The following is a 288358-nucleotide window of genomic DNA, read 5'->3' as shown; positions in this document are numbered from 1 at the left end:
CTTAACTCTAACAGCATCGTTGGTGGGAATTTCTTGGAATCTAATGCTATAAATTAGCAATTATTTTTAATGAGGATTGTTTGGAGTCTATGTAGAAATATACAAATGAAGAGTTTGGAAACAGAGGAACAGAGTCTAACGTCAAATATGGGACTGAAGAGAATTGAATCCTCTAAATTTGGTGTTGACTAGATTAGGCTCTTGTTCTTAACCCATAAATGCAAGATGCTATGATTTTTCCCCAGAAGAGTCAAAGATCCGGGGAAAATGCGCTGTATAGAAAAACTTGTAGAGTCGGGAAGTTGTGAAATCAGGAACACAGTTATCTTCACCAGGATTCCATTCAGGTTCAACAATCCGAAACATAAGACAGAAATGTAGTCATATGTGCCAGGAGCAGTGGAGGATTAATAGAACCCTAGCTGTTCGGAGTACAAATCTCATTGGAGCAAAGATAAGGCTATATCTAAAGTGTGGTTATCCATAAACTACTCCGGACAAATCATAAAGCAACATGGGGTGTAATGCTGTGATATCCATTATATAAACTACGGTGTTATACACTACATACAAATAATACATGTAAGAAATAGATTTTTAAGTAAAACGAATATAAAAAATAGAACTAATAAATTAAAATAATAATAATTAACAATTCATATGAGTAAATACTCCCTATACTTTGGGCAAAGTATCATATTACACAATCATGAGCATCTATGTATGTAACATACATACATACGTGTAACACTGGCGGCGGCGGGTTCTGCTCCTGGCCGGGTTTCCTTGTTGCCGACTTACTTTCAGATGCCTGTCTGTCCATTCTCCAGTTCCTTCTACTTCATGAAGCAGCAAGGTGTGTCCCAGCCAATCTGGGTGCACCTCCACCCTTATTACCCAGCATGCCCTGCGCCTGAGCAAGGTTGTTCGTTTGTTCCTACTTGCTGTATGGTATCTGTTTCTGCTTGTCTTCCTGTGTGTGACCCCAGATCATCCTCCGACTCTGTTCCTGCATTGTATCCCCTGAATTTGACTCAGGGCCTAACTAGGAGAGCTTGGGCCCCATAGCAGATTTCTGCATGGGGCCCCCCTTCAACATTTAAAAAAAATCATACAAATTTGTAAAGACACATTTATAAAATCACACACATTTACACACTCATGTACATACATTTACACCCCATACACACATATACATACACACAACATATACACCCCATACACACATATCCATACACACACCATATACACACATATCCTAATACACACACCATATACACACGCATCCATATACACACACCATATACACATATATACACATATGCACACCATATACACATATATACACACACACCATATACACATATATACACACACCATATACACATATATACATACACTCCATATACACATATATACACACAGCATTTACACAGCATATACACATATATACACACACCATATATACATGTACATACACACACACCATATACACATATATACATATACATACACACCATATACACATATATACACACAGCATATACATACACCATATACACATATATACACACAGCATATACACATATATACACACAGCATATACATACACCATATACACATATATACATACACACACCATATACACATATATACATACACACACACACCATATACACTTATATACAGAAAACGTTACTTGCTTTTTTGGTCCTCGTGGGCTGGTCTTGCCTTCTTCAAGATCAGCAGGCTGTGTAGTCCGGCGGGTGGGGAGGACGCATCGGGCCACCGGTTGGCGGGGAAAGTGTAGACTGGTGAGAGGACGTGTTGGCCAGCAGGTGGGAGAAACATGACCACGGGTGCCGGCTGGCGGGAGGACACGTCGGCCGGCGGGTGGGAGGAGGTGCCAGCCGGCAAGAGTACCTGTCTGCCAGTGGGTGGGAGGAGTGGAAGATAGTGCCAGCTTGGGAGTGGGTGGAAGTACCTGTCGGCGGGAGGACATGTCGATCGGCAGGTGCGAGGTACTTGCAGGCGGGCGCTTGGGAGGGAAGACGTGGACGCAGGGAGGGAAGATGAAGAGGGAAGAGGACGTACTGGAGGGCGGGTCATTAGTTTGGGGCTGGTAGGAGAGTGCGGGCCAACACAAGTGGGCAGCTCTGCGTTCAGCATAGCAGACGGGGCCTGGGAGAACGGCACTAAGAAATCTTGGTATCACTGTCTAGCACGGGCCCATGTACAGCACGGGCCCCGTAGCAACCGCTACGGCTGCTACGGCTGTTGTTACGCCACTGATTTGACCCCGGTCTGCATTTAGTACTGTGCTGCCTGCCACAACCCTATGCCTGTTCCCAGCTCTGATTATACGCTGCCTGCTCAGACATTGGACCAATCTTGACCAGCCCCCTCTCCTGATCCCTTGGTACCCCATACTGGTGTCCCTGTGTGGGGCCAGCTGTTATCCTTACCTGTTATCCTTATCCGTACAGGATAACGGCCTAACGAGTAAGCGGCCTTGTGACCTCTCCACAGCGAAGTCCAGATGACGGTACAAAGGTTCAAGTATGAATACCAGAGAGTCCAGGGATAATGCCCACAGTGTGTGGCCCAAAGCCAAACCAGTGGAAGAAAACGGTGGGTTCACAACCTGCTGCACCCTACAATAAGGAGGCTCTGGTGCCACCGGAGGGACAGGGCTTATATTATACACCAGTACGTGATAAATGCAACTACATAATGAAGAAAGTTGGGCTTCTTTACAGCTGAAATCAGCTTATTGTTGTGGGTCCTCCTTTCTAGACCGTGCCTATACTGATATTGATGACCTGTCCTACAAACCAGAGGTGCACAACATTCTTCCAGGCAGAATCCATCAAGTGCTTCCATAACTGATGGAAGAGCGCATTGTTGCAGGAGAAAATATCACAACTACTCACCATTCCTGGGACCTCTCCTGCTGCTCTGCACCAGCTCCTGATGCTGGTAGCACGTGCTAACGTCAGGAACCAGAGTAGAGAGGTGCCCAGAGCTGCAGAGGACCCGGGAGCAGTGAATGCATGTTAGCTGTATTCACTACTCCTAGATCCTCTCCTGCTCCAAGCTCCTCTCTACTCTGGATCCTGATTCTGGTAGTATGCGTCCGCGCCAGGTCCAAGAGCAGAGCACAGATCATTAAAGAATATTGAGTGGGGAGTAGGGAGGAGAAGAGGCGCAATGAGAGAGGGTTTATATTTTTGTCTACTCTTAAGGTCTCTGTTGTTATTATCTGCTCTGGGAGGCTTCCATTTTTAATATGTTTTCTGGGGGTCTCCATTTTTATCATCTGCTCTGGAGTCTCTATTATCATTATTTGTCTGATCTGGAGTTTCAATCATTTATTGTCTGGTTTAAGCCCTGTATTTATTGTCTGGTCTGGTGTTTATATTATTATTTTTTGCCTGGTATTCGGTATTAACTATGTAGTTTTTGGGGTCATATTTATTGCTGTTCTGGTGCTTCAAGGGCTGCTTGTTACATGTGCCACCTCTTGAAGTCGAGTGGTATGTGTAAAGTTTATGCACCCCTACAATAGATAAATCATAAATAGAGATATTGTTAAAAAAAAAACATTTTAATTATGTATTTACTGGGCAGTGCGATGAGTATTTTTCTTCCAAGATAAACTTATCACTTATTGTAACATCTGTGCCTAAATGTCGCTCTATCCGCAGTTGGCAGAATTGATGCCGTTTGTGTGTGAATTGTGGCTTAGTGCTTAGTGTGGCTAACTGTATTCCAGTTACCTGTCCGCTCCACCATCCAGCAGCTGCTAGACGAAGTAGGTTTTCCTTGTCATCTTGCAGGGTCTCTCAGGGACTGTCAGTTAGTTTCCTGATAGTGCGTTCGCCCTTATCAGTGTGGTTTATCTGCTGTAGGCAGGGCCTTAGTCCGCAGGGATGTTGCAGGGTGAGTTTGCCACCACTTACCTAGTCTGACAGCTAGCGCCAAGCCTGGTTGTGGTTACGCCGTTTGCTGGACAGGCGCTGACACTTATCCTCCTACACCAAGGTCACACCAGAGTCATAGCCGACCTTTCTTTCCTTTAATTTGCTTCTCCAGCCCCGCACTTAATTCCCGGCATATCCTTCTAGTAATATGTATTTTATTTAACATGTAGTCTTAAAAAGGAAAATCAATATTCGCTGCAACTAATAAGATGTAAAGCAAATCTAGAGGAAGACTCCATATGTGCACAGGTGGTCCCATGAGCAGGTCCGTATATATGAACGCACAGCCTGGAATACATAATGCAGGGATTTATGGGAAGAGTCTCTTCTAAAAATGTTTGCATAGATCTAAATATTTACACAATCCATCGCTTGGAAAGCTTCAGGCGCTCGACTGCCAGTGACTGATTTTTCCTATGGGGTTGGAAGTGACTTAGATTTCACCCTTTGACTTTCGACAACTGAGCTTGAATAAGTTGAGCTGATGCTATGTCTTTATAGAAGATAACAAACATGTGCGGATACAATACATTCTACTCCTAGTCGGAATGTATTATCATATATATTGTCGGAAGTAACAATGTATTATTGTACTAGTAAACATTTCCATTACATTTGCTACAGGGGATCGAAGTCTAAGTCCAAGGGGATCGAAATTCTAAGTGATCGTTAATTGTGTGAAATTGGTTAAAGCAAATCTGGCAGCAGTTTTTGTAGAAAGTTAAGAGCACAGCAGTTTGAGGACACACTCAGTGCACTTGGAGAATCTCGGAATGTAGAAATCAATTTTTTTCACTCATCATTTTTTAACCCCTTAAAAACATATGCAACTTGTGACGTATTCGTAAATTACAGGTCCGTTAAGGGATTAGGGAGAGGGCAAACATTGTTACAGATCTATAGCAAATTATTGCAATACATGGAACAATCTTCCAATGGTTAAAGTACGCTAGGAGGGGGGTCTAAAAATATGTTTTTTTATATATAAAAAGTTAAAAAGAATTTTAAAAAATTTTTAAAAAGTTCAAATCACCCCTTTTCTCTTGAACTGATTTAAAAAAAAAAAAAAAGCAAAACTAAATCGCAAACATGTTTGGTACTGCGGTGTCACAGACGTCCTGATCTCTAAAAATCCAAATTTAGTCATTCCCAGCATTGAACCCTGCAATGTAAAATAGAGCTCAAATTAAAGGAAACCTACCATGAGGAATCTACCATGAGAAGTAGATCTTATGATAGTTTCCTCCTGCTGCCTCTGCCCTAATCTGTAATGTAATAATCCTGGAACCTAACTTGTTAAAAACTTTATTTTAGTAATATGTAAATTAACTGCAGAGGCTACTGGGACGTGAAGTAGCCTTAGCTCTCAGTACCCGGCCAGGCTAGTACACGCCCCAGTAGCCTCTGCAGCTAGTTTACATATTACTAAAATGAAGTTTTTAACAAGTTAAGTTCCAGGATTATCACTATTATTACTTCTAATTATTATTCCTCATTTTCTTTAAGAATAGTTTTTCATACAGAAGGTTTTCATTTTTAAAAATGTTTTTAAAGAGGACCTTTCACCACCTCACACATGTGGAGATTAGCTTATCATTCTGTAGGTGCTACACAGATTCAGGGGCACTTTGAATTTTTTTTTCTTGTTTGGTTGTAAAGATATCAGTCTGTTATGCTAATCTTCTCTCATACTGTCCAATCAGCAGCAGGAAATGTCAGAGATGCGACTATGAACAGTAGTGAGCTGTGATTTCTCTATGTGGATCTAGAGGCTGTGTTCCCACACATTCCACTAATATTCCGCAAATGTGATGTAAACATGATGGGAATGCAGACGCAAAACACAATGGGGGTCATTTACTAAGGGCCCGATTCGCGTTTTCCCGACGTGTTACCCGAATATTTCCGATTTGCGCCGATTTCCCCTGAATTGCCCCGGGATTTTGGCGCACGCGATCGGATTGTGGCGCATCGGGGGCGTGGCCGAACAAAAACCCGACGGATTTGGAAAAACCGCCTAATTTAAAACAAAAAATCTGTCGCGGAGCTTGCACTTACCTTCACTCAGCCCGAGCCAGTGAACTCCAGCGCGTTCCGATGCTTTTCAGCGCAGCATCGCCACCTGGTGGACGGCGGAGGAACTACCTTAATAAATCCCGACCGGACCCGAATCCAGCGCAGAGAACACGCCGCTGGATCGCAAATGGACCGGGTAAGTAAATCTGCCCCAATGTAACTGCAAAAGCATTGTAATCATAACTTGATGTAGAGGTATTTACATGACATATGCGCAATCATGATGTTTACATTTGCGCTGATACAGTTTATGTGGCACATGTGTCACGTTTACGTTGCATTTGCATTTACTCTATGTTTGCGTGGTTTACATAGCTTTTGCAATTAAATGTCAGTTGCATTGCATTTGCATTCAGGTGGTGTTTCATGTTTATATGGCGTTTGTGTCAAGTTTACGCTGCGGTTGCGTTTACTCAGAGCTTGCAGTGCATTTGCATTAACATGGCGCTTGAGTTTACATGGCGTTTGTGTTTACTTGGCATTTGCAGAAAGAAAATTCTAAGTGCCCCTGAATCTGTGTAGCAGCCCCCACATAATGCTCATCATCACATGTGTGAGGTGGTGAAGAGTTCTCTTTAAATGGAGACATGCCATTTGTAGAGCACAGTGAAACCTGTAAAAACCAAGCCCAAAAGAAAATTGTGCAAAGCACTTTTTTATCAATTTCAATGTATTTGGAATTTTTTCCTCGCTTCCCAGTACACGGGATGAAATAAAAAATACCTTCATTGAAGGTGGGGAGAGAAAAATGGAAACTTTAAAACAAAAAAGGGCCAGGTGGTTGAGGGATTAATACATTTTTTTCTTCAGAACCACAAATCGAAAAAATGTAAGAGTGATTAGACACTGATATGTTATCTTCATTTTCCTTTCCATAATAGAAGGGTCTGGGAGTCGGAATTTCATGTACTCTGTACAATAGACTTGTTTAAGGACAATTACAAACAAGTAAAAAGCAGTTGTCCAAAAAGAGCAAGTGTCCTAAAAGCAAATATCCAACAATGACCACCATAGGTGGGTCCTATAATCTTCCATGACACATCATTATGGATATTTACTGGCCTCACATGATGTTTTATGTTTGTTCTGTTCCCATATTAATTCAACAACAAAGTAATATAAACAGGAAACCTCAATGTGTCCATAAAGTAAAACATTCTGTAATTATCCAACTTTGTCTGTTCTTCTACTGATGCACTTCCACCATATTTGGGTGATATTAGGTTTCTGATTGGAATTTCCTGTGGGGGATTGGGCCATTAGATGACTTTCTGTTTGTTCCCACTGGATACAGCTCCTTGCGTGCGTTGCTTTCATGGACTTTGTATATAAATACTTTTTTCTTGGGTCTCAGTGTCCTTTAATGTTTTGGGATTTATGTGCACGGAGCCAGCGCCCGGAACACGTAGAACGCAGCCGGCAATGTCACTGCTTTATTCAACCATTGTTATTCTTTTATGTATTATTTTTTGACGATAAATACAGAACTCAGAAATTGGTTTCTAAACAAAAAAAAGAAAGAAATTATATTATAGAGAACAAATGTAGCCAAGAGAAAAGGATTTAACTAGTGAGTGGCAAAACATAAAAATAATTGTGCTTACAAAGGTTCTACTAAAAATAATCAGACATTACGTTCTGCTCCCTGACGCTCCATTATTGCCGCTCCACTTCCCGTGTTTCTTTAGTCTCCACAGGAAACGCTAGGAACAGTCCACTTACCAGTTGGAGCGATGACCTTTTCCGGTCAGTGATCAGCTGAGGAAGCCAAATCCTTGTGTACTCTGCTGCATTAGGTTTATGAAGCCGCGGAGCAGGGGGGGAATGGAAAAACAAGGATCCAAGAGTGAGCTCTGCTCCTGCCTGATGTAGAGCTGTGCTATATCCTGCGCCTGATCTTTGTGCAGGCTATCGGTAGTGTGCAGGTGCCCTGCCCTGGCCCACTCCAACACCCAGAACGGTCCCCTTCACACCCCTCCACGAAAAAAAGGATCCAAGAGTGAGCTCTGCTTTAGTCATCCAGGTCCTGCCTGATGTAGAGCTGTGCTATATCCTGGTCCTGATCAAGGTGCAGTCTATCGGTAGTGTGCAAGCCGCCTGCGTTGTCCCACTCCAACGCCCAGAACGGTCCCCTTCACACCCCTCCACGAAAAAAAGGATCCAAGAGTGAGCTCTACTGCAGTTATTCAGGTCCAGCCTGATGTAGAATTGTTCTATATCCTGCGCCTGATCCTGGTGCAGGCTATCAGTAGCCCATAACGTGGCCCAGCAAAGCGCCCTTTACGCTCCTCCATGCCCACTCTTCTGTGGAGTTGGCCTAAGGGTCTAAAAAATTGGAGTAGAAGCAATATTATTTAGGACCCCTTATATTCCATCTACTGTTCTGAACCATTGTTAACATTAACCCAATATTGAATCATTGTTAATATTAAGCCCTTGTATCCTACACTCCTGTACAACACCCACTTCTATAGTGACCCCTAGGTTAGTGCACCATTGTTTAGTACCTCTTTGTACAGTACCACTTGTATATTGCCCCCTAGATTAGTGCACTATTGTATAGTACCCTCATGGATACTGCCCCCTAGATTTGTGCACCTGTGTATAGTACCCTCTTCTATACTGCCCCCAAGATTAGTGATCCATTGTATTTTACCCTCATGTATACTGCCCCCTAGATAAGTGCACCAGTGTATAGTACCCTCTTCTAATATTCTTACAAGAAACATTGTTTATGGCCCGGAAATTTATAGCACTGAGATGGTACTCTCCCAATACTCCTACTCTCAGCATGTGGAAGCTGCAGGTGAAACAGATCCTACCATATGAAAAAATAATCTATAAGCAGAGACAAAAACCAGACAAGTTTGACCATATGTGGGGAGACTGGTGTGACTCAACGAGAACCAACTACTGACCCCCCAGACTCGGGGCAAATATGAGGGACTTATTAGCAGTATAAACAACTTAATTGTTCTTGAAACATTCACGACAAGTAAGAGATAGCATAAGACACTGAACTGAACAACGTAACGTTAACAGACAGGAGCTAAATAAAAGTTGGTGTGAGACCTAGACTAAACATCAACCCCGAGAACTAAGGAGAACCTGAGCTTACAGGACGTAGATCCTAGGATCAGCGAAGGCACATAGGCCGACCATTAGAGATAAAGAGCAACTGCACAAAAGCATAAACCTTCTCACAGAAACACAGAATGCAAAAGTAGATCGTATCCAAACAGACAGACGGTGTAAACTCAATGTTTCATGGTGGCAAATCTAACCCCCTTTACATCCTCTGTGACTAGACAGAAGGAGAGGTCTAAACTTTAACCTGACTTCTGTAGGTGAAGACAAATTCGACAGCTGTAACGTATCCTAAGCTTCCATCAGCACATGGCCCCGATTTTATAGAAATATAAGTGTAAACATATCCACGTCACGCGATCGTGTTCTAGAAACCTGAGCCGTTTTGTGATCACATTGACGTATTTCTGAAACTATTGGAACTGAAATTTGTACAGTTTCTCTAAATAAAAAGGTTTGGTAAAAATAAAACAGGACTAAATTTGAAATGAATTGAAATGAAAGTTACTGAAAATGTCACCAATAACTAATCCATCAGTAACTGGATAAGTTATTGGTCTTTCCAAAAAAAGTCACAATAGAGGAAAGTGATTGCTGTACTCTGGGGTTGTATAAAATCCCTGAAATATGTGTAATCTTTCTAAGTCATGTAAAAGAAGGGCATTGTGTAATGCTTTATTTCCCCTGGGGTAGCTATTTTTTTTTATCAATGCCTTCAACAAGCTTATTTATTTATTTTTCAGTCCATACGGCTTTGTGGGGTCTTGTTTTTTGCAGGACAAATTGTAGTTTCAACAGCATAATATTGGTTTTTGTATATATATATACAGGCAGTCCCCGGGTTACATACAAGATAGAGTCTGTAGGTTTGTTCTTAAGTTGAGTTTGTATGTAAGTCGGTACTGTATATTTTATCATTGTAATCCCAGCCAGAACTTTTTTGGTCTCTGTGACAATTGCATTTTAAAAATGTTGGGTTGTCATAAGAATCAATATTAACACTAAAGCTCCATTACAGACACCTGTGATAACTGTTATAGTTGTTTATTGTAGCCTAAGGATAAAGCACAGTAAATTACCAATATCCAGAGGTCCGTTTGTAACTAGGGGTCGTATGTAAGTCGAGTGTTCTTAAGTAGGGGACCGCCTGTATGCATATATATATATATATATATATATATATATGTATATATATATATATGTATATTATTGATGAACGTTTATTAACACTTTCTGTATCATTTATTTTTAACAAGTATTTAAATTTGCTGTTATAACACAAATGTGCTGCATTTATGATGTGACCTAAATAACACATAATAGCAATACTACATTTACAGTTTATCTAATCCTTTTTTTAGAGGGGAGATTGAGGAATAGTTTTGCACCTTTCAAGACCAATAACCTTTGATTTATTTTGCCAGTGTAGCTGTCTGCGGGCTTATTTTTTTTTAATAAACAACAGTTTTAATTCATATAAAATTGTGGTCCATAGAGCTTTTTGATCACTTTTAACATAAAACTATTATTAACATGCAAGATTTTGTGTGTTTTTGTATGTTTTTTAAATGTCAATTCCGACATTGCTTTTCCTTTATTTTTTTTTTGCTGTAAGGGATAAATACTATTATAGTTGTCATAGTTGTCTAGGCTGGGTTGGGACAGGTATTTAAATCACAGAAAGTGTGTACTTACTAGTTTTGTAAGAGGGTAGGTAGGTGAACTTTATGTTTTTTTTTTTTTTTTTTACATAAAGCTTTATTTTTTACAGTATGTATTTACACTGTCCCACAAGGAAACACTCGACATGTGATCCCTTGTGTTATTGCTTGTATAATAAATTGCACTCCTTATGTAGTGCAGTGTATTATACTTCCAGTTACAGGAATTATACGTTCAGTGTTCAGAAATTTTATTAGGCCATTTAGATGATGTGGTCCATTTTTGACGACAATGTCTAAGGGGTTAAAATCCATAATCTAAACTTTTCTGATCCCTGGTATTGATGCTGGTGCTTGACTATGATAACACATTTGAGCACCAGCACCGGGACACCATGTCCTGGAATCCTCTTGTGGTGCGTCGTAGTAGAATCCCAATACGGCAGTCATTGTACACCGTATGCATAGTAAGACCCCAATAATCTGATATTGATAACCTATTCATAAGTATGTAAAGCATTTGTTCTCTAAAACGCAATCATTATATACCCAGGATAGGAGATAGTGTGAATTTTGGATTGAATGCACCCCGACAGCCAACATGTCAATGAAGGTCATACTATAGGCATCGTACACGTCCCACTGAAGTTAATGGATCTGCCCACCATTCCAAATAAAGCAACATGGTGGATACTTAGTCTCCAGTTCTTCTTTTCCCCTTGCCCCTCCTTTCCTCATCAATCAGATACTTATCCCTTATTTAATGTATTTATTCATGCGGTCTTGTATTTTGTTCTTGGAAAGAAATGAAAACATTGTAATCAAACTGTAAAGTTGTCTGAAATATGTGCGACATGAATGGAGCTCCATACATCTCAAGGCTCTTTAGCACATTAACATATGAAGCACAACAACTCAAAGCCTGGAAGAGAATGCAGCCTGTACTCAATGTACAAATCTAATGGACTACTTACATTGCTGAGCGTATGGCTATACAAGAAAGCTTAAATCTTCAGAACTTGTTGTTTGGTTTCTTCTTATCTACATAACATTGAAGACGTATAATGCACTTCCTCTATCTCATCCTTTGTTCCTATATATTCTAATATTAGACTATCTACATTTCTTCTTTACATTACTAATTATGCAATCCTTTGATGGCTATGGGCCCATTTGTGCAAAGAAAAAAATCAATAACCACAAATGGCAGTAAGTTCCTGTAGTAAGAGAGGAAGTAAGACACTTTTCTTGTAAGTTTCTGTAGTAAGATGCTTTTCTTGCCCTCTTTACTGTGTTTTACTCATGTACTGTCAGAATTGGAGGAAAGACTGAGCAGTAAGTGAGGGTTAAACACAATGGAAGTGTGACTCAGGGGGAAAATGTGCTGTATTAGACTGAACTGCTGTGAGAAGGGAAGAGAGAAGTCCTGATAGATGGAGAGATTGTGCTGTATCAGACTGAGCTTTCTGCTGTGAGAAGGAAAGAGAGAGGGTTTGACTTATGGAGAGATTGTGCTGTATCAGACTGAGCTGTCTGCTGTGAGAAGGGAAGAGAGGGGGTCTGACTGATGGAGAGATTGTTCTGTATCAGACTGAGCCGCTTGCTGTGAGAAGGGAAGAGAGGGGGCCTGACTGATGGATAGATTCTGCTGCATCAGACTGAGCTGTCTGCTGTGCGAAGGGAAGAGGGGGAGGCTGACTGATGGAGAGATTTGCGCTGTATTAGACTGAGATGTCTGCTGTGAGAAGGGAAGAGAGAAGTCCTGACTAACGGAGAGATTGTGGTGTATCAGACTGAGCTGTCTGCTGTGAGAAGGGAAGAGAGGGGGTCTGACTGATGGAGAGATTGTGCTGTATCAGACTGAGCTGTCTGCTGTGAGAAGGGAAGAGAGGGGGCCTGACTGATGGATAGATTCTGCTGTATCAGACTGAGCTGTCTGCTGTGAGAAGAGAAGAGAGGGGGCCTGACTGATGGAGAGATTAAGCTGTATCAGACTGCACTGCTTGCTGTGAGAAGAGAAGAGAGAAGTCCTGAATGATGGAGAGATTGTGATGTATCAGACTGAGCTGCTTGCTGTGAGAAGAGAAGAGAAGCGGCCTGACTTATGGAGAGATTGTTCTGTATCAGACTGAGCTGCCTGCTGTGAGAAGGGAAGAGATGGGGCCTGACTGATGGAGAGATTGAGCTTTATCAGACTGAGCTGCTTGCTGTGAGAAGAGAAGAGAGGGGGCCTGACTGATGGAGAGATTGACCTTTATCAGACTGAGCTTGCTTGCTGTGAAAAGAAAACTAAGTGGGCCTGACTGGTGGCAAAAGCTGCATCAGACTGAACTGTCTGCTGTGAGATGGAACGTGAAGGGGCCTAACTGATGGAGACATTGGGCTGCATCATACTGAGCTGTCTGCAATGAGATGGGAAATGAAGGGGCATGGCTGAGGGAGAGATTGGCTTGTATCACACTGAACTGTCTACTGTGAGATTGGACGGGACTTGTCTGTCTAGTGGAGCTTGTAACAGAGGCTCTTGCATGGAGGAGAGAGGTAGTTAAGTGTCTTAATCTCAGAGGGATTTAGTAAAGATTTTGAGCAATGAATAGCCACGCAAACTGTCTGGGACAAAGGGAAGGCAATTTTAGTGCATTCCTTTGGAAAAAATTTTTGAACTAGGCAGTAAAGAAAAAAAGTTGTCAACCTTTAGTCTTACATGTTTTATAGTCTTAAGGGCAGTGGATACCTTGTCATATTTGTATATTTATAACTGATAAACCTCTAGATACATGATTCTCAGGTAATCCCATAATAGTAAAGTCACAATGTAACACATAGAAGAACATCTTTTGCCTGAGGCATAATCAACATTTTTGACATCTGCTTTTGTTAAGCTCAAAAGGTGCGAGGCTCCATGACAGCCATCAGATTAATGATAAAGATGTCATATCCAGGATATGCCTGATAACAAATAATAGCCAGGCATCTACAGCCGGCAAATCCGACAAGTACCTACAGACAGTAAGATCCGTGGCCTATATATTATCTGAACATCATAGTTAATACTAGAGCGGGTCCTCTAGAACATCAGAATCCACCTAAACCCACTTCAACAAGCAATCGATTTGGGAAGGATTGTACACCAGTGTTCAATAAAAACTTAGCTCTGTCTAAGGTCAATAAAGTATCTAAAACCTGAGACCAAACAGTCCGGGATGAAGATATGTCTGTCTTTTTAATGGGTCCGAAAGCCAAACAATAAAAAAAAATATATAGTACACAAGTCAAATGGGTGAATTGTTTAACAAGCGATGCAGAATTATGATTACAGCTCTGGTCAATAATACAGGATTTTACTGTAGCTCTTCATTTTAAACCTGTATGTATAGAGACTTATGATAAATCCCCCCCCCTTCCCTGTAGATTCTCATGTGTGCACCTGCTAATACATAGATATGAAGTTCTACACACCTCAGCTGATGCAGCACCTCCTTCTGTAAAAAAAGGTGCTTTATGTCAATTAATCAAGTGTGAAATGAAAAAAATACACTTTTTCTTCTTCTACAGCAGTTAAGGTTAATAGCATAGGAAATTAATATAAAAATATAAGATGTTAATACACAATTTATGATAATTCTTTGATATGGTTATAAAATAACTCTGTGGGGTTGATTTGCAGTTTTGTGCCATAAAACTATCAAACTGACCTTTTCAATGAAGAGCCTCTACCTGCGGCTGTCACTAGGGACATTCATATTTACACATCATTCATTAAATTCAAGGCTGTATACCTTGTTTTGTGTTTAGCTCCCCCTAATGGTGGCTACAGGGAGACAAAATTATTTACACACATATAACTGTTGACAGTGTAGAATTTTCCTATCGTTGCTGTGAAACACTATGGGGCTGATATACCAGAGTAACAATGTGCTTAATTGCCCATGGTAACCAATCCCAACTCAGCTTTAATTTTACCAGTGCTCATGAATATTTTAAAGGGGAGCTGTAATTTGTAGCATTGGGCAACTAAGCACATTCTTACTCTTAGGCAGCTTGATAAATCTGCCCTTATGATATGAATGCATGTCCCAATTAAAGGGGCTGTCATAGATTATACATTTTTTTTTTTACTAATGGCATGGGCCAATATGAAATAACCGAAGACGGCATCCATAAAGGAGTTTGTTTTTTGTAATGTGTGTGAGTCAGGGGGCAGGATATTAGTTAATTTACCAATATACATTTATTAAAAGTTGTGAAACACTTCTTTGATATGTGAAGTGAAGCCTCTTGTCTTTTACCTCATCAGCCAGAGATTCCTGTCCATAAAATGGCCACATATGGAGGGTCATGTAAACTCTATCTGTCCATGAGCAATCGCCCTGCCAGGACCTTATGATAGTATTCATGAATATAAGATCAAGGTCAGGGTGATTGCTCATGGGCAGATATAGATCACATGACCCTCCATCTGCGGCCATGTTATGGACAGGAATGTCCGACTGATGAGGTATAAGACAGGAGGCTTCACTTTACTGAAACCATGAATTGAGATGTAGAAGTTAGAAGCTAAGAATAAGCAGGTTATAGATGTAAATGGATTGAATGTGTCTACATGTTATACCATATTGCGCTGGTTCCCCCTTTGTGTATTTGGGATCATTTTTATGAACTATTTATGTATGCAACATTCTATTTCACTTATGAACAAACAAAAATCGAATGTTTTTATAATATTTGATGCTACGCTCCCTATGTGTATAAGGTATATATAACTTTTAATAGATGTATATTGGAAAATGACTTAATATCCTGCCCCCCTCACATCTACACACACATTACAAAAACATGAAGTAAAGTGGCCAACCCCTTTAAGTAACCCCACCCCCACCCAATCCAGCTCTCTGCCTTCCATCACCACCAGATCTTGTCTAAGAGGCTGAATGATGGTGATAGCTCCCAATCCAACCTATAGGCGGTCCCCTACTTAAGAACACCTGACTTACAGACAACCCCAAGTTACAAACGGACCTCTGGATTTTGGTAATTTTCTATACTTTAGCCTTAGGCTACAATAAACAGCTATAACATTTATCACAGGTGTCTGTAATTAAGCTTTATTGTTAATCCTGGTTCTTATGACAACCCAACATTTTTAAAATTCAATAATCATAGAGACCGAAAATTTTTTGACTGAGATTACAATTATAAAGTATATGGTTCCTACTTACATACAAATTCATCTTAAGAACTATCTTGTATGTAACCTGGGGACTGTCTATATTTCACAACAACTGGCAGATACATGGAGCTAAATGCTTCCAACTTATTGAGCGCGCCATTAATTGCGAATGCAAATCCATACCTTTTCCAAATTGCCTGAATGATCTAACATGAACTATAGTTACAGAGCGGATGGAAGTGACGGCCAAAACAACGTCCGCGCATTAGCCTATGGAATGAATAGAATTTCTCACTGACATCTGCCCTGAGCTTACATTTAGTGTCACGTAATCGCATAGTTTCAATTAGAAATCCACCTCTGTGCACTTAAACCACCTAAGACACAGTAGATGGACAATTTGTATGCAAAGAGGCACTTTAGCCCGATTTGCTGTCCCCCCAGGAGCAGTAAATTGGATTTCGTTTGATGCTTTATACACTGCAGGTTTCAGCGCAGCCTTTTATATACAAGGGCAACATGAAGACCAAATCTTATTCTAGAATCTATTGATCAGACGCTGTACAAATGATAAATGTATCACTTCTACATAATCTAACACAGGAAAACATATACTACTATATATAGATACTACTGCACTGAATAATATAGACTGATGTAGCAGAGCTGGATTTGTTTTTGAATATTTACATTGACAGTCTAATATTTGGCCATCAAAAAGCCAGAAAAAGCAGTGTGTCACTGACATAATGGGTTCAGAAAAACATAACAAATTTTATTTGTATCAAACACTGAACACAAACACATATCTAAAATCAATTAAAATTGTACCGAAGTACATACAATTATCTAGCATGTTGTGCACTGTAGTTGGTGCAGAAACAAGACACCTCCTGAATGGGCAAAATATACCCAAGCCACCCCTAAGTATTGAAAAAACAGGTATAAAGTGCAAATGCATATATCAAGCTGCCATAAAGGTAAATGCGAGGTAAATGGATGCCTACAATGCAATCATAGTATACATTCAATACAGGTAATGGAGGCAAACCCTAGTGCAAAATACAGATAACCTGGCAATAAACCAGTAAAATAGCAGCATACAAACGGGGTGGTAAAGTTGTCAGGAGGTGGAGGGCTCCCCACGCGTTACATCTCCAACTGGAGACTTCCTCAGGGGGCGCTTCCTCAGGGGCACTTCCTCAGGGGCGCTTTCTCAAAAGAAAAAAGAAAATACAGCATATTAGGATGATCAACAATTTAAAGTAAATCAACCACTCAAAAAAAAAAAAACTACAAATACTCACCCTTTCTCCTCTTTATCTTGAACCCCGCGGTGTCCGTCACTTGTCTTGACATGTTGGGATCACCTAGAAAAGAAAGTTATACTTAGCAGCACAAGCACATGGACAAGATGTCCGGCTCTCTGAGCTGCTAAATATCACACCAGAGGCTTTAATTAATTTCTCTTGCATGCATAATTAGTGGCGAGGGGGTGCATAATTAGGAGCCCAGAGCACTGGACATCTTGTCCACGTGCTCCATGCTGCTAATTATAACTTTCTTTTCTAGGTGATCCCAACGTGTCAAGACTAGTGACGGACAACGCCGGGATCAAGATGAAGAGAAGGTGAGTATTTCTAGGGGGGTTTTTTAATCGTTGGTTTACTTTAATATTATATAAAATTACTAAATCATGGCTCAGTTATGTCATCAGTGTTTTACATTATATTTCAAAATGTGGAGGCTACACACAGATAAAAATGGAAGGATTTGCACCTGTTCTGTGTGTTTGACCACTACTGATTTTGGCTAAAAAAAAGACCAATGCGAATATCGATCAACTTGGCTGCCCATATACAATATATGACTTTTATGATTTATGTTTGCATTTTCCTTCTGTTTCTGAGATCCCTGAGCTAGAGGATAGGGACTAGCTGTTATCATGTTACCAGAGAGAACAGCAGCAGGGCATGGATATTAGAGCATAATACAGACATAAAGATTTGGAAGCTGTGAACACTGTGGTAAACTACAAAACTCACTTAAAGGGGTTTACGCATGAAAGAAAGTTATCAAATTTTAATCCCCATACTTTACAATTTAACTCAGTGTTATTGCTATTTTAGCTCCTATCACTCAGTGATGGCCAGTGTAATATTCCAGAGTGTGGGCGGGACTCTCTAAGAAGACACATTGAGGCACATTTACTAAGGGGCCGAATCACGTTTTTCTGCCGGGTTTTCAGAATTTTACTGTTTTGCGGCTAATTTTTTTGGCGCACACGCGATCAGATTGTGTCGCATCGGCGCCGTCCGCCAAAAAACGGGGGTCATGGCCGTCGGAAAATCCGAAGGATTCAGAAAAATTGCGCTATTTAAAAAAAAAAGATTCCGCACACTTACATGCACTAGGAATAGGATGGTGAACTCCGGCGGACCTCGGTGCAGCAGCGACACCTGTTGGACATCGGGCGCACAACCTCTGCTATATCACCTATAAAAAACACAGTCATGCTATGCTGCTATGCTGCCTCATCCTCCCCTCCTGGATAAAGACCTTATTCTGTCCTTAGTTAGTTGAGTAAACTCTGCACGCTGCCTGACAGTAGGAAGTGCCTGTGTCTGGGCTAGTCTTGAATACAGCGGCTTTCTATAGCTTCTCCCACACAGACTGTCATGGGGAGGGGCAGGAGGCAGAGAGCACTGCATTGTGCAGACAAGAGAAGCTATTCATGAGTAGAATCTGACCTTAGTTAGAAGATTTACAGACTGACTGTATACACCAGGTCTAATAGAGACTGGTTGAAATTATATCTGTGAAATGCTGTATTTTTTGTTAATAACAGTGAATTAGAGAATGTGTTATTTTGTTATCCTGAGTATATTTAAGAATCCTGTCATCATGGGAATATCCCATTATGAACCACAGCACAGTCCATGTATGTGTCTATATCACTCTGCGGCTCCTCCTTTTTCCTCCCTCTCCTCTTTCCATAGACGTCCATAGGCGGCACAAAACCTGATCTAACATCTAACATTCAGTTCCCTCTCATAACACAGACTGAGCATTCATTTATTTATTGGCCCAGATCTATGATTCTGGCTGCGGCATTTTTCTGTCTTATTTTTTTAGCTTTTTAATTCCCCCAGTAATTACATGTGGTCACTATGTTTAAAAGAATAATAAAAATAAAATAATACCTATTGTTAATCACTAGCTCCATAGATATATAAAATAACTCGATAATGATGAAATATCAGAACCCAATGTACTGAAACACTTCAAATTCTAGTCTCATTTGTGTTTGTGTTTCAAAGTGTCTCTTATCAAATGTTTATTGGTGAATATCATAGGGACTCAATGAGCATTGATCATTTTTATTAGCTGATTAAAATTTTAAAGAGTCGGATGTGTGTCTTTCACTTCCTCCTAAACCCTGTAGCTGAGATATAGTCACATATCACAACTCTGAACTAATGGAGCAGAGCTATACAACAACAAAGTAGAAAGATTTGTGGATAATAAATAACAAACAAGCATCACCTAGAGGCGCTGAGGGAACCTGTCATCAGCTATTACACCACTTAATTACCAGCCCTCTCCAGTAGGGTAAGAAATATGATTTATAGAATTCTTTCATTTGTGTTAAATGTAGTCAATTTAAAAAGTCACTTGCAATGACATATGCAAATGAGCCTAGAAGAGTCATTTTTTTGCCTGAAATGAGTCACTTTTAGACTCTGAAGGGGAAGTATCAATTCAGACCTCTACCTTGTGCTCTACGGCAGTGATTTTCAACCAGTGTGCCGCGACACATGGTCAGGTGTGCCGCGGGGAAAGTTCCCCAAACAATGGTGCCCCCTGTGCTTTGTTTCCCGGCAATGCGCAGCGATGCGCAGTCATGGCTTCTTACAATGTAGGAGACGTGTACAATAACACATGCGCAAGCTTTGAACCTCGCACGACAAAATGACATCACCGAGGCCGGCGCATCATCCTGAGAGCGGAGAGCCTCTCGCATTTGCCCGCCAATAATGCTGACTATATGAGCCATTGCCTGAGTATATGAACTGTTGGCAGAATACTCAGCATATGAGCTGGCACTTTTAGTACTCCAGCAGTATACTGCATATAACAATGAGAAATGTAAAATGAGAAATACTATAGTCATGAGGCTGGAGTACTACAAGTACCAGCTCATATGCTGAATATATGAGCTGGCACTTGTACTCTGGCCTCATGGCCACAGTACTTCTCATTGTACCCCTTTATATTGCAGTATATGAGCCACATAATAATCAGCACCATATACTAAAAACAGGGAGAAACTGAGAACTGTTGAGGAAGAGCTTTGTGTGTGTCTTTCCACCATTCCTGCCAGGATATCCCTTTTGTGTTTATCGAAACAGGCCCAGGTTTCACACTGAGTGAGTAAAATAAATTTAGAATCAATATTATTAACTATATGCATAATATGACTGTTTTAGTGTCATTGTGTGCTATTTTGGTTGGTGGTGTGCCCCAGGATTTTCTAAGTATAAAAAGTGTGCTGCGGCTCAAAAAGGTTGAAAATCACTGCTCTACGGGAACTAGCACCATTGGTGCCATATTAGAGACAATAATATCATCTTTTAAATCAAAGGATTGTGGTTCTGTGAGCTGTAGAACTGGAGATGCGGACAAATATGCAAGCTAAAGATAAAAATCCTTTTTTTTAACTGCATGTATCTCTAGAATAAAAGTGTTGTAGAAATTTCTATGCCAATAATTCTTTACCTTTATCACGAATGTGATTGATGATTGGTGATAGGGATGATAATAAAATGGATGCACTGTGTTGTTAAGGCAGGTAAAAAAAAAACACTTTGATGTCTCCTTTTTTTAACAAAAATCGGAAATTGCCTAATTTCAAAACAAAAGGTAAAGCTTTGATTTGAATTCTCTGCCAAATAAATTATTTAATTTTTATATATATAAAAGTCTCTTTACAAACACAATTATCACTTCTGTAAACTTAAAATGTCTGGTAAACAGATTTTACTTTGATGGTGATGGTGTAAAAGGGACATCATCACATTCCCTTTGGCTACATGTAATATTTCATATCCATCAGGATACATTGTACAGTATAAAGTTTGATAATTGAAGCTTCTACCAGGAACAGATGTTTGCTTTACAATTAAACAACAAAGCAGATTTTATGGTAATTTGCAACATTTGGAAAACACTAATGTGCGAATCTGGCACTCTTTGTATCTACTCCTGCAATTTTAACAGGTTTCCAAGTATTAACATTTTATTTGTTCTAAAATCCTATGTTATATAATAATACATTTGTGAATATTCCTAGATTTAAGGCAATCTACCATCAAAATCCATCATGATAAACCAGGGACATTACTCATAGATCCAGGCACCGGGACTGTGGTAATCTCCTTATATTTATTATCCATGGTCTCCTTCCTTCTAATATCAACTTTTAAAATTATGTTTGACATAATGGGTAAATTTACTAAGGGACCGATTCGCGTTTTCCCGACGCGTTACCCGAATATTTCCCATTTGCGCCGATTGTACCTGAATTGCCCCGGGATTGTGGCGCACGCGATCGGATTGTGGCGCATCGGCGCCGGCATGCGCGCGACGGAAATCGGGGGGCGTGGCCGAACGAGAACGAAAAACCGCCGCATTTAAAACCCGAAAAAGTGTCGCTGGACTCGCGCTCACCTTCACCTGGTCCGAGGTGGTGCATTCCGGCGCGATGAGATGACTTTCAGCGCAGCAGCGCCACCTGGTGGACGGCGGAGGAACTACCTTCATAAATCCCGGCCGGACCCGAATCCAGAGCAGAGAACGCGCCACTGTATCGCGAATGGGCCGGGTAAGTAAATCTGCCCCAATGTGTCTGTCTTGACAATTCTTATCTTTTTCAATATCCTGCATTACCACCTTACCAATGGAAAGACCAGGCCACAAGAATGGTGTAGTTCCACTGTGGATCAGTGAGCACGGAAATCCTCTGCTCCAAGTACTTTATCAAGAAAGAAACAAAAATCCAGCTTCTAAACGGAATCCTTAAGAAGATAAAACTTCACAAAATGTATTTGGACATTTAAAATAGAGTTGAGAGCTGCTCCCCCATCCGCTCTCCATAAAAAATAGTGCCGCACGCCGTGCTTTGGACAAAATATAGAACACATTTTATGTTTATTGCGTCCACTGCACATTGATCACCAAACCTGGGTGCCATAGACAACTATGGGGCACGTATATGCGGACGTAAATTTGGGCCATATATACGTCCCCCATACGTTCGTGTGCATGGGCCCTAAGATGGAGACGTGTGTTTTGGAAAGCAATTTCCTGAATCATGACTATATATACTTTACTTGTGGGAGACAATCCACTGCTAGTCACATGCTTAATGACTTAGTGACGTAAGTTCCGGCATAATGATACATCTTAAAACGACACAATGGGGGTCATTTATTAAGGGCCCGATTCGCGTTTTCCCGACGTGTTACCCGAATATTTCCGTTTTGCGCCGCTTGTACTTAAATTGCCCCGGGATTTTGGCGCACGCGATCGGATTGTGGCGCATCGGCGCTGGCATGCGCGCGACGGAAATCGGGGGGCGTGGCCGAACGAAAACCCGACGTATTCGGAAAAACCGCCGCATTTAAAAACCGAAAATGTGTCGCATAAGGACCGCTTACCTTCACCTGGTCCAGCTCGGTGCATTCCGGCGCGATGAGTTTACTTTCAGCGCAGCAGCGCCACCTGGTGGACGGCGGAAGAACTACCTTATTAAATCCCGGCCGGACCCGAATCCAGAGCGGAGAAGCCGCTGCTGGAACGCGAATGGACCGGGTAAGTAAATTTGCCCCAATAAGTTCCAATATAATAATAATAATAATAATAATAATAATAATCTTTATTTATATAGCGCCATCAAATTCCGTAGCGCTTTACAAATCATAGGGGACATATACAACTATATTACATTACAAAGAACAAACAGTCATATGGAACAATAGGAGTGATGGCCCTGCTCACAAGAGCTTACAGACTATGAGGATGAGGGGGTGACACAAGAGGTTGTAAAATGGTCCAGCCATTCTTTATAAGGGAACAATATAAAATAATTTAATAAATAATTTACTAAACAACGATGTTGCTGCTTGAACCAGCCATCAGCCGCCATCTTATTTACAGGGTCCAAGGTGAAAGACTGCAGAGAAGCCTGGAGCTTGGTATATATCAGTTGTTTGCCAGATAACAGATGGGAGATAGGATGGATTAGTAAAGGGAGAGTTGACATTTCATGCAGTTAGCGAGAGTGATAGGCTTGCCTAAAGAGATGGGTTTTAAGAGCACGTTTGAAGCTTTGGAGGGTGGGTATTAGTCTCAGAGTCTGGGGAAGGGCATTCCAGAGAATTGGTGCAACTCGGGAGAAGTCCTGGATACGTGCATGGGAGGTTCGAATTAAGGTAGAGATTAATCTATTGTCACTGGCAGATCGAAGAGCACGGGAAGGGCGATAGACTGAGATGAGAGAAGAGAGGTAGGGAGGTGCAGCATTATTCAGAGCTTTGTGGATGAGGGTTATTATTTTAAAGTGAATACGGAAGGAGACAGGTAGCCAGTGCAGTGATTGGCACAAACTGGAGGCATCCGTGTAGCGTTTGGCCTGAAAGACGAGCCTGGCTGCTGCATTAAGAATAGATTGAAGAGGAGAGAGTTTAGAGAGTGGAAGACCGATTAGTAGGGAGTTACAGTAGTCTAGTCGAGAGTGAATAAGTGCAACAATTAGCATTTTAGAAGTTTCAAATGTCAGAAACGGCCGGATTCTGGAGATGTTTCTGAGATAAATACGGCAAGAGCGAGCAAGAGATTGAATATAAGGTGAAAAGGAAAGGTCAGAGTCCAGCACAACCCCAAGACAGCGGGCCTGCTGCCTCGGTGCTATAGTGATCCCACAGACCGAGATGGAGGAGAGGTCAGGGGTGGTTTGGTTAGTAGATGGTGGAAAGACAAGAAGTTCAGTCTTAGAAAGATTAAGTTTCAAGAAGAGAGAGGACATGATGTTAGAGACAGCAGAGAGACAATCACTAGTGTTCTGGATTAAGGCAGGGGTGATGTCACGTGCAGAAGTATATAGCTGGGTGTCATCAGCATAAAGATGATAGTGGAAACCAAATCTGCTGATGGTTTGTCCAATGGGGGCAGTATAGAGAGAGAAGAGGAGAGGGCCTAGGACTGATCCCTGAGGAACCCCGACACTGAGAGGAAGATGAGAAGAGAAAGATCCAGAAAAGGAGACACTGAAAGTGCGGTCAGAGAGATAGGAAGAAAACCAAGAGAGTGCAGTGTCCTTTAGGCCAATGGAGTGAAGCATCCTAAGGAGGAGCTGGTGGTCCACAGTATCGAACGCTGCCGATAGATCCAGGAGAATAAGGAGAGAATAGTCACCTTTGGATTTTGCAGTGAGGAGATCATTGGAGACTTTAGAAAGAGCAGTTTCAGTGGAATACATAGAGCGGAAACCAGATTGCAGGGGGTCAAGGAGGGAGTTAGCTGAGAGATAGCGGGTTAGTCGAGAATAGACCAAGCGTTCCAGGAGTTTGGAGATGAAAGGGAGGTTAGAAACTGGTCGGTAGTTAGTAGCATTGGATGGGTCCAGTGAAGGTTTCTTTAGTAAAGGGGTAACAATAGCATGCTTGAAAGAAGAGGGGACGACACCAGAAGAGAGAGAGAGATTGAAAATTTTAGTGAGGTGAGAAGTGACTGCTGGGGAGAGAGACTGTACCAGATGTGAGGGGATGGGGTCACTGATGCAGGTAGTGGGGCGAGCAGAGGAAAGGAGCCTAGACACTTCTTCCTCTGTGACTGGCTCAAAGGAAGAGAGTGAACAAGATAAGGTATGGGAGGGAAGGGGATTGGAGGGGTGAGTGGATTGAGCAATTATTTCCTGGCGGATACAATCAATTTTATTCTTAAAATAGGCGGCCAGATCTTCAGCCCCAAGGTCTGTGACAGGTGGCTGCACCTTTGGTGTTAGTAAGGAGTGAAGGGTATCAAAGAGCCTTTTGGGGTTGTTAGAGAGAGAGGATATGAGATTAGTAAAATAGACCTGTTTAGCAAGGTGAAGGGCAGAGTTATAAGTTTTTAGCATAAATTTGAAGTGTAGAAAGTCTGCAGATGTGCGCGATTTTCTCCACAGACGTTCAGCAATCCTGGAGCACTGCCGAAGGAAACGAGTTTGTTCAGTGTGCCAAGGTTGCCTGCGTGTGCGTTGAAAATTTCGGATAGTGAGTGGTGCCATCTCATCTAGGGCGCTTCTGACAGTGTGATTATAGTGGTTAGTAGCCAGGTTTGGACAGGTGAAAGAGGAGATGGGGGACAGTGCAGACTGTAAGTTTTCTGTGAGTTTATGAGTATCTATTGCACGTGGGTTCCGGTATGAGTGATGGGTGGAAGGCTTCTGAGAATGAGAAGGATTATTGAAAGTAAAAGATATATATTATTATATACTGCAGGAACTTACATCACTAAGCCATTAAGCATGTGACTAGCAGTGGATAGACTTACAGTATAAGTCTCCCGCAACCAAGGTATACATAGCCATGATTTATTGTTTTCCGTAACGCCTAGGCTATTGTATCTTCTTGTGGATTCCGTTTTGAAGCTGAATTTCTGTTTCTTTCTGGATTTATTAATTGTAATATCCACCATGTTAAGATTTGCAGACCCTTGTGTTGGATATATAAAACTTAAACCCATTACTATACAAGTATTATAATTTGACCTTGAATTTTGTAAATATCTAATGACTGATTCTCCCTAGTAGAACTCCTTGAGCCTCCCCCAGCTTAGCCCTTCTCTCCAAACAGATACATCCAGAAATTATCATGTTTACCAAAAAAAATCCAGCATTTTTATGACAGTACAATTTTATGACATTTTTCTGCCTTACAATATTTTTGGATAAACCTACAAACAATGCAGAAAACCTCAATTTAACAGCAATTTATAGAAAATGGTACCTTCTCCGCTTCTCAGCAGATCAGCCTTCATTACGATGACACTGGGAGCGGCACAGCGTGACAGCCAGGTAGATGAAGAAATGCCTGAAATGTTTTCTGCAAATAGATTATGATGCATATTTATAACAATTTCTCTTTCAGCTCACCCATGGCTTTTTATCACCAATGTTGTCAATCACAACCCAAGACTCTGATTTGAAGAGTTCATGTCTTTACGACGCGTTGATATTAGAGATGAGCGAGCATTAAAATGCTCGGGTACTCGTTACTCGAGCCGAACATTTCCTGATGCTCGAGTGCTCGTTTCGAGTAACGAGCCCCATTGAAATCAATGGGAGACCCGAGCATTTTTTAGTAAAATTAAAAACTGAACGAGCGCTGTTCAGTGCAGATGTTTTCACTAAAAGAACAGAGTGAAAGAACACTGCAGAACAGATTGCAGATGTTCGCGAAAATCTGCGATCTGTTCCGGAGACACGCGTGCAGAACGATGTTCTCTGCAATAGTATTTGAAGAACAATATGTGTGAAGAACAACTTGCAGATGTTTGGAAACATCTGCAAGTTGTTCTTCACACATATTGTTCTTCAAATACTATTGCGGAGAACACCGTTCTGCAAGCGTATCTCCGGGACATCTGCGATCTGCTCCGGAGACACGGTGTTCTCCGCAATAGTATTCAAAGAACAATATGTGTAGAGAATAGAGATGAGCGAACACTAAAATGCTCGGGTACTCGTTATTCGAGACGAACTTTTCCCGATGCTCGAGTGCTCGTCTCGAATAACGAACCCCATTGAAGTCAATGGGAGACTCGAGCATTTTTCAAGGGGACCAAGGCTCTGCACAGGGAAGCTTGGCCAAACACCTGGGAACCTCAGAAAAGGATGGAAACACCACGGAAATGGACAGGAAACAGCAGGGGCAGCATGCATGGATGCCTCTGAGGCTGCTTAAACGCACCATTATGCCAAAATTATGGGCAACAGCATGGCCATGAAAGAGTGACAGAATGAAGCTAGATAGCATCTAAAACATCCAATAATTGACCCTGACACTATAGGGGACGGCATGCAGAGGCAGCGGCAGCAGGCTAGAGAGTGTCATGGCGACATACCCTAAATGGACTCAGGCTTCAAACCAATGGGTGGCAGAGAGGAACCAAAGGAGGTGAGCAAGAAGCGCTCAAATAATATCGGTACATGATAAAAGTTTGCCAGTATATTTTGTGGATTACACAGCAGGATGGCGACAAAGTTAACATGGAAGCCATGAAAACAACCCAAAATTCTGCCTGACACAGCTCGTTTGATAAGGGGACCATGTATGGAGGCAGTGAACTAGTAGTAGATTAAAGGTGCTGCAGTTAAAACTATGTTAGTTGGATCTTGGCATGGAGCTGGCGCTCCGCTGCCAGGCGAGCTTTCGCCAATCCAAGCCCCTGTCTCTAGGCTACTCCCCAAACAGCACTTCTAAGAACCTTTTGTATAAGATCAAGTGTAGTAGCGTTCTTATAAGTTTAGGATATGCCGGGTGAGGGGAATGTAAACAGATGCGCAAGAAGCGCTGAAATAATATCGGTAAATGATAAAAGTTTGCAAGTATATTTTGTGGATTACACAGCAGGGTGGCGACAAAGTTAACAAGTTTGATGTGGAATGCCCTGTAATAGCTCTTGGGCGGTGGCCTTTTATCGCCTAGGCTCAGCAGTTTGAGCACCGCCTGCTGTCGCTTAGCGACGGCACTGCTGCTGTGCCTAGAGCTACCGACTGATGGCGCCATGCCCACGGATGGTAATTCGGAGGAGGAGGAGGTGGAGGAGATTTGGGAGGAGGTATAGTAGGCCTTTGAGACCTGGACCGAGGTAGGCCCCGCAATTCTCTGCGTCGGCAGTATATGACCAGCCCCAGGGTCAGACTCGGTCCCAGCCTGCACCAAGTTAAGTGTAGTAGCGTTCTTATAAGTTTGGGATATGGCGGGTGAGGGGAATGTAAACAGATGCGCAAGAAGCGCATGATGCGCATGGAGCTGGCGCTCCGCTGCCAGGCGAGCTTTCGCCAATCCAAGCCCCTGTCTCTAGGCTACTCCCCAAACAGCACTTTTGTATAAGATCAAGTGTAGTAGCGTTCTTATAAGTTTAGGATATGCCGGGTGAGGGGAATGTAAACAGATGCGCAAGAAGCGCTGAAATAATATTGGTAAATGATAAAAGTTTGCCAGTATATTTTGTGGATAACACAGCAGGGTGGCGACAAAGTTAACAAGTTTGATGTGGAATCCATGAAAACAACCCAAATTTCTGCCTGACACACCTCGTTTGATAAAGGGACGATGTATGGAGGCAGCTATATGGACGACTTTTGGAGGTAGCAATGGAGACAACGTGTGGAGGCTGCTATGGAGACAATTTAATTTGGATAGTGCCTGTATGTGGCAGTCCCAAAAATTTTTCAAACCAGAGGAGCAGGTAGGTGGCCCTCCAGTAAAATGGAATAGATTGAGTGCCTGTATGTGGCAGTCCAAAAAAATTTTCAAACCAGAGGAGCAGGTAGGTGGCCCTCCAGAAAAATTGAATAGATTGAGTGCCTGTATGTGGCACTCCCAAAAATTGTTTAAAACAGAGGACCGGGTAGGTGGCCCTCCAGAAAAATTGAATAGATTGAGTGCCTGTATGTGGCACTCCCAAAAATTGTTTAAAACTGAGGACCGGGTAGCTGGCCCTCCAGAAAAATTAAATGCATAAAGTACTATAGCTAGAGCCAGTGGGCCCTGTCAAAAAATAGCCAGTTTCCTCTGCTTTACTGTACAAAGAGGAGGAGAAGGAGGAAAATGAGGAGGAGGAGGAGTGGATCAATTATTCAGGTTGAGCTTCCTTCACCTGGTGGAGATTGGAAATTATGAGAAATCCAGGCTTTATTCATCTTAATAAGCGTCAGCCTGTCAGCGCTGTCAGTCGACAGGCGTGTACGCTTATCGGTGATGATGCCACCAGCTGCACTGAAAACCCGCTCGGACAAGACGCTAGCGGCAGGGCAGGCAAGAACCTCCAAGGCGTACAGCGCCAGTTCGTGCCACATGTCCAGCTTTGAAACCCAGTAGTTGTAGGGAGCTGTGTGATCATTTAGGACGATGGTATGGTCAGCTACGTACTCCCTCACCATCTTTCTGTAAAGATCAGCCCTACTCTGCCGAGACTGGGGACAGGTGACAGTGTCTTGCTGGGGTGACATAAAGCTGGCAAAAGCCTTGTAAAGCGTACCCTTGCCAGTGCTGGACAAGCTGCCTGCTCGCCTACTCTCCCTCGCTACTTGTCCCGCAGAACTACGCACTCTGCCGCTAGCGCTGTCAGAAGGGAAATACTGTTTCAGCTTGTGCACCAGGGCCTGCTGGTATTCATGCATTCTCACACTCCTTTCCTCTGCAGGGATGAGAGTGGAAAGATTTTGCTTGTACCGTGGGTCCAGGAGAGTGAACACCCAGTAATCGGTGCTGGAATAAATTCTTTGAACGCGAGGGTCACGGGATAGGCAGCCTAGCATGAAATCTGCCATATGCGCCAGAGTACCAACGCGTAAGAATTCACTCCCCTCACTGGCCTGACTGTCCATTTCCTCCTCCTCCAACTCCTCCAACTCCTCTTCTTCTGCCCATACACGCTGAACAGTGAAGGACTCAACAATGGTCCCCTCTTGTGTCTCGCCAACATTCTCCTCCTCTTCCTCCTCATCCTCCTCCACCTCCACCTCCTCCGATATGCGCTGAGAAACAGACCTGAGGGTGCTTTGGCTATCAACAAGGGAATCTTCTTCCCCCGTCTCTTGTGACGAGCGCAAAGCTTCCGACTTCATGCTGATCAGAGAGTTTTTCAACAGGCCAAGCAGCGGGATGGTGAGGCTGATGATGGCGGCATTGATGGCCACTGACCATCTGTGTTGCCTCCTCAAAGTTACTCAGCACCTGACAGATATCAGACATCCACGTCCACTCCTCATTGTAGACTTGAGGAAGCTGACTGACCTGACTACCAGTTCTGGTGGAAGTTGACATCTGGCAGTCTACAATCGCTCGGCGCTGCTGGTAAACTCTGGATAACATGGTCAGTGTTGAATTCCACCTCGTGGGCACGTCGCACAACAGTCGGTGAGCGGGCAGTTGGAGGCGGCGCTGCGCTGCCCTGAGAGTGGCAGCATCTGTGCTGGACTTCCTGAAATGCGCACAGATGCGGCGCACCTTCGTGAGCAAATCAGACAGATTGGGGTATGTCTTGAGGAAACGCTGAACTATCAGATTTAACACATGGGCCAGGCATGGCACATGTGTCAGTCTGCCGAGTTGCAGAGCCGCCACCAGGTTACGGCCGTTGTCACACACAACCATGCCTGGCTTCAGGTTCAGCGGTGCCAGCCACAGATCAGTCTGCGCCGTGATGCCCTGTAATAGTTCTTGGGCGGTGTGCCTTTTATCGCCTAGGCTCAGCAGTTTGAGCACCGCCTGCTGTCGCTTAGCGACGGCACTGCTGCTGTGCCTAGAGCTACCGACTGATGGCGCCGTGCCCACGGATGGTAGTTCGGAGGAGGAGGTGGAGGAGGGGTGGGAGGAGGAGGAGGCATAGTAGGCCTGAAACACCTGGACCGAGGTAGGCCCCGCAATCCTCGGCGTCGGCAGTATATGACCAGCCGCAGGGTCAGACTCGCTCCCAGCCTCCACCAAGTTAACCCAATGTGCCGTCAGCGATATATAGTGGCCCTGCCCGGCAGCACTCGTCCACGTGTCCGTGGTCAGGTGGACCTTGTCAGAAACGGCGTTGGTCAGGGCACGGATGATGTTGTCTGACACGTGCTGGTGCAGGGCTGGGACGGCACATCGGGAAAAGTAGTGGCGGCTGGGGACCGAATACCGAGGGGCGGCCGCCGCCATGAGGTTGCGAAAGGCCTCGGTCTCTACTAGCCTATAGGGCAGCATCTCCAGGCTAAGCAATCTGGAGATGTGCACATTAAGGGCTTGGGCGTGCGGGTGGGTTGCACTATATTTGCGTTTCCGCTCCAGCGTCTGGGGTATGGAGAGCTGAACGCTGGTGGATGCTGTGGAGGATCGTGGAGGCGACGATGGGGTTTTTGTGGCAGGGTCCTGGGCAGGGGGCTGACTATCAGCTGACACAGGGGAAGGAGCAGTGGTGTGCAGGGCCGGAGGTGAACGGGCTTGTTGCCACTGAGTGGGGTGTTTAGCATTCATATGCCTGCGCATACTGGTGGTAGTTAAGCTAGTAGTGGTGGAACCCCTGCTGAGCCTGGTTTGGCAAATGTTGCACACCACAGTCCGTCGGTCATCCGGTGTTTCCTTAAAGAACCTCCAGACTTCTGAAGATCTAGCCCTCGCCGCAAGAGCCCTCGCCACGGGAGCTTCACTAGTTGACACATTTGGCGCTGATGCACCAGCTCTGGCCCTGCCTCTCCGTCTGGCCCCACCACTGCCTCTTCCAACCTGTTCTGGTCGAGGACTCTCCTCCGTCTCAGAAGCACTGTGTTCACCCGGCCTCTCAACCCAGCTTGGGTCTGTCACCTCATCATCCTCCGATCCCTCAGTCTGCTCCCCCCTCGGACTTCCTGCCCTGACAACAACTTCCCCACTGTCTGACAACCGTGTCTCCTCATTGTCGGACACCTCTTTACACACTTCCACTATGTCAAGAAGGTCATCATCACCCACAGACTGTGACTGGTGGAAAACCTGGGCATCGGAAAATTGCTCAGCAGCAACCGGACAAGTGGTTTGTGACTGTGGGAAGGGTCCAGAAAACAGTTCCTCAGAGTATGCCGGTTCAAATGCCAAATATTCCTGGGAGGGGGCAGACTGGGGGGGAGGAGGCTGAGGTGCAGGAGCTGGAGGAGTGGCGATTTCGGTGACATGGGTGGACTGCGTGGAAGACTGACTGGTGGACAAATTGCTCGAAGCATTGTCAGAAATCCACGACATCACCTGTTCGCACTGTTCTGGCCTCAACAGTGCTCTACCACGAGTCCCAGTAACTTCAGACATGAACCTAGGGAGTGTAGCTCTGCGGCGTTCCCCTGCTCCCTCATAAGCAGGTGGTGTCTCACCCCGCCCAGGACCACGGCCTCTGACCCCTGCAGTAGTTGGACGCCCACGTCCCCGCCCTCGTCCTCTACCCCTAGCCCTCGGGTTAAACATTTTTAAAATGAGAGTTATAACTTTAATTTTTTTTTAACTTTTTTTTGTGTTTTTTGTTTTTTTTTGTGTTTTTGAGTTTTTAAAAACAAACAATGCTATCCTATAGCTATGGCTATTTTCTAGCCAAGTATGAAAGCACACTACTATGCCAGATGAGATGACACTGAGTTATTAAACAAAATAAACGTAAAATAAAAAAGGACAAATGGCAGACTGTGCCTAATTGAAATCCAACCCCTACAAAATTTTCCCACTTCGGTCTTTGCAATGGATATGTGCGTCACTAAGTGCAAAACACAGCGGTCGCAAGTCTCACTACAAATTGCTCACAATTGGCTAGTAGATGCACTGCAGCAAGTACAGCCACCAGCAGATCAACCAGAAATCAAATATATAACGCTACTGTAGGCGCAAGTAAGCCGTTTGGATTCTCCTATGGCTATTTTCTAGCCAAGTATGAAAGCACACTAATATGCCAGATGAGATGACACTGAGTTATTAAACAAAATAAACGTAAAATAAAAAAGGACAAATGGCAGACTGTGCCTAATTGAAATCCAACCCCTACAAAATTTTCCCACTTCGGTCTTTGCAATGGATATGTGCGTCACTAAGTGCAAAACACAGCGGTCGCAAGTCTCACTACAAATTGCTCACAATTGGCTAGTAGATGCACTGCAGCAAGTACAGCCACCAGCAGATCAACCAGAAATCAAATATATAACGCTACTGTAGGCGCAAGTAAGCCGTTTGGATTCTCCTATGGCTATTTTCTAGCCAAGTATGAAAGCACACTACTATGCCAGATGAGATGACACTGAGTTATTAAACAAAATAAACGTAAAATAAAAAAGGACAAATGGCAGACTGTGCCTAATTGAAATCCAACCCCTACTAAATTTTCCCACTTCGGTCTTTGCAATGGATATGTGCGTCACTAAGCGCAAAACACAGCGGTCGCAAGTCTCACTACAAATTGCTCACAATTGGCTAGTAGATGCACTGCAGCAAGTACAGCCACCAGCAGATCAACCAGAAATCAAATATATAACGCTACTGTAGGCGCAAGTAAGCCGTTTGGATTCTCCTATGGCTATTTTCTAGCCAAGTATGAAAGCACACTAATATGCCAGATGAGATGACACTGAGTTATTAAACAAAATAAACGTAAAATAAAAAAGGACAAATGGCAGACTGTGCCTAATTGAAATCCAACCCCTACAAAATTTTCCCACTTCGGTCTTTGCAATGGATATGTGCGTCACTAAGCGCAAAACACAGCGGTCGCAAGTCTCACTACAAATTGCTCACAATTGGCTAGTAGATGCACTGCAGCAAGTACAGCCACCAGCAGATCAACCAGAAATCAAATATATAACGCTACTGTAGGCGCAAGTAAGCCGTTTGGATTCTCCTATGGCTATTTTCTAGCCAAGTATGAAAGCACACTACTATGCCAGATGAGATGACACTGAGTTATTAAACAAAATAAACGTAAAATAAAAAAGGACAAATGGCAGACTGTGCCTAATTGAAATCCAACCCCTACTAAATTTTCCCACTTCGGTCTTTGCAATGGATATGTGCGTCACTAAGCGCAAAACACAGCGGTCGCAAGTCTCACTACAAATTGCTCACAATTGGCTAGTAGATGCACTGCAGCAAGTACAGCCACCAGCAGATCAACCAGAAAATAAATATATAACGCTACTGTAGGCGCAAGTAAGCCGTTTGGATTCTCCTATGGCTATTTTCTAGCCAAGTATGAAAGCACACTAATATGCCAGATGAGATGACACTGAGTTATTAAACAAAATAAACGTAAAATAAAAAAGGACAAATGGCAGACTGTGCCTAATTGAAATCCAACCCCTACTAAATTTTCCCACTTTGGTGTTTGAGGTGGATATGTGTGCCACTAAGAGCTAAACACAACGGTAGCAAGTCCCCCTGCTAATTCCTCACAAAATGGTACTAGATGCAAATAAAAACAAAAAAAAGTAGAACGTTATTGTAGCCCTAAGAAGGGCTGTTGGGTTCTTGGAGAATCACTCCTGCCTAACAGTAAGCTAATAGAACACCCTAACGCTTTCCCTGACCAGCAGCAGCTCTCTCCCTAGCGGCATCCAGACACAGAATGATCCGAGCAGCGCGGGCAGCGGCTAGTCTATCCCAGGGTCACCTGATCTGGCCAGCCAACCACTGCTATCGACGTGTAAGGGTACCACGTCATGCTGGGTGGAGTGCAGAGTCTCCTGGCTTGTGATTGGCTCTGTTTCTGGCCGCCAAAAAGCAAAACGGCGGGAGCTGCCATTTTCTCGAGCGGGCGAAGTATTCGTCCGAGCAACGAGCAGTTTCGAGTACGCTAATGCTCGACCGAGCATCAAGCTCGGAAGAGCATGTTCGCTCATCTCTAGTAGAGAACAACTTGCAGATGTTGTCAAACATCTGCAAGTTGTTCTTCACACATATTGTTCTTCAAATACTATTGCACTGTGCAAGCGTGTCTCCGGAACATCTGCGATCTGCTCCGGAGACACGCGTGCAGAACGGTGTTCTCCGCAATAGTATTTGAAGAACAATATGTGTGAAGAACAACTTGCAGATGTTTGACAACATCTGCAAGTTGTTCTCTACACATATTGTTCTTCGAATACTATTGCGGAGAACACCGTTCTGCACGCGTGTCTCCGGAGCAGATCGCAGATGTTCGCGAACATCTGCAATCTATTCTGCACAGTGTTCTTTCACTGTGTTCTTCAATTAAATAATTAAATTAAATGTTTTAATTGTATTTTTTTACTGTTCTTTACTTTTTTTTTTTTTAATTAAATGCTCGTTATCGAGCAGGGCAAATACTCGTCCGAGCAACGAGCCGGTCTGAGTATGCTAATACTCGACCGAGCATTAAGCTCGGACGAGTATACTCGCTCATCACTAGTTGATATTAATGCACAAGCTACTGAATGCTCTCCATTACCCCCAAATTTTATGCATCTTCATTTATTTATCTAATATCAGTTATTATTCTTCTATTCCGCTCTACGGAGATTGTCATCACTTATATTTTATGATCTGAATAGATGAGTAAATGCTGAGCAGAAGTGCTCTTCTGTTGTTGGCAGCAGATGATTTCCCCCCTTCTGTTACTGAACAGTCTGATCGTCGGCATAATAAAGAAATGAGCCACTCTGGAGGGTGACACGGGGAGGGTTTCTTCAGATGGTTTAGATATTTAGTTGTTCTATTCTTTAGAGAGCCAATTAAATGAAATCTCCGGCAGCAAGAGAGCAGGTCACAAACAATGAGGCACAGGTGGCGTTTAGCTCGTGAAAGTATCAATCAAAGTTCTAAAACTTGGGTAAAATAAAATGCCTTAAAAAATACAAAAACAAAAAAAAGAAGCATTTGGGTTTGTAACCTGAGACAAATTATCAAGGACATTTTATAGAACGTTGAAAAAAGTGTAGAAGTACAGTATTAGCCAAGACAAAATACATTTTTTTCTATAATGATAAATGACATCTACCATCAGATTTAATGATAATTATAATAAAAATTACTTTATTTATACAGCGCACACAGATTCTGCAGCGCTGCACAGAGCTTGCCAAATCGGTCCCTGTCCCTGTGGAGCTCACAATCTAATCAACCTACCAGTATGTTTTGGAGTGTGGGAGGAAACCGGAGAACCCGGGGGAAACCCACGCAAACATGGAGAGAACTTATAAACTTTGCAGATGTTGACCTGGAACTTGACCTCAGGTCCCCAGAGCTGCAAGGCTGTAATGCTAATCCATTAAGCCACCGTGCAGCCCTAGTGATGGTAGACTGCCCTCAATTACAGGCTCGTTACCTTCTCTAGAGCAGAGGTCCCCAACCGCCGGTCGGCGGACCAGGACCGGGCCGTTGCAGTTTATCAGCCGGTCCGCGCAGGGGGCCGCGGCTCCGCTCCCCCCGTTCAGTTGTCGGCTCAGGCTCCAGGCCGAGGCCTCGTCCACAGAGAGCAGCCCCGAGCTGACGCCATTGTTGTTCACGGGGGCCCCCGACACAGCGGCTAGGCCTCCACTGCCTCTGAAGGCCAAGGTCCTGTGGTTCATCTCCGCACCTCACACAACACACGGGGCCCCGGGAGCGCCCGCGGGGGAACTGCTGCCTCCCCCCGGTACAAGACGTGATGTGCCCGCTGTGCGGTGCCGCTACTGCCGCAAGCTCTCCGCTCCCTCCGCCCCCGGCTCTCGACTCCCTGCCCCTGCTGAAACTCCACGCTTCCCTACCGCTCTCTCCGCTCTCCGCTCCCTCTGCCCCCCACTCAAGGCTCTCGGCTCCCTGCCCTTGCTGAAGCTCCACGCTCCCTCCGCTCTCCGCTCCCTCTGCCCCCCGCTCCCGGCTCTCGGCTCCCTGACCCTGCTGAAGCTCCACGCTCCCTCCGCTCTCCGCTCCCTCTGCCCCCCGCTCTCGGCTCCCTGCCCCTGCTGAAGCTCCACGCTCCCTCCGCTCTCCGCTCCCTCTGCCCCCCGCTCCCGGCTCTCGGCTCCCTGACCCTGCTGAAGCTCCACGCTCCCTCCGCTCTCCGCTCCCTCTGCCCCCCGCTCCCGGCTCTCGGCTCCCTGCCCCTGCTGAAGCTCCACGCTCCCTCCGCTCTCCGCTCCCTCTGCCCCCAGCTCCCGGCTCTCGGCTCCCTGCCCCTGCTGAAGCTCCACGCTCCCTCCGCTCTCCGCTCTCTCTGCCTCCCGCTCCCGGCTCTCGGCTCCCTGCCCCTGCTGAAGCTCCACTCTCCCTCCGCTCTCCGCTCCCTCTGCCCCCCGCTCCCGGCTCCCTGCCCCTGCTGAAGCTCCACGCTCCCCTACCGCTCCCTCTGCCCCCCGCTCCCGGCTCCCTGCCCCTGCTGAAGCTCCACGCTCTCCAACCGCTCCCTCTGCCCCCCGCTCCCGGCTCCCTGCTCAAGCTCCACGCTCCCCTACCGCTCCCTCCGCTCCCTCTGCCCCCCGCTTCCGGCACCCTGCTCAAGCTCCACGCTCCCCTACCACTCCCTCTGCCCCCCGCTCTCGGCTCCCTGCCCCTGCTCAAGCTCCACGCTCCCCTACCGCTCCCTCCGCCCCCTGCTCCCGGCTCTCGGCTCCCTGCCCCTGCTCAAGCTCCACGCTCCCCTACCACTCCCTCCGCCCCCTGCTCCCGGCTCTCGGCTCCCTGCCCCTGCTCAAGCTCCACGCTCCCCTACCGTTCTTCACCTACCCGCTTCCGGCTCTTGGCTCCCCTTTCACTCCCGTCTCAACCTGGCTCCGCTAACGTCCCCCCCCCCCCTCCAGGCTCTCGGCTCCCTGCTCCCCCTTCCCCCGCTTAAGCTCCAGGCTCCCTAGCCTCCCGGCTCTCACGACCTACCCGCTCCTGGCTACCTCACCGCGCCACCAACGCTGCAGGACAAGGCACCGAAATTTCCAGGAACACAATAGAGAGGTAAGGTTACTTTATCTTTGCATATATATGTGTAATATGTGTATATATGTGTAATATGTGTAATATGTGTAATATGTGTGTGTATATATATGTGTTTGTATATATGTATATGTGTGTGTATATATGTATGTGTATGTGTGTGTGTGTATATGCTGTATCTACTGTTTGTTTATGTGTATATATGCTGTATGTATATGCAGCATTTGTGATATTTATCAGGGCAGTACTCTGTATGCATTTTATACTACTTGGCGGTACGTTGTATCTATTTTATAATACTTGGTGGCATGCTGTATGCATTTTATACTACTTGGTGGCACGCTGGATGCATTTTAAACTACATGGCGGTATTCTGTATGCATTTTATACTACATGGCGATACACTGTATGCATTTTATACTACATGGCGATACGCTGTATGCATTTTATACTACATGGCGATACGCTGTATGCATTTTATACTACATGGCGGTATTCTGTATGCATTTTATACTACATGGCGATACACTGCATGCATTTTATACTACATGGCGATACGCTGTATGCATTTTATACTACATGGCGATACACTGTATGCATTTTATACTACATGGCGATACGCTGTATGCATTTTATACTACATGGCGATACGCTGTATGCATTTTATACTACACGGCGGTATTCTGTATGCATTTTATACTACATGGCGATACGCTGTATGCATTTTATACTACATGGCGATACGCTGTATGCAGTTTGCATTGCTTTATTTTTACACCAAACCGATATGATGGATCTGGTCCGGACACTCCCTGATATCTTATATTATAAGCTCCACCCCTCCATAACCCCACCCCATATGACCAAAGCCCCGCCCCCACCCCCACCGGGCCATGGAAAACTGGTCTAGCTTAAAGCCGGTCCCTGGTGCAAAAAAGGTTGGGGACCTCTGCTCTAGAGGATGGTAACTTTATTTCTTTTTTCTGGTAGAATCAACTTTATAAAAATATGCAATCTAATCTATTCCCGCCCCAAACCATTCAGTATTCACCCCCCCCCCCCCCCCTTGTCCCTCGAGGGCAGACAGCCGGTGGATCACTGGTTTCCAGTGCAGCTGTGCAAGGAAAGTCTTCTCAGGCATGTGCGAGACTTGCAGACAGCAAGGTGACGGGGCTGTCTGCTCTCAGTAGGTGAGACTAGGGGGTGAAAATTAAGAGGCTGGGGGCTTAAGAGGCTATTCACGCCCCCAGCCTCTTAATTTTCACCCCCTAGTCTCACCTACTGAGAGCAGACAGCCCCGTCACCTTGCTGTCTGCAAGTCTCGCACATGCCTGAGAAGACTTTCCTTGCACAGCTGCACTGGAAACCAGTGATCCACCGTCTGTCTGCTCTCGAGGGACAAGGGGGGGGGGGGTGAATACTGAATGGTTTGGGGCGGGAATAGAAGACAGCGGAGCCCAGAGGTACTCTGGTCAAAGTCGGGCTCATTTGCATATTTTTATCAAGTTGATTTTACTGGTTTCTGAAATAAAGAAAAAAAGGTATCATCCCCTAGAGAAGGAGCATGTAAGTGTGGACAGTCTACTATCACTAAATATGATAATATATATTTCCTTTAAATACTTTCGTGTAAAAAATACAAAAGTGCTTAAAGTAGACATGTCACTAGAATTTTACCCCATAAACTGAAAATGCCTGCTGGTAAAAGGTTAGAAGTACTCCCCACATCACCAAAATTAGCTACCAGTGAGGTACTGTACCTTAATTACAGCTGGTTTTGATATGCAAATTAGCATACTTGACTCTTTTATTAAAGATATGACTCTAGTTTACTCCCAGGCTGCCAGTAAACCACACCCCTTTATTTTGAATGACAGCTATCAGTCTCTGACAAGAAATCCTTCTTGTTCCTGATTGAAAGGTCTCACTGCTAGGACAGGCTGCTGTATGGAACTAGTACTTAGCGACCGCCTGCCAATATTCAACTACAGAGATATAAAGTGCTGTTTACTTATAGGAATTATTGGGGCACATTTACTTACCTGTCCGTCGAAGTTCCCCAAAACTATATTGTCTGCCGAGAATGCACTTTGCCGCGATTCACTAAGATTGTGCGCCCGATATCCTGCATGTGTCGCTTCCCCGCTCAGGTCCACTGGAGTTCACCTTCTTCTTCCTGGTACAAATAAGTGCATTGTCTTGAGACAATTTGAAAGTGAAATCCTGTGCTCAGTCCGAATCAGTCGGATCGTCCGACAGCACACCACCCAATTTCTGTCGCATCAAAGTGAGCGCAGCTGTGCCAAAATCCAACCGCGTGCAACACAATGCCAGTGCAGACCCCTGCTTAATACCTGTCACAGCCGCGAAAACGTTGGATAGTCCGCCGAAAGTGCGTGCAGGGACCCTTAGTAAATAAGCCCCATTGTGTCAAATATTTTACACAGTGCCTTGAGTTACATTCATGTCATTTGACCAAAGTGATGTCTTCTATGCTCCTTTACATTTGCAAAATGTACCCCATGTATGTATCTGACCTGATAAAATCACAGCAGCCTCCATTAGGGGTGGGGAGGAGTAAAAGTCCATGTAAGAATGCTGAGATTTCATGTGATCAGATACATACATGGGATATATTTTGCAAATGTTAAGGGTAAAGGATCTTAGATAACATCACCCTTGATCTTAGGTCAAATGACACAGCAGGAAAATATAATATATCAAGTATGGTAACTACCAGGAGGATATCATACACTGATCCAGATCTCAGAAGATGATCAAGCTTACAAGTTAGTCTTGGTCATTAAGTTTTCTAGTTTTCTCTGCTCGACTCCTGGGGCTCACAGGTGAGTGTCCTCCTCAGCTAAGAGACATCAATCTGTGTTTCAGTGGACTTCCCTTCTTGTGTTGTCCCCTGGTAGCAGGAGACCGATGGATGACCCCACAAAAATTCTGGTTAGGTGCAGGGACAGAAAATGGAAGTACTGGAGTGATGTAGAAACCCAGTGTTAGAGCAGAGTAACTATCGGTTACTTTCTTTTCCTGGCCCCTTGGGTTTTTGCATATTTATGGAGAACCTTTTAGGCAACTGTAAATGAATAACTTCAGTATTGTAATGGATAACAATATCTATTTGTAACTGAATTTTAAGTTAATGTTCACCTGTTATAAAGCTACTTATCAGAAATACTCCTCAGTAGCAGTGAAGTGGATAGAGACTAAACTCTTTCTTTTTCTACCCTGAAATGGAATAAAATTTAAGTTGCCCACAGCTACTATGATGCTTTGTGTTCTATCATTAAGTAATTTAGCAGTTAATCCAGTGATATTTCTACAACTAAATCCACTGAAGACCGCAGAGTGTGTACATACAGGATCTATGTAGTTAGCCTGGCAGCTTTCATCACATGGAGGAGCATAAGGCATATAATAAGAAGTAGAAACCAGCAATGAATAGCTGTGTGAGCACTAAGGGTTAACAGCTTTCTGCTATGTAGAAAGTGTTCAAAGAGCAGAAGGTGGGGCTTTCCTGCCAGATACACAAAAAGATAATCACATGACCTCATCCTCTATCCAGAATGAGCAGGGACCAGAAGCCAATCCCCTCAACGAAACTGTCCTGTAAGCAATTCTACATACTCACAGGGATAATCATAACAGCCAGAAGACATAACTACTACTGGAATAGGTTAAACTGAGGAGGATAGCAAAGAATTCCTCCTACAACTGTATCTCTGTACGCTGCAAGGTATTTTTGTTGTTGGTGAAGTGGTGTGCCTTTTGATTTTTCGCCTCAGGCAGGATATAGGCTCGGTGCAGCCCGTCTTGTCTAAATATTGTAATCTACCATAAAAGAATGTAGAGAAAGCTGACATTCTCCCGCTGTGCGAGAAAACCACGATTATAGCTGCTTCTGTTTAAGAGCCATTTTACAGGGTCACGTCACATTCAAAGTCATGTGCTGCAGGGCTGCCGAATGATTTTTCCGTATTTTAGTAAACACAGCATCTGCCGAAACCCAACTTCTTAGCCGGTGTTATACAGTCACAGCTGTCGAGAGGCTTTTCGTCACCCAGGTATCCTCCAGCTACACCACTGTACACTACCCAATAGCAGTGTTATTGTTCAGTCTACACGGCATCAAATCTACTAGGTAGTCAGGAATTTTGTATAATTATAGTTTGGTGAATAATTTAAACAGTTATCATTAATGGTCATCATTATCTCTGTAGCCAAACTCTGCTAAAACGGTTGTGAAAGACAGTTTTATGTCACACGGCATACACCATGGCAAGACTAAGTACAGCAACACGACACAAAGTAGTAATACCTCTACCTCCTCAGAAAGGTCTTCCTCTACCTCCTCAGAAAGGTCTTCCCAAGACACGGATTTCATAATAGACTGAGATTTCTAAATGTGCTCTTTTCATAAAGATGATGCAGGAAATGTTAAGGACTATAGATGCCGAAGTTGGCCAAGACAACCTTGTGAGGCAATTTAAAGACACATCGAGGGAGATCTGTCTGGACTTGTGAAGGAGGGTACAGTCGGGAGCGGAGTGGGGGGTTCCTGCCACGTACCTGCTCACTGGCTTCAGCCTGTGAACTTTCATGAGTTCAGCCGTAGCCGCCTCGCCAAATACATCAGGAGGCCGGAGACTACTGATGCACCTAGTGGTGGAGAGGAACGTGGGGATTCTTGGGTTGGAGTATGATAAATGTCCCCGATCATGCTTGCTTCCATTTATAATAAGAAGATGATCAGCGATGCCATCAGCTCAGGGTTGGCAAATGTCATTGGGACATCATTGTACTTTTTGGAAATGTCGGGTACAATTGTGGTCCAAAAGCCTAATCAGGATTATTCAGTCAAAAACGTTCACATCTAGATGTAACAAAAGGCAATTTTCTTTTGCATAGGGCTATATCGTGGTACATACATGAGTGTCTCCTGGCGACAACAAACTATGGTCGTAGTGTCTTTCCAATGGACTGTCTACGTAAAGATAGAAAGCTGACAAATTTAAGGGTTTTCCATTGCTGATTTTGACAGTGACCTTTATCACATTGGACATTCCCTGTAGGAATGATTTGTGTGTCCCCGACCTTAGGTCAGAACTAATTTGTGAGATTTCTCTGTTGCCAAGCAAATACTAGGACTCAACTAGACACAACTTCAGCTCCAGGGAAACATCAAGACGAAGAAACCAACTGCACTGTTCATCTGCAGTAGAAGAAATTATGAAATGACCTCTAGTGTCATCTCCCCCGACCTTCTCACCTCTTGTGTCCTCTGGACCTTTCTTTCCTTACAGACATAAATTATGATTAAAAGGCAAAAAAAAATGCCAAAAATGTTTACATTTTGAAGATGTTTTCCTTCATATCGTATATAAAATCACCTTATACATTATAAACACATTATAAATATGGTCTCCTCAGGAAACATTCAGATCCGGTTTGTCAGAAATGAACATGAAGCTTTTCATTTGACAACCTGATAAATGTCAGTCGTTTGTAATTTTTCAGAACTGATTCCCGAGCGTTCGGCTTATCATGTAAATGCCAATGGAAAAAACATAACAATTTGTTCACTTCTAAAACTAATTAAGTCGCCCCATATTTTGTTGTGGGCTGAGAAAATCATTGGAAGCTCAATTAACTGTACAAGTGCATGGATTATCATCAGGAAAGGCTTAATTAGCGTACGATTTGTCTTTAAAATTAACCACATAATTGAACGCAATATTTGTTTTTTGGCTTCTTAGTGAATAACATGACTTTTTTTTGTTCTTTTTTCTGTTATTGGAGCTTTATAAGTATTTATGATGTTTACAGGATCAATAGTGTTTTCTTGATTTCTTAGTTTTGATACATAAAAGGATAATTTCATAATTCTTGTTCTTTGTTGATATTGCTCAAAGCTTTATTGTCTGGGTTGTTATGGTTACAAGGGGCACAAATATGCACTTTTCTTGTCCTCTTTAAAAGTTTTTGTCCCTAATTTTATTTTGTTTAACTCATTCCCGACAAATTTCTATTTTGCGCAAACAATGCTCATTTGAGCAAACAACGGGAGTCGGCTCCTCTCAGCGAGCCAATGGCTCGCTAAACCCCACCACTAAATGGCTCACCACGCCCCCTTTAACCCGATAAAATCGGCTGCATTAAGAAGGACAGGAAGTGGACAGGGAGAGAACTTTTTCATGTTCAGGTCGAGATTTGAAGAGACACAGAGCTGTCAGTCAAAAGAAGCAGGTGTGGGTTTACTGGCAACCTGAGAGAAAAGTTGACTCTTTTCTTCAGAAGTTGACTCATTTGCATATCAGAAAAATGGATGTAATTAAGTACTCTGCCACAGTGGCAGATGATTTCAGGTGATTTGGGGAGGACTTTTAACCCTTTACCAGCATGTATGACTGGTGTTAGGGGAAAAATTCTGGTGACAGGTCTTCTTTATGCAATCAGCATACCAGGATGCTTTTCAGAAGACTTCAGGTTGGAGGGGTAAAATAAAGGACACATTGATTTCTACACAAGGAAAAAGCCTTTTAATTCCAAGATGACTTTATTTGTCAGGAAGTGTTCATATTTTTATAAAATATTAAAAACATTTTAGAATGTAGAAATGATTCTGCAAGTTTCACCTTTCATGTTGATGGTGTCATCGTTCTACTCAATAATTATTTGAATGTATAGCTGCTCAGCAAGTGAAGTAGGGTGCTGTAGACTAGGGCTTCTACCCTGTATGGATTTAGTCGAAGAGTGCAAGCACACCAAAAATGCAATAAAAGTGATTTGTTTTCGGCCAGGTTTCATATAATAATGTGACGTTTCGGCTGTCACAGTAGCTTTTGTCAAGCTCAGCGTCAAACTACACAATAATTGAATGGGAGAAGGTGGCTTTTCAGTTTCTGTACTACTGATACACCACTATTCATAAATGGCTTTGGGAACTGATAAAGACTTTATTTATATAGCGCACACAGATTACACAGCGCTGCACAGTTTGCCAAATCGGTCCCTGTCCCCAATGGGGCTCACAATCTAATTGTGTTGCTTTCCGCCACTTTGTTCTCTCTGATATGACGATGCAGCATTTCATGGGCCTGTGAGCTTCAGCATGTGATAATATGGTCCCATGTGCTTTTCTTGTATACCGTATTTTTTGGACTATAAGGTGCACCTTCAATAAATGCCTGCTAAAACATCTAGTTTCATATATAAGGCGCACCAGATTATAACGATGTATGACCAGCAGTTGGCAGACCTGTGCACAGCTCAAGGCAGCTGTTGTCTGTAAGTGCGGTTCACATATAAGGCGCACTGGACTATAAGGCGCACATTTGATTTCTGAGAAAATCAAAGCATTTTTTGTGCGCCGTACAGTCCGGAAAATAAGGTACACTAATTTTTCTAGGATGAAACTATTTTATTGTATACACTTTCCTTGTATACACTATTTTTCCTTCTATTTGCTTTCTCTATATACAGTTTCCTTCTATATACTTATTTTTTTCCCCCACGGAATAGGGATACCCCTATTAGGGTCGGTTTCAGTAGGCCCCTGGGTGACTTGCTAGGCCCTTTTGCAGTGAACTCATGTGGTGGCATTAAAAATTCAGAAACTAAAACAGTCTTCTGTTACCTAAAAAATTTCCTAGTTTATCATACTAAACAGCCCCCTCATGGTTATTTGATATAAAGCCCTCATCACCTATGGATTAATTTGCAGCTCTGGGCCCCGGTTTTTGCTAAGGTATGCCCAGTGCCATTGCCGGCCCGAAACCTATGATCATAGGGGGACTACTGCCAAAATCCCCTGCAGTGTGCACAGATGGGAAACAACATGTTCCTTGACCTGATCCCAACCAGCAGCTCTTCCAGGTTTAGGCCCTCTGAAAGTCCCATAAGTCAATGTTGTGCCGGATATTCTGTTCCAATTCCTAGAAGTCCCCATTCTGCTAATCGCTGGGGGTCTCGGCCTATTCCCAAGATCCCAAGATCCATGTAAAGCTTTGTAACTGAGCAACTTACCTCCTCCTTCATTCTCCAGAAATAGAAAACACTTTCAGGTATCTTCGGGAAGTTTTTACATTTTGTCTCAGAATGATAAAACCCTTCAGTGAGTTACAGGGCAACTATTAGCACTGTGGGGGTCATTTACTAAGGGCCCGATTCGCGTTTTCCCGACGTGTTACCCGAATATTTCCGTTTTGCGCCGATTGTACCTGAATTGCCCCGGGTTTTTGGCGCACGCGATCGGAATTTGGCGCATCGGCGCCGGCATGCGCGCAACGGAAATCGGGGGGCGTGGCCGAACGAAAACCCGACGTATTCGGAAAAACCGCCGCATTTAAAAAAAAAATCGTGTCGCGAAAATTTCACTCACCTTCATCCTGGGTAGGCCGGTGTATTTCGAGGCATTCCAGCGGACTTCAGCGCAGCAGCGCCACCTGGTGGACGGCGGAGGAACTGCATTGATGAATCCCGGCCGGACCCGAATCCAGCGCAGAGAACGCGCCGCTGGATCGCGAACGGACCGGGTAAGTAAATGTGCCCCTGTGTGTTTCTGGGAGGAAACCGTCCGAAGCGAATACTCAATGCCGTCACTTATGAAAGGAAAACACGTACGAGAGAAAACCACATAACGCCTGAGATAAATGGAGGCGCCGCCGCTTGATAAGTGAGACGTTTTTATTAAATACGCTCTTAGTGTTAGCGCCTCGGCAGGAGTCTCCACCACTCTCTGTAATCACGTGTCAGTCTTGCTGGAAGTTTACAGCTTGGAGGTGCCATTTGCTCCTCTGCGTAGCATTTGTTACACAGTTTGTACATTTACTAGATAAATGATGTCTCATAACACCCACTGAGAGCACATTACTTCCAGAAATAAAACTCTGTGAAAATATATTAAAGGCCCCATTTTGATAGTGAAAACAGATTTTAAGTCCATCAAGTAAAGTACATGTTACGTGAAGTTCTGAATATATATTATTCTTATTTCCAATGACGTTCACGGCCTAACATGACTATAACATGTGACACTTTTGTACCATTAGGCAGAGCCAGCAGTACATGAAGGGCATAAAGAACCCTTACACAAACATTAAAGGGCACCTACCACCAGGATGAAAGACTGTATGAAAATGAGCTTGAGACGCTCCAGGGTGCTTTAACACCTTTGGAGCCTGGAGCCTCTCAGGCTCATTTACATACAGTCCTCCACCTTTGATTGTATATACAGTCCATTCCACAAATCTACCACTTATTTTCACTTGTAGTATGCTCGACCACTGCTTGGTGGAGGTGCACATTGACATTGAAGCCATACCGTCACATTGGAGATCAACAGGTTCCTTTGCTTTAAAACTTTATTAATCTTTATGTAGAGGAGGCTTTGGGGGAGTTACTAGAGCCCCTCCGGGCTCTGGCTACACACTCCCAACAGCACTTCTACCCTCCCTTCTGCCTCCTGCGACGCTGCCCCTACTAAATGACGTCACCCTGCTCTCTAGTCTTCTTGTGCCTCACTCTCTCCTTCACTGCTGTATGTTACCTGTAGGTTTCCACAGACACAGTGGGGCAGATTTACTTACCCGGTCCCTTTCGCGATCCAGCGGCGCGTTCTCTGCGGAGGATTTGGGTCCGGCCGGGATTCACTAAGACAGTTCCTCCGACGTCCACCAGGTGGCGCTGCTGCGCTGAAGTTCATCGGAATGCACTGGAGTACACCAAGCCATGCCGGGTTCAGGTAAGTACGTGTCAAGCGACACTTCTTTTTTTTTTAAATGCAGCGTTTTTTTCCGAATCCGTCGGGTTTTCGTACGGCCACGCCCCCCGATTTCCGTCGCGTGCATACCGGCGCCACAATCCGATCGCGTGCGCCAAAATCCCGGGGAAATTCAGGGAAAACCGGCGCAAATCGGAAATTTTCGGATAACCCGTCGGCAAAACACAAATCGGGCCCTTAGTAAATGACCCCCAGTGAGTAGCTGACAACAGTGACGGAGAGAGTGAGGCGTGAGAAGTCTGGAGAGTTGAGTGACATCATTTACTAGGGACAGAGCCAAAGGAGAACAGAAGTGAAATGGGAGATGGGAAGCGAAAGCTTGGGCGGGCTACGGTAATGCCCTCAATGCACTTGATTGATTTTTGTATTTTGTACATGTCTGTGCCTGCATTATTATGATAGGGTGGTAGTGTGAAGGGGCTTTGTTGGTTACATCATAACCATTCCCTGTCATTGCATGTATTAGGAACATGCAATTTTAAATGTTTTTTATTGGTGTTTCAATAAAATTGTATCTATTTGTATCTACTTTTGCAATGACTTTGAATTTTAGAGGATCATTTTTACACACCACACTAGTTTTGCAGTAGTATATATTTGTTTATGGTGTGGGTCCCCTTCATATGGACCGTATCACCATTTGTTCAACCCAATGCACTTGTGTCATTATTTACATTAATGTAAACTTTAAAAAAAAAGAAGCCTGCTGATGGCCGATGTGAAGGTGTGGCTGCAATGTTGATGTTCACTTCTACTTTCTAGAGGTGGAAGGAGAAAAATTTTACCAGGAGGATTGTAACTGTGCTGGATTAGACTGGAGATCTGAGTAATGTATTATAAAATCTTGTTCTTTATGTAGTGACCACGCGTTTCGGGGAAGAGACTCCCCCTTCGCCAGATGTTCACCTCTACAAAGCAGGGGTGGAGCAGCTTTGGTGAAATTAAATGGTAGATTTTCTTTAAAGGCTTGTTAATGTTTTGAGATCCTCTTGGCACAAAAGACGTAACTTTATGTCCAGAGAATGGAAAAAATTCAAGACAATCTTGAATTGTTTTGTTGACAATCTTCCAAGTAAAGTTACCTTAGAAGGAACCAGGTTTTACCCCATTAAACTACTACTCCCCCCAGGTAAAGTATGAAAGGTGCTTTCTAGAATTCTCTCTGAAATCTTACCCGTTACCTTTAAAAAAAATCTACCCTTAAGTCGGGCAAATATGACTCTTCTCACCACATTTTCACAATAGAGGAGTCAAGTTTAGAGGTTGCAGGGGGACTTCACTTCAGTGGCCCCTATTTTCAGTTCTACAGTACTTACCTTGATAAGTATCTCATCTGTAAACCAGGCTGTGTTGCCAATCGATTTAGGGGCGGCGCCTCAATGCTTTTTCATTTTGGTTACATTTTTGCTAAACACATTTCACAGTGAAATCTCTAGTTCTATCTTCTGAGGATGCATTTACCTAATTTTATGATTTTCTAAGGACCAGGTGTTTTTTTTATTATATCCTGATGCATTTTATAAGAATTCATGGCTCAGTTTTAAGTGAAACTGTGAAATGTTCATTACAGTCGGTCCCTTTGACAACAAAATGCTACTATGTAATATCACATATAACTAGTATACCAGGGCAACTGCTGGGCACAGAAACACAATTTCAGTTCTATCAAAATCTCATGGCTTTGTTGTGAACTTTTATTTTTTCATCAAAAAGCAATCACCTCAAATTTGATTACACTGGGAATAATGTCGCCACATTCCGGAATAAATGTAAAATGAAATTGGTTTGGTCCTAAGAGAAGTTTATATTATTTCAATGTATGCAAAGAAAGGATTGCCAGGATGACAAAAATAGATGAGATTACAAGGGGTATGATTGGAGGAAAACACTAGTTCACCTATAGTCAGATATCATGGAATAATATAAGATGATAAACGGTAATAAGAATCTAATATTGGCAAATTTTTAATATTTAGGACTATATGCAGTATACAGTATGTGTAAGTCACCAATGGCTTTGAAATGATTACCTGCTTTAAATAAGAATTTTTAATACCGTATATACTTGAGTATAAGCCGAGGCACCTAATTTTAACACAAAAAATGGGAAAACCTATTGACTCGAGTATAAGCCTTGGGTGGTAAATACACTGGTCACAGCCTCAAGCCAGCCAGCCCGCCACTGCAGTATATAGCCAGCCAGCCCCTGCAGTATATAGCCTACCAGCCCCTGCAGTACATAGCCTGCCAGCCCCCCCAGTATATAGACGGCCCGCCCCTGCCTCGAGTATGCCAAGCCTTTAATAAAAAAAAACCAAAACATTGTACTCACCTTTTTGACACCCCCCGCAGGTCCTCTTCTTGCTTTGGATGCTCCGGTACCTTTGGGTCGTTTGGCTCCTTTACGGGTCCCTGCACATGGCTGGGACACACAATGGGGCTCATTTACTTACCCGGTCCAGTCGCGATTCCACAGCGTGCTCTCCGACGTTGATTTGTGCGCCCGATATCCAGCAGGTGTCGCTGCTGCGCTGAGGTCCACCAGAGTTCACCATCCTCTTCCTGGTGCATGTAAGTGTGTGTCAAGCAACACATTTTTTTTTTAAATACCACGGTTTTTCGACGGCCACGAACCCGATTTCCGTCGCATGAAACTCAGCACCGATGCAACACATTCTGATCACGTGCGCCAAAAACCCAGGGCAAACCGGCGCAAACCGGTAATTTTCGGGAAACCCAATGAAAATTAGCGACTCGGGCCCTTAGTAAATGAGCCCCATTGACGTCAGCTGCTTGCTGACGTCATTGTTTGTGAGCTTCCAGGATCGCGAGGGGACCCAAAAAGGAGCTGAACGACCTGAAAAGGTTCTGAAGAGGCACCGGAGCATCTATAGCAAGAAGACCTGTGGGGGGCATCGGAAAGGTGAGTACAGTGTTCATTTTTTTTATAGACTTGAGTTAAAGTTGAGTTAGGTTTTTCAGCACAATTTTTTTTAAATCATACAATGTGATTTTCTGGATTCTATCAGATTTGAAGTGTGAAGTACTTAGGATAAAAATTACAGACCTCTCCATTCTTTGTGGATGGGAAGACTTGCAAAATGGTCAGTGCATCAAGCACTTAGTTTCCATACTTTATGTAACATCTGCTTTGTTTGCAGCAAGCTCCTGATATTGTAACATTGTGTTTTCTGATTTCAGTATTCTGCCATTCTGACCTTCTTTCTGTATTAAGACTGCCCTTTTGCTTTGTGATTTTGTGCATTTGCCCCCTTTGTTGTCAACCCAGCTCTGGAGTTTATTCTACTGTGTTTGGTCTCCATTTTTTGCACTTTGGCGCAGGGAGAAAATGTCTTTTAGTAGTTCACACCCTTATAAGCCGGTGTAGGGCAATAGAAAGGGGCTGCTGGGAAGTGGGTTTATAGTATGGCCCACTGACTGTCACCTGTCCATTCGTAGAATCTGCATTGAACTGTATTTTATATTTCACAAAGAAAACATTTAGAACTTGATGCTACCACTGCTTATAAAATATTTGGGACCGGACTATGCCTACCAATGGGTAGAATCTCTGAAGACCTTGCTGTTTGGTGCTAATTAGAGATGAGCGAGCACTAAAATGCTCGAGTGCTCGTTATTCGAGACGAACTTTTCCAGATGCTCGAGTGCTCGTCTCGAATAACGAGCCCCATTGAAGTCAATGGGAGACTCGAGCATTTTTCAAAGGGACCATGGTTCGGGAATAAAATGTGTTAATTAATTGAAAAAGAATGTCTTCTGATAAGTTAGCAGATGTATGCAAACATCTGCAATCTATTCTTCACTGTTCCGCGCGTATATTATCTCCCGACAAGTTAACAGATGTGAAGAACAGTGAAGAATAGAATAAAAACAGTGAACACAGGATCATTTAAGTGAAAAACACAGTGAAGAATAGATTGCAGATGTTCTGCACATCTGCTTACTTGTCGGGAGATACGCTGTCCCGGGATCCGCTGCTCTTCTTCCACTGAAGTCTCCCCGATGTCTCCGTGCCCCTATGTCTCCGTGCCCATATGTCTCCGTGCCCATATGTCTCCGTGCCCATATGTCTCCGTGCCCATATGTCTCCGTGCCCATATGTCTCCGTGCCCCTATGTCTCCGTGCCCCGATGTCTCCGTGCCCCGATGTCTCCGTGCCCCGATGTCTCCGTGCCCCGATGTCTCCGTGCCCATATGTCTCCGTGCCCCGATGTCTCCGTGCCCATATGTCTCCGTGCCCCGATGTCTCCGTGCCCATATGTCTCCGTGCCCATATGTCTCCGTGCCCCGATGTCTCCGTGCCCATATGTCTCCGTGCCCATATGTCTCCGTGCCCATATGTCTCCGTGCCCATATGTCTCCGTGCCCCGATGTCTCCGTGCCCATATGTCTCCGTGCCCATATGTCTCCGTGCCCATATGTCTCCGTGCCCCGATGTCTCCGTGCCCATATGTCTCCGTGCCCCGATGTCTCCGTGCCCCGATGTCTCCGTGCCCCGATGTCTCCGTGCCCATATGTCTCCGTGCCCATATGTCTCCGTGCCCCGATGTCTCCGTGCCCCGATGTCTCCGTGCCCCGATGTCTCCGTGCCGCTCCCCGATGTCTCCGTGCCGCTGCCCGATGTCTCTGTGCTGCTCCCCGGTGTCTCTGTGCTGCTCCCTTGTGTCTCCGTCCTGCTCACCGTGTTCTGCAATGTCTTCTTCACACATATATATTGTTCTTCACATACTATTTTGTTCGCACCGTTCCGCGCGTATCTTCCGACAAGTAAGCAGATGTGCCGAACATCTGTAATCTATTCTTCACTGTGTTCTTCACTGTGTTTTTCACTTAAATGATCCTGTGTTCACTGTGTTCACTGTTTTTATTCTATTCTTCATTGTTCTTCACTGTGTTTTTTTAATTAAATGCTCGATCTCGAGCAGGGGAAATACTCGTCCGAGCAACGAGCCGTCTCGAGTACCTTAATGCTCGAACGAGCATCAAGCTCGGACGAGCATGTTCGCTCATCTCTAGTGCTAATGCATTGAGGACTGGGGGCTCAATACAAGGGGGCTCAGCACATAACACGTCTAATAAGAGTGTAACGGTCACACAGACAAAAGAACTAACAGTCTCCATGGCAAGAGTCCGGTGGGAGGAGTCTGTGGACCAGTGGACCCTCATACCATCTCCCCCGGTGGTCCAGAGACCCGCGGTGGCAGCCAAGGTACAAGAAACAGTCAGAGCCTGGGATGACAGCAGGAACACAGAGGAACACTGGTAACGCTGGCACGGACTGCAGACACCGCTGGAACCTTGGGAGGCACAGCAGGAAGCACAGAGGCAGACTGAAGACTTGACACAGGATGGCAGGAGCACACGGAGGTACACTGGTAACGCTGGAGACAGAAACACGGAGGAACACTAGTAACGCTGGAGACACACAGGAACATGGAAGCGTCTGGGAACGCTGGGCAATAGAAAAGCGTCTGGGAACGCTGATGGGCTTTCTCTTCCACAGGAACGGCTTAGGGAATCCTGTTATGGAAACCATAGGAGATCCTAGGAGAAGATCCGGTGAGAAATGAAGGGAGTTGCTGTCTTATAAGGGCGAGGCCGGATTAGCGAACTCCAATCAGGAGGACACTGGCCCTTTAAGTCTTAAAGAGACGTTGCGCGCGCGCCCTAGCAGTGGGAGTGCGCCGCCTAGCAGGAATACAGCCAGGAGCATGGAGAGGTGAGTCCAGGCCAGGGAGCGGGACAGCGGCAGCGGGGACCGCGACACATAGAAGGGCATGGGTGTCCCTGCAATCCGCGACAAGGATCGTGGGTGCATCTGTGACAAGTGAATTGCTGGAGATCATGGTTATCTCAGATTTTAGGAATTGATTTATCTGGTGCCAATAATAGCACAGCAAAGAGATCCAGAAACATCTCTCCATCGGACCTGAGCGGGGAAGCGACACATGCATGACATCGGGCGCACAATCTTAGTGAATCACGGCAGAGTGCATTCTCGTCGGACAATGCACTCTCTGTGAACTTTGTCGGACGAATAAGTAAATGTGCCCCAGAGATTCTCCATAGATTCTCATACGGGATCATTGGGGCAAATTTACTTACCCGGTCTGTTCGTGATCCAGCGGCGCGTTCTCTGCGGTGGATTCGGGTCCGGCCGGGATTCATCAAGGTAGTTCCTCCGCCGTCCACCAGGTGGCGCTGCTGCGCTGAAAAGCATCTGAACGCACTTGAATACACCGAGGCCGGCTGAGTGAAGGTAAGCGCGCCCCAAGCGACACTTTTATTGTTTTAAATGCGGCGGTTTTTTCGAATACGTCGGGTTTTAGCTCGGCCACGCCCCCCGATTTCCGTCGCGTGCATGCCGACGCCGATGCGCCACAATCCCATCACGTGCGCCAAAATCCCAGGGCAACACAGGGAAAATCGGCGCAAATCGGAAATATTAGGGTAACACGTCGGGAAAACGTGAATCGGGCCCTTAGTAAATGACCCCCATTGTGATTGGATCCAGTGCCTTCAGCTCTAGCTTCAGCACCAAGGACAACACATCACATAGCTGTGCATCACAGGGGACATTCCTGGTTGTTGCACCTTTCTGTGTTGGTGACTTTTGAACCCCAAGAAATATTTCCAATCTGATTTCTGAGATAATTTTGTTTTTTTTTATATGCTACAGGACCATCTTCAACACTGGCTGTTGATTCAAAATCCATCATCCATTACTGGGGTATCCAGATGTGTCATTTTCCTTTTAGCTTCTGAAATAAAATGGACTTTTAACTCTCCCTGTAGAACTTAGGGCTCCGTCACAAAAAAACGCCAGTGTAAATCAATCCTTACACCAACAAATCAGAAGTATACAATTTGTTTTTGGTGAGGGTCCATACAAGAGGGACTGGACCCCATAGCAGACTCCTGAATGGGGCCCCCTTCGACTTAATCGCAATATATGCCATGTAACTAACGTTGTTAAAAGAGAACTTGCTGAGTTCCTAATCTTCTAACCCCCATATTTGTTTCTTTTTTTATTTATATGGACATGTACGCACACACATTTATTCTCTCACATACAAACATTTATACACTCATATAGACTCATGTATATACAAATACATTCATACATTGATATACACACACATTTATACACCCTGCATACTTATATACTTTCATACTTGACTGTACAAACCGCTCTGCACCTGCATGTTATACCTCACTGTATATACCGCTCTACACTGTACATATTGCTCTACACTGTTCATACCACTCTACACTGTACATACTGCTCTACACTGTACATACCGCTCTACACTGTTCATACCGCTCTACACTGTACATGCCGCTCTACACTGTACATATTGCTCTACACTGTTCATACCACTCTACACTGTACATACTGCTCTACACTGTACATACCGCTCTACACTGTACATGCCGCTCTACACTGTACATATTGCTCTACACTGTTCATACCACTCTACACTGTACATACTGCTCTACGCTGTTCATACCGCTCTACATTGTACATACCGCTCTGCACCTGCAGGCTATACCTCACTGTACATACCGCTCTGCACCTGCAGGCTATACCTCACCTTACATACCGCTCTATACTGTACATACCGCCCTGAACCTGCATGCTATACCTCACCTTACATACCGCTCTATACTGTACATACCGCCCTGAACCTGCATGCTATACCTCACCTTACATACTGCTCTACATTGTACATACCGCTCTGCACCTGCAGGCTATACCTCACCTTACATACTGCTCTACATTGTACATACCGCTCTGCACCTGCAGGCTATACCTCACCTTACATACCGCTCTATACTGTACATACCGCTCTGAACCTGCAGGCTATACCTCACCTTACATACTGCTCTACATTGTACATACAGCTCTGCACCTGCAGGCTATACCTCACCTTACATACTGCTCTACACTGTACATACTGCTCTGAACCTGCAGGCTATACCTCACCTTACATACTGCTCTACATTGTACATACAGCTCTGAACCTGCAGGCTATACCTCACCTTACATACTACTCTACATTGTACATACAGCTCTGAACCTGCAGGCTATACCTCACCTTACATACTGCTCTACATTGTACATACAGCTCTGAACCTGCAGGCTATACCTCACCTTACATACTACTCTACATTGTACATACAGCTCTGAACCTGCAGGCTATACCTCACCTTACATACTGCTCTACATTGTACATACAGCTCTGAACCTGCAGGCTATACCTCACCTTACATACTGCTCTACATTGTACATACAGCTCTGAACCTGCAGGCTATGCCGCACCTTACATACTGCTCTACATTGTACATACAGCTCTGAACCTGCAGGCTATACCGCACCTTACATACTGCTCTACACTGTACATACTGCTCTGAACCTGCAGGTTATACCTCACTGTACAAACTGCTCTACACTGTACATACCGCTCTGAACCTGCAGGCTATACCTCACCTTACATACTGCTCTACACTGTACATACTGCTCTGAACCTGCAGGCTATACCGCACCTTACATACTGCTCTACATTGTACATACAGCTCTGAACCTGCAGGCTATACCGCACCTTACATACTGCTCTACACTGTACATACTGCTCTGAACCTGCAGGCTATACCGCACCTTACATACTGCTCTACATTGTACATACAGCTCTGAACCTGCAGGCTATACCTCACTGTACAAACTGCTCTACATTGTACATACCGCTCTGAACCTGCAGGCTATACCTCACCTTACATACTGCTCTACACAGTAAATATTCTGACCTTGAATTAGCACGTAACATTTTGCTATCTTCAATGGATGAATGAGCAGGTGAACTGAACCCGTAAAGGGGTTTGAAATATTAGACAGCGAGTGAAGTCAATAATTGGAGTTGATGTTTTGGAAACAGGCAAGTACAAGGATGAGAAGCTCTGACAAGAAGTGAATAATCAGATTGTGTCAGCTCATATTCACACCAGTCTGTCCAGCGGGTGTCCATCGTTTGCATGGACAGGTAGGTCATCTTAGTACAAATGTTGTACTGGTCCCCAGTTCCTTAGCTCCCAAGGCTCAATGATGAGTTTGGGAAGAAGTTGTGACCTTTTCTGGTCTTCTCACACAGTAAAGCTATGCAGAAGTCTTGTGGTGTCCATGTTTTGATGGGCCACTGATGTTTTGACTGCTTGAGGAGCAAATGGACCTTTTCTTTCCATCAAGTACTTTATTGTGCCTGAGTGTGGGAACTGTGTTATTACGTGTGTACAAGCGTAAAGTGACCACTAGTATTACGATGTGTGCGCCAAAAAACTTCTCACGTGAGGAGGACAAGGTCCCTATCGGCGATATCTTTGTGAAACAGTAAACTAAACAATACATGGTCGGTGACTTTGTTACAGCAGAGGGTTCTATATAGAGATGGTTCAAAAGTATTCAAACCCCTTGAACATTTCCTCATTTCAAAACTGCAACCACAAACTTAACTTGGGTTTTATTTACCGTATATTCCGGCGTATAAGACGACCCCCCTACTTTCCTGTTTAAAATATAGAGTTTAAGATATATTCGCCGTATAAGACTACCCCTTTTCCAACGCATACAAAACACTGGTAAAAATTAAAATTATGCCCCCCTCCCAGAAGCCATAATTAATGTCCTGCCCCCCCCCCCAGTAGCTATAATTAATGTCCTGCCCCCCAGTAGCTATAATTACTGTCCTGCACCCCCAGTAGCTATAATTACTGTCCTGCACCCCCAGTAGCCATAAATAATGTCCCCCACCACCAAACAGGGCCCTATATATTTAAGCTAAATAAAAAACATAATTCTTACCTTATCCCGCTCCTCTTCGTGCTGCCTCTCATCAGGGGATCCGGCGCAGGCGACGGCTGATGACGCGTCTGCAGGTCAGGTGCCGGGTCATAGACCTCAGCAGACCCGGGGCAGGCAGACGCGTCACATAGCCTGCGTCAGCGATGGGGTCGATGGCGGGTAAGTAGTGTGAGGTGGGTGGGACGGGGGCGGATCGGGGGCCCGTTCTAATTTTGTATTATGACAGCTCCTGGCCCTCCCTGATCCAGCGCACGGACCAGATGCAGAACAGTCCGGGCGCTGTAACAGGCAGGCCCGCGGCTGTCACAATTCAAAACATCTGCCCGCTGTGCTGCGCCGAGTTATCAGTGCAGTGCAGGGGTCAGGTGCGGGCCTCTGACTGACCGGCAGCGGAGCTTCGGTGGATCGCGGGAAAGGTGAGAAACATTACCGGCGTATAAGACGACTCCAGACTGGACAGAAGATTTTTAAGTCTTCAAAAGTCGTCTTATACGCCGGTATATACGGTATATTTTATTTGATAGAGCATCATAAAGGCTCAAGTATCATATATACTAGAGTATAAGCCGAGTTTTTCAGCACAAAAAATGTGCTGAAAAACCCTAACTTGGCTTATACTCAAGTCAAGCAAAAAACTCAGCTTATGCTCGGGTCGGCTTGTACTCGAGTATATACAGTATTTCTAAATTGGAAAGAATAAAACATGATCTCCGAAATATTTGCTAATCTTCACACTGTTTAGTGTTTAACTTCTATATATATTATGCTCCGTGTACTCTGATACCCTAAATTAAATGTGACAGCCTTTAGAAGTTCCCTAATAAGTGAACAGAGAACATATGTATGTAATTTATTCTCAATATTATTTTGTGAAGGTTTTTTGTAAGGGAACATTAGTGAACAAACAGCATTATGAAAATCAAGGAACACATCACACAGCTCAGGGAAAAAGTGTTATAAAGAGTATTATAAGAAGTGATAGTATAATGAGTGGATCCCAGCAAGTTCAGATTCAGCTGGGATTGAAAATTCTATTCGAGTTCCGGATTTGAAACCCCACTAGTAACATTTCAATCCAAACGATACATGGGTGACGCCATTTTGGGGAGCAGCGGCGGATATGGGACGATCTACCCAAGTATTGAAAAGAGGAAATGTTCAAGGGGTATGAACACTTTTGAATAAACTCTTTATAGAACCATCTGCTATAACAATAAAGCCACCTAGGGGAGTGATGATCCTCCCCAAAATGGTGGTGCACACATGTCGCTTATTATTGAAGTTTGGGTTTTGGGGACCCAAACCTGCAAAGTTTTGAGTCTTTCGAGCACTCTTCACTACTTCATACATACATAAAAGGACAACAACTGACCTACTGATACATGGTCGTCTACCTAAACTGACAGCCAGGACAAGGAGGAGCAGTCAAGTGGCCCATGGTCCCTCTGGGGGATCTGCAGAGATCTAAAGCTCAGGTGGGAGATCTGTTACAAAATAATGTGGCCGTGCCGGGTCCTGTGCACAGAATGACAATGACTAAGGCTTCATTGTTACAGCCGTTCTGCACATGACACCAGATCTTTCCTGCGGAACAAAGATTGGCAAATTCTACAATCTTCATAACGGTAAATCAAATAAATTAAAAGATACATAAAATAATATAAATCCCCCAAGAATCCAAGGGTTTAATTTCTGTTAATGTGAAATAGCTTGAGGGTAAAACTAGAGACCGATATGTTATGTAAATGGCATTTCAGCATAAAAGGTGTCTGTATCATTACATAGATAAATTTACGTTTGTAGTGAAAATACAACATATAATATTTTTCAATGATTTCGGGTAAAATCTCACATATATGACTGATGAAGGTATTACGAGTAATTAACTTATGGTGGCATAGTAATAACGTATCTCGGCTGCTATTACTGTGTGCAGGGAATGGAGCAGCGTGTGATGAGATATGACTCTCCCTGTAATTCAATCTTATCACCTTAATAAACACCTCAGCTGGGTGTAATGCAATAGCAGAGCACTGAATGGGAGGAAGGCACATGCTGGATATAGTTACTTTGTAGTGGTAGAATAATACCTTGCTCAGACAAGAAGATTCCAACATAAAACACGATTTCTCAACAACTAGCAAAATTACAAAGTAGCTGAAAAATCTGATCAGATACAAGCCCCCAACGCCTCGAGCACACCATGATAACAGATACAGGAAAGCCATGTCATTAGGCTTCCTGAATGTCTGCATTACAGGGTTGCAAAAGAGGCGTGGTTTCCCTTAGTAGGGAATCAATGGCTATAATTCTCCACATGCCTGCAAGGCGACCTTAATTGGCAAAGTCCATAAACTCCATAAGGAGAACTCTTAATCCCTGAAACTAGTCAAAAGTCTCTCATTCAGGTAAACCAGTTTCCTACTTTGTACTGAAGAGACATATTCACGTTTAAACAGCGCTGTCTACAGAATCTGTTCCTTCTGGAATAGACATACTGGTTTGGTTTTAATCCCACATCATGTCATTAGGCTTCCTGAGAGTTGTGCTTGATGGTAACGGGGCCGCCCGACAAGGTAGCAAAAGAGGCTTGGTTCTTCTTGTTGCCTCCTAAAAAAACATTTGTATATTTCCCTGAATCCCCCTGTGGAGCGTAAATGGCTATAAGTCTCCACACGTCTGCAAGGTGGCCTTGATTGGCAAAGTTTCCATAAGGAGAACTCTTACTTTCTGAAACTAGTCAAAAGTCTCTGATATAGCTAAACCAGTTCCCTGCACGGTACTGATGAGACACATTTAGGTCAAAACATTGCTGTCTAGAAAATTTTTTCCTTCTGGAATAGATATACTTGTTTGATTTCCCACATCATGTCATGCTTGATGAAAAGAGGGGGCCACCTTACAAGGTAGCAATAGAGGTTTGTCCGATCCTAAAAAACATATTTGCATATTTCCAGAATCCCCTGGTAGAGCATAAATGGCAATAAGTCTCCACACCTGATCCAGTTATCAAGAGAGTACAAGTAATCCAATTGAAGGAAGATGTAACCAGACAAAGTTAAAAACACAAAGGCGCAGATTTACTAAGAAGAGTGCAGTCTGTACTATGTGCAGTCACCTGTGTAGTATGCAGGGGCTGGCGCCCCCTGACCTGCCCCGACTTTTGGTGCACTTTTAACATGGGGCGTGCAACACATTTATTTCGAACTTTGCATGATAAATGTGTCGCACGGTCCGACTGAGCACCGGCAGAAACCTGTGTTGCATGAAACCTGTGTTGCATGAAGAATAGTGCAGCCACACCATAAAAGGGTCGCGGACATATGTGGCGCGGACATTGACCTGGACACAAACATGAGAAGGAACAGACCCTGCTCTATCAGGCAGTTGGCTGATAAAAACCATGACCTTGTGTGTACGCTCATAGAAGTGAATGGGGACATGTGAGAAGTATAGAAAATACGACTAACGCACGTCCGAAACTCTTCGTTACGTGACTGAGCCCTTAGCTTGTCCAAAACTAAAAGAACCAGAAAGATACGGACTGTTAAGAAAAAAAAAGCAGGAACTGAATTTTTATGGGCAGCTCTCAATTCCAAATGTGCCTTTAACTGTGTGTATCTCTGGTTGTGTAGATCCCAGAACCACAAGCCTGATGTGATGACTTTGGAGGTGACATATTTTTTCTTGTAGAGGTAAATGGATAAGATTTCACATAAAGGAGGGAATTCTAGAAAGGGCATTTCATACACTACCTGACAGAGCTAGCAGATTAATGGGGTAAGACCTGGTGACCGTGTCCCTTTAAGTCTGTAGAAATAACTCCAGGACCAGGTATAAAAGAAGACTTTATTGTGAGCAATCGCTTTTATATATTCTAAATTTATCTCTCTACATTCAACTCCAGACCCGAATCTGTAGAAATGACACAAGAATAAAGGCCAGACATGAAAGCCTCCTCATGAATCTTCAGAGAGAAAGTAAAATGTAAGGTAACAGAGTTTGTGTATTTATCCTGTCACTCAGGATTAAAGGCTTTCATGCTATGGATCAGGATTGATTCCCAATATTTAGACCATTTATTCTTTCTGGATCCATAGGGAATTTCTCAGTGGGGATTGTTGAAGTGCATGTCAGTCTTTGTTGGGCTGCAGGTAGTGGATATTCTCTGAGATATGTCCCTTTTCATGCCATCACATAAATGACTCAAAGAATTTTAACACTTTGTGACTGCAGATACATAGCGTTTCCGCATTGGAAGTATCTAAAGGCGGTAAATTGTGATATATTTTTCCCAGCTTACGGGGGATCAAGTTGAAGTTGTCTTAGTCGGGAGCTACACATGGGTCAATTTTTACTAAGTTTATTTTTCTACTTCAAAAGCCAAAATAAGGAAATGGGAAATCTCATAGAAAGTCGTGTGCCATTAATCCCACTTAGATCTACTTTTGACTGTGGTTTAAATAAACCCAAAAAACTACAGGCAGTCCCCAGGATACATACAAGATAGATTCTTTAGGTTTGTTCATAACACCTATAGAGCCTGGAGCCCCTCAGGCTCATTTGGATACAGTCCTTCATCCTGGTGATAGATGCCCTTTAAGTTGAATTTGTATGTAAGTCGGAACAGGTATATTTTATAAATGTAGTTCCAGACAGATTTATTTTTTTTGTCACTGTGACAATTGGATTTTCAAAATTTTGTGCCGTCAAGGATTATCAATAAGCATCATTACAGACACCTGAAAGCTGGTCATTGCAGCCTAGGACCAAAGTGATAGCATTCAGAGAGCTTCACCAGAGGTCACGGTGAGCCAAGGGGGTTGTCTGTAAGTCCTTAAGTCGGCGACCGCCTGTGTATTTAACACAGAATATGTCTTGCCATAAAAATAAAGTTAAATTTCAACCAATAATCTATTGTATTGGACCTTATCCTAACTCAAAAAAAGAGTATTGAGACTTGTTTGTTTTTTCCTTTTAACCATGGCAGATAAGCTGCTCTAATAGGGGTCTTCCAATCACTTATCACCCCTATTCACAACATAAAGTCGCCTCAGGTAAGGTATAAAATATCCTTTATCCCCTCCCCGCTCCGTGGTGGATACATCCACTGCTGCGCGCAGTGACTTTGCGCTCAGTGGAAGATATATCCGGCTCTGGATCGGAGCCGAACCGGCATCAGGATACACAAGGTGCCTGCTGTAACTAACGAAGTGGGCTCCAATTGCGGGTGTTTCCCCGATTAAATCCATTTAGACTGCCTTCTAGGGGTCTCTGACTCACGATCCCCCTCCCTCGTCTTCTGTGGGGGGCACCGATCGTTCCTATGACAGCCCTGAGGTTTGATCAGGACCCCAGGGCTGCCTGCTGGCAGTGCCTGTAAGATGTCCTCATAACCTCCTTGGATACCTTTTAAATAGGAAAACGCCAAGTGAAACATCATTTTCTATAAAATACTATCCAACATCTTTTCAAATCTAAATAATCTAACAAAGTATCTCCAACAAATTCATGCATTTCATTTCTGCTCCAATGCGCATAGTATAATTCTAGTTAATGGTCTACATGAAATATCATAAATCCAAATTATTCAGAACTTGGAATTCTCTTATTTTATTTGTATAATATCAAGAAAGTCAATGGACCATAACATTCTCCTATTGCCAAGAACTTGATCCTGGACTTTGATAAATAAGTTGATGGCGCCTGACTATGATATGTTCCTGTTCTAGGTAGAAGTTACATCACTACCTGCATATGGTATTCATTCAAGTGAAAGAAGCAAAGCTACAATACCATATACTGCAAAAGACGAATATTGTCCGAAAACTTGTCGGTTGGATCAGATTCTCTGGGTTGGGGTTTGGGAATGACATGACGAATGTTACTGTGGAAGAATCAATAGACGGTTCTCCAGGTAACGAAGAACATTTCAAGCAACTGAATGACACATTAATGCAAAATTCTTTTAGAGGTTTTTTTTTTTTTTGCAGACTTTTTTTTTTCTCCCATGGTTTTAGTACATGTTTTTGATTTTTTAGCTATAGCACCCAGTAAATCAGCATTTTTCTAATTTTATGACGCACCTCACAATAACACGTTTGGTGGAAACATGAAAAACAAAAGATGAACACTGTATGTGACTCCGACAGTAACAGCCTATTCCCCGAGAGGTGTTACAAAGTAAATCTTCCATGAAGTTCTTTAAGAAAAGCAAGCGGATCGGAAAAAAACTTCACTCCATGAAAATTAGATTCCATTTAATATTATGAGTCACGGACGGCTTGCTTCATAAGTGCGGCAATGTTACTTCGGGTTTGTTCTTTTCCTAAACTGAACTGAACGGCAAAAATAGATCCTGGGAAAAAGTCTGAAGAGTTAGTGTTTAGCTTGATGACAGAATCCAGATCCATGTTTAATTACAGAAAAATTCATATGAACAAATAATAAACTCTCTGTACCTACAACACTTAATTTTATGCAATATTTTACAAGTATTAAAGGGCATCTACCACCAGGATGAAGGGCTGTATGTAAAGAAGCCTGAGGGGCTCCAGGCTCCATAGGTGTTAATGGAGCCTGGAACCCCTCAGGCTCATTTGCATACAGTCTTTCATCCTGGTGGTAGATCTCCTTGAACCCTGTCACTGGCAAAATTGTGATACTGTACTTGATCAAGAGTGGTGGGGGTGAGTGCCACCTCATTTGTTCCTAGTTTTTGCTACCACACTGTTGAGTGAGTTTAAGGAGAAAACTGCACCTTAAGGACGTTCTGAATAGTGACCTACATCTTGTTGCCAAACTTTCCTCATCGGTAGAATATAATTGAAGATCTTTGAAGGAATTTTGAACAACAGCCGTATTGGAATCATTGGGAGCTCCGGTCAGGGTTTTTTATACTCCTTTTTTTTATTGTTCCTCAAAGGGTTAGGCTGGGTTCACATCTCGTTTTGTCAAACGTTGTAAGAAGGGCGGATTCCCAACGAGTCCTTACAACATATAACACACACATATCACACTGTTGTATTCTTATACAGTATCGCCCAGTGACTCCTCCTCCCCGCAGAGATTGGCTGCTGCTGATGTAGGGGGCGTATACCCAGCAATTTTACTGTCATCAACGGTGTCCTCCCTCCTGCTGAGCAACATATCCGCTCAGCGATGCTGGGGAGAGGGATGCAATGCGCTGCACCCAGCCCCCATGGGTTTGTATTGCCTCTGCTGAGAAGGAGGGAGCAGGGAGCTTGCTACGTCTTTCCATCCTGTCTTTTTTACACTATACGTCATATACTGGTCAGACTGATGCAAAAACTCTGCCTCAGTCTGTGAGTATAGATCAATAGGTATGCTCGGAGTTTATATCGGGAGCTTTCCTAGCGTATACAGAAAATGAGATGTGAATCCGGCCTTGTCGTCACATTTCTTTTTCGAGAGGTCGTTGAAATTAAACATCTGGAGTCGTTTCCTCAGCCGTCTTCTATTAGGGTTCTTTGTCGCTAAACTTCCTTGCCAGAGATTATTTTCCTGTGGCTCATTCACTTCTACCTAGGTATTCTGTGGCCGACTTGGCCTGTATCTGCCCAATAAAGCCAATATTTACCTGTCCACTCCTACTACAAGAAGCTGCCATGTCAGCACCCTTTGCAGGATCACCCAAAGCCTATTAGCGGGTTCCGCATAGATTTGCCCTGATCAAGGGCAATTTATCCACTGCAAGCAGGGCATTAATCTGCAAAGACAGCGCAACACAAATTTGGCACAGTTTTCCTTGCCTGATGAGCTTGCACCAAGTCTGGTTGTGGTTGCACTTTTAGGGCTACTGGTTTCTAACAGTTAGGCTACATTCACACGATGTATGCCCGCCGTACCGTAGTACGGCGGGCATACATCGGCGCTGCGGAGAGGAGCAGGGGATGAGCGCAGCTCACCCCCGCCCCTCTCCATAGGAAGATACAGTGCACGGCGCCGTATCACGGGAAAAGATAGGACACGTGCGGCACCGTACCGCTCCCGTACAGGGCCGTGAGCCCATAGAAGTGTATGGGGGACGTTTATCGGCCGTACATACATGTGTGTGAATGTAGCCTTAACCAGAGAAGTCAAGAACAGTGTAACATTTTAGTTTAGTTTACATGCCCCCTGTTACTCTAGGTTGTAAAAAAACGTATTAACTTAATAACATCATGTAATCGTGGCCTGGATACAATGTACAGAAAGTAAACCAAAATAAGTCACAATTCAGCAGTTAAAGAAGACCTGTCAGCAGAATTTTACCGCCCTGAGTAACAATGCCTGCAAGTACTCCCCATATCACCTAAGATTAGCTGCCAGTGAGGCACTGTACCTTAATTACAGTTGTTTTTCTGATATGCAAATTAGCTTTTCTGACCCAAGTCTAATGGCTCTCTCTCTCCTGGGCTGCCAGTAAACCATGCCCCCTTATTTTGACTGACAGCTCTGCCTTACATTGTATTGTTACATTACATTACAATACATTGTTATATTCATGTCATATGACCAGAGTGACATCATCTCAGGTCCTTTAGCCTCATCACATTAGTACTGTACTGTATGTATGATGAAATGAAATCACAGCAGCCTCCATGGAGGATGGAGACGAGAAAAAGTTCATGGAGGCTGCTATGATTTCATGTCATCAGATACATACAGGGGGTACATTTTTTAAATGTAAATGGTACAGGACCTTGGATGACATCACCCTGGTCACATGACATGAACTGCTGAATAGTAAGGAGCCATTAGGCATCAGAAGATGTGGATGGGAGGGGCTGGTCAAGCAAGAAACGCCCCCTCTGATTACAGGTAATAGAAGATAAAATTGATTTATGGGGATGTGAAGGAAACAATTTATAGCTAAAAGAAGGGGCTTAGTTAGTTAATATAGCTCTACGGGATACATGTATATATGCAAATGTGGTGACAGGTTCCCTTTAAATACACTGCTGCACTTTTTATTTCTCTGGATAATCCCAATATGTTCAGTTGACAAAAACGTCGAAGCATTTTATGGAATAAGTCTCCTGTTGAATTTACAACACAATCTGTTCAAAAAGGGAGGATTAGGTCTCACAGTTTCGAAAAAGCAATAATTATTGCTTCGGTTGATTCTATGCTGTGTGGATTCTATGTAAATACGGCTCCCCCGTATGAACTGAATAAGAGGCTGAAAAATTGCATCAAAAACCTTGGTTTTAATTTCATGGTTTAAAAAAAAAAATGTGTTAACTTCATTTTAATCAATAATACTAGTGTTAAAAAAAGGGAAAAAAAAGTATGGATTAGGTGAAATCTGGATTTATTGACCCACATATAAGGAACACTCCAGTTCTACCAAACTTGTCTTTATTAAAGGTACAGTATAAGCCTAATTTTATTAAAAAACAACACAGAATTTGCCTTCTACCTTTCCGTGGCTCCTCTATTTTCCACACATCATACACACCTGAAAAGTTTTTGGTTCATAAAAAGGGATTTAATTTGTAAATCGATGAAATATAACACATACAATATTATTTCTAAACTTACCTAAATTCCTTTGAAAATAACTACGCAAAACACTCTGCGTTTAATTTTACAATATTAAAAATATTAATATTTTGGATTTTTGTATCCGCGACCAGTGAATGATAAAACTTCCCAGCATGTTTTAATACAAGTTTTTTATGGACATCTTCGGCATCTCTGCTAATATAATAGTAAAATAAAACGCTAATAGAAATTTATTGTAGAGGAAGGCAAAAATTTTTTTAAATATGTGATAGATATTAACTTTATTATCTTATAATTACCGTAGTAAAATATAATATGTATATATATTTACCCTTATAACATCAGCAAATTCTTAAAATTGAAAATAAAAAAAGGCCTATGTTAAAAACCCGGAATTAGCGTTTCGCTCTCATAAATTTTTTGGCTTCTTTCATCAGTTGCTTCACGTCTTCACTATCTTTGTCCTCTGAATCGGGCATCCAGTCTGAGTCTTCATCAGTGATGTCAAAATCCTCCTCTTCGTCATCGTCATCAATGAAGCTGTCTTCTAAGTCATAATCATTAGCTTCTCCGTCATCATCACTGTCGCCATCCACAACACTCCTTTTGGCTAGGAAACAAAGCAAAAAAAGTTTCAGGTTTGCCTATGAGACTGCTAGAGGGTGCCAAGCACATGGCGCGGTAGAGAACATTCTTGACCATGGCTTCATCCAATTCCAATCCAGTGAACGATAGAACTCCAGAATACCTTTTTTGGGCCCCTTTGTGTTACCAGTAATGCCCAATATTTGGAACATTTTGTCCTTTTCATACTGATAACATCATATTTCCACAAGTACATCTATGGTCCAATGTTGGGTGGGTGGGGGTGGGTGGGCGATAGATCATCAATATGTAGGATTGCCTGTTCTGGAATCCTGATGTCTGATCTTATACATTGGATGGATCAAGCAGCATAAGGCTTTGTCTATTGCATATATAGCTGAGAAACTGCACCTTGAATAGGAACAGAGATGCAATTACAGTAGTTCCTTACAATAATTGCTACACAGTAGACATAGCCTCCCGATTCTAGATTTGTCCACTGTATAGGATCTCCTGCCTAGTAGTAGGCTGAAGAGATAACTGGAACAGGGTCTGGGTGTAGGACCCCCAACAATCCCATAAAGTTTATCAAGGTTTAGTACAAGACCCTAATAGATGAAATATGGGTCACCCTAAGTAGAGTTTCTCTTTATTCCATAGCAGTCTTGGGTCATGTGGCAGCGGGGATCAGAGCTTCTTGTAACAGCACGGCTACCGTCATTCATCAAAATTATGACCTGTGACGTTACAGGAAGTTCACAGTCCTGCGGTTGGCCTGACTCGTGGCTACTATGGACTTAAGAGATGGTTTACCAGGGTAAGTACAATATGGCTGACCCTACAAGGGTCAGGAACAGGAACTCCAAATAGAACAAAGCCAAGCGGGTAGGCAGGTCTGCAGTGGCTACTGGGGTGTGGAGTAGCCTTCGACCCCGGAGCTCACTAAGGCTACTCCACAACCCCCCTACTGGACTCTGAAATTAATTTGCATGACAAAGCATTACAAGTTTATTTCTGCAAAGGCTGCATCCCATAATTAGCAAAAAAAAACAGGATGAAGCTGCTGCAGGGTGAGGAAATCTACCATAGGAACCTCTTCAGGAAGTAGTTTCCCAATGATAGATTTTCTTTAAAGTTCTAGGAAAGATATTATTTCCATAGGGAATAGTAACATAGTAGTCAGGAGTCAAGTCAATTCCATTGCTATATGCCCAAAAGAAAACAAAAAATATAGAAAAATAGTAAAGAAGATTACAGTAATTGAAATGAATAATTTGAGGACCAATAGTCCAAAAATACTAAATCTGATTTTAGATTATTACACCCGAAACGCATCCAGTCATACACAGACAATAGCAGCTTAGTACTGGATATGTCAGCTTGGTATTTTGTATTGTGTTGATCCATGTAGCTCCACAAAAAGTCGGAATTCAATACATAAGCCTGGAATCACTTAAATAATAATCCTGCGCAAATGTAATATAGCTGGAGAAATGTGGCTCATAACATTGATGGATGGAGGATATATTTGCATTTCTTATTTTGTCTTTGTACTGGAAATTCATAGAGAATGTCACGGGAATGAGCTAAGCCAAGAAATCCAGGGATGATGTACAGTCTGATCTGATCGTTGTGTTTCCTGAAGAGGAATACTATGCATTGCCTAAGGGAAAAACTCTATTTATTGCTCAATGACGCATGTTGGAAGTAGCGGCCTATCAGGAGTCGTCACAATTAGAATTAATTTCACTAACGCTTCAGGTAACGAGCTCATGTGTCAAATATGCTAATAATATATTATAATTATTATTATGTTACCCGGTGCCATATGGTTTAACCGCAATGTCTTTTATGCTGAGCCTCTATAAGTCCCAATATTGTCCACTGTGTTTATTACTTTTATTTTCAAATCAACAATAACTTTATTCAATGGATCAAAAAGAGAAGAGACGATTGGGATACAGTACTGCACTCAGGTTTGTCACGTCGGGCCGGCAAGGACAAGTGTAGGATACATGTGCATAATTAAATCCAAATATGTGTATGTGTTGTGACAAAGTCACTATTGAATTGGGGAGAAAATGAGTGTTTATGTGTATTACTGCGACCACAATGTGAATTGAGTCACACTGGAAGCTGTTTTCCATGTGTTGGTCTCTTGGAAGACCTGGTACAGGACTATAATTGCTGGAGTGGAGACAGAAGTGCAATCACTGCTCCAGACCAAAGCTTCCAGATTGTAATGGGTCTAACAATGCACCAGGTGTACAATCCCTTAAAGAAGGGTGTGGAGAAGTCAGAAGGGGCTTTCTACCTGGAGACACAGAGGCCGGACTGTGTGAGAGCCGCACGTGAGTGTGAACATATGTTTCATGCTGGCAGGGAGAAGCTGTCCAATGGCTAGTGAGGGCCGCCAAGTCCATAGCTAGAGCCGGACAGGCAAGGATTTTGTTTGAGGTTTTGTGTGATGCACAGTTTCAACTTGAATCCTGCTGTCCATGAGAGCTTTGTCATTGCCGACCCCCACATTTTAGCTGAACCCCTACAGTGTGTACATGTCTATGTGTGTGTATATGTATGTATAAGTAAAGCACCTCTGTCACGCCCCCACCCCAAGGATAACATCCCAATTTCATAGTGTGTTTGCTACTTTTAACAATTTTTGTTACCAGACCATTGAGTTATGTTGAGTTATGATATTACGATACTTCACAGTCAGACAATTATTTAGTTTTTATTTTTATTGTAAAGTGTTTACAGCACACAAAAAGGGTTAAAATAATATTCGTCACAAATTCCCAGTGACAAACGTAATGAAAAACGAGGTAATTAAACGCCAAGGCAGGTTACTTCTATTTCGTGTAATTTATCCTTCTGGCTATTTAGAGAATTTACATTGTATGCACGTTTTTTGCATTAATATCATACATTTCAGAACGCTGTAACCCTTTAAAGACAGTTCTGAAAGTACAAGGAAATATTTAAAGGGGTTGTCTAACACAGGAGGGGGTCTCAGTTATGAGACCTGTACATATCTGGGATTCGTTCTACCCTCATTGCACTCCAAATGAATGGAATGGCCGATCCATGGAACTGACGAAGATACCAGATTACGAGATGGAGGAGCCGGGGCATGCATGACTGGCCTCTCAATTCATTGGGGTACAATGGGGATACATTAGACCCATGTGATCAGTTGGGGTCCCATGAAGAAGACCAATCAGAAAGTTATCCCCTATCCTATAGATAGGTGCGAACCTGTTGTCCCTTTAAACAAACCTTTTCCCCAATGAATAGTCATTTTAAATAGAGAATATTCTGTCGCTATCTTTATATAAATGAGTTTCCCGATGCACCAGAGGCAAGGCCTTGCATATTCCTACACCGGCCAGTGCCTACTGTATCTTTATATAATGATTGACATCCCTTGTATATTGTAGATCCCATAGTATGTGTAAAACAGGAATGAAAATACCTTTTTTAGGATTCCTTTTCCTTAGCTTCCTCCCTGAAAACACAACAACAAAAAAGTGAATGCAGCAACAACAAAGGGCGCTGAATGCTCGTGTCCTTTCTCACCTCTGAAGGATTTTATTATAATTTACAATATTGCTTCACATTGGTTTTATTAAAAAGAACCCATTACCAGATTTTAGCCCATTAAACTACGAGCCCCTCAGGAAGTGGATGAAAAGTCCTTTCTAGATTTCCCTCTTATATGTGAAATCTCCCCCTGAGTCAAGTAATGGTTGCAGGGGTAGTGTCACTTCAGAAGCCCCTATGGTCTGTGCTCCAGCACCTAGAAACATGATATTCGGGTCATATAAAAAAGGAATCTCATCTTTCAGATCACATCAGGCTTAATCAGACCATGATTAAGGACGGTTAAGCCGTCGGAAACGCGTTGGTGGATGGAATCTACACTGTGGATGTTTTTTGAGACCATTATTGAATAAAATTTGAATACACCTTGGAACCTGGCTGGACCATTGGATTATTTTTATTTGCTACGTTACCTTTCCAAACGAGGTGGGTCCGTTGCCGGCTCCGTGCGTGAGACACTAGGAGTTGGAGGTATGCTGGAGTTCTATTTTGTTTCCTTATATTTCCGTGATCTACAGAACTGTACATTCAGGTAGTAAAAAAAAAAATTCTATAGCTGAGGTATTTCCAATTATGAATTTAGCTGCCTGTATCTCTGGTTTTGTAACTCACAAAGCCATATGATCTGATGTGATCTGAAAGATGAGATTCTTATCTTTACACAGACACAAAGCATGTTTCTAGGTTCTATAGAACAGAAAAGAGGGGCTTCTAAAGTGACACTTTCACTTCAACCACTGAATTTAACTCATCTCATTCCTAGTTACAAAAACAAACCTGTGAAACCTTGTATCAAAATGCCCACTTCACACGTGTGACATGAAAAAGAAAAGTTCCATTTTATGGAAGCAACATTAATATTCTCCAAATGTGATGGCTAACCTATGGCACTGGTGCCAGAGGTGGCACTCGGAGCCCTTTCTGTGGGCACTCAGGCCATCACCAGAGATGACTCCAGGTATCTTCCTGCAGTCCCAGACAGCCCAGGACTTGCTGTGCACAGAGGTATTTTAAAGTGACAGCTCTACCTATAGCTCTACCTGGGACTATTTTCTGCTTTATTGGTGTCCTCAGGTGCTGGTATGAATGAAAACTGTGACAGAGAAGGGGTATAAATCACAAATTACATTTCTGTGTTGGTACTTTGTGATAAATAATTGGGTCTTTTTTGTAGTTTGGGCACTCGTCCTCTAAAAGGTTTTCCTTCACTGCACTAGAGGATAAGATGGATGTGTCAGATTGTTCAGGAGATGCCATCACTCTACCCTCTTCCTAGGACAACGGGCAGGGAGAATACAGAGAACTATAAGAAAGCAGCTGCTGACATGCAGGAGTACGAGAAGACTCAGTGCAGAAGTAAATAGTCTTTATTGTATTGCTCTGCTGACCCTTTCCTCTTGTTCTCACTGATCCAGCTGTAGCCTTGTCAAAGCCAGAGAGAATGGGTGATGAGCAGAGCAGGCTTATGGATGCACACTAGATTTTTATTTTTTTTTTAAACTGGGAAGGAGGTAGGCTAATTGTGGGAGCATGAGGGCAGACTGTAGACTGGACAGAACTGACACAAGGAAGCTGCTTTCTGCAATTACTGAGCAGATAAGGGAATGAGCACATTGCAAAGCCTCTCCCGCACACCCTTTGCTGACCATGGAGTTGGCATCTCCAGTTGCACATTTCTGCATTCTGGTTGCCAAGAAGAAACTGTACAGGGGCAAAGACCGGCAAAAAAAACATCTGTAATAAGGCAACGAATGTATATTGGAAAAATGTTAGTTTCCAGCTATCACAGCTATAGAAAAAAAAAGTTATAAACTTTATAGTTACACTTTATATTAAAAGGTCTATCGTAGGCGATTGTTTTCACTCGACAGCCTCCAATTTTAATGGGTGTCATAATACTATGCTGCAGATAAGCTTCTGTGGCAACTAAATAGGCAATTACTTTTACTTTTGTCACTACAATTACTTCCGTGGCTTTTCTTATTTTCCTAAACATTGAAAATCGTGATGTGTGTAGAGGAAATGTCATAATAAGGCAATTATATCTTGTGGTTAGGTGCCCGACTGTGTAGTCCTGTACCATCCTTCATCTCTTCCATAAGGTCTGAAAATTGCTTACAAAGAACGAAAAGGGTTTAAGAATTTGTTTTATGCCATTAAAGATAAATTATACAGGTCTCATATATCATGCGGACTTGTGCAATCTCTGCTTGTAGAAAATAAGGCCGACAACAATAGCGCTGCATTTCTTATTATATCGACATAGTTCTGCATTCCCTTGCTAAAGAAAAGACTTCGCCACATATCCAAAAATTATATATTTTTTTTAGGATTTATAAAAAGAAAGATAAAAACACACAAAGAGTAACATTTCAAACAAAATGAAAGGCAACCTGTTAAGACAATTGAGATGGAACGGTCATTTAGTGTCCCATATCATCTCAGGGCTCTGGCTCCACAGCTCCCTGCTACACTGCCACCTCCGACTCTCCTCACTCCTAGGTCCAGCAGGAGGTTGAGTCGGAGCCATGAGGTGCTTAAAGGACATCTACCACCAGGATGTATGATTGTAGCAGACTACATGCAAATGAGCTGTAGGGACTCCAGGCTACATTAACACCTATAAAGCATGGAGCCCCTCAGGCTCAGTTGCATACAGTCTTTGATCCTGGTGGTAGATGCCCTTTAAAGGAATTTTACCATCAGGTATACAGATGGTAGATGTCCAAACTTACCTGCTAGTCATTTATCCAAGGGGATAGAAATGTCTTTATTATCTTCAGGGATAATAATAATTCTTTATGTATATAGCGCACACAGATTACGCAGCGCTGCACAAAGCATGTCAAATTGGTCCCTGTCACCATGGGGCTCACAATCTAAACAACCTACCAGTATGTTTTGGAGTGTGGGAGGAAACCGGAGGACCTGGAGGAAACCCACGCAAACACAGAGAGAACATACAAACTCTTTGCAGATGTTGACCTGGGTGGGATTCGAACCCAGGACCCCCAGCGCTGCAAGGCACAAGTGCTACCCACTCTGCCACCACGCCGCCCAGGGATGTCCGGATAAGGGTCAAAAATGTCTTAAAATGTCTATAAAAATACGTAGATGAGCCACAGGAGCTCCAGCTATGTCAGCGGATTATGTAGGCACCCCTCCCCCCTGGTCCTGTCCATCACTCGTGCAGAAAGCACAACATCACGATTGGTGGGCTGAACCAGGCAGCGAAGTACAGATGGGGGGGGGGGGGGGGGCTGCATAAATAATCAGATGGCTGAGCCAAGAGGGGCTCTGGTGAAACAGGTGGAGCACCTGCGGCTCATCTGCATATTTGTATAAATACATTTTCTAACCTAATCCGGAGGTTCCTGGAGATAATAAAGAGGTTTCCATTCCATGGAAAACAGAACAAGCAGGTAAGTTTGGATATATACCATCAGCAAAACTGTAAGCTTTAATTAAGCTTGATTTGCATATTTCTAAAGTTTTGGGATTGAAGGAGAAGCTGGATAATAAAAACAAAGGTATGTGTGGGCATAGACATAATATAGCAGGTAGTTGAGGTAGGTGACTGATTTCCTTTAAGTCAGGGTAAATCAACCCGGCTTCACCACTGCGGGGGTGTACCAAGATGGCTTCATTGGCAGGTGCCGGAAGCATCAGAGATTGGACTGGCAGCCCATCTATAGTAAATTAGAAGCGAGTGCTGCTAAGGACAGGAATGATATAAGACAATAGTAAATCACACATCTACAAGGACCTGAAGTTTATATAAATCTTGAAAATTTCATGTAACATTATAAGTCTCTGGACCAAACTTGCTATAACTGAAATGACCAATGTTGTCTGAATTACAATGAGAACAGTAATGTGAACTATTGTGCATAATCTTAATCATAATCTGAAGACACTTTTCAGGTGTTCGTTGTTTTCAGGTGTTTCAGAGTAGAAGCAGGACTGTAAAAAATGCATTTATATTCCAGAAATGCAGTAGGACTTGGTGCACCGGCATGTGAGGTCTCATCTTCTTTGCTCTTCTATAATTAAGGGCAACAGGAGGCTTCTGGTTTTATATTGAAGCTGGACTTCAAGCAATCCTTAGTGCTTGAAGTCCAGCTACAATCATGCAATATAAATGGGTATTTCACAGTTCTGCTGCTACTAACACTACACAAAAAGTTATGGTAGCTCAGATCTCCAGGCCTGATGCCAAACAAAATTACTTATAGACTCCCTTTAAATACATTCATGCATGGATACAATACATAAAGGAAGTTATCATCCGTACCCGGTGGCCTTGTGTGTTTGTATTCCAGCTTGTGCTGTGGATTTTTCCTACAACAGAAGAAAAAAAAAACAAACATTTATACATTAGTTAATGAGATCCTCTAAGTACCGGGACAATAAAGATAGAGTAAATAGAAAAATAGAACTTTGTTTAATACTGGAGGGTACTATGTGTTTTATGGACAGTTCCCCACCTTTATTTAAAGAAGCCTGCAGTACCTTTCTTCACCACTACACAATGTATGAAGCTGTGATGGTTCCAGTACATTGCAGTAATAGGAAACAGTTGAATAGTGTTTTACATAGCTGTACACCTTCTTTCCTGTGAGAGAAATACAGACAGTCCCCGGGTTACATACAAGATAGGTTCTGTAGGTTTGTTCTTAAGTTGAATTTGTATGTAAGTCGGAACTGTATATTTTATCATTGTAGCCCCAGCCAGAACTTTTTTGGTCTCTGTGACAATTGGATTTTAAAAATGTTGGGTTGTCATAAGAACCAGGATTAACACTAAATCTTCATTACAGACACCTGTGATAACTGTTATAGCTGATTATTGTAGCCTAGGACTAAAGTACAGCAAATTACCAATATCCAGAGGTCCGTTTGTAACTAGGGGTCGTATGTAAGTCGAGTGTTCTTAAGTAGGGGACCGCCTGTATGTCATTTACCAAGACGTGTGCACATGGACGGAGTGTAGGGATCGTTAAAAGCTAACAACATCCATCTATGTACCTTGTGATGCTCTGTCTTATCGTGTGCTTTTTATGACAACTTTATAATGGGTTCTACAGCCATAAAAATTAATCCTTTCTGGAAAAAAGAAAAGTGTGCGCTGTATGATGTAAGAAAACCGCTCTGATGCTTTATATTAGGAAAATTCTAAGAATTCAGGAGAAAAACAAATATCTTCCCATGCCTCCAAATCATAAAAAGAATTAACCCTCCTTCCATGAATTTGTGGGGATTGCACTCTTTTTCCCATCCTTCCTCTGGTTTATAAGAAACATGTAAGGGAGAAATTGACCTGATAAACCACAAGTAATAAATTTGTTGTCAAGCATCGTGTGACTTTCATGGCGCAGTGTGGAGTAGCATCATCCAGAAAATAAACTCCGTAATGAGTTGTTTGTTTAAAATGATGGGTGGCGAGGATTTAAGCACTGAAGTCAAGCTCTCCCCATCTCAAAGTGCGCCTTCCACTGTGACTGACATCATGCACCAGACTTCTGGAGAACTGTTTACAATGTCCGTGTACATAAGACATTGGGGCACATTTCCTAAGGGTCCGAACGCCGCATTTTCGTCGGGTTTCGCGAGTTTTGCCCTGAATTGCCCCGGGTTTTTGGCACACACGGTCAGATTGTGTTGCATCGGCACCAGCTTGCATGCGGCACAAATCGGGGGGCGTGGACGTTGGACAACCCGACTGATTCGGACAAACCGCAGAATTTAAAAAGCAAATTGTGTCGCAAGATCAGCACTCACATGCACCGGGAAGAAGGTGGTGAACTCCGGTGGACCTCAGCAGGGGAAGCGACAGATGCAGGAAATTGGACGTACAATCTTAGTGAATTGCGGCAGACCTGAACCCTTGCCTGACAACGCACGACAGGTATCGCGACGGGACGAGTAAGTAAATGTGCCCCAATAAGTAAGAGAGGAGAAGAGATACTGAGGCAGGGAGAGCTTGACTTCAGTCTTTAACTCTCCAACCCCCCCAATCACAACCAATTTACATCTCACTACATGTTTCTTTCATGGCATCATCCAGAAAATCTACTGTGATCAGCAAGGTGTTAAGCTTCTTGACAATATACTGGTAGTGGTTTACGAGGTCAATTTCTGCTGACAGGTTCCCTTTAAATCAGCAGAAATAAATGCCATAAAAGAAGTTAAGCATGAAATGTGGGATGACGGTGGCGATAGTGAATGTGGACTCTTCAGCAGGAATTCAATTCCGTTATCGTAAAATTGGTTTCCAAGTACAGTTTGTTGCTGGATTAAAACCTTGCTTAAAGGCTGGATCCATAGAGTTTTAATTTTAGATATAATAAAGTATATATATGTGTGCGCGCAAGATAAACTGTGAATAAAAGCTGGTCAGAACATGTTTCCTAACGAAGATGGAGCATTTGATTTGTATGAAGTCTTATAGAATATGCTACGTGTGAAAATGAAAGTTAAGACAGCCTTAAAAGAACAGAGTCTCTTTAAAGGGGTTTGCCCATGAAAGAAAATTCTCAAATTTCAATCCCCTAGTAATGTTTACTGAATAAAGATCATTTTTAACCCCTTTACTTTACAATTTTACTCAGTTTTATTGCTGTTTTAGCTCCTATCACTCAGTGGTGGGCGGGGGCTCCCTAAGCAGAAACATTATGATCCCTCTAGTGCTGTGAGGTGCTGTGTGCTGATAATGTGCTTAGATTATCAGAGTCTATCAGGTTTAATCAGAGTCTATTATCAGGTTTATCTACACTTTCATTCAGCTTCTGAACATCCACTAGCATCTGACACATAGAAAAGGAGATGAGACAGATCAGAGATTATGAGATCCATGAGGTGCATATTACACATTAATCTACTATCACAGCTATTACATACACAGCTCTGCTATATCTCGCCTATAACACATACAGTCAGATCTGCTGTGCATCCCCCTTCCCTGGACAAAGACCTTCTGTGTCTGTAGCAGTACACTCCTCACACTGTGTGAGCTCATCCTGGAATGCAAGCTTGGGGGCTGGAGGCAAAGAGGGGCTCAGTGCAGCCTCACACAGGAGAGCAAGATGTCTGCCGACCCTAAACTCAGAAGATCCAGGGGCAACTAAAATTGTATACACAAGGACTGATAGAGACAGGTTGGACTTCTATTTGTGAAATGCTGGATTTTTGTTAATAACAGTGAATAAGAAAATGTGTTATTTTGTTTTCCTTAGTACATGTAAGAAACTTTTCTTCGAGGGAATACCACTTTAAAAGACATCTACCACCAGTTTTGTGCCCTAAAATGCATGCTCCTTAGCTGCGGTGGATAAGTGAGCCGTTTTCAGCCATCTCCTGAGCTTCCGTTTTGGCCAGAAAAAAAGGTTATAAAAATATGCAAATGAGGCTCACATTTCTTCTGCTAGTTAATTTATTCACGCCCCCTACCCCCACCCCACGGGGATGTCATCCGGCTGTCTGAAAACCTTGAGCATGTGCAGGATCTTCTGGCGCTGCCTGAAGGTTTCCGGAGCAGCTGCGCAAGGAATGCATGCGCAAGATTTCCAGACAGCCGGATAACGTCTCTGGATGTCTGGCCGTAGCAGGCGTCGAGAAAGGTGAATATGAGAGAGCTGAGCCAAGTGAAAGAAACAACACCCCTTGACACTAGCAAATTTCTTAAGTGATTTTAGCTAAATCTGCGCTATGCATTTTATACAATACTGTATGAGACACAGTATGATGAGTTCTGCGAGAACCCGTTACTAGGTTTAAAGGTGAAAAGCTGATGACAGGTTCCCTTTAAATTCTCTTTTACTATGTATTGCATACATGGCTCTAAGAAGTCCAATGACCAGATGTATCTACAAAAAAAGGAAAGTATCTAAAGTGTTTCTATATCTACAGATAGGGTCTTTGGTTTTCCCAATAACCCTAGATTGTCTTTCAAGGCTCTATATTGGGTCACATACTGACTAACAGGGTAACTGCTTACCTATAAGGCACTAGAGAGGCAGATGACTTCCTTTTGTAGGAGAACCAATTTTATTATCACATGTTGTATACCTCAGATCATGCTGCTGTACTGAAGACAACAAGTCCCTCAGTCACAATAACTGCCAGAGGTTTGTAAACCATGCTGTGACTGAGGGTGCCGGGTTTCTTCAGTACAGCATTATGAATCCAGCCTCAGCCACTGATGTGAATCACTAGTCATTTTCTGTGGACATTGAATACAAAAGGCACTGGTAGTGTTGGTAATAAAGCAGCAGTGAGTGGAGTAAGTGAACTTGAGCGTTTTAAAATGTATAAATGGATATTGCTTTATGTCAGTACAAGTTCAATGCTTGGAAAAAAAAAAAGGTGGGTAGTTTTTTTTCTGTAATTCACAGGAGATGACCATTATGTTAATGCACATAATTAATCAAAATGAATGTGTAGGCAGTAGCTGCGCACAACACAAATGTCATGATCTGATGATTTTATTTCTATGAAAAGTGGCCAGAAATAATAATGTAGGCTGTTAAAGACTTGAAATGACTTTATGAAGCACGGGTTGATGATTAATGCACTTGTTAAACTGAAAAACAGACCAATAATAATAAAATATGGCATTTCCTTCAGTGCTCATAATTATGATGATGTATCTGTGAAAGGTTTTGCCAAGAGGTTGAATGGCAACAGGTAAGGAGCTTGGATGTGGAGTAATTTGAAACTAAGCATATGGCTACCTGCAGACTATGGGGCAGATTTATTTACCTGGTCCAGTCGCGATCCCGCGGCGCGTTGTCCGGCGCTGATTCGGGTCTGCCGAGATTCACCAAGGTCGTGTGCCTGATATCCAGCAGGTGTCGCTGCTGCGCTGGGGCCCGCCGGAGTTCACCTTCTTCGTCCCGGCGCATGTGTGTGCTATTCTTGCGACACAAATCCCTTTTTAAATTCCGCTGTTTTTCTGAATCCGTCGGATTGTCCAACGATTTCTGTCGCGTGAAAGCTGGCGCCAATGCACCACAATCCGATCGCATCTGCAAAAATCCTGGGGCAATTCGGCGCAAATCGCAAATATTCGGGAAACCCGACAAAAGCGCTGCATTCGGACCCTTAGTAAATGAGTTCAGCCTACTGTGTCCAGTATGTTGGTCCAATTCCATGCACAGAACACTCTGAACAGGATGGAAGTCCTTGCCTCATACTAAAATATAATGCAAGTATTCCCTCTATGCTGACCAAAATACAGTGCCGGTACCAGTTCTTACAGCATATTTCTGTATGCTACAAGGACTCCCCCCATTAACACCCCAGGTCAACCACAGTATGGGCACTATGGGCACAGGTCAACCACACTATGGCTAGTGTGTAGGGGAATTAAGTTGCTGGATTAGCTGCCAATATGTCTGGGTCGCAAGGGATGCACCCAAACCCTGGACCCTTAACTTAAAAAGCAATCCTGCTCTTCTCTAATGAAGGCCAAAGGGGTGACCCTATCAGCTATTGTAAGTGAGGTAGGTTGTTCCAAGTCTGTGATTTCTAGCATATTGCATCTTTACAACATCACAAATTCATTCAAGTCCCCAAAGAAGGCTGGTCGCCCTTGAAAGAGAGGACAGGATAATGGGGAGACTCTCCATGGGTAATTGCTCACCAGTTCCGCACTGAACAGGGTAACGATCTGTTTACTCATACAGTGTCTCAACGTTTAAGAGCATTTGGAGTGAAAGCCCAATCTGCAGTGACCAAATCTCTCATTAGCCAAAAGAATCAAAAAGGCTAGACTCACCGTTACTGAGGAGCATGTTGTTTTGACAGAAAAGTGGGCCGCAGTTAATTTTATTAATGAAAGCAACTTTAATTTATTTGGACTTGATGGGAAACATTATGTTAGTTGACAGACTGGGAAAAGACTAAATCCAAAGTGTGTAAAGAAGTCAGCAGTGAAAGATGGTGGAGGAAGTGTCATGGTTTAGGGAATATTTTCTGCAATAAAAGTTGGATCTCTTGTACATCTACATGGCAGAGTGAATGCAAGCGTGTATCAGAACCTTCTTCCACAACACATGGTTCAATCAACCAGCAATTTTCATGCAGGACAATGCCACCTGTCACAATGCAAAATGTGTAAAGTAGTTCCTTGAACAGAAAGCATGGCCAACCCGATTACTGATCTACAGCCAATAGTAAAACTTCTTAAAAAACCTTAGTAACAACGTTACGGCCAAGAAACCCACAACAATCACAGAAATGTAGAGGAGACTAGGAGAAGTGTGAGAGACTGGTGATGTCCTGAGCCTGCACATGTGCTGAAGTCATTCATAGCAAAGGCCTGTGCACTGCCTACTGATTGGTGACTGGTGTAGCCTTCAGAAAATGTAGCTATAATCTTTCTCAATGCTACAGTCATTGCTGTTCTCTAATTATGATAATCATGTTTTTTGCAAAATAAAAAGTTTCATGTTGATATAGTTTGGTAATTTTTGTAAAACACTGTTCTAGTGGCATGGTGTACCCTTCACAACAATCCATCAAATATTGATGACTGGAGATTACATTATTACCGATCAAGGGATTCTACATTGTTCTCTAATTTTGATCTCCAGTGTACATAAAAGATGCATAAAAGAACACACAGCTCTGCAAGTGCTTAACAAAGTATCGTGCCAAGAAACCAGGAGATTGTTATTTGAAGCCATCTCAAGTACACTGTATACCAGATGTCGCAAGAAGAAATTTATTAGGATACAAACAAGAGTGAGAATGTAAATTTGACATCTGGAAATACTGGATAGATCAAATCTTAGTTATTTATTGCTATTTTTAAAATGCAGTGCAATTAAAATAATGCTTGGTGGCGCTATAGAAGACTCGTAAAGATGCTCGATGTGGGTCACATGCCCAATCAAAGTGGTCTCTGAGCACGTCATCGCTGTACTAGCCTGTGATTGGAGCCGGAAATTCCTGTAAATAAAATTTTTGTAAAAGCCAAAACACTGGTACAAAACAGTGTGGGATATTTACAAGGGCTTGTATGCCAGTTTTCTGCAGTACAGGCACTGAAATGATCAAAATGCCTAGCGAACTGCCAGACAGCGTGGTTATTTTCCTCTTTACGCCACTTCCACCATGTGGGGAATGGAGAGGCATGAAGGAGGTGGCGGCTGCTGCACGTTCATAGGCTACATTTGGGGACTGGCATGGCCACCAAATGCATCAGTCTCCAGTTGTGATGAAGGGACTGGGTTTCATCATACGCTGGCGCACAGAGTGATCAATAATGATAAATCTTCACCAGTGTCTAACATATTTTGTGAAATAATAAGAATCTGAAAACATGGGCTCCTCCCTCAATTCAACGAAATTCCCATGATCTTTGGGTCAGAGTCTGGGTCTCCTCTAACACAACTCCTCAACTGAAAAAGAGAGAACCCCACAACATTTGCACAAGGAGCCATCAGATACAATGATTCCATAAACATCTGTATAAAAGACTTCTTCAGATCACATCAAGTCATTAAATTACTACATTTACGATAAATAAATTCTTCACAAACTTTTCTTTTTCATAAAATGAATTCATAATTTATGACAAATTCTTAATAGAAAAAAAAAATGTATTTTCCTCTGTTTGGCTGAAATAATTCTATTGTAACTATTATGTTCCAATGCTTTGTTTTTAATAAATTTCTGGCAGAACCCTTAAAGTCCAAACTTCCCCTAGTGATTACCATCGAGGGTCAGCGGTCACTTTGAGGGTGTTTCAGAGCTGGATGACATTAGAGCTTGTAGTATGGTGCCAGGAAACCAGAAATAGAAGCAGGCCCTCAAATCCCATAATGAGTGGTCATTTCAGGTCTAGCCATAAGTCTCTGCCAAAGCAGATGGATGGCAAAACTGCAAACAGCAGAAGGATATGTACAGTAGGAAGGGGAAGGGGGGTGTATTTTAACAAGCTTACATGGAAACTTAAAATATAGGTTACTGAATCACGTTGGTTGTTGTGATATTGTAGTAGAGTAAATAAGGGGTATCGTTCCCAAAAAGTTTGATGTGTCTCCCAATAACAGTCTTGGAACAATTACAAGGACACATTCCGAAGGTTAGACAGAACCGCATAAGTGCATCAACCCCGCAGCACGACCAGTATCTGCCATATGTTGTAAGAAAGAACAGGACAAACAATCCTAATTTATCAAAAACAGACCCCATGTAGACCAGACCTTTTGTATAAAGCCCAGGTTTGCATATTCCACAAATGATAAAATAGAAAGCCTTGTCTTTAGCGACTGCATTAGTTTTGATAAATGTGGCCTATTACAGGCGGTCCCCTAGTTACAAACGGACCTCTGGATGTTGGTAATTTCTTGTACTTTAGCCTTGGACTACAATAAACAGCTGTAACAGTTATCACAGGCGTCTGTAATGAAGCTTTATTGTTAATCCTGGTTCTGATGACAACCCAACATTTTTAAAATCCAATTGTCACAGAGACCAAAAAAGTTCTGGCTGGGATTACAATGATAAAATATACAGTTCCGACTTGCATACAAATTCAACTTAAGAACAAACCTACAGAACCTATCTTGTACGTAACCCGGGGACTGCCTGTATAGACATATGGACCTTTACTGCTGAAAGGAAGAGATTTCCAGAACCACTTGCAGAACCTACGCTGGAGTGGCTAATGGTTCCTCTTGGTACAGGATATTGTCCATCCTCACAGGGTGAAGTATGTAGGCAGTTCCTCTACTAAGGTGGCAAGGCCATTAATTGCCCATTAAATTATTTCCCAGATATCTGAGTCAAAGAGTTCATAGATATACGAATCCAGGTGTGGGGGGAGACCCCCTTGGACACCATCCACGGTCTCATTGTGAGCATGCCAAGAGCTTACTGGTCATGTGTAGAAGAAGAGTGAAAAAAATCAGGTGATACTTCCATGGCTAACACGGTACAAATCTACACTACTGGTCATGTGTAGGACATACAGTACATATGCAGCGTCCCATCACCAGTTGTCATGGATCAACGTTTGATTTAAAATGTTACTTTTATAATGGGGTTAGTTTAGAATTCAGCCCCGTCTTAGACTATTCTTTACGGTGAAACTGCGAATGGCTCATTAAATCAGTTATTGATAATTTTGTTCTCAAAAAAATCAGAAAACTTATATTCCCAATGATATCGTTACAGATTATAAATTGAATAGTTTGTTCTTGAGTGATTTACAGAAAGAGTTCCTTTCATTTCTTGTAGGAGGGATTTTAAGGGAGATTTAGAAGTGCCTTCAATTCTCAGAAAACAGAAATTTCACTTTCTCGGACAACCTATGACCCCTGGCACTTGTAACCGACCAATCAGTGACTAGAGATCAGCTGAAAGACTTATTTTTATTTGTCACCCCTACCCCAGAAAGTCTTTCGTAGGCTTTCTTGAAAATGTTTTAGGGTCAGGAAGAAAGAGCTCTCCTTATGGAGACTTTGCCACTTAAGGCTGCCTTGCAGGTGTGTGGAGATTTATAGCCATTGATGCTCCACTAGGGGATTCTGCATGCAAATACCTTTTCCAGGATGAGATCACTACATCAAACATGACCTTCAAGAAGCCTAATGACATGATGCCAAACCAGTATATATCTATTCCAGGAGGAACAGATTCCCAACTGATTCGTATCATTAGGCTTTTTAAAAGATGTGCTGGATGTTAAAGGCATAAACAAAATTCACACTGCAATCCTATCCTATCCTTTTTTTTTTATACTGTAACGACTGGCATAAACTCTAATCAACCGACCTGAAGCCAATGGACACAGGTGTTTCTATAATGTTTTGGACCTGATGAAGAGGCAGTTTGCGTCCGAAACGTGTCATCTGTCCACTGTATTATATAAATATGAATTAAATCTCTTCATAAACTGAGCAGCGTGGCGCATCTCGAATAATCTAGGAGTTTCAAATTTTGTATAAGCCTATTACCCTATCAGGTCCTCCACGGCCTCGGATACCAGGTCACGCCGAGTCTTCTCACCATTATATATTTAGGTTGCCAACTAGCTCTTATGTCCTAGTGTTTTTTACTCTGCGCTGTGCGTTTATCTAGTTATAGATTTATATTTGATGTTAAGGGGGCTTCCTTTCAAGGTAGCAAAAAGTATCTGCTATCTTTTCTATTTCCTTGTCGCATCCTGGAAAATTTATTTGCATATTTCCTTGAAACTCCCTTAAAATAGGAAAAAAAAATTACAGACCAATTGTAAATATTTCTACATGCAGAAAGCAGATATTACTGCAGATTTATATGAGAAGAGTTCCCAAATGATCCAGCTGTGGGAGTCTCTCACTATATATTTCATGATGATAACTTCATTAGCAGCACAGGGCGCTGTGCGGCTCCACCAGATTCCAGCATCACATCTGCGCTTAAGATGTGGACCGATGTCTAGAAGGGTCTGATGTGCTGCCAGGGCTGAGACTTATTGTCCACAATGTCACGGTTATCTTCCGTTTGTAAGATTACATAACACTTTGCAAAGTTTTCACTTTATTTTTTACATGTGTGTCTTACATCACTTACTTCTCTGAGGACAGATTTATTACTACAGCCCGTAGCTTATTATCTGTACAATTCATCAGCTGGGTAAAGGGGATGTATCCCCTAAGTCAGTGATGGCGAACCTTTTAGAGCCTCAGTGCCCAAACTTCAACCAAAAGCCACTTATTTATTGCAAAGTGCCAGCACAGCAATTTCAGCAGTAATTTATTTCTCCTTGTTCTTTGACAACTTTTAGTCGTTCAGCCTCCTAAAGACACCAACGCAATTGAAAGGAGGAGGGCAAATTCCCCTATCATTGTAGGAAGATTCTGTAGGAAGAGTCTTTGGGGGTCATTTACTAAGGGCCCGAATCGCGTTTTCCCGACGTGTTACCCGAATATTTCCGATTTGCGCCGATTGTACCTGAATTGCCCCGGGATTGTGTCGCACGCGATCGGATTGTGGCGCATCGGCGCCGGCATGCGCGCGACGGAAATCGGGGGGCGTGGCCGAACGAAAACCCAACGTATTCGGAAAAACCGCCGCATTTAAAACCCGAAAAAGTGTCGCTTGGTGACCGCTTACCTTCACCTGGTCCGAGGTGGTGCATTCCGGCGCGTGGAGATGATTTTCAGCGCAGCAGCGCCACCTGGTGGACGGCGGAGGAACTGCCTTCATGAATCCCGGCCGGACCCGAATCCAGAGCAGAGAACGCGCCGCTGGATCGCGAATGGGCCGGGTAAGTAAATTTGCCCCTTTGTGTCCTGTCTAGTGAACTTTATGCTGGGGTGATGGCCTGGGTGCCCACAGACAGGGCTCCGAGTGCCGCCTCTGGCACCAGTGCCATAGGTTCGCCACCACTGCCCTAAGTTGTGCATTTCATATTTATCAAACATTCCTTTAAAGGACTGTATGCAAATGAGCCTAAGGGGCTCCATGCTCCATTAACACCTATGGAGTCTGAAGCCCCTCAGGCTCATCTGCATACAGTCCTTCATCCTGGTGGTAGATGCCCTATAACTCTAACTATAGTCCTGAGTTGTTAGTCTATTTTCTAACTTTTATGGGAGTCTGCTCTGGCCATGTAACATGTGCATGACAAAACAGAGGTAAACTATACACGGTGGTCAGTACTTTACGTTCTATAGATGGTACAGCACGCCCTGTGATCACTGCTCCATTTACTAATCTGGGGTTGCCTAGAAAAAGGGGGCACCATTACTCCCAAGAAAGGATAACAGTCTACCATGGAAATGTCCCTTTAAAGGGAAGCGGTCACCAGATTGTACCCCATTAAGCTGCCAGCCCCTTCAGGTAGAGTATGAAACATAAGCCAAGATTTATCAAACTGGCTGCACCTGTTTTCTGGGGCATTCTAACCAGAAATACACGTGCAAACTGCTTGCACATGTATTTATGAGGTGTTTGCGCCAGTTTTGTATCGCGGCTGCAATATATAAGTTCGCACCTAAAAGGGCGTTTCTGGAAATCTGCACCAGGTGCCAAATTTATGTCCGAATCCGACCAAAAAAACGTGGTGTACGCCCATCAAACTGAGTGCACCAGAAGCCATTATGATGGATTCCGTTTAAGTGCTGTCGGCATGTGCTCCGATCTTCAATAATCCGGCGCACTCTGCGCATTACAACACGTACAAAGTCAATGGAGTCATATGCTGTATATACTGATTGCATAAAACCACTTTTATTAAATCTGTATACTAAAAAAAACTTTTTTCAGTCAATTGTCATTAGAACAATGAAAAAAACACAACAGGATTCCAAAATACAAAATATCAGGTAAATGCACATGTGGCAGATGGTACAACTACTCATTTAACACAGATAAATAACAAATCAATAAGAGACTGTTGCACATTCCCCAACGTGCGTTTCCCGGATATTTGCTTGCACATTAGTAGTGCGGTTTGCCTCACTAATAATAAATTTGGGCCACTACATCCTCTAAATTTGACTTATCTGAGGTAAAATATGACTCTTCTCTGCTCATTTCCGCATGAATTTGGAAGAGATTTTATATAGCTAAACCAGTGAGATTTCATATAAAAGAGGGAAATCTAGAGAGAACATCTCATACCCTACCTGAGGGGGTTAGTAGTTGGTGACCGGTTTCCTTTAAGACTAGGACTAATTGGCAACTGTGATTTTGCAGTATAACAGCCAAATCACATGTGAAATTGTACGCAATAGTGAAAGATGCAACTAAAAATCCAGCAAGTGTGAATTTTCTTCTTTTGCACAAAGTGGTAGAGCATGATGTATTTTAGAGGGATTTTTTTTTTTGGGGGGGGGGAATAGTCAGACAAAAAGAGGAGAAATACAACACAATTAAAGGCTAAACAGGAGCCGCATTCACTTTTCTATACAATATCCTCTGAATCCTGACAGAGTGGGATTTGTATCCTGTTTATTATTTTGTGTAAATATATAGGAGACATCATAGCAGCTAGTCTCCATCCACCAGCTCGGACACCAATGAAAATTATACTGTGCTCACACCTCCAATATGTATGACCAAAAAAGCCCCCAGCGTTCACGCTGAATGTATCTCTAGACATTTACTTGCAGACTTCTCAGTGTACGTCACATCCAGCAGAAAACACAGGACGATATATAATGGCATCCATCCCTGGCCTCTACTGAACGTGCCTCCAATAATGAAAGTGTAGAAATCAGAAAGTCCAAACCTGCTTCCGATGTTCACTTCTCCTCCTCCTGTATAAGTGAGGTACACTGCTGCCCTCTGTTGTAAGGTAATGTTGGGAATCCCCCTGACTAAACCTTCCAACAACGGGCAGAAACTAAATGTGAATGTGACCTTAGAAACAGATCCTGCATAGTGGGAAAAGCAATTAAAATGTAGAATACAGGTCAAATACTGGTCAGAAACATCATACACAATCTATGACTGATGTAGGGGCTTCCGTGTACTGCAGGGCTTGCATGCTGAAGGTAACCCTACTTTTTTGGGATCCCCGATTGGGAAACGCCATTGTAGAAAATGTACCAGAGCATTTGTATGCATTAACATACATAAGTGGTGAATAAGTGGTAAATACAAACGTCGCAGTAGGGGGCCGCGCCCATATCCACTCAGTCGTCATTGAAGAATTTTTGACTTTGGCAAAGACGTGAAATCGTTCTCTAGCGAGGATTTATTTGCATGATTTTTTTACCTTGAAGTGTTTCGCTCATTATGCAGGTGCTGAAACTTTTCAAATGCAATTTTCTTTACAGTGTAATGAATATGTATTTGTATACGTAAAAGATTTCCGTAAACGGTTTAACAAAAGGGTTTTGGGCTCTTGAGGCCGGTGTCCTATGAGCTTAGATAAACAATGGGGACACTTTATAATTACACGCAGAAGTATTAATCCATAAATACAAACTTCCTAATGCATAATCCTCTATTATATTATGGATATGCAAATTAACCTGCAAGTGCAATGGGGGCGGATCTTATTTGGTTAAAGTCACAAGTGGTTTTGCTCTGGAATCGGAACCTTTTTGGTTGTGGCTGACATTTTTCTGTGTTTGCTGTGTTCTGGTCCATAGATCTGGTGATTGTTACTGCTCCATCATCATCTTTCGGGAACTTGTTAGATCTATCAATAGAGAAGAGCGGACACTGCTGGCCTATCACAGCTATGGCTTGTAACTAGGGGAGTCAATTAGCCGGATTGGCTGCCCGTCCGGCAATCCATCAATCTGTCTAGGTCGTGGTGGTGGGAGCAGCCGAAACCACAGACCCAAACTTAAAGTTTGGGTCTGCTCATCATTACCTGCCAGTCATCCTGTGCATCACCACTTAAGAATTGTATGATAAAATATAACCCTTTCTTGTGGTCGGTGGGGGTCTCAGCCATCGTACCTTCAGCAGCCAGCTTGTTTTCTCTAATCCTGTGTAAGGTACCACCCCTTTTAACTTGCCACAGTCCTGCTGCTACTAACTTTAATCATAAAACTAAGGTTACACAGATCTTCAGGGCCAATACCCCAAACTGTCTGCAGCTTTGTACGGTCAAAACTGATGGATGTTGGATTACCTTTAAATTGCAGAGTTTTCCTTAAAACCTGATGAACTCCAGTGGATCAGGAGTGTGGGGTCTGATTCACACTGCTTGGAGAAATCTGCCGCTCCATGCAATGTCTATGCTCTTTCATCTCACGCCTGTGGGCATATTTAGTATATACCTTCTGTGTGGCCTGCACATCCAATGGCATGTGACATATGAAAGGGACAGTTACCTTCCACCGATTTCAATAGGTTTGAGTAGCTCAAACCTAGATGAGGTTTTAAGGTTTTAGTCTCCAACAGTTTGCCAGTAAATAGTAAATATGGTGGGTGGGACGATCACATCACCTTCCCCATCCTGCCACGTCCCACAGTGGCCTGTAAGGCACAATTCCAACAATTCTGTTGGAAATAAGGCTTTTAACTGGTGGGCAAGGCATAGTATTTACCCCCCCTCTTCCCCCATACGGTCAATTATTTCTCAAGCTCAGCTGTAATACCAGATAGAGCCCCCTGCGGCTTTGCAGTAAGTGGCCACATAGAACTTATCCTGCTGAATGCGCAGAAGATCCCCTGTTGACATCCCATATTCTTGTCAACTATCGGAACTCGTCAACATAACCAAGCAGTGCTGCAGACCGCGACTCATTAGACGTTAACAAGGTTTTACAATGTCTACAACCTAATGTTTCATTCCAAGCACATTTCTGGCATCAGATGCAGATAACTACACAAGATAATGATGTATTCTAGGAATCCCCCGCAATTACTAATTAAAAAATGTAAATAAAGGACAAGTTTACAATTTTTACACATCAGGTAATGTTGTCAGGATGAATGTAATCCTTAAAGGGAACCTGTCACCTGGAGACCCATTTTTAGCACTCCCCCAGTCCCCACAGAGCATAGTACATACACTGCCAAAGTGTTTTTGTATTAAAAATTGGTTTTACAGAAAAAAGATATGTTATATTGTACCTTTCATTAGCATCTGCTGTGTGACTAGGCAGTTGCCCAATAGGAGGGGCTGGAAAGAGCAGTTCCCCCCCACCCTTGGGAAACATGTGACCTTTTCAAATATATGAATAACTCCCCACACTCGGGATTGGCTGTAGAGGAGCAGGGGGCGTCGCTAAGCCAAGTGATGGGTGTTTTCATATATTTGAAAAGGTCACATGGAGAAGCTGTTCCCCAAGGGGGGGGGACTGCTACTTTCCAACCCCTCCCATTGGGCAACTGCCTTTAAAGGGAACCTGTCAACCTATGTATCAGAAATAAAGATAGCAAAAGTGAAAAGTCATTTTAGCTAGAAGAAGGGAGGCATTTAGTTTTCCTCACATCCCCACAAAATCAACTTTGTTATCTTACCTGGCATCAGAAGGGGCATATCTCTTGCAGCTGCTCCCCATGTGCCAAACCTTCTTCTCACCATTCAGCACTTCATGTCATGTGACAAGGGTGATGTCACCTAAGTTCCTTTGGCGACTAACATTTGCAAAACCTACCCCATGTATGTATCTGATAACATAAATTTGCAGCCACCTCAATGGAGGATGGGGAGGAGTAAAATTCCATGGAGGCATGCTGTCAATTCATGTCATGGGATACATAGGGTGCATTTTGCAAATGGTAGTAAACCTTGGGATTAAAGGACCTCAGGTGACATCACCCTGGTCACATGACATGAAGTTCTAAATGGTAAGAAGGAGGCATGGAGCATGAGAAGGAACCACTGTACTCACCAAGCAAGATACTCTCCCTCTGACAGATTTATGGAAGTTAAAATAATAAACTTGATTTTAAAGAGATGTGAGGTAAACAACTTTTAGCTAAAAGAATGGTGGTTTGTGCATGAAAGAAAGTTCTTGAATATTAACGCCCCCCCCCCCCCCCCAGTGATGTTTACACAATAAAAAAAAGTAATTCCCTTGCTTTACAATTTTACTCAGTTTTATTGGAGTGGGAGGGGCAAAGATCACACTGCATTGTGCAGACAGGAGAAGCTATTCATGAGAAGACTCTGCCCGGCCCGACCATAGAAGATAGAAGATATACGGTCATATCCCAGAGCAACCAAAATTGTATACACCAGAACTGATAGAGATAGGTTGGCATTATATCTGTGAAATGCTGCGTTTTCGTTAATAACAGTGAATTACAGAATGTGTTCTTTTGTTATCCTGAGTATATTTAAGAATCTTGATTTTTTTTTCGTGGGAATACCCCTTTAATAGGGCTCTAAGCAAACATGTCATTAGCTGTATTTGTGAAAAATGTATTGACAGTTTCCCTTAAAAGTGATTTTTCAGAAATGTTGGCAATACCCTATAACAAATGTAGTAAGGAAATAAAATCAAATTACTTAGTTTACTTTGGCTCCTGATTACAGCGTTATAGCAGTCATTGGTTTTACGTCAAACAGGCCCGGCTCAGATTGGAGCGCTAGGGAAAGATGACCAACATAACGCCAAAACTGGGATTTGGAGCAAGGCAAATAAAAGGTTTCCATTTTTTCTTCCTCCTGTAAGGGGCACATCAGATTTTTTGGAGTTCTTTGAAAGATTGTAGCTGCAACATTTCATTAATTCCAATACAGGCAGTCCCCGGGTTACATACAAGATAGGTTCTGTAGGTTTGTTCTTAAGTCGAGTCTGTATGTAAGTTGGAACTGTATATTATTGTAACCCCAGTCAAAGTGATTTTGGTCTCTGTGACAATTGGATTTTAAAAATGTTGGTTTGTCATAAGAACCAGGATTAAGGCTAAATTCACACGGCAGCGCGGGGAGAGGAGTAGGAGGTGAGCGCAGCTCACCCCCGCCCCTCTCCATAGAAAGTAATGGCGCACGGCGCCGTAATACGGGGAAAGATAGGACATGTCCTATCTTTCCCCGGGCTACGGAGCGGTACGGTGCCGCACGTTTGCTGCACCGTACCACTCCCGTACAGGGTCGTGAACCCATAGAAGTGTATGGGGGACGTATATCGGCCGCATATACGTCGGCCGTATATACGTCCCCCATACTGTAGTGTGAATGTAGCCTAACAATAAAGCTTCATTACAGACACCTGTGATAAATGTTACAGCTGATTATTGTAGCCTAGGACTAAAGTACAATAAATTACCAAAATCCAGGGGTCCGTTTGTAACTAGGGATCGTATGTAAGTCAGGTGTTCTTAAGTAGGGGACCGCCTGTACTTAGAATCTTCTCATTCTCTAATTCTCAGTTTTCTCTGAGTAAATGGGGGAAACTCCTGCTCTCTAACTCACTCAAGATATAGGTAACTATTAGCTCCAGCAGTATAGTCTATGCCGTGTCTTTTCTTCTCTCTCCCTTCTTCCCCCTCGCCTCTAAATAGGCTTCTGTGATGAGTGCGTGTTGGTTCTTTTAGAGCTGCAGTTTGTCTTGTCAGATCAAGAGATTAATGAAAATGGCATTTTCTCTAATTTATTTACTTTTTGCAAAAATTTTAACTATTTGAACTAAAAATGATCCGTTTGGATGAGGGTTTATACCTTTAAACAGGAGTGTGATTCAGTGAAATTTATTTTGCAGTATATTTCGGAGATTCGATCACAAACAACTGGCAGCCACTGGGCTTCATAACATGTGATAGGCAGAGCAGCTGGCTAGTCTTTTTCTTTCCATGCTGGGTGTAAATTTAAAAACACTAGAAGTATAAAGGAAATCAATTCTTTTCTGTCCCTGAATGTTGTATAGTAATCTGCGCTTCACGTTTTGAGGAATGTAATTTGTATCAACAAATCTTCTTCTTCTTCAAGACACGGCAGCGAGAAAGTCCATGTGCTCAGCGCTAGGTCTAAACCCGAGGCCATATATAATTACAGAAGCGTCTTTGATCTTCTATCAGAGAGTTCACACAAAAACCTGATGTAGGAGCGATAATGAGAACAGGACGGAGGGAACTGGATCCTTTCTGTAAGAACAGGTAACTAACAAGGAAGCGTCGCTCCGGAGAAGAAAGAGAGAGGACTATTACCGGGGAATAGGTCATATACAGACAAATTGGGTCGGGTCAGTTTGTGTAGTTGTGAACAGATGAATAAAGTTGTGACTATACCACATGAATAATAGGTTGTATAATACACCTGATAAAATGATAGAAATAGGAGAAACTGACATATTTTTTAGACAATATTATCGTTTTAGTAACAGAAGATATTAGTGAAGGTGTGAACTGGGCCCCGTAATTTACGGAACCATCCCTTTAAGTCTCCCCTTAAATAGTGATATCTTGTAATAGTAGACAAAGGGATCTCCTTATAAAAGAAATGTATCAACTTCTCAAACTATGAGAACCAAGAAGAAAACAGGTGCATCGGTTGACCAGCTCCGCCCCTGCGGCACCAAGAAGCTCATTTGCATAAATATTAAAATGGGAAAGACAGAAGAAGAAGACAGCATCATACACATGAAGATACAGAACGGGTGCAAGTATTGGGACTCCGATTTCCCATTCCCTTTTATCCACAGTGCTAAGGACACATTTGAAACCACTGATACAATTGGAGTGTTATTAAGTTTACTTTCCCATCTAGAAATATAATGGCATATGACTAGGGCATACCTTAAGAGCAGGGTCTAGGGAGACCACCCGTGGGGACCCCCACTGATCACAAGATTGAAGGCGTCTCTTCTGTTCACACTTATTCCTCTGCCTGGGATCCTCGTTGTCTGTGGGAAAGCAGCGTTGCTCTTCTCTACACGGTGGGAGTCCTGATAGTTATCAGTAAGTAGGGACACATCCCAGCAATACACCATCAGTTCATATGGCACAAGCAGCTTTGTTTGCAAATATCTAAAGACGGGATATTCTCTCCTTTCTCATATATATATATATATATATATATACAAATACAATGTATAGTTATTTGCAAAATTAATTGCAAAGGAGCGTATTAAGTGATGGCACCATGGCACATTTCTAGGATCTGTGGAGGGGGTACAACTGTCAGGACCCCCACTGAGTACAGGACCGGCAGTGCCGGCTTATTTGAGATGCTTTTCCGCTGATTTTTCCTGCTCGGCGAGGTTTCTAGTCCACCGCTGCGCAGGGAACTGTAACACAGAGGAATAACAAGGGAATAGACACCTTCATATTTGTGATCCGCAGGGGGCCTGGACGTCTACCTCCCCAGATCATAATGTTATGGGAAATTCTAGTGATAGGGTCATTACATTTCTAGATGGAAAAACATTACAGTATTTTTAACGCTTTATCTCCCATTCATTTCATTTGCTGTGTATCAGGCCGGATGTCAAGTTCATTTTTACTACATGTGTTTATACTGCTGCTATTCTGGGCAATGTGACAGGATCCCTTTAATGACAATTGTTAGCTCTGCGGCACCGCTGGAGGTCTGGATAACGTTACAATAAACAGCAATAGTCCTATGTGCATCTTGTATGAGACTGCTGGTACCAAGCGAGGATGTCCGGGTATTCACCCCTTCCTGACCAGTCGCTGTCATCAATTGTGGGTGTAACAAAGTAGACACGTGGGAAGTGATTAAGTAACATGTACCTTAATGCTGGCGAATTTACCAGTTTTTGAGTTGTATGAAAAAAAAGGAGCGTGGTGTTACAAGAAAGAAGATGGTGTTTCCTGCATTGAGGTACCTTGAGTTTTGATATATATTTCTGACTAACAGTAAATTAAAGGGAAAATGTCATCCATTTTGGGCTTATGACCCTTAGGACGGGTTCCTGTAGCTGACCAGTCACAGAATACAAAAGAGTTTTAAAAAAAAAAAGTGCCTGGCGCTATGCTGTCTAAAAGCAAGTTTGAAAACAAACCTTACACCACGCCAAAGACCCCGCACGAGTCATGGGGTCATGTTCCTCCTCGCACTATAATCCAGTCCAGTTTAAGAAAAACAGGTTTATGTTGAGTGAGAACACATATTAGGAACTAGATATGAGCGGACTAGGGATCAACCACCTGACCTGGATATATTGCTGGACTTGACAGTCGAACAGCCAATCTTACAAATCTTGAAACCAGCCATGGCTTTGATAGGGCAACAGGCAGGGGGGTGGGAAAGGGGCAAATGCGATCACCAGGTCCACTCATCTCTACTAGGTACATACCTTTAGGTTAAAATGTCAAAACATGATGACAGGTTTAAGCCAACAAATAAGAGGTGTAAGGTAAGACTTTAAAGTCTAATACTGCAATAGATAAATCAATCAGCATCAAATACCTATACGGCCGGTCCCTGAGTTACGTACACGACAGGTTCTATGGGTTTGTTCTTATGTTGAATTTGTATGCAAGTCGAAACTGTATATATATATTTTTTCTTTAGTAGCTCCAGACTATTTTTTTTTTGTCCCTGTGACAATTGGATGTTTAAAGTTCTGGGTGTCATGAGAACAAGGGTTATAAATAAAGCTCCATTACAGACGCCTTACAGCTGGTCATTAACCTTGAACTGAGGGCTCATCTACATAGCTGTGTGCTCGCCCTGACCGGATCCCAGGCATGCAGAGGGCTGGAGAAAGAGGGGTGAGCACTGGTCACCCCTCCTCCCTCCATAGGCAGTAGAGTGGCTGACACAGTCAGTGCCGGGATGTGAGCCATGGAAATCATGCAACCAGATGACAGCCCCCATTGTGGCCGTGTGAATGTAACCTAAAGTAATGCATCCAGAGAGCTTCACCAGAGGTCACAGTGGCCGAGAGGTCCATCTGTAACTAGGGCTCGTCCTTAAGACGGGTGTCCTAAAGTCGGAGACCCCCTGTACATACCTAGAAGTACAAGACTGACTAACTTTTAGACCCCATTCTACCTGCCCAACTGCGTACACAGACTACATAGGATGAAATAATGTGTATGGCGCCTCTTACAGAAGTGTTAAAATACATAAATAAACTTCCCAACAAAAAAAAAATGCAAAAAAAAATAGGCAGGTCTGCCACTGATAAGGGAAGCTGTGACCTAAAAACAAAGCAAAATGTAAAGTAGGAACCAAAAATGCCATTGTCCGGGTGCCAGCACTGGAACGGGGGACCTCTAAGAGATGAGTTGAGCAACGCTTTATACTTCTGACGATTTCCAGGCATTATAGAACTCTTCAGAGGAGTCAGACAACCCCTTTGAAGTTCCTTGATGTTATAATTAGGTTCTTCCCGTTGTCTCGTTTACAAGCTATTTTTTTTTAACGTGGGAGAAAAACTATTCACAAAAATAGTGTGTGTGGTCGTAATTGGCCGGATAACCATGAGACGTGTCTCTGCGTGTGTTAAATGCAACACTTTAATGGAAAATACAGATATTTACCCTAATGGTGTGCGAAACAAACAAGACAAAAGAACGACAATTATGGCATTTACACGAAGAACAATGCGCGATCATTAGTTATCTCCCCTGTGCGTTCCCTCAAAAGGTGTTCAGCGAGGACAATGGCGCCTTTCACCACTCGCTGAACACAGCGGAGCAGGTAATAAGGGGGTCTTTCCGTGATATAATGGCGTACTTCACCAGTGTATTGTTTGTACCTGTAACAGTCTGTACCATAGGGACACTCCGGCCTGTCATCATTGTCATCCTGACTCCCATTCTCCGCATCATTGTAATCGCTGTCTCCTGGGTGACTGAATTCTTGGAAGTGAACGGGGTTTTTTCTAGAAATGAAAAGAAGATATACATTAAATATTGGAAAGGAGCGCAGCAATGACGTAGTCCCAAGTCCTAGCAGAGCAGGGAATAAACAGAGACCGATTTAGACTTCGGCCGCCGCTGAATAAAGAACACTGCGTCTTCAGAGTCACATAAATATAAGCCACTTTATAGGCGCATAGTGGCGTATCCTATATCACATACAAACCCCAAGATATATACCTGTATGGAATTTGTACAATATATTGGAAAAATCTCATGGTTCTCTACATCTCTGCTTGCTGTGATTTTATAGAAGCATCATTGTTTACTTCCAGTGGACAGAAATCTGACCATGGTCACACAGGTGCACGGCTCATTAGTATCATAGAGAGTAATCAGAGCTGTGTGATATAACGAGCCGTGCACCTGTGTGACCATGGTCAGATTTCTGTCCACTGGAAATAAACAACAAAGAATGACAGCAAGCAGAGATCTAAAAAAACGTGAGGAATTGATAGAGAAATTATAATGGTATTATAATGGAATAATGGAAAATAGCACAACTTTTTAATATACAAACAATAACATTTATATGCTAAAATGAGAATATCCCTTTAAGTAAAAACTGCAGCCAAAATCATATATTCTTCTAAAAATTCTCCTTTATTGTCACGGAGATGCGCTGCCTCGTCACTTGACGTGGGGTTAATTTATTTAGCCAACTCAATCTTGTACTCACCTTTTACTCAGGACACAAATTGAGCCTAAATCATCCCCAGACAGTCCCCACACTACAATTACGAATATTTGCTGCCACAACTTAATGGATTTACACAGGGCCCAATAAGTATCCCACTCTACATCCGCTCTTGCCTCTTAAGCAGACACCTTGTCACCTCAGTAGACATGCACACTCAGCTCTCTAGCAGTCATACAGGTAACCATACTTTACAAGGCAATGGATTTGCAAAGCATACAGGGACCAAAATTAAAGGGTTTAAGAGTGCGGTCACACGCTGCGTAGGCGCTGCGTTTACAAGCACAGCACTAGCGCGATGGTGGTGGACCATGGGAATGCATCCATGAAAGTCTTATATGCACTGGAAAGAGGAGTATATTCTTACCCCAAAACGCATTTTGATGTCAAGACTTCAATAAAAGTTTAGTAACAACGCCTGCTGATAAAGGGTTACAAGTCCTCCCCATATCACCTAAAATGAGCTGCCAGTGAGGCACTGTACCATAATTACAGCAGTTTTTCTGATATACAAATGACTTTTCGTGACTCATGTCTGATATCTGTGACTCTTCTCTCTCTCAGGCTCGCAGTAAACCGTGTCCCATTATTGTGACTGACGACTGACAGCTCTGTGTCTCTTCACATTACTGCCCTGTCTCTTATTACTTAGAGACCTGCTGCTAATATTCATCTACAGACATATAAAGCTCATGTACAGATGGGAAATATCTTCACAGTGCCTTGTGTTACATTCATGACATGTGACCAGAGTGACATCACCACAGGTCCTTTAGCCTCTTAAGAATAATAAACTGTACACCATGTATGTGATCACATGAAATGACAGCAGCCTCCATGGAGGATGGAGAGGAGTAGAAATCCATGGAGGCTGCTGTGACTTCATGTGGTCAGATACATGCATGGGGTACAGTTTGCTATTATAAAGAGGCTTAAGTACCTGAGAAGATGTCACTTTGGTCACATGACATGAACTATGACCAGTAAGGCGGCATGAGGCATGGGGAGGATTAGAAGGGAGGGGCCGGATGAGCAGGACACGCCTCCCTCCGATGAGAGGGAATATAAGATAAAAGGCGATTTATGGGGATCTAAGCGCAACAATTTTTAGCTAAAAGAAGGGGGGCAGTCAGTTAATAGAGCTCCATAGGAACCTGTCACTAGCTGTGTATGTGCAAATGTACAGGTTCTCTTGAAAAATAGACCAAACCAGTTTCAGTCATGAGGCCAGTAAAACAAATAAAAATAGTTTCCGATCCTCACCAGGTCAATGCTTCCTGGTGTCTCCAGACAAAATGGTGATTGCTCAGCTACTCAAACATTTTGGACAATTTCCTATGTCTTGGGATATAGAGAAAAAGTCCTAAGCAGCATCAGAAACGAAGCAGTGATGAATCGGGGACAAGTAACCTTCCGTTATGTTAATAAATTCCCTTTACATCTACTGTATTTGTATTGCGCCTGAAAACCGCTTTAATTAAAAAGCAGAACATCAGGACTATGCCATGGCAACACAGCCCCTTAAACTATGGGAAAACAAAAGGCAGTCAATAAAGAACGCATCAGTAAGCAAGGTGCATGAATACTAAGCGAAAAGAAAGCGTTGAATAACGGACAGAGCGCAACGCAAGGTCACATGAAAGACCGCAGACAGACGTGGGAGAAAGAAGGATGACAAGACTTTCCAGTTGATTCTGAAAGCTTTTCACACAAGGTACAGGCTGCCGGTACTCTGTATACTTGGTGGAAAAGCCAAGGACGTGATAAGTGTGGCCACATATTGTAAGTGAAACTGAGCTGATTATATAATGAAGACAATCTGAAGATGGAGATAATGATGTATGTTCTTCTGCATTGATAGTCCGTCTCCACAATTCACATCCATAAGAAATCCTGAAGACAAGCGCGCTCATACTTAAAAAGGCTTCGAGCCCCGACTCAAAAACCGTATGTGGAAGAAGAGTAGGAATAATGCATCAAAAATACGGAAATATCAACACCGCACAACGCAAAGCGCTCTCAAGAACCGACTTATCTGATATCACCTTAAGGAAAGAATGCAAAAGACGTAAAATTCCAGAAGAATACAAAGATCTGTCAGCAGTATAGCAAGAACAATATACAGGCGGTCCCCTTCTTAAGGACACCCGACTTATAGATGATCCCTAGTTACAGACGGACGGACCCCTCTGTTCCCTTGGGGTTCTTCTTTACCTCTCTCACCAAGTATCTTCTCCCATGATTGTTTAGTTTGTCTGGACGGCTAGGTCGAGGAAGAGTTGTGTTTGTCCCAAACTTCTTCCATTTAAAGAGGACCTGTCACCCAAATTTTCGGCACTAGGAGCTGCTTACCAAAGAAAGCAGTGTACAGTGTAATTGTCAGACAGCTCGCAAAGCTGTCCAACGCATTAATGAGGTTGGGGCGTGGCTAGTGGTGTTGACTACCGCGAGCGGGGCGGTCCGGGAAGAGGCAGCGCCCCCTCATGAATAGAGCAGACCGTTTTGCGCGTGGGCCGATGATTACATTGAACCCCGCCGCAGTGTTTGATAGCATTACCGGAGGTTTCCGGTAACGCTATCACTCTAACACGGCGGTGTTTGTTCAAGCACTTTAGTAAGCAGCTCCTAGTGCCGAAAATTTGGGTGACAGGTCCTCTTCTAGGATTATGGAGGTTTTAGGAACCTCGAGTGCTACAGAAATTCTTTTGCAACCTTGGCCAGATCTGTGCCTTTCCTAATCAAGTCCAATCAGTTTAATTACACACAGCTGGACTCCAATAAAGGAGTACAACCATTTCAAGGAGCATCAGAAGGAAACTGACAGTATGTGAGTTAAATAGGTGTCAAATGGTCTGAATACTTGACCATGTAATATTTCTATTTTCTTGCTTAATAAATTATAAAAATATCTACATTTCAGTGCACATTAATGAGCAAAAAATATATATTTATATTTTTTAGGCGCCTTCCACACGTGCTGCTTCCACACGTGCTGCTTGGGTTGCACAGCCCGAACGCTGCAAACCAGAACTGAACTCAGCATGTCAGTCTAGGACTGGTTTGCAGCGTTCGGGCCGTGCGATCCAAGCAGCACACATTGCGAGTGTGGAAGGCGCCTAAAAAATATAAACATATTTTTTTTTGCCTTAATCTTATCAATTGGCTGCAATGAAAGCCATTCCACTACCTGGCAAGATTCACTTTTTTATTTGTGGCAAGGTATTGTGGAAATACCACACCAAGTATCGGTATTAAATTTCAAATTGTTGTATTTGTGCACAAGCACCTTACCAAAAGGCAGCATGTAATAGAGCAGAAGTAGCTGAGAAGATTGTACAGTGTCCTACATATGGGGAGTATTTTGCAGAGCAGGAAGAGATGAGTAGATTGTGAATAGTGTAGTAAAATGTGCAGGTGTTAGTTTTAATATACTCAGCTCATCCTGTTCTATATAAGGTTGCCGGCAGATAGGACAGCATGTATAATCTGCTCAGCTCTTCCTACTCTATAACATGCTGCCTGCAAAGAGGACAGTATTTATAATATATCAAGCTCCTCCTGCTCTATAACATGCTGCCTGCAGATAGGACACTATGTACAATCTGCTCAGCTCCTCCTGCTCTATAACATGCTGCCTGCAGAGAGGACACTATGTACAAACTGCTCAGCTCCTCCTGCTCTATAACATGTGGCCTGCATATAGGACACTATAAATAATCGGCTCAACTCCTCCTGCTCTATAATGTCCAGCAGATCAGGCTGCATTTCATGGTAACAGGTTTTCAGCTTAATGTGTGCTCTTTTTTTTTTGCTATCATTCTAGATAACGTCCTGTATGTCTTTAGCAAAGCTATACATGAATAAATGGCAAATTATAGTACAATATATTATGCCGCACTATTTTCACGGTCATCAGTTTGCCCTAACGTCTAGCATTACACAATGTTTTATACATGTACCTATACATGCCACATTATCATGGCACAGAAACCTGAGACGATTTACCTTCGCTGTAAATGACCAGAGGTGTCGAAAAAATCAAGAGGTCATTACCTACTGTATCTCGTCAAAACGACACTACAAGTGTCAAGGTTAATGAGTTCAGCATAAAGAGAATATTTCACAGCACAAAATCAAGTCTCCGGCTCTGACGTTAATAGGGCCGTGTAAAAATAGTTTGTCTAATGGTCATGAAGATGGCCGCGCGGCTCCTCCGAGTACATCGAGTGCGGCCTGAGCGTTAATCAACAACCAAGTAGGTCACGTAAAACATCCAACGCAGGTTCCTGCAGATTGATTCAGTCTTTGAAGTATAACTTCAGCCGCCAAGTAGTCAGATCTCATATACATAAGTGTTTCCTAATATTCTCCGCTAATCTAATGAGTCCTGATCTCAGCAGTAAATGAAAGTTAATAAAGTTACCTAGATACGCAAAACTTTGAGTTGCCATATAGTCTACTGCCTAATGAACTCATCCATATGTATGTGCTCTCAGTGGGTGGATGTAGAGATAGACGGCTCTAAAAACAAAAGGCAGAAATGTAATGTGCCGGATTCCTCTTCCCTCCCACATCTGTCGTGGGACTGTCCCCCACATCTATCACACAGTCAGGTAATCCTTCTAATGAAACCCTACAATTTTACATGTTACGATTACCTAATACAGGCAAACCCCCCGTTACGTACAACCTTAAGTTGAGTTTGTATGTAAGTCGGAATTGTGTATTTTATAATTGTAACCCCAGACAATTTTTTTTTGCCTTTAAAACTGAAAGGGGTTATCCGGCTATAAAAAGTCGCTTAGGACCGGGCTGGGGAGGGCTATTTAAAAATAATAAACGAGTACTTGCATCCTCTGGCGCTGCCGATGTCGCACGCCGCGGTCCATTTGATCCGTGCCCCTGATTGTTTACAGGGGCACAGAAGCCACGCAGGGAACTTCCTGCCAGCGATGTGGCCGGCTCCTCCCATCCGTCCCTATCTCTCAGCGTTGTAAGCACTGGGAGATAGTGTCGGATCGGAGCTTCCGGCCAACAGGAAGCTCCCTGTGCGCCCTTGTAAACAAACCGGCGCACAGAGGAAACGGACCGCGGCGCGGGACATCAGCAGAGCCGGAGGAGGTAAGTACACATTTATTATTTTTAAATAGTCCGCCCCAGCCTGGCCCTAAGTAAATTTTTATACCCGAATAACCCCTTTAATTGCAGACAATTATATTGCAGATAACTTTTAGAGCTGTTTATTGTAGCCTAGGGCTAAAGTACAGTAAATCCCCAACAACCATAGGTCCGTTCGTAACTATGGGTCATCTATAAGTCAGGTATTCTTAAGTAGGGGACCGCCTGTACCTTCATTCTCCTATTCCTAGTTTAACAGGAGACCGGACAAATATGGCAGATTGACACCCATAGGCAGTGAATGGGAGTGCTGGAGACGGCTGAATGCTGTATCTGGTACCTTGCAGCAATCTCATTTATTGAATAAAGTTGCAGATCAAGCATCGCATTAGTAGGAATGAGAGTTTCTGTACTCCAGATTGCTGGGGGTCAGTTATCAGACCCTCCTTGATCAGCTTGTAATCTAGCGATTAAGGGAGAACATGCAAAATCTGTACAAATCGCTGTCATTAAAAAAAAATGCAAATATATATATATACTTATATTAAAAAAAAAAAAAGTCTGCAGTCTTAGAACACAACTGACACCTGCAGAATAAGATGCAAGCTCAACTCCTCAACACATGCAGCATCCTGTACTCTGTATGAGGAAGGTCAAACATGTGTTGACCTTGGTGCTTTCTTCCTAACCCCACCATGTCCTGTACTATGAACCGACCCTCTTTTTCTCTCTCATACCGTGTATACTTAAGTATAAGCTGTTTTTTTCAACACAATTTTTGTGCTGAAAATTCCCCACTTGGCTTATACTCAGGTACATAAAAAAAAATAAACTCAGTACTCACCGGCCGGCGCACTCTGTGATGTCAGCAGCGGCTGGCAGACTATATACTACAGGGGGCTGGCAGGCTATATACTACAGGGGGCTGGCAGGCTATATACTACAGGGGGTTGGCAGACTATATACTACAGGGGGTTGGCAGACTATATACTACAGGGGGCTGGCAGACTATATACTACAGGGGGCTGGCAGACTATATACTACAGGGGGCTGGCAGGCTATATACTACAGGGGGCTGGCAGGCTATATACTACAGGGGGCTGGCAGGCTATATACTACAGGGGGCTGGCAGGCTATATACTACAGGGGGCTGGCTGGTTATATACTACAGGGGGCTGGCAGACTATATACTACAGGGGGCTGGCAGACTATATACTACAGGGGGCTGGCAGACTATATACTACAGGGGGCTGGCAGGCTATATACTACAGGGGGCTGGCAGGCTATATACTACAGGGGGCTGGCAGGCTATATACTACAGGTGGCTGGCAGGCTATATTCTACAGGTGGCTGGCAGGCTATATACTACAGGGGTTGGCTGGCTACATACTACAGGGGCTTCCAAACTGTATACTACTGGGGGATAGCTGTATATATACTATATATATATATACTGGGAAGGCTGTGTCAATAGGTTTTTCCAGTTTTCTGTGTTAAAATTGGGGGTCCAGCTTATACAGTACTTGGGTCGGCTTATACTCGAGTATATACGGTATTGTTAGCTACTTTTTGAATTAATTTTTGTTTTATGAAGGAAAAACATAGATATTATTATTAGGTTTACATTGGCTGAGTTACATAATATTTGAAGTATAAGGGCCATTTTTTGTCTCTTTCTTCAATAGTGCTTTTGGGAGAAGGGTCCAGAATTTCATAAATAGAGGGTTTTTCCTGTGGTAATTGCTAAAATATACTCTACCTGCATAGTCAAAAGGCATGACAGATTCCCTAAATTAAAAAAATCCTCCAGAACCTAAATAATAATTGCATATCCTTTAGCTGTCAATGTTTAATTAGGAAGGGGGGGATAAATGTACAGGAGAACATGAACATTCAAATGGAATTTTTACCTACAACAAAAGCAGAGGAGGAATTTTTAAATGGGGGTTTCAACAATTAAAAAAAAAAAAGAATTCCTGGAAAACCCCCTTAAGGTCCCCTTAAGAGTATAAGGCGCACTAGATTATAAGGATGAATGACCAGCAGGTGGCAGACCTGTGCACAGTTCAAGGCAGCTGTTGTCTGTAAATATGGTTCATATATAAGGCGCACTGGACTATAAGGCGCACCTTTGATTTCTGAGAAAATCAAAGGATTTTTAGTCCGAAAAATACGGTATCTAACCTATAGGATAAGTCATTAATATAAGATTGTGAGAGGAGCCAAATTAATCAGGGGAGGTTTTACTGTATACATTGCAATCCCAACGTACTCGTCTCAAGTGGGAACTATAACAAGTTCGGCTGAACGTGTAATACAATGACAAGGTGATACATTTTTTATGTGATGCCTAAGACATCCAGTCGACACACATTGATCCGCTCTGATTTAAGCAGTTGTTTTTATTTTTAGAGGAATATGCTGACCTCCGCTATCACTACACGCTTGTCCTTGCTATGGAAATCAATAGGATCAAATAATTACCCTACAGGCACTAAACTAATGATAACAGATAAGCCACGCCAATGATTTAATAAAAATCCATTCACTCTCTCATAGGATTAAACATCTTGACAGCAATAACCTCACAGTGATAAAAATGATGAGCCATAATATTTGCCTCCCTCCAGTTACCTGGAGTGCCGTCTGTTTGACAAACAGTGGCCTGTTCTTTCCACATGGAATTACTGCAGCATGTGGTTGTGTCCTTATCCAAGTGATGATCGACTACTACTTATACTACTGCACTCACTATGGGTCCGATTGTATATAATATAATATATATATTGAAGAAAAATGGCAGCGCTCCAAGATAAATCAGTACCTTGTTTCACAACTTATTCCAACATGTGCCAAGCTACGTTTCGGCTCCTATGGCCAGGAACCTTCTTCAACCCTGGAGCCGAAACGCTTGAAGAAGGCTCCAGGCCATAGGAGCAAAAACGCTTGAAAAAGGCTCCAGGCCATAGGAGCCAAAACGCTTGAAGAAGGCTCCAGGCCATAGGAGCCGAAACGCTTGAAGAAGGCTCCAGGCCATAGGAGCCAAAACGCTTGAAGAAGGCTCCAGGCCATAGGAGCCAAAACGCTTGAAGAAGGCTCCAGGCCATAGGAGCCAAAACGCTTGAAGAAGGCTCCAGCCCATAGGAGCCGAAACGCTTGAAGAAGGCTCCAGGCCATAAGAGCCGAAACGCTTGAAGAAGGCTCCAGGCCATAGGAGCAAAAACGCTTGAAGAAGGCTTCAGGCCATAGGAGCCAAAACGCTTGAAGAAGGCTCCAGGCCATAGGAGCCAAAACGCTTGAAGAAGGCTCCAGGCCATAAAAGCCAAAACGCTTGAAGAAGGCTCCAGCCCATAGGAGCCGAAACGCTTGAAGAAGGCTCCAGGCCATAAGAGCCGAAACGCTTGAAGAAGGCTCCAGGCCATAGGAGCAAAAACGCTTGAAGAAGGCTACAGGCCATAGGAGCCAAAACGCTTGAAGAAGGCTCCAGCCCATAGGAGCCGAAACGCTTGAAGAAGGCTCCAGGCCATAGGAGCCAAAACGCTTGAAGAAGGCTCCAGGCCATAGGAGCCAAAACGCTTGAAGAAGGCTCCAGGCCATAAAAGCCAAAACGCTTGAAGAAGGCTCCAGCCCATAGGAGCCGAAACGCTTGAAGAAGGCTCCAGGCCATAGGAGCCGAAACGCTTGAAGAAGGCTCCAGGCCATAGGAGCCGAAACGCTTGAAGAAGTCTTCCAGGGCATAGGAGTGGAAACGTAGCTTGGCACATGTTAGAACAAATCAGTACCTTGAGAAATGGTCTGTGCTCAGGACAGATTAATGGAGCGACCACAGTGCAGAGGATGGGACACCTTGCATCATATATATCACTATTATGTACGGAGTCCCTGCCCAAAAACAGTAGCGCTGTAATCATGATAACAATTTGACCCTGCCGAGTTGTGGGGACAAAGGCTCCATGATGCACAGAGGTCCAACACATTGTTAGTTTCTCACTCGCAAGCAACAGTCATGTGTCGCCGGCCTTTGCACGCGGCTACAGATTTTACAAGTAAGAGTAGGTTCCAGTCGTTGGCCACTAAGCTTACGCAGTGGCTTCTCTGCCAATCCCTTTTCTACCATCTTGCCCTACACCACCCACCCGCCTCATGCACTGAGGTTTCCTTTAAAAGTCTGCTGTACAGAGGACAAAAAAAGTGAGCAATGTATAGAACGGGCAATTCAACCAGTCCCTGAAGAACACATGAACCAGGTCTGCACATAGGTTACAAGACAGAGGATTAACCAAAAATTATCAAAGATCATCTCATGTGACGAGGTTTCTTTTTCCCCAAATGACAAAGTAAACTTTAACAATTCTAAGTGTAAATCGAGCAACAAATGTAAACACTCCAAAAGTAATGAAGTGTTAACTATAACACATGGAAAATTCTACATCATTCTGTCTATATGAGGAATATCTAGTGTGAATAACCACTAGAGAAATATTTGCCTAACATCACTACATTGTGATGATCGGGGCTCCATATAGACATGAATTGCTGAAGAGGATTCCGGCCAAACATGACTCATAGATCAATGGGAAGAAGTATCTGATTATATTAGAAGTGAAGGAGCCTTGATTTCTTGGAAAAGTTTATTCTTACACGGGATCGGTTCACAAAGGTTATAATATAAATCAATTCATCAAGTTACCGGAGGGAATGTACAGCAAGACTGGAAAATGCAAAAGTAGGTTGAGTGTGAATGTAAAGTAAGATAGCAACAAGGTACGAGCATCCAACGTGGGATATAGAAAACCTTGTGGGGGCAATGGCAGGTGTGGAAAAAAAGTGTATATACGATACTCAATTATCCAAGATAACCCAATACGTCAAAGAACCTACTTCAGCCAATTAATGGCCTCCTCTGACCTTGGGACAGCAAAGGAATTCACGTCCCGTGATCAGAGGAAGTCACATCCAGTGCTCCTTGGAGGCCATTGATTGGCCAAAGGGCATCATGTAACTAACCCAAACTGGTGGACGAATGCAAAGCCGGAAAGGAATTAGTGAAGTGATGCAGGAACTGGTAGCTGTAGCAGGGTAAGTACACCCTTTTATTTTTTTATAGTGTTTGATAAGAAAAGTTTTCCACCAGCCACCTGGGAGACTCCAAACATGTGGAAGAAGGTGCTCTGGTCAGATGAAACCAGAATCAAACTGTTTTACCAAAATACCAAACGATATGTTTGGCATAAAAGCAACACAGCTCATCACCCTGAACCCGCTGTCACACATGGTGGTGGGGAAGATTGTGAAAATTGATGAGAAGATGGATGGAGCCAAATTCAGGACCATTCTAGAAGAAAACCAAAAGACTCGAGACAGAGACAGAGATTTATCTTCCAACGAGACAATGATCCCAAACATAAAGCAAAATCTACAATGGAAGGTTCATAAATAACCATATCCAGGTGTTAGAAAGGCCAAGACACAGTCCAGACCTGAATTCAGTTGAGAATCTGTGGAAAGAGCTGAAAACTGCTGCTGTCAGGGAAATATCCCTTTATCTCGATGTGATGGTGGTCCAAATCATTGTATAGTACGAGCTGCTTGGTGAATCACTCAGACCTTCACATGTTTGAGAGGATTCCAATTTATTTAGGTTGCAGACAGTTTTTATAGGTTCTTGAGACAAAGGAGCCTATTGACCATACCCACATTCCATTAGCCTTCAAGGGGATGTAACTGAAAGATGATCTGTGTACGCGGGGGAAGGTGGGAAATGGTACATAGGAGTCTTTTCTATCAATAGAGCCAAAAATCTTTGTATAGATACATGATAGAAGAACAGATTCAAAAATGGATTAGATTCCCTCACAATTCCTCCCTTTTGTGAATAATTTCAGGTACTGCTCAGGTGGTACATTGACATGTACTAGTCACACATCCAGGACTTATCTAACCTCTTCACCTGCTTCCCTCCTGAGCATCCTGAACATTATATCACAACACAATGAATTCGGTCCTAATATTAATGGTAGGTTTTCTACACTCTCTTGGCCAAATTGTACATAGGTATAACCACTCCCTCTGTAGAATTAGGTGTATACCTAGGTTGATATCGCACAATCCTTGGTTTCCTTCGCCACAGTTTTACAACAAGCCAGATTACTACTCTTATGCAGATATAAACAAATACACATAACAAAATGATTTGAAATATTGCTTGCAAAACTCCCATGAGCCACCCAAAAATACCCTTAAACCAATTGGCGGGGTTTAAGGATGCGAATGTGTCAGACCACCAGCTGTCCTTATTACTATCATGCTCCTTGAGCCATCTATCTCTAAAGTCAGCAATTTTTGCTAAATTTGTCTTAATTTGCATGTTGCCTTGAGGATCAATGTAATGACAACATGTTGGCCCTATGACTTGACACATGCCACCCTGGGACGCAGTGATGTAATCTAAAACTAATGTATGTTGGTTGGTTACCACAATTAACTGTCTCTGGATGACATTTGTCTTATTCACAGCCCCCAAAATCTGAAAAATTTGTTGATCTAGATAATCTGTGGCTTCTACCAATTTATCCCACATCTGCATTATCATAGGATAAATAAAAAGTGTGCTGAAGATGGTGTTAGCTGTTCCCATCTCCACCACATGTGGGCGTCCATCTGGTCTAGGAAGATTATCTGCTTTTCTCTTGTGTAATGTGTGCTTGGGAATAAGATTCACATTTGGTATGGGGGACAATAAAAGTGGCAGGAGTAAGGCGAGCCAGTGTACAAACTCCTGTAAAATTGCTAGGAAGCCATTTATAAGCCTGATGGCCACATACAACATATATGTTTTTCGGTACTCCAACGAAAGTGCCATTAAAAAGCTCTGCTACCCATCTGACTAGCATGTTCACCTTCAGGATTTCACTCACTTCCTGTTGGAAAAAGGTGTCATTTGAAAGGAAACCTGCAACAAGGTTTTGCAAGGACATGCTAACACAGGGGAGTGTAGAATTAATAGTGGCATCGACTCCTACACATTGAGTGATGTCAGATTTGTTACCATCACACTCTGTATAGTTGGAGTTAGAGAAAAACATTCCTTTAGATCTAATTTGGATACAACTACAAGATGTAAAATTGGGATAACAGGCAAGATTAACATTATTTAAAGCCCAAGGAATGACAGTCTGCTCTAACGGTGGACCAATCCTATTAAATATCAATAGTATCTTAAGTAAGATTAACATTTGGAGATACAGATTCATCTTCATGAGCAGCTGGATTCAATACTCTTTTGCAATGGCTGGCGTGAATCCAATTAGGCTTCCCTTGTAACTTCACGGAAGTAGATGTGATCAGAAGGACTTGAAATGGTCCTTCAAAACGTGGCTCAAGACTTTTTCTCACATGTCGCTTCAAGACCACCCAATCTCCAGGTTGTAGATTATGTGATCCTCCTACTGCATCATGGTCTGGAATAGAAGCAAAAACTTGTTTATGCACCATAGCTAGATGTTTTTGCAAGGCTTGGACGTATCCTGTCAATTCTCCATGGTACATCTGTAAAACTTGTGGAAAATATAAGCCCATTCTAGGAGCAGATCCAAAGAGAATCTCAAAAGGTGAGAGGCCTGTTTTCCTGTTGGGAGTGTACCTTATAGAAAATAAGGCCAAAGGAAGACAATCAACCCAGTTCTTCCCTGTCTCTTCCATGGCTTTCTGAATTTTTAACTTAAGAGCCCCATTTAACCTCTCCACCTTCCCACTACTCTGTGGATGATAGGGGGTATGGAAGGCCTGTTCAATCCCAAGTGCTCCCATTACCTCCCTCATCACCTCCCCTGTAAAGTGGGAACCTCTATGGTCTCTGGAATCCCAAATCTTCAGACTAGCTCCCTCATTAACTTCTGTGCTGTGTTTTTTGCTGTGGCTTTTGTCACAGGATAGGCTTCAGGCCACCCAGAAAAGAGGTCCACACACACAAGTACATATTCATAGCTACTTACCTTTGGTAGCTGTATATAGTCAATCTGCAACCTCTGGAAGGGGTAGAGCGGCTTTGGAGTGTATATATGAGGGTCTTCACTACTCTCCCTACATTGTACTAGGTATATATAAACTTGTGTAAATGGACAGTAGCAAAAGTGAATGTAAGTGATACTCAATACTTATCCACCACGGAGCATATAGAGTCTTAGCCTGGTGAACCATCATAGGGTAAAGGGCCCTTGGCAGACATTGCTTGTCACCTCTTTGCCATAGTCCACCCTCCATCCATGGGGTCCCAGTGTTACTCCAGTCTTGCTTCCTCACCTGTGAAGCCAGTTTCTATATAGACAGGAGTATAGATAACCCTAGTGGGCCAGCGAGGGTCACGGACTGTGCTGATCCAGGCTCCTTCCCCTAGGCTTTCTAGTAACCAGTATGGTCACTTCATGTGTTAGAGCTTTATAGGTTTTACCTTCTAGGATGGACCTTCATTGTAACACTAAGGCCTCTATCAGCTATTTCAAAGTCTCATAGTTGTTGATAAACTTACTATATGAGGTTAGGAATCATAAGGAATCCCACAAGACTCACATTCTTCCCCTCTGCCACTTTACACCCCTCCATCAGCGCCTTCACCTCCGCCTCCTGTACAGACAGGTAGGTCAGGAGTGGTTCTGCTGCTGTTACCTCATGTTGTGTGACCGCTGCACATCTGATGTAGAATTAACCTCATTCCTGGTTTCTAAAGCCATCTACAAAATACTCAAAATGCAGATTAATTATATATTCAGTTTTGACATTACAAAAAGGTAACTGGTTCATTAATCATTAAGTTAATAGAAAATTTTAAATACAACCCGTCTACCTCATGTCTCCCCCCTTTGAATCTAGCGAAAATAGTGGAGCTGGATTCAATGTAATAAAGAGGGCACATTATAACCAAGGTTTCTAGTCATGAAGAGGTGAAATAGTATCAGGATAATCCAAAACTACTACAGAAGCTTTTTATGCGTAGGCAGCAGTAGGATACAAAACCAAGAAGGATCCAGGTTGTCATGTGACACACGATCAGCAGAGCTTCCGGCCTGTGTCCTCTCCTCTGAGGTGCTTGGCTTAAACTTAAATGAGAATAATAGAAAGTGAACAATATATTCCAGAAAAACACAGTTTTTGGGACCAATGCCGATGTATCAATGCTGTATAATAGGAGACATACAGAATACAAATTCCTTAGATCTTATTATAACCTATACAGTCATACTGGGGGCACATACTGGGGACACATACTGGGAGACAGTGTTACTGAACAGAAGCATCACTAGAGACAGTGATGTAGGAGGCTTCTAGGGATGTTATAACTTCTGCCTAAAAAGCTCCTAATAATAATCTCAGTCATAGCTGCTGAATAGGACTAATAGTGTAGGGATCATAGGGAGGTTTTACTCCTGGTTAAAACAATAAAATTACAGATGTTGCACTGAATCAATCCCAAAATCTGCTAAGGACCATGAGGGTTATCAGTAATGAACATACATTCTCATTGTTCCTTTCTTCTCTTAACATTCCAACATGTGCTCCCCCCTCCCCCCCCCCTCCTGTGTTCACTGAGACAAGGGGGGAGGCAGCCCCCTCCTTCTCCCTGTGGTGTCTGTAGTACTAGGTGTCCCAGCATACCAAGAGAACAAAGAAGGAATCCAACACACCATTTGTAACATCTAAGTTCACTCCAATTGCAAAATTGCTAAAACTTTTGACCACACCCTTCAAACTTTTAGGTGTATTATAAAGTTTTACACTACATGTCTTATGTTATTAAACATAAATCACAGGATTTCTCAGGTCCAAGCCTACAATGAACAATTGTCCACAATTGTGTGCTGTGCTTTCCTCACATCTGGTAACTGATGAAATACCATTAGCACTATACATGATATAGGCAAAACACATATTTATATCTTTGCCATAATCTGCAGGACTGTATAATGGAATAAACTCATAGAACATCTACAGTATCTGGCAAGGGTCAGCTCAGGGAATCCAATTGGGACTGCACAACCGTCCAGGAGCTCTCCCCACAGAAGACCAAAATCCGTAACAAATATGTTACTACCCGGGTATTTGGACTTTGTAGTTCTGAGAGGTGACTCTTAGATAAGCAGGCACAGTCTCCTACATTTATTCCCTGGGTACTATATCTTAGTTGTCTTCTAAAGTTACAACAATACAGCTAAATACAGCTGAGCGGACTGTGAGATGCAAATCCAAAGATCTTTAGGCAATGCATTATTACCCATACCACTGGTCTACTAAAATATATCAAAGTGAGAAACATCTGCCCCCTACAGGACAAACATCTGAACGCTACGTCTTTGTCCTGTTGGAGCCCGCGCTTTTTCAAATCTAGTCTTGACTGGATATATTCCAGTGTGGGGGTTGGGTCTAGGTGCCACATTGCATGCACATGTCTCCGCCAGTCTGTTTCTTTGTTTCCATACATCAATTCATCCACCATTTTAGGGTGGAGGCCGAAATTTTTTCTACTAAATGTTGTCTTTTGTCTGTCCAACGTTTCTGTCCGTCATCGTCATAACACTCATACAACACACAATTTCTTATGGCTGTTTCTTTATAACCTCCTCTGGTCACTTCCTCTGTAACTTTCTTCTATCCACTTGCAATTTCCATCATATCATTATCATTATCATTATGCAACCAGCCTTTGTTCTTTTAAGAACCTTTCCAATTACCAACATACAAACAACCATCTTTTTGATATACTTGTCCTTTTTCCAATATTCTCTGACATCCATTTTACAGCTTCTTTTTTTTTTATCATTCAAGATCCGTACGTCTGGTTTTCCCTCTGAATTGCCTCTCATCCTACCTAGCAATTTTTCCCATAATTTCCTATATTATATCTCTAGTGCCGGCACACACTCGCAGTCCCCCACTCTTCCTTAGGGCAGTTTTAACCACTTCTAATTCTAAAATTTTTTTTTTTTTTTTTTTTTTAAACCGTTTGCCCGTCAAGAGATGACTGCAGTCTCCTTCCATGAAGCAGCTCTGGAACCTACCACACAAAATAAATTTATAAAGTCCGACTGTCCAAACTCAGTCTACTTTGTCTCAAGCGAATTACGTTCCAAAAAGCAGCTAGCCTTGGAGACTCTTTAGGTAGGGGCAATCCCTAGAATTTTCCGTTCTTAAAACCAGTACAATACAGTATCACAATAGCGCTATCAAACACACATGTTCAAACTCACACAATAGCCATATACACTACCACACATCACATGGAGTTTTCAAATAAACTAACAAGATTCTTTGGACTGGGCAATATAGGCATGCAACTCACCGGATGTGGGAAAATCTAATCAAGGAGCGACAGAGCAATTTTGTAAGAAAAAAAGCTTCTTACCTTTTTGTGCAGCTGCATGGTCTGTCTGTCCTGAAAGGATGATCCCTAAATTCTCCGGTAGGCGTCACGCAAACCCAGGTCACTGTTCGAGCGCCATGTTTTGTCAGGGAAATATCCCTTTATCTCGATGTGATGGTGGTCCAAATCATTGTATAGTACGAGCTGCTTGGTGAATCACTCAGACCTTCACATGTTTGAGAGGATTCCAATTTATTTAGGTTGCAGACAGTTTTTATAGGTTCTTGAGACAAAGGAGCCTATTGACCATACCCACATTCCATTAGCCTTCAAGGGGATGTAACTGAAAGATGATCTGTGTACGCGGGGGAAGGTGGGAAATGGTACATAGGAGTCTTTTCTATCAATAGAGCCAAAAATCTTTGTATAGATACATGATAGAAGAACAGATTCAAAAATGGATTAGATTCCCTCACACTGCTCACAAACGCTTCATCCAACCTCACTGAGCTCCAGCTGTTCTCCGAGGAGGAATGGGCAAGAATTTCAGTCTCTCCATGTGCAAAACTGATAGAGACCCGATACCCCAAGCAACTTGCAGCTGTAATCGCAGCAAAAGGTGGCGCTACAAAGTATTAACCCCCACCCCCACTTTTCAGTTTATTATTATTTGCATAAGTTTGTGTCCCACTTGTTGTCAATTCTTCACCAAAAAATATCCATTTTATATCTTTATGTTTGAAGCCTGAAATGTGGCAAAGGGTAGAAAAGTTCAAGGGGGCTGAATACTTTCGCAAGGCACCGCATATTAAAGAGAGATGATGGGTTGGGTTGTTCTCACCAGCACTTCTAACTCGTTCCTGCAAACAGGGTGAAAACGCTAGTGGTAGATGATATTCGCTTCCTCTGACGTCTGTTCGGACACCTTATTGTCATTGGTGACATCAGTCAGAGACGGGTGCCCGCTACAGCCTCTGTATGCAGCCCGTAGGGTATATCGGGCGCACACTGTCAAAGCGCTGCAGCGGAGCGAGGAGAGTATAACCGTTTGTTATTTACATATCCCATAGAGATATTCCCATATATGACATGAAAGCTAAAAGACATGCAAGAAATAGGTGATTACACAAAAGGCTTGTGCTTACCATGTGTTCTCGACATTACCTGTAGCACTGCTCTCCATACATGCAGGGGGTTCTCTTTTTTTGGCTTTGTTGGGTATTCTGGGATGACGCTGGACTAAGGCTCATGCTGTCTGTCTTTACGGTTTTAGTAGTTGTCGGTTTGTTGTCTGAAGTAGAAGGACTTCCCGGTAAACTACTATTGCTAGATGGTAGGTATGGGACTTTGGGAGTGTCGTCAGATTTCTCCTCTTCCATATCTTCCTCTATGATGTCCACCATGGCTGTGGCCATTTTTGGAGAACTACTGGAGGTTGATGGCAGTGAGGCCTTTTACAAGAAAGAAAAGTGAAACATTTTAATTGAATACTGTAAATCAAAAAATAAAGATGTGGTCACGCTGAAAGGGCTTGTCCACTTTCAGCAAATAATTGATATGGTTTGCGTAAGGAAAAGTTATACAATTTTCCAATACACTTTCTGTATCAATTCCTCAAAGTTTATAGATCTCTGCTTGCTGTCCTTCTATAGTGGATAGAAATCTGACCATGGTCGCACAGGTGCACGGCTCGTTATACCACACGGCTCTGATTACTCTCTATGATACTAACGAGCCGCGCACCTGTGTGACCATGGACAGGTGATACCTTATTGAACCAGTCTTTTCAATTCGCTTTTTCACACTTCAAATAAATATTTCGAGCCCAGTCCTTTTTTTGTTCCCCAATAACATTGGATCGGTGGAAAACAACTAAAGTGTGAAAAAGCACATTGAAAAGAGTGGATCCGTGAAAAATCACAAATCTGTATCTGTCAATAAGACCAAATGGCTTGAGTGAAAAAAATAAATAAAATTGCCAAAGTGAGTCCGCCCCAACTCTGCTTAATTTGATCCAATTACCGTATATACTCGAGTATAAGCCGACCCGAGTATAAGCCGAGGCCCCTAATTTTACCACAAAAAACTGGGAAAACCTATTGAATCGAGTATAAGCCGAGGGTGGGAAATGCATTGGTCACAGCCCCCCCCCCCCAGTATATAGCCACCAAGCCCCCAGTAGTATATAAACAGCAGCCCCCTGTAGTATATAGCTGCCAACCAGCCCCCAGTAGTACATAGCCTGCCAGCCGCTGCCCCAGTATAGTCTGCCAGCCGCTGCCCCAGTATAGTCTGCCAGCCGCTGCCCCCAATATGTAGCCTGTCAGCCCCTGCCCCCAATATGTAGCCTGTCAGCCCCTGCCCCCAATATGTAGCCTGTCAGCCCCTGCCCCAATATGTAGCCTGTCAGCCCCTGCCCCAATATGTAGCCTGTCAGCCCCTGCCCCAATATGTAGCCTGTCAGCCCCTGCCCCAATTTGTAGCCTGTCAGCCCCTGCCCCAATTTGTAGCCTTTAACCCCCTGCCCCAATTTGTAGCCTGTCAGCCCCTGCCCAAGTATTTAGCCACCAGCCTCTGTGCCCTCTTAAAGAGCCGGGTCCCCGGCCCGTTATGGAGCCGGGTCCCCGGCTTTTTGACTCGAGTATAAGCCGAGTTAGTGGTTTTCAGCACATTTTTTGTGCTGAAAAACTCGGCTTATACTCGAGTATATACGGTACTCATTAACCGCTTCAAAGTCAAGGGTCTCCCAGGCTTAAAAGGAACCTGTCACCAGGTACCTCATTTTTTACTAAAGACAGGTTACAGAAGCCCATTACAGCTGCATTGTACATATGCCTTTCTCCTATATCTAAGCATTTGCATCACAATATAATTGTGTGTTATAACTTACCTTGCACCCTGATAGAGGAGGAGCTGTACAGGAGCACAAAGGTGGGGGCTGAGAACTGAGGAGTCTGCAGCACAGACAAGTCACATGTTTTTTGAAATGCATCCAAACCAAAACCAAACCCCTGGGACTAAACAGAGGATTCTGACAGGGTGCAAGGAAAGTTAGGGCACACAATTATATTGTAATGCCTCTCCTTAGTGAAATCAGAAAGGCTTATCTGCAATGCAGCTGTAATGGGCTTCTGCTACCTGTCTTTAGTGAAAATGAGGTCCCTGGTGACAGGTTCCCTTTACTGGGGTTGTCCACTTTCAGCAAATAATTGATATTATTTGTGTAATAAAAAGTTTTACAATTTTGAAATTCTGTATCAATTTCTCACTCTTCAACAGGATGCTTCATTGTTACTTCCTGTGGATAAACACCGGCCCCTGGTCATGTGATGTCACACAGGCGCTCGGCTCATTATATCCCTGGTTATATGATGTCAAACAGCTGCACAACCCGTTATAACAAAGAAAGAAATTAGAGCTGTTTAATATAACAAGTTGTGCACCCGTGTGACATCACATGACCAGGGACCAGTGTTTATCTACAGGAAGTAAACAATGAAGCTTCCTATAGAATGACAGCAAGCAGAGATCTAGAAAACTGGGAGGAATTGATGCAGAAAGTCTATTGGAAAATTGTATAACTTTTCATTACTCAAACAATATCAATTATTTGCGGAATGTGGACAATCCCCTTAAGAACACCAATCCTGCAGACAACTCAATATATCTCTACCCATAACTTAAACTCTGGTGAAGCTCGGGTAATTTACCAATCTTCACCTCGAGGTTGCAAGGTTATCTAAGGTTATCTCAATGAAGCTTTATTAATCCTTGTTCCCATGACAATTGACTTTAATTATCTGGAAAAACTTTATGTGAAAAAAAAAAAGTTGGTCAAAAAATAAGACAACAAAAATATTCTGAATTTCTGAAGATGCTACATCGACGGGAAATGGTAAAACCCATGACATGAAGTGATGATATTAGTTGTAAGCACAGATCTACCTCCACCAATCCTTTTTTCATTATAAGGATATCACTAGAAATATTCCAATCACTGGGTGTTTGCTGCTCAAGTCCCCAGAGATCTGAAAGTATAATATTACATTTCAGAAATAATATTGAAGAGCTATGTACTACCGCTCAGAAAGGGTCAGAAAGGAATTACACTTCCCGGCCCTGTGCAGGTCTGGGATCTGATCCAGGTGAGCACAGAGCCGTCTGTAAGAGCCCTAATGGAAATCTACTATCAAAATCATGCCTGATAAAGCAGGGAAACTAAGGGCTCATTCACATGAACGTGATGGGAACCATTTGTGACGGCATATCGGTCCCCATTGACGTCTATGGTGTCAGGTCATTGTGGAGAGCACACGTTGCCACACCGCACCGTGACCGGGCATGGCAAAATATAGGACATGTCCTATATTTTGCTGTGTTACGGCACCAGCCTTGCACTGCTCTATGGAGAGGGAAGAGGGGGTTTAGGTGAGCAGCGCTCATCCCTCCTCCTCTCTAGCGTGCTGACAGCACAGTGAGTGTGGTAATCATCTGTTATCCACGTCCTCCTTTTAAACCTTTATGCTAATTAGGCATGTGCTGCAGCTTCACAGGTTGTTACACTGTCTCCCCTCCTCCCTGCTCCCTCAGCGCTTCCCCCTCCCTCTGTCTGATGTAATCTCCCTACAGGATGTTTCAGCACACAATGAGAGGGGTGAAGCTGCAGTATAGTAGGGCTCTGGTAATACCCCCGGCAGCCCTTGGGGCTCATTAGCATAATTCTATAAGTTGATTTTAGTTGGAAGGAGGTAAGTACACATTTATTGTTTTGTGCATCCCCCTTGCTCCGGTTAGGTTTCAGTGGGAAGATTTCTACTATTCTCATTAGCAGTTTTTATATGTGGCCTGGTGTAACAATATCTTCTGAGCGCGTAGTTAACATTCGCAGAATGAATTGTAGTTGTAAAGAACGTGAAATGCCACAGGGGGAATTGGCAAACAAGAAGAAATCCAACCGGCGGGCGCTGCCACCGAGTAGGGGAGAAGGGGGCCGGAGAAAATGAGACAATCATCAATACAAATGGAAATGAATAGAAAATCTATTTTCTCACAAAGCTCGAGGTCGATATCAACTGCAGAAAGTGCGGACGGTGCCCGATAATGCACACGTCCGCAGAGATGCGCTATGTGCTCTAGATTACCTTAATAAACCCAATAGACTCATGTTCTGCAGGGAAACCTCCATTAACCCCAATGTTTTTTCTAAATAGATAATAATCCTGCCGGCTACGGACAGTGTCGGGTCCTACAAGTTCCAAGTGATCTCATTTACAATATTATCCCGAGCAGTAACGGCGTTCCATCCCGCCGCACAGAATGCGGAGCACAGACACAACGTTCTCATTTCCTTCTATTGATTTCTTTGCTGCTGAACGGGACAGACGTAGGGACCTGCAAAGAATATCCGCTACGAGGATCGGATTAGATTGGATAATAAATAATATTACCGAAGTTCTCAGACGTTCACATCATACAAAAGGTTAATAATGACCCCAAGGCAATGAGCATGTAGGAGGCCGAGTCATGGACAATGGAGAAGGCATGTACATCAGGTCCGGCAGGAGGACTACCACCCCTCTGCCCCTCACAGAGAAAGTCTTCAGCGTAAAATAGTGTGAAATACCGAATTAACAAAAAGAAGATATTAATATAATTAGCAATTTATTACTGTATATTGTAAGAGTGTGTCCACTCTTAAGCTAAGGTCTGTTATCTGTACTTCATTTCAGAAAGGAGGGGAAAGCCCTAAACTCATGAATATAAACGGCCTCATAACACAATGGGGAGATTTTCCAATCTACTTTTTTTTTTTTAATTTATTATTTTAACTTTTTTTCTGACTATTATGACAGGAAGGCGTGGCCACTGAAAAGGGGGCGTGCCTTTGTGGTAAAAAGTATCTAAAGTATACTAATAGTGAGAATTACAACTTGATGCCAGATTCATCATCAGGCATCAAACACTGATCTGGCGCAGACGAACGTACTCTGCACTGGTCTAATGTGCGACACTATGATAAATCTCTCCCTGTGTCCACTGAATTTTTTCATTGCCTCTACTAGCCAAAGGGCACAATAGGTTTTTTTGTGCTGCACTGGCCAATAAGAGGAGCCACTTACTAGATGTAGGAAGCCGGGGGAGGCGAGGCCCTTTTTCGTTTTTGTGTTTTCATTTTTCACTCCCCAACTTCAAAATCTATAACTTTTTTAATTTTCCATGTAATGAGCTCTGTGATGGCTTGTTTTCTGCGTAACAAATTGCACTTCGTAGTGACGGTATTTATTATTCCATTCCATTTATTGGGGAGCGGGAAAAATTCCAAATGCAAGGAAGTTGGTGAAAAAAACGCATTTGCGCCGTTCTTTTGTGGGCTTGGATTTTACGGCTTTCACCATGTGCCCCAAATGACAGGTCTACTTTATTATTTGGCCCAGTATGATCATGGGGATAACACATTTGTATTGGTTTTATATTTTTCTTTTTTTTATACATTTACAAGAATTAAAATCTGTACAAAAATGTTTAAATTTTGCAATCTTCTGGCGCTAATAACTTTTGCATACTTTGGTGTACGGAGATGTGGGTGGTGTCATTTTTTTTGCGACTTTTGACGACATTTTCAATGCTTCTGTTTTTAGGAATGTAGGAGCTTTTGATCACTTTTGATTGAAGTTTTTATATTTTTCAAAAAGCGCTATTTTCCGTTATGGGGTTAAAGGCAATGAAAATTATTATATTTTGATACAGCAAGCATTTTCGGATACGGTGATACCTAACTTGTTTATGATTTTTACTTTTTATTTATATTTACCGTATATACTCGAGTATAAGCCGACCCAAGTATAAGCCGAGGCCCCTAATTTTACCACAAAAACCTGGTAAAACCTTTGGGTTTTCAGCAGCTATTTTTGTGCTGAAAAACTAGGCTTATACTCGAGTATATATGGTATATGACTTCTAGGGAAACGGGGGCGATTTGAATTTTTAGGGGTTTTTTTAAACTTTTTTTTTTTTACTATTATTTTTCAGACCCCCTAGGGTACTTTAACCCTAGGTTGTCTGATTGATCCTAAAATATGCTGCCACACTACAGTATGGCAGTATATGGGGATTTTCCTCCTCATTCATTACAATGTGCCCTCTCCATGCATCCGCAGCAGACATGTGACGTAGTACTGCCACGTGTCGGTAAGGGGTTAAGGATTGCAGCCATTCTATGTCTTGAGGTCCAATGTCCACATATGAAGAATGAAGTCCTGTACCTTACAGCTGTCTAAAGAACACAACACTTAAACCCCAGCACCACAAATCTTGTATTATCAGCATAATTTGTTCTGGGAACATACCGTATATACTCGAGTATAAGCCGACCCGAGTATAAGCCGAGATCCCTTATTTCAACACAAAAAACTGGGAAAACCTATTGACTCGAGTATAAGCCGAGGGTGGGAAATGCATTGGTTACAGCCTCCCAGTATATAGTCTGCAAGCCCCTGTAGCATACAGCCTGCCCAGCCCCTGTAGCATACAGCCTGCCCAGCCCCTGTAGCATACAGCCTGCCCAGCCCCTGTAGTATACAGCCTGCCCAGCCCCTGTAGTAGGAAAAAAAATAACACTGTACTCATCTTTCCAATGTCCCCTGTAGGTCCTCGACTGTCTCAGACAGAAGAAGACCTACGGGTGACGTCAGAAAGGTGAGTTTTGTCTTTATGTTTTAGTTGACTCGAGTATAAGCCGAGTTAGGGTTTTTGAGCACAAATTTTGTGCTGAAAAACTAGGCTTATACTCGAGTATATAAGGTACTTGTAATCCAAATCGCTTGTATATTAAAGCAAGTTTTCCCATTGGAAATCACTGAAACCCAGATGACTTGTTCCACACCCCACACATATATAAAGGACATAGACCACTAGGATGAAGGATTGTAAAGCAAGCACACTTACATGCTGGTGCGTGCCCCCCTGGCAGTATGTGCTTTTCTTTCAGTTTCTTATTCCATCATTTTTCCAAAAAAAAAAGGCTTTTTATATTATGCAAATAAGCCTGGGCTCTGGGCTCCATAAGTGTTAATAGAGCCCGGAGCCTCTCAGGTTCATTTGCATATTTTTTTTTTAAAAAGGTCAAATATAAAAAAAAACAGGGACTAAGAAGCTAAAAGAAGAACAGATCCTGCCAGAAGGGGCACACACCAGTATGTCAGTGTGTTTGGTTTACAATCCTTCATCCTGGTGATAGATGTCCTTTAATAGTACTACATCTAGCTCCGTTATTTCTTCTACTTCTTGAATATTGTGTTCTACAATTGTGTAGGAGAGAGGTACAGTACAGTAGAGGGTGGGGAGGACATAAAGCTTGTTTTATGAAATTTTGCTTGTCTGGCTAAACATTTGCAGACAAAGTTACTTGTAATCCAAGGGGCCACCGTACCTTTGGCTGCTGCTTCCCACAACTGTCTTCATCCTTTGCTTTATGAGAAAATGTTGCCCGAGTCCTCGATGTTGTTACCTTCCTCTTCTTTCCTAAAATTGAAACACATCAGTCGACATTAAGGGAAATACCGCAAAAAAAGGTTGTTTATATAGAAAATTGATGTAAGCCATTATGGATACATAATTGAGGAATTTTCAGAACAGTACTGTATAGTAAGGACAATAATTAATTAATTAATGAAGCCTGAAAAAGCTTTAAAGGGGTTCTCCAGTCATAGCAAGATAATCCTTATTGTGTGGCAAGGGGCTTACTTGCTGGATGGTGGGGGTCTCAGTGATGCGACCCCCACGGATCAGGAGAACGGGAGTCCGTTGCACCACCATCAAAGCCCAAGATGCAGAGAGCAGCGGGTCATGCCAGCGCCAGCTGCTCCATTCATCTGTATGGTGCTGATGAAACTTGCATGCAGAATACAACGCTCAGCCATATCCATCAGCACCATAGACATAAACGGAGCAGCAGGGTCTCGAGCATCTCGAGCTACGAATGGAGTTCTACGGACCCTGTTCTCTTAATCTGTGGGGGTCTCATCACCGAAAACCCCATCGATCAGCTAGGGTATAGGGAGAACCCCTTTAATGACCAGGCATTTTTGACGAAATTTGCATACATATAGGTTTTCAGGATCGATCACAACTTTTTGCATGCTACCTTAAAAATTTTGGTTGGATTTTCATCGTAACACATAGGGGAACATTTACTAAGGCTCTGCGCCAATTTGAGACACATTTTTTTGGACTGTGCCTTTTTTTTAATGGGAAAAAGGCTTGCACAGGTATTTAAGTAGTGATTGTGTCACACACAACCCTTTTTTGGCGCAACTGTGCTGGCTTTCATGCGGCAAAAATGGGGGGGGGGGGGCGATCCGACTGATTCGGACTGAGCGCGGGATTTAACTTTCAAATTGTGTCACAAGCCCATGCACTACATGCACCACTACAAAGATGGTGAACTCCGGTGGACCACCTGAGCGGGGAAGCGACACATGCAGGATATCAGGCGCACAATCTTAGCGGCACAGTGCATTATAGACGGACAATGCACTTTCTGTGAACTCTGGGGACTGGGTAAGTAAATGTGCCCCATAATTTTTGTGAGGGTTAAAGAGTAACTAAACTTTCAAACAAAGTTTCATTTTTTTTTTTAAGTTATGAGTCCTAATAATAAAAAATGCAATACTTTATTTTGTAGCATTTCTGTTGTATGTTTTATTAAACTGCACTTTTTGTAAATGTCTTACTTGGATAGAGAGCGTGGGCTAAGGACTGTATTAAAAGGAACTTTTTCCTTCCCGGCAGTGTGGGCAGAGGCATGTCGCACACGCGAACAAACTATGGCGTTAGCAGGCGGCATAGTGACCAGTCCTTTGCACGGCACTCATCACTGATCAATGAATAAGGCGAATTGGGCCTAAGTTGGTAACAGCAGAAACCAGTAAGGAAAAAAAAACAAACAGAAAGTGCACATAAAACATAAACATTAATAAATAAAGTTTATTATATTTTTTATTATTAAAAAAAGGTTATAGGCCTTCCCCTACTTAAGGACACCCAACCTGCAGATAGACCCCTCTGCCCGCTCTGACCTCTGGTGACCTCTCCGGATCTTTTACTATAGTCCCAGGCTGTAATGATCAGCTGTAAGGTGACTGTAATGAAGCTTTATTGATAATCCTTGGTCCCATTACAGCAAAAATTTTAAAACTCCAATTGTCACTGGGGCAAAAAAAATTTTTTGTCTGAAACTACAAGGATAAAATATACAGTTTCGAATTACATACAAATTCAACTTAAAGGGGTTATCCGGGTTTTAAAAACTAGTGAGGGCCGGGCTGGGGTAGGCTATTTAAAAATAATAAACATCCACTTACCTCCTCCGGCGCCGCTGATGTCCCGCGCCGCGGTCCCTTCGATCCGTGCCCCTGTTTGTTTACAGGGGCACGGAAGCCGAGCACAGGGAGCTTCCGGTCCGCGATGTGGCCGGGTCCTCCCATCCGTCCCTATCTCCCAGCGTTGTAAGCACTGGGAGATGGTGTCAGATGGGAGCTTCCGGCCGTCCGAAAGCTCCGTGTGCACCCTTGTAATGAAACGAGGTGAGTACATGTTTATGTCTAAATTGCCCGCCCCAGCACTGCCCTGGATAACCCCTTTAAGAACAAGCCTATGGAACCTGTCTTGTATGTAACCCGTGGACTGACGAGTCCTTTAACTCTTATTTGGTTAAAGAGAACCCGTCATGCAAAATAACCCCCCTAAACTAAATATATTTTCATAAACTGCCATTAGAGAGCATTACCTCTATCCCTTCATTGTCCCTCTACATGCCTGTAAACCTAAGCAATGAGGTCCTAAAGCTGTATGCAAATGACCTGTGAAATGTCCAATGAAGCATTAGCATATTCAAGCTGTCCACTCTATTCATGAGTGGGAGGCACAGCCACACCCCCAGTGCATGACTGACAGCCTGTATAATGATGTAAGGCAGTATAATGATGTGCTTGCTGGTGGCCACGCCCCCTGCAGCCTGTGTGTGCATGTGTGTGTGTGTTTAGGAGAGATACAGCAGCTCCAGGCAGCCATGTTATAGCAGAACATGTCAGATTCATGTGTAGCTGATGTCTGTGTCTCTCACCTGTATATTAGGAGGATGCAGCATGTCAGCAGATGCAGCACACACACTAGCAATGCTCTACTATACATTACACACAGACATGAGCAGGGAGAGGGGAGGGGTAACAGGGGTGACATCACTGCCTCTGACCATGTGACCAGCCTCATTTACATAATAAAGAATAGATGATTTTACAATGAATAATGTATGAAATAACTAGATAAAGGCTGGGATGGGATCCTTGTGAGCTGCTCCAACAGGTAGTAGTGACAGGACTAGTGACACAGACCTGATGACAGGTGTCCTTTAAGGACTTCAGAAATCGATACAATATTGTAATATGATAAAAAATAACTTTTCATTCTGTTGTTGCTTTTAGAGCTGTGTTTAAGGATTTCCTAACTTCTAACTCTGTTCCCAGGGAAAAGTAAAAATCAGTACAAGAGAATATTTCTATAGTTATAGAATTTGGTTGATGATTGATCATACAAGTTGAGACTTTTTTTTTCTGTTTTGTTAACAAATACACATTTATAGAAAGATTTCCTGGATTTCCAATGTATTTCTCCAAGAAGAAAATATCTTGTTTCGTTCCTGAATATTTGAATAAGAACAACTAACGTTTTAACGATTTTCGTCTTTTTGTTTACGATGTGCCTGGGAAGTGATGAGAGTTCAAAAGAAAAGATGATAATAAACTGAATTTTTGGCATGTACTACAAAGAAGTGTATGCTGGAGTCATGTATATGGTCTCGATAATTGTACTTTTATCTCAAGATTTGAGTAGCTGCCTGAAAAGTTGAGCAAGGCAGCAGAGTGGAGGGGGAAGGTAACGCACATTTTTTCAATACAACACAATGGAGAACACCTCGTTAATTTCACATATTTTACTCAATTACTAAATTAGAATTGTATTGTAACAGCCTCTATAAACAGGCGGACAACGGACCTCTGGATATTGGTAATTTATTGTGCTTTAGTCCTAGGCTACAATAAACAGCTGTAACAGTTATCACAGGTGTCTGTAATGAAGATTTAGTGTTAATCCTGGCTCTTATGACAACCCGACATTTTTAAAATCCAATTGTCACAGAGACCAAAAAAGTTCTGGCTGGGATTACAATGATAAAATATACAGTTCCAACTTACATACAAATTCAACTTAAGAACAAACCTACAGACCCTATCTTGTATGTAACCCGGGGAATGCCTGTACCTAGAAGCCAGAACAATAAAAGATGTCTAATATTATATCGGTCTCTCCTCATACTACCAAGACAGCTTTGACACATTAATGTATGGACTACAAGACCATTGGGTTTATAGCATGAAAACTTTGGCAGCAGATCCTTTAACCCCTTTGTGACCGATAGTCATTGGTGCCTGAATGTCCGGGTCAATTTCTAATATGATATATGTATTGTGCATGGGTGCTTAACACTACCATAAATATCTATTCTTCAAGGGCTATTCCCACAAAGACAAGTTTCTTAGGAAAACAAAATAACACATTCTCTAATTCACTGTTATTAACAAAAATGCAGCATTTAACAGATATAATTCCAACCCGTCTCTATCAGTACTGGTGTACACAATACAAAGCTGTATGCTTCTCACTGCAGCTGCGCGATAGCTGGTCTCTGCGTATGCGCGGTAAGTGCCGAGAGCGATATGACGTCACGGCTCTCTGCACCAGAAGGAGGGCCCATAAGAAGATGGAGGCGTGCATGATTAATGTTCGAGGACAGGAGGCTCATTTACATATGTGAGTAAATCGATTTTTTTTTTTAGGTAAACTAAAGATTGAAGTCCCTAAGCAAAGTATGTGCCGTAATCAGTATTAAATAGCTTACAGGTGGTGTGGTGCTGGATTTCCTTTAAGCCTGTGCCACAGTCCAACAGTGAAGCGCTAAGTTACATAAAATCCTCCCAAATACAGCCAGTGAGCCCATAGCCTAGTAGATAGAGGCTCTGTCCTGTATCTCTGTAGCATGTGGAGTTTGGAAATTGTGGGTTCAAATTCTGGGCTGGGAAAACAATTATTTAATTGCATAATTTAGAGCCTTGTGTGTGGGGAAGCCCTGGGAGATGTAGAGACTCCATATATGGACAGATGGCGATATCTCCCTGATGACATGGTCCCTGCTCTGCAGATCCTCTGCCCGATGTCTTCTCTATGGGAATCCTCTGCAGACAGATACAGCCTGTACAACAGTAGAAGTCAGTACCGCAAGCTACAGAAACTTGGTATTAAACCGTTCTCACTATGAAAGTATAGTACACGTATCAAGATTTCAATGCATCGTGTAACCCTAGAACAGTGCAGAGAACAACTAGACAAATCTCTGCTGCACCAGATTAGACAACAAACTGGGGGGTGTAGCACAGCCCAAGTTGATGCGAGCCCAATGCATAAAAAACGATATCAAGCCAAACCAAGAAATAGAATGCATCAAAAAGGCTCAAAGGGTAATGCAAAAACATATAACAAATTTTATTAGTACATGACAGACAATTCACAACACTGGTTAAAAGCATTTAAAACACATAATATACAGACCAAAACATTGTACAGTGACCTGGTATTGGTACACCGTAACTGCCCACTGTCAATCACTAAGTAGTGATATTAAACCTCACGGATGGTTCTCAGCCCGGTCATAACAATAAATGTAAAAGGTGCCAGGAGTGCTAGGTGCATAAGAGAAGATCAACAGATCTATGTATACACAAGGCTGAAGGTTACCCACTGCTGTAGTAATACCGGGTTTGAAAGGTGCTTATCAAATGGTAAACGTGACAAGTGTCAAGGAAAACGAATAAGAAGGGAATGACCAATTACCACAGAAGAGCCAGCATACAGTGGGAGGAGGTTGATCAAGACAGAGGCAACGGGCTCCCAATCTGCTGCACCAGATTAATCACCGATGTAGGATGGCGCATGGGTTATCTTCTGTTTTCTATTTTTTCTGGAGTCAGAAAATTGCTAAAAGATGTCCTAAAACCTTTGGAAATGTGGCGCACTGCATTTCAGGTACAAATTACTCCAGTTTTCTGGTGTAGACAGATTGAAACATTTCCCCCAATGAGTGTTGGGCCCTCATGGCCATATTGGTAGCGTTTTTTCCTGCATTTATGTTGAAACGTCAACCCCCCCAAAAAAAAAGGCAGTCCTTGCCTTAAAGGGAACCTGACACCAGGAGACCCATTTTTAGCACTCCCCCAGTCCCCACAGAGCATAATACATACACTGCCAAAGTGTTTTTGCATTAAAAAAATAGGTTTTACAGAAAAAAGATATGTTATATTGTACCTTGCTGTGTGACTAGGCAGTCGTCCACTGGGAGTGGCTGGAAAGGAGCAGTTCCCCCCCACCCTTGGTAAAGCACTCCTCCATGTGTCCTTTTCAAATATATGAAAACACCCATCACTTTCTTAGCAACGCCCCCTGCTCCTCTACAGCCAATCCCGAGTGACGGGAGTTATTCATTTATTTGAAAAGGTCTACTCCCAGTGGACGAGTGCCTAGTCACACAGCAGATGCTAATGCAAGGTATAATATAACATATATTTTTTTCTGTAAAACCTATTTTTTATACAAAAACACTTTGGCAGTGTATGTACTATGCTCTGTGAGGACTGGGGGAGTGCTAAAAATGGCTCTCCTGGTGACAGGTTCCCTTTAAGGATAACTGACTTACAGACGACCGCTAGCTACAAAAAGACCTCTTTGCCCACTGTGACCTCTGGTGAAGCTTCATTGCAGCCTTAGACTGAAGTTATCAACTATAAGGTGTCTGCATAAAGCTTTATTGTTCATCCTTGTTCTCTTGACAACCAAATATTTTTAGAATCTGATGGTCAGAGAGACTAATAAATAATTTGACTGGAGTTAGAATTATTTCACTTGTTCCCACTTACATACAAATTAAACTCAAGAACATACCTTAAGAACCTACCCTGTACATAACCAGGGGGCTGTCTGTACTCCGAAGCAGAGTGGTGACATAACCAAGGGGGGGGGGGGGGGGGGCAATCGAAGCCTAAATGTTATGGTTAATCAGCGGGTACTCCAATTCCTAGAGGAGCTCAATAAATAACATAACAGAAGTAGAAGGATAGCAGATATAGGACTTGCATAGTGAATAGCTCCATGTTAGACTGAACTAATGGCTGCGGTGATGAATAGGATTTAATTTTGTGGAGAACTGCTGTACCGTGTTAAAACAAATTCTATCATTTATTACATTACAAGACAAAGGAGAGGGAAAAGACAACAGCATCAATATCCCTGGATATCACAACACGTTTATTTTATGCATGTTAAGTCTTTCAACCCTTAAACATGATCTGTCTGATAAAGGGGTAAAGCCAAGTTCACACCTCTGATATTTTTTCTACTATAAATAACAGAAGCTTCCCCTCAATACATTGAACTCTATGAGGAAGTGAAGGAGAACGGAAGAGAAGTCATAAGGTCAGAGGAGCCCAAGGGCCCCACACATTAACCTGTCAATATGTTTGTAGCCCCTAAACCCACAGAATGCCTACAGCCTGGTATGGGTCCACTTCGGAAGCCTAGCCCTTGGTCACATAATAAAGCTCTGTAGGTTTGTTCTTAAAGGGGTTGTCTGAGAGTAGTGAAAAAAAAACTAAAGATGACCGGAGGGGCTGCTTAAAAAAATAAAAGATCTACTTACCTTCCTGTGCCCTCCGGTGTCCCGTGCTGCTATCGCTCCAGTCCGGGCGCCATGTAAACAAACATGGCCTCCGGAGCAGCGCTGGATTCAGCTTCCGACCGGCCGTGGCCGGGCACGCCTATCCGTCCCAATTCACAGCGCTGTGTATGGGGGACGGAAGGTTGGCGGGTCCAGCCGGAAGCGGAATCCAGCACTGCTCCGGTAAGTAGATCTTTAGTTTTTTAAGCAGCCCCCTCCCGGCCACCCTTAGGTTTTTTCCGTTACTCTCGGACAACCCCTTTAAGTTGAATTTGTATGTAATTTGGAAGTGTATATTTTATAATTGTAACCCCAGCCAACGTTTTTTTGGTCTCTGTGACAATTGGATTTTAAAAATGTTGGGTTGTCATAAGAACCAGGATTAACAATAAAGCTTAAAATAACTATTGTAGCTGTTTATTGTAACAGAAGGCTAAAGTAAAATTACCAACATCCAGATGTCTGTTTGTAACTAGAGGTCTTCTGTAAGTCGGGTGTTCTTATGTAGGGGACCGCCTGTAATTGGATAATCATATCAAACAGGTAATTATAACATCCTAATTAATACCTATAAGATGCTAACACTGTTAAAGTTTGCCAGGAGCCACGGGTCATGTGACCCCATGATGGAAGAACTTACTGTGTGTCCTTCAAATGGAAAGGACCTTCCGGTCCACCTGTGCTTTCTGCATCGTCCCCTCCATCCAGTGGAAGACCTGTTACAGAAATTCCTACTGCCCAGGGATCATGTGATCTGTGGCTCCCGGCAAACTTTAACAGGGGTAACCCTATTGGGGTCTTACAGTTACCCTGTTAAAGATTGATATACTGTAAGTGGCCAACCTTTTACAGTATAGCATGATAAAAAAGGTTGGGACCCCAACTGCAAGACTAGTTTCCTTTACCTAAAAGTACTGAACCCAGCTTCTTCCAGGACATAGACTGACAGGACAGAGGCTATTGAGCATGCACTTACACAGGAGCCTGTCAAATACTGTGGGGTGAGGTCTCTACTCTTGAATACAACCTGGCTCAAACTATGAGACCATTGGGGCAGATTTATCAAGCTGTCTGAAAGTCAGAATATTTCCAGTTGCCCATGGCAACCAATCACAGCTCAGCTTTCATTTTACCAGTGCTCATGAATATTTTAAAGGGGAGCTGTGATTGGTTGCCAGGGGCAACTGGAAATATTCTGACTTTCAGACAGCTTGATAAATCTGCCCCATTGTGTTCTTTCAGTGAAGTAAAATTATGTCCAATGTAGGGTAGCAACAACATGGGGCTTATTTACTAAGGGTCCGCGGGACCGAGATTCCGCCGGGTTTCGCGAACATTTCCGATGTGCACGGATTGCCCTGGGTTTTTTGCACACACGATCGGATTGTGGCGCATCGGTGCCGGCATGCATGCGACGAAAACCGTGGGGCGTGGCCGTCAGACAAGCTGACGGATTCCGACAGACCACGGAATTTAAAAAAGAATTGTGTCACAAGATCAAGCACTCACATGCCCCAGGAAGAAGCAGGTGAACTCCGGCGGACCTCAACGCAGAAGCGACGGATGCAGGATATTGGGCGCACGGGCTTAGTGAATCGCGGCAGACCCCAATCCACGTCAAACAACGCACCGTGGGATCGCCATGAGACCGTGTAAGTAAATCTGCCCCTCTGTGCCTCAAGGTTCACTCTTCTTCATGGCATTAATGGGGCTAAGTTGTAATATGCTCATTAAAATCTGCCATTTCAATCTGTCCAATTCTCTTTACGTTTCTTGGGTGACCCTGTGTTTTTATGACTTGATCTTTTACATATACAATAATGTGTTTTGTTTGTTTTTTCTGTAATGCTTCAGTTCCCACTGATTACTCCAAATGTATTTTATGGTAAAATAAATTACCAATGAACAATTATAATACAGAATCTTAATAAAATCTGAGTAAGAAGTTTCCATCTGTGAGACAAGGCGGCGGTGCACCTGGAACAACGTGTTCCTCATAAACCTATAATATAATCACAAAACCATCTGAAGATCATGAAAAACACCGTCCGTCCAAGAATGTAAGGCAAAAAAAAAGCTGGGTGTATCCACGTGTGACCGGCGGGGGAGTCATGCGTGTGCCATGTGGATTAACAGATCATTAAGCACAAATCGCTTTATTTCCAGCGTAAACATTACCCTCGGTCGGCATCGAGACCCTGCTCAGCTGATCCCTACCACCCACTCCCTCCTCACTACAGTAATGTATGTAAAATGATCATAGTTAGCATGCTCCCTCATTAATAATAGCTAAACCATTCACTCACAACTAATACAAAAATACATAAAGTTTTTAAAAGTGAACTGTAGTTCAAGGGGCAAGTGGGAAAAGACAGGAGTCTATGGATATCTCCCCCCCCCCATGTAGTGTGTTCTATACAGCCCTCCCCGGTGTGGACAGAGTAAATGGGTAGTACAAGATTCACAAAAAAATTGTAATTTTATACATTCATAAGTGGTTCATTGCTTTGGTGAAATAAGTTAAGTAACCTCCTTCCTTTTCTCCTTTTTGTCCCACTCCCCTCTCTAACTGAAAAAGTACATTACTGTATTTTTCAGACTATAAGGCGCACAAAAAATCCTTCGATTTTCTCAGAAATCAAAGGTGCGCCTTATAGTCCAGTGCGCCTTATATATGAACCGTACTTACAGGCAACAGCTGCCTTGAACAGGTCTGCCACCTGCTGGTCATTCACCCTTATAATCATGTGCGCCTTATATATGAACCTAGACATTTTAGCAGGCATTTATTGATGATGCGCTTTATAATCCGATGCACCTTATATTGTGAAAAAATACAATAAAATCAATAATAATTGCATTAACACCTCAATCGATGTCCTCTAATCAATCAGTGCCATCTAAGGATGTAGAACAAGAGAACCAGAGAAACTGTCATCAGATTTTACCCCATTAAACTATCAAATGTCCTTTCTAGAATTTCCCTGAATCTTCAGGTAAATTTCAAATTCAGGTAAAAATTACTCATTTCATTTAAACAAGATGAGTCGTGTTTAGTGGTTGCAGGAATGTCACTTCAGAATTCCCTATATTTTGTTCTGTAGCACCTGAACATATGTTTTTGTGTCATATTAAAGATAAGGATCTCATCTTTAAGATCACATCAGGCTTATGGCTTAGTGATCTACAGAACCAGAGATACAGGCAGCTAAAGACAGTTGAAATTGCAAGCTGCAGATAAAGATTGTATAGGCAGATTTCCTCTTCAAACATAGTTCACTATTCACCCCTCTCCTTCTGACAGGCCACAAGGTGCAGGCTCTTCGTTGCAGCAGCTTGCGGGCTGATAGAAGGTCAGGTGACCGGAGCAGAGATCTCTGGTCACAGCAGTGGCTGGGCATGAGCTCTGCTCATCCGTATGGCAGTGTGCAGAGGGGGTTAATAGACATGAAGAGAAGATGCTATGTGCATCCTCTCTGTATGCTTGTATATACAGATTACTGATAGCAGTGATACTATGGACTGTTATCTGTGATACGTATATAACAGCATAAATAATATGTTCCCTGCTAAGTAGAGCCCCAGTTAGGTTAGCAAAAAACTTCAATAAAAAGAAAAGGGAAAAAAAATCCCCCCTCCAAATAAATTAAATAAAACATGTCAAATGGGTGGCTGGTAGAGACTTCCACATTTTGGGCCAGATGACCACTGGCCGATGATAGCCATGGCTAGTTGCAAGGGGTGTCAATTTGTCATATATATACTGTATAATGTACTTAATTTTTTTTTTTGCGCTGGTCCTTTTCAACCATCTCTTACTAGCCAAGGAAGGGTTAAAACATATAAACCTTTAAAGCTATTTTTGCTGCAGAAATGAATAAAATAGTAAATTTTGTAATATACTTCAGAAAATCAGCTTTTCTGTGTCTTTCTGCTCCTTTCTCCTGCAGTCAGCAGCCCTTGTAAGATTTGTCCAATTCAGAAGAATAAGGAGGCTAATCTTTGCAGAATATATCTCCCTTGATGACTGAGCTGTGTAGGGATATTAGACTATCCAGAGACTGTCAGTAAAGATTGAATTCATTGGAAACTTTATCAGGCTCCTTGATCTTTCAGCTATGAGTGAGAACAGGAGAGAAAGTCGATTTACATAAACTAAACTTAAAAAAGGAAGAAAGGCGGGGGAAAAAGAAGGACAGGAGGAACACATTTCCTTTATACTACAAAGTTTATCCTTATCATCTGCAATGTTCATTTAGCAATTTTGCATATTTGGTATGCAAGTATGGTTACAAAAAAAAAAAAAAAAAAGTTCAACTTTAACAAACACTAACAATATAAAATAAAATTTATATAAGCCCATCTTTTCTGTAGATGCTGCAAGGTTAACAAACTAGAGTCAATTCTGTGCTGAAAGCCGATGGAATAGGCAATGACAAAAGCTTGACAATGACATTATCCGGGGTCAGAAAACAATGTACATCCTAAAAATATCACCCAAAAGCGTGACATGTATCCCTTTGCACACAACCAGTCCAGAAAGTATGAGATTTATCTAATAACCACAGAAGACGAGACATCTCTAGGGGTCTAAAGTCGCAGCATATAGAACATGAAGAAACTTTCAAAGCATTCCCCAGGAGCCTAGCCTCGATCTGTCCGTGTACACTTCATTACACCTTGTGAGTGGCATAACGTCTCAAGTGGTTTCTTCCGCACATCCATGTTCGTGGAGCGCAGTCATGTCACAGAGGTCAGAGAGTCTATGAAGTAAAACGTACTATGACAGATTACAACTACAAGTCCAGACTTATTAAAGGGGCCCAAGTATCACAAAAGTTTCCAAACTTAAACTTATAATTTATTAATGCTGAAAATGTATAGAACACTCCTGGTAACTACGGTTTAACCTGCCAGCACGAAATCTATGAACATACCGTATATGCTCGAGTATAAGCCAATCCAAGTATAAGCCGAGGCCCCTAATTTTACCACAAAAACCTGGTAAAACTTATATTTTTTTTACTCGAGTATAAGCCGAATTTGGGGTTTCAGCACAATTTTTGTGCTGAAAAACTAGGCTTATACTCGAGTATATATGGTAACTATAAAGCTAAAGCTAGTCAGTGCTATGCTACATAAACCTGCAGTTACAGGTCACCGCTGAGACCAGTGATTAAAGGGAACCGGTCACCTCATTAACCCCCCCAATCCCACCAACATTACCTTGTCCTTTGCAATGCAAGTCCACCCGGGGCCTATTTAGAGCTTTTCTATGTTGCATCATGTTTAAAAATAAATCTACTTTTATTCCTTTCTAACTTGCACTCACAGAGGAAGGGGAACTCAACCAAGTACCTCATCTCCTGACCACAGTTTGCTCTACCCCCTTCACCTCCTGCCAGTATCTACCCAACTCAGCCTCCTCCTATGGCGTCATTCGCTGTCATTCTCCGGCTATCCAGAGATATTGCGCATGCGTAGGGCACCTGTATTGCGCTGCCCATACTGTGGCAGCTTCAGACTGCACATGCACCACTATAAATCTCACCTAGCCGACCGAGCTCCCTTGTGCATGTTGCGGCAGAGCTTCAGATTGGCTAGCATTACCTGCGCAACTCTTCTGCTATATCAGTGGTGCCATATTGTACCTGTGCAACGCTGCGCATGCGCAATATTTCTGGATAGTCTAGTGTGACATAAGTGGCAATAAGTCGCAATAAGTGGCAGGGGTTAGAAGTGCCAAATGACAGCAGTAGGTGGAGTGGTCAGAGCAAACACCAGTCAGGAAGGAAGGTTTCCTGACTTAGTCCAGTGACCCCACCTCCACGACTTCCTTGAATGTAACACAGGAAAAAAAAGTAATTTTTTTTTCAACATGCTGACACGTAGAAAAGCTATGAGAAAGGACCTCCGATGGACCTGCATATGGCAAGACAAGGTAGTGTTTGTGAGATGGAGGGGGTGACAGGTTCCCTTTAACTGCAAGAGTGACCTAAACACGTACGGATAATCACCAGTCCTGGAGGACATAAAGAAGCTGGGAGTGAGTAACAAATCTGGCTCTTATTTTTTTTTCATTATATATATTTATTATCATACTGCACCCTTTGTACGATCTTGTACCTCAGTATGTTTTTGTGGGAAACTTCTGCAGACACAAGGTTGTCCTGCTAGTTACACACAGCGGACATCCCACTTGTTATATGCGGGATAATCGCACTTTCTAGTGGCACCATTTAATATTCTGCGTAGAGTATCGGGAAGTAAAAAATAAAATCATACTTTATGTCATAGAATTGACTTAAAAAAAAAAACACATTTGCACCATTTTCTTGAAGGCTTTGTTATTAAAGGATTCAATGGAGCAGTTCCACCGACACATCCCACATTTTCCAAATCTGCCCTGTGTCACTATAAATGGTTATAACTTCGGAACGCTTTGACATATCCAAGTAATTTGAAATTGTTTTCTCGTGACACTTTGTACTTCATGTTAGTTGAAAAAATTTTGGTGGCATGTGTTGCGTTTATTTATGAAAAAAACTGATATTTGGTGAAAATTTTGAAAAAGTCTCGAGTTTTGAAATTGAAAATGTTCTACTTTTTCCATACATAGTCATAACAGCAAAAAAAAAACTTGATAACTAACATTAACAGAATGTCTGCTTTATGTATCCATTGTTTTTTATGCATACTCTCATTTTTGTAAGATGTGGGGCTTTGAACTTTAGGTACAATTTCTCAAATTTTCATAAAAAACACAAAAATCACGCATTTTCAGGACCTGCTCAAGTCACTTTAAGAGGCCTAAATAAAAGTAAAGTTACCCCATTATAAAAACTACAGCCCTTAACGTACGTAAAACAACTTTTATGAAGTTTGTTAACCCTTTAATTATTTTACAGGGGATAAAACAAAATCGGATGCAATTTTGAAATTTACATTTTTTTGGCTAAATGAATGTGTTTTTCAAAAAATGTACAAATTCTCAGTGGATAAAACACCAAAACGCTCCACAAAATTTGATACCCAATCCCTCCCGCGTATAACAATACCCCATATGTGGTGGTGACTGCTGTATGGGCACACGCCAGGGCATCAAAGGGAAGCTGCGCCATTCAGAGCAGATTATGCCTTGACCCTTTTTATTGGCTATACAATCTTTATTTTTGGAAATTTGGACAAATAAGGGCTTATTTTTTGCAACATTAGATGCACTTTACAAATACTTTATGTTAGTGGGTCATTAGCTCATTTATGAGATTTTATTAATTCTTAAATGTATGTAGGAAAAAAATCGTAAATTTTGGTTTCCTTTCTACTTGTATTTTTTGGGGGCCTTTCACCGTACCATAAAAATAACATTATCTTTATTGTATGGATCACTACGGTTATGGTAATACCTCACTTATATAGTTTTTTTTTTTAATATATTTTTACAATTTTACTGAAGAAAAACTAAATACAGAGAAAATCTTATTTATTTTCGTATCGCCATCTCTTTACGGGATAACTTTCATATTTTTTGGTTTACAGAGCTGGTGTAGGGCTTATTTTTTTCCGTGTTGAGTTGTCCTTTTCAGTGATACCATTTTGGCGTACATAACTTTTTTTGATAACTTTTTAGAACATTTTTGTGAAGGGATTTAATGAAAAATGTACATTTTTTGGGTTTTGTTTTTACCGCGCTCACCAAACGGGTCCAATAATGTTGCGGAGTTATTGTACAGATAGTTACGGATGCGGCGATACCAAATATGTGGGTTTTTTTCTGGTTATTTTGGGTTGTTTCACTTTATATCATGTGTATAGGGAATGTTTGTGTTTAGAGAACTTTAACTTTATTAAATTAATTATTTTTATTAATAAATGTTTTTATTAAGTGTTTTTAACATTTTTTTTTTTACTTTTACAGCTTTTCTTCACCTAATACAGTGTAATACAGATGTATTACACTGTATTATGTGACACACTGAGCATGCTGCGCTCCAGAAGGCAGGACACGGCTCCTGGAAGAAGCCGCACAGCCCCGGGGCACTGGCAGACCCTGGGGATGCGAGCGGAGGACCGCGGCTCCGTGGCGTGTAAGGGGTTATTGCCCGCGATCGGAGTTTCCTCCGATACAGTTGGCACCTCATGCTTCTGGTACCGGCTCTGTTTAGGAGCCGGTGCCAGAAGCATGACGTAATAATACTGCAAAATGCGGGAACGCACCTCCCGCCATGGAGTATTATTAACGTCAAATGTCGGGAAGGGGTTAATGTTTGACTCCACACAGATTTTTTTTTTTTTTTCTTTTTGCATCACAACTTATCATATCCTGTTACTAGATCATTTGCAGGAGGATTGCATGAAAAAAGTACAACATTTTCAATATCTGTGCTACCCTAGAATACAGCATGGTAATCTAGGGGGGATGCAGGGAGTCCTTGGATCATTTAAAACTATGATGCATGGACTGTAAGTGGATGGGCACTTCTACCTCTAATGACTTCCATAGTATCCAACTGTATAATTTAATCTATATCATGACGTTACCAATAGAAAATATGCTTTTGTTTAAATGACTCCGGTTATTTTTTCCGATAACAATGATGGAGCGATCTCTTTGTAAAATGTTCGGTCTCGCATTCAGCACTGAATAGCCCTTGACATTGTAATGACTGCATTAGAACTTGCTGTGCTGTACATGTGTTGTGTTACAATTACATCATCATTGTCTGGAAGTTCTCTGCTTATTCTAAAACTCTGCAAACCAGTAATGTTGTGATAAAGTTGTATGAAACGTTTTACACCTTACTGCCGCAGGCCTTTGTTCTGATTGCTTTGGTTTTTCTGTTGTTTTTTTTTTAACTTGTAATCTTTTTTATTTCCTCTGTGTCAGAAACTTAGGTAGTCTGATTGCATTAGATACATCCTGTTGCAACTAATATAGACCCACTAAGATCACCAGAGATCACAAGACGTCATCCAAAGACTTCTGGAGCACTGGAAAACTTGTTATTTTTACAAGTATTCTACAAGATCTATGTCAAAAATACAAGGTTTACACTACACTACCACCTTGTCATTCAACTGGGCTTTCTCTCTCCTCAAACTTCTACTACAAGCTCCAGCAATTCCTGCAGCTCACAATCCTCCCATCTGATCTCACAGCAGACAGCTCAGTCACATCCCTCCCATCTGATCTCACAGCAGACAGCTCAGTCACAACCCTCCCATCTGATCTCACAGCAGACAGCTCAGTCACATCCCTCCCATCTGATCTCACAGCAGACAGCTCAGTCACATCCCTCCCGTCTGATCTCACAGCAGACAGCTCAGTCACAACCCTCCCATCTGATCTCACATCAGACAGCTCAGTCTGATACAGAACAGTCCTGGTACTCCCCGACTCTCCCAATCACGCTCCCTACGCTCCCCACTTTCTCACAGTCTATCTATATCAGTATAACTCAGATGAGAGGGGAAGAAGTTTCCCCCTGCAGTGAGAATGAAATTGAAACAGACAGTGGGTAATACGTGAGCCTCTTCCCCCACAACCAAAAGTCTGAATGTACAAGAAACTGCAATTTGGAAATAACGATCAGTGCGTGATGATGACAATCATGTTAGTGCATATAATTTTACTACAGGAACTCAGCACCAAATAGGTTAAGCAATTTCTCCTTCACAACGGTTTCTACACTCACCGGCCACTTTATTAGGTACACCATGCTAGTAACGGGTTGGACCCCCCCTTTGTCTTCAGAACTGCCTAAATTCTTCGTGGCATAGATTCAACAAGGTGCTGGAAGCATTCCTCAGAGATTTTGCTCCATATTGACATGATGGCATCACACAGTTGCCGCAGATTTGTCGGCTGCACATCCATGATGCGAATCTCCCGTTCCACCACATCCCAAAGATGCTCTATTGGATTGAGATCTGGTGACTGTGGAGGCCATTTGAGTCCAGTGACATCATTGTCATGTTCAAGAAACCAGTCTGAGATGATTCCAGCTTTATGACATGGCGCATTATCCTGCTGAAAGTAGCCATCAGATGTTGGGTACATTGTGGTCATAAAGGGATGGACATGGTCAGCAACAATACTCAGGTAGGCTGTGGCGTTGCAACGATGCTCAATTGGTACCAAGGGGCCCAAAGATTGCCAAGAAAATATTCCCCACACCATGACACCACCACCACCAGCAGCCTGAACCGTTGATACAAGGCAGGATGGATCCATGCTTTCATGTTGTTGACGCCAAATTCTGACCCTACCATCCGAATGTCGCAGCAGAAATCGAGACTCATCAGACCAGGCAACGTTTTTCCAATCTTCTACTGTCCAATTTCGATGAGCTTGTGCAAATTGTAGCCTCAGTTTCCTGTTCTTAGCTGAAAGGAGTGGCACCCTGTGTGGTCTTCTGCTGCTGTAGCCCATCTGGCTCAAAATTCGACGTACTGTGCGTTCAGAGATGCTCTTCTGCCTACCTTGGTTGTAACGGGTGGTGATTTGAGTCACTGTTGCCTCTCTATCAGCTCGAACCATTCTCCTCTGACCTCTAGCATCAACAAGACTTTTCCACCCACAGAACTGCCGCTCACTGGATGTTTTTTCTTTTTCGGACCATTCTCTGTAAACCCTAGAGATGGTTGTGCGTGAAAATCCCAGTAGATCAGCAGTTTCTGAAATACTCAGACCAGCCCTTCTGGCACCAACAACCATGCCACGTTCAAAGGCACTCAAATCCCCTTTCTTCCCCATACTGATGCTCAGTTTGAACTGCAGGAGATTGTCTTGACCATGTCTACATGCCTAAATGCACTGAGCTGCCACCATGTGATTGGCTGATTAGAAATGAAGTGTTTACGAGCAGTTGGACAGGTGTACCTAATAAAGTGGCCGGTGAGTGTATATTTGTGTATGTTTACTACCAGCTACCCCTAAGATTTAGAAACATTTTTGTTGAGACCTAAAAGAAACTTTATTAAATTGTATGTTAACATGGTCACTGTCTTTTTGAAGTTTTCATTTTATGTTTAAAACAGTTTGTCAAAATTAAAGCTCACAATTTCAGCAACTTTATTATAAATAATATAAAACTTAAATCTGTATATATATCATATAAATATGTGTGTGGGTGTGTTACGGTGTTCCGTAATAAATTTTATTGAAGAAATATGTTCCCACGTCCTTCTTTTTCCCCTGCCTTTCTTCCCTATTTCCCTTTTTCCTGTAAATCAGCTTTCTGTCCTGTATCCATTGACAGCTGAGTAATAAAGGAACCTGTTAAAGTGTCTAATGACTTAATTCTTTACAGATAATCACTGGTTTAAGACTTTTCTCGTAAGACAGATTGAGCATCAAGAGAAAATTGTCTCTAGTTGTGGAAAGAATTAATCTCTAGCCTCCTTTCCTTTCCGCAGTACACATGACTTCAGATACACTGCTCACTACAGGAGAAAGAAGGAGGGACAGGGAACTTGCATCAATCATTCTATTAAGAGAATGATTGGCTGCAAGGTTATATTCCCCCATCACTAGAGAGGAGAGGAACATCTGTGAAATATTACAATGCAAAAGTTGGAGCATCAGTGAGATATGAGTATTTTTTTAGGAAAAGTAAACAAATAAAGCCACTATTACATCATTAGAGACGGACAACTTCTAAAAACAGGTGTAAAGGCGTGAGGGCGTCGTAGTCTTGTCCTGCACAATAAATAACGTGTTGGGATTTTCTTTTTAGGCTGAAGTGATGATGTTACTAACTGGAATGCAGAAAGACTTTCCACTGTTATAGGAATAATAAGAGCAGCTGGGTAATTACATTAGTCAACTGCTGGTTACACAAAGTTCTCGGCAGATCCCTGGTGAATTTTTCCTCCAAACTTTGAAAAGTTTTATATACAAATAACAAGAACGCAGCTAGTGTTCCTGCGAGTTCTCGCTCACAGTTGATGTGACATTGATAATTATGTCTGTGATGATCCAGGCTTACAGCGGGCTTGTTACGGATAGTTCTGCACTTTTTTTTATTAAATATCTAAAAATATATATAATGAGGGTCTGTTGGATTCTGACATATCCAAAAAATAGAAAATAAAAACACAAGTTGAATCAAGCAGAATCCGATCTATGAACACAACAGGGGATACAAACGAGGCAGTCGGAAGAATACTAGTATCTTTTGCAAAAGGATTTGAGGCAGGGCCTGTTTACGGAAGTTCCAGGGGCCAAGGGTCCCACTTACGGCAATTGTGCATCACTTCTTCTGAACGCAGGATGTCATTTCTTTCGCTTCGCCCAAGTCCGACGAGGCGACTCATTGGCCAGAAGTGGGTCCAATGACTCTCCAGAAATAACAGATACCGGGCACAAAATTATCTGTGTGACCAATGAACCAGGAATCGGAATATGGTAAAGAAGCTGTTTTTTTTGTTGTTTGTGCCTTTACTGCATCTGTCTGCTTTAAAGTAACTTCCATCAGGGAAATTAACCTCTTAACGCATTAAGGTGTACATATAGGTCATAATACCTTTAAGAATGTATGGAGAGAGCCCATGAGCATAGTCCACTTCATACATGGTAGGTATTTATTGCATTATGCAGCAAGCATCCACCACTGACACCCATGATTGGTGCAGGCATTGGTCGTGGGTGTTAACCATTTACTATATATACTCGAGAATAAGCAGAGTTTTTCAACCCGAGTCACTAAAAAAAAAAAAAACACCTTTCCGACGCCCCCCGCCCCCTCCCTAAACCCAGGTCGTCTTATTTCTCTGCCACTGCTCCGGCTACGGGTTCCAGTTCGTGGCTGTTGCACAGAAAATGACGTCACCCACTTGCTGACGACATGGTCTGTGCGACCGCACTGCACAAGGACACAGAACCAGAGCATCGCGGAGAAAGAAGAAGACCTCCGGGTGAAAGGTGATTACAGTGTTTGCTTTTTTCTTATAGGCTGGCCACACCTCGGGCAGGGAGATGGCAGGCTATATACTGAGGCTGAATGGCTATATAGTGGGGGCAGGGCCAGTAGGCTATATACTGGAGCTATATTGCTATATAAAGTGGGCAGGGTTGCTGGGTATATAATGGGGGCAGGGGCTGTCAGGCTAAACACTTGGGCGCAAAGGCTAGCTGGATGTATACTGGGGCAGGGGCTTGCTAGCTATATACTGGGGACAGTGGCTGGCTATATACTGGGGGCAGGGGCTGACTATATACTGGGGACAGTGGCTGCTGGCTATATCCAGGGAGACAACATGAGTGGCTACCGCCATTTGGGGTAGGATCGTCTCTCCATAATGTCATTGTGGAGCGACCATCCGTTCCCATGACAGCCAGGAGTCTTTATACGACCTGTCATTATGCAAGATCTATAACAGTGTGCCAGAGGAACACTGTCATAGCTGCTCCACATATTCTCTATATACTGTATTGCAATGCTGCTATATTGCAGTATCTGGTAGGGGTGAACAGACCCCCTAGTTTTAAAGTACCCTAAGGGGACAAAAAAATAGTAATAATAAATACATCGTGAAAAAAAAATTTTCAATCCGCCCACTTTCCCTAGAACAGATAATTTTAAAAAAAATAAATAAATAACATATTTGTTATTGCCGCTTCCCAAATATAAAAACTGTTATTCTCGCTAGTGAACCCAATAACAGAAAAAACTCTCAAAATTTCTGAAAAGAAACTTGTTCATCATTTTGCAAAACACAAAAAATATAACAAGTATAAAAGTAAAAAAAAAGTTATTGGCATCAGAATACCACAACGTGAAGAAGAAAATTATTAAAACATATATAAATTTGTTATTCCTAAAGAATACATGACAGGTGTTCTTTCGAGCGCGCAGTAAAAGCCGTAATTAAAAACAGTGTCCACAGAAAAATTTTACAAATGTGTTTTTTTCCTACAATTTAATTGCATTTGGAATTTTTCCAGCTTCCCAGTAAATTGCATGGAATATGAAATACCATCACTAGGAATCACAATATGTTACACGGTATACAAGCCCTCTATTCAGCTCTGTAAACGGAAAAATAAAAAAGTGATGGATTAACATACTATAACATGCTATAGGGACAGTTTCATAGATTGGCACTTTGAATTTTCTTTCTAGCCCCCACGTTTGCTGAGATATCAGTTCTGGTATCTGACCATTGTAGTCCTCTCCAATGTCAGAGAGGAGGTGCTGGAGCAGAAGAAAGGGCATGTGTTATGATAATCTTCTCTGACAGTTACTGAGATTGTCAGAACACGCTCCACTGTTTTGGCCCCTCCTTTCTGACTGCAGTCTGCTGACTGGCAATGGTCAGGTACCAGGACTGATATCTCTGCAACCATGAGGGCTAGAAAGAAAATTTAAAGTGTCTGTGAATCTGTGCTAAAGTGCCGTATACACTCGTGTATAAGCAGAGTTTTTCAGCACAAAAAATGTGCTGAAAAACGTCCCCTCGGCTTATACACGAGTCTATAACAAAAAAAAATTACCCACTTAAAAAAAAATAAACTTAAATACTCACCCTCCGATGTTGGCGCGACTTACCGATGTCCCCGATGTCAGCGCGTCCCGTCTTCTTTCTTCTCCGCGGCTCTTCTTCTTTCTTCTATCTTCCGTCATGGACGCGGCCATGTCTTCTTAGTGGTCGCGCATACTATGACGTCAGCAGCGGCCGCGTCATAGTATGCGCCTGCTAGAAGAAGAGATGGCCGCGTCCATGCCGCAAGAGAGAAGAGGAGCCGCAGAGAAGAAAGAAGACGGGACTGACATCGGGGACATCGGTAAGTCGCGCTGACATCGGAGGGTGAGTATATAAGTTTATTTTTTTTAAGGGCCGTGGGGGCAGGCTGGCTGTATACTAGTGTGGGCTGCTGTATACTACTAGGGGCTGCTGTATACTACTGGGGGCTGCTGTATACTACTGGGGGCTGGCAGGCTGTATACTACTGGTGGCTGGCAGGCTGTATACTACTGGGGGCTGGCAGGCTGTATACTACTGGGGGGGTTTGACCAATGCATTTCCCACCCTCGGCTTATACTCGAGTCAGTAGTTTTTCCCAGTTTTTGGTGGTAAAATTAGGGGTCTCGGCTTATACTCGGGTCGGCTTATACTCGAGTATATACGGTACCTGTGTAAAGCTAATCTCCAGATGTGCGAAGTAGTCAAAAGTCCTCTTTTAAAGGGAACCTACCACCACAAATCTACCTATAAAGGTAGATTGGGTGGTAGGTGGATGTAAGGGACGTGAGGAGAGCTCTTTTTAGAGCTAATCGTCACGTCCCCGCTAACTTTTGGGAAACTTTATTGACCTAATATGTAAATTTCGTTATGCGGCTACTGGGGCGTGGAGTAGCCGGCACGAGGCTACACAGCGCGGCTACTCCACGCCCCAGTAGCCACATTACTCCTCCTACCCTGTTGCGTGCGGCGCGCAGCCCTCGTCCGACAAGCCGGCTACTGCGCAAGATGGGACTGCTCAGCCGGCGTTCTGCGCATGCGCATGCGCCATCATGACGGACAAGGGCGCGCAGATACGAGGAGCTGCGCGCTGCACGCGACAGGGTAGGAGGAGTAATGTGGCTACTGGGGCGTGGAGTAGCCGCGCTGTGTAGCCTCGTGCTCGGCTACTCCACGCCCCAGTAGCCGCATAACAGAATTTACATATTAGGTCAATAAAGTTTCCCAAAAGTTAGCGGGGACGTGAGGATTAGCTCTAAAAAGAGCTATCCTCAAGTCCCTTACATCCACCTACCACCCGATCTACCTTTATGGGTAGATTCGTGGTGGTAGGTTCTCTTTAAGGGTTAAAAATTCTCTGGCAAGTTTCCCATAAACTGAAGATGTTTTTGGAAAAGTTGATTTAATTTGAGAACCCTTCTGCACAACGTCACATGCATCACATTTTCAGGGGAATAACCCCTTGTTTTCCTTGTTGCTTTGGAAGTAAATCTTCAGGAAACAGAAATGGCCGTTAATTGACGTTATTTTCTATATAATTTAGTAGACTTCAAACATTCCCATAATTGGCCAAAACACGTAGGAAAACAGTAATCTCATTCTGCAATATGTATTTTAAAGCATTCTACATGTAGTCAATTACTGGGAATCCAGCATAAGCTCATTACACACAAATGTCTTCTGCAATCACTGGGGATCAGAACAGCGACAATAGAAAATCAGATGAAACTCTACCTGCTGTAACAACGTGGGATGGAAGAGGCTGAACCGGAAGCTCTCCCTGCAGCATCCAGCTGGGGAGAACACGTTTCCTTTCCGCTGGTTTTGACGGTTCTACGTCATGTTTAGAGCTGGGGGCGGTGGACTGTAAAAAAGCAAAAAAAATTGATTCTGATTAAAATGATTTCATAGAAGAATAGGAACAATAGGGTTTAGATTAACATGTTATTAACCGAGTACACATGCCCCATACTAGGCAAGCGCTGGGGTGGATGTTATTAATCATGCAAATGCCAAAAAGTCCATGATCACACATCTTATAAATTGTGAAACTTTCAAATGCAGACAATGCACAGCGAGCATTAGGGAGATACACCATCCCTAAGAAGACCACGCGTGGAGAAACGTATGGGGAATTTACAGGAGATCTACCATAAGGAATCCACTTTCTGAAGTATATCCTGCGGTAAATTCTACCTTACTGCACCTTCCCCAAAAAGTTTTTATCTTCTCCTTGTAAGAAGCTTTAATAAATCTTACTTTATTAATATGCAAATTATCTGCTAATGCCACATGGGGCGTGAAGGATTCTCCGGAGCTCCGAGGCCAAGGCTACTAGATGCCCCAGTAACCTCTGCAGATCCGATTATCTGTTCACCATTGCTTGTACCCCACACAGGTGCAGTGGTCGCTGGTGCGCCGCCGACAGCAGGGGGAGATCTGCACATGCTCATTGCAGGTATCGTTCATTGATGCCGGCAGCAGCAGAGGATGGGGAGCTACTGCGCAAGGTACTGTGGCAAAGTTCACAGCAGGTAGGTGGATGTGCAGAATGTACTTCAGGAAGTAGATTCTGTATGGTACATTTCCTTTTATGACATCTTTCCTGGTTATATATTATATATGCGGTCATATACAGATATACAGTGGGTACGGAAAGTATTGAGACGCCTTTACATTTTTTACTATATGCTTCAGTGCAGCCAGTTGGGAAGATAAAATAAAAGTTGTTTTTTTTTGCTCATTAATGCACACTCCCCAATCTTGACAGTAAAAAAAAAAAACAGAAATGTAGATATTTTTGCTTATTTATTAAACATACTAAACAAGAAAAACTGAAATATTGACCCTTTGCTCAGTATTGAGTAGAAGCAGCTTTGAGCCAGGAGTTTTCTTGGGAAGATGCAACAAGTTTCTCACTCCTGGATTTGGGGATCCTCTGCCTCTTCCTTGCAGATCCTCTCCAGTTCCTCAGTCTGGATTATGAACGTTGGTGGAAACCATTTCCAGTCCAGTTGTTCTGAAGCCTCTGCTTTGTTATTTTAGCTGTATGCTTGGGGTCATTGTCTTGTTGGAAGGTGAACCTTTGGCCCAGTCGGAGGTCCAGAGCACTCTGGACGAGGTTTTCCTCCAGGATATCTCTGTACTTGGCCGCATTCTTTTTTCCTTCAATTGGAACCAGTGGAACCTGCCCCCATAGCATATGGCTGCCACCACCATGTGTCACTGCTGGGATTGTATTTGGCAAGTAATGAGAAGTGCCTCCTTTTCTCCACATATACATTAACGCCAATAAGATGCCTCATCAGACCAGAGAATCTTATTTGTCATAGTCTGGGATTGCTTCAAGCGTTTTTTTTTTTTTTACACTGTATGCAGCTTTTATATGTCTTCCGTCGGAAGACTCTGCCATAAATCCCTGACTGGAGGAGGCTGCAGTGATAGGGGACTTTGTGGAACTTTCTCCCATCTCCCTACTGCATTTCTGGAGATAAGCCACAGAGATCTTGGGGTTCTTCTTTACCTCACCAAGGATCTGCTCCCATGATTGCTTAGTTTGGCTAGAAGGCCATGTTGCAGAAGAGTTGTGGTCATCCAAAACTTCTTCCATTTAAGGATTATGGAGATCACGGTGCTCTTAGGAATTAAGAAATTCTTTTGTAACCTTGGCAAGATCTGTGCCTTGTCACAATTATGTCTCTGAGCTCCTTGGGCAATTCCTTAGACCTTATGACTCATGTACAGACAGGCGTGAGCCTTTCAGCTGGACTCCAATGAAGGAGTAGAACCATCAAGGAGGATCAGAAGGAAACGGACAGCATGCATGTTAAATTTGAGTGTCACAGCAAAGGGTCTGAATAATTATGACCATGTGATATTTCAGTTTGTGTGCATTAATGAGCGAAAAAAAAAGAAAAAAATTTTCAATTCCAATCTTTCCAATTGGTTGCAATGAAACAGAGTGAAAAAAAAGGGGTCTGAATACTTTCCCTACCCACTGTATGCTGGTATACTGTGATTTTAAACTTTTGATTTAATTTACTGTACACAGTATATTATGTTATCAAGGGAAATTCCACTCTAATTACAGTTAGGGCTTTGCCATTCATCAAATTTATTTGGATTAATTTGCACATTCAACTCAACTGATGAAAAGATTTATTCCAGAGGAAAAGCTAACAACAAAGTCGGGAGCTGATGACTACAGTTCTTCGTTGTTCCTCAGAAGGAAGAGAAGAGAGGGGATGGTTATAGTTCCTGACAGCTGATCTACCCACCTACCAAAGCCCTGAAACACGAGTCTGATGTTGCCTCTGCTCTTAAAGAAAACCTGTCACCAGGGACCGTATTTTCACTAAAGACTAAAGACTGTGACTTTTCTGTGTTACTCACTCTTCAGCTCTTTGCCCCACCTTTGTGCTCCTGTACAGCTCCTCTCACTCCACTGATGTCATCTCACCATGCCGTAACCTCTGTGAAGGAGCAGGAGGAGGAGCTGTACAGGAGCACAAAGGTGGTGGCTAAGATCTGAGGAGTGAGTAACACAGACAAGTCACATGTTGTTTTTTTTAAATGCATTCAAACCAAAGTCCAACCCCTGTGACCCCAGAATTTTGTCAAGGCGCAAGGTAAGTTCTAACACACAATTATACTTTAATGCAAATGCTTAGAAAAGGCAGAGAGGCAATTTTGCACTGCAGGTGTGAAGGGCTTCTGCAACCTGTCTTTAGTGAAAATGAGTTCTCTGGTGACAGGTTCCCTTTAAGTGCAGGGTTAACATTTGAGCTGGGAGCGAATGTTTCTTGTAGTAAAGTAAGATGTACTTAGTGTTTTCTTGCACTGAGCTTCTTTTGTCATTCATAAAATGACAGTTCCAAATTGCAGCTTCTTCTACATTCAGAACTTTGGCTGTAAGGTGTTCCTTAGCACTTGTTACATGTTGTTCGCCATCTTTCTGTTGCCCAAATGCACTCACACTTTGCTCCCTTCTATGTTCACACTACATAGTGACTATGTCAGTTGAGAAGTTATAATAAGGATATAGCACTATAACTATATACTGTATATAACTGTATAAACTGCGAGATGGGAGGAGGCGTGACTTGCAAAAAGACTGAGCTTTATCAGACTGAACTGTCTGCTGTGAGATGGGAGGAGGAGTGACTGAGCATTCTGCTGAGAGATGATGGGGGCATGTCTAAGCCGGCTGCTTTACTGGAGCATGTAGAGGGGCTCCTCAATGAAGAGAAAAAGGGAGTTCACCACTTAAATCTTTCTCAGACAGATTTTAGGTAGGAAGCAGAGTTGTGCGTAGTCATCCATGCAAACTACTTTGCACAAAGGTTAAAGAGGATGGCACTAGGAGCTCCTAGTGCTACAACAGACGCCGCAGTGTTAAACTGGTAGCGTTATCGGAAACCTCCGGTAACGCCAGAAGACACTGCCACACTGCACAATAGAAACCGCCGGAACGAGCTGGGATTGGGGGGCGGTGACTGCCGCATGAAGCTCGGTAGTCATTGCGGGCCTATGCAGTGGGAAGGGCGGTCTGGAAGTGAAGCAGCACCTTGGACTGCCCGCTCTTTAATACGCCAAAGCGCTTACAACTCGGTCTAGTGTTTCTAGTGTACACCGCAGCAGTAAAATAAAGACAAAAAATTTGCATGGCAATAATTCAAAGTGACTGACACCAAAGCAGAGGGCATTGCTTGCTAAAGGTGGAAAAACACCTAGACGATTCTCTAACAATATCTGTATCTGTTTTCCAGGTAAGATTTAAATATACTATTTATACTATTCTATTTGGACAGTTATATTTTAAATCCTTCACACATGGCTTTCCTCCTTTTATGTTCCTCCACTTGTGGTGATGGATATTACCCTGCAAGCACAATTACACGGCAGCTATGGAAAACAAATCACAAGTGATAACTAATCTTCAGCTCTCTACATCCACTTAAGATTTCTGTACGTATATTGTTCTAAGCAATAAGCAGAGATGAAAATACCTGAGAGAGAACATTATGTTTCCAAGAAGTTAAAAAAGGCCTGAAAAGTACAAAACGTGTGACCACCTCATCTCAACTCCATATAAAACCATCGATGATGTCCTCGAGCAAACACAATGCAGATTCAGAGCGACGCCAGCCCCAAACTTCAGCTATAGGAAACTACTACAGGTTTTTATTAATTTACTAACAAGAACTGGCTAGAACTATTCAATTTCAGTATGGCTAAAAAAGGGGATGGATACTCGAAAAAAGTTTCCCCTTTTCGCAGGATGGCTGATAACAAGACCAAAAGGTCCAATTTACTACTAAAATAATAGAGGGCTGGTCACACATTCTCTATTCTTCCTTCATGGCAAATTAGCATCATTTAAAAAGTTGATTTTAGAAGGGTTCTGGGGGCATTACCACTGGCTTCATAGGATGTTACACTGTCACACCCTCCCTACTGCTCCCTCAGTACTTCCATCAAAGCAGTGGAAATTTAAGCACACAATTGCACAATCTGCTCAGCTCATCCTGCTCTATAACATGTAGATAGGACACTATATACAATCTGTTAAGCTCCTCTTGCTCTATAACATGTTGCCTGCAGAAAGAACACTATGTACAATCTGCTCAGCTCCTCCTGCTCTATAACATGTTGCTTGCAGAAAGAACACTATGTACACTCTGCTCAGCTCCTCCTGCTCTATAACATGTTGCTTGCAGAAAGAACACTATGTACACTCTGCTCAGCTCCTCCTGCTCTATAACATGTTGCTTGCAGAAAGAACACTATGTACACTCTGCTCAGCTCCTCCTGCTCTATAACATGTTGCGTGCAGAAAGAACACTATGTACAATCTGCTCAGCTCCTCCTGCTCTATAACACTATCTATAGATCTGATAATGTAAAATGTGAGCAGCTCCTCCTGCTCAATAAAATGTTGCCTACAGATAGGACACTATGTACAATCTACTCAACTGGCCGTTAATCAGAGTACTACGTACAGCATGTCAGCTCATCATGCTCTATAACAGTCTAGATAGGACTGAATGCAACTAGAAAATCAAATTTTCAACTAAAAATCTATGATAATACCTACTTGCTTTATTTAACAGTATATAGGAAACATTAACTTGTATTAGGTGAAACCTGTACAATAACAATTTACTTCCATACAATTTACCATTTAAAAGGACATCTATCACAAGATCAAGGATTGTAAAGCAAACACACTGACATACTGGTGTGTGTCCCCTCTCGCAGGATCTGCTGTTAATGGAGTCTAGAGCCCCTCAGGCTCATTTGTATAATTTTTAAAGCCCTTTTTTCTTAAAAACCAGGGCCTAAGAAGCTACAAAAACAGAAGATCCTGCAAGAGGGGGCTCACACCAGTATGTCAGTGTGCTTGGTTTATAATCCTTCACCTGGTGATAGATGTCCTTTAAATGAAAAAATAATTACGCATCAGACTGAACACTTGGGATGATTCCCAACTGAGATTAAAAAAATTAAAAAAAACTTGCCAGGTAGACAATAAAGAAAAATGTCTGGCTGTTCACATGACTGAGTGTTACAATATCTCATGCACTGTGGGAATGTAAAACCAGCATTTTACAGACAGGATTCACATTGTTTAGTTCATTTTAGATTCATTGATTTTAGATTGTTAACATGCTTTTTGTGTCATATTAAAGAGAAGGCTTATTTCCCTGTGATCTACAGTGCTGGATATACTGATAGTCATATAATAGGAGGGATCTGGATCATGCAGCTTGCATTTCCATCCATATTTAGCTGCCTGTATCTCTGGTCAGCCTCTCAGCTTCATTTGCATAATTTGTATAGCCTTTTTTTTTGTAAAAATATGGGCAGAAGAAGTTCAAAAAGGCGCAAATCCTGCCAGAGGCGTCACACATCTGCATGTAAGTGTGCTTGGTTTACTATCCTTCATCTTGGTGGCAAATGTTCTTTAATATGACACAAAAAACAAAGTACAGTCAGTCCCCGCGTTACGTACAAGATAAGAGCCATAGGTTTGTCCTTAAGTTGAATTTGTAAGTCGAAACTGTATATTTTATAACTGAAGTTCTAGACTATTTTTTTTTGTCCCGGGACAATTAGAGTTTCAAAATTTTTTGCTGTAATGGGACCAAGGATTATCCATTAAACTTCATTACAGACACCTTACAGCTGATCATTACAGTCTGGGACTATAGTAACATCCAGAGAGGTCACCAGACGTCACAGTGGGCAGAGGGGTCTGTGTTTAACTAGGGGTCGTCTGTAAGTCATGTGTCCTTAAGTAGGCGACCGCCTGTACTATAGAACAAAATGGCTAGAAGGTTAGTGGGGTAAAACTCGGTGACAGAGTCCCTTTAACAAAATATTTTATGACTGCAAGATCAGACTACACTCAAGTGTTTATTTGTAGTCTGTAACTATAGAGACAAACAGCTGTGTTAGTGCTGTAAACAAGCGCTATTAAACCAGATTGAAAAACAAGTGTTACATTTAAGCTAGAAATATTTATTAAGAAATTCCTTCCAATATTAGACAGATTAAATAAATGCAGATGAAACTTCTTTAGAAAGAAATTGATAGGAAACGTGATATCTCCTTAGATAAAACGTTTAATCAGCCTCAAAGATGCAGCCCTGCTTCATGGTGTGTGGAGACTGCCCTAGAGTACAGAAGATATAAAGGGCCAGTAATAAGCATGGAGGAAAGGGTGACATTTTCATTTACAGGATTATACAGTCTTCCTCCACGTTTGATCTAACGTAAGAAGTAACCAAAGTATCACCAAGACTCCATTATACCGGCCTTGGCTCCGAGCTGTCAAGTAATCAGCCTCGATTCCTGTCCCTCAGATGCTCGGAGAGAAGACAAATGTCAGCGCCGAGCAGGAATTGATGGAGAAGAAGACGTTCCTGCTGAGGGTCAGTATAGGATGAGCGGCGGAGGAAGGTCTAGGCGAAGATGCAATCAATATAATTGTAAAATGTAATCCCAGATCCTGTAGAAGACGACCTATAAGTCATTTGCATTATGACACTCCGAAGCCAAGGCTGCTGATAAGTAGCACATAAAAGTGTCAGCATCAGCACTTCCCATTTAGTAATGCCATGATAGCGGCACAGGTTTGCAGCTCTGAGAATTGAGCTTCGCTATCAATTGCCAAGCTGCTAGTTTCACGGCGAGTGGATTAAGCTTTCTGCACCGTGCATACATTTGTAGAGATTAACAGAATATATAAATTGGTAATTGTGTTACCCTTAAAGAGGCAAGTGAAAAAAATTCTTCCTTGCCCCGGAAGGATGCCGCCTTCATGGTGCATTTAAGATCTGGGCACCAACCTGGCCTCATATATGACTAAAGAGACTCTACAGAATTAGTTGGACACCCCCTTTAAGTGATATTTATGGTCACGCCTGCAGAGGCCCGACTCCAGCATGTTTGGATTCATTCCTGCGGCATTATTACAGAAAACATACAAATCTTTTATTGTATGTGCACTTTTTCTAGTGCAAGCCTCATTTACTTAAAGGGAACCTGTCACCACTTTTTACACAAATACAGCTAGTGGCCGGTTCCTATAGAGCCCTAGTAACTACCCTTCTTTTATCTAAAAATTGTATCCCTCACATCCCCATAAAATAAAAGTTATAAACTTGACTGCTATGTAAGGATCTATAGAGCGAGTTAGGGTGTAGCCTAATGTCATGTGACCAAGGTAACCTCATCACAGATCCTTTAGCCTCTTAACATTAGCAAACTGTACCCCATGCACATATCTGATCAGGTAAAAAAAAAATCACAGCAGCCTGCATGGTCTTCTACTCCTCTCCACGCAAGTTGTTGTGATATCATGTAATATAACATGCTGTGATTTCATGTGATATATGCTTGGTGTACAGTTTGGTAATGTTAGGAGGCTAAAGGACCTGTGATGATGTCACCCTGGTCACGACATTACTGCTGCATTAGGAGAAAGCATGGAGAGGAGCCGCTGGATTAAACTCGAGGAAGCCACAGCCATCTCGACTTGCTAATAAAGTTGATTATATGAGGGGAACAATTTTTAGGTAAAAGAAGGGTGTTCCCTTGAATTACACTGCAGACTGCAGTACCCAGACAGCATCTGTCATAAAAGAAACTATGTCTGGTGCCCATTGACCCCAGGGGCCCATGTTGCTTAAAAAGACTCAGTGGTGGTTTGTTTAGGCATAAAGTATGGCCCTTGTGACCTTGCCCACCGTGTGTCCTGTGCATAGGATCAAATGGATGATCTAATCAGCAAAGTTGAGGGAGTTTGATTTTGTTTCATTCCTGCCCAAAAGTGCAACCAAAATACGATTGGACATTGGATCTATGGAATAACTCCGACATAGGGGGAGATTTATCACTAATTCTACACCAGTTTTCTGGTGTAGAAGCACTGAAAGAATCCCAGTGCACAAATTTGAGATTCTTACAGCTGTGTGGGTATGAGGGGAGTGTGGCGGGTGTTGCTGTCTGGTACCTGTAGAATTTTGAAAAACCTGTAAACATTCTGAAAAGAAAGGAAAAAAAAAAAACACTAACTATAAATTATGGGGCTATGCAAATGCCCAATGTCAGTCAATGGGGGGGGGCGTCATTCACTGGACAGGCTGGACAAACCTCCCTGCAGGATAAGTCTACGTTTTAGTTGTAAAGATCTATTCATTTTATTCCCTTTTATTTTTACAGCTATTTATGTACGTATTGTGTGTATATTCCTTGTAACCGTTATTTATCTGACAATTGTATGTTTTTATGTCTGCACTGGGATCATAAACAGGGGAAAGTTTGGCTTTCCATTTAAGCTTGTTGAAGAATATTTACTTTTTGCCTGTGATAAGGATATAAGAATGTAGAAAAGTGAGGAAAGAGTTAGATGCAATATACAAAGAGTAAGAAAATGTAGTTCATGGGTTTTTGATGATATTAAGTGGGAGTGAGAAAATATATTTTGTTGCAAAGAAAGAAAACATTTCAAAAAAATAAAATCACTGCAGTCATTATCCAAATACTGTGCCATCTTATAAAATTTAGTGTGTTAAAAAGTCTCTGCTTGAAGCCTTTAAGAACTTAAAGAGGACCTGTCACCCTGAAAAACAGCACTAGGAGCTGCTTAATAAAATCAAATCAGCACACACGCCTCCCTATATGTTAACCCTTTATGTTTCCCAGTTAACCCCTTTCTGGCAGCTGTTGCCTGCTGCTTTCTTAAAATATTTTACTATAAAACACATAAAAGGTTGACAAACAACTTGAGGCCTCTGTCCTTAAAGAGGACCTGTCACCCTGAAAAAGTGCACTAGGAGCTGCTTGCTAAAACAGACACAGCAGTGTTATACTGTTAGCGTTATCGGACACCTCCAATAACGCTAATACTGCTACACTACAAACGCCGGACCGTTCTCAAAACGGTCCGGAGTATTCATGAGGGGCCGGGTTTGGAGGCATGACACGGGGCAGTCACCACAGCCCCAAGGAGCGAGCGGGGCATTAAGGGAAAGAGGCAGCACCTCGGACGGCCCCCTCATGAATACCCCAGACCGCTTTGAGAATGGTCCACCGTTTGTAGTGTACAGCGCAGCAGTGTTAGATAGCTTTACCAGAGAATTCCGATAACGCTAGCAGTATAACACTGCTGCGTTTGTTTTGCAGCTTATGAATTGCAATTTTTTTTTTAATCTTTAATATGATATCAAGAGAATGTTCCTAGTTGCTATAGAGCACAACATAGGGCCGCCTAAACTGATAAATCTTTTTCTGCCTCTGGCTCAAGCAAAAAGAGACTCATCAGAGCTCATTTGCATATGAATTTGGAGGATATTTTTTATTGATAAACAAATGAGTTTAAAAAAACATGAGGAAAAGGTGAAAAATGTAATTCCCCTTTAAGAACAGGCATGAATTTATGTGCAGCAACTTATAAGTTAATGGAAATCTACCATTAAATTCAAGCATCCTAAACCGGAGGCAATCTTCTTATATTTATTATTCATGGCCTCCTTACTTCTAATATCAACTTTCACAAAAGGGCTATGGAGGGTTTTACCAGAGCCCCTCCGTGCTGTAGTTTCACTGGCTGTTACACTGTTCTCTCCCTCAGTGGAAAGGGGAGGGGGAGTGCTCCTGCAACAGTGTAGCAGCCTGTGAAGCTGTAACTCTTCCCAAGAGCACTTCTGGCGCATTAACATAATTTTAAAAGTTGATAACAAATATTAGAATATTACCCCAGTCACAGTGCCTGTGCCTGTGTCGCTGGTTTATCATGCTGGATTTTTATGGTAGATTTCCTTTGATGCACAACAACTGCTGTGAATCCGGGTAGTGAAATGGTTAAAAGGCTGTGTACCTTTTGCTGCTATTATTAGATCCCTCCTTATGTACACGATTACACATTCGTTTACAAAAACATTTTATACAGAATAAGAGAAAACCTTCTAGAGCAACAAAATAAATAGCGCGCACCACATCACATCCATTAGTCCTTTTACTGCTCGGCGGCTCAGCTCGTGGCGGAGACGCGGCCGTTCTTTCAGATGTTATTGGAGAGGGGGGAGCGCCATCATTTAATTCAGTGTCTTCATCGAGATGCTGACTATTCCTGGAAAAGAAAAAAATGAAACAAAGTCACTGTGGGGTTGGAACAAACCTCGGGCAATTTTCTCATCAAAAAAATCCTGAAATTCTGAATCGATTCTCAAGAAAAAAAAAAAGATGTAAAAGATGACGTTAAAGATGGTGGGGGGTTGGGGGGGTAAGGGGGTATCAGCACATGCGGGAAAACAAAAACTGTGCCACATATGAGAAATAAATTAAAAAAAAGTGCCATCAGCCAAATTTAACCCTTTTACGCCACTAAAATATAACTTGTATTTGGAAAGATAAAATGGTAAAGAAAGAACCATGTATACACATTTCTAGGGTGAGGGAGAGATATGTTGTAGCATGCTTTGACGATTGCGCTTTTTTATCAAGGGATGTGGCTCAGTGGTTAGCACTACAATCTTGCAGTGCTGGGGTCATGGGTTCAGATCCCATCCAGGTCAACATCTTCAAAGAGTTTGTATGTTCTCTCCGTGTTTGCGAGAGTTTCCTCCGGGTCCTCCGGTTTCCTCCCGCACTCAAAAACATACTGGTAGGATGATTAGAGTGTGAGCCCCATTGGGGACAGGGACTGATTTGGCAAGCTCTGTGCAGCGCTGCATAATCTGTGTGCGCTATATAAATAAAGAATTATTATTACATACGTCTCATCCCTCCATTGAGCAACCCTAGGATGGGGGGAGGGGGTGTTCGGTTTTAATACAGGCAGTGGGGGAGAGCTGTTGAATAATAGGAATGAGCTGGATAGCGATTTGTTGATTATGAATGGGTTGTAACTGCACAAGGTAGTGAGGGGAAAGTTAGCGAGTGGCCATAAAAAGCCTCCAGTTGGATATACTAGAGTGCGTTTGGTACCCTAATTCGGGTGAAATAAATGGGCCCCATAGGGTTAAAAAAAAAAAAAGCAGACATTCACCTTCAGCGTAAATTCATTTTTTACTTTGATTTATAATATTTAACTTCTTCCAGCACATTAATCACAGAACAGCAGGATAATCTGCAGGGCGCACGGAGTGATGATTGCGTTCCCTGTGATTACGTAGTTATGTGTAAGGAGCGGCCTCTTGTTAAGCATACATATTTTCATAAATATTCGGATAACATTTGAACTGCTGTTAACACACACTTAACAGGGGTACAGTATATGCTCTAGTATAAACTGGTCAGAATCTGAGGAACCCAATTATACCACAGAAAAACTTGAGTATAAGCCTAGGGAGGGAAATGCATTGGTCACAGCCGCCTCTTATAATGACACGCACAGTAGCAGCCTCCCCCAGTAATGAAATGCCCGGCAGCCTCCCCCAGTAATGAAATGCCCGGCAGCCTCCCCCAGTAATGAAATGCCCGGCAGCCTCCCCCAGTCATGTAATGGCCCGCAGCCTCCCCCAGTCATGTAATGGCCAGCAGCCTCCCCCAGTCATGTAATGGCCCGGCAGCCTCCCCCAGTCATGAAATGGCCCGGCAGCCTCCCCCAGTCATGAAATGGCCCGGCAGCCTCCCCCAGTCATGAAATGGCCCGGCAGCCTCCCCCAGTCATGAAATGGCCCGGCAGCCTCCCCCAGTCATGAAATGGCCCGGCAGCCTCCCCCAGTCATGAAATGGCCCGGCAGCCTCCCCCAGTCATGAAATGGCCCGGCAGCCTCCCCCAGTCATGAAATGGCCCGGCAGCCTCCCCCAGTCATGAAATGGCCCGGCAGCCTCCCCCAGTCATGAAATGGCCCGGCAGCCTCCCCCAGTCATGAAATGGCCCGGCAGCCTCCCCCAGTCATGAAATGGCCCGGCAGCCTCCCCCAGTCATGTAATGGCCAGCAGCCTCCCCCAGTCATGTAATGGCCAGCAGCCTCCCCCAGTCATGTAATGGCCCGCAGCCTCCCCCAGTCATGTAATGGCCCGCAGCCTCCCCCAGTCATGTAATGGCCAGCAGCCTCCCCCAGTCATGTAATGGCCAGCAGCCTCCCCCAGTCATGTAATGGCCAGCAGCCTCCCCCAGTCATGTAATGGCCAGCAGCCTCCCCCAGTCATGTAATGGCCAGCAGCCTCCCCCAGTCATGTAATGGCCAGCAGCCTCCCCCAGTCATGCAATGGCCAGCAGCCTCCCCCAGTCATGCATTACCCAGCAGCCTCCCCCAGTCATGCATTACCCAGCAGCCTCCCCCAGTCATGCATTGCCCAGCAGCCTCCCCCAGTCATGCATTGCCCAGCAGCCTCCCCCAGTCATGCATTGCCCAGCAGCCTCCCCCAGTCATGCATTGCCCAGCAGCCTCCCCCAGTCATGCATTGCCCAGCAGCCTCCCCCAGTCATGCATTGCCCAGCAGCCTCCCCCAGTCATGTAATGGCCCGCAGCCTCCCCCGGCAGCCTCCCCCAGTCATGTAATGGCCCGCAGCCTCCCCCAGTCATGTAATGCCCAGCAGCCTCCACCATAATATAACAATAATTCTTTCATCTATATAGCGCTCAAAGATTAAGCAGCGCTACATAGAGCCAAATCAGTCCTTGTCCCCATGGAAATCACAATCTAATCAACCCACCAGTATGTTTTGGAGCGTGGGAGGAAAGCGGAGGAGCCGGGGAAAACCCACGCAAACACGGAGAGAACATACAAACTCTTTGCAGATGTTGACCTGGATGGAACTCGAACCCATGACCCCAGTGCTGCAAGGCTGTAGTGCTAACCATTGAGCCGCTGTGCTGCCCTTATAAATGTAATGGCCGGCAGCAACCCCTTGTTTTAGACAATAAAATAAATTTGGTACTTGCACAGAAACCCAGAGAGAGAGGAGGAGTTGTGGGGAATGTCAGTGAGTAACAGTGTGGACCTAGATGGGTGCATGCCCTCTGTCTGAGCGAACATACTATGGTGTCTTCAGGCATCTGTCATTAACACCTCAGATGGCACATTTATCAAGCTGAGAAAAATATATGATGTGCAAAAAAAAACTTCCTAAGGTTTAGACAACCGTGTGCCTGCCGAACCGTAGAACGGCGGGCACACGTTAACACATGGTAGAGGGGAAGGGCTCACCCGGCCCTCTGCATAGAAATATATGGCGTATAGTGCCGTACTACGGGGCAAGATAGGACATGTCCTATCTTTTTCCTGGGAAATGTCCCCCAACAGGGTGTGAATGTAGCCTAAGACAGTCTAAAAAAAACTGGTGCAAGAAGCCGTCATAATGATAAACCCCCCACACACAAACACACGTCAACGGAAATAAAAAAAATCCCTGTTCTAGAATTCAATTATACCAAGAAACTACATGCGGTAATAACACACAAATATATAATGTAGCCGTGGAATGAGAAGTGGATGAATTCTCCGGGTCTCTGGTTTATTATTAGCGAGTTTTCCTTGGACTGTGGAGAGTAGTTATGTGCCGATTTCTTTAATTAATGGCAGCACGACAGATTTGCATATAATGCTACAACAGTTAATTGGGCATAGATTAAATGTTCCTTTATAATTGAGTTCTCCCATCCAGGACTAATCACAGGGGAGGGAAAGGAAAATCGGTGCGGCTCCCGTTATACAAACGTAAACTGATTTGCGCCTAACTGATCCGCTGTGGGAGCCGCCATGTTTAAATGCTGGTTGGCGCCCCCTGTAGCACCATCAGAAAGGACGCAATGGTAGCCTATTAAAGCCTCCCATAACGTCATTAGCATGTCTATATAACAGTCCGTCTGAGACGGGTTGTAATATAGAAGCAGTACATCTACAATATATTGCAATACATGTGTATTGTATGAGTTATCAGACCCCCTAGGGCAGTGGTGGCGAACCTATGGCACGAGTGGCAGAGGTGGCACTCGGAGCCCTCTGTTTGGCAACCCACGCAATCATTCAGGACAAAAGTCACCATTCAGGACTCAAGACCTAATTCAAGGAGGTGTGGACAGAGCTTTTGTCCCGCAAAACAAGACATCCTACAAAGCTCCAGACACTGAACTATGGAAAAGTTAGAAGTCAGAATCTGGCAAATCTAAGAATTTTTTGTGGCCAAAAGAAATGTACACTCCTTATAGAATGAAAACATAATAAAACCTACCATATATACTCGAGTATAAGCCAAGGTACCTAATGTTACCACCAAAACTGGGAAAGCCTATTGACTCGAGAATAAGCCGAGGGTGGGAAATGCATTGGTCACAGTGTCCCCAGTAGTACATAGCCTGCCAGCCCCTGTAGTATATAGCCTGCCCCTGTAGTATATAGCCTGCCCCTGTAGTATATAGTCTGCCAACCGCTGCTGACATCACAGAGTGCACTGGCCGGGCCGTGCCATGCACCCGCCGCGTGCATAAAGATAGAAGAGGAGCTGCCCGGGGCATCAGAATGGTGAGTACTCAGTTTATTTTCTTTATATACCCGAGTATAAGCCGAGTGGGTAATGTTCAGCACAAAAATTGTGCTGAAAAACTCGGCTTATACTCGAGTATATACGATATATAAATCTGGTATCTCTGTGATCGTACTGACCCAAAATGAATAAAGGAAAGGTGTTAGTTGGACCATAGACGTAAAGTTGTAAAATCATAATTGTGTAGGAAAGTGGGGAAACTGGGTTTTTTTTTGCCAATTCTTACCCACTTTTTTTTTTCCAGCTTCCCTGTACACTAAACAACATTTGGTGCCACTATAACAATGAAGATTCTGGAGGTGATGGGCGACACTGAACCATAGCGCCAGGGAGGCGACCACAGCTTGTAAGTTGGAAACGGTGCTCACGAGGAATAGACGAATTTGGAAATTTCTGTTGCCACCTTCCTGATATATGTGCCACCTTTTCCCATGAGGAAATAGCATTTCTTATAATTTCTCAGACTAGACAGTCACTCTAAGGAGCCAACATTGTGCAGCCCAGAACAGAGACATAGGTGATTCTTATCTAGTAGTGGTGGGAAAATTTCAGATGGCAAAGAAAAAAAAACACTATGTTAATTTGTTCAATCCTCTGCTGTTCCCTGCCCATCTCCATTAACTGGGTCCTTAGTGACATTATAACATGCAGGCAGGTAACAATTATTAGCTAATTAACTATTAATATGCTTGTGACTGCAACAAGTGTGTAATTATGAGGCCATTGTACTGCCTAAAGATTGTGCTTTAGTGCAGAGCTTCATTCACAATTCTGACGGTTCCAAAGGTGACATTTACATACAGAACATGAATCATCCTATAGCCAAGGAGGCTTCCAACATATAACAGACATGTGATATACACAGAACAGTGACTTTTTATTACTTGTAATTACTAATTAATTGACTGCAAAAATATTGACTTATGAAAAATTGGCAGTAATATTCTGGTGGATGTGAGATATATATTCATACAAGTGCAGGCAGTCCTAACTGAATAATACATGGAGCTCCTCCCTTCAGGCCCTGCACAAGGTATAAGTCAAAGATATAGCCCTATACTATTATACATGTCCTGTACTCCCTGTCCTACATGTTTTCCTACCTACATGTTGTATGTGGACTTCAAATGTGAGAGACAGGATTTTATATACCACAACCATATACAGTTCCCTACTTAAGGACCCTCGACTTACAGACGACCCCTAGTTAAAGACGGACCCCTCTGCCCACTGTGACCTCTGGTGAAGCTCTCTGGATGTTACTATAGTCCCAGACTGCAATGATCAGCTGTAAGGTGTCTGTAATGAAGCTTTATTGATAATCCTTGGTCCCATTACAGCAAATAATTTTGAAACTCCAATTGTCACTGGGGCAAAAAAATATTTTTTGTCTGGAACTACAATTATGAAATATACAGTTCCGACTTACATTCAACATAAGAACAAACCTATGGAACCTTTCTTGAACGTAACCGGAGTACTGCCTGTTTACAGACTTCTGAAGTGATACTCGCCCTGCACCCAATAAACTTGACTCATCTCATGTGATAATAGGGTGAGAAGAGTCATACCGGAGGGGGCTGGTAGTTTATGGGTTAAAGCCTGGTGTCAGGTTTCCTTTAAGTTCTGTTGTATCAAATTCTTATTCCATGGAGTAAAACACCAGTTAATTAAAAATCCTAAAAAAAAATTTGTGTCTCAAAAATTACAGACCTTGAAATTCTAGGGGGGAAAAACTTGCAAAACCAGCCACTTATTAAATACCTATTTTCCCTGTGTGTATGCCATGCAATGTTCCATTAGAGATGTTAAAGTTAAAAGCCTTTGAAAGTTAAGTAGGACAAGTGATCTGATAAGATGGATTCCTCCGGAGTATTTCCTAAGACTGATAAGTCTGCATTAAACTCAGCATTATTAATGAAACCTAAGGAGAATAAATCACCGTGATGAAGCGGATTCACTCTCGGAGCTATATTTATGTAAGGTTGTCATTGTAGTACAATACCGCAGTCATTACTTTACCTTAATGTCGCCTCCTCCGGTGGAGCTTTTGCAAGGACTTTGAAGGAGCATTTGTCTGGCAGGAGAGCGACGCAGTCCCCAGAGTGCAGCCAAGTCCAAACATTTCTATCCAAAGGTACAAATGTGCTTTTACCACTGGACTGATAAAAACAAGGATTCACATGGATCTGGAAGACAGGACGGAGAGAGGTCACATGAAGACGGAGACATTGGGGCCAATTCTTTAATTCTTAACAAGAAAAGGAAAAAAAAAAATGATCCCAAAATCATAACTGAGCCCACAAAATATTAACTGTAATTAAAAAAAAATCAGGGACGTAACTAGAAACTTTTGTCTACGGCCCTCCTATTACTGTCCATTGTGATGGGCCGATATTCTGGGCACCACGTTGGACGATAACCCCCTCTAAAATCCAAATCGGACAGTGATCTGCTGCTGGCAATGTTCAAGGCGTCTTCAGGGTGACCATATAAGGACAGTGACATCACTGGGGAAACACCCCGAACATCACCAAAAGCAAATGTTTGCTCCTCCTTCGGCTTTTGGTTGGAACAGGACAGGACACCCCACTGTATACATTGTATACATATGTGTGTACGGTGCAGCCCTCCATTGTAAGGGTACATCAAGAAACTTCCCAGCATACACATACAATGGAGGAAAATCAGATGTGAATCTATCCTTACACACACACATTATACAAAATAATTTTATGTGCACATTCACACATTGCACTTGAATTATGTCATGAAACGCATATCAAGCGCATTGGGGGTAACCGTGTTTAGCCCTACACACTTGCCCTCTGAAGAAGTGACACCTCTATGGAAGTGTTAAAAGGCAAAACACGTGTTTCCCTTTCCCAAAAGCAAGCTTTGAGGTATAAACACATATACTGTACATTTGGTTAGGAGTTACTCATGATGCACTTTGAAATTGCGGTTCAATTTAAGCATTATGTGTGTACGGGGGATTTATAGGGGCAATTATTCCATTGTTTACACAGCTCTCTCCCTGGCTATAGTATGCTAGGAGCATTATTTTTAAACATAAAAGCTAAAAGGAGTTAATCATCACTGCCTAGAGCTGTGTAATCAAACAGGGGTGATGTAGAGAGGCTTTGTAGACGCACGCTATATAGGCTGGAATATGGATCTCTACAAAAGCGATCTCTGCAGCCTGACTTATTTAAAAGCTAAGCACTTTTTAAAGTATAAAAACTAATATACTTTTTCTAAGTATATTAGAAAAATGTTAATATTAACCCATATTCGAAATTATCTAAAATGACTCGTTACGATCTAATGTGCGACTGTTTTATTTAACAAGAACCTATGATAGACATAGGATGTTAATGCTCAAGTGGAAGAGGGGCCCAATCTTTTGTCAATTATGGCCAATTATGCCATTATTATAGAAATTGATTGGGTCAAGGACCTATAACCCTCGAGGGGGGTAGCGCTCACCACTTCTCTACTCCCCTCCCCACTTCTCCACTCCCCTACCATGTGCTTTGCCCAGGTTCCGGTCTAGGTGACAACATGGTTATGCGAGTGAGGCCTAAAAGTGACTTATTTACAGGAAAAAAATGACTCAGCTCATTTGGATACAACTTTGGTGTTTAATTTTTAAATGGGCGAGTTTTTAAAATAAAACAGGGAATTATAAATAGGACATTTCATATCCTACCTGAGGGAGCTGCTAGTTTAATTCAAGAGGTGTTTATTTTATTCTCCTGGTGAATATGCCAGATATATTCCTGTTTTGATCTAAAGCTCGCTTTATTTGGACAGAAATAAATATTCATTTTTTATTTAAAAAGAAAAATGTTTTGAGCTACAGCCTGACTTTTAAGCGATGATTCTTCAATATATTATGTACATTTCTGTACGGAGAATAAACCTAGTATTTTATATGGCATTTTACTGATGGCCATTTATCATTGAGATCTGCATCCGGCTTTCTATATTTATCGTGCGGCAGAAAACCTGATAAATTAACATCCAGTGGTGCCACCATCCATACACTGCAGAGCAAGCAGAGATATACAAGATTAGATTTTTGAGTTGCAGAGTTCAGTCCGATTACAGTATTTAATGTATAGAATCCTTAATAAGTCATGACGTCTCATACGTAATGGTTATTAAATAGACAAACTCTTACGGAGCAGCTGCACCATAGAGGAACCTATGTCATCCATCAGCTACCTCCGCCGTGCACAATCTCTGCGAGTTATAATTATACTCGGGGAAAGCAGGTGGTGGGATCATACGGTATCAGTCATCGCATATAGCGGGGGCCGCTGTTACCCACCTGTTTGGACCTGCATGCGGCATCCTCCCAACTGGATCTGTGTGATTTAATAACCTCTTTATGAGATACAACACTTGCCAGGGCTGCTGGAGATTGCTTACCGGTGCAGAAGAAATCAGCGGGTACATTGATTTAAATAGGTAATTGCTACAAAGTAAGAAGACGATGGTCTTCCTTCACTCAAAAATAACTATTTTAACTTTTTTGAGCACACAACCCGGTAGAGCGGGGAGGTGAGCGCTGTTCTTCTCTCCACAGAAAGCTGAGCGGCTGCTCTACCTTTGGGACAGCACAGACACCCAGCTCAGTCGCGGTGCGGCAAGATGCGGTGCATCAGACCGCTATGGAGGCCGAGAGCTGGCTGCAGTTTTTGTGCCATAGATTGAATATCTCATTTAGTTTATACAGTTGAAAAAAGATACATGTCCATCGAGTCCAACCAAGTAACGGATTGGATGAAGAAAGGAATGTAAGGGAAACAAATCTATATTGTAAAACAAAAATCTAGACCCATATTGTAGCTTTCTGCTGTCCCTGCTGTGACCAGCACCTAAGCTTGGCTATTGGACAAATTTACAGTTCTTACAGGAAAGAAGCCTGGTCTCTTCTAGGTTTACACCATGGAAGGCAGTGCCCCGTTGTCCTTTGATTTAACCTGGGACAACTTTCCACCATAATCTTTTTTTTTTTAAATGCACCATTCATATATTTATACAAATGAATCATGTCCCCCCTTAGTCGTCTATGTTCTAGACTAAATAAAACTAATTCAATTAATCATTCCTCATAACTGAGACCCTCCATACCCCTTATCATTTTTGTGGCTCATCGATGTCCCCACTCCCGCTCCAGGGCATCCTCTTCATGGACTGGTGCCCAGAACTGAACAATATATATTCCAGGTGAAGCTGAACCAATGTCTTGCGGTACTATTGTGTCCCTATCCCGAAACTTAAAGGGGTATTCTCATCAGGGCATTTACATTTAATTAAATTCATTTGCCTTATGTAAACATTTCTTCAATTAGATGTTAATAAAAAAAATGTTCCTGTGTGAAGATAATTTCTCATTAATGTAGTCATGTTGTCCCTTAGAAACGAGATGGCTTCCTCGGATACGACCACATCACACCGGCAGCGGTGGTCAGACATGCGCTATTGAGCCCTGCCTGACCACCAGGATTCAGCAATCATTACTACAGGACGACTGTGGGACATGCAGTAACTCCCGGACATTTCATATACAAAAACTTTTTGTTTATTTCTGCAATCTCTCAGGCAGAGGTGGCCGCATCGGAAGAAGCCATCTCGTTTCTAAGGGACAACATGGTTACATTTATGAGAAATTATCTTCACGCAGGAACATTTTTTTTAATAACATCCAATTGAAGAAATGTTTATATATGGCAGATTAATGAAACTGAATGTGAATGCCCAGACGAGAATACCCCTTTAATGTTACCTTTGACTCCGATTCACGGGTAACTCCTGTACTCTCCGTTTCTAGCCCTCCGTTACACTGGAAGTTCAACGGTGTAGTTCAACAGGGTCACGGGACCCACTTAATCCAATGATGGATTTCCTGGGATCATGGGACAACCCCTTGAAAACAGAAGTGACATCACGTGTCCTAGCAGGTTCACTCTCCAGTGCAGTATACATAAAGAAGTGCAGAATGTAAGAGAATGGCTTCAATATATACTGCTAACTCCTGACTGATCAAAAATTTCCTTGCTCCGCAATCCCATGATGTCTCAGCACAGTATTACATGGAAAGCCGAAACTGTTCTTCATATTGATTGTGTGAGAAGACTCTAATTAGTCAGTAATAGTAATGGGAATGTGTGCCCAAAGACACCACCAATACCTCCTTGTAGGTGTCATCCCACAGGAAGCCTAATGCCAGAGATGGTGAACCCTGTGAGACAACAAGGCAGCATGGCATTCTCTGGTCGTCCCCATGACATCACATGACCCAATCGAAGAGAAGGATCCCAGGGGCTTTTAAATTTTCCACAAAGCTGTAAGATTTATTATGTATCACAGAACTATAAGGCCACTTGTAAACGAATGTTTTTAAACGGCCATGTGCTCCCCCTGCCAATTTAATATGGGTAGCACACAGCCCCTTTTATTTCAATGGACAGTGAAGGGTCATCTATTTCAGTAGCTGTATTGCCCGCAGAAGCTGGTGTGTGCCGGCAGGCGATTCCGTACGGGTGCATTCACACCTGGGGTTAATGCATGTGTTCTGAAAAGCATTACAACACCTGAGAAGAGGAGATTTGCCTGATTACATTGCATTTACAAAACACATACATTAACAAAGAGTTAACAAACACTGCGGTAATCCGAAGGCTACATGCACACTGCCGAGAGCCCGCCGCACCGCAGCACGGCGTACACACGGCAGCGCGGGGGGAGGAGGAGGAGGTGAGCGCTGCTCACCCCCGCCCCTCTCCATAGGAAGTTATGGCGCACGGCGCCGTAATACGGGAAAAGATAGGACATGTCTTATCAGTGGACAGATTTACGACGCGGCCTATGGAGAGGGGAGGGTTGAGGAGTGCTCCCTTCCCACCCCCTTCTCCACCTGGCTGTGTATTACGCACATGTCCAAGAGATCTAAGGCAGGCAAGGAGCAGAAGCCTGAGCCCATAAAATCGATCAGGAAGTGGATTTTAGGCTTCTTTAGACTCTTCACAGTAACATAATACAGTAATATATTTTCATTAGTTTCATTCAAAGGGGTTTTCTGGTTAAAAAAATATATTTTAATATAAACTGGTTAAGTTCCAGTAGACACGAAGCATATTGTTTGATCAACCTTTAAACTGGTCTTAAAAGGAAATCTACCATCAAAATCCATCATGATAAACCAGGAACACTTACTAATAGATTCCAGGCACCTGGACTGCGGTAATCTTCTTATATTTGTTATCCATGGTCTCCTTCCTTCTAAAATCAACGTTTAAAATTATGCTAAGGAGGGCTCTGGGGAGAGCCCATCCACAGTCATGGCCAAAAAAAGTTTTGAGATTGATACAAATGTTAATTTTTACAAAGTCTACTGCATCAGGTTTTATAATGGCAATTTGCACATACTCCAGAATGTTATAAAGAGTGATCAATATTTGCCTAGAAAATGAACTTTTTCCCCCAAAACACATTTCAACTTCATTGCTGGCCTGCCTTACAAGGAGCAGCTAACATGGTTTCAGTGATTGCTCCAGTAACACAGGTGTGGGTGTTCATGAGGACAGGGCTGGAGATCAATCTGTCATGATTAAGTAAGAATCACACCACTGGACACTGTAAAAGGAGGCTGGTGCTTGGCATCATTGTTTCTCTTCTGTTAACCATGGTTATCTCTAAAGAAACACGTGCAGTCATCATTGCACTGCACAAAATTGGCCGAACAGGGAAGAGTATCGCAGCTAGAAAGATTGCATCTCAGTCAACAATCTATCGCATCATCAAGGAATTCAAGGAGAGAGGTTTCATTGTTACCAAAAAGGCTCCAGGGCGTCCAAGAAGGACCAGCAAGCACCAGGACCGTCTCTTTAAAGTGTTTTAGCTTGGGGATCGGGCTACCAGCAGTGCAGAGCTTGCTCAGGAATGGCAGCAGGCAGGTGTGAGGCATCTGCACGCACTGGGAGACTGCGGAGACTCTTGGAGCAAGGCCTGGTGTCAAGGAGGGCAGCAAAGAAGCCACTTCTCTCCAGAAAAAACATCAGGGACAGACTGATATTCTGCAAAAGGCACAGGGAGTGGACTGCTGAGGACTGGGGTAAAGTCATTTTCTCTGATGAATCCCCTTTACGATTGTTTGGAACATCTGGAAAACATTTTGTTCAGAGAAGACAAGGTGAGCGATACCACCAGTGTTCGGTAATTCTGTGAAGCCTGAAAATCTGAGCGTGGACTGTGTAATAAGGACTACGGCATGCTACCCGAAGAATGGTGATGTCCACAAGCCTTATGTCAATGTTTGAAGATTGTTATATAAAAAGGAATTGCTTCCATACATGGTCTCAGTGATATTTTGAAAGAGCGATACCACCAGTCTTGTCTCATGCCAACTGCATGCCATCCTGCAACCATTCTCAGCCAAGGGAATCGGCTCTCACAGTCTTGCCTTGCCATGAATATAGAATGGGACCAGAATATCCTCCAAGAGCAACTTCTCCCAACCGTCCAAGAGCAGTTTGGTGATCAGCAATGCCTTTTCCAGCATGATGGAGCACCTTGCCATAAAGCAAAGGTGATAACTAAATGGTACAGGGAACAAAACTTAGAGATTTTGGGTCCATGGCCTGGAAACTCCCCAGATCTTAATCCCATTCAGAACTTGTGGTCAATCATCAAGAGACGGGTGGACAAACAAAAACCAATAAATTGTGACAAAATGCAAACATTGATTGTGCAGGAATGGACGGCTATCAGTCAGGATTTGGTCCAGAAGGTGATGGAGAGCTGCCAAGGAGAATTGCAGAGGTCCTGAAGAAGAAGGGTCAACACTGCAAATACTGACTTGCTGCAGTAACTCATTGTAACTGTCAATAAAAGCTTTTGTTACTCATAATATGATCGCACTTGTATTTCTGTATGTGATTAAAACATCTGACAAACCAGAGGGCAACAGATCATGTGAAAATATAATATTTGTGTCATTCTCAAAACTTTTGGCCATGACTGTATGCTTGCAGCTTCATAGGCTTTTACAATGTGCCGGAGTACTTCTCCCATACCACTGTGCAAGATGACAGCAAGTAGAAGGAGGGAGAATGGGGAAGGATAAGTGTAACATCCTTAGAAGCTACAGTATAGAGGGGCTCTGGCAAAAACCCTGAAGCCCTTCCGGCTCGTTAGCATAATTTTGAAAGCTGATTTTAGAAGGCCGGAAACCATGGATAACAAATATAAGCAGATTGTCACAGTGTCTGGATCTATGAGTACGTGTCCATGGTTTATCACTGCTTGAAAGTTCCTGTTCATAAAACAAAACAGTCAGAGGACATGCCATACCTGGGAGGTGGGGTACCATCCAAGGTCAGTGACACATCAGTGAGCACCAGGTCGGCTTGTGATGTCACCGGTGGCAGTAAACGGGCTGCAGCTTACCAAAAGGGGTACCAGGTGCTATACCCCCACCAACCTGATAAAGATACTAATTCATCAATATCTATGTCCCTAGAAAACCCCTTTAAGGGAATATTTTACATTTGTACAAAAGGAAACAAATATCCCAACATGGAAAAGCAGCAAATCTGTCAATCTACTCCATTAGCTCTTTGGCAGATGTTACACGGAGTCCAATAACCAAACCAGCGCACCTAAATAGTGCCGAGTGTTTACATATCCCAAACACCTCATAAAGCCCAGGACATCTCCCAGCACGCAATGTTTTCACCGCAGCCCAGGATTCTTGGCCGATACAAATCCCATTGTTTGCTCATATTTTGAGCATGAAGCGTGTGAGAGGCAGAGGAGGACAGGAGGCGCAGCCAGCGAGCTGCCGCAGGAGGTTATTTAGCCGCCGCTCGGGACATTAGGAGACGGCTCCGGCTTCTTACCATGGACGACACATGAGAAATCAATAGGATTTGTCCTAAAGGATTAACTATGTTTTACAATGTGTTTTCAGCAGCAAACGGAAAATGTGATTCTTTATAGCAAAAGGTAGCGAGTCATTTTCCGTAAAAACAACATTTTACCTGTTTTCAGCCTTTGCTTAAAGCAACTAACCCCACGGAAAATCAATATACATCTGAAAACATTACGGCTTAAAGGGGCAGTACCCTTATAAAGGGCATGTAATCGTGAGGATCTGACTGCTGGGACCCACATTGGCCACATGAATGGTTGACTGTTCTCACTAAATGAATGGAATGGAAGGTTGAGCATGTGTCCTGTCACTCCATTCAACAATAAGGGAGCGACAAAAACTGCTGAGCACAGTGCTCTGGTTCCTCCTGTACTCTTATGCATTGTCTATGAGGGTGCTGGAGATAGCTGAGCATTGTGCTCAGTAATCTCAAATTTACCATTTGATTTCATGCACTATGAACCAAACATACCTTGAGAATGCTGTAGCTACAATGATGAAGAAACATATCTTGTTTAATACCTGAGCAGAGTGGTTTTGCTGAAAAACCTACTATGACATTCACCTTAGGAAAGCTGGATTGCTTGTTTCTTGCAGTACATAAACATATTCCACAAGCTGTCTGCACTGTCCAGACAGGACTTATCAACCTGAGCTGGATCACTCGTACACAGCAGCTGGGGGATGGTGCAGGGATTGATTATTTCTGCCTGTCAGTAATTACATTATTCTCCTGAGCAGTGTAAGAAGAGAAGCGCTGAGCCAAGCAAAGGAGCGACAGAGATTCATTATCCTGAATCTTAAAATTGTTTTTTCAGCAAAAACCACTCAGTTCAGAGATTAAACAAGATATGATTCTGCATCAGTGTAGCTACAGCATTCTCAAGGTATATTTAAATTGATGCATTATGAACCAAATAGTAGATTTTCTTAAAGCAAATACTGAATGATGTAAAATGCAATGAGGATGCTACTCCACTAATTCTCGTGAAATGTTGCCATCTATTCTCACGAGTGGTTTTGATCCCAGCCTTCAGATCCCCAACAATCAGATTATTATTCTGACCACAGCACTTAGCCATCTCTGGAAATCTCATTCACTTAATATGATAATGAAGAAGGTAACTGAGCGCTGAGCTCGGCAATTTCCGATAATCCCATTCTGGATCAATCTGTAGATATTTAAACGGGTGCTCCACAACAGAGTCCTGATTGGCTGCATGAGAAAATATCAATAAGGCTTTATTAACCGATTTAGTAATAGGGGATGGGGGTGATATAAGATCAAATCTACCATCAAAATAAAGAATGGATAAACATGGGGCACTTACTCATAGATACAGGCACCGTGAATGTTGTAATCTTCTTATAGTTGTTATCCATATCCTCCTGCCTAAAATCAACTTTAAAATTATGCTACTGGGCCTGATAGGGAACCTGTCACCAGGGACCTCATTTTCACTAAAGACAGGTTACAGAAGCCCATGACACCTGCATTGCAAATCTGTCTTTCTACCTTTTCTAAGCATTTGTATTACAATATAATTGTGTGTTATAACTTACCTTGCACCCTGAACCAATCCTCTGTGTAGTCTCAGGGGTTGGGTTTTGGTTTGGAAGCATTTAAAAGAAAACACTTGACTTGTTTGTGCTGCAGACTCTTCAGCTCCCACCTTTGTGCTCCTGTACAGCTCCTCCCTCTCCCACTGATGTCAACACAATACACTGTGAGCTCTGTGGAGGAGCTGTACAGGAGCACAAAGGTGGGGGCTGAGGAGTGAGCAGCACAGACAAGTCACATGTTGTTTTTTGAAACACATCCAAACCAAAGCCCAACCCCTGGGACTATACAGAGGATTCTGTCAGGGTGCAAGGCAAGTTATAACACACAATTACAGTATATTGTAATGCAAATGCTTAGAGAAAGCAGAAAGGCATATGTACAATGCAGCTGTAATGGGCTTCTGTAACCTGTCTTTAGAGAAAACGAGGCCCCTGGTGTCATGTTGCCTTAAAGAGTCATGGGGGATGAGTGTTACCAGAGGCCCTCCATACTGTAGCTTTACAGACTGTTACACTGTCTACCCCTGCTCCCTCAGCTTGATGTAATCTGCAAGCAGAGGAAGTTTCAGCAGCGGGGGTGCGATCTGGTGAGGGGAGGTGCTCTTGCACATTGTGACAGTCTCTGAATCTGCATCACAGAGAGGTGCTGGTAATGCCCCCCCACCCCCGGACCTCCTAATTAGCATAATTATAAAAGTAAATTTTAGAAGGAATGAGGCCATAGATAACAAATATGACATTATATTATTATTCGAGTAGGTGCCCCTGGTTTATCATCCCTTATTTGTAGATTTTCTTAAAGGGATGAGGAGCTAAAATCTAACATTGTTATATCCTTAGCAATTCTGAACATTCCCCGGCTGTTTTATTTGCTTCTAATGCGGATGCTCTGTGAAGCGTTAGCGCGTTTTTTTCCCACACACTTGTCGGACGCACTAGACTGGAGAGCTCTCCGCTGCACTCACTTTACCTCTAATGTAAATACCTCTGCGCTCGGCACGATAATAGTCATCACAGGCAACGGTCTTATTCTCCATATTTCAGAACACACAAAAACAAACAAAACAACACATAGAGATGAACTAGAGTTCAAGCAAACCCAAACAGAAGGGATAACTTTACATTCTGCTACTGCAGCTGTGTGCAGACATATTCCTCCTCTACATGGTGGAAAAATAACACAAACTCAGCCACACTGCACGTTCCTTCTTCTTAACCCTTTCAGCACCGCAAAAATGATTATTTCAAAATAAGTTAGCCATTTCGGAGGGCTTGTTTTTTGCCTCCTGAGTGGCATTTAAGGGTTACGCATAATGGTTTGTTTAACCTTTATTATTGTTTTTAGAAAATCTGCATAAATATTTTAGTGGTAATTTTTTCAAATTTTTTCATGCTAATTATCGATCATAGTTTGGGCTCATTCAGACGGGTGTTTTTGGAGATTCGCATGATATATATATATTTTTTTTTGTGGATAGCATACTGACCCATTGATTGCTATGCCAGCAGGGAGCTAGTATTGGGTGGGGAATGCCTGCAGGGAGCATGGAGTGGGAGAGCCTCTGCAGGGAGTCGGGATGTGGAAGGGGGCTCTGCAGGGAGCATGGAGTGGGAGAGCCTCTGCAGGGAGTCGGGATGGGGAAGGGAGCTCTGCAGGGAGCCAGGATGGGGGGGGGGCTATGCAGGGAGCCAGGATGGGGAAGGGGGCTCTGCAGGGAGCCAGGATGGGGGGGGGGGGGCTCTGCAGGGAGCCAGGATGGGGGGGGGGGTCAGCCTGCAATGAGCATGGAGTGTGAGCGCCTCTGCAGGGAATCAGGATTGGAAGTGCCTCTGCATGGAGCCAGGAGGGGGGCGCCTGCAGGGAGACAGGATGGGGAAGTAAGGGAAGGGCTTCATGCCCTCAGGGAGTCAGGATGAGATGGAGGGATAGGGGAAGGGCTCCGTGCCTTCAGAGAGTCAGGATTGGGAGCGCCACTGGAGCCAGGACAGCAGTTACACTGAGGACAGAGCATCAGCCATAGTGTCAGTCAGCTGATCTGTGAGGGCGCTGGGTTTTACAATCTTATTAACCCCCTGTTAATGACCTAACCTCTGGATTTTACCGGGAAAAACCACTTAACATATGATGTAGCGATATCTTTTTGAACTAAAGAGGGAAACTAATATATATGCTTAATGAAATCTCATATATTAAAGGAGTTTTACCACAAAACAAGCAAGTCTAACTTACTGATTGGTGGGGGTGATGGGACTCCCACAGATCACAAGAACGGGGGTCTGATGTACCCCAGACAAACCCCTTGTCACTCGCCGAGATTGTCAAGAGGTCTGACTAGTGTACATCAAACCCCATTCTCATAATCTGTGGGGGTACCATTACTGAGGCCCCCCGCTGATCACCAAGTTAGGCCCTAAACTACAGGTCAGGATGTGGAAAGGGCTTACATGGTTTTGGGCAGCACGGTGGCTTAGAGGTTAGAAGTACAGCCTTGCAGCACTGTGGACCAGGGTACATGTCCCAGGGTCAACACCTGCAAAGAGTTTGTAAGTTCTCTCCGTGTTTGTGTGGGTTTCCTCTGGGTCCTCTGGTTTCCTCCCACACTCCAAAAACATACTGGTAGGTTGATTAGATTGTGAGCCCCATGGGGACAGGGACTGATTTGGAAAGCTCTGTGCAGCGCTGCATAAATAAAGGAATTATTATTATGTATTTTAAGTAAAGAAACGTATAAGAGGATAAATCTGTGTAATATATATATATACATACACACACACATTAGAACTATACATCCACTGTATAAGAGATTCATCCTCCTGTTCCTCCTACACATTTCTCCACTGAATATATAAGATTTCAGTAAACATATATATTTTATATCTTTGAGTCTGACAACTAATTCCCGGGGTGTAAATCCACGCACGCTGAAGATATTACTTTCCCTGCGGTCCATGTAGAAGGCATCTTTACTATGTAAGCTATAATGAAATATTTCTCAGTACCACTAGGGAGAAGCCCTGGTCTCCAGCAATGCAGAGGTTATGGCCGGCATCCGGCTCTGGTATGGGGAGGCACAAGTGTCATTTCCTAACCTGCACCGCTGCTGTGTGCTGCCACCAAGCAATTTCTAAACCTTCATGCGGCAAATTCCCTTCTATTTTCTTGATCCTCCCGGAGCGTTGTCACGTAGAAGCAGCATATGCATAGAGCGGCGGCGTCTCCACAGCGTCTCGTTACCATAATCCTATGTCATTTATTACCATATGAAAATCACCGGCTGGTCTCGTAGTGTACATCATGCAGAAAGGCCGGGGCACGTGTAATTGTATGTCGCCGGGTAGCGATAATGGCGCCGCGTCCTGTTCATGCAGAACATTTCTAGTCTGCACGATTTTTTATTAGGTGCAAAGGAAGACTGCGGGATGATGGCGATGAGGAGGGCGCTCCTTATGCAGAGCAGATATAGAGGAAAAAGGCAGGCGGGTACATAAATAAAACAAAAAATCTAAAAGTTATGTAATTTTAAAGGAGTTGTCCATTTTCAGTGAATAATTGACATTGTTTGTGTAATGAAAAGTTATACAATTTTCCAATATATTTTCTGTATCAACTCCTCACTGTTCTCTAGATCTCTTCTTTTGTAGGAATCAACAGAAAACTTCAATAGGAATAAAACACCGATCCTGGTCATGTCACACAGGTGCACAGCTCCTTATATCCCTAGTGATGTGATGTCACACAGGTGCACAGCTCCTTATATCCCTAGTGATGTGATGTCACACAGGTGCACAGCTCCTTATATCCCTAGTGATGTGATGTCACACAGGTGCACAGCTCCTTATATCCCTAGTGATGTGATGTCACACAGGTGCACAGCTCCTTATATCCCTAGTGATGTGATGTCACACAGGTGCACAGCTCCTTACATCCCTCATGATGTGATGTCACACAGGTGCACAGCTCCTTACATCCCTCATGATGTGATGTCACACAGGTGCACAGCTCCTTATATCCCTAGTGATGTGATGTCACACAGGTGCACAGCTCCTTACATCCCTCATGATGTGATGTCACACAGGTGCATAGCTCCTTACATCCCTCATGATGTGATGTCACACAGGTGCACAGCTCCTTATATCCCTCATGATGTGATGTCACACAGGTGCACAGCTCCTTACATCCCTCATGATGTGATGTCACACAGGTGCACAGCTCCTTACATCCCTCATGATGTGATGTCACACAGGTGCACAGCTCCTTACATCCCTCATAATGTGATGTCACACAGGTGCACAGCTCCTTACATCCCTCATGATGTGATGTCACACAGGTGCACAGCTCCTTTCATCCCTCATGATGTGATGTCACACAGGTGCACAGCTCCTTACATCCCTCATGATGTGATGTCACACAGGTGCACCGCTCCTTATATCCCTGGTGATGTGATGTCACACAGGTGCACCTGTGTGACATGACCAGGGATATAACAAGACGTGCACCTGTGTGACATGACATGACCAGGGATAAAACAAGCCTTGCACCTGTGTGACACCACATGACCAGGGATATAAGGAGATGTGCACCCAAGTGACATGACATGACCAGAGATATAATGAGCCATGCACCTGTGTGACATCACATGACCAGGGGTATAATGAGCTGTGCACCTGTGTGACATCACATAACCAGGGTCAGATTTCTATCCACAGGAAATAAACAATGAAGCTTCCTATAGAATGACAGCAAGCAGAGATCTAGAAAACCGAGAGGAATTGATGCAAAAAGTATAATGGAAATTTGAACAACTTTTTATTACGCAAACAATAGCAATTACTTGCTGAAAGTGGACAACCCCTTTAACCGTCTCAACATCACAAGTACAACCTGTAGTTCATTTCTATCTAAGTAAAGTGTTAACCCATACAAATATTAGAGCTGCAATACCTGGCACTGCTTATGGACAAGAGAGGCGCTTTCATCAGCATAATGGGGGGCTACAAGTTCCCCTGAGTTGTCTTTTATAGATTTCAGGGACTGTCCATCCCTATGCAGTTTCAGGAAATCAATAGATCATAGGCTGAACTTGTCAAGCATTATTGAAGATTTCAGTAGCCGCTTCCAGGAACCCTACAAGCTGACATTTATCCCCAATCCTTCAATGAATCCAACGGAAAGCTTGTATTGTTTTGGGTGATAATAAAGGGTCTTTCACAGCAGGCAGGAGTCTGAAGTCCTACCTCAGGTAAGGTATGAAATGTCCTTTCTATACTTTATGTTAAAAATAAATAAATACAATCTCTGAAGTCATGTGAAAATGACCTGAGGAGAGTCATATTTTGCCTGAGATGAGTCAAGTTTACAAGCTGCAGGGGCAGTGTCACTTAAGACAGGTTTCCTTTAAATGAAAAACAAAGCTCTCTTTTCTCCGTTATGCTTAGGTCATGTTAGAGCCTCTAAAGCAATGTATTTATTAGGGGTCAGAACTGATAACATGAGCCTTTTAAATTTTAATGTGGAGGATTGAAGTTATATTCCTTGCAGGAGATTTAGCCTACAGCAGCTGATAAGCCATCCAGGATTGGGAGGTGTCCTGATGTGACTGCTATAGGCAAGGTGACGGCTCCTTATGGACTCTTCATTACGTTAGGAGAGAGGAGAGATCAGGACGAGTCATAACTTTCCTGCTGCAGCTCCACCTACTCAGCAGAGCTCTGAGATGTAAAGAAAGAATCCCGGAGAGCCTGAACACAGTACAAAAGTAAGTAGCAGGACTGCTAAAACACTTGACCATTCAAGGATTAACCACAAAGCAGTAAAGCAACATGGGCAACGTATGTAAAAGAGTGGCCAACCACTTTAACTATACTATAATCTTTGTGATACAAGGTGGAACACTGCTACCCCTGCCTAAATCACTGCAACCTTCATCCTGTGTCGCTACACGCAAAAAAAAAAAAAAAAACTACATGGTTACACAAAAACAGCATCTTAACAGCAGAAAAACACCAACATGAAGGATCCATCCAACCAGCCCACACATACCATATTTTCCTGGTGATAAGGCGCACCGGACTATAAGGCGTATTACTAATAAAGGCCTCATATATGGAATAATTCCATATATAAGGCGCACCGGACTATAAGGCGCAGGGTCCGGGGGCGTGGAGGAGGTCCGGGGGCGTGGTTTGAAAACCAAGCGGAGAGGTCGCAACCAGCGACTCTCCACAGACCCAGCAAGAGGTGAGCGGTCTCCCCAGGGAGATGGGGAAGGGGGTCCGTTCAGGTGGAGGAGGGCAGCGGACCCTACTTACATAGGTCCCCGCTACAAGAGACAGCAGATCTCCAGCGGGAACTGCAGACCACGCAGCAGAAGTTGGTTCGTGCCGCATGGTCTGCAGTTCCCGCTGGAGATCTGCTGTCTCCGGTAGCGAGGACCGATGTAAGTAGGGTCCGCTGCCCTCCTTTAGTAGGGTCTGCTGCATACATAAGGCGCACCGGACTATAAGGCGCACTTTGGATATCTAAGGAAATCTTAGGTTTTTATGTGTGCCTTACAGTCCGGAAAATACGGTATTTGATCAGGAAATATCTATTTTTTGACATTGCAAATAATAAAAAGTACCTTCATGGGAGAATTTATTCATACAGGAGAAACCCAGGACACTTTAACCCCTTAAGGACACAGCCATTTTGTAGCTTAAGGCTCAGTCCCCATTTTTTGGATTCTGACTTGCGTCGCTTTACATGGTTATAACTTTTCTCCTCACATGTTATATTTCATTTTAGTCGTAAATTTTGGCTGATGAGTTTTGCATTTATTTGCAAAAAAAAAAAAATAATAATTTTTTTTTTAAATTTGCCATTTTCGAAAATCGAAATCATTGCATTGCAGATAGATTTACCACCTAAATAAGTTGCTGAATAACATTTCCCATTTGTCTACTTAACATTTTCATAATTTTTGATAATTAGTATAATCATAAGTCTGGATAATATATTTTGACGTCACGCGGCTTACAAATCGAATAGCGATTTTCCGGATTTTCAGAATTGACTATTTTGGGGATAAATACTATTTTGAATGAAATTTTAAATATTTAGTATTAAAAAACCCCTATATGATCAACCCATTTTCAAATCTGCACCCCTCAAACTATTAGAAACAGCTTTTACGAAGATTGTTAACCCCTTGAGATCTTCATAGTAATGGAGGTGAAATTTAGAATGGTCAAATTATGTCGGTTATACGTTCATTTAGCCCTAAAATTTACACATTTCCAAAAGATAAAAAGATAAAACCCACCATATAATTTGTTCTATAATTTCTCCTGAGTACAGAGACCCCCCCCCCCCCCCCCCACATGTGGCCGTTACTTGTTTTATGGGGGCACAACGAGGAGCAGAAGGGAAGGAGCGCCCTGCAGCTGCCAGGAGTTTAGTTTCCTCATTGGCCCCTTTTGTAGGCTATAAAATTTTAGCTTTTTCGTTATTTGGGCCATGTGATAGTATTTTTTTTGCGGGATGAGATGCTTTTACCAGTGTTACCATTTTGGGGTTGTAATCCCCTGTTGTTGAAAATTTAGGAACTTTTTTTGAGGGCAGGAGTAGAAAAGCATCAATTCTGTACTGGATTTTTGCCTTTTTTTTTTTTTCGTGTTCCCCCTTCAGCCTAATAATCCTGTTATCTTTATTCTATGGGTCGATACGATTACGGGGATACCAGACATGAATATTTTTTCTTACGTTTTACTAAATTTGTCTAATAAAACCCTAATGTGGGGAAAAATCTATCATTTTTGCATCGCCGTCTTCCAAGTGGCATAACATTGTTACTATTTTGGCTACGGAGCTGGTTGATGGCTTGTTTTTTGTGGAACATGTTGTACTTTGCACCAGTATCATTCTGGAGTACATATGTTTTTTTGATCACTTTTTATTGCATTTTTTGTGGGATTGAATAGGTAAAAATCATAAATTTTGGAGGGTTTATAACTTTTTTTTTTACGGAGTTTATCGTACGGGTTCAATAATTATTTACTGTTATTCTACGGGTTGTTACGGACGGTGATACTATATATGTGGGGTTAATGATTTAGACTTTTTTTTGTGTTATATTTCTCTTTATATGTTTTGGGGCTTTTGGGCATTTTTATTGATGCCTTTCTTTATTTTTTAGTGAATAACTTTTTTTTTTTACTTTTTCACTTTTTCTAGCATGGGACATGAACAAGCAATCATCTGATTGCTTGTTCATGATAATACTCTGCAATATTCATGTAATGCAGGGTATTAGCAGTGTCAGCCTATGCACTTGCATAGGCTGGCACTCTGCCAGTAAGACGACGTCATAGACGCCATCTTACTGGCGGTTCTTGCAGGTCCAGATCGGACCCCAGTGATGCCATAGCAACGATCGGGGCCACCGAATGCGATTCGGGGGGGGCGGGGTGATCGTGGGGGAAAGACGCCCCAGATGCATGTTAGATGCTGCGGTCGCGATGACCGCGGCATTTAGCGAGTTAAGCACCCGCGATCGGAGCACACTCCGATCGCATGTGTTACACTGGGGTGCCGACTATATGTTACAGCCAGCACCCCGTGTTTTCCAATTCCGGTTCGGCTCAGATCTTGAGCTGAACCGGCTGCCAACTATATGTTACAGCCAGCACCCCGTGTTTTCCAATTCCGGTTCGGCTCAGATCTTGAGCTGAACCGGCTGCCAACTATATGTTACAGCCGGCATCCCGTGTTTTACGATGCCGGTTCGGCTCAGATCTTGAGTGGGAAGGGGTTAAGAAACTTTTGGTAAGAAACTATTTCTAAGAGAGTAGGAGAGGGATCAAACGTCTATAATTTACAACTCTTTTTAACCTTTGCTAATAAAAGCACGGCAGATTAAACAATTTGGTTTCAGTCGATTAGACGAGTACAGTTAATGAAAGAATTTATTCCCACCTTCCAGAACAGAGAGATAACCTTCATTTCCTTCTCGTTTGCACTTTATAATAACTTTACCAACTTAATTTTATTTCCCTTTGTAGAGTCAATTTGCCCCCCCCCCTTTTTTTTTGAAAGGTGTAATAAATAAAGAAAAATCTATCATATCTCGCCCCCTTCAAAATTATACAAAACCATGAAAGGTGCATTAGCTTCCTGCTGCCGGAGTACATATATATTTTGTATAATCCAAATGGATAAGGCCACTGTATATTCAAGTGCTCAAAAATTATATACAAGTCAGTATCTACAGGGGTGGATATCCTGCCATTTATTTTCCAAAAATTATTTTTAGCTTAGCAGAGCTGTCATGTGAGACCACAGCTAAGCTACAAGGCCAGGTAGTCTGAGACACGCCTCCTGGATGCTGCCTCCTGGCTGCTGCCTCCCCAGACTGGCTGCTACATGCAACTACAAGTCTATCCCAGGCTCAACATGCAATTAGGCCAAGTAAAGCAGATTTACCAGATTTACACTTTTGAGCAAGAAAAAAAACTCTTGCTAAAAAGTCAGAAGGATAGGAGGATCCAGTAATGCCAGAACCTCCTGACCGCTGTCCTGGTGATCGGGTGAAGTGCTGACAGCATTTCACCTGATCTGAGAGAGCAGAACTTCTACACTGCTCTCGCTCCCTCTCCTAATGTCCCAAGGTCTAGTAGCAAGACCTTGCCCCCACATCATCAGGTCACGTGACAGTCTGAAGTCACATTATCCTGATTACATACCAAGAGCTGCCTGTGCTCTGCAACTGGGGACCTGCTGGAGGAGGGGAAGGAGATGTAACAGAGAGGATCAAGAGCAGATAGTGGTCAGTGGAGTCATTTAAAATAGGGAGTCAAGAGCAGATCCTATATATGTGGGCATACCTCCCAACCGTCCTGGATCCAAAAGGGAGAGTCCTGTTTTTTGGGTTCTGACCCGCCCAGCAAGAGGTTTGTGCCAGAACATCAGCTCTGTCGTTACAGTGATAATGCAGAGGGCCACCAGCTCCCTGTACTATCCCTGTGCCTCCGTGTCTGCTGTGTGTAGAAGAGCCGGCAGATACAATGTGATGATATCATCTGCCTTCCGGCTTCACTGCTACTTACAGCAGAAGCAGAGGGGAGATGAGAGGAGTTGCTGCGGGGGAACATATTGGGGCACATTTACTAAGGGTTCGCACACTGCATTTCTGTCGGGTTTACCGACTATTTCAGTCGCATTTAACAGAGGTTTTTGGCACACGCGATCGGATTTTGACGCAATCGTGCTGACTTTCATGCGACACAAATTAGGGGCGTGGTCGTCGGACAACCCGACTGATTCGGACTGAGCGCAGGATTTAAAATTTAAATTGTGTCGCAAGACATGCACCAGGAAGAAGAAGGTGAACACCGGCAGACATGAGAGGGGAAGCGACACATACAGGGTATCGGGTGCACGGTCTTAATGAATTGTGCCAGACTTCATCCTCGTCGGACAACGCAGCTTAGCGATCGCGACAGGATGTGCCCCATTATTTACTATGGGGGCAAAGTAAGAGGGGGAGATGCTGGGAAGTACGATATAGTAGTACAGGCAGTCCCCGGATAATGTACAAGAAAGGGTCCATAGGTTTGTTCTTAAGTTGAATTTGTATGCAAGTCGAAACTGTATATTTTATTGTTGTATTTCTAGACAAATTTTTTTTTGCCCCAGTGACAATTGGAGTATCAAGTTTTTTTGCTGTAATGGGACCAAGGATTATCAATAAAGCTTCATTACAGACACCTTACAGCTGATCACTGCAGCCTAGGACTATAGTAGAAGATCCAGAGAACTTCACCAGAGGTCACAGTGGGCAGAGGGGTCCGTCTGTAAGTCGGGGACTGCCTGTACAGTGGGACAAAAAAAACACATTTGGGGCTGCATTCTTTATCCCTCGTTCTCTACTACAAAATTTGGGAGGTATGTGTATGATGTAGCAGAGCTATATGTGTGCATGTTATGGAGCTATTGCAGAGAAGTTTGTGTGACAAATAGGGAATAGAATTAGTGTGACAAATCCTTTTTTTCTTTTATGTCCAAATATAGGATGCACTTTATAAAAATAGGGCACCAGGAAAGCCAAATAATTAGGTAGTTAAGACTTCGAAACTCCCAATGAAAACAAAAAAGCTGTTGTACCCCTTGTGGGGGGTTTTCATATTCACAGAAAACTTCAATAAAGTCTACGGATGCGTGTTCTTGTTTAGAAGACAAATTCAATAGAGAATCCTCTTCCCAGTATTTCCAGGGGACTTCTTAGCCTTTTCCTCAGGGATTTTGGTGCAAAAAACTGAGCATAAAATTGTGTGTTATAAATGAAAGCCATTTACATCCCGCGCTGCGATCATTGGGTTAAAACATCTAGGGTGGATTTTCCCCAGACTCTAATTCACGGAATAAGACGCTTAACCTTTTCCACCTTTTGGAGAAGTCATTGATATCAGACAGATCGGTGCGTCTCCAACTCTCACACAGAGAATGGAGGTGGAAGTACAGCTCAGTCTTTATGTAGTAATTCACATCACTACAGGACCAGATGCAGTTTCCTGCAATGGGGCCGCTGGGAGTAAGAGAAAACTTGGAAGGGGATGCGATGCAAATTTAGGGTCGTGTCCAATTTACTGTCACGATTGGTGCAGCTCCCAAATGCTGGACCCTCTCCACCAATCATACAGGAAAGGCACATGCAAGTAATAAGAGAACATACAATGTATCTAGTGCCATCTGCGGGACCCATAAAACGCCCAGTCAGCAGTCTGATACATTATCATGTGGATACAAAATCTTAGCTGAAAGCGACTGTAACAACCCCCTTCTGTGATGGAACAACACTCTGCCTCCAAGGACCAAACCCATCCAACATTTCCCCAAGTGGAAAATCCTCATAGCCTGGAAATCTGGAAAGAAACCTTTTGGTTAATAGAGAAGAGTCTGTTAAATTCGCCCCCAGTGCTCAGACCTATCACTTCTAGTGTACAAAGAGCGCCATCTACTGTTAGAGAATAGGAATTACAACCGCATCAGTGAATATTAGTACAGGCAGTCCCCGAGTTACATACAAGATAGGGTCTGTAGGTTTGTTCTTAAGTTGAGTTTGTATGTAAGTCGGAACTGTATATTTTATCATGATAATACCAGCCAGAACTTTTTTGGTCTCTGTGAAAATTGGATTTTAAAAATGTTTGGTTGTCATCAGAATCAATATTAACACTAAAGCTTCATTACAGACACCTGTGATAACTGTCACAGTTGTTTATTGTAGCCTAGGACTAAAGTACAATAAATTACCAATATCCAGGGGTCCGTTTGTAACTATGGGTCGTATGTAAGTCGAGTGTTCTTAAGTAGGGGACCGCCTGTATCTATTATTCATGTAGCAGCATTAATTCCATGGTGCTGTACAATCAGCAAGGGGATCACATACATCACATTAAGACAAGAACAAATGCAAGTACAAAATGTAAGACCACAGAGATCAGGAGACAAGTAGAAGGAGGAACCTGCCCGTGACGGGTCACAATCTATATGGGAGGGAGGATGGGGACATGAGGTGATGAAGCAGAGCAGTTATTGTGTGTTGTAGGGGATCCGGAACAGGTGGGTTTTCAGGTTATGTTTGAAGATTTGGATGGAGGGGGACAGTCTGACACATTTTGGTAGAGAGTTCCAGAATATGGGAGATACGTGAGGGAAGTCCTGGAGATGGTTGTGAGAAGAGCGGATGGTAAGAGTGGAGCAGAAGGTCCTGTGAAGATCGGAGATTACGTGTGGGACGGTATTGGCTGTTTGGGTCAGAGATATATGGAGCAGACAGGTTGTGGACGGCTTTGTAGAACCTGGTTAATATTTTCACCTGAATTTGCGGTGTAATGGGAAACCAGTGGAGAGACAAAGGAGAAGATGGGTTAGCTGGGCGGCAGAGTTAAGGAGCGTTATATGAAAGACCAAAGAGATGGTGAGGGCATGGACTAGTAATTTTGTAGACTCTGGATTGAGGAAGGGTCGGTCGCGAGAGTTGTTCTTGAGATGCAGGCGGGAGGTTGTAGCAAGGGCCTGGATGTGAGGCTTAGAGGATAAGGCAGAGTCAAAAATGACTCCAAGGCAGCGGACTTTAGGGACCGAGGAGAGTGAGGAGCCAAGAATTGTCATAGTTATGTCAGGTTGGAGGGAAGGGTTAGGTGGAGGAAAGATTATGGGGCGCTAAGAGGCACCGGTCACTATGAAAATGGGCGTAACACCGTCTGTTCCAAACTTCAGACCAGATCAGGACTGGATGAGTTCTCTACTTCAGTCTCCGTTGGCTCGGGCCACAGTTGTGGATTCTCCCGTCATGAATCTCCCCCATTGAGGTCTGTTTTGAAAATGAAAATATAAAAAATTTGTAAATGAAGAGAAGGAGGAGGATATGGCTGAGCACTCGGGGATTCTGGATAGAAATATCTAGACCAAACATATAGATCTGTGTGTCATCTGCACAGGAGTGATATTGAAAACATGGGACTTAAAGGAAACCTACCACTTGAAGTGGCAGGTTTCAGAAGAAAACACCAGGCTGAGCTGGTGCCGGAGCTTATTTTTGTTAGTGTTTTAAACCACGGTATCGCGGTTTAAAACACTTTTTAAACTGTATAGCCGGCGCAGGCAGGTACGCGCTCGGCGCTTACCGTGCGCGCGGCTACATAGGAAGTGAATGAGAGCCGCGCGCATGGTAAGCGCCGAGCGCGTACCTCTCTGCGCCGGCTATAAAGTTTAAAAAGTGTTTTAAACCGCGATACCGCGGTTTAAAACACTAACAAAAATAAGCTCCGGCACCAGCTCACCCTGAGCTGGTGCTCGGTGTTTTCTTCTGAAACCTGCCACTTCAAGTCATAGGTTTCCTTTAAAGGAAAACAACCGTTTGTAATGGAGTAATTTACAAATGCATACATGCTAATTAGAATATGCTAATTTATGTATGTAAGTATGTATGTTTCGTGTCAATTAATAAATTACAAATGGGTTTTCCTTTAATATGATACCTTAGGTCAGAGCAGTGGAAGGAGAAGAGTAGGGATCCCAGGATAACAACAGGAGGGGGACAGGGTGACAAGGTGGTGTGAGAATGATAGACACCAGACGTTGGAGAGGTGTGAGGAGATTCAGATCAGTGAGACCAAGGGAACAGCGTCTGCAGCAGGAGAGAATTATCAACAGCAGCAGGCAGAGGACAGGTCAAGGAGGAGGAGAGCGGAGTAATGGTGCTTTGCCTTGGCAGACAGTAGGGCATTAGAGACTTTGGTCAGGGCAGTCTCAGCAGAGTGATCGGGTCAGAAACCACATTGTAGATAGTAGAAGAGCGAGATGGAGGTAAGGTAGGAGGATAGTTCCAGATGGACATTGCGTTCCATAATTTTCTAAGCAAATGGGAGAAACAAGATAGGGCGACAGTTCAGCAGAGGACAAGGGTCCAGAGATGGCTTCATCAGGATGGGAAGGACTGCTACATGTTTAAAGGAAGATGGAACGGTACCAGTGGATAGAGAAAGGTTAAAAGGAAACCTCCTATCAGGAATACACTAGCTGGAGTATTCCTGAGGGTAGATACATTTCTATTTAATAAGCCCTACACTGCCTTGAGCTAAAGGTTTAACCATAACTAACTAAAATCAGATCAACTTCAGAGGCTACTGAGGCGCAGGATAACCTTGCCGGGGCTAAGACTACACCGCACCCATGTAACCTCTGAAGTCTTATCTCTGTGCATGTTTTACGCAGAGCTCTTTGGCTATTCCGCATGTGCAGTAACCTCTTGCACTTTTCGGCAGTGAGCCGACTGCACATGCGTGGGCATAGGCTTAATAGCGAAAGATCACTGTGGGGCTACGCATGGAGGTAAGACTTCAGAGGTTACAGGGGTGCGGTGTAGCCTTAGCCCCTGGCACACAGCATGGCTACTCCGCGCCCCAGTAGCCTGTGAAGTTCATTGGCATAAGAGATAGATAAAGTTTTTGATTAGTTAAAGGCAGTGTAGGGCTTGTTAGACAGAAAGGTACCTACCATCAAGAATACCTCAGTTTGTGCATTTCTAAAGGGAGGTTTCCTTTAAAGATTACATCTGTAATATACTGTTCCAAATCACATCATTTCATTTAAAGTGGTATTCCAGGAATAAGCATAGTTCATTTTCAGATAGGTCATTAAAATATAAGGAAATAGGTAATAAGTTGTTATTTCAAATTTAGCTCCCTGTAGCAGAAAAATGCTGTGGACATACAATGGCATGATGAAAAAAAGGAACTGGCCCTTTAATCAGGAACAGCCCTCTGAGTGGGTTACATGTCCGGATCATGTGCCCTGCATCGGCTAGGGCAGGACGCAGGCCACATTTCCGAATCATGTGTCCGGCACCGGCTTGGGCAGGCACAGGCCACATGTCTGGATCACTTGTCCGGCACCGGCTTGGGCAGGCACAGGCCACATGTCCGGATTATGTGTCCGGCAGCGGCATGGGCAGGACACAGGCCACATGTCCAAATCATGTGTCCGGCACCGGCTTGGGCAGGACGCAGGCCACATGTCCGGATCATGTGTCCGGCAGCGGCTTGGGCAGGACACAGGCCACATGCCCGGATCATGTGTCCGGGGCAAGCGGGCTGAATTCCAAACCCAAAAGGAAACATTGGGGGTCATTTACTAAGGGCCCGATTCGCGTTTTCCCGACGAGTTACCCGAATATTTCCGATTTGCGCCGATTGTACCTGAATTGCCCCGGGATTTTGGCGCACGCGATCGGATTGTGGCGCATCGGCGCTGGCATGCACGCGACGGAAATCGGGGGGCGTGGCCGAACGAAAACCCGACGTATTCGGAAAAAACGCCGCATTTAATAACCGAAAATGTGTCGCTTGGGAAGCACTTACCTTCACCTGGTCCGGCTCGGTGTATTCCGGCGCGATCAGATGCATTTCAGTGGAGGAACTGCCATCATAAATCCCGTCTGGACCCGAATCCTGTTCAGAGAACATGCCGCTGGATCGCGAATGGGCCGGGTAAGTAGATCTGCCCCATTGGGTCTGTTTATCTTTAGTTCCAAGTAATAATTTGCTCAGTTTGTCTGCTGTAATAGAATGGAGAAGAATTTGTAGGACAACCCATTAAAAGAGATGATTTTGTGAACAATATTAATGAGAAGAGACGGCGCTGATTTCTTCTAATAGTTATTGCTATACTGAGGCCTAAATGTGATCGACTACGAAGCTTCACCCAAATGACGCAAAGAATTGATACCGTCTGCTGCCATCGCCTTGTCTATTAACAATCACAAATAAGCCGCATTGGGTCTCGCTTTTTCCTCGGCTGAACGTTGTAATTATATTTTCATCAGCGGAGGCGTTCTGAGGACAGACAAGTCTATCAGGACTAAATGGAAATGTTAGTTATAATTTGCTTGTAATGATCCAAGATATTACACAGCGCTGAGCTAGAAGACAATGAATTCATTCAGAGAGAAAACCGGCACGGAAAAACAAACCATATGTCTGGTCACGGAACAGTCTATCAAATAGAAAATGATGGCTGCAGGGTTCTCAGAGTCAGGCCTCACGTCACGTGAACAAGATGCCTAGAAGAAGGTGCGAAGACTCCTTGTCGCTCAATAGTAATAAGGAAATAAAGAGCATCTTACTGGATGTAATGCAAGTGATGTTCACCTTTTAGCCTCTAAAAGTGACTCTTCTCCGCCAAAAAAGTCACTTCATGGCAATAAGGAAAGATAGATCAGTTTACTAGATGTAATGCCAGTTTTAGCCTCTAAAAGTGACTCTTTTCATTTTTATAGGTAAAGAATTCCAGAATTCTAGAAAGGACATTGCATACCCTACCTGAAGGGGCATAAAAGTGGTTTAAAGGGAACCTGCTATTTGAATTAACCCACCCAAAATAAATACTTGATTTAAAAAAAAAAAAAAAAAGTATACAGGCGGTCCCCTACTTAAGGACACCCGACTTACAGACAACCCATAGTTACAGACAGACCCCTCTGACCTCTGGTGAAGCTCTCTGGATGTTACTATAGTCCCAGACTGCAATGATCAGCTGTAAGGTGTCTGTAATGAGGCTTTATTGATAATCCTTGGTCCCATTGCAGCAAAAAATGTTTAAACTCCGATTGTCACTGGGGCCAAAAATTTATTTTTGTCTGGATCGACAATTATAAAATATAAAGTTTCGACTTACATACAAATTCAACTTAAGAACAAACCTCCGGACCCTATCTTGTATGTAACCCGGGGACTGCCTGTAATTAAAAAACATTGCCCATATCCCTAAATGGTTCCTTACTATAGCTGAAATGTTAAAAAAAAAAAAATCAGTGTGTAAACTTATATTAAAAAAAATCAACTGAGGTGAATTCACCGATATTACCCCTTAAGGACGGAGGGTTTTTCGGCTAATTTCTCGCTCTCCAACTTCAAAAACCCATAACTTTTTCATTTTTACGTGTACAGACCTGTGTGAGGGCTTATTTTGTGCGTAACAAATTTTACTTTCCTGTAATGTTATTTATTTTAACATGCCGTGTACTGCGAAAAAATTCCAAATGTGGAAAAATTTTTTAAAAAAACGCACATGCGTCACATTCTTGTGGGCTCAGTTTTTACGACTTTCACTCTTCGCTCCAAATAACACACCTACTTTATTCTTTGGTTCGGTGCGATTTATATAGGTTTTATTGTGTTTTAATACATTTTCAAAAATTAAACGAATGTGTACAAAAAAGAGAAAAAAATTTTTTGCCATCTTCTGACGCTAATAACTTTTTCATACTTTGGCGCACGGAGATGTGTGAGGGGTCATTTTTTGCGAAATGAGCCGACGTTTTCATTGCTACCATTTTGAGGTCTGTGCGACATTTTGATCATTTTTTATTTCATTTTTTATGTTATGTAAAAAGGTGTAAAAGTCGCATTTCGGACATTTGGGCGCCATTTCCCGTCTTGGAGGTCACCACCGCCCGTAAACGATTTTATATTTTGATAGATCGGGCATTTTGCGACACGGCGATACCTAATGTGTCTGTGATTTTTACTGTTTATTATGTTTTATATCCGTTCTAGGGAAAGGGGGGTGATTTGAATTTTTAATATTTTATTAATTTTTTTTATTTTTTAAACTTTTTTTTTTTTCTTTTTTTTTTCACTATATCTTAGACCATCTAGGGTACATTAACCCTAGATAGTCAGATCGCTCCTACCACATACTGCAATACTACAGTATTGCAATATAAGGCATTTTTGCAGCACATTCATTACAATGAGCCACTGGCTCATTGTAACGAATCTGCAGAAGCCATGTAGCCTCGTGTCAAAAGAAGACCCGAGGCTACCATGGTAACCGATCGCCGCCCCCCCAATGACGTTTTTTAAACGCCGCCGGCGACTTTGCCGGCGTCAATCACATGGTTAATAGCCGCGATCGGTGCAAGCACCTACCGCAGTTATTAGCGCCTGCAGCAGGAGAGAATGGTCAACATCGTCAAAAGCTGAGGACAGATCAAGAAGGAGGAGAGGAAAGTACAAACAGCCCCCTGCTTAAGGACACTCGACTTACAGACGACCTCTAGTTACAGACAGACCCCTCAGCCCACTGGGACCCCAGGTGAAGCTCTCTGCATGCTTCATTATAGTCCCAGGCTGCAATGATCAGCTGTAAGGTGTCTGTAATGAAACTTTATTCATAACCTGTTGTCCAATTACAGCAAAAAAATTTGAAAATCCAATTGTCACTGGGACAAAAAAATTTTTTGTCTGGATCTACAATTATAAAATATACAATTTCGACACATACAAATTCAACTTAAGAACAAACCTATGGACCCTATCTTGTATATACTGCCTGTAGTGGTGTTTTGCCTTGGCTAACAGTAGGTCATTAACCCCTTAACGACCCGGCCCTTTTTTGTTTTTTCATTTCCATTTTTCACTCCCCACCATCAAAAATCTACACCTTTTTTATTTTTACATGTACAGAGCTCTGTGACGGCTTATTTTCTGCGTAACAAATTGCACTTCACAGTGACGGTATTTAAATATTCCCTGTCATGTACTGGGAAGCAGGAAAAACATTCCAAATGCAAAGAAAATGGTGAAAAACTGCATTTGCGCCGTTTTCTTGTAGGATAGGATTTTACAGAGTTCACTTTGGGCCCAAATGACAGGTTTTATAATGTTTTCATACTTTTACAGAAATTAAAACCTCCTGGACAATTTTTTTTTATTTTGCCATCTTCTTGCGCTAAAAACTTTTTCATACTTCGTGTACGGAGCTGTGAGTGGTGTCATTTTTTGCTACGTTTTCAATACAACGTTTTGATCACTTTTTATTGAATTTTTTAGATTTTTTAAATGGCAAAAAAAGTGCCATTTCAGCACTATTTTCCATTACAGGGTTAAACGCCGTGAAAAAACATTATTATATTTTGATAGATCGGGCATTTTTGGACGCAGCGATACCTAATGTGTTTATGAATTTTACTGTTTATTTATACGACTTCCAGGAAAAAAGGGGGGTGATTAATTTTTAGGGTTTTTTTATTTTTACTATTTTTCAGACCCCCTAGGGTACTTTAACCCTAGGTTGCCTGATCAATCCTACCATATACTGCCATACTACAGTATGGCAGTGTATGGGGATTTTCCTCCTCATCCAATACAATGTGAATGGGTTAAAACAAGATAGCCAAGATAGCCTTGGGCCTTTGGAAGACCTGAGGCTGTCATGGCGACCGATTGCCGCTCCCCGATGATGTCACGGGGAGAGTCGATCTTCATTATTGGCGCCGCCATCTTTTTTAAGCCGCTGGCAGCTTTGCCGATGGTGATGGATGGGAAAACACCTGCAATTGGTGTTACCAGGAAGTGTTTGCTGCAATATGCAGCAAAAAACTACCGGCTATGGAGAGGACTAAGCCTGTGAGCCCTCTCCATGTTCCCGCACCAGATTTTGGTCAGGGCAGTCTCAGTGGAGTGATTGGGTTCGGAAACGACATTTTAGTTTGTCAAAGAGCAATTGGAGGAAAAGTAGGAGGATAGTTCTAGGTCAGTGGTGGCGAACCTATGGCACGGGTGCCAGAGGTGGCACTCAGAGCCCTCTCTGTGGGCACCCAGGTCCTCAGCATAGAGTTCATAAGACAGGACACATGGCCTCCTCTTGCAGTCCCAAGCTACACAGGACATTGAGGACTATTTTAAAGCAACACATCCTATTTTAAAGAAACATATCCTTGGCCGCCTGGGACTGCAGGAGGAGTGAGAAGATTTGGACAGAGCTGGATAATAATTTGATCTCCTGCCACGGGCCCTGCATTCTTCTTCTACAAGGGACCATGGAGGGAGGCTACATTAATAATCAGAATTTCTCTTTCTACTGTATTGATGTCCTCAGGATGCCAATACGATGAAAGCTTTGACAAAGCAGTAAGCAATAAGTTATTGCTTAAATTGCTGTGTTGGCACTTTGGAAATAAATAAGTGGGTTTTTGTTGTGGTTTCAGCACTCGCTCTCTAAAAGGTGCGCCATCACTGTTCTAGGTGTACATGTCGTTCCTGGAGTTTGAATGGAAGTAGTTAGATAGGGCTTTACTTCAGCAGAGAATACGGGTCCAGAGATGGCTTCTTAAGGATGGGTAGGACTGCTACATGTTTAAAGGGAATCTACCACCGGGATGAAGTACTGTATGCAAATGAGCCTGAGGTGCTCCATGCTCCACAGGTGTTAATGGAGCCTGGAGCCCCCCAAATTCATTTGCATACAGTCCTTCATCCTGCTGGTAGATCCCCTTAAACCAAGATGGAACGATACCAGTGGATAGTGAAAGGTTAAAGAGAAGAGTAAGAGCTGGGGTGAGCACAGTGCTGAGGCTGGGGATGCGATGGGTCAAGCACTGGAGAGAGGCAAGTATAGCGCATTTACTATTTTTATACCCCCTGGGGCCATAGTCATAAAGATCGTGATCCCAGTGAACCCTTTCATATAAAAATAAAACTACAAAATGCACTTTTAAAGCCAAGAAGTTAAAGTCTTGTGACTCAGACCGAGGTCGAGGAGTGAACGTTACGATAATTTATCATGAAAGCTGAAACTTCTGAAGTGAGCTCAGGGACTTCAATAAATCATATTTCTGGACTTAATGGTTTCTATGGGAATTAAGTTACTTAAGTCATTTCGTCAGACGGCAGATGTAAAAACGAAGAAAAACCTCGAATGACGTCCATTTAGCGCTTTCTAAACTGCGTGTTTACTATCTGATCGCGTCCAGGTTCTTCTCTAAATCTCTCCATTTAACGTGGGGAAGATTATATCTTCGGCTTTCCGTGGTGAGGATTGAGATTCCTGGTAAACAGATGTCAGACGATCACTCACCTCGCGTGGCATCACAGCGGGCGCTGCCTGGGAAATCTTATGTGCGACCAGCATTTCATGAACAAGCTGTACTGTATATTTTTATACTTGGAAAAGTTGTATGCAGAAAATTGGCCAATTATTCCACTCCTGAGAAACGAGCGCACTTTTAGCGCGTGGAAACCAAATTCGTTTCTTAAAATGAAACCTACAGGGACAGTAATGTATCCCAAAGGTTCTCTAACTCCAAGTGGAACGTGCCCACCTAGCCCATCTCTCCAGTCTGATTACAAACCCCCCCACCCACCCACCCACCCATCAGGGCCAACAAGAACGCTGTAATAAGGGGGCGCTGCACTAAGGTCCCGAGCTGATGGTACAGGGGCACCTGTGGAGACAGAAGTGACCCAACACCAGCAAAACACTAGTGCAGGACCCATCTCCTAAAAATAGGGCTGGAAAATACGTCTGCAGGCTGTCCACCAAAATCAACCTGTCTTATCAACCTGAATTTGAACCTCGAATGCCGTGCGCTACATTTTAGACCATTTTCAGGCTGTTTTCCGAAAAAGGGTCTTGGCCGTAGAAATTGGGAGTGGTCTACCCTGGGCACCAGAAAATTCAGACTTAAACTAGACCAACCACATGCTGGTGTGTGTTCCCTCAAACTTGATCCTTTCTTTATCTTCTAATGGCCTCGTTTTGGAGAAAATTGTCCTTTTAAAATTATGCAAATGAGCCTCAAGGGCTCCTGTCTATGTAACAGAAGCCCCTTCTAGCTCTATCTGATGTCACTGGCTCTCTTGACGGTGACATCAGGGAAGAGGCAGGGAGTACACCAAACAAAGGCATGTGTAATAAGCAGAAGACAGATCTAGAATGGGCTTCTTTGACATAGACAGGACCCCTGAGGCTCATTTGCATAATTTTAAAAGGAAACTTTTCTCCCAAATTAGGCCATTAAAAGGTAAAGAAAGAATGAGTCATGTGCCAGGGAACAAACGGCAGTGTGTAAGTGCGCTTAGTATACAATACAGCTTCCAAGTTGTAGATTTCCTTTACATTTCCCCCTACGTCTCACAACACATACACTTCTACACAGGGTCGGCTCCAGGTTTCAGTAGGCCCCTGGGCGACAAAGCCTCAGTGGGCCCCTTTGCAGTGAAGGCACAGGGTGGCATTAAAAATTCAAAAACTAAAACAGTCTCCTGTTTCCTTGAATATTTCCTAGTTTATCCTAGTTAAGCCCCCCTGACACCCTCTGGATTCATTAGATACAACCCCCGTCACCCCCATGGACTCCTTGTGTACAGCTTTACATGGGCCCCCCAGCAGCTCTGGGCCCCAGCACTTCCCCAAGTATGCCCAGTGCTGGCGCGGGCCCTGCTTCTATACTTCTCCCTTCCACTCTCAGACACCACACCAGGGAGGAATCCTTGTATAAACTTTCAAGTTCTCCTATTCCAAAGGATCTGGGTCAGCAGCCAATCAGAAAGCCTGTATACAAGGTGACAAAAATACTATATAATATCTAAACAAATTTATACCACACAGCTTTACACAATATAATACTATAAATAGCCATGGACTGTAGCAGTACACCATAGTGGCCATGGTTTAGGCAGGTAACTATACATCTCCTTTGAAACCTCTCTAATTATCTGAAGAGTCCAGGAACCAGCCAAGGATCCACCAGACAGACTGGGGGGGGGAGGGGGGGGTCAGTCATGCCCACCTAAAACTACAGGTTGCGACTCAGAAAACTATTTTATGCCCACTCTGGGTCACTACACAAGGTGAAAAAATGATCTGTCCACAAGACATGAAATTGCTCCATATTGCCGGTACTTACTGATTTAATGCGGAGCTTGTCATCCACCACCTCCAGCACAGCGTGGCTCCTGGACACTCGCTTATCTGCAATCTAAGACAGAGGGAGAAGTAATCATCATAAAGAGCACAAATGAGTATGAGACTAAAATTAAATTGGCACTAACACTTCAGCAAAGTTTGCATCAGGACCGTGGAGTTGGGAAGCCAAATCTCTGAATTTCCCGGACATCGACTCTGGTCACTCTAGCAGTGTTTGAGATAAATGGGGGCATTCCTTCCCAGTGGCTTTTTCCGCTAATCTATAGCAGGGGAGCTTCACCACTGAGCATGTACATAAAGTGCAGCCACATTCATCTCAACTAAACAGGGGATAAGGGGAGCACAAGGCGTTCCAACAGGACACAAGCAGCCTGCCAAGCCATGAGTTGTGTCCTGCACCCTGCCGACAGTCAGACTAATGAGCACTTCCATAACTGCTCTGGGGGTCTCCGGCATTATCACAATCTGCTCTGGGGGGTCTCCAGTATTATTAGTATCTGCTCTGGGGGGTCTCCAGTATTATTAGTATCTGCTCTGGGGGGTCTCCAGTATTATTAGTATCTGCTCTGGGGGGTCTCCAGTATTATTAGTATATGCTCTGGGGGGTCTCCAGTATTATTAGTATCTGCTCTGGGGGGTCTCCAGTATTATTATTATTATCTGCTCTGGGGGGTCTCCGGCATTATCACAATCTGCTCTGGGGGGTCTCCAGTATTATTAGTATCTGCTCTGGGGGGTCTCCAGTATTATTAGTATCTGCTCTGGGGGGTCTCCAGTATTATTATTAGTATCTGCTCTGGGGGTCTCCAGTATTATTAGTATCTGCTCTGGGGGTCTCCAGTATTATTAGTATCTGCTCTGGGGGGTCTCCAGTATTATTATTATTATCTGCTCTGAGGGGTCTCCAGTATTATTATTATCTGCTCTGGGGGTCTCCAGTATTATTATCTGCTCTGGGGGGTCTCCAGTATTATTAGTATCTGCTCTGGGGGTCTCCAGTATTATTAGTATCTGCTCTGGGGGGTCTCCAGTATTATTAGTATCTGCTCTGGGGGTCTCCAATATTATTATGATCTGCTCTGGGGGTCTCCAGTATTATTATTATCTGCTCTGGGGGGGGGGGGGGCTCCAGTATTATTAGTATCTGCTCTGGGGGTCTCCAATATTATTATTATCTGCTCTGGGGGTCTCCAGTATTATTATTATCTGCTCTGAGGGGTCTCCAGTATTATTATTATCTGCTCTGGGGGTCTCCAGTATTATTATTACTATCTGCTCTGGGGGGTCTCCAGTATTATTAGTATCTGCTCTGGGGGTCTCCAGTATTATTAGTATCTGCTCTGGGGGGTCTCCAGTATTATTAGTATCTGCTCTGGGGGTCTCCAATATTATTATGATCTGCTCTGGGGGTCTCCAGTATTATTATTATCTGCTCTGGGGGGGGGGGGGCTCCAGTATTATTATTATCTGCTCTGGGGGTCTCCAGTATTATTATTATCTGCTCTGGGGGTCTCCAGTATTATTATTATCTGCTCTGGGGGGGGGTCTCCAGTATTATTATTATACTCTGCTCTGGGGGGTCTCCAGTATTATTATACTCTGCTCTGGGGGGTCTCCAGTATTATTAGTATCTGCTCTGGGGGTCTCCAGTATTATTATTATCTGCTCTGGGGGGTCTCCAGTATTATTATTATTATCTGCTCTGGGGGGTCTCCAGTATTATTATTATTATCTGCTCTGGGGGTCTCCAGTATTATTATTATCTGCTCTGAGGGGTCTCCAGTATTATTATTATCTGCTCTGGGGGTCTCCAGTATTATTAGTATCTGCTCTGGTGGTCTCCAGTATTATTAGTATCTGCTCTGGGGGTCTCCAATATTATTATGATCTGCTCTGGGGGTCTCCAGTATTATTATTATCTGCTCTGGGGGGGGGGGGGGCTCCAGTATTATTAGTATCTGCTCTGGGGGTCTCCAGTATTATTATTATCTGCTCTGGGGGTCTCCAGTATTATTATTATTATCTGCTCTGGGGGGTCTCCAGTATTATTATTAGTATCTGCTCTGGGGGGTCTCCAGTATTATTAGTATCTGCTCTGGGGGTCTCCAGTATTATTAGTATCTGCTCTGGGGGGTCTCCAGTATTATTAGTATCTGCTCTGGGGGTCTCCAGTATTATTAGTATCTGCTCTGGGGGTCTCCAGTATTATTAGTATCTGCTCTGGGGGGTCTCCAGTATTATTAGTATCTGCTCTGGGGATCTCCAATATTATTATGATCTGCTCTGGGGGTCTCCAGTATTATTATTATCTGCTCTGGGGGGGGGGGCTCCAGTATTATTATTATCTGCTCTGGGGGTCTCCAGTATTATTATTATCTGCTCTGGGGGTCTCCAGTATTATTATTATCTGCTCTGGGGGGGGGTCTCCAGTATTATTATTAGTATCTGCTCTGGGGGGTCTCCAGTATTATTATACTCTGCTCTGGGGGGTCTCCAGTATTATTATACTCTGCTCTGGGGGGTCTCCAGTATTGTTATACTCTGCTCTGGGGGGTCTCCAGTATTATTAGTATCTGCTCTGGGGGGTCTCCAGTATTATTAGTATCTGCTCTGGGGGTCTCCAGTATTATTATACTCTGCTCTGGGGGGTCTCCAGTATTATTATTATCTGCTCTGGGGGTCTCCAGTATTATTATTATCTGCTCTGGGGGGTCTCCAGTATTATTATTATTATCTGCTCTGGGGGGTCTCCAGTATTATTATTATCTGCTCTGGGGGTCTCCAGTATTATTATTATCTGCTCTGAGGGGTCTCCAGTATTATTATTATCTGCTCTGGGGGTCTCCAGTATTATTATTATTATCTGCTCTGGGGGGTCTCCAGTATTATTAGTATCTGCTCTGGGGGTCTCCAGTATTATTAGTATCTGCTCTGGGGGGTCTCCAGTATTATTAGTATCTGCTCTGGGGGTCTCCAATATTATTATGATCTGCTCTGGGGGTCTCCAGTATTATTATTATCTGCTCTGGGGGGGGGGGCTCCAGTATTATTATTATCTGCTCTGGGGGTCTCCAGTATTATTATTATTATCTGCTCTGAGGGGTCTCCAGTATTATTATTATCTGCTCTGGTGGTCTCCAGTATTATTATTATTATCTGCTCTGGGGGGTCTCCAGTATTATTAGTATCTGCTCTGGGGGTCTCCAGTATTATTAGTATCTGCTCTGGGGGTCTCCAGTATTATTAGTATCTGCTCTGGGGGGTCTCCAGTATTATTAGTATCTGCTCTGGGGGTCTCCAATATTATTATGATCTGCTCTGGGGGTCTCCAGTATTATTATTATCTGCTCTGGGGGGGGGGGGGGGCTCCAGTATTATTATTATTATTATCTGCTCTGGGGGTCTCCAGTATTATTATTATCTGCTCTGGGGGTCTCCAGTATTATTATTATCTGCTCTGGGGGGGGGGGTCTCCAGTATTATTATTAGTATCTGCTCTGGGGGGTCTCCAGTATTATTATACTCTGCTCTGGGGGGTCTCCAGTATTATTATACTCTGCTCTGGGGGGTCTCCAGTATTGTTATACTCTGCTCTGGGGGGTCTCCAGTATTATTAGTATCTGCTCTGGGGGGTCTCCAGTATTATTAGTATCTGCTCTGGGGGTCTCCAGTATTATTATACTCTGCTCTGGGGGGTCTCCGGCATTATCACAATCTGCTCTGGGGGGTCTCCAGTATTATTAATATCTGCTCTGGGGGTCTCCAGTATTATTAGTATCTGCTCTGGGGGGTCTCCAGTATTATTAGTATCTGCTCTTGGGGGTCTCCAGTATTATTAGTATCTGCTCTGGGGGGTCTCCAGTATTATTATTATCTGCTCTGGGAGTCTCCAGTATTATTATACTCTGCTCTGGGGGGTCTCCAGTATTATTATACTCTGCTCTGGGGGGTCTCCAGTATTATTATACTCTGCTCTGGGGGGTCTCCAGTATTATTAGTATCTGCTCTGGGGGGTCTCCAGTATTATTAGTATCTGCTCTGGGGGGTCTCCAGTATTATTATTATCTGCTCTGGGAGTCTCCAGTATTATTATACTCTGCTCTGGGGGGGTCTCCAGTATTATTATACTCTGCTCTGGGGGGGTCTCCAGTATTATTATACTCTGCTCTGGGGGGTCTCCAGTATTATTAGTATCTGCTCTGGGGGGTCTCCAGTATTATTACAATCTGCTCTGGGGGCTCTCCAGTATTATTATACTCTGCTCTGGGGGGTCTCCAGTATTATTATACTCTGCTCTGGGGGGTCTCCAGTATTATTATACTCTGCTCTGGGGGGTCTCCAGTATTATTATTATCTGCTCTGGGGGTCTCCAGTATTATTATTATCTGCTCTGGGGGTCTCCAGTATTATTATTATCTGCTCTGGGGGTCTCCAGTATTATTATTATCTGCTCTGGGGGGTCTCCAGTATTACTAGTATCTGCTCTGGGGGGTCTCCAGTATTATTATTATCTGCTCTGGGGGGTCTCCAGTATTATTATACTCTGCTCTAGGGGTCTCCAGTATTATTATTATCTGCTCTGGGGGTCTCCAGTATTATTATTATCTGCTCTGGGGGTCTCCAGTATTATTATTATCTGCTCTGGGGGGTCTCCAGTATTATTATTATCTGCTCTGGGGGGTCTCTGGCATTATCACAACCTGCTCTGGGGGGTCTCCGGCATTATCACAACCTGCTCTGGGGGGTCTCCAGTATTATTATTATTATCTGCTCTGGGGGGTCTCCAGTATTATTATTATCTGCTCTGGGGTCTCCGGCATTATCACAACCTGCTCTGGGGGGTCTCCAGTATTATTATTAGTATCTGCTCTGGGAGGTCTCCAGTATTATTAGTATCTGCTCTGGGGGGTCTCCAGTATTATTAGTATCTGCTCTGGGAGGTCTCCAGTATTATAAGTATCTGCTCTGGGGGTCTCCAGTATTATTATAATCTGCTCTGGGGGTCTCCAGTATTATTATAATCTGCTCTGGGGGTCTCCAGTATTATTATAATCTGCTCTGGGGGGTCTCCAGTATTATTAGTATCTGCTCTGGGAGGTCTCCAGTATTATTATTATCTGCTCTGGGGGTCTCCGGCATTATCACAATCTGCTCTGGGGGGGGGTCTCCAGTATTATTATTATTATTATTATCTGCTCTGGGGGGTCTCCAGTATTATTATTATTATCTGCTCTGGGGGGTCTCCGGCATTATCACAATCTGCTCTGGGGGGTCTCCAGTATTATTATTATTATACTCTGCTCTGGGGGGTCTCCAGTATTATTAGTATCTGCTCTGGGGGGTCTCCAGTATTATTAGTATCTGCTCTGGGGGGTCTCCAGTATTATTAGTATCTGCTCTGGGGGTCTCCAGTATTATTAGTATCTGCTCTGGGGGTCTCCAGTATTATTAGTATCTGCTCTGGGGGGTCTCCAGTATTATTAGTATCTGCTCTGGGAGGTCTCCAGTATTATTATTATCTGCTCTGGGGGTCTCCAGTATTATTAGTATCTGCTCTGGGGGGTCTCCAGTATTATTATAATCTGCTCTGGGGGTCTCCAGTATTATTAGTATCTGCTCTGGGAGGTCTCCAGTATTATTATTATCTGCTCTGGGGGGTCTCCAGTATTATTAGTATCTGCTCTGGGAGGTCTCCAGTATTATTATTATCTGCTCTGGGGGTCTCCAGTATTATTATTATCTGCTCTGGGGGTCTCCGGCATTATCACAATCTGCTCTGGGGGGGTCTCCAGTATTATTATTATTATTATTTGCTCTGGGGGGGTCTCCAGTATTATTATTATTATCTGCTCTGGGGGGTCTCCGGCATTATCACAATCTGCTCTGGGGGGTCTCCAGTATTATTATTATTATTATCTGCTCTGGGGGTCTCCAGTATTATTATTATCTGCTCTGGGGGTCTCCAGTATTATTATTATCTGCTCTGGGGGGTCTCCAGTATTATTATAATCTGCTCTGGGGGTCTCCAGTATTATTAGTATCTGCTCTGGGAGGTCTCCAGTATTATTATTATCTGCTCTGGGGGGTCTCCAGTATTATTAGTATCTGCTCTGGGAGGTCTCCAGTATTATTAGTATCTGCTCTGGGAGGTCTCCAGTATTATTATTATCTGCTCTGGGGGTCTCCAGTATTATTATTATCTGCTCTGGGGGTCTCCGGCATTATCAATCTGCTCTGGGGGGGTCTCCAGTATTATTATTATTATTATTTGCTCTGGGGGGGTCTCCAGTATTATTATTATTATCTGCTCTGGGGGGTCTCCGGCATTATCACAATCTGCTCTGGGGGGTCTCCAGTATTATTATTATTATTATTATTATCTGCTCTGGGGGTCTCCAGTATTATTATTATCTGCTCTGGGGGTCTCCAGTATTATTATTATCTGCTCTGGGGGGTCTCCAGTATTATTAGTATCTGCTCTGGGGGGTCTCCAGTATTATTAGTATCTGCTCTGGGGGGTCTCCAGTATTATTAGTATCTGCTCTGGGGGGTCTCCAGTATTATTAGTATCTGCTCTGGGGGGTCTCCAGTATTATTAGTATCTGCTCTGGGGGGGTCTCCAGTATTATTAGTATCTGCTCTGGGGGGGTCTCCAGTATTATTAGTATCTGCTCTGGGGGGTCTCCAGTATTATTAGTATCTGCTCTGGGGGGTCTCCAGTATTATTAGTATCTGCTCTGGGGGGTCTCCAGTATTATTAGTATCTGCTCTGGGGGGTCTCCAGTATTATTAGTATCTGCTCTGGGGGGTCTCCAGTATTATTAGTATCTGCTCTGGGGGGTCTCCAGTATTATTAGTATCTGCTCTGGGGGGTCTCCAGTATTATTAGTATATGCTCTGGGGGGTCTCCAGTATTATTAGTATCTGCTCTGGGGGGTCTCCAGTATTATTAGTATCTGCTCTGGGGGGTCTCCAGTATTATTAGTATCTGCTCTGGGGGGTCTCCAGTATTATTAGTATCTGCTCTGGGGGGTCTCCAGTATTATTAGTATCTGCTCTGGGGGTCTCCAGTATTATTAGTATCTGCTCTGGGGGTCTCCAGTATTATTAGTATCTGCTCTGGGGGTCTCCAGTATTGTTAGTATCCGCTCTGGGGGTCTCCAGTATTATTAGTATCCGCTCTGGGGGTCTCCAGTATTATTAGTATCCGCTCTGGGGGTCTCCAGTATTATTAGTATCTGCTCTGGGGGTGTCCAGTATTATTAGTATCTGCTCTGAATGCAGTATTGGTTTATGAATGTGACAGGACATGCCTGCACTTGTCTGTACTCCACTCACCACTCATCCTGCAGCAAGGGGCGGGTCAGTGTCTTACACAACTACTACTCCAGTCATGCTCAGGAGGCCATGCTGATAGTTGTAGTGCTGCCATACACATCTCACTACACAGAGGCCGCACACAGGGCTCAGCACTTACCCCCAGCACGGGTCCTCTTCCTATGACCGTCTCCCCCTCAGGTATAGGAAATCTTCCGCCTCCGTCCGCGGCTTCCAGCTCATAACGGGACATGTCACCGGGGCCTGCCCGCCAGTTACTATGACAGCCGCTCAGGATACTCTGAAAACTCCCTCCACAGTCCACAATACTTCCTGGTGCGTCACGTGGTGCGGAGCCAGCCAATGATAGGCGGGGCGCGCGAAGTAAACACTAGTCACGTGACGTGGAGAAGTTCTATTCCTGTCAATGCAGGAGAGCGCGTGCCGTGATGATGGGCGGGGCCCATCATCAGTGCAGAAGCCGGGGAGGCGGTCTCAGGTAATGATGGGCGGGGTCATAGAAGGGGAATCGGTTATGAATGGCGATCATGGGCGGAGTAAATGTCCGTCACTTATCACATCAATGGGCGGGGCTATGAGGGGTGGGGCTAAGACCAAACTTGTGCTCTCTGGTGATAATACGCTAGAGGGGGTGGGGACTGTGCTGTGTAATAAATATTGGCGGAGTCTGGATAGAGTCATGGAGGGGGCGGGCTCAGTTAATAATGGGTGAAGTCATGGGAGGGAATCTGTCATTAGTGGGCGCAACCTGTAGGCCAGGTGTAATAATAATGGGCAGGGCCATGGAAGAGAAATCTGTGATTAACCTCTTAAAGACACAGCCCATTTTCCTTTTCCGGCATTTCCATTTTCCACTCGTAAATCTATTATTTTTTTTTTATTCTTCTACGCCCAAAGCTGTTTAAGGGTTTTTTTTCTGGATTACAAATTGAACTTCCAATGGTGTTAAATATTTCATATGAATCTGGAAAAAAAACTCCAAACGTGCTGAAATTGAGAGAAAAAGAAACCTTTTGCGCCATTTTCTTTTTTTAGCCTTGTTTATAGGACTTTCACTGTGTGCTCAGTGTACCACACACACTTCCTTCTGTGGGTCAGTACTATCACAGGGAAAACACATTTATATAGGTTTTAGTTCAATTCAAATTTTTTGTTAAAAAAAAAATATTCCTTCGCCCTATTCTGAGGCCAATAACTTTTAGTAATATGTAAATTAACTGCAAGGCTACTGGGGCGTGTACTAGCCTGGGCGGGCACTGGGAGCTAAGGATACTCTACACCCCAGTAGCCTCTGCAGTTACTTTACATATTACGAAAATAAAGATTTTAACAAGTTAGGTTCCAGGATTATTAAATTACAGATTAGGGCAGAGGCAGGAAGGAGGAATCTACAATCAGATTTACTTCTCATGATAGATTCCTCATGGTAGGGGCGCAGATAATGCACATGAAAAAGGTCTCAGGACTGAGTTCTATCTTTTCTATGGCAATGGATCAGTGAAAAACGCATTGGACTTGCATGTGTCTCAGAATGATGTGTTTTTGATGCTTCTCCATACTCTTGTATGCTGCATTTTTCAAGCATGTGACTTGCAAAAGTAGAGCATACTGAGATTTAAAAGCGCGATCAAAATGTGTGCGTTTGTGTACGTGAAAGATAATTCAAGTACGAAAAAGCCCATTGATTACAATGGGTCAGAGTGCAATGCAAGTTCTGCACATTACTGTAAAATCAAGCGCAGGACACGCACCTGAAAAATGCAATTGTGAAAGGAGCCTAACAGTTCAGATTGAAAGGTCGCACAGTCCCCAAAACAGTAGCAATGAAAATGTCATCTCATCTCGGTAAAAATGACTCCTTACGCAGCTCTGTACGTATGAAAAAGTGATTCGCATCATTCTCTGGATAGATAAAGGGTGTGTGGTACCTAAGTCCGTGTTCACACGTGGCGTTTTAGTTGCTTTTAGAAACGCAACCTAAAGGTTCCACCAATGATCACATGTTGAGGTAACAATGGGGCTTATTTAATAAGGGTCCGCGGATGCACTTTCGTCGGTTGTTCTGAAGTTTTCGGGTTTCGCGCGGCTGGGACAGGTATTTAAAAGGGGATTGTGTCGTACGCATTCGGATTTTGGCACAATCGCGCTGGCTTTCATGCGACAGAAATTGGAGGTCCGAAAGGATTCGGACTGAGCACGGGATTTAACTTGATTGTGTCGCAAGACAATGCACCTACATACACCAGGAAGAAGAAGGTGAACTCCGGCAGACCTGAGCGGGGAAGCGACACATGCAGGATACAGGGGCACACGATCTTAGGGAATCACGCCAGGGTGCATTATCGTCGGACATTCCGGATCAGGGATCACGCCAGGGACACGTAAGTTATTATGCCCCATTGTGTTTCCAGCGCGTTAGAATGAAAGGAAATGCAACCATACCTCATCATAGCAGGTGGAGCCTTTAGACTGCGTTTCAAAACGCAACCAAAACGCCACGTGTGAATGTTGCCTCAGGGGCTCTGCAAAGACATCATGGCACCTGTAAACTATTCTGCCCTACAAAAGCTCAATGGTGCTCCTTCCGCGACCGCCATGTGCCCAGACAGCAGTAAACGGCCACATATGAGGTGTCCTCTTACTTGGAAGAAACTGCACAATATATTCCTGGATGCATTTTCCACTTTTTTCAGTTTATGTGGGTGCATTTTATGGCAAAATGAAAGTATTAGTGACAAAATTAGTAAGTAATGCTGTTTGATTTGTAATCTTTCTTAGCTTCGTAAGAAAACAAAAGGACACTTATGAAATGACACCAACACAAAGCTGAGATATGGTAAATGTTAGTTAGTAACAAATTTGGGTAATAAGACTATCCGTTTTAAAAAAAAAAGAACATTTTGAATTTTAAAAATAGCTTATTTTTTCCAATTTTTTACCAAATTCAACTTTTTTTTCATAAATAAATGGTAAATATATCAAAAAATTTTCGTAATAACTTAAAGTACAACATGTCCCAAAAACAATCTCAAAACCACCTGGGTAAAATTAACCAAACATTAACAGATAAAGTGACACATGCCAGTCTTGAAAAATATGGCTTGGTCATGGATGGGCAAATTAACTTGGTCACTAAGGGGTTAAAGCAAATCTACCATAAACATCAGATCCAGGCACCATGACTGTGGTAATCTTCTTATATTTGTTATTCCTGGCCTCCTTCCTACTAAAATCAACTTTTAAAATTATGCTAATGACTCTCAAGGGCTCTGGGGTTTATAAAGAATATCTGTGCTGTAGAATCACAGGCTGTTACTCTGTGCATGAACACTTCCTTCTACACTGTGGTAGGAAGGAGGCCATAGATAACAAATATAAGAAGATTACCACAGTCACGGTGCCTGAATCTATCAGTAAGTGCCCCTGGTTTACCATGCATGAGTTTGATTGTAGATTTCCTTTAACCTCATATGTGAAATCCTGCTGACATGTCCCCTTAAAGGAAAATAATATATACTTTCTAAAGATTTATAGATTTTAATTTTAATTTTTTTAAGATATAATTAATAAAGACATAAGTATCTTATCTTTTTGATCATACTGACCCAAAGTATAAACGGTGTTATGCACAAAAAGTTAAAAAAAACATAGGTCATAAAAAACCGCCACAAACTGCATTTTCTTGTCAGTATAACAGCATGTGCATACTTATAGCTATAACCAGACAATAAAATGTTTGCTTTTCCTGAAATGTCCAATAAGAACTTTGATTGTAAAGTTTCCCATAGGTGAACTTTTACACACTAGATAAACATGGAGGCGTAGGCGTGATTATTGCAGTATATATACCTTTACCCTATGATGTCATTGTTAGAGATTGCTCGACAGGTTTCCAGATCATTCCAGAAGTTTTAACAATATCCAATCAGCGTTTGCCACGTATGTGAAGGTGTGGTTTCTGTAAGATATAAATCCAAGAACTTTCCCGCAGGTGACTTTTTGAAGAAGAACTCGCACCTCAACTGTATCCAGTCCGGTATTTACAAGAAGCTTCACGCCTAAAGAAGTCAACCATAAGACCGGAATACATCACACCTAGTTTTCTGCTGCCTTCCGACCCTGAAGATCTACCTCTCAAGTTGCTTTAGTATTTGAAGGTAAAGGATTCTAATCGTTGTGGTAAGGTACAGTATGACATTAGTACACTTAAGGGCAAGGGCAAAAAAGAATAGATAGGAGGTGGGGCATATTATATTGGAAGCCTCTATAGGCAAGTCAACCCTGGACTCTGATTGGTTACCAGGTCAAACACCTATTGATTCATTAATGATGCTGCAAAGAAAGCAAGAACATATATCCAACATTTTTATTTTGTAAAAATTGTTCCAGATTATTTTCTTTACCCCCCCCCCCCCCCCTCTAAATCATATATCAGGACTACCACAGATCATCTGCATTACAATTGTTCATCCCTTGTGCACGGACATCTTTATACTGTGGGCAGCAGGCATTAAAAGACAATGTTAAAAGTTTGTCCAATTTTTTATATCATTCAGAAGGACACTCATATACTACATTGACTTAAAGGGTTGTCTGGGTTCATAATCATTTTACACTTTTAGCCTCAGATGGTGTAAAAATAATATATCACTTGTACTCACTTCTGTCTTTACCTGTGGGCTAAACTAAACCAAAGTTGAGGACCGAGGTAACTATAAGTTCTTTCTCATTCTTACACTGCCTGGGACATGTAGTAAAAAAAAATTATAAATCAGGACAATCCCTTTAATAAGGCTCAGGCAAGGTAACTTCAGTGTCCTGGTACTTTTATTGTGAAATAAGTGCTGTAGTCTGTGTTATTCCTGCTGTCCAAAAACATCAGATTTTCTTATGCTGGTTATTGTTGGGTTATTGCCTTTATTTTATCCTCTAATTGTGTGACGTATTATTTATTCCTGAAGATGTACTATTAAAGGACACATGTCATCAGGTCTGTGTCACTAGTCCTGTCACTACTACCTGTTGGAGCAGCTCACAAGGATCCAATCCCAGCCTTTGTCTAGTCAATTCATACATTAATCATTATAAAATCATCTTTTCTTTATTATGTAAATGAGGATGGTCACATGGTCAGAGGCAGTGATGCCACCCCTGTTATCCCTTCCCTCATTATACAGACTGTCAGTCAAGCACTGGGGGTGTGGCTGTGCCTTCCACTCATGAATAAGCCGGACAGCTGAATATGCTAATGACTCATTGAACATTTCACAAGTCATTTGCATACAGCTTTAGGACTTCATTGCTTGGGTTTACAGGCATGTAGAGGGACAATGAAGGGATAGGGGCAATGCTCTCTAATGGCAGTTTATGACAATATATTTAGTTTAGGGGGTGTTAATATACTTGATGGGTTCTCTTTAATGTTATGTTTATCTGTAATTATGTAATATTGTGTGCTATGTATTTGATATTATTGTTACACTATTGTTACAATAAAACAGATGAAACATTACATTAGATGGCTCATAAGACTCTGAAAGATAAATTACAATATCATTTCCTTCTGCTGTCCGTGATAGAGGAACCTTAGACTTGGTTATCTTGTACTGTTATATCAGATATGTAATTGCTTTGCTCAGTTTTATATTGTTGTGTAACATTTTTACTTCTCCGTGTTCTCTCTTCTTCTATGAAAAAAAATCTACAGTGTTTTTTTTACCTTTCTCTTTTACATATTTACTTTCTCTGAATATCATGTAACCAGTAGTATCTTTATTACCTAACCTATTCAATGTATGTTTTGTACATATATTTATGTGTTATGCATACACTGTCTTGTTTATTTTGCACAATTAAACCATCAACTATTTTTGCGTTTCCTACTGTGTTTTTTTTTTTATTAAAAAAAAGCTCGACCCAGATTATGTTTCTCTTGGAAGACTATTTACACATCTAGCTCGGAGGCCCAGGTAAAAAGCGTGGACAAAATAGTCTTGCATGCCAGACTTTTTTCTTCCAGACACCTAAACGAAACCTAAACTAAAAAAAAACACAGAAAGAAAAGAAAAAATACAAGTCAAAATAAAGATACATGCCCCCTGATTGGGTCTTTTCGGCTCCATTGTTGCACCACTTGTGCTGCATACCAGACTTTTTCATCCAGACACCTAAACGAAAGCCCAAATAACTATTTTATCATTTGTTTTCTTTAGCCACTTTTTTAACGTTGGATACATGTGCGCCAAAAAGTCACAGCTTTTGTGCTGCATGTGCACTTCCACCAATAAATTACTATTGACCCAAACAATAGCTATAATAGTATAAGAAACCAGAAGATCCCTTTAACAAACACTAAAAAGATGTACATTGTTTTACAACTCCTGCACTTCATCTATATACATTATATGATATTAGACCACACATTATAATAATTCTTTATTTATATAGCGCCTTCAGATTACGCAGCGCTGCACAGAGCTTGCCAAATCATATAATGATCAGCCAATTACCATGTAATTGGCCATTATTATGTAGTTGTTCTTTCTTTGTGACCTGTTAAGGTGAGAGATTATCTCAAGATATTCTGTGGTTACTAGCTCTAAAACATTTGCAGCAGTATGCCCTAAGAATCTTGCAACTTGCGAGATGGATCCTCCGTTGTGGTAAGGCAAATTATCCTACTTTAAGTAACCACTGCCATAAGAGAACCATTGTCATTCCTTCTCCCCATAATATATAATGACATCTTTCCAGACCTATATGACAAACACCCACACAGCCGTCTACATGATTTAATGGGTAACCTTCTTCCATTGTGCCATGGTCCAGATCCGATGATCAATTCCCTTTATAGACGCTATTGATGGTAAAGGGTAATGGGCACTGACTAGTTACAATTCGGTTCTTGTCTAAGTTTGTAAAATCCCTGTCTTTTCTGATTCCAAGACATGAACTTCAAGATTGTTCACTTTTTTGTTCATCTTGAGATCATTTAGTTTATGGACAGATCTGAACGAAGGAGAAGAAGCACTAGACTTCCCATGGCACCTAATCAGACTGCAAAAGAGATATTGAGGCACATTTACTTACAGGGTCACCAGAGTTCACTGAAAGTGCATTGTCCGTCTATAATGCTGTGTGCTGCGATTCACTAAGATCGTGTGCCTGAAATCGCCATCTTTTTTGTGGTGCATTTTAAACATAGGGCTTGCAACACAATTTGAAAGTTAAATCTCACACGGCATGCCCCCTAACATGTGTGGCATGGAAGCCAGCGCAGCTGTGCCACAAAAAGGATCGCGTGTGCCACAATCCCAGAGCATACACTTCTTAAATACCTGTGCAAGCGGTTTTAGCCCCGAGAAAGGTGCACAGTCCGACAAAAGTGCGCTGCGCGACCCTTTGTGAATGAGACCCTTTATGTACCTGTTGTTTAGATAAATCTCACCACAGTAATTCCCACTTCAAAACAGTACATGACCACTTGTGGCCTGTATTTTGAACAAATATCTTCAAGGAACCATTGGTGGAGTTTTTTTTTTCACCAATTGTATAATTTCTGGTAGGTAAGCACAGTGAAAGGGGTTAACGGTACCATAGTTATTGATGTAGGCTAATGATGGGGTTTATAGTTACACATCATATGGTTTAGGGCAGTGAAGGGTCTCATAATAACATCCCTGATATCTAGGCAACATGGGATCTACAATAAAGGGGGTCTCCCATCTTATGTATTTATGACATATCCACAGGATATCTCCTGAATGAGTTTCCGCAGACCCCCTTCCTCAAGTGGGTTAAATGGAGAGTTTATGTGGCCTCTGTAAAAAGCCAAACATATAGACTGGGTTCCAACCTTTTAATTCAGCCAGAAAGAGGGGTCAGCTGATTCCTGTCCTGTGGATATGTCAAATGCCGAAGAAGGGAAAAGCCCCACAATATAGTGAGACTGGAATAATACATTGTGATCTATACAAGGCCTGTGGGGATTGTGAAAGAGGATGACATAACTAAAATATATATATTTTTGAGCCACCTGTAGACTGGGTCCTCTGCCCACTTTGGCAGCTGAACAGGTTAGGCAGGCTTTATATATTTAAAAATGGAACACAGGTAAAGTATTATTCATATAGGGTAATTTTGTAATCTTAGTATAGTGAACAAATGTACACAGTATGAAGAAAGATTGGTAAATTCTAGCAACCAATGAGATTCTTGCTATCATTTTGTAGCCTGGGTTTGAAATGCAAGCAGGAATCTGACTGGTTGTCATGGCAGCACCTCTCCCTTTTGGTTACTAATCATTGTAAAAGAGGCCTAGTCTATATTTCTACAACTTCCAAGGTGGAGGACATGATACAAGTATAAATTACTAAGGATTATGAAATACTACTCTGTGGCAGGATGACTGTGATAAAAGACACACACAACTGCACCTTACTGAAGTAAAATATTACAAAGCCAAATAGTGATAATAGAATTGTCCCTTTTAATTAAATGGGAAACAACTGTTTTTTGGCTGAGGGCCAAATTGTAAGTCTGTACCATCGACAAGAAGAAATACATCACATCATTTTAAAGAAAACCTGTCATGAGGATTTTAGACCCACAAAATTAATAAAACAGTTTGTCAAAATCTGCATCCATAAGCCCAATTTTGTACAAAGGTTTTTAGGCAGAAATAGAACAGTGTGAACAAACCCTGAAAGTACCAGACACAGAACACATCATAAAAATGCCAGCCGAACAATGAACATACATATACCAGCCACGCAGTGCAATGTTTTAGCTTGCTGCTACTACATCTGATAGTCTGCTAAAAATGGAAGATGGACGTTATCAGCAGATGTTCGCGTATATCCTCCAAGAAGATAGGAGAGAATGGGGGCAATTATCTATGGCATGTCGGCTAGTTTTCTGACAAACATCCCATGGTTTAAGGGGAACCTGTCATCAGCAATTTACCTAATAAACCACTACCAGAATATTGTAGTTGTCATCAGGAGATCTTGTTAGTGATGTCTCTCGATGCAGGAACCTCAATTACAGTGAATAGGGCTTTCTGAGGAAGAGAGAGCTCAAGTTCAGTGTTAAAATCTCTGCCTTGACTTTAAACAACCTATTTACATCGACGATTGGTTGCCATGACAGCCTTGGGTCTTCATGGTTTCTGCAGATTCTTTACAATGAGCCAGTGGCTTAAAAATGTGTAAAAAAGCAATAAAACCTATATAAATTTGGTATCACTGTGATTGTACCAAACCAAAGAATAAAGCAGAGGTGTTATTTGGAGCACACAGTGAAAGTCGTAAAAACTGACCCCACAAGAATGTGACACAAACAAGTTTTTAAAAAAATTTTCCACATTTGGATTTTTTTTCCAGCTTCCTAGCACACGCCATAGAATGATAAATAACGTGACAGAGAAGTAAAATTTGTTACACTTAAAATAATCCCTCACACAACAAGGAAAAATGAAAAAGTTATGAATGTTTGAAGGTGGAGAGCAAGAAATGAGTGAAAAAAAACCCTGCGTCCTTAAAGAGGAACTGTCACCTATAAAAACGGCACTAGGAGCTGCTTACTAAAGTAAGCAGCTCCTAGTGCTAGAACAGACACAGCAGTGTTACACTGCTAGCGTTATCGGAAGCCTCCGAAAATGCTAGCAGACACTGCCGCGATGTACACTAGAAAATTCATGAGGTGGTGACTCCCGCATGATGTGCGGCAATCATTGCTGGCGTATGATTTGAGTGGACGGTCCGGGAAGATGCAGCGCCTCAGGCCGCCCCCTCATGAATACACCGGATCGCTTTCAGCGTGAAGCGATCATGATCTGATATGTGTACTGTATGCTTAACAAGATGCTCGTAGTAGTTTTTTAATCCTGAAGCAAAAATAAAAGTTCTGTTTATTCCATCGTCTTTAAAATCACATAAAAGTGCATATCTCCCCTACAGAGCTACGCGTTTTGAACTTTACACATTCAGCTCCTTTTCAGGGGTATATGTTCCGGTTCCTGGGTTTGGGGTGACCACTACATTACAGATTATTACGTTTTCTACATCTGCATCTTTTGCACCTAGCTGATCGACATTGGTGCCAGGTTCTACAACACCAGTGATTACCTAGTTATGACCTACCATTTGGATAGATTATTAAAAGACACCAGTGTCATAAATGTTACTTTATACATGGAACATTTTGGTCTGAGCCCAAGAACTTCAAGAAATCCAAGTTTTTTTAAATTTTACTTTCAGTTTTTTTAATTTTCTCTAGTGAAAGCAATGGATTTATAATTGTTAAATATATATAACACGGTTATTGCCACACTTCTGCAGTAGTAGGCCCTTGACCTTTCCTAAGAATAGAAATTGTATAACAGTAAAAATACTATCTTCAGCTTGGACTCTCAGCAAGACCTTTCCCCTTTAGTAGCTTAAGCTTCATCCACAGTTTTACAAAATACACTAATATAGTAACATGTATAGTGTTCTGTGAATGGTTATCTTTAGCCTGTAAGGGGCAGACCCAAGATTTCACTATAAATAAAGTAACTTGGAGCAGTCTCTCTCCCCAGCCACCTCCCCCAAGGTGGTTGCTTCTATTCGACCTGTCTCTCTGTCTAGTCCCAATTTTACACCCACAGACAACTGGTCAAATCCCTTGCAAAAAGAATCTTAATGTTTTTGCTTTCACATTTGTTTTTCCTTTCCAGTTTGACCAGTAATTATATCTGAGACCAAGATCCTGTTCTTAGGGTCACAATCCAATCTCATTTGCTCCCTAGTTGTAGGTGATAGCCGGATAGCTATAAATACTGATCACTGAAGGCCACAAGCGGGTATGTATCCACCACTTTTATTTTTGAAAATAAGGAAAGTTATTCAACCACCCTATAACTAAAATACATGTAACAAAAGTCCTTTTTTATACACAGGTAATTGGCTACCAACATCAATTGGCTGGAATGGAGGACTTTATAATAAATGATTGTCAAAACAGCATTGACTCTTTACCTCCAGAAGTGATTCTGAACATATTGAGTTATTTGAACTTAGAAAGCTTATTAGCCATAAAAGGAACCTGCAAATGCTTCTGTCAACTATTAAAGGACAATGATTGGATATGCAGAAGACATTGTCTGAAAATGAGAGCCGTGTGTCCAGCAGAGATTGATGAAGATCGCAAAAAAGGACACAAATGGCAGGTCAGTAATATCTTAAAGACGTTTAATATTTTATATAAAAACCCATAGTAGGAATAAATCTATTGGTTTCATTCTGAGGTCAATACTGCATGGCAGCCATTGCAGCTCCTGGAGGTGTCACTTTACCATACTAATGTAACCATGTTGTTAGTTTACCTGTTTAGTTGAATAACTATAACAGATTTTCTCTACAACATTCTCTGAAAAATGTGCCTCATCCCTTGAGGTTCTTGTCTCCATTGGCAGAAGTACAGCTACGGCTCCTACAGGTCCACTCAGTAGCTTCCGACTCTATCTGAGTCTTCATGACACAGGTAGAGTTGACTGCAAAGGTGGAGAAAGGAACCATCAATCATGGAGACGTCATTCAGCCTTTGCAGCTGTATGCGGGCGCAATGTGATGATGTCACTGGACTTGGCGGCTTTAGAGCAGCACAGGGGCAGAGAAGACAATCTCTGCTGCAGGGGGAACTGGAAAGGTGAGTATCTTAATTTGTTTCCCAATTTGACGGCAAATGGTTTGAATAGGCAGATGTAGAAATGAAGGCACATAGATGGGGAATAAGATGGGGGTGTGCTACAAAAATGAGGCATAAGGTAGTAGTGGTACAGAAAAGAGGCAAGAGGAGGGGGGGGTCTACAGAAAATAATCATAAGGTCCGGCACATTAAAGGACAGAAAAGAGAGGCTACAGGAAGAAAGGCATATATGATGGTAAGGGTTACAAAAAGGGGGGCATTTTTAGTGGAGGGGGTCGTGTGTGGTGGTAATGAATGGGGGACATTAGAATTAGTGGCCAAAGCAAAAGGGGCGCATTATTCTATGCTGGGGCTTCTAAAAGGGCCATAATACTTTGTGGGCACTCTGGTGAGGTAGCTGGATTTCATGATATATATTTGCATACCATGACGTTAAGGGGTCAGAATCCCAGTAAGAGATATGATACAAACTGTTTCTGGGAAAACCAGTTTTAGGCTTGGTATACTCAGGTTTTTGCTGTGGGATGTCTAATGTGGCCCACCACAAAAGCCACCTTATATGGACTGATTATTGTGATAGTATTTCTCTGTGTCCCCACTACAGGTTTTAACCCTTTTTTTCCACTTACATTGGCTTGAGTAAGAATCGTAATATTTGAAACGCGTCAGTTTATTCTATGTGTGTCATGACTCATCTAAGCTATGTTTTTAACTAGAAGACAATAAATTTAATGTTTTAAATGTATAAGAAAATAATTTTTCTCCGGATGAATATGAATCAAGTGCTGGATTTTTTCTTATAACTATACATGTATACAGTATCAGTTGTAGTTTATGTTGGAATCGTCCACCGGTCACCCTGGAACGCGAAGGACGATATAATACATGAACAGGTGCCAGGCTTTATACTACATGTACTAATATCTGATGAGAGTCTTTTTTATGATCGTAAGAGGAACATCCTGGTTATCATTTAATGCATGAGGAGAGCGCTCTCACTGTTTTTTTCTATCTTTATACTCTTGGAGGGTGAGGTGCTTGTATACATCTAACCTCTTCCTGGGTTCAAACTATACCGCCTAGAAGGGAACAGTTAGAAAATGAAGATTACAAGTCATCTACTGACAAGAAGTGCCTTTCCTTACATACGCAGGCTGTACTACTTATTCCTACATAATCATTGCTCATATTAGTATCATGCACCGACACTAAATTATTAAAGAGGTATTCTTATCTGGGCATTCCCATTTAATTAAAGTCATTCACCATATGTAAACATTTTTTCAATTGGATGTTATTAAAAAAATTTTCCTGTGTGGAGATAATTTCTCATAAATGTTGTCCCTAAGAAATGAGATAGCTTCCTCAGATACGACCACCTCACATTTTGGCAGTGGTGGCCACACATGCGCTATGGAGTCCTTGCCTGACTATCTGGCTTCAGCGTTCATTACCACAGGACGGCTGTGGGACTTGAAGTGACTCCCAGACATTTCATATATGAAAAACCTTTTTTTCTTTGTGCAATCGCTCCAGCAGAGGTGGCCGTATCCAAGGACACAGTCTTGTTTCTAAGGGACCATATCACTACATTTATGAGAAATTAGCTTCACACAGGAAATTTTTTTTAATAACATCTAACTGAAGAAATGTATATACAGATATATACATATACATACTGATTGTGAATGTCCAGATGAGAACACCCCTTTAAACAACACAGTAAACTGGATCAGGTACCACAAATAGACTTTCAGTGCTAGTTCTAGTAGAGGAGGCAGATGCAAACTGTCACTGATCTGATACCAATAACCCATAAAGCTAAAGAAACTTGTAATGTGTGATGTCTCAGAGTGAAAACATTGAAGTATGTTGTTCTTTCTTATAGAAAATCATGAAAATGAACTACAGAAAATGTATCATCAAACAGAAGTGGATCGGCGGTGAATTCAGTGACATTGATTCCTATGAAAAACTGCCTCCAAATTCCATGTGCCAACTGAGTGCAGAGTCCTGGGGAGAGATTCTAGAAGCTGAACTCACAAGAGAAACAAAAAGAAGTATTTGATCCTGTATCTGCTTTTAGGATTCTATTTATCGTAGATGTAGTGGATATTTATCTATTCATTCAACTATTAAATGTTTAATATGTAATAAAATATAATTTATTTTTATCCTGGAAAGTTTGTTTGTTTCTTTTATTATGGCCATTTCACAAAGTTGGGTTGTGTAGAGTTGCATGGGTCCATATACATGCCCCCATTCTTTGAAGTTGAGCCTTGTCTGTTTTTGGGTCAGCGGGCAACTTCAGATAATAGGGGGTGCATATTTAAAGGGGAACCTGTCAGCAAATTTGCACCACCACATTCTTTTAACTAAAAATTGTTTCACTTTCATACACATAAATCACCTTTTATCTTATATTACCTGGCATCAAAGAGTTCTTTAGCCTCTTAACAATAGCAAACTGTGCCCCATGCATCTATCTGACCACATGAAGTCACAGCAGCCTCCATGAACTTCTACTCCTTTCCATCTTCCATGGAGGCTGCTGTGATTTCATGTAATCACATACATGGTGTACAGTTTGCTATTCTTAGAAAGCTAAAGGACCTGCAATGATGTCACTGGTCACATGTCATGAATGTAACAAAAGGCACCATGTAAAATAATTGACACGATGGGGCAGATTTACTTACCCGGTCCATTCGCAATCCAGCAGCGCATTCTCTGCCGAGGATTCGGGTCTTCCGGCGATTCACAAAGGTAGTGCGCCCGATGTCCACCAGGTGTTGCTGCTGCGCTGAATTCCCTCGGAGTGCGCTGAAGTTCACCGCCCTACGCTGGGTGCAGGTAAGCGCGTGTCAAGCGACACTTTTTTTTTAAATGCGGCGGTTTTTCCATATCCGTCGGGTTTTCTTACGGCCACGCCCCCCAATTTCCGTCGCGTGCATGCCGGCGCCGATGCGCCACAATCCGATCACGTGGGCAATTCAGGGAAAATCGCTGCATATCGGAAATATTCGTATAACCTGTCGGAAAAACGCGAATCGGGCCCTTAGTAAATGACCCCCAATATTTCCCATCTGTACATAGAGCTTTATATGTCTGTAGTTGAATATTAGCAGACAGTCCCTTAGTACAAGGAGACAGAGCAGTGATTTGAAGAGACACAGAGCTGTTTGTTTTTGGGTGACAGGTCCTCTTTAAAGCATAAAGTCTTAAATTTTTTCACTGTGGCCGATTCTATATACATATAAAACTATAGAGCCACCAAATAAAATAGATTTATTGAAGTATTACAATTATCTCCTCAGACACGATAGGGGTAGCTTTCAGATAAGAGGAAAAGTCCTACACCTGATACCTCAAATATAATTACATACAGAGGTCTTATAAGTTGCATCTCAGTTCCTAATAAACTTTATGGCAGATGAGTTTTTGTTCAGTTCCAGCCGCTTACAATGTGCTGACCCTCCCACCTGCTGAATTAGGTTGTGTCCACTGTTATCATTTTTTCATGAAGTTGCTATGCATTGGCATATGCTACTATAAGGACATACACGGAATCATTTGTGTGATTATTGTAACCACTTCTTGTATTCTGCTGCCATCTTATGACTATTTTTCAGAAGACAGCCAACCCTTAAAAAAATAAAAAAGCAAAAGTAACCCTTAACATAAAAAGTATATACACACTATTTTAGGTAGTAGAAATGCTATGTAAATAATATTTGTATAACTATAAGGCTCTGATTTTTTAAGCTAAAGATTATAATGGCCCAACCCAGGCAATGCTTATCTCTTCCAGCAAGAAGCTTATCTGTAGATACTTTACAGGAAGTTTCTTTATGTGTAAGAACCACTGACCTTTACATGTGGAATACACACCCACAAATGTACAGTATCAAGTCCAAGCTGCTGTAAAAAATATACTGCATACCTCAGCAGCTGCAGAACATCTTTCTATGAGTTTACAGTTTAATGCCCTTTTTAAAATAAGCTTTGCTTTCCCTCAATCAAGGACTATAACAATGAACCAAAGGAACAACTATTTATTTAATGTTTTTAAGTGATTGTTTGGGATTGGAAATTTTTTCTAATTGTCCCCAAATATTGTAAAATAATAAATAACTTAACTTACCTGGGTCCATACTCCCGTTCCAGCGCGGCCTTCAGCTGCACCCTGTTGTCAATGGGATTTCACCAAGGGGAGATATAAGACTGCCATGGGCCCTGGGCTGTATGAATATTAGAGCCCCTACAAGTCTGGAATCACTTCCTACATATGGTACTAGCATCAGATTCTTCTGGAATGGAGGCTGTGTCCCTTTTAATCAGTTTCAGGACCTACAAAGGTCTTGAAATGGCTCTTATGTACTTTTGTATTGAGAGCAGGAACAGATATACAAGGATTTCAAGGGTGAAGCTCCTTCTGAGTATAAAATTTGGGGGTGGTTTTGATGGCCCCCTAGAAGGTTTGGGCCCCAGACTACCGCTCATACTGCCTATTTTATAATCCACTACTGGATATCGCCACTGAGCCCCTGTAAACCAACAGGAACAAGCAGTGACAGGGGGGTGCTCTGACCAATGTAAGTACAGGCGGTCCCTGGGTTACGTACAAGGCAGGTTCTGCAGGTTTGTTTTCAAGTTGAATTTGCATGTAAGTCGGATCTTTACTTTATAATTTTAGCTCCAACCAAAAATGTTTGGGTCTCTATGACTATTGGATTTTAAAAATGTTGGGTTGTCATAAGAACCAGAATTAACAATAAATCTTAATTGCAGAAACCTTTGATAACTGTAATAGCTGTTTATTGTAGTCTAAGGCTAAAGTACAGTAAATTACCAAAATCCAGAGGTCGGTTTGTAACTAGGGGTCGTCTGTAAGTCGGGTGTTCTAAAGTAGGGGACCGCCTGTATAAGTTCTTTATTATTTTAACATTACTTGGGGATAATAAAAGAAAATCCCGGATAATCCTTTTTTATTATAATTATGTGTATCCAAAAGTCTTGTTAAGAATGTGGCCTCCAATTTAGATTTTTGGTCTTATTTTCCAATTTTGGAGACAGTCTGAATGGCTTTAATCCAATCCTTCCGCTCCTCCGCTGATGCAGCCTGCAGGAAGTAGTGGACTTCAGATGCTGTGATGATTTCAAAAAGATTACCTTCAACTTCTTGTTTCTTAGCTGAAAAAAATATATCATGTGATTTATCATTTCAATCACTCATCACTGTACTCTTTTCTTCTCTTTTCAACAGTTCAGATAAGAAATGTCAGGGGGAGAGGGAGGGGACAGCAGGACGGCAGGACTAGTGGTCTCTCATCTCTAATTCTTGCTGTGCACTTCCCCCATGTGGTCAGCAGCTACTGGGACAGATCTGAATGTATAAATGTATATATCAGTACATAAATGTGTCCACATAAGTGTATAAGTGTGTATGTGTATATAAATGTATACAAATATGTATCCTTTCTGAGGGGATAAAGGGGCCCCATTCAGAAGTCTGCTATGGGGCCCTGCCTCTCCTAGTTATGCCCCTGGTACCCAAAAGATTTATGTAGACCAATATATTCTGGTGTTCAGAATTAACCCCATAGTAATTACAGGAAGGAAGGGGGGGGGGGGGCTCATCAACTACACTTTGCTATGAGGCCCCATGAAATTTGTATAGAAAAAAGCAATGTATAAGCCACTTAAGATACTTGTTGACCAATGCACATGAAGCCAACAGTTATTCCTCCTGACTTACTGTACTCATGTTAAGCCAATCTTTGTCAGTCTAAACTATAAAATGTCTCTAAAACTCTACTTTCCCAAAGCACGAGGCACCTGTCTTTGTAAAGATCACCGATGGGTGACTGATATCATAAGTTGCTTACCTTCTTCTACTGCAGTCACTACACATCCTCGCAAATGTATAGATCCCAATGGTTCTTCATCCCCCTGTAATATAAGACATTTCTTACTGGAAAAGTGTTGGTTATTGTTCCATATCAATGTAGTAAGCTTGTTTCTGATCATTTAAATATTAAGTAATCTCAATTCTTGTGCTGTACTTATATAGTCAGTTTTTGCAGTATTTATGCAGGGAGCTACATTTAGGCTGGAACGGGCCCAGTTCCAGTCTAAATGGGTCGAAAAAATAAACTTGTACTTTCTCGATGGTCCCTCCAGGTCCCTCCAAGAATTCAGATATTGTTTAAGGGATGATACATAGGTGTGAACTAGGCCTTGGCAGTTTTGACCATTTAACTGTAGACAGTTAATTTTCTCACCGGTCCGTGCCCCTGTTTGTTTACAGATACAGGGATACAGAAATATCCCACCCATCCCCATTTTTTCAGCGCCTGATACAGCACTGGGAAAGATGTTGGGTGGGCATGGCCGGATGGAAGCTGTAAACTGCACAGCTTTGTGCCCCCCTAAACAAACAGGGGCGTGGCCCAGAGATGGCAGTGTGGGACCCTGGATGGGTCCGCGGAGGTAAGTACAAGTTTATTTTTTAAGCCCCACTATCCACATATCTATATTTCATGGTGTCTTGGACAACCCCTTTCATACAGCCCAGGGCACATGTTAGCCTTAATCTGCTCCTGATTCTCTCTGTTTTTATGGATCTCCAATGGAGAGTCCTGTTGCACTTGAGAGCCACATTATGACTCCTATTACTGAAAACTAAGGTATGTGATAGGTGTTGCATTGCAAGAGCAGTGGCATGTATGCAAACATGCCCCAATGGTTGGCTGTGGTAGGTGTGTGCAGGTGTTGTATTCCCGTACTAATTGGAGCTACAAAGTAAGATTTTTAATGTTAACCTTTCACTTAATGGAAAATAAAAAAAATGTAGACAAAAATCCCAAAATGTTACTCACTGAAGCTGGATCATAGTAGTGCAGGTATGCGGGGTCTTCTCTTAGGACAAATTTCCTTACTTTCCAGTTTTTCCTTCTGTGACCCTGTGAGTATAGTGTTAAATTGTTTATCATTGTCCAGGCAAACCCAAGTCCATAGCTACATGACTATAAAATGGCAGCTGGAGAAATGGAAATCGATTGAATTGTAGGTGAAGATACTACAGGATAAGATAACTGACCAATGACGAGCAGCCTTGGTGAGAGGGATCAGTCCATGTAAGACCAATCTATTGTTAATCAATGGCGATAAACAATACTTTGGGTAGTCTCTTTTTCTTAGCATAGACACTAAACAATATGCTAATCATGGAGTTTTCTGCCAATGTCAAATCAAAGAAGAAGGATATCATCGATGAAAAACAACTATCCATGCTTCATTATATTAAGTCATATGTGTCAGGTTATCTGACCTGAAGTAGACAGCATTGTCGTCTTATTCATGGCATAAAATCCACTGAGACACGTAAACATGTCATGGTCATCCTTTGAATGTCACTGTGAACACTAAACTTTCTTACACCTACAATTACTTGATTTGACCTAACATGGACTCCAGATGGGAGCGGGGTCAATAAACCATTGCACTTGCAAATTCACAGATGCCTATGGGAGTAGAGACTCTCACAACAACATTTGGAAAATATTAGACCTAAAAAAGGGTGGGGTTAATGTATCATGAGGGGCACAGCTCATAAATTAGGAGTAACCTCTAGCACCTAAAATTAAATTCGTTGTCAGACTGACACACTCAAGGACAAGAAAAACCTACAGGGGGCCCAGGCTCTAAGACAGTACTCTACCGCAGAGGTCCAAGTGAGGACAACCCACTTTGAAGGCCACTAGGGTGTTCTCCCTAGAGGTTTATGGAGGGTAAGCCCCCAGGATTATCTGGTGGACCTAAGGAACCCCAGTCTGAAACTGATTAAATAGTCATGATTAAAGGAAATCTGCCATGAAGAATCTACTTTTGGAAAGATTCCCCATGGTAAAAAGCCGACGTGTTTTTTGTGTACTAGACACCCATACTCATGGCTTACCCAAAAGGTCCAACCTTCACATACTGTAGTTACATACTTCATCAAGTTAATAAGGCAATCATGTTTATTGTTCCACAGTGTTGATCCAGAAAATGGAAAAACAGACACAAATTTTCCCATATTAGGGGGAAAATTCCTTCCCAAATCCTTGCATCAGATTTCAGTCTCTTTGCTCTTGGCAATCTTTGCTGGTAACCTAATTCTTTGACAATTAGCTCATTTACTCATAGTGTGAAGTTTCACATACTCTTATAGTACAGGGCCTACTCTGGTTTATGTCACTCATGTTAAGAAAATAATTAGCAGTTTGTCACCTTTTAATATTAAAGTAAGTGGTGTGAGAATTTTTTGGTAGCTAAAAAGAACAAAAATAAAATTTTAGAAGGTGAGAGAAAGAGGAAGTAAATATATGTGTGACTGTGGAGGGTTCCTCACCTCCCACGCCTCTGTGTATACTGATATCTGTGAAACCATTCGTCACTTCTGAAATTAGTCTAACCAAATTGTGATTATCCGGAAACTACTACTGAAGCAAATAAACTAAATCAGCCCCTGTCCATAAAAATGGATTCCGATTGGTCACTGTGTAAGCATTTTTTTTACAAAAATAAATTGGACCTAAATTGTTGGCATTTATAATTTGTAAATATTAAAGGCCTCCCATCAGACTATGGGACACATTTACTTTCCTGTTCTGACGCATTGCCCGAAAGGGCATTGTCCCACCGGAATGCAATTTGCAGCGATTCACTACGATCGTGCGCCCAATATCCTGCATGTGTTGCTTCCCCACTCTGGTCCACCGGAGTTCACCATCTTCTTTCTGGTGCATGTAAGTGCATTGTCTTGCAACACAATTTGAAAATTAAATCCTGCGCTCAGTCCGAATCAGCCGGATCGACCGACGGCACGCTCCCTGATTCCTGTTGCATGAAAGCCAGCGCAGTTCCCAGTTAAATATCGGTCACAGCCACGCTAATCCCAAAAACGTCGGAAAATCTGACGAAAGTGCGGCCGCAGACCCTTAGTAAATAAGCCCCAATATTTATAAAGCGTTGATGGAGTTATAAGAGTAGAAGAGACAAATAATTATAAATATTTTTATTTTTTTTAAAACTAAGTGACAGGTCGTTATGGATGGTCAATTTAGATGTGGATATTTGGAGATGGATGGACATTACCTTACTGCCTAAACTATAAAGTTATACAACAGACTCCTGCCGGATTTAATATGTAGGATTTTCACTGCACAATATAAAAAGTTCACAGGTGCTCTGGAAAGGGACCCAATCCCTTGAGCTTGTGAATAAATAGTAGTTACAGTCACACTGTTCACATAACAGTACTTTATTGAGAATTCATAGCGAAAAAAAAAACTATTGATGTTTCAGTCGTATATTGATCTTCATCAGACTCAGTTTGCATAGAGTCTGATGAAGAGTGTGGATAATATTGCATGTAGCAATAGGTGGCTGGGATGATATTAATTTCGGTGGAGCAATCTGCTTCACAAAGAGCGCCTTTCTGCAGGTTTTACTGATGGCGGTAAGTGTTGACAGCTTTAAATATCAGTTAGATATCCTCCTAAACCACATTTACAGGGCTAATGGTTACATGTAGCATGCCCAGAATTATGTGGGAACTCAAACATCGCATTTTAAATCCATGGACTGTACTTGTGCTTGGCACTAGGTTTGGGAAATACATTACTGTGCAAAAGTTTTAGGAAGATGTAATTGGTTTAGACATTGTTGAATGCAAGTCATTATAAAAGAAGCTTTCTAAATTTAAGGTGCAACATGACATAGACCCCAAACATGTATCTGCAACACCCCTGCCAACGAAATCCACATCATTCCTCCATTCAATAGGGTTATCTCTGTACCTGAGCCACAAAAAAAGGCTTGGGTCTGGGATGTTGCATATCCAATGTAATTACTGTATAGAAGAACCTGTAAGAAGAACAGGCAGTCCTATAAGCAGGGTTGGATTATAGTTTGGGCTCCCAAATCTAGAGCCCTGAGGTCCACACCACTTTGCTGTTAAAGGGCCCCCAACCGAGTTGGGGTGTTTCGGGCGGACACATAGCTGATTCCAGCCCCGGTCCAGCTCCCTGGATTTTCTGAACCAGTTGATAGAAGAGCATGCATTTTAGAAAACCAGGTGGTAGCTGGTAGACTTGTGTCTATGGCAGAGAGACAGAACAATATGTTCCATTCAATACCAATGGAGGTATATAGGATACCCAAATAACTTAATAAATAATCATTACATATCGAACACAATTCATAAGTAACAAAACACACCTTTATTTAATCGGTCATCAAAGACATACGGTTAAAAACAAATTTAAAATACACAAAAGTTGTGGCGGTGGTCAGAAATCCTCCAATACATAAAAAATACATATAAAGTGCCAAACAAACAATCGTAAACATGAATGGGCTGTAACCAATTGTATTACCCACCAGGGTGTAGTATGTAGCCACAAATCATATAAAGCCGTAAAGTTGACCACCGCCACAGCACCCCGACGCGCGTTTCGCGGTCGCTTCCTCCAGGGGGTGGCTACATGTAATTGTGTTCGATATGTAATGATTATTTATTAAGTTATTTGGGTATCCTATATACCTCCATTGGTATTGAATGTTTTCTGTTGGTAATAGGAGCTTTACATTGAGGATTGGGTTATCTTCTGTTTTGGTATTCAATATGTTCCATTCTCTGCCATATACCGAGGTGTGCACAGGACATCAGCGGCACACACTGCGACTCCTGCGCCAGACATCTGACTGATAGAAGAGGATTGGGTTGCCGTATACAGGATTACCTACACAGAATCAGTGCTATTTTGAAGGCAAAGATGGTTACGCCAAATATTTATTTGATCTACATTATATTACAGTGTTGAAAGGGCTTGTAGACTGGATTCCATTTAAATTTCATTTTATTCTGGTGTTAAATTCTCCTATTATAAATTCAGGACAGCGTTATTATTATGAGCCATGTAATACATTCTGACCTGCTTTAGCAAACATCCTTGCTTCACAATAATTCCTCGAAATTCCTCTTTGACAATTGCATCATCATCACTAGAGTTATCTTCACAGAAAAATCCACTATCTGGCTGCAGAAAGGAAACCACAGAAGGTGTTTAAAGTATTATAAGTATAAGTTTTGGTATTATACTTTGGAAAATATGATAGAATGCATATGACATACATGATGAGATCACATACCATTTTCTAGGGCCTGCTACATAGATACTGGGACACTTTGAATTATCTTTCTAGCCTTCACAGCTGCTGAGATATCAGTCCCAATATTTGACCATTATAATCTTCTCCACTGCCAGAAAGGAGGAGCAAGAGCAGAGAATTGGGCTTGTGTTATGCTAAATTTGACACTATCCAATCAGCCAGTATTGGAGAGAAAGTGCTGAAGCAGAGGAGAAGGTCATGTGTGTTATAACAATCTTCTCTGACACCAAAACAGAGAGAAGTTTATCATAACACATGCCCCCTTCTCCACTCCAGCACCTCCTCTCTGGCAGTGGAGAAGATTATAATGGTCACATACTGGGACTGATATCTCAGCAACCGTGGAGTCTAGAAAGAAAATTCAAGGTGCACCTGAATCTGTGAAACAGTCCCTACATTACGGTATGTTCATCAATACTTGGTGTACTCTAACTTTAACTCATTATTGATAAATTTGCCTTCTAATATCTATAGTTAAATTAAATTCTAATATCTTATAGCTTTTTTTATACATTGTAAACATTTTATAAGGAGTTAAAGAAAATAAGAACACATAAATGTTCTGCACATAGCTTTAGTAATATGGATTTTGGGTCACCTAATATGGATTATGGATCCCCAAGAGTGGAACAACATGCCTGTTTCTGCCACTGATATCCACATAGAGAAATAGCAAATCTCAGACTTGACGTTAGGTACTGTAAGCTTTAAAGGATATCTATCACCAGGATCAAGGATTGTAAACCAAGCACACAGACATGCAGGTACGTGCCCCTTCAGGCAAGATTCACTTCTCTTCTTTAGGCTTCTTAAATTCTTGTTTTTTTAAAAAAATGCTTTAAAATTATGCAAATGAGTCTGAGGGGCTTCAGGTTTCATTACCACCTCATTTGATTAATTGAAACAAATCTTTTTTTTTGCAAAAATGAGGGAATAATAAGCTAAAAGAAAAGCAAATCTTGCTCACACACTTGCATGTCATTATGCTTGGTTTACAATCTATGATCCTGGTTGTAGATGCCGTTTAACGTAGTCACTTCAACGGGAATGGGTTATGAAATATGGATTGTATTCACTTACAAAGTAGTACAAAGCCTCAGCCGTATCGAGGAACGTGGTTTCTGCCAAGCCTTCAGCAGCACTTTTCGACACATCTCCTGCAGGCTGAAGGTGACCTTCATTGAGTAAAGCCGAGGCCAAGACAAGACCTTCTTGGCGGTTTCTGACTGATTTACTGGCTTCTAACCAATCAATTACACAAATACCTGTAGAAGACATAGACACATGAAATGAAATGTATCCACAGGGCGAGTCAGAAATCCCAGCACACCTTTTATTTGAGAAATTATAGCGAAAATTACATAACTGTAAACCCCAGCAAGTAATAGGGGTGAGGACTTATTTTTTAAGCCATGTCTGGAACATGGAACATGATCTATACTGAATCAAAGGAACATTTTTGTAATGGTCATCTAGCATATCAAAGAAACAACTGCAATGCTACACCTACCTGTAAAGCAATGGTTAAACACTTTTCTGTCCTTCTCCAACTTCATTTCTTTTATTCCTTTGTCTGGATCTTTCATGGAGACATATAACTCACTATAAAGAGTAAAATGGGAAAGAACAATGATTACCGTATTCTTCTTTCCCTACCGCCCAATAAAATTCACTAAATATATAAAAATCTGTAGAAGTGATTATAAGAAACTTTGTCACTTCTTTCCCCTCTTCTCAGGATTGTGCCTTCCTCCCTTCTTTTCTTCTAATTTTATTTTGTATCTGAAATATATCTCACGTTTAACACGTTTAAACATACTACATAGCCATAACTTGGTAAGGCTGGACCCCATAGAAACATTGTGATTGGGACCACATTCACTTAAAGAATTTTTCTGGCCCCAAAACTATTACCTGCAGACATTTGGGGAGATTAATTATTATATGTATACAGGTAGATGTATAATGTACATGTGCATGTATATTGGGACAATGAGACAAAGGACCTACAGTATATAGAACAATGGGGCACAGTGCATGTATAAACATACAACCAGACATAGAGGGACATTTATCATATGAATTCCCCCTCCGGTGCCGCTGGATTCCTGTAATCGGCTACGGTTCTGTGCCACGTTTCATGCCCAACCACACCCATTTGGCATGAAGGTGTTATAAAAGGAAGAATAATTGCAATACTTGGCTGTTTATAAGGTATATGTTTATTTCAGGGTGTATATGTTGTAAAACTCCCCCATAGTGTATATATAAAGATTTATTATATATCTGTCCTCTATTAGGCTATATGTACATGGCCACTGACAACAGACAAGTGACAAGTTTATCCTTTCCTCCACTGACAAGCCCCCTCCCCTACTGACTACAGACAAGTGACAACCCCTTCCCCCATTAACAACAGACAAGTTCCTATCCCCTTCTGACAAGAGTCAAGTCCCGGCTTCCCTTACTGACAACAGTCAAGTCCACCCCTCCCCACGGACAGATAAGTGACAAGTCCCCATTCCCTCACTGACAACAGATGACTTCCCCCTTCCCCAGATAATTCCTCCTCCCCAACAACAACAGAAAGGTCCCCTCTCCCCAAGCACAGACATTTCCCAGTTACCTCATCCCCTTTGTGGCTCTTGAAGTAATGATGCTGCCTGGGCACATGCTATGGGGGCCAGGGCCTCTTGAGTCTGGGAAGAGGCCTGGTTTAGGGCTTCCAGGGCTGAACTAAGATGAAGGCAGCAGCTCCGTCATGCTGCAATACGGGAGAGACAGGAGTGTGCAGGAGAGAATAGCCCGCCGGGCACTGCCATTTCTCTGCTGTGCCTCCATATAGGTAATAGTTTATTATATGGAGACATAGGACAGGAATGGCAAAGCAGGAGATGGGGTGTGAGCAGGGAGCAGGCACCAGATGATTAGAATGAGGTTATGCATCGGCTGTGTAGCCCGGGCCCCCTTGCCCCACGGGTCCCATAGAAGCCACTACAGCAACTACGATGGTAGTTCTGCCATTGATGTCAAAGAGTGTGCACTCACCCTAAATTAATAGTGTCCGGTAATCTGATTGATCTTCTAGTGGATTTTCTTGCAAACCTTTGACCTTCTGCAATGCATTTTGATGCTCTTTTTATGTCCTTAACCCAAGCGTCACGCTCCTCTTGATGAGATGCTTGGAAGCAGTGATCCTGCTGCTTAGCGGTGGTGAGCTTAAAGACAAACTGGGGAAAGACGCAGAATTGGGTTTATTTGTCTCATTAACACAGTGTCACATAATTATGAAATTTTTTTATTATTTTTAGATTTTTGTTCATTTTCTGAATTCAAATCGGCACCATGAAAATGGCACCATACTTTGCACTCCTCAATGGTCAATGTTGTGCCTATGGGTCTGTAATATGGAGCAGCATTGTTTTTGTCTGCCATTGTATAGAAAAAAATTCTTCTAAAATATTGGGGCACATTTACTTACCCGTCGACTGGAGTTGTCTGACTCCAATGCCGTGATTCACTAAGATCATGTGCAGGCACAATAGCATCAGGTGTGACTTAGGTCATAACCTTTTATATCTTCATATCCTATAAGTTGTGCTATGTGAATACAAAATGCAGTTGCAATGAGAACTATATGTGACAGCACTCACCATCCTTTTACCAAAGTCCTGGCAGTGATTGGTGATTGTTGCTCCTTTTAGTGGTATCATTCCCTTTGGGCTGTTGTCATTTTTCTTCTTGTAAAATTCTATTCCATCCTCCAGCAATGTCACCCACATAGGTCTCCATTTGTTAAACATGCCCTGAAATGTGATAAAGATATACCTCAAGAACTGAGAAAGGGGATTTTTCTATACGGTTTGTGGCCTACAAATTTCACCTCAAGTCAGTTACTCATTCTAGAAAACGTCTTCAATGAAACCCCTGCATTAGATTGACGTACAGTCTCATATTATCATAGTAGTATCTTATTAGTAATTCCTTTCCAATCTACAAATATGGCATCCAGAATAAATTCCTGGATCTATAGATCAGTGATTTTCAACCAGTGTGCCGTGGCACACTAGTGTGCCGCGACACATGGTCGAGTGTGAAAGTTCCCCAAACTATGGTGCCCCCTGTGTTTTGTTTCCCGGCAATGCGCAGCGATGCGCAGTTACAGCTTCTTACAATGTAGGAGACGTGTACAATAACACATGTGCAAGCTTTGAACCTCGCGTGACAAAATGACGTCACCGAGGCCGGCGCATCATCATGAGAGCGGAGAGACTCTCGCATTTGCCCACCGCCAAGGTAATGCCCACCAATAATGCTGACTATATGAACTGTTGGCAGAATACTCAGCATATGCGCTGGTACTTTTAGTACTCCAGCAGTATACTGCATATAACAATGAGAAATGTAACATGAGAAATACTATAGTCATGAGGCTGGAGTACTACAAGTACCAGCTACTTCTCATTGTACCCCTTTATATTGCAGTATATGAGCCACATAATAATCTGCACCATATACTAAAAACAGGGAGAAACTGAGAACTGTTGAGGAAGAGCTTCGTGTGCGTCTTTCCACCATTCCTGCCAGGATATCCCTTTTGTGTTTATCGAAACAGGCCCAGGTATCACACTGAGTGAGTAAAATAAATTTAGAATCTATATTATTAACTATATGTATAATATGACTGTTTTAGTGTCATTTTGTGCTATTTTGGTTGGTGGTGTGCCCCAGGATTTTCTAAGTATAAAAAGTGTGCTGCGGCTCAAAAAAGGTTGAAAATCACTGCTCTAGATGACTGACACTATAGCCATGTATTAATCAGCCAAGAGGTGAGATGAGCCTCCTGCCTCAGGCAACATCACCTACAACATCTTGGGGGTTGCATCAGGGACACAGTACAAAGCAGGACATTTAAAAGTACTGTTGCTACACATCCATTGTCAGCATGGGTGTGAGACACTACATGGAGAAAGACACATAGAAAAAGAAAAAATAACCTGTTATATTACTTCTAGATGTGACCAATTTGACATGCCTGTGCAGCGCTGCGTAATCTGTGTGCGCTATATAAATAAAGAATTATTATTTATTATGTGGCAAAGGGGGGCGCCTTTCTAGAACTCGTCTGAAGCTGCAGAGAGTTTAGGTTCACCCCTGACTATAGCGGACACTTAGTCTCCCCAGTACGACAGATATATATATACATGTAACTAATGCATATTATCAAAATTATACATAAACCACAATCCCAGGAAATGTACTAAGGCTTCCCCTGAGGTCATTGCAGGAGCAAGTGACGGAACAAGATAAAAGTCAGCAGTGAACACAATGCAATGCACTTCAACACAAAGAAATACAATAAAATCAACTGCACAGAGATCCTTCATCCTGCTGTCAGAATGCTAAGAGAAATAACTGTAAATAATATATAATAATATAGTATAATATACTACTAAAATTATATTAACAAAATGAAAATAATAACAGGAAGAACATTGGGGCACATTTACTTACAGGGTCACCAGAGTTCACAGAAAGTGCATTGTCCGACTGTAATGCACCGCGCAGCAATTCATTAACATAGTGGGGCTTATTTACTAAGGGTCCGCGGAGTGCATTTTCGTCGAGTTTCCCAACTATTTCCGTTTTGCGCCAAATTGCCACGGGATTTTGGTGCATGCGATCGGATTTTGGCGCATCGGCGCTGGCTTGCATGTGACACAAATCGGGGGGCGGGTCGTCGGACAACCAGACGGATTCGGACAACGCGCAAGATTTAACATTTAGAATTGTGTCGCAAGACACGCACTTACAAGCACCGGGAAGAAGAAGGTGAACCTGAGCGGGGAAGCGTCGGATGAAGGAACTCGGGCGCACAGCCTTAGTGAATCGCGGCAGACCCAAATCCCCGTCGGACAATGCACCGCAGGATCGCAACTGGCCTGGGTAAGTAAATCTGTCCCAGTGTGCCCCCGATCATGAATGTGTCTGTTCCCCGCTCAGGTCAGACAGAGTTCACCATCTTTTTAGTGGTGCATGTAAGTGTTTGGGCTTGCGACACAATTTGAAAGGTAAATCCCGCGCTCAGTCCAAATCAGTCAGATCGTCCGACTACACGTCCCCTGATTTGTGTTGCATGGAACACACACTTAAAAACCTGTGCAAGCCATTTTAGCCCGAAAAAGTAAACAGTCCAACAAAAGTGCGCAGTGACCCTTAGTAAATGAGCCCCAATGTCTAATTCATCACAGACTACCCTATAAATATAAAAGCTACAGTGTATGACATATAAGATGATTGGCCACCTATGAAATACTTGAATGTTCACCAAAAAAAAGAGAGAGAGAGTTCAATAGTGACTCAAGTGGAGGAACCATTCACATACCATATAGAAATGCGCTGCTGAAATGAGGCCATCCCTTTAGAGGAAATCTACCACCAGGATGAAGGATTGTGAACCAAGCACACTGACATACTGGTGTATGCCCCATCTGTAAGGATTTGTTCTTCTTTAAGCTTTTTATGCCTTTGTTTTTAAGAAAAAAGGCTTTAAAAGTATGCAAATAAGCCTGAGGAGCTCCAAGCTTTATTAACACCTAAGGAGCCTGGAGCCCCTAAGGTTCATTTGCATGAATTTAAAAGGCTTTTAAAAAAAACAAGGCATAAGAAGCTAATAGAAGAACATATACTGTCAAAGTGGACAAACACCTGCATGTTGGTGTGCTTGGTTTACAATCCTTCATCCTGGTGGTAGATGCCCTTTAAGGTCAATACACAACTACAATTCCTATTGCTTATTTACAGCCAGAGGAGGATCCAAGGAGGTGACTGCAGTGTAAAGTTTCTTTACTTCAATCACTTCTGATCCTCCGTTATGGTGGTTACAAAGAGTGCCTCTAGCTCTGGAGGACCGGTCCTGCATTACACAAACAATTTATCAGGACTTCTATGCCACAAAAGTAATGTGGAAACCCTGAAATAATTGCAAATTCTAGTGTCACGCTAGCACACTAGCGTCTCATCAAGGGCCGTGAAGGAGGCGTGGCTGGGAGAGAATTGGGTGTGGCCATTCGGTGGAGTAGGTGCAGTTTGAGCATTACTGTCCCTGCATCGGTGGACAGATGCTTAAGACTCTTGATGTATCCATCTTCGCCTGCGTATGATAAATAAACCTCATTGACTTTTTAGGGAAATTGAAAATGAACCATCAGATTTCCAAACAGATTTCCCAATTTGTGGTCTCTTAATTAATAATGGACACTTTTTTACAAGTTGCTATTGTCAGGTCATTAAAGGGAACCTGTTACCAGGTATGTCAGTTTCAGTTGTTGACAAATTCCAATAGCCTCTGCAATGATGAGTTTAAAAATGCCTTTTTAGTACCTTATAAAGTTATATTAGAGATTACATTGCTCCCTGCCAGCCCCCTCCTCCTCACTCATCCCCTCCCTTTTGCCTCTTTTCTTCTCACTCCCCCTTGCCTACATCAGGTAATGTCTAATAAACTTTTATCAAGTACTGAAATGAATCAGAATGTCAACAAAGCCATTTTTATACTCATAATCATTATATTCACTATAATCATTGCAGAGGCCATAACCCCTTTAAAGGGATCCTGTCACCAAGAATGTCATTTTTAGTTGATGACAGGTTCCCTTTAAAAGGGTTTTCCAGTTGTAGAGAATATATGTAAAAAAGCATGATGACATTGTCTTATTTTGTATCATTTATGTAAATCATCATGAGTATGTAAATTAGTGGCTTCTACATCTTATCCGGCTGACCTTTTGCCGCCTTCCATTTGTTATTCCTGGCTCTGACAGTAGAGGGGGTCATCACATTCTTATGGTGCAATTCTTTTTCCCAAAATAAATTACAGAACAACAAAAAGGAAGTAAAAAGAGGAAGCTCAGACACATTTCCTTTTATATTTATCCCTGTAATGGCATTTACTTTACTGGTGGGACTGGAATGGCTTTATAGGAATAAAATTGAAACTCTAGGTCTAAGTGTTAACCTCAAATTTCCCTGGCCCCAAAAATATGGGTTGTTGTATTTCTGGTGCTATTGGAAACTAGAGGTATTGCTTATTGCTTACACAACATAGTACCCCCTTTCACCCCCAACACTGAATAATGCCCCAATTGTGGCTCATACATGGCACAATACACCCTGAGTCAGGTTGGGCCCCTAGGCCACAGTGTGAACCCCCTGCATGAATGATACACCAACTGCATTACACATATAGAAAGGCGGCATCACAATACCATATGTACCGTATTTTTGGACTATAAGGCGCACAAAAAATCCTTTCATTTTCTCAGAAATCAAAGGTGCGCCTTATAGTCCAGTGCGCCTTATATATGAACCATACTTACAGACAACAGCTGCCTTGAACTGTGCACAGGTCTGCCACCTGCTGGTCATTCATCCTTATAATCAGGTGCGCCTTATAATATGGTGCGCCTTATATATGAACCTAGTTGTTTTAGCAGGCATTTATTGATGGTGCGCCTTATAATCCAGTGCGCATTATAGTTCAAAAAATACAGTATTTATTTAATAAACTACTAGCAAGTTGAAATATAGACCGCCCAAACATTTTGGATTCAGCTAGACAGTAATCTGTCCTGCTGCCCCGAGCAGTTAGGGGGATGTCCCATGGTTCATCTCTCCAGAGTTTAAAGGAATCCTTAAGCATGGATAAACCAAAAACACTTACTCATAGATCCAGGCACCATGTCTGTGGTAATGTTCTTTTATTTGTTATCCATGGCCTCCTTCCTTCTAAAAGGAATTATTCTAATGATTCTGAAGGGCTCTAGGGAGTTGAACAACCACAGCAGCAATAAGCATGTAACATGGTACGTGACTTCTTCTGCTGTGGACCAGCCCAGATGACTAGAAGAGGTCATTTGCATATGAGTAAAAAGTTATTTTTGTGCAACATCCCTTATAACTCTCTGTACACACAAGCATGCCTATAAATCGTTGGATGACAGATTTGTAAAACTGAAATCGAGGTTTATTTGTGTACATAACGAGAATGTTACAAGAAAGAAGTGACACCTTAAGGTTCCTTATGCAGAACCACAGGACTGACGCCCACATATCAAATTTTGTACACTGAATTTCATTTTCTAAAATATTTTAAAGGAACATTACCATAAATTCTTAACAATAAGCCCATGAGAATTTGGACCCTTAAAGTAATCATTCTCTGTATAACAATAATAATTCCTTTATTTATATAACGCACACAGATTACGCAGCGCCGTACAGAGTATGACAAATCAGTCCCTGTCCCCATGGGCCTCACAATCTAATAATATGTTTTTGGAGTGTGGGAGGAAACCGGAGGAAATCCACGCAAACACGGAGAGAACATACAAACTCTTTGCAGATGTTGACCTGGGTGGGATTTGAACCCAGGACTCCAGCGCTGCAAGGCTGAAGTGCTAACCACTAAGCCACCGTGCTGCCCAAAATGTGGTTGTGATATGACTCTGTGCATGGACTACATATTTCATACCATTGTTGACATTACATCCCACAATTGCTGACATTGGAAAATTATTTTCTGCCTCTGAGTCCAGCCAGTTTCATCAATATTTTGTGATTTGGACAGGTCAAGGAAGTAAGAGCTCTCCTTATGGGCAAAAAGACTAGTTCTGCACACAGAATTAATCTATACACCAAACCCTAAAAAAATTGAGAAAAACTATTTTATTTTTGGAAAAGTCCATCTACATGCACAACATCTGAATTAGGAATACTAGACGCCTCTCATTTTTGCTTAACAGAAAATGATTCTCATTGTATGATAATACTAAGATCTCACATCTTATCCCTGCAAAACAGAAGTTCTCTACTTCCCTAAATTTTTCTTGTCAAACGATCCCAGTTCCACTTCCTGCTGATGTCATCGCCCAGTACTTGTCTTCTTCCGGTGTCTGATAGAGAAACGTTATTATGTCAAAGCACCAAGATATCATTACCCTGATGCCTCTTAACCCTTGGGTATTAAAGGAAATCTACCACTAGATGTTAGCAAAATGAAACTACATCCCGGCGCTGGTCTTCTTTAATGTTGACACCCAGGTAAAAAAAAAAGAGTTATAAAAAAGCAGCAAAGAGTGGGACGGTCTGGCCAGTGCTCCGGGCTGTTAAGCATTCATGCCTCTCGTGTGACGTCACCTCCAGCAAGAGAGAGGGTGGAATCTATTGCGCAGAAAGCATGAATAATTAACAGACTGGAGCGAAGGGCTTCGCATACTGCGCTTTCGCTGCATTTTTACTCTTTTTTTTCACAGCAATCACGGTGGGTCAACATGAAAGAAGACAAGCACCGGGATCGGGAAGAAGATGGCTGTAGGTAAGTATGTGTAGTGTAATTTTAACAACTACCAATGTGTAACGCAATAATACGTCAAACGTCAGCTCCCGCTGTATGGAAAAGTCTCATGGGCAGAGCCCTCTCCATACAAGTTTGGACTTTGCTGCATATTGCAGCAAACACCCACCGGTAACTGCCGTGTTCGTGGCCATATAAATGCCCCTGGCAAAACTGCCTGAGGCATTTAAATCCCAGCGCTGCCATATTGGATATGACTGTCGCCCCCTGCGAAGTCATCTGAGGGCAACAATTGGGTATTTTAACAGTCTCAGGTCATACAAAGACCCAAGGCTGTCTGATTTTAACCCGTGTATTACAAAGTGCAATTTGCACATTATAATAGATGATGGGGCACATTTACTTACACAGTCCTGTTGCGATTTCCGATCCAGACTGTTTGACGAGGATGAAGTCCGGCGCAATTCACCAAGATCGTGTGCCCGAGATCCTGCATGTGCCGCTTCCACGCTGAGGTCCGCCGGTCACCTTCTTCTTCCCGGTGTATGTGAGTGCATGTCTTGCGACACAATTTGACATGTTAAATCCCACGCGTTGTTCGAATCCGTCGGATCGGAGGGATATGTGTTGCGTGAAAGCCGGCACCGATGCGCCAAAATCCAATCAAGTGCGACACAATCCCTGGTGCAATCCCCAAAAACGTCAGAAAACCTGACAGAAATGCAGCCGCGGAACCTTGGTAAATAAGCCCCGATGTATAGAATCCCCATAGTAGTATGCCAGTATATGGTGGGATAAATCAGACAACCTAGGGTTAAAGTACTAATAAAAAGTACAAATTAAAAAAAAAGAATTAAAAAAAAAAAACTAAAAATTTAAATCACCCCCCTTTCCACAGAACTGATATAAATATGAATAAACAGTAAAAATCATAAACATATTAGGTATTGCACCGTGGGAGATGGTACTAGCCGACATCTGGCACCGGAATCTAAGTGGCACCTGGTCTTCACCAGAGCCCGCCGCAAAACGGGATGGTCTTGCTGCGGCAGCTTGCCACCAGGTTGTTCCACAGGTGAGACTGGCTGCGGTGGTAGCCAAGGTAGCAATACAGAATAGCAGTCCAGGCTTGTGGTCAGAACCAGGCTGGTAGTCAGGGCAGGCAGCAGAGATGCAAAGTCAAAGTCCAAATCCGGGGTCAGCAACGGGAAATCGCGCAGGAACAGAAATGGGCACGGGAACGGAACACAGGAACAGCGAAGGAAGCTTTCTCTTCTCACTATGAAGCTCAAAGCTACTGCGGGGAATCATGGGAACAGTCGGCCTTTAAGGAAACCCGTAAGTGCCAACGCCAATCAGCAATATGCTGGCCCTTTTAAGAGTGCCCTAGGGAGCGGGAACGTGTGCAGGCTAGGCCACGCGGCAGCAGGAGTGCGGAGAGGTGAGTGCGGGCAGGGGGAAGCAGCACAACGAAGAGGGACACGGGTGTGGCCACTATCTGTGACATGTATCGCGGGGGCACCCGTGACAGATAGTACTGACCCAAAGAATAAAGTAGACATGTCAATTGTGGTGGACAGTGAAAGGCCTAAAATCCAAGCACACAAGAAAATCTTGCAAATGCATTTTTTTACCAATTTCACTGCATTTGGAATTTTTTTCCTGCTTCCCAGTACACACCATAGAATATTAAATAACAGCACTATGAAACTTTCTTACGCAGGAAAAATAAAAAAAAGTTATGGATTTTTAAAGGTAGGGAGGGAAAAATGAAAATGCCAAAACGAAAAAGGGGGGGGTTATCAGGACACTGACCGCCTCCTAGGGGTCATGCAGGATTTACCCTGCATTTTACTTAATCTTCAAGAAGACAACTCTTAAACCTACCCACCTCCTACAGATAGGGGTGAGTGTAAAAAGTTTGGTATGTGGTCTAGAACATTGTTTCCCAAACTTTGGATCAATAAGCAAATAATGATGGATCTAAGGGAAAAGAAAAAGGGAGGATGAGACTGGAGCTGCTGCTGAATGGCACATTTAAGTGCCAATCCTGCCGCCACTTGGTGAGGTAGCATATGTTCCCCAGCTTGGCATTAGCCTGTGACCCGGTGGTTTGGAAACACTAGTCTACCTACAATGGATAAAAGAAAATAGGGCACATTTACTTACCCGGTCCCTACGCTATCCCTGATTCCAACTGTCCGACGAGAATGAACTCTGAACTGTGCCCCCGATATCCTGCAAGTGTCGCTTCCCCAATCAGGTCAGCCAGAGTTCACCTTCTTCTTCCCGGTGTATGTAAGTGCTTGGCTTGCGACACCATTTTGAAGTTAAATCCTGCGGTTTGTCCGAATCCGTTGGATCGTCCGACAGCACGCCCCCTAATATGTGTCGCATGAAAGCCAGCACGATTGCGCCAAAATCTGATTGTGTGATTAAAAAACCCCTTTTAAATCCCTGTCCCAGCGGCGCAAAACGGAAATCGTTGGGATGCCCAATGAAAGTGCAGACCGTAGGGCCCTTAGTAAATGAGCCCCAATATGTTGTCCCAAAAACCATATTGCTTATTATAGAGGTGTGAGAGTGTGTAGAGGCACACACTACTGCTCACCCCTCTTCTCTCCATAGGGAGAAGTGCGGCACGGCTGTACTTATAGGGAAAGATAGAGCAAGTTTATCTTATTCCCTGGGACGGCACGGTGGGCAATGGACGGACTTATTGCCCAATGAAATGCTACTCGTACTGCAACAGTACCATGCGGTAGCATACAGCCGTTTTCACATGTTCATGTGAAAGCAGCCTTCCAATGGACCTTTCTGACCTCTGGTGAAGCTCTCTTGATGCTATTACTATAGTCCCAGGCTGCAATGATCAGCTGTAAGGTGTCTGTAATGAAGCTTTATTGATAATCCGTGGTCCCATTACAGCTAAAAAATGTAAAATTCAATTGGCACAGCGACAAAAAGAATATACCAGTTCCAATTTACATACAAATTCAACTTAAGAATATACCTAAAGAACCTATATTGTACGTAACCAGGGGTCTGTCTGTATTGTGGACTCTTAATGAAGTACAATGGGGTCCAAATATATATGACTTCTATAACCATGTAGAAAATAATCTATATCTATAGAACATGCGACAACATGAGTAAATAAGAAACATTAGACAAATTCTACATCCTATTTTACCTTCTTCACAAGATAACCCTCCCGTATTTTCTGTGGCTCTCGCTCCATCTTTTCCTCCGCTCGAGAATATGTGAAATGACAGTTTTTCGAGGTTGTGACAGAATAAGTGTTGGTCATCGACTATCTGTTTCCGTGCAGGTTTCTTAACACTACACAGACCAATCACACAGTTTCCTCATTTACCAGTTACGTTACGAGGGAAGCTCTGTCACAGCTGTGGGTTTTTCCTACAACCAAGCTGTCAATCTACCAGGATCAGGAGTTTTGTGCTACACATAAAGTGCACTGTGTCACAGTGAGATAGGTGACCGTTTGGTGGATATAGGAATTGGAAGATAATGATGTCTTAATGATGATGGCTGAATTACTGAAGATGACATATCAGTCTCACTACTCTGTATACGAGCAATTACTGAAAAATAAAAAAAATTCATGAGTCTATGACACCAGTTTTCTTGAGTAGTAGAAAATTTAAAAAAAATAATTACAGGAACCAGAGAAAAAAATATTTATCCTATCATCATCAACACTGCTGGCTCAGCTGGAAGTGTTGGGGGGCCATGGATCCCATTTCAGCCAATCAGTAGCCTTAATCGTGTCTGGAAACATCAATGAGACCACTGATTGGCCAAAGCGGTGACTTACAGCTCTGTGACAATTCTGTTACAATCCAAGTTACAGTGTCTCATAGAAGGAAGTACACCCCTCATGTTTTTGGAAACAAAATTTGTGGTCACTGAAACTTAGGGCACTATGTGACCATTTTCACTTAGGCGTGTGCTCACTTTTGTCTCCATTAAATTTACACTATTATACAAGCCGTAAACTGGCCAATTTACTTTGTATCAATGGGGCTCATTTACTAAGGGTCTGCGGACCGCATTTTTGTCAGGTTTCCCAACGATTTCCGTGTTGCACTGGATTTAACAGGGTTTTTTGGCACGCGCAAACGCGGCTACTTTCGTGCAACGCAAATCGGGGGCTGTGGCCATTGGACAACCCGACGGATTCGGACTACGCACGTAATTTAAAATTCAAATAGTTAAGATAAGCATCGGGAAGAAGAGGGTGAACTCTGGCGGACTTCAACGGGGAAGCAACAGATGCAGGAAATTGGGCGCACAATCTACGTGAATCACGCCGGACTTCATCTTCGTCGGACCGTCCAGATCGGGGATCACAACAGGACCAGGTAAGTAAATTTGCCCCAATGTGTTATATCTATAGTGTTGTCACATGAAAAGATATGGGGGTCATTTATTAAGGGCCCAAATCACGTTTTTTCGTCGGGTTGCCCGAAAATTTCCGATTTGCGTCTAATTCCGCTGTGATTTTGGCGCAAGGGATCGGATTGTGTCGCATCGGCGCCAGCAGAAATGGGGGGGCCTGGCCGTCGGAAAACCCAACTAATTCAGAAAAAACACCATATTTTTTTTTAAAAAAGTGTCGCATTACATGCACTTACCTGCACCAGGCCTAGCTTCGTGAACTCCAGTGAACTCCGGCGGACTTCAGCGCAGCAGCGACACCTGGTGGACATCGGGCGCACTACCTTAGTGAATCGCCGGAAGACCCGAATTAGCATTGGAGAATCCGCCACTGGATCGTGAATGGACCAGGTAAGTAAATCTGCCCCATACTAATATATTCTCAAAAATGTGGGATGTGTAAACACTTTTGTTAGATATTGTATATATAGCAACTGTTTCCCATCCTTTGTCTGTTCCATCCCAGCATCGCCCACTTTATAGTAGAGAACTTTATACCAGGTGCTCAAAACCTCAACACCTCAAAGTGGTGAAAGGTTACAATTAATAGAAATATAGAAATGGGATAACTAATGGCGGTTTTACTTGGCCAAAATCACAGGCTGTAACTTGGGTTGTGTGTAAGGCTGGGTTTACATTACACCCTTTGCATGCTCCCTCCTGCTTAACGATGTATACAATCAGCGGGGCAATAGAAGCCTATGGGGAGCGGAAACAACAGATTGCATCCCGGAACCCTAGTTGTGGAGCGGTTACACCAACCATATAAGGACAGTGACATCACTGGGGAAACACCCTGTACATCAGCAGCAGCCAAGCACCAGCTGCCGCCATTGTTCACTTCTCCCAAAGGTGGAGGAGGGGTCCCCGGGTGACGTACGCCACTGTATAAGCATACATTGGGATATATCTGAGCCATACGTTGTAAAGACACTTTGGAATCCGCCCGATGTGTCCTTACAACATATGGCACAATACATAATGTGAACCCAGCCCAAGACAATAAATCTGGTCAACTCATGGACCGAGTTTCCTTCTGTGAACTTGGGTATGTGAATCAGCCCTAACTTCTCATAGAGAATGGTCTGTCTTTATGGAACTATGGAATAGCAGTCTCATAATTACTGATGATATTCAATTCTCTAAGCAATTCCAGAGGGACTGTCATCCGGGGCCAGCCTGGATACACAGCCCACTGGGGCACATAATTTACCTTCACACATGACAACCTGCCTGGATGCCCCAACCTGTTTAATATTTAATTTTCAAAACAGTTAAACAAATGTATTTTTCCATAATAAAAGCAAAGTTACAGAAAAAATAGTTACTACCACAAAATGAAACATAAAGGGACTGCAGTACTGCTCCGACACCACCACCACCTTTATACTATGACTCACAGGAAACAGAATAGCCAACTGCGATTACGCACGGTCACACCGCTTCTTTGTTTGGACACAGAGTGGATTTCATTTTCTGCTGTTTGACTCTAAAAATAGTTACTACCACAAAATGAAACATAAAGGGACTGCAGTACTGCTCCGACACCACCACCACCTTTATACTATGACTCACAGGAAACAGAGTAGCTAACTGCGATTACGCACGGTCACACCACTTCTTTATTTGGACACAGAGTGGATTTCATTCTCTGCTATTTGACTCTTATAAATAGTTAAAAGTATTACTAAATCATAAACATTTTGTCGTTTTGAAGATCCCTATTTCCTATCGCTCAATGTCACTTGGTGTAGCTGTCATGTTCCAGGGGTCGTACAGGATATAACTATTTGTAGCCCATGCAAATATCCTAAAATGATAGCAGAATGTAAAATCGCCTTCTCATTCCGCCAGACATCTTCTTGATGGCTTATCCTGTGGATGGTCTATCCGAATAACCACCGTACATCTAGTACATCTAGGAAAGTGTTATCATTGGAAGGTTTATGCTGTCCTTCATTCTGATGTCCCACTTGCAGGGACGGCGCCAGCACTGGGCATGCCTGGCAAGAGCTCCTGGGGGGGCCCACTTAAAGCTGTACGTAAGGAATGAATCCATGGGGGTGAGGAAGGCTGTACCTAATGAATCCATAGGGGGCTGTTTGGGGTAATAAACTATTGAATATTTTAGGGAAGAGGAGTCTGGTTTATTTTCTTAATTTTTAATGAAGCCTTCACTGCAAAGGGACCTACTGCGCCCCTGAGCCAACCCTGCCCACTTGGGTTTTTCTAATCTATGAAGGCCCATTTTCACCACACAGAAGTACAGGATGATCATTGGCTAAAAAAGCCAATTGGTTAAAAAGGCCTTGGCCCACATTTAGTGGGGCACAAGTGTTTGGGGCACAAAGCTGCGCCAAAGTCCGATCACGTGCAACAGAATCCCCAAAGAACGTGCGGCCGCGGACCCTTAGTAAATAAGCCCCTTTATGTCAGTATTCTGTCTGACTTTGCACTGAAAGGGATGTGCAAACTGCTAGCACATGTATTCATAAAGTGTTTGCGCCAGATTTGTGTCCTGACGCGCCACAACATTCTGCACCTAAAGGGGTGTTCCAGTGCAGAATCGGACCCTGCACCTCATTTATTACTACGACTTAACAGAATTGTTTTTCATGCTCTACATAAAAGGTGCGCCAAAAAAATAGTTGGAGCACACTCTCAGAGCAGTGCAGGGGGCTCCATATAAATGAAAACCATGCGCCAATTTTGATGGATCTGCCACACTTTGCAGGCAAACTGCACCTAGTGGTGTTTTCACTATTTTCGATAAATGTGACATTGACTTAAGTCTGGAAAAGTAATTACAAAAGTCATTGGCCCAAATATATAAAAACTGGTGCAATCTGCCATAGTGCAGTTTGGGCTTTCTTTGAACACATTGGGGGTCATTTACTAAGGGACTGAATCGCGTATTCCCGTAGGGTTTGCGCTGAATTGCCCCGGGATGTTGGTGCACACAATCGGATTTTGGCGCATCGGCGGCGGCTTTCACGCGACAGAAATCGGGGGGGCCTGGCAGTCGGACAACCCACGGATTCGGGAAAACCGCAGAATATAAAAAACTAAAAGTGTCGCAAGAACAGTGCTCACATACACCAGGATGAAGCAGGTGAACTCCGGCGGACCTCGCCGCAGCAGCAACGCCTGGTGGATATCAGGCGCACGACCTTAGTGAGTACCGGCAGAACCCGAATCCTCATCAGAGAACGCGCCGCTGGATCGCGACTGGTGCGTAAGTAAATGTGCCCCATTGTACCAAATTATTAAATAGTAATAAGCTTATTGTGGGATATGTCTGTGCCATGTGTTGTAGGGACACATTGGAATCCCCCCCACATGTATCCTTACAACGTGTGGCACAAAAGGAGATGTGAACTTTGTCTTAATCCACTCTGTTGTCAGGATGTGACACAGTTGCACCTTTTTTGCTTGGTGAACTTTGCTTCATGTTGTTGCAACACAATTCTGTTGGATTTTAGACATAAATGTGTCGCAAACGATGACTAAGCACAGTTTTCTGAAGTTTTGGACAAAATGCTACCACGACACGATTAATACATGTGCAAGCTCCAAAAACACCTTTTTTTCATTCAAAAATTGACAAAAAAACTGGCACAGACACAATAATATATTTGTCATTAAATCAAAAAATTTTATTCTGTCACAAAATAAAACAGCATAAATTTTGTGTCCACAAAAGTTAATTCTGTGTCACAAAAAATGGTCCTGTGAACATTTTTTTGTTCACATAATTTATTATGTATGTTAGAGATTAAAGAAAAAAGCGGATGTCCATGTACAAATAACTAACATTTTATTAATTCATATAAATACACAAAGTAGAAACATAAAAACAATTAAAAAGCACTGAACGTGCATACATAGTACCCTAGTCCCCAGTGCACAATAATGGATGGATATAGAGAGGTTAATACAGGTTATGAAGCGTAATAGTCAAACATGGTAATCTGAATAAATAGTGTGGAGCATAATATAGTTCATATAAAATCCATAATATAGTAAATAACCTGTAAATTACCTAGGTAGGGAGTATCAAGTAGTGACACTGGGGGCACAAATCCCCACGCGTTTCGCCTGGACCTCCAGGCTTCCTCAGGGGTGAGATGGCAATGTGGGGGCACAGTATAAATAGTTTGCCCAGCCCTCATAGCGGCATGAGAGGCAGCTGTGATCGAGCACCAACCGGAAGTGTGCGTTCCATGTGGACGCGATGCGTGTCAAAAGACCGGAAGTGGTAGTCAATCACTTCCGGTATCATGAAAGGTAAGAGAAGCCTGGGCGCATGCGCAGTCTATAGCAATTTGTGGCGCACGCGCGATTGGCAGAGCATTATTTGTGGCGCATGCGCGACTGACACAGCGCTGTCAGATATTATTAAGCCCATTCACACATACTCATACAGCAAGCGATTTTTGCAATGGCAGAGATAATTTTAAATCTATAAAGTGCTAGTGCAGTTGATTAAAAACTGTGAGAGTGGAGGAATAAATAGGACAATACAATAGTATATAAGTAATAAGTGATAGATATATCTAGATGTATTTATACAGAGGGAATAAAGTATGTATATAAAAAAGCCTGCAAGAATCCTTAAATAATATATGAGGTAAGTATCAAAAGAGGTGTATAGAAACTGAAAAGTACGGTGAGTAAGTTGAAGGTTAAGTGAACAGGATGGGTATGTAGGGCTGGGGCTATGAGGGCTGGGCAAGAACAAGAGGAACATACTTAGTGCATTGATAATAATTGTAATAAATAGTATACTGTAACAAAAATATATAAGAATAAATAATAAAACACTGAATACATATAGCCATGAAGCTAAGAGGAGGAGGCTAGAGAGTAAGAGTAGGGAGAAGGAAAAGGAGAGAGAATGGAGGGTAAGAGAACAGGTCGAGGGGTAGAGGAAGAACAGCGAGTATCTGGAGTAGCTAATGAGTATGGGTAAAAAACCTATATTGAGGACAGTCCAATATGGAGAAAAATAAGATATAAACCAGTTGGATCAGATCATAATGACGTAGTGTAGACGTTCCAGTCCAGTGTCCATATTTAAGTCTTGAGGTGAGGGGACAGGGGCCATCACTTCCATGTGTAGCGAAGCAGGGTGGTGTATTAAGGGACAATAACGGTCAAAGTAGGAACTCTCTTACCCTCCATTCTCTCTCCTTTTCCTTCTCCCTACTCTTACTCTCTAGCCTCCTCCTCTTAGCTTCATGGCTATATGTATTCAGTGTTTTATTATTTATTCTTATATATTTTTGTTACAGTATACTATTTATTACAATTATTATCAATGCACTAAGTATGTTCCTCTTGTTCTTGCCCAGCCTTCATAGCCCCAGCCCTACATACCCATCCTGTTCACTTAACCTTCAACTTACTCACCGTACTTTTCAGTTTCTATACACCTCTTTTGATACTTACCTCATATATTATTTAAGGATTCTTGCAGGCTTTTTTATATACATACTTTATTCCCTCTGTATAAATACATCTAGATATATCTATCACTTATTACTTATATACTATTGTATTGTCCTATTTATTCCTCCACTCTCACAGTTTTTAATCAACTGCACTAGCACTTTATAGATTTAAAATTATCTCTGCCATTGCAAAAATCGCTTGCTGTATGAGTATGTGTGAATGGGCTTAATAATATCTGACAGCGCTGTGTCAGTCGCGCATGCGCCACAAATAATGCTCTGCCAATCGCGCGTGCGCCACAAATTGCTATAGACTGCGCATGCGCCCAGGCTTCTCTTACCTTTCATGATACCGGATGTGATTGACTATCACTTCCGGTCTTTTGACACGCATCGCGTCCACATGGAACGCACACTTCCGGTTGGCGCTCGATCACAGCTGCCTCTCATGCCGCTATGAGGGCTGGGCAAACTATTTATACTGTGCCCCCACATTGTCATCTCACCCCTGAGGAAGCCTGGAGGTCCAGGCGAAACGCGTGGGGATTTGTGCCCCCAGTGTCACTACTTGATACTCCCTACCTAGGTAATTTACAGGTTATTTACTATATTATGGATTTTATATGAACTATATTATGCTCCACACTATTTATTCAGATTACCATGTTTGACTATTACGCTTCATAACCTGTATTAACCTCTCTATATCCATCCATGATTGTGCACTGGGGACTAGGGTACTTTGTATGCACGTTCAGTGCTTTTTAATTGTTTTTATGTTTCTACTTTGTGTATTTATATGAATTAATAAAATGTTAGATATTTGTACATGGACATCCGCTTTTTTCTTTAATCTCTAACATATATAGTTTTGGATGTTCCCGCTAAGACCTCTGACCCTCAATCTTATGAATAAACGATAATTTATTATGTAAGCACAGAGTAAATGTAATGTATTTTGTGTTCATGTAGGATATTTTTTACGTTCCCTCCAGTTTCCTCCCACACTCCAAAACATACTGGTAGGTTAATTAGTTCTGTGCAACGCTGCGTAATCTGTGTGCGCTATAAAAATAAATAATTATTATTTATTATTACTTAGTGAACATTAAATTATTCTGTTCTCACAAAATGGATTTTGTGTCACAAAATGGACTGTGATAAAATGGCACTGCATTGGGAGCAGTGATCTGTAGTACCGTATATACTCGAGTATAAGCCGACCCGAGTATAAGCCGAGGCCCCTAATTTTACCACAAAAAACTGGGAAAACCTATTGACTCGAGTATAAGCCGAGGGTGGGAAATGCATTGGTCACAGCCTCTCCAGTATGTAGCCAGCCAGCCCCTGCCCCAGTGTATATAGCTTTCCAGCCCCTGCCCCAGTGTATATAGCTTGCCAGCCCCTGCCCCAGTCTATATAGCTTGTCAGCCCCTGCCCCAGTCTATATAGCTTGCCAGCCCCTGCCCCAGTCTATATAGCTTGCCAGCCCCTGCCCCAGTCTATATAGCTTGCCAGCCCCTGCCCCAGTGTATATAGCTTGCCAGCCCCTGCCCCAGTGTATATAGCTTGCCAGCCCCTGCCCCAGTGTATATAGCTTGCCAGCCCCTGCCCCAGTGTATATAGCTTGCCAGCCCCTGCCCCAGTCTATATAGCTTGTCAGCCCCTGCCCCAGTCTATATAGCTTGCCAGCCCCTGCCCCAGTCTATATAGCTTGCCAGCCCCTGCCCCAGTCTATATAGCTTGCCAGCCCCTGCCCCAGTGTATATAGCTTGCCAGCCCCTGCCCCAGTGTATATAGCTTGCCAGCCCCTGCCCCAGTGTATATAGCTTGCCAGCCCCTGCCCCAGTGTATATAGCTTGCCAGCCCCTGCCCCAGTGTATATAGCCTGCCAGCCCCTGCCCCAGTGTATATAGCCTGCCAGCCCCTGCCCCAGTGTATATAGCCTGCCAGCCCCTGCCCCAGTGTATATAACCTGCCAGCCCCTGCCCCAGTTTATATAGCCCCCCCCCTTCCCCGTCGTGCAGCACAACGATACCGGATGGATCGCACAGAAGATCTACGGGTGCCGCCAGAAAGGCGAGTTTTGATTTATTTATTTTTTTCACTCGAGTATAAGCCGAGTTTGGGGTTTTCAGCACATTTTTTGTGCTGAAAAACTAGGCTTATACTCGAGTATATAAGGTAATAGTGTAACCCTCTTTCATAGCAGAGCATGTAACAATGCGGCAATGCGGTTTATGGAACCCCTGGGTTCATACAAAGTCATAAGCCAAGGCCATAGTTAGTAACATCCATGGAAGACGTATTGCTACATTTGTGTAGTTTGTTAAATTATGAATAATTTGGATGGCCCTGGGAGATAGGGAAAGTTGGGAAGTGGAAAAGTGTCTCTCTCGTGTCACCTCCTTAGGCTACCTGTTAGGATCAGTGGATCCTCTGGACCACCGCGGGAGATGGAACTAGCCAACACCCGGGACCGGAGTCTAGCGGCACCTGGTATTCACCAGAGCCCGCCGCAAAGCGGGTTGGACTTGCTGCGGCAGGATACCACTAGGTCGTTCCCAGGTGCGACTAGCCCGCGGTGGCAGCCGAGGTCGAGGTACCTTAGCGGATGACAATCTCGTAGTCAGGTCCAGGGTCAGGGCAGGCGGCAAAGATGCAACGTCAAGTCCAAGTCCGGGGTCAGCAACAGGAGGTCCAGGCAGGTGGGAACGGGAACACAAACACACGGAGGAACTCGGGTAACACGGCAACACAGGACTCAGGAGCGGGGACACACAGGAACGCAGGAATACACAGGAACGCAGGAATACACAGGAACGCAGGAATACTCGCTTGGAAGCTTTCTCTAGGACTATGAGGCACAAAGATCCGGCAGGGTACACAGGAAGAGGCAGGATTCTTAAAGGTGAGGTGTTCAGCCAATGCACCAATTAGAGATGCGCTGGCCCTTTAAATTTTCGGCAGGAGCCGCGTGCGCCCTAGGAGGCGGGGACGCGTGCGCATGGCAGTCTGGGGAAGAGCAGGAGCCGGGAGAGGTGAGTGAGGAGACCGGGCTGCAGCGGGGACACACGGGGGAGCACTGATGCGCCCGCGATCCGAGACAGGCATCGTGGGAGCACCCGTGACACTACCCTATAAGTGTCCAGCTACCTATAAGCATCCAACCCTTTAAAGGACATCTACAACCAAGATGAAGGATTGTAAACCAATCAAGAATTGTAAGCCCCTCTGACAGGATCTGCTCTTCTTTTAGCTTCTTATGCCCTTTAAAGGCTTTTAAAATTATGCAAATAAGCCTGAGGGGCTCTGAGCTGGTGTTAATAGGTGTAATGGAGCCTGGAAATCCATTTTTCTTAAAGGAAACCTACCACTGCTCGCATGATAAAATCATGCGAGCAGACCACCTGGTAGGCTATTTAATACTGATGCCGGCACATACTTTAGTTAGGCACGGCGATTGTTAGTTTAGCTAAAAAAATGTTTTACTCACATATGAAAATATCCCTCCGGTGCTACCCCTACGTCATCTTTGGAAGTGAGATGCCTTCCGATCTTTAATTATTCCCGCCTCCTTCATTGTAGTCGTCCTCCTTCAGGTGCCGAGAGCCGTGACGTCACCAAGCACATTGGTCAATGTGCTTGGTTTACAATCCTTCATCCTGGTGGTAGATGTCCTTTAAGGGATGAATAAGTTTTGATATATTCCTAACCATAGAGGTATCTTTATTAGAAAAGCACCCCATCTACTAAGCTTAATCTTATAGAATGGGTCCCACTCCTACTGTGTGACAACCATTCTGGGGTAGTTTATGTGTTGTTTTGTTTGTAATTTTTGGGGGTTATTTTGCCTGTTTGAGAGCACAGAAATGTACTCATTGCCTGTGTGAAAGGCCTTGGCTTTGTTCTGGAAATATAATGATTCTTCTTGTGGAGATCTCCAAGTTTGCATATCAACATGGTTGTCTACTCTGAAGATGAAATTAGCAGATTGTATCAATAATTTCAATTGAATATATTATAGAATATTACATGAATTATTTTGTGACCGTTGTGCAATTTGTGTGTTTTCAAATCCCCATTATGGTTTTCTGTAGATACAGAATGTATCCATCCGGCAGACCTGACCTTTTTATTTTAATGGTTCTGAAGGTAAAATAGACTTGAACTTGGGTGTAAGGGAAACATAAGAAGATTTTCTGCAATCATAGGATTCCTTATTACTTTTATTGTAATACAATATTCTAGTAGGAAGCTACTTACATGAGAGCTGGAATCAGCTGGTGTCGTAGTGACCTTGGTGCCTATAAAACCAATGATTCTTCCTTGGTCTCATTAAACAAGGTCATGAAATTTACTCATAATGGACCCTGGGGGAGGGGGAAGTCAACCGCTAAGAGGAAAATGTACATTTCAGTGCAGTGAAATGTGTGTTTTGATATGTAAATGATGGATATTTATATGTTAATATTGCACTCATTGTAGAAGTGTGAATGACATGGGGACCACCAATGAGGGACGGGAGGAGGATGCTGGATCTATTACTCCTAAAACCACTTTTTTTCTATTGTCAGGCTTGCAGGTTGTGGATCTTCTGAAACACTGCGGACGATGACACAAGCCACTACCTGGGACCGGAATCTAAGTGGCACACGGTTTTCACCAGAGCCTGCTGCAAAGCGGCGGCGTGGTACCACCAGGTCTTTCCACAGACGTGACTTGTCCACGGTGGCAGCCAAGGTCGGGGTACAGAAACGGCAGGCAATCTCGTAGTTGGGGACATGCAGGAGGTCAGGACGGGCAGCACAAGATCAGAGTCGTAGCAACAGGTCAGGGCAGGCGGCAAAGGAGCGAAGTCAGAAACGAAACCAGGGTCACAACAGAAATTCTCAGAAACAGCGCAAGGCATCAAAACAGCGTTCTCCTTTAAATTTCCTGAAGATGCCCTGCGCGCGCTCGTCCCTGTTTCCACTAGCTCCGCCGTGGATCCGGAACGGGGAGGAGATGTGAGTTGCTCTGGCGCCGCATCTGCGAGCCAGGGACATAGGTGGGCCGGCGATCCGCGATATGGGTCGCGGGACCACCCGTGACACCTATAATGAAAATGCATGGGGCCCCAGACGGAAAGCAAATGGTTACATCAGGTTCTTCCCCGGCTTGTATTTTCACTAGGCCTTAAGATCCAGGGCCTGTGCCCTAACTCATACTTACATTGCTCCAGATCTCAGCAGCAGCACGCTTATATTCTGTCACTGCCTGACACACAACAAATGGAAACCATAATAATATGAGGCATCAGAAACCATCAGTTACCAGCAGTCGGTTGGCTTTGCGCTGGGCAGGGACACCCATGAAGGTATACCGGAAGGTATACGTTTCCTATTTTCATACATAGATGCCACCTGTACATGGCTAGCATTATATTATTTCAAAGAAATCGACCATCAAAATCCATCGTGATAAACCAGGGACACTTACTCATAGATCATGTGAAGCTGCAGCATGGAAGGGCTCCTTGAACCGCTCCTTTCGGGCTTATTAGCATAATTGTAAAAGTTGATGTTAGAAGGATGGAGGCCATGGATAACACATATAAGAAGATTACCACAGTCACAGTGTCTGGATCTATGAGCAATGTCCCTGGTGTATCAGGATGGATTTTGATGGTAGGTTTCCTTTAATATGGTGATACTTTATATTTTGGAGAAGGAAATCATCTGTTTATTTAGATCTGTATATAATGACAAGTAATGGAGGGTTGTGGTTACTTTGTGAGCTATTTCTGTCTGTGGCAGGAAGCTATTACTAACTCTCATCTTGTAGGAGTCCCTGGAGAGTGAACACAGAGCCGTTAGGAAGGAGGACGTAGGCTGTACACACATAAACACTATATACAGGGGAGCCAGGGCATAAAAAGGATGGGGGGAGTCCTAGTCCTAGTTTTTGGAAGAAAGCAGCCAAATATTTCAAACCTTACATAATCCTTTTATTGATGGCCTGCCAGTGACTTAAAGGACATCTACCACCAGGATGAAGGATTGTAAACCAAGCACACTTACATGCTGGTGTGTGCCCTCTCTGGTAGGTTCTTTTCATGTTCTTGTTTTTAAGAAAAAAAGATTTTAAAATTATGCAAATTAGCCTGAGATGCTCCAGGATCCATCGATACCTATGGAGTCTGGAGCCCCCCTGGCTCATTTGCATAATTTTAAAACACCTTTAAAAAAACCAAAAAAACTGAGCATTAGAGCTCAAAGAAGAGTAGATACTGCCAGAGGGGGCACACACCAGTATCTCAGTGTGCTTGGTTTACAATCTTTCATCCTGGTGGTAGACCTTCTTTAAGTAACTAGATCCTTGGATCTCATAGCATGGTCAGTATTAAAAAAAGACTATGGGGCACATTTAATTACCTGGTCCAGTTGTGATCCCCGCTGTGCGTTGTCCGACGATCATGGACTCCAGCACAATTCACTATGATTGTGCCCCCGATATCCTGCATGTGTCGCTTCCCCGCTGAGGTCCGTCGGAGTTCACCTTCTTGTTCCCGGTGTATGTAAGTGCATTGTCTTGAGACACAATTTAAATGTTAACTCCCGTGCTCAGTTTGAATCCGTTGGATAGTCCGACGCCCCCCCCTGATTTCTGTCACATGAAAGCTGGCGCGGATACGCCAAAATCTGATCATGTGCACCACAATCCCCTTCTAAATGCTTGTCCCAGCGGCACAATCCCTGAAACCGTCGAAAAACCTGGAAATGCGGCGGCAGGACCCTTAGTAAATATGTATGTATTTGTTGGTTGGCAGGATAAGAGTGCTTTGGCTTGTTTTGTGGCTTATTCAGAATTACATTAGAATGAGAACGACAAAATGAAATAAAAACACTGACACAGTTTGCAAAACCTATCATTGTAACTTTACCAAAACAGAAATAATGACATACATAAAGGGAAACTATCATTATCTGTTTTCTATTCAATCACCTTCAATATCCAATTCTAATAGTGCATTACATCATTTTATATGGGTATGCGAAATTACTTAATGAGTAACGAACATTTCCAAAATATTTTGTAAATGAAAAAGTTCGGGTGATTATATGACACTTCAGTAATATATATATATATATGTTATCAGAAGGAAATTCTTCTATCTGTCCTGATCCTACCCGATAAACTGCTTAGAAGGGGAAGGAAAGGAAGAGCCGAATAGGAGACACTTAGACGTAGTCTCAGGCTGCAGAAGGAAGTGTTAAGCGGATTTCTAAAGCTTTTCATGCACAATAAATGTGAGTAAAACATGGGGCAGATTTACTTACCCGGTCCTGTCGCGATCCAGCGGCGCGTTCTCTGGTCAGGATTCGGGTCTTCCGGGGATCCACTAAGGTAGTGTGCCCGATGTCCACCAGGTGTCGCTGCTGTGCTGAATTACGTTGGAGTTCACTGAAGTTCACCGTCCTACGCTGGGTGCAGGTAAGCGTGTGACACTTTGCTTTTTTAAAAAAGCGGCGGTTTTTCCGAATCCTTCGGGTTTTCTTACGGCCACGCTCCCGGTTTCCGTCGCGTGCATGCCGGCGCCGATGCGCCACAATCCGATCCCGGGGAAAACCGGCGCAAATCGGAAAATATTCGGGTAACGTAACGGAAAAATGTGATTCAGGCCCTTAGTAAATGACCCCCTATATCTTTCAGACATCTGCTCTAAGACATCTGTGTTTATATCCGTATGGTTAAGCAGTTTAGCAGGCAGAAGACGGACAAGAGGAGATGGATGTATTTTCCTTTAATAAGTTTCTAATATTGACCTAAACTAAACATTTCTTGGAAATGACAGCTACTCTTCAACAATAAAACTTCTCTATAGTGGTCGCAGCACCACAATATGTATTAAACACAAAATAATGGGGCACATTTACTAAAAAGATTGCAAACTGCACTATGGAGTGTGCAGGGTGCGCAAGATTCTGGATTTGAGGCGGACGTTCTACATGAATCTGGTGCCTTCTGCAGTGATTCAACTATTTTTTTATGCACCTTTAATCAGCCAAGACACAAAAGGGTCACAAATGTGGTGTGGACACTTCTTAAATAGACAGTCAGTCCCTAGGTCCCCGGGTTCTGTAGGTTTGTTCTTAAGTTGAATTTGTGTGTAAGTCGGAACTGTATATTTTTTGCAATTGTAGCCCCGGGAGTAACAATAAAGCTTAATTCAGACACCTGTAATAACTGTTATAGCTGTCTATTGTAGCCTAAGGCTAAAGTACAGTAAATTACCAACATCCAGAGGTCTGTTTGTAATTAAGGGTCGTCTGTAAGTCGGGTGTTCTTAAAGGAAATCTACCACCAGGATGAAGGATTGTAAATCAAACACACTTACATGCGGGTGTGGGCTTCCTCAGGCAGGCTCTGCTCCTCTTTAAGCTGCTTAGGACCTTCTTTCTTTTTAAGTTTTAAAAATTATGTAAATGAACCGGAGGGGCTCTGGGCTCCATTGATGGCAATGGAGCCAAAGCCCCCCAGGCTAATTTGCAAGGGCATAAGGAGCTACAAGAAGAGTGGATTCTGCCAGAGGGGACATACACCAGTATGTACGTGTGTTTGGTTTACTATCCTCCATCCTGGTGGTAGATGTCCTTTAAGTAGGTGACCGCCTGTACATGTGTAAACAGTCTGCAAGTCTAAAAGAATGTGTATAGTCCACCAGAAAACTGGCGCAAGCACATTAGTAAATGTACCCCAATATCTTCTTAATTCCAACTCCAAAGCAAGACTGTAAAACTTGCCCAGGTGGAGACACAACATAAAATTGCAGCAATTGAAGATACAAAACAAATGACATAAAAATGTATAAAAAACACAATGCTTAGAATACAACCAAAATAGAAAGGCACAAAGTAAAACATAGTAATGATAGTTTCCCTTTAAGTGTTTGATACAGTAAATAAAGGCAGAACAACCAATAACAGCTATTCTCACAGTCATCAAATCTCATCTATCCAGGTTTCATTTTCTTAAATACTAAGGTTCTAAAGCCAAGGAGCAAATACATTATAAACACAATAATATATATGTATACAAAAATAATACATTTCCACTAACACTATTGTAAACATAAATTGGATATAAACATAAAGTCTTCAGATTTTCTCAGCTGTGACCCGGGAACTAATGCCCCAAGCACATGAAATGATTTGGATCTCCAGACTTTACTTGATCTAAATGTAAATAATTAACAATTATCAATAATCAGGAGTATCGGAGATTTGCTTTACCCCTCCAATGCAGGTAGAAGAATGAAAAGCGCCCTACAAGAGGTTTATTAAGTTGATCATCTTCATATGGTGCCAAGGCTTGAAAGCTCAAAACCAAAATACCTTGACCTTGAGGCTTGGACTACACATCAACTCTGATAATATTACTACAAGACTGGTATTGTCATTGCTAAGATTCCATCTAATGTAGTTGAGCTGGTGCATCATGGTCACTTTTAACACCCCCCCCCCCCATTTACAAAAAGTTGTGGTTATCTGTAGAAAGCATTTCCCACGAAAACGATAAATCCCTGCAAATATTAATCAAACTCATGTTAATCATCACCATGACTTGGACAAATTCTCGGTGGAGATCCTTGAGTTATCTGTAGTGGTGGTCCTATTAGTTGCCATGAAAATTTTGTCTACTTGCATGAGGCTATAATATATTTCGATATAGGAAATGTACATTTGACACCAAGAAGTGGTACAAAGGACAAAGTAGGACCATTTCTGATGGTATCCCAATCCCATGAAGATGATCAACTCTACATTGATGGATATCTATCTTCTTGGAGGGTTACACCAGTGCTACAGGCTATGGATGGAACCACAGGATATATACTTAACTAACACTCCTTTGTAATGACCCTGGGGTGAAAGAAGTATCAGGGTTTCCTCTTTAGGTGATTGTAGGATCCTCAGTAGATGGACCCCTCCAATATAGTGCCGCTGTTGAGCACTGAGCACTGGTTCTGACCAAATATCCTGCTAAATGGCTGATGGTGTTTGATCATTTATCAGTGTTATCATTTTAGGACAATTGCTCTTAACAGTTAAAGGGGTGCTCCTATTTGATCATGATATGGTATCCTATAATAAAGGTTCTTTGAGGAACCTTTGAGGTCTGACAGACTCCGACTGATAAGGACATGAACACAAACACTGCTGATTACTGATATTGGAAAAGAATCCGTAAAACTCTAACTATTGCCTACTTAGATTTGGTAGTGCCATTTCACGTCCTGGGTGATTCCAGAGACTCCAGCTTATCAGATCACTGTGAACCAATGACATAATGTGAACATAAGACCTGGGTAACATGAGGTCATTCTTAATTTTGATAAGATGATATCACGTTATAGCTTGTTTACTGTGACTACTAGATGGTGTCACCTTGCTTTGAATCTCTACCCAAGCATGTGGCCCATAGTTAGCTGACAAGTTGTATTTCTCTGACAAATGGTCCCTACCGCTGATGTAGGGATTTGGTTTATATCAAGTAAACATTAGTCATCATCGCTTTTTTTCTTCTTTTTTTTTTTAGCTTCATAATACGTTATTTACACTCTGCTTTGTGGCTTTTTTTAGGCTCGTTGTGCTGGTCAGGTTGCTTCCTCTTCAGAAGATTGTCCAGCTTTGGCGGCTTCAATGGAACATCTCCTTATTGATCCACATCAGGCTGCGGGTCTCGTTGGGCTTACACTCATATTCAATACTGCTGAAGCTGTTGCCCCATTGGCAATGATCTCTTTTATGGTAGTTGTAAAACTTCACTTGCCACACCGTCTCAAAGCTTCCGATGTCTTCAAACTGTGAACATAGCAAAAGACAAAGCGAAAAGTTTTATTGGGATTTTCAAAAGATTTAAAGGTGGTCGTACATAGCAGTAGGTAAGAAGAATAGCTAACCAGTCACATGTATGGTCTAGAAGGAAATCAACTGTGCTAGAATTTATCAAATGGGCAGGTGATATTCTAAACAGATTTGAGAAAAGTTGCCCAAATCTATATATTTCTGCAGGATTGGCCAACCAACTAATATGTATGGAGCCTATCAATGATCCCCTTGTACATAATGGGGAACATTTACTTACCCGGTCCAGTCGCGATCCCACGACGCGTTTTCCGACGCTGATTCGGGTCTGCCGGGATTCACTAAGGTCTGTGCGCCCGATATTCAGCAGGTGTCGCTGCTGCGCTGAGGTCCGCCCGAGTTCACCTTCTTCCCGGCGCATGTAAGTTCTGATCTTGAGACACAAATTCTTTTTTAAATTCTGCGGTTTTTCCGAATCCGTCGGGTTGTCCGACGACCACGTCCCCCGATTTCTGTCGTGTGAAAGCAGGCGCCAATGCGACACAATCCGATCGCGTGCGCCAAAATCCCTGGGCAATTCCGCACAAATCGGAAATATAAGCGGGAAACCCGACGAAAATGTGGCTTTCAGACCCTTAGTAAATGAGCCCCAATGTTAGGGAAAAGAAGGATCAGTAGAATCCGGTTTCCTCCCACACTCCAAAAACATACCGGTAGGTTGATTAGAGTTTAACCCTATTGGGGACAGGGACCCAATTGGCAGCTCTGTGTAGCGCAGTGTAATCTGTGAGTGCTATATAAATTATTATTAAGAATTATTATTATTAATAAGGATTGGTTTTTCTTTCTAGAGTTTACACATGAGTTCTAGACTTTACACATGAGATTGTTGCCAACCGAGTGGAGAAAGCCACTACCGCTTATCTCACAAAGCTAAAGGATATGCACTTGAATTCCAACCCTCTGCGATTGTCGTCGTACCTATACACATCAGTCACCGTTGAAATTGTCATTCTTCCTTTTGAAATGTTTTCAGCTATGTAACTAAGTATGATTATATTTCATGGACTGTACCACATAGTAGATAATTAGACTGGCTCCTGGCACACAAATATAATGAAGAAAAACACAGCTTAGCCTCCCTGGCTGTATACTTATCTTCTCTTACATTATTTTAGAGATGAGAAAATCCCACTGCTACCAGCAGGCAGAGATGGTACTTCTCATAGCTGCAAATGTGATGCTGTACTGAGGAATTATGTGATTGATAACAGAGAACAGAAAGGAATAATTTAAATATCAAAATTTGTAAAAGCAGACAGGAGGCTGGACTGCAGGAAATAATGTGGATTGGATACACATAACTACAATATGTGAAAGAAGGTTAAATGGGTTTTCCCACAAAAGAAGTTAGGTCCTCTCCACAAGACAGGGTCTAACATGCTGATCGGTGGGGGTCTCACCCCCCACAGGCACTCTGCAATCTCTGTCAGCTCCATAGAGATGAATGAAGCAGAACGTTCATCCACGGCTGTCTGCTCCATTAATAATAATAATTCTTTATTTATATATCCCACACAGATTACAGAGCGCTGCACACAGCATGTCACATTGTTCCCTGTCCCCATGGGGCTCACAATCTAAACAACCGACCAGTATGTTTTGGAGTGTGGGAGAAAACCAGAGTATCCGGAGGAAACCTATGCAAACACAGAGAGAACATACAAACTCTTTGCAGATGTTGACCTGGGTGGGATTCAAACCCAGGACCCCAGTGCTGCAAGGCAGAAGTGCTACTCACTCAGCCACCGTGCTGCCCTTAATCTCGGAAACCAACGAGGAGTCCGATGGAGGTACCTGGGATCCCATCGGACCCCTGCTTCACATGATCTGTGGTGATCTCATTGCTGAGACCCCCATGATTAGCAAAAGAGGCCCTAGGGCCTAACTTTTTTCATTGGAAAACCCCTAAAAGGGAATGCTTGAAAAAGAAGGGAAAACAGTGACTTCCTAACTTTGTTGTGTTGTTTCTCTAGTATTCCTCCTGAATATTTATTAATAGACTGAAAGCTGGGTGCCATGAATCAAATGATGGAATTAATAATTAATGGAGACAGAGTGAACTTGATTGACCTATGACTTTTTTTAACTTTAGTAACTTAGTCAATAGCAAAGTACAATACATTACTGCATAGTCAGCAAATTTGATAAGGTTGACAAAAAGACAAAGGTCCATCAAGTTCAACCTAGTGTATAATCCTCTGAAGCCAAGTCCAACCTAGTTATCCTTCTGTATCAACAGAAGGATAAATGAATTGCTGGTAAATGAATTGTAAATCTGGTCTATATGGCCTAGCAGGCTATACTGACATCACTCATCCCCACCGATCGACTACTAATGACTAGAGATGAGCGAACATACTCGTCCGAGCTTGATGCTCGTTCGAGCATTAGCGTACTCGAAACTGCTCGTTGCTCGGACGAATACTTCGCCCGCTCGAGAAAATGGCATCTCCCGCCGTTTTGCTTTTTGGCGGCCAGAAACAGAGCCAATCACAAGCCAGGAGACTCTGCACTCCACCCAGCATGACGTGGTACCCTTACACGTCGATAGCAGTGGTTGGCTGGCCAGATCAGGTGACCCTGGAATAGACTAGCCCCTGCCCGCGCTGCTCGGATCATTCTGTGTCTGGATGCCGCTAGGGAGAGAGCTGCTGCTGGTCAGGGAAAGCGTTAGGGTGTTCTATTAGCTTACTGTTAGGCAGGAGTGATTCTCCAAGAACCCAACAGCCCTTCTGAGGGCTACAATAACGTTATACTTTTTTTTTTTTTATTTGCAGCTAGTACCATATTGTGAGGAATTTGCAGGGGGACTTGCTACCGTTGTGTTTAGCTCTTAGTGACGCACATATCCACCTCAAACACCAAAGTGGGACAATTTATTAGGGGTTTGATTTCAATTAGGCACAGTCTGCCAGTTTCTTTTTATTTTACGTTTATTTTTTGATAACTCAGCGTCATCTCATCTGGCATAGCAGTTTGCTTTCATACTTGGCTAGAAAATAGCCATAGGAGAATCCAAACGGCTTACTTAGGCCTACAATAGCGTTATATATTTTATTTCTGGTTGATCTGCTGGTGGCTGTACTTGCTGCAGTGCATCTACTACCATATTGTGAGGAATTTGCAGTGAGACTTGCGACCGTTGTGTTTAGCGCTTAGTGACGCACATATCCATCGCAAAGACCGAAGTGGGACAATTTATTAGGGGTTGGATTTCAATTAGGCACAGTCTGCCATTTACTTTTTATTTTACGTTTATTTTTTCATAACTCAGCGTCATCTCATCTGGCATAGCAGTGTGCTTTCATACTTGGCTAGAAAATAGCCATAGCAATAGGATAGCATCGTTTGGTTTTAAAAACTAAAAAAAAAAAAAAAAAAAAACACAAAAAAAAAGTAAAAAAAAATTAAAGTTATAACTTTCATTTTCAAAATGTTTAACCTGAGGGCTAGGGGTAGAGGACGAGGGCGGGGACGTGGGCATCCCCCTACTGCAGGGGTCAGAGGCCGTGGTCCTGGGCGGGGTGAGACACCACCTGCTGATGAGGGAGCAGGGGAACGCCGCAGAGCTACACTCCCTAGGTTCATGTCTGAAGTTACTGGGACTCGTGGTAGAGCACTGTTGAGGCCAGGACAGTGCAAACAGGTGATGTCGTGGATTGCCGACAATGCTTCGAGCAATTTGTCCACCAGTCAGTCTTCCACGCAGTCCACCCATGTCACCGAAATCGGCACTCCTCCAGCTCCTGCACCTCAGCCTCCTCCCCCCCAGTCTGCCTCCTCCCAGAAAAATTTGGCATTTGAACCGGCATACTCTGAGGAACTGTTTTCTGGACCCTTCCCACAGTCACAAACCACTTGTCCGGTTGCTGCTGAGCAATTTTCCGATGCCCAGGTTTTCCACCCGTCGCAGTCTGTGGGTGATGATGACCTTCTTGACGTAGTGGAAGAAGTGTGTAAAGAGGTGTCGGACGATGAGGAGAAACGGTTGTCAGACAGTGGTGAAGTTGTTGTCAGGGCAGAAAGTCCGAGGGGGGAGCAGACTGAGGAATCGGAGGATGATGAGGTGACAGACCCAAGCTGGGTTGAGAGGCCGGGTGAACACAGTGCTTCTGAGACGGAGGAGAGTCCTCGACCAGAACAGGTTGGAAGAGGCAGTGGTGGGGCCAGACGGAGAGGCAGGGCCAGAGCTGGTGCATCAGCGCCAAATGTGTCACGTAGTGAAGCTCCCGTGGCGAGGGCTCCCGCGGCGAGGGCTAGATTTTCAGAAGTCTGGAGGTTCTTTAAGGAAACACCGGATGACCGACGGACTGTGGTGTGCAACCTTTGCCAAACCAGGATCAGCAGGGGTTCCACCACTACTAGCTTAACTACCACCAGTATGCGCAGGCATATGAATGCTAAACACCCCACTCAGTGGCACCAAGCCCGTTCACCTCCGGCCGTGCACACCACTGCTCCTTCCCCTGTGTCAGCTGATAGTCAGCCCCCTGCCCAGGACCCTGGCCCAAAAACCCCATCGTCGCCTCCACGATCCTCCACAGCATCCACCAGCGTTCAGCTCTCCATACCCCAGACGCTGGAGCGGAAAAGGAAATATAGTGCAACCCACCCGCACGCCCAAGCCCTCAATGTCCACATCTCCAGATTGCTTAGCCTGGAGATGCTGCCCTATAGGCTGGTAGAGACCGAGGCCTTTCGCAACCTCATGGCGGTGGCCGCCCCTCGGTGTTCGGTCCCCAGCCGCCACTACTTTTCCCAATGTGCCGTCCCAGCCCTGCACCAGCACGTGTCAGACAACATCATCCGTGCCCTGACCAACGCCGTTTCTGACAAGGTCCACCTGACCACGGACACGTGGACGAGTGCTGCCGGGCAGGGCCACTATATATCGCTGACGGCACATTGGGTTAACTTGGTGGAGGCTGGGACCGAGTCTGACCCTGCGGCTGGTCATATACTGCCGACGCCGAGGATTGCGGGGCCTACCTCGGTCCAGGTCTTTCAGGCCTACTATGCCTCCTCCTCCTCCCACCCCTCCTCCACCTCCTCCTCCGAACTACCATCCGTGGGCATGGCGCCATCAGTCGCTAGCTCTAGGCACAGCAGCAGTGCCATCGCTAAGCGACAGCAGGCGGTGCTCAAACTGCTGAGCCTAGGCGATAAAAGGAACACCGCTCAAGAACTATTACAGGGCATCACGGCGCAGACTGATCTGTGGCTGGCACCGCTGAACCTGAAGCCAGGCATGGTTGTGTGTGACAACGGCCGTAACCTGGTGGCGGCTCTGCAACTCGGCAGACTGACACATGTGCCATGCCTGGCCCATGTGTTAAATCTGATAGTTCAGCGTTTCCTCAAGACATACCCCAATCTGTCTGATTTGCTCACGAAGGTGCGCCGCATCTGTGCGCATTTCAGGAAGTCCAGCACAGATGCTGCCACTCTCAGGGCAGCGCCGCCTCCAACTGCCCGATCACCGACTGTTGTGCGACGTGCCCACGAGGTGGAATTCAACATTAACCATGTTATCCAGAGTTTACCAGCAGCCCAGAGCGATTGTAGACTGCCAGATGTCAACTTCCACCAGAACTGGTAGTCAGGTCAGTCAGCTTCCTCAAGTCTACAATGAGGAGTGGACGTGGATGTCTGATATTTGTCAGGTGCTGAGTAACTTCGAGGAGTCAACACAGATGGTCAGTGGCGATGCCGCCATCATCAGCCTCACCATCCCGCTGCTTGGCCTGTTGAAAAACTCTCTGATCAGCATGAAGTCGGAAGCTTTGCGCTCGTCACAAGAGCCGGGGGAAGAAGATTCCCTTGTTGATAGCCAAAGCACCCTCAGGTCTGTTTCTCAGCGCATATCGGAGGAGGTGGAGGAGGATGAGGAGGAAGAGGAGGAGAATGTTGGCGAGACACAAGAGGGGACCATTGTTCAGTCCTTCACTGTTCAGCGTGTATGGGCAGAAGAAGAGGAGTTGGAGGAGGAGGAAATGGACAGTCAGGCCAGTGAGGAAAGTGAATTCTTGCGCGTTGGGACTCTGGCGCATATGGCAGATTTCATGCTAGGCTGCCTATCCCGTGACCCTCGCGTTCAAAGAATTTATTCCAGCACCGATTACTGGGTATTCACTCTCCTGGACCCATGGTACAAGCAAAATCTTTCCACTCTCATCCCTGGAGAGGAAAGGAGTGTGAGAATGCATGAATACCAGCAGGCCCTGGTGCACAAGCTGAAACAGTATTTCCCTTCTGACAGCGCTAGCGGCAGAGTGCGTAGTTCTGCGGGACAAGTAGCGAGGGAGAGTAGGCGAGCAGGCAGCTTGTCCAGCACTGGCAAGGGTACGCTTTACAAGGCTTTTGCCAGCTTTATGTCACCCCAGCAAGACACTGTCACCTGTCCCCAGTCTCGGCAGAGTAGGGCTGATCTTTACAGAAAGATGGTGAGGGAGTACGTAGCTGACCATACCATCGTCCTAAATGATCACACAGCTCCCTACAACTACTGGGTTTCAAAGCTGGACATGTGGCACGAACTGGCGCTGTACGCCTTGGAGGTTCTTGCCTGCCCTGCCGCTAGCGTGTTTTCCGAGCGGGTTTTCAGTGCAGCTGGTGGCATCATCACCGATAAGCGTACACGCCTGTCGACTGACAGCGCTGACAGGCTGACGCTTATTAAGATGAATAAAGCCTGGATTTCTCATAATTTCCAATCTCCACCAGGTGAAGGAAGCTCAACCTGAATAATTTATGCACTCCTCCTCCTCATTTTCCTCCTTCTCCTCCTCTTTGTACACTAAAGCAGAGGAAACTGGCTATTTTTTGCCAGGGCCCACTGGCTCTAGCTATAGTACTCTATGCATTTAATTTTTCTGGAGGGCCACCTACCCGGTCCTCTGTTTTAAACAATTTTTGGGAGTGCCACATACAGGCACTCAATCTATTCAATTTTTCTGGAGGGCCACCTACCTGCTCCTCTGGTTTGAAAACTTTTTTGGACTGCCACATACAGGCACTCAATCTATTTCATTTTTCTGGAGGGCCACCTAACTGCTCCTCTGGTTTGAAAACTTTTTTGGACTGCCACATACAGGCACTCAATCTATTTCATTTTTCTGGAGGGCCACCTACCTGCTCCTCTGGTTTGAAAACTTTTTTGGACTGCCACATACAGGCACTATCCAAATTAAATTGTCTCCATAGCAGCCTCCACACGTTGTCTCCATTGCTACCTCCAAAAGTCGTCCATATAGCTGCCTCCATACATCGTCCCCTTATCAAACGAGGTGTGTCAGGCAGAAATTTGGGTTGTTTTCATGGATTCCACATCAAAGTTGTTAACTTTGTCGCCACCCTGCTGTGTTATCCACAAAATATACTGGCAAACTTTTATGATTAACCGATATTATTTCAGCGCTTCTTGCGCATCTGTTTACATTCCCCTCACCCGCCATATCCCAAACTTATAAGAACGCTACTACACTTGATCTTATACAAAAGGTTCTTAGAAGTGCTGTTTGGGGAGTAGCCTAGAGACAGGGGCTTGGATTGGCGAAAGCTCGCCTGGCAGCGGAGCGCCAGCTCCATCCCAAGATCCAACTAACATAGTTTTAACTGCAGCACCTTTAATCAACTACTAGTTCACTGCCTCCATACATGGTCCCCTTATCAAACGAGCTGTGTCAGGCAGAATTTTCAGGTGTTTCACCACATACATAGTGGAACTCGGCGCGTCTGTCGCCGCCATGCTGGAGACCTGCAGTTGCAATCATAGAAGCGCAATATGGATGCCCCATACTGTCGCTCTTAATCATGGAAGTCCTCTCCATGGCTGCCTCCAAATGTCGTCCCCTTATCAAACGAGCTGTGTCAGGCTCATTTTTCGGGTGTTTCACCAGATACGTTATGGAACTTGGTCACTATGTTGCCACCATGCTGTGTTATCGACTAAATATACCGTCAACCTTTTGTTCACAGAGGAAATAATTTCAGCGCTTCTTGCTCACCTCCTTTGGTTCCTCTCTGCCACCCATTGGTTTGAAGCCTGAGTCCATTTAGGGTATGTCGCCATGACACTCTCTAGCCTGCCGCTGCCTCTGCATGCCGTCCCCTATAGTGTCAGGGTCAATTATTGGATGTTTTAGATGCTACCTAGCTTCATTCTGTCACTCTGTCATGGCCATGCTGTTGCCCATAATTTTGGCATAATGGTGCGTTTAAGCAGCCTCAGAGGCATCCATGCATGCTGCCCCTGCTGTTTCCTGTCCATTTCCGTGGTGTTTCCATCCTTTTCTGAGGTTTCCAGGTGTTTGGCCAAGCTTCCCTGTGCAGAGCCTTGGTCCCCTTGAAAAATGCTCGAGTCTCCCATTGACTTCAATGGGGCTCGTTATTCGAGACGAGCACTCGAGCATCGGGAAAAGTTTGTCTCGAATAACGAGTACCCGAGCATTTTAGTGCTCGCTCATCTCTACTAATGACCCGTCCTAAGCCCAGAAAAACCCTTTAAGGCCCTTTGAATATGGTCGTGTGCCAACTAGGGCTTGACCTGGGCGTAGGTGGGTGGGGGTGAGTTCTCCTATCTTCTCAGGTGCGGACGTACAGTTCTGAGCCAGTACTGAGCCAGTAGATGGACATTCAAATGGATGCCCATATTGTCCACTGAAGTGAATGTGGTCATGTGCTACCTATATTAAAGTGGTAGTGCATGGGTAGCACACGGCAAAAAGCAAAACAACTGTGTGCAATGTACCACATGACAAGGAGTGTTCTGTCTAGGAGTCTATTGAAATTACAGTATTTTTCGAACTATAAGGCGCACCGGATTATAAGGCGCACCATCAATAAATGCTTGCTAAAATGTCTAGGTTCATATATAAGGCGCACCGGATTATAAGACGCACCTGATTATAAGAATGAATGACCAGCAGGTGGCAGACCTGTGCACAGTTCAAGGCAGCTGTTGTCTGTAAGTACGGTTCATATATAAGGCGCACTGGACTATAACGCGCACCTTTTTTTTTGCGCCTCATAGTCCGAAAATTACGGTACCATAATGGAAGCAAAGATTTGATGCATCTCTTCATTTTGGCCAAGAAAGAAAATGTAATACTAAATGTTCCCAATACAGATACATTTTGTACGTAGAAGATGTTACAATAAGATATAAGTATTAAAGGTGGGTACCGCATGTCAGTAGACAAACCCCCTCCTCTAGTTCTGCTAGTGTGGTCAAGACCACAGCAACTTTTCGTACTTTCAGGTAATAATGCAACTCTATGGTACAGTCATGGAAACTCAATATTATACTAATAACAGCTAAGAAAATGACAGTAATTGAAGTGTTTTCTAGTCTCTGGTTTACAGTCTAGTAATTAGAACATTGCTATGAATAGAAATAGCAATTTACGACTTTCCATGTACTAATATATCATTCCAGCCATTCAGTTATATCTTCTAAGGAGAATGATCATGAGACAGGATGATGTACTTAAATGGGTATTATAATGAACATTCATCCCCTATCCACGGGGGGATATATGCTGGAACTCCCTATGGTTAGCAGAATGGAGGACCTTTGGCACCCTGGGGCTACCAGGATTAGCTCATCCAGCAAATGTGTGCAGGACAAAACTTGCCTTTCTGCTCTATTGATTCCTATGCAATCCCGTCCAGGTCAACATCTGCAAAGAGTTTGTATGTTCTCTCCGTGTTTGCGTGGGTTTCCTCCGGGTACCCCAGTTTCCTCCCACACTCCAAAACATACTGGTAGGTTGTTTAGATTGTGAGCCCCATGGGGACAGAGACCAATTTGCCATGCTTTGTGCAGCGCTGTGGAATCTGTCTGCACTATATAAATAAAGAATTATTATTATTTATGGCTGACAGGACGACCCAATGCTGAAAGTCCTATAGGGCAGATTAGAAGGACTTGCAGGCCTAGCATCCCTCTGCATAGGGCAGTGGTGGCGAACCTATGGCATGGGTGCCAGAAGTGGCACTCAGAGCCCTTTCTGTGGACACCCGGGCCATCGCCCCAGCACAACAGACAAGACTCAAAGAATCTTCCTGCAGTTCCAAGCAACTTTAAAGATGCTGCTTTCAGTCATATTTTGATACTTACTTCGCTACTTGGGACTTTAGGAAGAGGGAGAATGAGTAGACAAGGCCGAATTATCTTTGGAGGACCTCCTGCTGGCCCCTACAGGTCTACAGCGGGACACTGGAAAGAAGCTAAAATTATGCACATTTTCCATCTTTCTACTGTAATGCTGTCCTCAGGAGGCCATTATGATTGTTGAAGAAAAGGGAGCAGTAAGTTACTGCTTTAATTTTTGGTTGGCACCTCACGAAAAATAAAGGAGTTTCTTTTTGGGCACTCAGCCACTAAAAGGTTCGCCATCACTGGCATAGGGGATTAATGTCTATTATGATAAAACCCCTTAAAGTTGTTAAAGACCTTAGTAAACTTGCAGTCCAAACAATTCCTGAAATATAAAATCTGTATTAATGTAAGACACTTAATATTATATTATGTATATAGTTAACATTCAGATATGTAATAGTCTGATGATGTGATATTCTGGACCCATGATTTATCATAAGATTAATCAGATTCCAGCAGATTAGACCTCTTCGATGCAATGGTCTATAGTAGCCACAGCATCTAAGTGGTTAGAGATAGTTGGCACCATTTCTCACCCCATAGGCCAGTGATGGCAAACCTTTTAGAGGCCGAGTGCCCAAACTACAACAAAGACCCGCTTATTTATCGCAAAGTGCCAACACTGAAATTTAATTTGTGATTTATACTCCCTTCTCTGTCACAGTTTTCATTGATACCAGCACCCTGAGGACACCAATAAAGCAGAAAATAGTCCCAGGTAGAGCTGTCACTTTAAAATAGCTCTGTGCACAGCAAGTCCTGGGCTGTCTGGGACAGCAGGAAGATACCTGGAGTCATCTCTGGTGATGGCCTGAGTGCCCACAGAAAGGGCTCTGAGTGCCACCTCTGGCACCAGTGCCATAGGTTAGCCATCACTGCCATAGGCCCACCTGTGACTCAACTGTCGTTGAGGGATCTCACCGAATTTTAGCTTCTTATCTTGACCTTTTCAGAAAAAAAACCTCCCCGCGATGATAAAGTGTGAAGAAGTCAAGTGTTTTTTGGGTGTTCTGTAACCCTGGTTATGGTCTGGTTGTCCATTAAAAATCGTATGCCTCACATTAAGAAATAACCTATATAACCTTTATATAATCTTGTGTGGTCTTCACATCTCAATGCCAATATACGTCACCTTCAGTATGTACAACTGGATTCTAACGAAGTTGAGCGATGTGCTGACCACGTACTACCTGGACTAGTTCATGGCCATACATAAAGTCATTAAAATGTCCAGTGTAGAGGAATAACACAACATGGCACACATCTCATCAGCACAATCTTTTTTATCCAAGATTTTCACACATGGCATATGGAGCCTAACAAATCCCTCAGCGCTAATTAAGCCAAAATATCCCAGATGGTGCGAACCTTTGCAACAGGGTGGGAGGCTGTAAACATGTAGAGAAAATCATTTCTACAAGCCTCACATATCTGCTTACTGTTATGTAGTCTATGCCTGTCAATTATGGTGGAGTCGTGATGTTAAAGGGTTGTACAACAAAAAAAATGCTTCAAATGAATCTGGTACAAAATGGCCCCCAAATTAATAATAGTGTGAAGTATGGGCCTTTGTGCAGTGACAGATGCAGTAGTGATGCAGCACTGCCACATTTTTAAAATACTTAAAAATTACACTTGATCGCTCTGTTTCAGTGCCGGCTGCCCAGTCACTTATGCTGAAGTTCCCCTTCTCTACTGTGATGTCCTATTCAAGGGCACTTTGCCATTGAAGCCCATGACAAACCTTAGCGTTGACCTCTACCCTCAAAGAATATTATTTCCTGGACTCTAATTGGCTTGAGTAGGGACCTGCCCTTGAAGGAGCAAAAGCTTGGCATAACTAGAAGAGGTTGGGCCCCATAGCAGGCTTCTGAATGGGGCCCCCTTCCCACTTTAAAAATATACATATTTTTATACTCGCAAAATAGAGTTACAATCACACATTCGCCCACATATAGAGCATATACACACACATACAGTGCCATATACAAACATACAGCAAATATACACACATACAGTATTTATACACACACCATACACTGTATACAGATACAGCATATTCACATCACAGATGCAGCATATATACATCACATAGATGTTATATACATATTATGCTGCACAATGTGCAATATACAATGGTGTACATCCTCCACTCTATAGTGTGTCAGATTGGATGACGGGGCCCCCTGACACTGCAGGCCCCATAACAGCTATGGTTGCTGTCAATGTAGTTACACCCTGAGCAGTACTCATGGATCAGATACTGATGGACTATTTTAGGAATATGACAGTCCCAGGAACTCTCTTTGTACCCAAGCCCTGGTACTTACCTACTAACATCTTTACTATTATTACCACTAATATGGGTAATCTTATAGCTTTTGTATGTGACTCATAAGTTTCAAGCAATGACTTTGGTTACTGAGAACTTAAATTCCCAGGACTTATAGGCAAAATATAACCTACTAGTTCCTCATTTTCCTTACCTTGGAAGGAGAAGAGGAACCATCACCCCATCTCCTCTCACTTCTCTCCACGGCAAATTCATGCTACCTCCTGCCTCCTTCCCCCATACTGGGGGTGGCAGATGTGTTAAGAGAAATAAGAGAAGTGACATATGAAGTCAATTTTCAGGCTGTTTCGCCAACAAATTAAACAATAGAGATGTTTTTAGTTTAAAGCCGTGTCGAATGACAAAGTACAAACACGGCCATTGTTCACGTCCGGAGGTAGGTCCCTTCTGTTATTATATAATTCGGAACAATTCTGAATCTTTCAGGGTTATAAAAATATTAATGAAGCATTTCAGATTGAACACAACCTCATTCATGTCATTGTGTTTTTGTAAGCATGGAGCTGCCTCAATTTGTTGGGAAGTTTCCAAATCACAAAGCTTTCAGGCTTTTGCCAAATTTTCTGTTTACTAAAAAATATCCCTTGCTCCAGTAATACCAGTCCTGATTCTAAAAATGTTGCTTTCAAGTCTAATTTGAAATGATTAAAAAAGCAATTTGAAAACTTTCCCTCTCAATAATTCTATACACAGGTATGTGGCCAAACACATAGGAAAGAGGAGTAATCCTGGCCATATAACTTAATCATCTTTTGGGGTACGATCATGACACCCTCATAAACAAAGAGTTTGGCTAGCAGATTGGTTCAACTTCTAGAGCTTTGTGTATTGACTCAAGTTATTCCCACCAGAGGGTCTCATAAATACCTCATATATGTGGGTGCCCCCTTTGGGGTTGCCCAAGTGAATTTTGTAAACTGCTGTAATCAGAGACAGCGCCAGCACTGGGCATACCTGTGCAAGAGCCGGGGCCAAGGGCTGCTGGGGGGGCCCACAGAAAGCTGTAAATTAGAAAGTCATGGGGGTGAGGGGGGCGGTATACAGTGCAGTTTGCCTGTGTAGTGTGCATTGGGCGCCTGATTCAGGATTTCTAGTGCACGTTCTACATGAATCTGGCACCTGCACTGCTCCGACAGAGTGCACCACTTTTTTTGGTGCGCTTTTACCATGGGCAGTGCGCAACACTTCTGTTGGACTTTGCATGATAAATGTGGCGCACAATCTGACTGAGCACTGGAACACCCATTTCAATGCCAACATTTTTGTTGCATGAAAAATAGTGCAGCCGTATCACAAAACGGTCACGTGTGACACAAATGTGGTGCAGACACTTCTTAAATACACGTGCAAGGAGTTTGCACCTAAAAGAACGTGCAAAGTCCGACAGAAAACTGGCGCAAGCAACTTGGTAAATGTGCCCCAGTATGTTACTGGAAGGTGGATACTTGGGAAGTAAAATACAGGCGGTCCCCTACTTAAGAACACTCGACTTACATACGACCCCTAGTTACAAACGGCCCTCTGGATATTGGTAATTTATTGTACTTTAGTCCTAGGCTACAATCATCAGCTGTAACAGTTATCACAGGCGTCTGTAATGAAGCTTTAGTGTTAATATTGATTCTTATGACAACCAAACATTTTTAAAATCCAATTGTCACAGAGACCAAAAAAGTTCTGGCTGGGATTACAATGATAAAATACAGTTCCGACTTACATACAAATGCAACTTAAGAACAAACCTACAGACCCTATCTTGTATGTAACCCGGGGACTGCCTGTAGAGTCTTAAATCCCTTCATGTCATTGTCACATCGTCATGGGTTGTCTCAGGGTGGCCCACAGCTAAATAGGCGATTCCCCTGTGTCCATTAGCTAGGTGGGCCCACAGATAATCTTGGAGCGGTGTATGACAAAAAATACTTCTGTGTTCAAAGTAGGAGCCAGTCGGCAGGACCAAGGGTAAGGAAGCAAGTTACTACTGAAAATAATTTGTGTCGACCGTGTTAAAGGAATTTGCAAATGGCTAATATTTAAATGTAGGTGATCTACAGCCCCAGTTATGGATTTGCCTGCTAGTCCCTAGACCTCCCAGTCCCAAATGTGTATGTGACCTCCTCCTCCAGACCATCAAGTGGGTGATTTGGAGCATATGTGCACATCTTACTCAACTTCCTTTTTTGACAAACCACAACCTTTTCTCATTATCACCTGTTGGAAAGTTTAGAAACCAACAGGAAATGTAGTGCCCAGTATGTAGCCCATTCTACTTGGTGCGAAACTTTTTCTAACTTTAAATACTATGCACAGAACAGGAGATAACATCATCTGATTAGTAGGTGTCCGACTGCTGGGAGCCCCACTATTAAGAGAACAAACCGCAGTGATCCAGTGGGGGGTCCTGTTCTCACTCACTGATGGAGCAGAAGGTCGGTCATGTGTCCTGATGCTCCATTCAGTATTGTATAGGAGCAGAGCACAATGCTTGGCTATCTCTGGCACTCCCATTGACTGTCTATGAGAGTGCTGTAGATAGCTGAACTATGTCCTTAGCAATTTCTGACTCTCCCATAGTATTGAATGGATCGGCAGGACCCACCCTCAACCAGATGCTCCACCCATTAGTGAGAACTGGAGATTTTTATACTGTCTGTGGGAGAACAACAATCGCTACAAGAAATAAGTCACTTTCACAGACAAATGAGCGATTGTCTGTATGACTGAAGATTTACTGTGTATAAAGCTTAGCATTTCTTTTGCTGCTTTTATCTTCTGTTGTCCCCTACCCATCTTTCTCCCTCCCTTTGCATCACTTTCCCCTCCGTTCCCTATGCGTTCCCTTTCTCCAGCAGATCCCTAATTCTAAGATCTTCTTGAAGCTTTTCCCTGCTCAGCAGCCACTTCTGGTGTCACCACTGCAGTTAACTGCACATTCTTTAAGAAATACAATCTGACATCTTATGATTTTTCTATAGACCGTGAAGCCTCTATGACAGTTGTAGGACACATCACAGAAAGGTCTTTTTGTCTGCTCAGCTGAATCCCAAGTTTTTACAACTTTTTGTATAACTGTCAAACACAGAGCTTTTTCTCCTGACTCCTAACCACAAATCACTAGCAGAACACGCTGATTTTGTATCAAGCAATTGTTTCTTACAATTCTTTTTTTAAAAGTATTTATTTTTGCAATTTTTGAAATTTTATACAATTACAATAAACAAAACCAGAAAACAAGATTGTCTGTCACATATTTCCTTCCCCCCATTACAGGATTATTATACAACAGCCATGGTAACAATCAGGTTCTTGCTGTGTTACAAAACTACCTGAGGGATATTACACAATAGATAACAGCAGGATACTGCAGCCAGACATCTTGATACAACACAAACAACTATTGACACATAGACAATCAGTCACACACACACACACACACATACCAGCACGCTCAGTCTCCTTCATCATGGAGAGGAGTATATGTCACATGTGATTATAAGGCTGTATGGGGAGTCGCGCACCATCTGGACCAGATGCGATCAAACTTCTGGGGACACTTCCTGTTGGTATACAGGGACCGGTAGTGGGGAATGACGCTGTTAATAAGTAGTATCCATCTTTTTAATGGAGGGGGCTCCTGGTCCTTCCAGGTCATCACCACCACTTTTCGGGCGTAGTATAAGACAAACCTAAAGAAAATTTTGTCATAGTGGCCATTGACAACTTCATTTATGATGCCGAGGAGACACACAGAGGGAGACATCAAGCGTGGGAAATCAAAGTGTATATTTAGGAATTCCAGCACTTCGGACCAGAAGACATGGACCCTAGGGCAGGACCAGACACAATGCAGGAAGGATCCGACTTCAGCCTGACAGCGAAAGCAAAGATCATTGGGCATTGCTCCCATGCGGAATAGTCTAGCAGGGGTGAAGTATACTCGATGGAGGAATTTAGATTGGATCAGGAAGTCCCTCGCACTCACTACAGATGTGAAGTAGGACAGTTCGACCTCCCTCCAGTCATCATCTGACAGGTCAGGGATATCCTGTCTCCAGCGTTCACAGGCTCTATCAAACGGTCTGGACTTTTGCTCTTGTAGGAGAGCATAGCACTGAGTGAGTGGCTTAGGGAGGTCCGGGGTACTCATCAGAGTCTCTAGTTTGGAGAATTTCACTGTCAGGCTGAAGGAGCCGAATTGGGCTTTGAATGCGTGCCGCAGTTGCGTGTAATGGAAGCTAGCCGTATTGGGTACAGTATGTCTCTCCCTTATCTCGTTAAAGCTGAGTAACTCTGCTACCGGGGATAAGAGCTGGCCTACAAATTTCACCCCCGCTGCCCCCCACATTGTCCAGCCCGGGAGGGAGAGGAAGTGAGAGAGCCATGGATTGAGCCACAATGGAGTCCTAGGCGAGAGAGGGGGAGAGCTGCTCGGTTCTACCAGGGATTGTGCCCTACGCCAGCACACCGCTACCGTACGTAGGGGAAGTGGGGTATCAGATGGGGACTTATACCTGTACAGCAGGTTTGTAAGGGCCTCGTAGGAACCTACCAGGGCACCAGCCAGTGCAGTAGCTGCATTACCCATGTCTATATCTATCCACCACTGGGCATATACAAGCTGGGAAGCCAGGTAATAAAGATACAGATCCGGGGCAGCCAGTCCACCCCTAGACTTGGGAGCCTGAAGCAGCGCTAAACTGAACCGCGGGGCACTACTCTGCCAGTAAAAGGACCTGAGAATGCCGTCTAAGCGTTTAAACAAACTCTTAGGAAGGAGTATAGGACAGGCATGGAAAAGGTATAGAAATTTTGGGAGAAAAATCATTTTAAATATGTTAATACGCCCGTACAAAGACAGGGGGAGAGTGGACCAGGCTTTTAGGCGTGATTCCGTTGCAGTTATCAAGGGTGTAATGTTTAACTCCGTATATGCCTGGACCCTGCGTGACACCTGAACTCCCAGATATTTAAAGGTGGACACCACCTGGACTGGGACGGGGAGGGAGTGTACCCCTACATCAGATAAGGGGAAAAGGACCGATTTGTCCCAGTTAACCCGGAGACCTGAGAACCCCCCGTAGCGTTCTATCAGGGACAGAAGGGATTCCAGAGAGGGGCCCACGTCTCCAAGGTATACAAGTGTATCATCAGCGTAGAGAGATACCTTTTCAATGATAGGACCTCTAGTAATACCCTTAATGCTATCAGAGTGACGGATCGCCACAGCAAGGGGCTCAATGGCAAGTGCGAAGAGGAGGGGAGATAGCGGGCAGCCCTGCCTAGTGCCCCTGGCCATAGGGAGAGTAGGTGAGATGTTAAGGTTGGTCCGTACCCTAGCCTTGGGATCATTATACAGTAGTTTAACTAATGCTGTAAATCGAGGGCCAAGACCCATTCTAGGCAAAAGGGTCCACAGATATGCCCATTCCACAGAGTCAAACGCCTTACAATTGTCTAAGGATAAGATAAACCCAGGGTCTGGAGACCGCTCTGCCTCTGCTATATTCAGGTGTAGTCTTTGTATATTTATGTCAGTTCCCCTCCCAGGCATAAAGCCTGTCTGGTCCGGGTGAACCAAGGATAATATCACTTTATTAAGCCTTGTTGCCAGAATTTTTGCTAGGATTTTAACATCTGAGTTTAGGAGGGAAATTGGGCGGTACGAGTCGGGAAGCAGGGGATCCTTGCCAGGCTTAGGAAGAACTACAATAAGGGCCTCTCGCATGGAGTCAGGGAGGGAACCACTGTCGAGCGCATCGGAGTACAGGCTAAGTAGATGAGGGACCAGGGTCTCACAGTTATCCCTATACCACTCACCTCCCAGCCCATCAAGTCCAGGTGTCTTACCGAGGGGCAACGATTGGATGGCCAGTTCCACCTCCTCCGCCGAGAGCGGAGCATCAAGCTCCGATGACTGTGCCGATGTGAGTCTCCAAAGTGGAAGACTGTCAAGGAATCTGGAAATCTCGACGGAAGAGGCGGACAATCTGGAGCTGTAAAGAGAGGAATAGAATTCATGAAATACCATGTTTATGGCCCGGGGTTCTGTGATCAGGGTTCCACTACTGTTAAGGATAGAGGGAACGGAAGCACAAGGACGTTCAGCCCGCGATAAATACGCAAGCAGCTTCCCATTTTTATCTCCGAATTCAAAGATGGACGCTTCCCTGGCTAGCAGGCGCTTACTGGTGCGCTCCTTCACTACAGCTAGATGGTTCCTCTGCGCCTGAGCCCAAGTCTTTTTATTCCCCGGAGTAGGTTTCTCTAGATACTCCTTTTCTGCATTTACCAGTGCAGCGGTCAGCCTCTCCTCCTGCGCGTTTAGAGACTTTCTATGGCCAGCTACACCTGACATGAATGCTCCCCGCACCGAGGACTTGTACGAGTCCCAGACTAGGAGAGGATCAGGATGGGTTGAGTGTACATCCCAGAACTCGCTGTGCGCAGCCCTGACAGTACTCAGGACCGCTGGGGATTGGAGCCAGGCCGGGTGCAGGCGCCATACGCGGGAGTCGCTGGGGGGGCCTATAAGGAGACTAATGAGCAAGGCGGAGTGGTCTGATGCACTGCGTGGGCAATAGGATACCTGGTCAACGTGCGGCAACATATCAGGGGAGACAAAGGCCAGATCAATCCGAGAGAAGCTCCTGTGCACAGAGGAATAGAATGAATATTCTCTCTCTTGAGGGTGTTTACTACGCCAAACATCGGCGAGGTCTAGAGAAGTGAGCCACTCGTTCAGACGGACCGAGCCTGTGTCCAGACCACTTGTACGATCTAAGGAGGGATTAGGGACTGCATTGAAGTCACCAATGCAGAGTATCGGACTGGGAGGCATAGCAGCCAGCTTACTGGATATTAGGTGCAATACAGCTGGATCAAAGGGAGGGGGGACATAAATAGACGCTATAGTAAAGGTAAAGCCCCACAAGGCACAATGTACGATCACATAACGGCCAAAGTGATCCGGCGCTACCTGTATGACCTCTATGGGAAGCGCTTTGGATATGAGTATGGATACTCCCCTAGCGTAGACAGAGTAGGAGGAATGATACCCTCTAGCCACCCAGGCCCGCTTCAGGGAGAGGACCTTCTGACCCGTAAGGTGTGTCTCTTGGATACATACAATGTGAGGGGCTTGACGCTTAATGACATCTAACATCAGAGCCCTCTTGAATTTAGAATTAAGTCCCCTCACATTCCAGCTCATTACCTTAAGTGAAGACATCTTAGCGGAAGGGAAAGGGGTGTGGGGAAGGAGACGTGAGCAACCAAGCATTCATCCTTTCATACCACAAAGACATAGACAGACAGACAACAGTGAGCATAACAAATATAACAGAACTGAACTAACAATCCCAAGAATACAAACCCCCTGTCTAACACCCTAACAGCAGTAGTGTAGACCTATACCCAATAACAATCAAAGAGTAGAACAGTGGTCCCTAACTCAAGACAAACCTACACCATTTGTCCCGGGACCTTCAACCCTTAATGTATATATGATCAGGAGGTTATTAGGCAGCCATATTTAGAGAAAACCAAAGAGGAGATAGGGGATGGGGGAAGGGGGAGGGGAGGGGGAAGGGGGAGGGGAGAGGAGGAGGGGGGGGAATAGGGAAAGAATGAAGTGCCATATGTGGCGCACTGGTCGATATGACCAAACAGAGAACACAAATCAATCACAGGGTACATTTGTGAGGCACGTAATGTGTAAACAAATATTAGAAAACTGTAACAGTGATTTGGGACCCCTAGATAACTATTCAGGACTAAGTCCAGCATTGTCATAGCACATCAGATAAAAGGATATGTGAGTCCAGTCACTCAGGAGGTGCGGGCCTTCCAGCAGGAGCCCGAGGGGCTGCGTCAGCCCAGTGAAGTGCTTCGGTTGGGCAGGTGAAGAAACGAGTCTTCTGGCCGTCCACAATTCGGAGCTTGGAAGGGTACATCATGGAGTATTTATACCCCTTGTCACGGAGACGGGCACGGACCTCGGTGAATTGTGCTCGCTGTTTCCTGACGGATGCAGAGAAATCAGGGTAGAAGGACACTCTGCTGTTGGCATAGAGAATTTCTCCCTTGGTACGGACAGCCCTGAGGATAGAGTCCCTGTCCCTAAAGTGCAGCAGCCGGGCCAGGAAGGGTCTCGGATTGCCCCCTGGGGGGCCAGGGCGGGATGGCACGCGATGGGCCCTTTCCACTGTGAAGAACGGGGAGAAGGTATCTGCAGGAAGCATATTTTTGAGCCAATTTTCAAAAAAGGATACAGGGTCAGACCCTTCCACTTTTTCGGGGAGACCAACCACTCTGACGTTGTTCCGTCGCAGGCGGTTTTCGAGGTCATCAGCTCTGTCGATGGATGCAGACATTTGGCGCTGAAGCTCTCTGATCTGTGTCGGCATAGGCCTCTGGACATCCTCCACCTCAGATATTCTGCGTTCAGTTTCGGTGATTCGCTCTTTGGCTTTGTGGACATCATGTCGTAATAGAACAAAGTCCTGTCGCAGCTCATCCACCTTGGTGACCAGTTTGGATTGGCATCCGTTAATGGCCGCCAGCACCTCTGCAAATTTCCGATCCAACTCCGTGGCCGCGTCAGACGGATCAGCACCCTCTTCATAGCTTACAAGCTGTGGCGGGCTCTGGGAGCCTTCAAAGAGGGAGGGAGAGGAGTTTGGGGACCCCTGAGGAGAGCAAGGCTGTGTGCGGGAGAATCTCCCTAACTTTTTGGCAGTGTTTGACTGTATCTGCTCCAGAACGGCTTGTGATGTGGAGCATTCCTGCGCATCCAGGGGTTCCAGGGACTGGAATGGAGGATCCCCATGGACGGATTCATCATCCGAAGGAGGTGCAGACACCCCGGACGCTGCTTTGAGCATTTTAGCCGTCTTCCTCCGATTACCCATGGCGTCTGGGCAGGGGGGGGCCAGTGATAAACAATCAGGAAGCCTAGCGTCCAGTAGTTAGCAGAGATACAGTCCAAACCCACGTGGAGTATTGCAGCAGGACTGCAAGGGTTAATATAAAACAGAACCCAGGAACAGGGGATCTCTGGGAATATGGAGGACTCAGTGCTGGGCTGTATAGCTTGGGGTCCCCAGGGCAGAGGTGGGCAGCAGCAGGGGAATTACTTCCCTACCTGGTCCTGGATCAGTCCAGCAGTGACAGGGTTAACCCTGCGCGCCTAGGCCTCAGGCAGCGCAGGGGAGTCCACAGGATGGCGCCTCCAGCAGGATAAAGGGCTGGCTGGAGCGCTGTCACAGTGCCCTCGGCGGTGGGAGCGATGTCCAGGCGGCAAGGTGCAGGAAAATGTCCCCGGCGATCGGTTTACCGCTGCACCGGGCGGCTAGGAGCGGGCCGCCGCGCGGGTCACGTGGTCGGCCGCGGGGGAGCACGGAGGAGCGGCGCGGTGTCCGTAGCCGCCTCCAAAACGGCACCGGAGGACAGTGGCAGGTGTGTGGAGCACCCCGGGGCGGAGGGGAACGGGCACAAGTGAGGGATGGCTGCCTTAGGAGGGAGATGGGGTGTCGGGTCCCGGGAGCTCCGCGGCGCACGTCCTTCTCAGTCCGGCATCAGGCCACGCCCCCCTCCTACTCGTTTCTTACAATTCTATAAGCTTCTCAATAAACATACAATACGCCGAGCATGTCATGTCCAAAATAACTTCCAAGCCAATACCTGTGCTCTGTATGTGTCTTTAATAGAAGGAGGCATTATAACTTTATAATGAATAAATGCAAACCAAACCAAATTCCACTTTAGGTCCAAGGTAGGGAGACCTTGTCATAAAATCTCCTCATGATCCCTGGTGACCCACGTGGCTAATGGAATTCAAAGGCATTAGTCCAGGGTTAGGGGGAATTGCCCCATAGCCCTTGTAAATTTGAGGATGTATCACTCCAGGAACCCCACTAGATTACATAACAACCCTGACTTTACCCCAAGTATGGTATGGGGTAATAGTGAATGGGGTACACAGTTGGTTGGAGGCAGTTGCACCATTGTAACAATTTTCTGTGGAGAGTGATCCTATTTACAATCCACTTTGAAAATGTATCTCACTAAGGGCAGGGACAGGCCACATTAGCATTTGAACATCCCAATCTCAACATAAGGGTGAGATTATCTTACTTATGTACTTTAGAAAACCATTTGTACATGCAAATAAAAAATTTTTTAAATTGGTTCTGCTAAGACATAAATAGGACTTGCAGATATTCCAGAATTTCTACAAAGGTAGACCATCTGCCGATACACCTGATCCAGTTGATGATGGATAGTTTTTTAGTATGTAATGGGTTGTGGTTGGACATCTGGACACTAGCCCCTGGTCCAAGATCCTAAACTTCAATGAGACTTTCTTAACTGAATAAACAGAAGCACTGTTTTATCATTGAGCAGAATTCCCTAGAATAATTCTCAGTGCATTTTGTAAACAGTCTAAGTGTTATCCCATTGGCGCACACAAATTCTTTCACAGTAACACAGGGGTATATAAATGGTTTCTACAGTAAATTAATTGTCACTGACTGCTCTCCATTCCCTCACTCAACTTCCTGGATGCTGGCTTATACAACATAAAACACAGGGAGATGCTGCTCAACGTTTTTCAAAAAGGCAAAAAAATTAAAAAAAAACAGGTGGAGAAAACAGTACCTTTAGGGTTCCAATTCAGGATTTTAGAGTAAAGGTAATCTTCTACTATACAACCATTCCCACGAAGCAAGAAGATGTTAGTTGACCATGCTAGTCCGACTCACAGAATAATCGTGGTTCAAGCAAAAGGATCTTCCGGCTCAACAACCACACCGCTCCCGTCAGGGTTCAGGCTGCTCGCATGTCACTTGGTTCAAAAGTGAATAAGAGTACACTAGGGCAACAGAGTTTTTAGCACCAATAGTAAAAACTTTTTTGTTATACTCTACTACTGCCCAAATTGACTTGACGGCTTCTTGTGACACATCAGTGACGAGTGAGCAACGGAACCATGACAGGAGGGGTGGGGTTGTTGAACCGCAAGATCTTTCTGTAGGGACCAGGATTATCCTGTGAGCCAGACTAGCATGGTCAACTAACATCTTCTTACCTCGAGGGAATGGAGCAATAGTAGAAAATTACCTTTACACCTTTTGGAAGAAAGTTGAGGCAGAGGAGAGAATTTTGTTTCATTTTGAACTGTGGGAAGTGTTTGTGGACTTTCGCTTCGTACTTCCTCTTGCGTCGTTGTCCTCTATATTAGTGTGTTTTTTTTGAGTCAATAATTGTTTTTTTGTTCAATCACTGGCTGGGATGGGTTACCACTTGATTAATTGGCTGAGCATTTTTTCTTATGTGGTTTCATGTGATGTAGGGAGACACCCAGGAAGTAGACTACTACAGCGGTCTCTGGGAATGTCGGTATTGGTAGAAGTGGCAGGGGACATGGAGTAACTGTATATTATTTTACTATAGTCTGGTACAGTCTCATTACACTTAGTTTCCTATTTTACTGCACAACCCCTATAAAAGCTATGGTAAACTGAAGACTAAATATGAGAATGTATCATAAAGCAAAAATATTACAAATAAAGCAAGCATGGGGCACATCAATAGGGAAGGTAGTAGTGACCCCCAGAACAGAGGGCCACATAAAAAGACAATTATACATTACATATAATAAGTGAAGGTCACATTACACTAAGGTGAAGTAGCTTGGAGTTGCACCTCTGAAAGCACTTGGTAATATAATAGTAGGATGCATTATTTGGGACACAAGCCACATGAATACTTATTTATCCTACAATTAGTGCACAGCAACTGGCTCAATATATTATACCCCTTGTCTTTTATAGCTGATGACCAGTATAATAGTTTTTCTTTATACTGCACTGTACAAGATAAAATAAATAATTTGTAAAATTTCCCTAAGCACCTCCCCTGAGGATCATCTATGATACAAAACCACATCTTCTAGTACAGACATTTTGATTCGAATACTCAAAAGTACTAAACTTTGAGTAACAGTTCACTGGAGAAGTTCTTCAGATATGAACCTTTATGACTTATTTAAAGACCAGCCCATTACTGAGAACTAGTCCTGAATCGCCTCTCCCCAGCCTAGAATCATAATACCGGCATTAAGGAATTTCTAAATCCTGTTTATTAATATAGAGAGTGTGGCTGTAAAAAGCTTTAGGCCGCATTCCCAAATGGCGATTGTATTGCATTTCAAAGCACATTGCACAGGCTCCTCCTGAGATTGAAGTAAGGTAGTGAAACACCATGCAAACACAATGTTACTTCAACAGGTGATCACAGGAGGAGCCTTTGTGTTGCAATGCAATGGCCACATAGGAATGCAGCCTTACCAATTATCACTTTTTGGGTGAGTACCTGGATCATGACTTGCAGTGGTTGCCTCTCCCCGCTCTTGGTGTGTGTCACTCCCTCTGTGTCATAGAAGGCAGTGTAACAAGCCATCTGAGGGTCTCTGGATTTCTCTTCTAAGGGAATGATCAATCCTCCTAAATTTATTGTTCTGAAAGAAACATCAGAAAACTGGTCAATAAATATAAACATTTACATTTTTTCACAAAAATATACACTTGTATTTTTTATGTAAACCCATTAGTCCTCAATAGGACTACACTGAACCTTGCTAGATTTTCCAATGTTTTTCCTCAATTCACCATTTACCATTTGCCGGAAGCACAGGCAGTCACATGACCATTGCAGCCAATCAGTGGCATTGGTGGTCACAGGAGCAGGACCGGTGACAGTCAGGTGGAAGTTGCAGCAGGTCAAGTATTATATATTACACCTGGCCTCCGCTCTTTCAATTAAACCCCCAATCATAACAGGATCCTCTGTGCTACAGTCTGAATATGACAGCAGAAAGTGGGGGCCCTCTATTTTCTCCTTTATGCTCCCTCGATAGAGTTGTAAGGAGCAGCACACATACACAACTGCAAGTTGTAAGCTTATAAGTTGCAAACTGAGCACAATCCCTTTAAAAGGAGTGTAACCTAAGCCCTTGCAATGGCAACTCTTGGCACCACCTTTGCAATAATGCCGTAAAAAGCTTTATTAGAAAAAAATCTTTAAAGAAGTATGAAAGTTATCGTTTTCGTGGGCCCAACACATAGTTATTACTCCCAGAGCACCTCACTGAAGCACCCCCTTCTTATTATACCGATACCACTTGTCCTGCATCCTAACACACTCTTTACAGTGTCTACAGCAAATCCACTGTGTCTGGCACATGCACAATCAGGGCAGCCTCATCCTGCCAGATCACTAAACCCACTGCGCATGGACTGGGCCCCAGGACGAGGCTGTACACATGCCAGACAAACTGGGTCCAGTGTGTTCAGCGGATCTGCTGTAGACACTGTGGGGCACATTTATCAATCAGTCTGAAAGTCAGAATATTTCCAGTTGCCCGTGGCAACCAATCACAGCTCAGCTTTCATTTTACCAGTGCTCATGAATATTTTAAAGGGGAGCTGTGATTGGTTTCCATGGGCAACTAGAAATATTCTGACTGCTTGATAAATCTGCCCCTGTGTGATGTCATGGCAATGGGTGTGTTAAAGGAAATCTACCACCAAAATCCATTATGATAAACCAGGGGCACTTACTCATAGATCCAGGTATAGTGACTGTGAAAATATATGTATAAAATTATATTTGTTATTCATGGCCTCCTTCCTTCTCAAATCAACTTTTAAAATAATGCTAATGAGCCTGAAGTCCTCTAGTGTGTGTTTCTAAAGCCCCTCAATGCAGTAACTTCACAGGCTGTTGTAATGAGTAAAGAAGGTCTCCCCTCCTACTGCACCTCCTGTTGCCATATTACACAGGCAGAGGGAGGGGGAGACATGTTCTGCTCAATGTAACAGCCTGTGAATCTACAGCACTGATGTGCTCTGGTAACACCAGCAGAGAATTTCAGGTTTATTAGCATATTTTTAAAAGTTGATTTTAGAAGCAAGGGAGTCATGGATAACAAATAAGAAGATTACCACATGTCACTGTACCTGGATCTATGAGTAAAGGTACATTCAAACAGCCGCAAGCCCGCCTGGCCACAGAGAGGAGGTGACCTTTCTCTCTCCATAAAGAAAAGCGTCGCACAGCCGCACACATAGGGAAAGATAGCACATGCTCTATCTTTTCCCCGTGTACGGCGCGGAATGTTGTCACACATGTGTGGCACCGTACCGATACCGATGCTGTCTATGGGGACATTTATGTGGCCGCAAATTTGTGGCCGCGTATACATCCCCCCAGACGGCCGTCTGAATGTACCCTTAGTATAAGTAGCATATGTCCTTGGGGAAGTAAATCTGGGTCCCTTGTTGAGAAGGATCTGGGAGACTAGTAGATCATAAATTAAATAACAGAGTGCAAAGTCAATCAGCTGCCTCTAAAGCCAGCAAGATCTTGTCATGTATTAAAAGTGGTATGGACTCTCGGGATAGGGATGTAATGTTATCACTGTACAATGCATTGGTTTCGCCTCACTTGTCCAGTTCTGTCACCGGTCCATAAAAAGGATGCCCTGGAGTTGTAGAGGGTTCACCGAAGAGCCACAAAAATGATTAGGGGTATGGAGGGTCTCAGGTATGAGGAAAGATTAAAATAAGTAGATTTATTTAGACTAGAGACGACTACGAGGGGACATGATTAATTTATATAAGTATATGAATGGTTTATACAAAAAATATGGTGGAAAGTTGTTTCAGATGAAATAAAATCAAAAGACAAGGGGGCACTGTCTCCATCTGGAGAAAACAAGGTTTAATCACCTGAGGCGACAGGGCTTTTTTACTATTAGAACTGTCTGTGATCTGTGGAATAGCCTGCCTCAGGCGCTGGTCACAGCAGGGACAGTAGAGAGCTTCAAGAAGGGTCTAGATGCCTTTTCACACCTAAATAACATTGACGGGTATGTTATATAGAATTGTTTCCCCTAAATCCCTTCCTCATTCAACCCTTCTTTGGTTGAACTTGATGGACATGTGTCTTTTTTCAACCGTATAAACTAAACTAAGTGTCGCTGTTTTATCATGCTGGATTTTAAAGGTAGATTTTCTTTAAGGAGCAGCACATCTTGGGAAGTACCAGACTGAATAATGGATAGAGGGCCTTAAAGAGAGGTGCTATGGGATCAAGGACAATGCCCCATGATCACTGACAATGCCAATTTGCATATCTCCTCAAAGTTCATTTTCTGAAAATGGGTTCAGAACATGATGCCAATAGTCGCATATTGTTGGGGATGATAGGGTTTCAAGTGTTGAAGTGCACAGGAGCTCAGCTGCAGGTCCTGCTCCCTAATATCTGCCATTCCATTGCTGTCAAAACCAATTGATTAGTGGGTGTCCCTAATGTCGGACCTCCATTAATCTAAAATTAATCAATGTTATAATTGATGGAAAATCCCTTTAAGTAAAATGTAATCTCTTCTGTTTTTCTTTATCCCAGTATCCAATTCACTTCCTAAAACTTTCTCAAAATGTATTGGTGCATGAAATAAATTGTGTTTATCTACACCAACAATGTTCTCCAACGACCTGATTTCTAAGAACAACAAACGAAGAATAATGAATATTTTCCTAGAAAGCGCACACAGATCCCTCCAGCAATATCCTGGGGATATAGTCAATGACTTGGCGATGATTTTACAAATATTACTCATAATAATGCGCAAAAAAATTCCAAAAATGTAACATCTCTGGAAATTAAAAACTAATAACTACTGGAATTATTAATGTGACAATTACTAATTAATAGAGGTGATCAGCCTATCACTATGTATACAGTGGATCCCACGCTGGGTGACCTGGTTACATTTATTTCTGTGGAATGACATACAATATCTATACCATCTGCCGTGATTATGTGCAAATCTGAAAATCCCTAAACATCTGTGCAGAATTTATTGCGACCCCCAAATCTTTAGAGCTTATAAAAGATTCTCGCAATGGGCGTCGCTGGTTCCCTGGATCTATTGGGCAGGTTCCCTGGATCTATGGGGCATTGGGTGGGTCCCTAGTTAAAGACGAACCCCTGTGACCTCTGTTGACCTCTCTGGATGCTTTGCTTTAGTCCCAGGTTGTAATGATCAGCTGTAAGGTGTCTGTAATGAAGCTTCATTGATAAATCTTGGTCCCATTATAGCAAAAAATTTTGAAACTCCAATTGTCACTGGGGCATAAAAAAAATTTTGTCTGGTTCTACAATTATAAAATATACAGTTTCAACTTACATACAAATTCAACTTAAGAACAAACCTATGGAACCTATCTTGTAGGTAACCCGGGGACTGCTTGTACTATTATTTCTTTATATAGCACCATCATATTCTGCAGCATATATTAATAAAATAAGACACGACATAGCAATGGAATAATAGTAATGGGAGCCTTGTACACAAGAGCTTACACTCTATAAAGGGGATTCTATTCTATAGGAAACCTCCATCCATTAATAGTGAAGTCATGGGCTCCCCAGTAACATCTTCACGTCCTTCACCCTGATCTTATGTAAAGGCCAATGTACAAGGATGGATTCTGCATCTTATATCCACTATCCTTATGAATTTGTGACTATAATATGTCATATATACCATATACTCTGATCTCTCCATAGCAATTATCTTCCTATAGAATAATGTACAGGCCTATGCACACAACATGACTGTCCAGATGCAATGCAGGTCTTGCTGATATCCCTCCTCTCCCCCCCAATCAGAAATGTCTGTTATTTGCAAATTAAACAATGTTTCAATATTTATGTTCAAAATAACAATGCGGCTCATCCCAATCTCTCTGCACCCTCAGGCAACTTGACAAGACATTGCCATAGGCCTGAATGCATGGCAATGAGAATGTTATGTAGCCATGCCCGGTGGTAATCCCTGGCAGCCTGGCACAGGAATGTTCTCTTGTGTATTCCTAACATTTTTGCTGATGACAGCTCAGTGCAAGGAGGAAGGAAGGAAAAAACCTTGACCCACAACAGCAAGAACAAGGGGTGCGGATTAACCCCTCAGCTGCCGCAGCATGCACTTACTTGGCTCTCACAGCTCCCGGCTTAAGGACGACCTCGATCTTGTACTTGGCTCCGGTTAGTAATTTGATGGTTCGGTTCTGGCCGAATCTCTGTCCATCCACCTTAAAATAGACCGGGCCGTCATTAGGCTGGATCTTAAGGGAGACCGCGATCTTGACAAGATTAGGGATCTCCCCCATGTTGTGAGCAGAGGACACTGACAGCTGAGGGTGCAGGAGGAGGAGGAGAAGGAGGGACTACACCTTCTCTATGGATGGAGGAGGCAGCAGCACAATGCACCGACCCCTCAGCTCTGTAATCCGCTGCACTATAATCCAATCTCAGGGAAGGGGGGGGGGCAGCAGGGATCTCCTCCCTACACAGACAGCAGGAGAGATAAGGAGGAGAGGCTGACAGCTCTACAGTCTATCTGTGAGCTCTGGATACATCTGTAATACTGCTTGTTACATTGTATCTATCAGCTCTGGATACATCTGTATTACTGCTGGTTACATTGTATCTATCAGCTCTGGATACATCTGTATTACTGCTTGTTACATTGTATCTATCAGCTCTGGATACACCTGTATTACTGCTGGTTACATTGTATCTATCAGCTCTGGATACATCTGTAATACTGCTTGTTACATTGTATCTATGAGCTCTGGATACATCTGTAATACTACTTGTTACATTGTATCTATCAGCTCTGGATACATCTGTAATACTGCTGGTTACATTGTATATATCAGCTCTGGATACATCTGTATTACTGCTGGTTACATTGTATCTATCAGCTCTGGATACATCTGTATTACTGCTTGTTACATTGTATCTATCAGCTCTGGATACATCTGTATTACTGCTGGTTACATTGTATCTATTAGCTCTGGATACATCTGT

At 43.0% G+C, this 288358-nt stretch overlaps 4 protein-coding genes across 5 annotated transcripts; 1 reads left to right on the top strand and 3 right to left on the bottom strand.

Moving 5' to 3' along the window:
- Positions 1-67092: 67092 nt before the first annotated feature.
- Positions 67093-204220, bottom strand: APLF (aprataxin and PNKP like factor). Its single transcript, XM_072140424.1, has 11 exons — positions 203951-204220; positions 196454-196525; positions 163739-163905; positions 157216-157351; positions 146449-146578; positions 122857-122948; positions 115593-115879; positions 97098-97223; positions 75311-75357; positions 70889-70921; positions 67093-67438 (listed from the first exon to the last, which is right to left on the bottom strand). Exons 1-11 carry the CDS (start codon positions 204041-204043, stop codon positions 67224-67226), a joined length of 1398 nt encoding a protein of 465 aa, XP_071996525.1. The 5' UTR covers positions 204044-204220; the 3' UTR covers positions 67093-67223.
- Positions 204221-214250: 10030 nt separating this feature from the next.
- FBXO48 (F-box protein 48) lies at positions 214251-217673 on the top strand. The gene is made up of 3 exons (XM_072139484.1): positions 214251-214654; positions 214751-215020; positions 217388-217673. The coding sequence occupies exons 2-3, from the start codon at positions 214781-214783 to the stop codon at positions 217565-217567; spliced, it is 420 nt and encodes a 139-aa protein (XP_071995585.1). The 5' UTR covers positions 214251-214654; positions 214751-214780; the 3' UTR covers positions 217568-217673.
- A 1171-nt stretch (positions 217674-218844) lies between these two features.
- Positions 218845-242144, bottom strand: PLEK (pleckstrin). 2 transcript variants are annotated; one of them, XM_072140422.1, is made up of 9 exons: positions 241732-242144; positions 230373-230525; positions 229768-229949; positions 228230-228321; positions 227800-227984; positions 226482-226586; positions 222381-222464; positions 221388-221451; positions 218845-220692 (listed from the first exon to the last, which is right to left on the bottom strand). In XM_072140422.1, exons 1-9 carry the CDS (start codon positions 241849-241851, stop codon positions 220553-220555), a joined length of 1125 nt encoding a protein of 374 aa, XP_071996523.1. In that variant the 5' UTR covers positions 241852-242144; the 3' UTR covers positions 218845-220552. The 2 variants fall into 2 exon arrangements, with proteins under 2 accessions (XP_071996523.1, XP_071996524.1); XM_072140423.1 differs by lacking the exon at positions 241732-242144 and adding an exon at positions 240267-240394 and having other exon boundaries at positions 218848-220692.
- An 11748-nt stretch (positions 242145-253892) lies between these two features.
- On the bottom strand, positions 253893-287790 carry CNRIP1 (cannabinoid receptor interacting protein 1). The gene is made up of 3 exons (XM_072140421.1): positions 287477-287790; positions 282791-282935; positions 253893-257834 (listed from the first exon to the last, which is right to left on the bottom strand). The coding sequence occupies exons 1-3, from the start codon at positions 287653-287655 to the stop codon at positions 257670-257672; spliced, it is 489 nt and encodes a 162-aa protein (XP_071996522.1). The 5' UTR covers positions 287656-287790; the 3' UTR covers positions 253893-257669.
- Positions 287791-288358: the final 568 nt, after the last annotated feature.

The sequence above is a fragment of the Engystomops pustulosus genome, chromosome 3, assembly GCF_040894005.1.
Source record: "Engystomops pustulosus chromosome 3, aEngPut4.maternal, whole genome shotgun sequence".
NCBI classification, from domain to species: Eukaryota; Metazoa; Chordata; class Amphibia; order Anura; family Leptodactylidae; genus Engystomops; species Engystomops pustulosus.
This window is presented reverse-complemented; position numbering and strand designations above follow the sequence as displayed.

Coding starts and splice junctions, on each gene's coding strand:
- APLF (XM_072140424.1), bottom strand. CDS start 204,043: ATGTCCCGTTATGAGCTGGAAGCCGCGGACGGAGGCGGAAGATTTCCT. Junction 196,526..203,950: donor GAAGAGGACCCGTGCTGGGG/GTAAGTGCTGAG, acceptor CCTCTGTCTTAG/ATTGCAGATAAGCGAGTGTC. Junction 122,949..146,448: donor ATCCCACGTTGTTACAGCAG/GTAGAGTTTCAT, acceptor TTTCAATTTTAG/GAAAGAAGAGGAAGGTAACA.
- FBXO48 (XM_072139484.1), top strand. CDS start 214,781: ATGGAGGACTTTATAATAAATGATTGTCAAAACAGCATTGACTCTTTA. Junction 215,021..217,387: donor AAAAAGGACACAAATGGCAG/GTCAGTAATATC, acceptor TCTTTCTTATAG/AAAATCATGAAAATGAACTA.
- PLEK (XM_072140422.1), bottom strand. CDS start 241,851: ATGCTAATTCGGGTCTTCCGGCGATTCACTAAGGTAGTGCGCCCGATG. Junction 227,985..228,229: donor GTTTAACCATTGCTTTACAG/GTAGGTGTAGCA, acceptor TGTCTTCTACAG/GTATTTGTGTAATTGATTGG. Junction 222,465..226,481: donor AAGGATGTTTGCTAAAGCAG/GTCAGAATGTAT, acceptor CTATACTCACAG/GGTCACAGAAGGAAAAACTG.
- CNRIP1 (XM_072140421.1), bottom strand. CDS start 287,655: ATGGGGGAGATCCCTAATCTTGTCAAGATCGCGGTCTCCCTTAAGATC. Junction 282,936..287,476: donor CCGGGAGCTGTGAGAGCCAA/GTAAGTGCATGC, acceptor TGTTTCTTTCAG/AACAATAAATTTAGGAGGAT. Junction 257,835..282,790: donor CACTGCAAGTCATGATCCAG/GTACTCACCCAA, acceptor CTATGTTCACAG/TTTGAAGACATCGGAAGCTT.